The following is a 288,358-nucleotide window of genomic DNA, read 5'->3' as shown; positions in this document are numbered from 1 at the left end:
CACGTGAAGAAAGTCCCGAAAAGCATGACAATTCTTTGTGTATTACTGGATCCCACATTCTTGTCATTTTGAAACTTTACCTGCTTGCTCTCTTTTTCTCTTTTTGTTTGTCATACCTGCATATGCATCACAGCTGTAACCAGTGACAGATCTGCCTTTTCACTTCCATGGTGGGAGCTGAAATGTCTTTTATGCCCAAGTATTCACGATCCACCACCACCCGTGAGTGCCTTCTGAGTAACCCAAAGGTAGTAGCAGTCTTTTTTGTGGGTAAGTCACGAAAGCCAGACTTGGTAAACTTGGTAAATAGAGGTCAGCCGCTGCTGAAAACTTAAGTTTTCAAATATGAATGTTATCCTGGCCAATAAAAATAGAAATCACCATGGAGGAGCTAATTAAACATAATAAACAGTTCAGGCGGAACAGGAAACAGCTATTTTTCCTGTCTCCAAAGCTTCTATTATAGGAGAAGGAAGAGCTAATGAGGAATACGAGAAGAATAGGGAGTTCATACCAGCGACTGAGTGTTTGGCATCAGAGAAAAGCAAAGTCACAAATGTAATCACAAACATGGAGTTTTAGTTCATGCATGCAGAAAGGGGCAGGGGATTTTTAACTGTGCAGATCAGTTATGCACAGTTTATCACACAAAATGGTGAAGTTTATGGTTACCTGGGATTTGCAGGTGGGTGTGCCAAAATACTTTTTGGTGACAAGATAACACACACCAGAGAGCTTCGAGGACTACAAAGAAGTGAAGAAGAAGGTCATGCGGAGGGAGCGCGGGATGAGTAGACAAAGAGGAGAAGGTGGAGGGGGAGACTGAGGAAGAGAAGCCTTCTTCCTCTGGAATTAGGGTTGAAGACAACTCATCAAGAAACCAAAAGCAATTGGATGCCAGTCCAAAGACTTCAACAGTACGGAGATGTAGTAACTTAAGAAGACTTAGTATAAAGTGGAAGAAGATTTCCGTGTGATTTTACAAAGACCCAAGGCCATTCTCTCTGATACAGACTCACAAAGTTACTGATGGATGAGACAAGCGTGAAACCAGAAGGGAACCACCCTCTCCATGGCTCTCTAGGATTCCACGCATCCCAGGACGTTTGAAATGTGGCCCCTGGTTCCATGCACAGAGGCTGCGATTTGCAAATGGATGGTTTTCTGCTTTCCTGAAGCGCAGGCCTTGTGCCTCTCCCCCACAACCTGAAGATAGCTGCTCACATCTGCTCGGTTCCTCCCCCACCGAGCATACCATCTGTCCCTGGGAAAGACAAGGGAGGCCTCGTGGCTGAGGAACTGCGGCAGACGGAGCCCCACAACACGCTCAAGGCCCCGGCTTAGGCTGAGCCAACCCTGCAAAACCTCCCCACGCCCTGTCGGTCAATGTCAAAAGTAGGGATAAGTCAGGAGGAGCGGAAAAAAACAAATTTTTCCTATGATTTTGACTTGTCCCTAAGGTAATGATTTGTGCTGAGGTCCTGAGAGCTGAAAGCAGACCAGTTATAAAGAGAAAAGAAAGGGGCTGAAGGAAAATCTGCAGAGAAAAAAGTTCAGAATGAGATTTTAATTCAATCTTTGATGATGGTACTTCAATACACTCTACCATGCGATACATTTATTTATTGCTGTGCCAGAAATGTAGAAAGATGCAGGTTGGCTGGAGAGGACCTAAAGGAACCAGGGCCATTTAAGAGGAAAAATAATATCCAGTTTTCTAAGGCTGGGCCACAAGCAGCTGAATTTAGGCACAGGAATAAAGACGAAGATACATATTGAGTTATGTTAGCATAATGAAAACAACGTAGGAGAATGTTTAAGCAAGTTTTCAAGATTGCAGGAATTCAAATAACCAAGGTAATAAAACGAACACAGGAAGTGTAGGTTTAAATCTCCCATAACCAAATCAAAAGAGTAGCCAAAGCTCAACTAATTAGTACAACGGGATTTTTTTTTCCCCAAGGAAGCAATTACAACAGTTAGGATTTTCTACAACTTCAAGAATTTCTCTTTTCTAGGAGAGCTGGAGACAGAGACCCTGACAGAGGCATGACTTTTGCCAAGTTGCTTTCTCCTTCAGACTCAACTTTCTCATCTCTGAAAAAATGGGATGGTAACTCCAGCTACTTTACGGGATGGTCAAAATGCTGAAATGTGACCATGTATGAAAACAAAGCAGGGCATCTGGGTGGCTCAGTGATTATCTACCTTTGGCTCAGGTCGTGATCCCAGGGGTCCTGCCTCTCTTTCTGTGTCTCTCATGAATGAATAAATAAAATATTAAAAAAAGAAAACAAAAAACTTTTCTACCTGAAAGCTCTCAACAAATGCAGTTATTGATGGTAAACGCCTTAATGTTTTGAATTTCCTTGTTCTTCCATTGGGTTGTGATGTTTCCAGTGAATTCGGGTGCTCACTTAGATGACCCTAAACACTGGCCACTGAGGGATTAGAAACCCTGGCACCCCAAAGTTAGACATGGAGAAAACCCTGGAACTAAGTAAATCACCATGGGCTGTCTTTAGGTGGTCAGCACTGGAAGACCTCTCTATGAGGTCAAAGTAGGCACTGAAGGTCAATGTGGGCAAGCCAAAGGGGACGTCATCCATAGATGAGTGGCAGTGGTGGGCACCATCATCCCCCTAGCTGCTCACGCCAAACACCCATGAGCCACAGGGAGAGCGATGGGAGTTTTTTGTTTCAGGGATATAGAGTTTCAGTTATGCAAGAGGAAGGAAATTCTGTGGATGAGTGGTGGCAGCAGTAGGGCAACAATGTGCCTGTACTTCATGACAGTGACCTGTATACTTAAAAATATTTAAGATGGTAAATTTTATGTGATGGTAAACTTTGCCACAATTTTATATTTTTTTAATTATTTATTTATTTATGATAGTCACAGAGAGAGAGAGAGAGGCAGAGACACAGGCAGAGGGAGAAGCAGGCTCCATGCAGGGAGCCCGACGTGGGATTCGATCCCGGGTCCCCAGGATCACGCCCTGGGCCAAAGGCAGGCGCCAAACCGCTGCGCCACCCAGGGATCCCATGCCACAATTTTAAAAGTATGAATCCCACCCTCTCCCCTGGGATCACCTTGGATTCCTACATTCATTTATTAATAAGATGGGATAACACAAAGAAAGAGTTTGAGAAGATGGGAGACGAGGTCCTGAAATCAAATGATCTGCCAGTGACCGGGACGCAGACATGTTTCTGGGTTTTTCTCCCCCCACCCACCCCCAATTGATCTCTCCAACACAGCTTCTGTGACCAGATCCTCTGTAGCAAGGCCATCCACTCAGATCTCTGGTCCAGGGCTAGTAGCCTCAGGTTAGCTCTGTGTGAAGGTGGGAAATAGAAAGAAAAGGCATTTAGAAATCTAAAAAAAGAAATCTAGATAAAAGATAACCTAGCATTAGTTCCCACAGCAGAATGATGTGACTTGCAGTGGTTTCCACACATCTCTGGGTTAACAGGAAGACTTATTATGATTTTACAAAGACTCCGGGGGCTCATTTGTTGGATATCTTGCCACTGATGGTTTCACTGTTAAAAAGCAACAAAAATAAGCAAGTGAGTACTCTGGGAGCAGGATTAAGGACCCTGGCCAGAAATAATTTCCCAAATCCTGTGTCAATAGGCAATGTATAACACGAGATTGTCATCCTGGCAGGTCGAAAGCTAAAAAATGAAAACAAAATAAACCAAAGGTAACAGCAGACCAGGAAGCCAGTATGAAAACTTCCCTATACTTCTTTTGAAAGTAACTTTTTAGAGCTGAACTACATACAGGCTTCCACTGTGATACCTGTTGCAGGGACCTCTGGCACGGGCAGGGGGAGACACCTTTGCCTTCCTGTATGATCTACAAGAAAACAGAACATGAAGGCTTTGGGGTCCTTCGGATACATCCAGAGGCTGATCCCAGGAGATGTAGGGTCACAAGCCATGAGGCCAGAAATGCTGTGATTCGCAAACGGTTCATTGCCTTCAAAGGGAGGGTAAATTGGAACAGCATTTCAAAGGCATTAAAAAGTTGTGCCTGTGTGTTTTTAAATTGTTTACTCTTGGTCCAGTAATTCTACCCAGGAGTTTTGCTTGCAAAAATAATCAGTCAAGCCCAGGATGTTTTTGCAGCATTGCTTATAATGGCAAAGGATTGCTCATCCCTTAAATATTGTATTGATTTAAAAAATTATGATATCCTCTACGATGGAATACTATGAAGGCATTAATATGATGGTGGAAATCTATTTATTGAACAGATAGCTTGGCAACATGTCTCATTGCTTCAAAGAAAGTACAGAGATTTTACCTCTTCCTCTCTCAGGAATATTATCTTCAAAAGATAATAAAACTACTCCAGGATGTTCAGCACAGTAATGTTTACTGTCCAGTGTCAAGCGTTACACACACCGCTGTAATGCGAAGCTCTATTAATTGAGATTGGATAAATACATTATAAAGCGGCATACCATGCAGGTATTACAACGACGCTCTCCGTTGATCTTTGCCGCATAGGGAGCTAATTATTAAGCGGAATATTAAGCAGAAAAAATTTTACAAAATAGTAGTTATTGTGTAATTTCATCTTAGTAGAAGTAAAAATAACTATAGAAAAAAAAAGCGTGTGTGCCTGCACACACCCACCCACAGGCAACCCTAAATGTGCAACGGTAGTTATTTCCGGGTGGGATGTTTAACAAGCTTTTATCTTTTTTATGTTTATTTTTATAATGGGAATGTATTTTTTCTGTAGAATGAAAATGCAACAATGCTATTTCCATGATTTTTTTAAAAAGCACACAATGGTGTTATTTAAGAAGTCCTTCTAAGGCAGTGTTTCTCAACCTTGTTTTCATTACCACCCCCTGAAGAGCCTTTTCAGACATTTTTTCCCCTAAGCACCCCTGCCATGAAATTTTAATACCACACTATATTGTATATGTTTATGTACTTTACATACATCCACTTTATATATAAAAAGTATGTGATTTTTTTGATCCTCAAGAACCAATCCCACTCCCCCCATTGAAAATTATGTTCTTTTCTTTTTTTTAAAGATTAATTTGAGAGAGAGAGAGAGACCAAGTGGGCAGGGGGAGGGGCAGAGGGAGAAGGAGAGGGGAAGCATGCTGCCTGCTGAGCACAGAGCCCGAGGTGGGGCTCTATCTCACCACCCCGAGATCGTGACCTGAGCTAAGACCAAGAGTCAGACGCTTAGCCAACTGTGCCACCCAGATGACCCGAAAATTATGTTCTAAAGGAGAATAGGAGCTAGTGTGCAGTAACTCGCTTAATTATCCTAAACTAACTTTTCTACTTTACGTCTTCTTTTGCATGGTTTATTTTAATCTTTTGCATAAACTCAGCAGCCGGCAGCTCAAAGTATTCTACTGTCCAAATTCGCTTCACTGGCCGACTTTTCTGAGAGGTGGGGGGGTAGGACATAGGCTGGTGGGCCCATCCATTCCACTTATTGTTGCTCCCTGTCCTGCCTAGCAGGTGTGGTACCCAGGAGCACCCCCAATGTCTCATCCTCTACTCCATGGGACTCTGCCTTCCAGGGAGATCTGAAATCCACAGGGCAGGCTGTCAGAAGCCCACTGAAATCTTGGGCGACAGCTGAAGCTCTGTCCACAGGCAGACTTTCTTCTTCCTCAGAAAAGCTTTAGCTCTGATCTGAGGGCCTTTTGGCTGAGCATGTCACACACACCTATCAAACATACTCTTCCTTACTTAGAGTCAACTGATTATGGACTTGAATTATATCCACAAAATACCTTCACAGCAACATCTGGATTAGTGTTTGGGTAACTGGGATGGTAGCACAGCCAAGCTGACACCCGAAGACTGCCCATTACAGTCTATCCTTTGTCAACCTGGCACCCACGCACGTCTCCTTAAGCCATACTTAATCGCCAAATAAAGATGATGACAGGGTCACACGTGTTCACTCCTCTGCTTTGATGCCCTCTAACTTAAATACTGTGATTTATAAAGTTAACTGCTATTGATACATCTCATGTGAGATGATAAAGGGAAAAGGGGAAAGGAAAGAAAAGAAAAAGAGTATTTGGTAATATATATGCAAACACATCCATATCAAAATAAGGAAGAAATGCAATAATCACTGTCACTGTTTCTGTGACTGGTCATGTGGTCACAGCAAGCACTTGAGTGGGTCACGGTCTGGTGGAGTGACTGAATTGTTCATTCCTAAAATCTCTGGACCATTAGCAATACTCCCTAAATTGGGTGGTTGTTGTAATTTTCTTTCTTTTTTCGCATTTAAAAGCAACTCTTAAATGGTTAATCGAAGTGTAGTTGATATATAATATTAAATTTCTCCCAGGATGCCTGGGTGGCTCAGTTGGTTAAGCATCTGCTTTTGGTTCAGGTCTTGATCTTGGGGTCCTGGGATGGAACCCCCGCATCAGGCTCCCTGCTCAACAGGGAGTCTGATGCTCCCTCTCCTTCTGCCCCTCCCTGCCACTCATGTGTGCGCATGGGCTCTCTCTCTCTTTCAAATAAATGAAGTGTTTAAAAAGAATAAATTACTTTCAGGCATGTAACAGAGTGGTTCAACAATTATACATATTATTAAATGCTCACCACAGTAAGCGTATCATAATATTGACTATATTGCCTATGCTGTACTTGTCATTCCCATGACTAACTTCGTAACTGTAAATTTGTACCTCTTAGTCCTCTTCACCCATTTTGCCCATCCCTCTGCTCCCTTCCCCTTAGGCAAACTCCAGTTTGTTCCTTATATTTATGAATGTTTCTTTCTTCTTGTTTGTTCATCTGTTATGTTTTTTAGATTTCACATGTAAGTGGAACCATATGGTATTGGCCTTTCTCTGCCTGGCTTATTTCCCTTAGCATAATACCCACTAGGTCCATCCCTGTTGTTGCAAATGGCAACATTCTTTTTTATGGCTGAAAAATATTCCAGTGTGATATATATATATATATATATATATATATCACACACACACATATGCACACAAACCACATCTTCTTTATTAATTCATCTAGCAATAGGTTGCTTCCATATCTTGGCTATTGTAAATAATGCTGCAATAAACATAGGGATGCATATCTTTCTGAATTAGCATTTTTGTTTTTGCGTAAGTATCCAGAAGTGGAATTACTGGATTGTATAATATGTCTATTTCTAATTTTAAAAAATTTAATTGTATTTTTTTTAATTTATCTTTTAAAAATTTTTTTATTTTTAATTCCAGTATAGTTGACATAGTGTTATATTAGTTTCAGGTGTGCAATATAGGGATTCAACACTTCCATACATCAGCCAGGGCTCATGACAATTGCACTCCTTCATCCTCATCATCTATTTTACCCATCCCCCCACTCACCTCCCCTCTGGTAACCATCAGTTTGTTCTCTATAGTTAAGAGTCTGTTTATTGGTTTGTCTTTCTCTTTTTTTTTTCCTTTGCTTATTTGTTGTTTCTTAAATCCCACATATGAGTTAAATCGTATGGTATTTATCTTTCTCTGACTGACTTATTTCGCTTCAGGTTATACTCTCTAGCTCCACCCATGTTGTGAACAGCAAGATTTCATTCTTTTTATGGCTGAATAATATTTCATTGAATATATATATATATATATAGCACATCATCTTTATCCATTCACCTATCCATGGACACTTGGATTGCTTCCATAATTTGGCTATTGTAAATAATGCCGCTATAAACATAGGGGTGCATGTATCCCTTTTAATTAATGTTTTTTTTCATTATTTATTTATTTATTTTTTTATTTATGATAGTCACAGAGAGGGGGGCGGAGCAGAGACATAGGCAGAGGGAGAAGCAGGCTCCATGCACCGGGAGCCTGACATGGGATTCGATCCCGGGTCTCTAGGATCGCACCCTGGGCCAAAGGCAGGCGCCAAACCGCTGCGCCACCCAGGGATCCCCTAATTAATGTTTTTATATTTGGGGGGTAAATATCTAGTAAGGCAATTACTGGATTATAAGGTAGTTTTATTTTTAACTGTTTGAGGACCTTCCATACTGTTTTCAACAGAGGTTGTACTGATTTGCAAAAGTGTACAAGAGTTCCTTTTTATCCACATCCTTGCCAATACTTATTGTTTCTTGTGTGTGTGTGTGTGTTTTAATTTTACCCATTCTTACAGATGTGAGGTGATACCTTGTTGTGGTTTTACATTTCCCTGATGATGAGTAGTGTTGAGCATCTCTTCTTGTGTCTGTGGCCACTGGATGTCTTCTTTGGAGAAATATCTGTTCTTGTCTTTTGCCAGTTTTTAATTGGATTATTTATTGTTTGGGTGTTGTTTTATCAGTTCTTTATATATTTTGGGTACTAACCCTTGATCAGATATATCATTCGCAAATATCTTCTCCCATTCAATAGGTTGCCTTTTAGTTTTGTTGATTATTTCCTTCACTGTGCAAAAGGTTTTCTTTTGATGTAGTCCCAATAATTTATTTTTATTTCCCTTGCCTTGGGAGATATATTTATAAAAATGTTGCTAAGACCCATGTCAGAGAAATTACTACCTGTGCTCTCTTCTATAATTTTTATGGTTTCAGGTCTCACATTTAACTCTTTAATCCATTTAGAATTTATTTTTGTGTATTGTATACGAAAGGGGTCTAGTTTCATTCTTTTGCATGTAGCTGTCCAGTTTTCCCAGCACCATTTGTTGAAAAGACTGTTTTTTTCAGATTGTATATTCTTGCCCCCTTTGTTGAAGATTAATTGACCATATAATCATGTTTATTTCCAGGCTCCCTATTTTGTTCCATTGATCTACATGTCTGTTTTTGTGCCAGTATCATACTGTTTTGATTACAACACCTTGTGGTATAACTTAAAGTTTGGAATTGTTATACCTCCAGTTTTTTTCTTTTTCCAGATTTCTTTGGCTACTTGGGGTCTTTCGTGGCTCCACGCAATTTTTAGGATTGCTTGTTCCAACTCTGTGAAAAATGCTGTTGGTATTTTGATAGGGATTGCACTAAATATGTAGATTGCTTTGGGTAGTATAGACATTTTAACATTTGCTCTTCCAATCCATGAGCATGGAATGTTTTCTCATTTCTTTGTGTCATCTTCAATTTCTTTCATCAATGTTTTATAGTTTTCAGAGTACAGGTCTTTCACCTCCTTAATTAAATTTATTCCTAGGTATTTTATTATTTTTGGTGCAATTGTAAATGGGATTGTTATCTTAATTTCTCTTTCTGCTGCTTCATTATTAGTGTATAGAAATGCAATGGATTTCTCTATATTGATTTTGTATCTTACAACCTTACTGAATTTGTTACCAATTCTAGTAGTTTTTCCGTGAGGTCTTTAGGGTTTTCTATATATAGTATCATGTCCTGTGCAAATAGTGAAAGTTTTACTTCTTCCTTACTAGTTTGGATGCCTTTTATTTCTTTTTGTTGTCTGACTGCTGTGGCCAGTGCTATGTTGAATAAAAGTCATAAGAGTAGATATCCTTGTCTTGTTCCCAACCTGGGGAAAACTCTCAGTTTTTCCCACTGAGGATGATGTTAGCTTTTTTTCATATTTGGCCTTTATTACATTGAGGTATGTTCCCTGTAAACCTATTTTTTTTTTTTTTGGTGTAAACCTATTTTGATGAGGTTTTTATCACAAATGGTTGATGTATTTGTCATATGCTTTTTCGGCATCTATTGAAATCTTATGGTTTTTATCCCCTTATTTTTGTGATGTATCATGTTGACTGACTTGTGAATTCTGAACTACCCTTCAATCCTGGGAATAAATCCCACTTGATTGTGGTGAATGATCACCATGATCATTTTTTTCAAGTAGGCTCAGAGCCCAACACAGGTCTTGAACTCACGGCCCTGAGATCAAGACCTGAGCTGAGATCAAGAGTTGGATGTGTAACCAACTGAGCCACCTGGTGCTCTGTGGTGAATGATTTTTTTTTTAATGTATTGTTGGATTTGGTTTGCTAGTATTTTGTTGAGGATTTTGGCATCTATGTTCATCAGAGGTATTGGTTTGTTCTCTTTCTGTGGAGTGTTTTTATCTGGTGTTGGCATCAGGATAATGCTGGCTTCATAGAATGAATTTGGAAGGTTTCTTCCCTCTTCTATTTTTTGCGATGGTTTGAGAAGAACAGGTATTAACTCTTCTTTAAATGTTTGGCAGACTTTGCCTGTGAAGCCATCTGGTTGTGAACTTTTGTTTGTTGGGAGTTTTTTGATTAATAATTAAATTTCATTTTGGTTATCTGTCTGTCCAAATTTTCTATTCGTTCTTGCTTCAGTTTTGATTATTTATATGTTTCTAGGAATTTATCCATTTCCTCTAGGTTGTTTAACTTGTTGACATTCAAGTTTTCATAATATTCTCTTACAATTATTTGTATTTCTGTGGTATTGTATTGGTTGTTATTTTCCTCTCTCATTTGTGATTTTTGTTTATTTGAGATCTTTATCTTTCTTCATGAATATGGCTGGAGGATTATCAATTTTGTTGGTTTTTAAAAATAACAGGCTCCTGGTTTCATTGATCTCTTCTATTGTTTTTGTTTTATTTTGTTTGTTTTTCATTTTTATATGATTTATTTCTCCTCTGTTCTTTATTATTTCCTTTCTTCTGCTGGGTTTTGTTTGTTGTTTCTTTCTAGCCCCTTTAGTTGTAAGTTTAGGTTGTTTATTGGAGTTTTTCTTGCTTCTTGAGACAGTTCTCTATTGCTACAAACGTCCCTATTAGAATGCTTTTGCTGCATCCCAAAGCTTTTGGACCACTGTGTTTTCATTTTCACTTATTTCCATGTAATTTTTTATTTCTTCTTTGATTTCTTTGTTGACCCACTCATTGTTTAGTAGTACGTTATTTAACCTCCATGTATCTGTGATCTCTCCAGATTTTTCTTGTGGTCTTTTTCTAGTTTTATAGCATTGTGGTCAGAAAAGATTCATGGTATGACTTTGATCTTTTTGAAGTTTCTAAGACCTGATTTGTGGCCAGTATGTGATCTAGTCTAGAGAATGTTCCCATGTGTACTTGAAAAGAACATTTATTCTGTTGTTTTAGGATGGCATATTCTCAATACCATTGAATCTGTCTGGTGTAGTGCATCATTCAAAGTCACTGTTTCCTTGTTGACTTTCTGTTTGGATAACCTGTCCATTGATGTAAGTGGGGTATTAAAGTTCTCTACTATTAATGTATTATTATCAATTATTTTCTTTATGTTTCTTATTAACTGCTTTATAAATTTGGGTGCTCCCATGTTGAATGCACAAATATTTACAATTATTATTACCTTATTGTTAGATTGTCCACTTTGTTATTATGTAATGTCTTTCTTTGTCTCTTGTTACAGTCTTTGTTTTAAAGTCTCTTTTGTCTAACATAAATATTGCTACCCTGGCTCTCTTTTGACATCCATTTGCAAGATAAATATTTCTCTATCCCCTTACTTTCAATCTGCAAGTATCTTTAGGTCTAACATGAGTCTCTTGTAGGCAGCATATAGATGGAACTTGTTTTTTATCTACTCTGTAATCCTATGTGCTTTGATTGGAGTGTTAATCCATTTACATTCAAAGTAATTATTGATGGATATGTATTTATGGCCATTTTATTACTTGTTTTGTGGTTGTTTCTATAGTTTTCTCTCTGATTCTTTCTTCTCTTGCTTTCTTTTATGGCTTACTGGTTTTCTTTAGTGACATACTTGGATTCCTTTCTCTTTATTCTTTGCCTACCTATTACTGACTTTTAATTTTTGGTTGCCATTAGGTTTGTATATAACATCTGCATACAACCATCTATATTAATTTGATGGTCACTTAAGTTTAAACTGATTCTTTGCTCTTCTTGCTGCTATGTTTTAGGTATATGGTGTCATATTTTACATCCTTTTATTTTATGAATCTCTTGGCTGATTTTTACAGGTATGCTTATTTTTCATATTCTCATTTATGGTCTTTCTCTTCCACTCAGAGTCCCCTTTAATATTTCTTGTAGGGCTGGTTTAGTGGTCATTAATTCCTTTAGTTTTTTTTTTTTTTTTTTTTTTTTGTCTAAGAAACTATTTGTCTCTCCTTCAATTGTGAATGGTACCCTTGCTGGATAGAGTATTTGTGGCTGCAGATTTTTCCCTCTCAGCACTTTGAATATATCATGTCAGTCTCTTCTAGCCTGCAAAGTTTCTGCTGAAAAATCCACTGATAGCTTTATGGGGTTTTCCCTTCTATATAACTGTTTTCTTTTGGTGCTTTTAAAGTTTTTCTTAACCAATTTTTTTTTCCACTTTAATTACTATATGTCTTGGTGTGGAATCCTTTGGTTGTTTTTTCAGGGGATCTCTGTGCCTCCTAGTTCTGGATATATTTCCTTCTGCAGATTATGTAAGTTTTCAGTTATTATTTCTTCAAATTAATTTTCTGTTCCCTTTTCTCTCTCTCCTTCATCTGGGATTCCTATAATGCAAATGTTATTTTGCTTGATGGAGTCACTGAGTTCCCTAAGACTATTCGCAATTTACATAATTTTTCCCTCTCATTTGCTTAGTTTGGTTACTTTCCATTACTCTGTCTTACAGGTCATTAATTTGTTTCTCTGCTTCATCTAGCCTGCTATTTATTCCATGAAGTGCATTTTTAATTTGCTTTATTGCGTTCTTCATTTCTGTTTGTTTCCTTTTTAAAAAAAAATCTCTTTGTTATGGGTCTCACTGATGTCCTCCACTCTTCTCAAGTCCAGTGAGTATTATTTATGATCATTAAATTCTCTATCAGGCATATCTGTTTTGCTTAGGTCTCTTGCTGTGGTTTAGTCCTGTTCTTTCATTTGGGATGTGTTTCTCTGCCTCCTCCTTTGGTCTAAATCTCTGTGTCTGTTTCTCTGTGTTAGGAAATCAGCTACATCTCCTGCTCTTGGAGGCAATGGTCTTATGAAAAGGTTTTGAAATGCCTTGCAGGGCAGTGTCCCTTGTTCCCCAGCATCTGGTGTTTCAGGGAGTGACTCCTGTGTGTGTTGTGTGTGCCCTGTTGTTGTCTTGCTGCTTTACCCAGTCCATTTTTTTGCAGTGGGTCTCTGCCTGTTGTGGGCAATGTTTGATGTCTGGCGGGGGTGGGGTGCCTTTTAACAGGATACATGCTGGTCTGCTTACTAAATGAGACCTGGAGCCACTGCTGCCGGGATTGGGCCAGCCTAAGTATATCTTCAATGTGTGTGTGGCAGCAGGGTGTGTACTTTTAAAAGATGCACCTCAGACTTCTGCAATGTCTGCTGCTCTGGCCACCAGGATGGAGACCCTGCAAAAGGTACAGGTTGGGAAATGCAGTGCTGGCAAGATTTGTGCTGATCTTCATGGAGTGGCCCCATAGTGCTGAGACTAAGGCAAGTAGGACAGGGGAGGGCAGATCCCCTGAAGTGCTGGGAGGGTGGGGCTTGGTGTAAGCAAGTTAGGCAGTGCTGATTCCCATACTTGGTTGTGCGTTCCTGCTAGGAGGAAGAAAATGGCACTGGCAAGCTCCTTTATTTCTGGAGAGGTGTCTCTGAGATCCCTATCTCTCTGGGGCATGCTCTGTGATGAGCAAATCACCCTCCTTTCTGTGTGCCCCAGGCATCCTCCAAACTGCTGCTTCTGTGCTGTATCTGCTCAAGCTGTTAGGCATACTGCCTCTTGAAGGATGGAGACTCAGCTTCCTAATGCCCTTGGGACTTTCCTGGAGCAGGGCCTGCTGGTCTCTAGAATTCCGGGCCCTACATCCTGCTGGTTGTAAGACTTCGTGAAATTCAGCCCTTCTTACTTTCAAATATTATGGGGGTTTGTCTTCCCCATGTAGGGTCCCCAGTGCAATCATCTGTCTCTTGCCCTTCATTGCACTCCTGGATCCCTGCTCTCCACAGACCACCACAGTCCATTTAGGTCTCAGACCGTGTCTCTGTTTTTCCTATCTTCCTCAGTGTGGCCTTTTCTCTACCTTTGGTTCTGGAGTTCATTCTACCAGAACTGGGTCATTTTCTGGGTTATTTACACCGATACAAGTGTCATCCAGTTGTATCTGGGGAAGTGGGGAGGCAAGCTTAGGGTCCTTCTACTCCTCCATCTTTTCCCTCCTTTTGTAATTTTCTTTTTTTTTTCTTTTTTGGTTCTCATTACACTTTCCCTTCTGAGGTTTATTGAGTTATAATTGACATATATTTTGACATAACATTGTATAAGTTTTAAGGTCCACTACATGTTGACTTGTTACACTCATATACTGCAATATGATTACCACCTTAGCATTAGCTAACACACTTTTTAACCTTTTTTTTTTAACAAAAAAATCATAGAAGGACAAACACTGTTATAATTTTCAATTGAATTTTGTCACTTAATATGGTGATACTAAGAGACACCCTAAGGGACCTCTTCTTCCTAGATATACTCTTCTTTACCTGCATTGCATAGTGTTAAGTCAATTCTCCTTGGTAATCAGGATCAATGACCCCAGACAAACAATAACCCACTTCATCATTGTTGATTCAGAGGCATAAGGAATCCAGTCACCTGGTGGCAGTCTCAACTTTGGTGGAATCATTACCATCTTACCTGGTGGAGGAATGGGACTCTGACATATAGGATGGGAACATCTGTGTTGATGCTCCTGCAAATCTTGAATCCTCATCTTTCTCTGGACACTCTGAGTTTGAAGTGAACCACTCCTGTCTATTCTGGTGTTTCTCCATGGAAACTCTACCAGACAAACCAGTTGTATAGGAGATTCTGAGGGACAGTCCATTCAACAAAGTGGAAAGAAATTGACTACCCAGAGTGGCCCCAGCATCACTGTAAAGGTCTGTGATTGGTAGTCCTCTTTAGGCACATGTAGGCCAAATGGAGAAGATGGTTTAAAATAACTGGGCTCTCTGACATGATGGGGATGATGGGATGCAAACATCAGAGAGGCCAAGTGGATGCATGTAGCCATCAGGAGCCACGTAAGCATGGTGATCTCAATGAGCAGTTTAGATCAGAGTAGTATCCAGGATGGCCCTGCTCCATGCTTGTTATATAGGGGAAAACCAAGAGCCAGAGTCTGGTGTGTGTCTTCCACTGTAGTCTTAGCCTGTGACCAGTTTCAAGCTCTGAGTATTTCACCCATGATATCAGAATTTGGGGCCTGCTTGCTACCAGTTTGGTTTGTCTCCGATATTAAAAACAAAGGCATACTTAATTTTTACCTTCTTCTTCATCCTCTTCCTTTAATAATAATACTGATAGCAGTAAACTTAACACCTGCTTCACCTTGACTAAGAGATAGACTGTAATAATTCGGAGAACTAACACATATAACATGTCAGCAATGACCAGAAAAGTTGGGTTGAATTTCATCTTTTTGACTCATAATATATAAACACATTTTAAAAACGGATGTTTGTTCTCTTTCCGCATCTCCCAGGGAGAAATGATCACAACCAGAGCTTCGAGAAATTCTCTGTGCATCTGGGGGAGGAGGGAAAAAGCAGGGAAGATGGGGGAAGGAACCGAATTATCACAAAGCAGTTTCTTCTGGCCCAGCCTGGGAAAGCCACAAGAATTCACCAGAAGACAGTCTTCCTGAGGGACTCACTGTTCTCCTCTCCCTCATGCTTTGCCTCTTCCTCCACTCATAGTACAAACATTCTGTTCATATGTTTTCTGCCATTTACAGTTGCTAGCTATTTCTCTGGATAGGGTTGATGAACCCAATTCATGATGTCAGTTTCTGCTCTGGGTTCTGAAATTAAAAATATATACATGAGAAGGGCAGGGCTCAGTACATGAGCTTTATCACTGTGCTTGAACCTTTGGCCTTGTGGGCTTCTTGCTGTTACTTCCCTAAGTGGAACAAACTCATGGGATTCTGGGCAGAGGGTGGGACATGCAGCTGCCCACAGGGGTGGGTGTACTCAAAGATGCATTGCATCAGGAAAAGTCAGGACTAATAGGTGTCTAAGTACAGCTTGCAGAGGAGAGCTGCTCAAGAAAAAGGCAAAGAGACATGCCTTTTCTGAGGGTCTACACTCGTAGAGTCCATCCTCAGGAAACAAATGTGAAGCAATACCTTAGTCTCCTCCTGCCTCACTAGCCGGAGTAAAGCGCCAATGAGAAGTGAATAGCAGGCAGGAACTTTCTCCCCATTTCCCTGGGAAGTTGAGGCTTGGTGAGGATGGGGGGGTCTTGGAATAATTGCCTATTTTATGGACAAGCAGGAATCTTAGAAAAGGAAGGAAATGATTCTTCCTGTGGTATATAATTTTATCTATTCAGGGTTCTACAGGACCAAGAGATCTATATATATAGAAAAAGATTTATTTATAAGAAATTGGTTCATGTAATCATGAAGGCTAGTAAGCTCAAAATCTGGAGGGTGGACCACAGGTTGGAGACCCAGGAGAGCCAAGATTCAAGTTCAAGGCTAAAGACAGTCTGCTGGAGAATTCCCTCTTCCTGGAGGGAGGGTGAGGCTTTTGTTCTATTCAGGCCCTCAACTGATTACATGTGGGCCATCCACATTAGGGATTGCATTCTGCTTTACTCAAAATCTGCCACTATAAATGTTAATTTCACCCAAAAACACTTTCATAGAAGCACCCCAGAATAATGTTTGACTAAATATCTGGGCACTCTGTGGTCCAGCCAAATTGACACATAAAATTAACCATCACAATGTGTGTGTGTATGTATATGTTTACATATACATATATGTATAATACACATAACATGTTATCACATTATTACAAAATATTAAAAATAATAAATATAAGCAGGCTGTGTTAGACCAATGATGAGTATCTATATCAGGAACCAAGGATTAATCAATCCCATTCTGTACATCTTAGGTCACAATTATTTTCGTTTGTATTTTCTCTGAATTTTCTAAATTTTCTACAGTAAGCACCAATCTCTTTTGTAGCCAGACAAAACGCTAAGATGTTTCTTTAAAAAATATTCTGTGGGGGGACACCTGGGTGATTCAGTGGTTGAGCATCTGCCTTCAGCTCAAGGTGTGATTCTGGGGTCCTAGGATCGAGTCCCACATCAGACTCTCTGCTAGAAGCCTGCTTTTCCCTCTGCCTGTGTCTCTGCCTCTCTCTCTGTGTCTCTCATGAATAAATAAATAAAATCTTAAAAAAAGTATCCTGTGGGGGATCCTGGGTGGCTCAGTATCCAACTCTTGATCTCAGCTCAGGTCTTGATCTCAGAGTTATGAGTTTGAGCACTGCATTGGGGTCCATGCTGGATGTGGTGTCTACTTAAAAAAAAAAAAAACCCTATAATATATAGGAATGTTTATTAGCTAATATCTAAAATTTGGTGTTTGAAATTGTGCCTTTTGTTTCACAGTTCATAGAAATTTTGTCAAACCCTGAAGCCTTGGGCCCCCACCTGTAATGTGGTTATGTAACAGGCCACTAGCCCAGGTCCTTCTTGCTCTTTCATTCCACTTGACTGCACTAAAGCCATGCCCCACCCCCCACCCCCATCCGCAAGGGTGTATCCAAGCTTATCATTGTCACTGACCCATGTGCGACCTGAAAGGTCATGTCAGAGCCTTTGGAGGAACAGATGCTACTGAATCCCAAATCACAATGCTCAACCTGCTTATAATACTGTACAGAGGATACATCTACTCTTATAAATGAAGGGGAAAAGTAAAAAAAAAAAAAAAACCTCACTAGCATAAGATAACAAATCATAATCATGTAGCGAAAACTACAATTTCTTTCCCAATCCAGATTTCCAGGAAAAAGATAAAGGACATAGGAAGAAGGCATGCGTTTTCCTTGGCTCGTTTCTCTTTAGCAGAGGTTTATCAATCTCTCTCTGAGAGGGGTACACATTTAAAACAAAAGACATATTAATGATATAACTTGATTTTTAAAACATTCATTGTAAATGGATCTGCCTGTGGATGGAAGAGAATTATGGATCCCTCAGGAGATAGCAACTTGCCTCCAAAATAACAGTTGCTACTAGCAAGTCTTCTAGAAATTGAAGAATTAAGAAAATCCATTCCAGCATGGAATACAACTGCCTCTACGTTTTTCCAGGATATCTAGAGTGCTCAGCCGTGGCAAATGAGGTCAGCTATGGTTCAGGCCATATTGGAAGACCTAATCCATTCAAATGAGTTAAACTGCTTGTAAAATAGAATCTCAGATTGTGATCTCTTGGGTGTCAAAATGGGTTGAAGGTCCAACCCTCCAGCAAGTGGAATTACACTTGCTTCTGCTGGTGCCTTTTTAGAAGGAAATTCCTGGCATGTGGTTTCCCAGACTGCAAATAGAGTGATTTTATGTCCCAGACCTTTGTGCAGGGCTTCCTGTGGACACAATGATCGGGGCAGACTGGGGGGTTGGGGGGGGGTCATCTCCCTTCTTACAACCAGTCACGTTTCCTCTCTATTGCCCCGCCAACACAATGCCTTTTCTCACTGATGCTTTCTTTGAGGCTACAGCACTGCATAATCTTTGAGCAGGGACAGGGGGAGGTTGTGATCTGATTTCCTGACTTACATGAGCTCCTGACTTTGATACTCATCTGCTATGCTCTGAGTTACCTGTTATCAGTTGGTGCCTTAAGGTAACAGGTGGCTCAGCGTCCACCTCCCCTAAATAGGCCTATGTCCCTGCTTTGTTCTTGGTCTTAGAATTTACTTCACTATCTTTTAAGTTCATTTATACACGTAAAAGAGTGATTTTAAAATTCCTGACTTAGCATTTTTAGTGTGAAGGTTTCAGGCCATCCTGTCCACATCATATTTCCAGAAGCTGAAATTCTATTCCGTAGATATATTCTTTTTAAAATTCTGAGGGTTGGGATGGCTGGGTGGTTCAGTGGTTGAGCGTCTGCCTTAGGCTCAAGGCATGATCCTGGAGTCCCAGGATCAAGTCCCACATCGGGCTCCCTGCAGGGAGCCTGCTTTTCCCTCTGCCTATGTCTCTGCCTCTCTGTGTGTCTCTCGTGAATAAATAAATAAAATCTTAAAAAAATAAAATTCTGAGGGTTGCATGATTATAGACACCATGGACTTCCTAACATGCTGACCTAGAGATTGAGGATATATATATATACAAGGAGGGTACTTGGGTCAGAAAGGGTCAAGCACAGGGGAATGTCTTTTTTTTAAGATTCTAAAAATAAATGTTAATAGCATTTTGTCCCCAAAGTGCATTAACTCAAGTATGAATAGGCTACTTCACTATTATTCATTTAACAAATATTTATGGAGACTTAATTACATGCCTTGCTCCATTCTAGATGTTGGGGATACACAGTGAACATGCTTTCATGGATCTGGCTTTCTGGTGAAAGAACACAGTATTTGTGGGCTGTACTGAATTGCTTAGCAATTATTAAATGATTTCTGGCCTCCTTAGCTAGAATGAAAGATTTTTAAGATTTGGGGTCATGGGTCATACTCGTAATGCCCAAGTTGCCTGCACCATGGTGTTAAGTCAGTATCCATAAAAATCAGGGTGATGTGGGGGCATCTGACTACTGACAGTGGCTTGGGTCATGATCTCAGGGTCCTGAGATTGAGTGCCACTTTGTGCTCTGTGCTCAGTGGGGAGTCTGCTTGAGATGCTCTCTCCCTCTCCCTCTCCCCCTATCCACGTGTGTGTGTGTGTGTGTGTGTGTGAGTGCATGCTCTCTGTAAAATAAATAAATCCTACAAAAAATTAGGCTGATGGAATTTCATATATTATTTCATTTTTCTCTCACAACATTTTTTTAGGGCATTTTTAAAAATTTTTATTTATTTATGATAGTCACAGAGAGAGAGAGGCAGAGACATAGGCAGAGGGAGAAGCAGGATCCATGCACCAGTAGCCCGATGTGGGATTCAATCCCAGGTCTCCAGGATCGTGCCCTGGGCCAAAGGCAGGCACTAAACCGCTGCGCCACCCAGGGATCCCTCTCACAACATTTTGATGAAGGGTGATTGTCAGTATTCTCTTTCTTTAGATTTAGTAATGAGACAAAGATAAGCAAGCCATCAGTATCAGAAGATAGGCCAATCTTTTGACTCTTAGGGTATTAGTATTTTTTATAGGATTAAGCACACTGAGCTTGAGATATCAACAAGCAACCTAGGCTATAGGGCACTTTAGGATGGTGATCAAGAACATGGGCTTTAACTATAGAACACAGTATGGGGGTTCTTCAAAAAATTAAAAATATAATTTTTAATATGATCCAGCAATGCCATTTCTGGGTATGTATCCAAAGGAAAACAGAATATTAAAGAGATATCTACACTCCTATGTTCATTGTAGTATTTTTCACAATAGCCAAGATATACAAACAACCTACATATCTGCCAAGAGATGATGGATAAAAATATCTGGTGTATATACATATATGTAATGCATATTACTATATATATTACTACATATATTATATATTATATTAGTATATTATGTATGTTATATATATATTCACATATACACATAATGGCCTATTGCTCAGCCATGTGAAAAAAGGAAACCCTGCCATTTTCAATAACATGGATGGAACTTCATTATAGTAAATGAAATAAGTCAGAAGAAGACAAATAGTGTATGATATCACTTACATGAAGAACATTTAAAAAGCTGAACTCAAAAACAGAGTATAATGGTGGTAACCAGGGGTTTTGGGGTGGAGGAATCAGGGAGATGTTGTTTAAGGGTACTTACTTGCAACTAGTACTCCTGGAGAGCTAATGCATAGCATAGTGATTATAGTCAATAATACTGTATCATAAATTTCAAAGTTGCTAGGAGACTAGATCTTAATTGTTCCCACTCCAGAAAAGAAATTATAATTATGTGAGGTGATAGAGGGGTTAGCAAACAATACAATGGTAATCATATTGCAATATATAAATGTATAAATTCAACATGTTGTACACCTTAAACTCATACAATGTTATCTGTAATTATATCTCCATTAAAAAAAAAAAAGGAGCATGGGCTGTGGAGTCAGACAGACCTGGGTTCAAGTTATTTAATTCCTGAACATCAACTTGCTCCTCTGTAAAACTGAATGATACCATCCTTTTTTAGGGTACTGGGAAGATTCACATCCAATCCCAAATTGCTAATAACTTTTAAGAAGGATTTGTTGGGGGCACTTGGGTGGCTCAGTTGGTAAAGCATCTGCCTTCTGTTCAGGTTACAATCCTGGGGTCCTGGGATAGAGCCCCACATTTGGCTCCCTGCTCAGTGGAGAGTCTGCTTCTCACTCTCCCTCTGCCCCCTCCCTTCTCTCTCTCTTTCAAATAAAGGAATAAAATCTTAAAAGAAAATAAAAAGATTTGTTATTATCTTTCCCAAGTTGATGGACATTCAAGAGTCAATGATGAAAATGAGAGGTATTGAGGGTAGCATGGCAGCTATAGTAAGATTATCATGACTTTGATTTTAAGTCCCTTTTTATTATTGCTTATCTTTGCCATTTGCTTTGCACTGAGAATCTAGACTGCTTTTTCTGAGCTGGTTTATGCTTTCCCCTAACACTTGAACTAATGGAGTTTGGATCCTATATTGATGCAAATACTGTTGCATCAATGCAACAGTTGTTGACTAATGATACTATTATATTGGTAGGTCCTTTGCAACTTTGTTGATTATGTTTTAGATTTTAACTTTATATTGGATGGATACAAGTTGTTCATGCTTAGTAATTTTATTTGTTGTTATCACATCCTATTTTGGGTTGTATTTTTCAGTGTTCCTCTATCACAATATCTTTACCCAGATTTTCTGCATGAGTATAGATTTGTAATTTCTAATATGAGAGAATTTAAAGAATCATTCATTCACTCATTCATTCATTTAAAAAATAATTATTGAACTCTTCCTATGCTAGGCTGATAGTATGAAGACAAATAAGACAGCTTCCTTTTCCTCAAGATGCTTGGCATCAAGCAGAGACAAGGAATAAGTAAATAAAGGAATAAAGGAATAATATGCAAAAAAAGTTTCTCAATTTGATCAAATAAAAAGTACTGGAAAATTATCATTATTAATTTGTCCTTTTCTAAATCATAACTTAGCTTATAAACACCATTTTGGTTTAATGCACTTTAATTGAAATACATTGAAAGGCCTAGTAGTGTGAGTCCTTGGGGATGAATAAGACAAGGTCCTGGTCCTCAAGGAGTCTGGCAGGGTGGCAATGTGGATTTAGATTTCCCTATATAATCATTCAGACAATTGCCCCATTGTTAATTGACAGGGTTCTTATGCAAATGGAATTTAACGAATTAAGGATGGCATACACAGGATCATTCAACTCTCCAGGTTTTATATTATATTTTCCAGGTGCATAAACTTCCTCTATTATCTGAAAATTGCTCCTGTGATGGTTTAAACATTTAATTGAACTGCCAGGGACAGTGATTACTGGTCTCTTGTCCAGGTTTGTAAGTGGAACTTCCCTTGTGCTATCCTAAAACAGAATATTGAACAGTTGCTGGCTTCATGTCTTGATGAATAATCACTGAGATAAGATGTATTTTTCTGAAGTGGAAAATACTGTTTACACTTTCCGCTAGAATTGGCTGATACTTTCAGTAGCTGCTCAAATTCTTGCTGATTCCTCTTGAATGGATGCTTTTGTTTTGATGGCTCTCCTTATGTAAACCATCTTTATTTCCTTTGGAGAGTCTACTATAAGCAAAATTACTTGTTAATATTAGAATAATTTTTTATTCCAGTTGGAAGGGAATTGCTGATTCTCTTCCTTCTTGGCATCAACGTATTAAGAAAGAGAACAGGGTCTGCCACAGAATTCATCTTTGGAAAACTGTAAAACATTAAATGTTTCCATTGACTCATGGGAATTCAGTATGCTCCTCAAAACACTGTTTTTATTTCAGGGAATTTCCTGTTATTTCCTACATTAAAGCATGGGTGTTTCTCTTAAAACAATAACCTACTCAAGTTTTTTCATGGAATAATTTAACTATAAAATGTAGCATTGACTGTTTTGTTGTTGGATGATTCAATATTTACATTGAGTTCTTTGTATATGAAATCAAAATAACCTATTTTGAGTTACTCACACAACTGGTAGTTTGTGAATAAAAGAAAGCAAATTAGAAAACACAAAACAAAAAAACACAAGATGGTTGTTTTGGTAGGTTTTTTTTTTTTTTTTTTTTTTTTTTTTTGTAGTTTATGCTGCTATCCCTCAAACCTTGTTTCTTGAAATTTTCACTTTCTAAACAATATTGAATTTTCCAAACAATGTTGAATTTTCCTAAATGGTACATGAAGAAGTTTCTGTACCCAATTCTGATGTAGGGGTCCCCTTCTCAAACAATTCTCAGACACCAACTGGATGTCCTGCAATTTAACTGCATTAAGAAGATGCCCACCTAGAGATAGCATCAGACCTCACAGGTTAAGGGCTTGGTCCTCTAAGACTGCTCCCCACCCCCTTTTGATGCCTGTCACAAGTCTAGGTTGTCACCTGTGTTATTGACTATTGGCTATAAACCGGAAATTCCAATGGCCTCTTCCTTGGGTTTGATTAATTTGATAGAGTGGCTCACAGAAGTCAGAGAAACATTTTACTTACTAGATCACTGATAAGGACTCAGGAACAGTCAAATAGAAGAGATGCATGGAGTGAGGAATGTAGGAAGGGGTGCGGAGCTTCCATGCCCTCTCCAGGGGCGCCACTATGCTGGAATCTCCATCAATCTGGAGGCTCTCTAGACATACTCCTTTGGGGTTTTTATGGAGGCTTAATTACATAGGCAAGACTGATTCAATCATTGGCCATTGGTGATTGATTCAACCTTCAGCCCCTTTCCCCTCCTGGAAGTCAGAAGATGGGATAGAAAAATTTCAAGCCTCTATTCATGGTTGGTTTTTCTGGCAACCAGCAAATCATTACATTAACATAAACTCCAGTGTGTTTGAAATGGGCTTGTTATAAAAGATATAACATTTATTTATTTGTAACAAAAGAAACATTGAAGATATTAATTTATACCTGTTAGAAATTCTCCATCCTTTCTTGGCTTTTAAGGAGAAAAGATTTAAGGATTCTTGCATTCACTAATGGTTTTTTGTTATGCTCATGGAAAGAGAGGTGTAGAGGAGTGGAAGAAGTCTATAGAAGTTTAAATTTAGATACATAAGAAAATATATAGAGATTTAGTGAAGATAAAATATATTAGAAGAAGGGGCACCTGGCTGGCTCAGTCAGTGGAGTATGTGGCTCTCAATCTTGGGGTCATGAGTTTGAGCCCCACGTTGTGTCTAGTAGAAATTGCTTAAATAAATAAACTATAAAAAAAACAAACAAACTTAGAAGTATGTGTACTTACCTCTTTAGGAATTTCTGCACAATCTAAGGCATACCCTAAAAAATTCACTAAATTTTTAGATTGGGAACCAGACTAAAAAACAAAAAACAAAAAACAAAAAACTAACAACCCCCCCAAAACAAAAAAACGTTAGTCTCCCTATCTTTAAGGAAAATGTTGATCTCAGGCAGTTTGTTCCCATAGAGTGGGGAGAATTTTAACTTGCTCCCTTAGGAGAAAAAATATGGGAGGAACCTCTCCCTTCACCTGAGGGAGTGACTTATCTAATCGATGACACTGGAAGTAGGAATTTAGTTCCTTCTTTTTCTCTGGCTTATTTGCCCACAAAGTATTTTTTTTTTTTTTTTTTTTTACAAAGTAAGTTTATTGGTTTCTGGTTCAGTTTGCTATGAGGTAAGCACACATGATCTGTCTTCCAGATTATAGGATCATTTCCCTCTTTCCTTACTATTATGTTACAAAAAGTGGTAGGCAGCAATTCACAGGTTGCCTTGTCTCCAAATGAAAAGTTTCCCTTGGGAAAGTTGCCTTGAGGTTTAGACTTCAGGTGGAATATTAGAAATCTGCTTGTAATCTGATATTAGTTTTTTTTTTCAATTGCAGAATTACTAGGAATAAAGTTAATATTTAATCTCTATGTCTCTAATTACTGTATACAGTCAGGATTTTTCTATAAACTCACAGATGGAAAAAAAATTAATTATCACCCTTAAAGCCACAATAATTTAAAAGAAAACAAAACAAATTTCTATGTTCCTATTGAAAAAAGACTCAAGAGGCATTATAATCCCCAATCAGGGTAAATATAAAGGAAACCACATGTAGGCATAACATAGTAAAACTGCCGAAAAAACAAAGCCAAAGGGAAATTCCAAAAAACAGCTGGGGGATGATAAAACATAATACCCTCAAAGAAGCAACAAGACTGACAGCTGACCTCAAAGCAGAAACAATGAAGCCATAATTCAATGGAATGACATCTTTGTGATGAAAGAAAAGAACTGAAAACCTAGAACACTATATTCAGTAAAAATATCCTTCTCAAATATTAGGAAAAAAGACACTTTCATAGAAAATTACCAGCAAAACTTCACTAAAATAAAAAGACTAATAAAATGTATTCCTCCTTGGCAAGATGGATCAAGAAAAGTAAAAATGGGAGAGACAGAGAGAAGGAGAAGGCACAATCAATATCAGAAATAAAAAGAGAACATCACTCTAGGTCTTATAAATAATAAAAAGATGCTAAGAGAACATTATGAACAACTTTCTACTGATAAACTTCAACAAATAAAATAAAATACCTTGATAAACATTGCTTATTCCAACTGACAGAGAAACAACAGAAAAACTAAATAGTATTATATATGTTAAATGATTGGAACAAAACATTTAAAATCTCCCAACAGGGGCATCTGGGTGGCTCAGTCAGTTGGGCGTCTGCCTTTGGCTCAGGTCATGATCCTGGGGACCGGGGATTGAGTCCTGCATCATGCTCCCCAATCAGCGGGGCATCTGCTTCTTTCTCTTTCTTTGGCCCTCCCTCTTGCTCATGCTCTCAGCTCTCTCTTTCTCTCTCAAATAAATAGATAAATAAAATCTTGAAAAAATATCTCCCAACAAAGAAAAATCTAAGCCATATATTTTTTTCTGGTGGTTTATTCTAAACATTTAAGGAAGAGATAATACTAATGTTATACAAACTCTATTAGAGAACAGAAAAAAGAGGGAATGAGTTTTGCCTTTTTTATGAGGCTAGTATAACTTTGATACAAAATATGACAAGGATATTAGAAGAAAAGACAATTATAGACTAACCCTTTTCATGAATATAGACGGAAAAAATCCAAATTGAAACCAATTATAGAAAGAAGAAGAATAAGTCCTGACCAAGTGAGATTTATTCTTGGATGCAAAATTAGCATAAGACTAAAAAAAAATCCAACTATGTAATTCACTAACATTACAGAATTAAATAGAAAAACTACATCATTATCTGAATATGTGCAGAAAAAACATTTGATAACATTTATGATTTAAAAATTCTCAGTAAAACGAGAGTAAAAGGAGACTTCCTTAATTTGGTAAAGGGTACCTACAAAACCTTACAGCTAACATTGTACTTAACAGTGAAATAGTGAATGTCTTCCCCCTGTAGTGACCTTTCTGCTAATACCATTTCTATTGGCATTGTACTATAGAGGTCGTGGTCAATATAACAAAATACTTTATATAAAGTATAAAGAAGAAATACAGGTACAAAGATTATAAAGGAAGAAGTAAACTGCCATTATTCACATATTATGTGATAGCAGGTATAAAACATCTAAAAGTCTATAAGCAAAACATTGGTCTTATGTGACTTTAACAAGGTTGCTGTATACAAATTCAGAATATAACTATCAATTGCATTTCTATATGCTAGCAGTGAACAATTAGAAGATGAAATTTAAAAATAGAATTGATAATAACACAAAGAATGTAAAATATATAGGAATAACTCTAAAAGATGTGCAAGATGTCTGCACTGAAAACTACAAAGTATTGCTGAGAGAAATTAAAGAGGACCTTAATAATAGAGGAATATGCCATGTTCTGGTTTGAACAGTCAATATTATTGTCAATTCATCCCAACTTAATCCTTAGCTGTACTGCAACCCAATCAAAATCCGAGCAGAGTTTTTTTGGTTTTGGATAAAATTAAGAAGCTAATTCTAACATATATATGGAAATGCAAAGAACCTAGACTCAGACTCACCAAGCCAGTCTTTAAAAAGAAATACATTTATGAACACTCATACCACCAAAAACTAAACTATCACCAGGTTATATAGTACTGAGACAGAAATACATTTATGAATACTCATACCACCAAAAACTAAACTATTACCAGGTTATAGTACTGAGACAGAAAGCCGTTTGGCATAGGCAGAGTCAAGCAGGTGAGTGCATAATAGAGTCCAGAAACAGATCTAAACATAGAGTCCTCTGATTTGTGACAGAACCTTCACTGAAACTTAGTAGGAAAAGGAAACTCTTTTGTAAAAATGATAATCAAGTAGATATGAGTATGGGAAATAAGAAGGTATTACCCCTATTTCTTACTATAACCCAAAATCAATTCTAGAAGGATTGTAGACCTCAGTATGACAGGTTAAAAAACAAAAAAGCTTTAGGACAATAACATAAGGTAATATATTCATGATCTCTGAATAAAGAAAGACTACGTAGGAAATTGGCCTACATTTATTTATTTATTTATTTTTATGATAGTCACAGAGAGAGAGAGAGAGGCAGAGACACAGGCAGAGGGAGAAGCAGGCTCCATGCACCGGGAGCCTGATGTGGGATTCGATCCCAGGTCTCCAGGATCACGCCCTGGGCCAAAGGCAGGCGCCAAGCCGCTGCGCCACCCAGGGATCCCTGGCCTACATTTAAATTAAGAACATCTATTCGACAGAAGAAGAAACCATTTGGAGGCCAAAAAGGCCACCTGAGAGCAGCACAAGTATTTACAACACATGTAACTAATGAGTGATTTATTTGATATCAAATATATTAAGAACTACTACAAATCAATGAGAAAAAAACCCCACACATATACACAGAAGCCAAAAGACAAATGGGCTTAAGCAGGCACCTCAAAAAAAAAAAAATGAGATGTCTGTTAAACATCTGCCTTCAGCTCAGTCATGATCTCAGGGTCCTGGGATTGAGCCCCGCATCAGGCTCCCTGCTCAGTGGGGAGTCTGCTTCTCTCTCTCTCTCTCTCTAATCAATCAATCAACCAATCAATCAATCTTTAAAAAAATAATAAAGTAGAACATGGTCATTCTCTACGAGTAGGCGACCATGTCCTGTTTTTCTCTGAACAGTTTTGACTTATGCATATTTTCTCAAAATGCTTTTAGTCTTAAATTTAATTAAAAATGCACTTGTCCTAAACTTTTCCACTTTTAAACAAAAATTTGCCATAACAGTTGCACTAAAATAAGGCAGAAAAGGGGCACCTGGGTGGCTCATTCTGTTAAGCAGCTGCTTCTGGCTCAGGTCATGATCCCAGGGTCTTTTTTTTTTTATTTTTTTTTAATTTTTTAAATTTATTTATGATAGAGAGAGAGAGAGAGAGAGAGAGAGAGAGAGGCAGAGACACAGGCAGAGGGAGAAGCAGGCTCCATGCACCGGGAGCCCAATGTGGGATTCGATTTCAGATCTCCAGGATCGTGCCCTGGGCCAAAGGCAGGCGCCAAACCGCTGTGCCACCCAGGGATCCCAATCCCAGGGTCTTGAGGTGGGGCCCCATTTCCTGCTCCCTGATCTGTGGGGCATCTGCTTCTCCCTCTCCCTCTGCTGCTCCCCCCGCTGTGTTCTCTCGCTTGTGTGCTCTCTCAAATAAATTAATAGAATCTTAAAAAAAAATAAGGCAGGAAAGTTTTGGTGGACTTCTTTATTCTTCCAGCGTTTGCCAAGATCATGTCAAGTAATGTGGGACATATATGCAGTAAATAGAATGAGCTCATAACATAACATAGTTGTTAAATCTTAAAAGGCAACCAGAGATTACACACTCCATTTTCCCCAATGATCTCCTGATGCCACCTAACTAAAATTTCCTTTTGATAGAGAGCATACAGAGTGTTTACTGATTTAAAAATAAATATTCTGGAACAAAAAGTATAAGGATAGTTTTTTCTAGTTTTGGAAAGGTGTTGAAAAGAAATTTTTGACACTGCTGCCCCTACTGGCCATTTGGTATAATACCAGCCGATTGTGGCTTGGCCACTATGCATTGGCCTCCAAGAAGCAAGAAGCCAGTAAGCTGCCAGCTGATATGGTTAATGAGAAAGCTGAGGAACTATAGGTTAGATGTATTTGAAATATGTGCAGAAAATAAGGGTGGGTTGTCCTGTTAAAGATTGAATTAAGATTAGTCTAAATGCTCCTAATTTAGTAGTTTTGTTATGTATTACATGGTGTAAATCTACAATTGTTTATTATTTATGTCATTATTTGGCAATGCTTTTCTTTTTCACAATAAATTCTCTTAGTAGCAATGAGCTGAAATTATTGGAGGTTCATATATAGAAAAATTACTGTTTAATTTTCTTAAGGAAGGTGATGATAAATGTGTTATTTTTACAAAATATTTCTTGGCATGAACTATTATTCATCACGGGGGAAAGTGTTACCACTAAGTGCCTGAAAAGCAGAAGACACAAGTGAACTGAAGAAATGTCCACAAAGCAATAAGGTATAGCAACTTTAGGAAGGCTGTAAGCAGCCATAAAAGGTGGGCTTACATATTACTCCATGAAGCACACCTTTTTATTAAGTTCAAGTGACCATTGCAAATTAATTTTGCTCATTTTTAAATTTCAAATTTTTTTTACAAACACAAAAGGTGAAGTGATAGCTGTCAATGTGTTCACTCCATTAGCAGAACAAGAACTTTCAAACAGCTAAATTATGGTTTTATAGCAGTGTCATTGATGCCTCAAATAGAAAATCACTTTAATAATGGCTGAATTTTTACCCATAATTCTTAGAGTGAAAGTTAACCTTTTAAAAGTGATTCCTTCAAATGGAAAATGTGTGACATGATGGTATATGCTACTATGATTCACTTAAAACATTCAACAAAGATAATATTTTTTAAAACTTATTTATGATAGTCAGAGAGAGAGAGAGAGAGAGAGAGGCAGAGACATAGGCAGAGGGAGAAGCAGGCTCCATGCACCGGGAGCCCGATATAGGATTTGATCCCAGGTCTCCAGGATCGCGCCCTGGGCCAAAGGCAGGCGCCAAACCGCTGCACCACCCAGGGATCCCCAAAGATAATATTTTTATAGTGATGATAGAAACATGAATTTTGGTAGAGTATTATGTTGAGGTTAAAACAATATTCTTTTTAAAATAAGAAGCCTGAAGAGGAGAAATGTAATTGGAATTGGTGGTGATGCACACACATTTTGTTAGTATATCAAAAAATGTGCTATTCTTTTTTTTTTATGTGCTATTCTTTTGCACATCAGAGGACACTATCAGAAGAGTGAAAAGACATCCCACAGAGCAAATCATATACCTGATGAAAGATTAATATCCAGAATATGTGAAGAATTCTTACAATTTAACAACAAACAACCCAATTCAAAAGTGGGCAGAATGGGATTTATATTGACATTTCTCCAAAGAAAGTATATAAATGGCAAATAAGCAAATGTAAAGATACTCAACACCACTGGTCATTAAAAAAAGGAAATCAAAACCACAATGAGATCTACTTCACACCCATTAGAATGGCTATTATGAAAAAAGAAGAAGAAAATAACAAGTGTTGACGTGAAGAAATTGGAATCCTGAAAAATGGTGCAGCTGCTATGGAAAACAGTATGGCAGTTCCTCAAAAAATTAAGTACACAATTAACATCTGATCCAACAATTCTCCTCCTAGGTATGTACTCCAAAGAACTGAAAGCAAGGACTCAGCAGCATTACTCATAATAGTCAAAGGTGGAAACAACCCAAATGTTCATCAGTGGATGGATGGATGGATGAATAAAGTGTGATATCTATTTATCTATAGCTATATCTCTCTCTAGATAGATTAATCTATATACCCAATGGAGTGTTATTCCACTTTAAAAAGGAATGACATTTTGATACATGCTACAACATGGATGAACTTTGAAAACATTAGCTTAGCATTAAATTCATAGATAAACCAAACACAAAAGGACAAATCTTGCATGATTCCACTTATATGAGGTACCTAAAGTAGGCAAAGTCATATAGATAGAAAGTAGAATGGTAATTACCAAGTATAAGAGGGAGAAGAATTAGCGAGTTATCATTTAATGGGTACAGAATTTCTTTCTTTTTTTTTTTTTTTTGGTACAGAATTTCTATTTGAGATGATGAAAAAGGTTTTTTTTTTTTTTCTTTTTTCTTTTTTTTTTTTTTTTTTAATGAAAAAGTTTTGAGACCAGTCCTGAGGATTGCACATTATGGAAGTACTTAATGCCACTGTTTTTTTTTTTTTTTTTTTTTTTTTGAGAGAGAGAGGGAGGGAGAGAGAGAGAGACAGAGAGAGAGAGAGAGAGAGACAGAGAAAGGAGGCACAAGTGGACAAGTGGGGGGAGAGGCAGAGGGAAAAGGAGAGAGAATGTTAAGCAGGCTCCTGGCACAGTGTGGAGCCCCCCACAGGGCTCATTCTCAGGACCTTGAGATCTGAGATCCTGGCCTGATCTGAAATCAAGAGTCAGATGCTTAATGGACTGAGCCACTCAGGTGTCCTGCCACTGAGTTGTTTAGTTAAAATGGTAAATTTTATTTTATGTGTATTTTACCACAATAAAAAAGGTGTTATTCTACAAACCTAAATAGAAGCCATGCTTATCTAAATTTTGTATGCATGTGTATATATATTGTTTTTATTTGTTATCCACTATTAGTCAGGTTTTATAAGTATTTAAGTATTTGAATGTTACTTCATTAATAGGCCCAATGCCCCTCCATGATATTGAAAAATGATCCTCTATATTTTGGTTGAATTTTTCCAGAACCTATTGAAAATCTTAATCATAATGTTCAAAAATTAGGGGCACCTGGCTGGTTCAGTCGGCTAGATCGCAGGCTCTTCATTTCTGCTCAGGTCATGATCTTAGAGTCCTAGGATCCAGCTCTCCAACTTGGGGCTCAGGTCATGATCTCAGGGTTCTCGGATTAAGACCCACTTTGGGCTCCCTGCTCAGCGGGAGAGTCTGCTTCTCCTTCTCACTCTCCCTCTGTGCTCTTCCTTTCTCTCTCTCAAATAAGTAAATAAAATCTTTAAAAGAATAAAATTATACTTTGAATCATGTTGATATGTTTGGTAGAGTTCTTATTCTTAAGTAGATATATTTACATTCTAACTGGAAATGAACGGCATTAAGAAGGCCTCTAATTTTCCAACAAATAAATGTGGCAAAATGTCTGAAAATTGTTTAAATAGACAACTTACTTTATAAGTTTTGCTTGTAAAAATATTTGAAGAAAATTATTCTGAATAGAGACAAAAAGGCAGCATCTGTGGGAAATACTGGGCATAAATATTTACACAGCTCAATACGACAAGAACAAGAATTGAGATTATCCTTCATTTAGCAGACTGTGCTCTGACCTTACAAGTTACTTCAGAAGGTGCAGAGAGATCATTTGCATTACAGATACATTCCATGGAGAAGAGTCTGTTGAAGGTATCAACCATCACAGTTATTTTAGCATTAAACGCAACTTCAATTAAAATTTGGTAGGCAGTTTTACAAAGTGTATTAATAAGACCACATTAGAATAAAATGTTCTGTGGTGCTTGGCTGGTTCAGTTGGAAGAGTTTGTGACTCTTAATCTTGGGGTTATAAATTCGAGCCCCACCTGGGGTGGAAAGATTACTTAAAAATGAAATATTAAATTAAAAAAAATATTGGTACATAAAATACTAAATGTGGCTAAAGCTAATTTCTATCTGTGCATATCTACCAAGCATAGTTATTCTCTACTTTCATGTATATAGTTAGAGTTATTTTAATATTTTAGAAGGGACTTTATTTTTGAAAATCAGTTTTGAATAAAAAAATTTTTTTAAAAGATTTTATTTATTCATGAGAGACAGAGAGAGGCAGAGGGAGAAGCAGGCTCCATGCAGGGAGCCCGACTTGGGACTCGATCCTGAGACTCCAGGATCACACCCTGGGCCAAAGGCAGGAGCTAAACTGCTGAGCCACCCAGGGATCTCCCTTGAATCAAAATTTTTATAGGTTTACCAATTTATTAAACCAGTTTGTTGGTCAGGAAATACATTTTAATATTTTAAATATCATCTTTTCTTTCAAATGTATCCCAGTTTGGATGATCACAATATACGGTCACTCTATCTGTGACTCAGGATTCTACTCCTAGGCATAGTTCCATGCAAAATGTGTTCTTTTTTTTTTTTGCAAAATGTGTTCATATAAGCAACATAAGACATGTGCAAAGATGTTCATAGGAGATGGTTTATAAGACCCTGAACTAGGAACAGCCAAACAGTCAAACTTAATGGATAAGTAGATTACGGTTTTACTGATGGCTGCATATTAGGATCACCACGTTTCCAAGGAATCTTCCCTCAGTCTCTAAGACCCACTGCTGACACCTGCTATTGGGCAGTTTGAGAACCCTGAGGTCCAGGCCTTCTTCTAGACTCTTCTTCCTGCTGAAGACTGGCTACGCAGCAGTAGCCACGAGGCTGAGGGTGAACACAATTCTCAGAGTAATGACTGGTGTGGTTTCCCTTCTCCATGCAGGTCTTCTGATTCTGCTGTTGGAGAGACTCAGGCCAGGTCACCGTCTGCTTCAGTCCTCTGAGGGCTGGGGCTGTGCTTTTAGCATTTTGGTATCCCCACTGATTAGCTTAGTAAATAAAAGGCTCAGGACAGTCTTGTAAGGGACAACTTAAATGTTCCTCACCAAATGACTCCTATTCTCTTTCCCAACTGTGGCCAGGACTCCTTCCCTAATACTTGCTAGGAACAAAATCATCAGCAGCAGCAGGAGTAACAACAGCAGTAAGCAGCAACAGCAGCAGCAGCAGCAGTAACGGCAGCAGCAGCAGCAGCAGCAACAGCAGCAGGAATAACAGTAGCAGCAGCAACAGCAGCAGTAGGAGCAGCAGCAGCAGCAACAGCAGCAACAGCAGCAACAGCAGCAGCAGCAGCAACAGCAGCAACGGCAGCTGCAGAAGCAACAGCAGCAGCAGCAGTAACAGCAGCAGGAGCAGCAGCAACAGGAGCAGCAGGAGCAGCAGCAGCAGCACCACCACCACGACCACCGCCACCAGCACAGCAGTGGCAGCAGCAACAGCAGCAGCAGCAGCAGCAGCACCACCACCACCACCACCAGCACCACCACCGCAGCAGCAGCAGCAGCACCAGCACAGCAGCGGCAGCAGCACCACCACCACCAACGCCACCACCACCAGCACCAGCACAGCAGCGGCAGCAGCAGCACCACCGCCACCAGCACCAGCACCAGCACAGCAGCGGTGGCACCACCACCACCACCACCACCAGCGCAGCAGCGGCAGCAGCAGCCTCTGTTCCTGGCCTGGGCAGAGACAGGAAGGGGGTGCAGGACCACGTGCTGCTGCTGCTCCCCCAGCCTTCACATTCCGAGCCCGAGTTTTCCTTCTTACAATTCTCGCGTGCAAGCCGGAAAACGTCTTCGTGAGGCCTCACCATCCTTCGCAGAGATGGAGGATTTGCTGATTGGACAGGTGACGCGACTTGCCGTTCGGGGACCCACTCGGGCACATTGACGACTGTTACCGACCCGGGGGTCCTTTGGCTCCCTGGGCGGAAACCGACGCGAGGCCCAGGGCGGTGCGGCCGGCGTTTCTTGCCAGCTCGGGTCCGGGCCGGAGGGAGACAGCCCTAGGGAGCGACGTGGCAGGGGGCTCCCCAGCAGAGCGCGGGAAAGTGTTGGAAGGGGCGGGGCGGGAGCGCGGTGACGTCAAAGCACGCGGAGGGGGGCGGGAGCACAGGCAGGTGCGCAGGCGCAGTGGGCGGCACAGGCTGCTTCCTCCAGGCTGCAGCTTGCTTGCGCGGGAACCGTCCACCCCTGGGCGTGAGTCGGGGCGTTGCCCTGAAGGGGAGAGTCCCTGGAAGATGAGGGGTGGGGTCCGTGGTGGCTCCGACTGGTCTAGGCTGGATTTTGCAGGCGCAGACCGCTGGTGAGGTGCGTCCTGGAGCTGGGGTGGGCCCTGTGGCCCCAGGCCCTGGGGTGCCCCTGCACCTGCGAGCTGGTTCTGGAGAGATGCGGCCTTGCGGCGGCGCCACGAGGGCCCGAGGCGGCTGCAGAGCCTCGGGAAAGGGCACTGCAAACGAGTAGATACTTGGAGAGCTTTCCTTTTGAAACAGGCTGAAGGTATAAAGAGGTTAGGGCCTGGGGCAACTTTATCCCGAGGTATGCGTTTCCAGGAGGCACCTCAGCATCGCCTTCTCTTTCAGGACCAAGTGGTGTGCTGGTGCCCGAGCTTCCGCAGCAGCTTCCAGAACCGACCTGCGATGCATCCGGCGGTGCCCTGTTGACGTGGGCTGTGGTGGAGAGCTGAGCTACTGGGATGGGCCAACCCTCCAAGGGCTCCTTTCCTCCCAGCAAGGTGGGTTGTTGAGCCTTTTCCAGAACCTCCCCACCTGACACCCCACATCCCACTTTATGCTGCACAGTTGTGCAGTGAAAGGTATTTTAAGACCGTCCTTTGGTGGGTAATAGTAGAGCAGTGGTCGGTAAAAACAAGACCAACCCTCATCGTTTGAAATGCAAACTTGCACAGCTTTGCTGTGTTATATGTTCCACTTTATTTTTTATTTTTATTTTTATTTTTTTAAATAATAAATTTATTTTTTATTGGTGTTCAATATGCCAACATACAGAATAACACCCAGTGCTTCATCCCGTCAAGTGCCCCCCACCCAGTCACCCCCACCCCCCGCCCTCCTCCCCTTCCACCACCCCTAGTTCATTTCCCAGAGTTAGGAGTCTTCATGTTCTGTCTCCCTTTCTGATATTTCTTACCCATTTCTTCTCCCTTCCCTTCTATTCCCTTTCACTATTATTTATATTCCTCAAATGAATGAGAACATACAATGTTTGTCCTTCTCCGATTGACTCATTTCACTCAGCATTTCACTTCCTTTGCAAGCCAACAAATCATGTGACTGGTCAAATGGACAAGTTTCTGGGAACACAATGAGTTTGAGGGAATGTTTGGGGCAGGAGTCAAAAATGTTAGTTGCGTTAACATAAAAGATTAAAGCAGCCATTAAGAAAAACAAAAATAAGTCTGTTAAGATGTACCGTGGGCCATCAAGATTCTGTTGGCCAGTCCATTTTTCTTAAACTGCTTGCTAGGAAAAAAAAAAAAAAGATGGATCAAAGTGCCCTTACCTAAGGGATAAGCCAACCTGTCATAGCCCACCTGACAAAAAACAGCTTTGGCTGTGTCTTGTGCCTGACATGAAGTGAGCCTTGTGTCTACACGTGATTTTTGAACACTTGAGCTTTAAGTAGCAACTGAGACAGCTAGCTGCCTCTGGGTTTTCTCAAAATTAGGAAAAAAAAAGAAAAAGAAAAAAAAAAGTCCATCCAGTTCCATCCACGTTGAAGCAAATGGTGGGTATTTGTCCTTTCTGATGGCTGAGGAATATTCCATTGTATACATAGACCACATCTTCTTTATCCATTCATCTTTCGATGGACACCGAGGCTCCACTTTAATACTTCAACTGGCGTTAAACAATAAAATAAATACATTAATTTTAAAAGTTCTTCTGAGGCATTACACATATATTTCATGTTTTATTAATTATTATTTTTTTGTATATGTTTTATTGGAGTTCGATTTGCCAACATATAGCATAACACCCAGTGCTCATCCGGTCAGGTGCCCCCCTCAGTGCCCTACACCTCATGTTTTATTTATTTATTTATTTTTAAAGATTTTATTTATTTATTCATGAGAGACAGAGACAGAGAGAGAGAGAGAGAGAGGGGAAGAGAGACAGGCAGAGGGAGAAGCAGACTCCATGCAGGGAGCCCGACATGGGACTCGATCTCCACGATCACACCCTGGGCTGAAGGCGGTGCTAAACCCCTGAGCCACCTGGGCTGCCCCTCATGTTTGCTATTTTTTTTTTCTTTTGTGGTACTCCATTCTTTTATCTTAAAATTTTTTTTATTGGAGTTCATTTTGCCAACATATAGCATAACACCCAGTGCTCATCCCACCAAATGCCCCCCTCAGTGCCCATCACCCAGTCACCCCAACCCCCCTGCCCTCCTCCCTTTCCACTACCCCTTGTTCGTTTCCCAGAGTTAGGTGTCTCTCATGTTTTGTCACCCTCACTGATATTTTCACTCATTTTCTCTCCTTTCCCTTTTTTCCCTTTCACTAATTTTTATATTTCCCAAAGGAATGAGACCATATAATGTTGTCCTGTTTGATTTAAAGCCCACTTTTGCTACACTTAGAACATTTCCCAAGTTGCTGTGTGAGAGGATCTAGGGTTCAGTAGATGGCGCTGCTACACTGTCTTTTCAGTCAGATTTCAGACTTGTTGATTTCTGGGACACTAATCAGAAACTTGTGATGTGCATGGAAGAGGTTGGGAGGGAAACCCAGATCTCTTAAGCTAGTCCTAGGTAGGTACCAACTAAGATTCTGAGTGTCATTTTTTTCAAACCCTTTAAAATTCTGTGCTTTGAATAAATAGGGATATTGTGAAAAGATCCATTCATTGGGCATTTATCTTTAATACTCATCTGAGAATCTAAAGATATCCTGCTAGGATCTTCTCTCCAGGTCTTAAAATTCAGATGTGTGGATGCACTAAAGGGCAAATCTTTTACTGTTCTTTTCATATGTAAAAGAAGTCACATTACCCTGAAAATTAGACTTTCACTCCCAGAAAACTGCTTTTCAATTTTTTAAAAAAATCACCAACACCATAAGAAGTAAGATGAACTCTCTATAATGAATGAATGTGTGACAAGCTGACTGGCTACAGTATCTTTCCTGCCACCCCTATGCCCATCATTGGAGCTGGCTGATAGGCATCAATTGTTCAATTTATTCTTCTTGGAAATATTTCAGGGATACAAAATAGGATATGTAATAATGTAACAAACATACATTTACCTACACTCAGCTTTAGAACAAACATACATTTACCTACACTCAGCTTTAGAACAAACACATCAGCTTTAGAACAAACACAACACATCATCAACAAACACATACTTGAACCCTCTATGTATTATTCCCAATTGCATTTACTGCCCTCCTCCCTAGTATTTGGTCTTCAGTTGTTTTTCCATTCGTGTCTTTGTCATCTATCATCCTGACTTTGTCTGTTTGCAGCTTGCTTTTTTTTCCATTCGACACCGTATTTTAGAAAACTATCCAAGCTTATGTCTAGTTTGTTTTTACATTTACACGTTGGGTGAATTCTCCACACTTTGTTTGAACCATCCATCGATGCTTTAAGATGCTTTAAATATCTAATGATATTTATATCACTGCCAGTTTTCCACTATTACAGACAACACACATTCTTGTTTAGGTGTGAGATATTCCTTTAAACCTTTATGTTTGGGATCCCTGGGTGGCTCAGCAGTTTAGTGCCTGCCTTCGACCCAGGGTGTGATGCTGCGGTCCCGGGATCGAGTACCGCATCAGAATTCCTGCAGGGAGCCTGCGTCTCCCTCTGCCTGTGTCTCTGCCTCTCTCTTTCTCTCTCAAATAAATAAATAAATAAAATCTTAAAAAAATAGACCTATATGTCTTATGCACCTTAACAACAACGAAACATAAAGAATACCTACAGTCATTGCAGCCCACCGATCTTCACGTTCCCTCATTCAGTGTAGTTTGTGTGATTTCTTAAAGGAGTCAATGATTTAAAAATATTAGAAAGCAATGGATGAGGGATCAGAAAGCCGTTTAGAGGGTAACTCAGCTTCTCTGAATTTGTTTTCTAACTACCTAGGTGTGAAATGCTACACATTGCATTTTACTTCAGAATGCCAAATAGCTCTTCAAAGTCATAGCAACCATTCCTACTCCTACTGTGTTCAGGAACGCCAACTGCTTGTCATCCTCTCCAACACCATCAATCTCATTGCTGTTGATTTTTAAAAACTTTCTTATCAAAAATTTCAAAAATCTGCAAAAATAGAATAGTGAACTTTTACGTTCCTGTCATTCAATTTCAACAATTACTAATTCATAGTTTATCTTGGATCCTGTACCCTCATCCACCCACACACTCCTCCCTGATTATTTGAAGCAAATCTTATCATTCCAGAATATTACTCTGAAAGGTAAGGATTCTTTCTTTTGACCATAATCTTGATACCATGATTATGCTTAAAAAAATTAATAGCCATTCCTTAAGCACATCAATAACCAGTCAGGATTCAAATTTTCACAATTGTCTCATTACTTTATGTTTTGTTTGACTTGCCATCCCAAGTAAGAGGCATAAGCTTCGATTGTTGGTGTGTCTTTTAAATATCTTTTAATCTATGGATTCCTTCTCATGTCTTTATCACCCAATTGGATTGGGTTTCTTAGAGAGTTTCCCACAGTCTGGATTTTGCTGATTGTGTCACTTGCTCCTTTGTCTCCATATTTTCTGAAAACTGATGTCACATCATGATCAGGTTTATGTTCAAGTGTTTTGGCCCCATAGTTTGCAAAGTACCCCTGTACATCCTTTCAGGATCTCTTTCTAGTCAAGGAATTGGGCTTCTTTGCACAGGCTAAGGTCACAGCTCACAAAATGAGAAGCAGCATTCCTGGGGCATAGTCTACATGATTTTTCTCTTTTCCCTTTAGCTAAATTTGATGACAATCTTGGATGGGAGTCATTCAATTGAAACATACACTGCATCAAAATAATAATTTCTGGGGTACCTGGGTGGTTCAGTCAGTTAAGTGTCTGCCTTCAGTCAGGTCATGTGCCTGGAGTCCCAGGATTGAGCTCATGCTAGGCTCCCTGTTCAGTGGGGAGTCTACTTCTCTCCCTCTTTCTGCCTGCCCCCGTCATTGCTCCTGCTCTCTTGTTTGCTCACCCTCTCTCTCTTTCTCAAATAAATAAATAAAATCTTAAAAAAATATAACTTCTAACCCCAAACAACTTCCCGTTTACTTCAGATCCTACATATCCCTGCTCCTCCAATTGGTAATCTAATTTTATTTTTCATCCATCCAGTATTTTCAGTTAGAGTTCAAAAAACTTAAAAATTCTCTTTTCTTGTTCTATTTAATTACTAAAAAGTAAACTAGATATCTTTCCATGTTTTTAGGCTATTTGGCTGGGTTAGTAGAAGGCAAAACAAGTAGAGTGAAAGTAAATGAGTAGAGCAAATGAGTAGAGCATTCTTAGTCTCTAAAGTTCAGTCTTGGTGAACTATGTTATGGGGAGAAAAAGAGATTTATAATTTTGATGAAATTTAATTTCTTGTTTATTCTCCTTTCTCTTTAAATTCTGGATGGGAGGGACACCTGGGTGGCTCAGGGGTTGAGCATCTACCTTTGGCTCAGGGTATGATCCTGGCATCCAGGATCGAGTCCTACATCAGGCTTCCTGCATGGAGCCTGCTTCTCCCTCTGCCTATGTCTCTGCTTCTTTCTGTGTCTTTCATGAATAAATAAATAAAATCCTTAAAAAAAATTCTGGAAAGGAGATGTGGCACCTGGGGACTCAGTGGTTTAAGCGCAGGCCTCTTGGTCTCAGCTCAAATCTCCATCTCATGTGGTGAGTTCAAGCCCCAGGTTGGGCTCCAGGCTGGGCATGGAGCTTACTAGCTTACTTAAAAAAATGAAAATAAAAAAAAATCTGGATGGAGGAACTGAATTTGAGAAACTGAATAAAACAAAAAAGAGAAAAGAAAGGGCTTCTGGCTTAATTTGATACAGAGTCATACACCTCAAGGGAAATTTGGCATTTTTCATGCTTAGTCGAAGTGTCTAAGGGATTTCAAGTGATCATTGCAAACAGAAACAGAGAAGGGGAAAAGCTGTTTTTTTTTTTTTTTAGATTTTATTTATTTATTCATGAGAGACACAGAGACATGAACAGAGGGAGAAGCAGGGTCCCTATGGGAAGCCTGATATGGGACTCGATCCCAGGGTACCGGGATCATGCCCTGAGCCAAAGGCAGACGCTCAACCACTGAGCCACCCAGGTGTCCTGAAAAACTTTCTATTATGTATATTGGGTTGGTGTTTGGGCAGTAACACGCAGTGTAGCACAAATTGCTTTCATAAAGCCAGGTGTGGTTGATCAGGGGAGGTATGTGTTAATCTCAGCAAAGTTCTTGTTTTTTGCCCCCATAATGGCAGGTTTTCCTATATATAAATACATTTTGGAGGTCTGGCAAGTGTTATTTGAGTCATTGTTTGCCATAGTCTTTAAAAAAATAATCATTTTGATTGTCTTTATTATTCTTGTTTAAATTTGGTTGATGGAAATATCCTTTAAAAACAAAATTTGGGACTCTGGGATGGAGTCCCGCATTGGGCTCTCTGCATGGAGCCTGCTTCCCTCTGCCTGTGTCTCTGCCTCTCTCTCTGTGTGTCTCTCATGAATAAATAAATAAAATCTTAAAAAAAAAAGTTTAAAAAATTAAAAACAAAATTTAAGGGGCATCTGGGTGGCTTAATCTATTGGGCGTCTGCCTTCAGCTCAGGTGATGATCCTGGAGTCCTGGGATCAAGCCCCATGTGGGGCTTCCTGCTCAGCAAGGAGTCTGCTTCTCACTCTGCTCCTTCCCTCACCCTGCTTGTGTTCTTTCTCGCTTGCTCACACACACACACTTTCTCTCTCAAATAAATAAAAAATAAATAAATAAATAAATAAATAAATAAAATCTTAAAAAAACTCAGAAAATTTAAATTTTGATCAGTAAATAGATAGTTGATTGATTAAAATACACTGTCTTTTACTTTGAGACTGATAAAAGAGTATGTGGGGACACACAAAGCAAATATTATTAGTTTTTTTTTTTTATAATTAGATGTTGGGCTTTCTAAAGCTGTAATTGCTAAATTGTTGAAGAGCTTCACAGATAGTAGCTGTGAACCATCCTTGAACACAACGGGCTCACTAGCCTGTAAGCAATCCATATTCCACACAATTGATAGATGTGGAGAAACAAAAAGACACAGGGTACAATTACTGAGTGGGCCATTTCCATTAGGTGAAGGAAAAGGAAGACCAGGTGGATGTTCCAGCTGACATATAACTAGTTAGAACTCAGAGGGACCCTAGAATCATTTATCATTGGGAAAACCAGGGTGTAAGGGGATAACTGATCAGTTTAATATCTGGTACCTCGGTAGAGGCAGAGCTGGAAGTAGAACCAAGGAGTCTTGCTTCTGAGACCCTTTTCAATACATTCTGGTGACTTACTAAGTATTAAGGACAGCAAGTAAAACCACTTGTCACAGCCAGACAATGGTGGTTGTAAATGAATACGATAGTGTGTTTATGGCCTCAGAACACAGATTCCAGATGAAAGTTTGCATTAAGATAATGTTTTCTTGCTTTTTCAGTTGCATGCTGGAAGATTAATAGCACTTTCAGTAGAATCATCTTTTAGAATAGTGGTTAGTGATATACCAATACACACATACTTTATCATGTGAATTCTTTCATTATGGGGGTTAGCCACCAGAGGGTGACATGCACTCTCTTTTTCTTGATACAGGATGGACATTATTTGATATGCCTGAGATAATTTACTCTGTTGCAGGATTGGCCTTTTTCTGCCGGTTCCCACTGTGCTCATCAGCTGTGGTATGGCCTGTGTCACAGCATCCCCTCTGATCTCCTGGTTTCTGGTCTTCCACAGTGCTGCCAGGCAGGTATTTATGACTACATAGCTTTCCTGTTTAAAATCCTTCAAGGACATAGTCTCTTCAGGGATTTGGTGGCATTTTGTACATGCCTCTATTTTAGCAATTTATCACACAGGACAGCAGTGATTCATTGATAAGCCTACCTTTCACACAAGCATATGAACTTCACTAGGATGGCATCTTGCCTCAAAAAAAATTTCTTTTCTTCCTTCTTCCGTCTTCCTTCTTCCTTCTTTCTTCTTCTTTCTTCTTTCTTCTTCTTCCCTTGACTAGCTAGCCTGACACAGAGCATGTTGTTGGCTGATTAAATGAATAACAAAATCATAGTAAGGAACTCTATTTGTCATCCTTATTCTGTTTTGATACACGCATGTGTGGCCCCTGGCTCTCCTTGCCCTGCCTCTGATCATGAGGCTGAGGAGTGGCCTGACTTGCTGTTGGAATTAACTATTGCTTTTAAGGTATATTTACATATTTGAAACATTGAACACCTCTACGGGGATTGGTCGACAGCTGGGAGCAAGAAGGAGATCTGGGCTAGAGATGGAGGAGTGTGAGGGGGTGTGGTGCCTGAGAGGACAGGAGTGTATGGACAAAGTGTCACTAGGAAGGTTCCAGTGACACAATTAGACCTCACAACCAAGGCAGTGCTGGTCTTTGGTTGCACCAACAGCATCTTCTCATGGCCCATTTAGACACACGTGCTCTGTTTTGCTTACCTTGAACAAAACAATTCAAATTGATAAATTGTTGACTTAAAAGTTCTAGTTCTTTTTCACTGAGAACACATGCATGTGATACAAAGAAATTCAAATAGTACAAAAGAACTAAGAAAACTTATTTTATGTATGGCAAGCAAAAATCTCTCATTTTATTGTGTCTATTTCCACTTCCTTAGTTTTTCTTTTTCCTCACTTAAAATACCTCTTTCATCCCAAAGTTCAAAATTATTTTATTTTCCAAATAATTGGTCTACGATCATCATAGTTTTGAACACTCTGCTGATCAGAGTTTAAAGAGGTCATATCTAAAGCATGGTTAAGCATTTGTTCATATGTCTGTGTATCTGTCTTAACCCTGGGTATACAGAGCTCATCAGTACACTCGCCAAAAGCAGCAGTGAGCAGCTGGTGCAGGATGTGTGCCAGAAATTAGTGTGGTAGGTGAATCAGATGTCCAATATTCATGCCACGTGGTTGCAAAGTGAAGATAAATGGAAACCTTCAGGATGGTTTGTCTGAGCCAACTCCTTTTCATCTCTTGCTGGCAAATGATTTCAGTAGGAAAAGAATCTAAGATTGAACAAAATGATGATTCTCTTGTGTGTTGACATGGCAGCTTTGCTGAGGCTGCTATGAGTTTAGAAGAAAAGGTGAAGTTATTGCGATATCTAAATAAGCCCCAGTTGTATAAGATCTCCAGACACACATATTTTCATGAAATGCTGATATTTCAAAAATGTAGTGTGAGGGAACTTTCATATTTTATTTATTTTTTTTTTTACTTTCATATTTTATATTTATATATTGTGAATCGGGGTGAGGATGATTGCTTAATATTTACTCCATTTTGAAAGGATGTTGACAATTTTAGCATTTCTTAATGTGGTCTCTATTGTGTTATTTAAAAACACTTTGGAAATAGAGAAAGGATTCCAGACTGGAGACATGCTAAAGCTTTGGGGAAAATCTAGTGTTTCAAACGTGTGCAATATAAATAAATCAAAATAAGATATTTTGAGACACAAACCAAGAGAACCCAATGCATAAGGGGTTTTTATGGCAAGTTGAGGCTTCCATGGCTCCTGACCTGAATAATTGTTACCTGGGATGAAAGTATTTAGTAAGGGGCTCTGTATAGAGAGGTACTCAGTAGATACTGTTGCTGACAAAAAGCTTATTATGCAGAAAAAAGAGTTTTGTGGAAGAAGAACGATTGCAAGGCAACATGCTCAAATGTCTTAAATGACTTTTGAGCATTTTTTTTGATATATCAACAATAGAATTAAAATACTTTCCTCAAGTATACAATAAGAATCTGAAGTGATGATCAGAGCAAATAATTTGGTTCATTCTAGCCTAAAATATTTGTGATAGAAATAAAATTTTATCTTAATTCTGGCCTAAAACATTTGCGACAGAAATAAAAATTTATCTTAATTAACATTGTAGTTACGTAAAATGTTCCATGATTCACATGCACCTGGTAAAAGCACGTGTTGTGGATAATTATTCAGACTTGGTACTGACCATTTACTATGAGTTCTGAATGCTCACATGTTGAACATTCTTGAAGAAATAACTTCAGAAAAAAAAAAAAAGAAATAACTTCAGGTTCAATTCTTCCATTGGGATTCTGTTTTCTTGGGAGCAGTTCTTTTGTTCCGACATTTACAGGAACATAACACCTTGCTGTTCTTTCATTTTAAGGGAGAAGAATTTGTCGTAGGAGAGTCCAGAATGAGAAAAACAATGACAATTTGAAAAGGATACCTCCCTTACTTTAGAACAGTGCATGAAATTTCCTTTTATGGTGAGTGTCAGCCTTCGGTTTAGGTCGTGATCCCCAGGGTCTTGGGATCGAGTCCCTCATCCCTCTGCCTGTGTCTCTGCCTCTCTTTCTGTGTGTCTCATGAATAAAGAAATAATGAAATCTTAAAAAAAAAGTGCAAAGCTGGGGCACCTGGGTGGCTCAATCCATTCCATGTTCAGCATCTGACTCTTGATCTTAGCCCAGGTCTTGATCTCTGGGTTGTGAGTTCAAGCCCCATGTTGAGCTCCTCACTGGGCATGGAGCCTACTTAAAAAAAAAAAAAAAAAAGTGCAAAGCCAACTGTTCAGCCAGCGCCTCTGGCAAATGGATTTCTGGCAGATTTGCCCAAACGTAGCTAGAGCACAAGGACAAGGCAGGGAGTGTTTGGGAGCCGCAGCGGTCCAGTCATGTAGGCCTTGGTGACAAGGAGGAGTTTTAAACCAGGGACAGGCGATCCTGCCAGTTTTCCATGGCAGAACCATGAATGCACATCTGATGTGCCAAGTGTGAGCCCAGCTTCTCTCCTACAGGCTGCTTCCGGAGCCCTTCCTATTTGCCATAGCCCAGCTCTGCCCCTTACCAGCTGCATGACCTGGTGCAGGTGCATTCGGTCCTCTGGCACCAATATCCTCAAGTGAAAAATAGGGGTACTAACAGAACTCACAGAGATTTGTGAGATTAAAGGAGGTAATGTAAGGGCTGTGCTTAGCACCATGACTGGACCAGAATATGAGTAAATTATGAAGACAGTAGTCTTTATAGTAGAAGTAGCAGTGGCAGTAACAATAGCAGTGGTACAGATACTCTTACTAGGGTAGAGGAGCTGCCCAGGGAACCAGTACCCCGGGAGTTGGGACAAGTCCTCTTACTGTGCACTCCAGCTGAAGAGGTGGGGGAAGGGGAAGCTTGTGAGAAAGGGGGCACAAAAGGTGTCCTCTGATCACCCTCCTCCCCTTGTGGACTATGGAATAGGATGACATGAATTTTAAGTTGGATTTAAAAGATTATTTCATGTGATTTCCTGTACCCCCCTTGAGGGTGAGCATCTGGGCTAGTGCCACCCTTCACCCTTTCTTTCCAGCACTACGGGGCTGGAGTAGTACTAAGGTGTGTTATTAGTTCCACTGCTGTAATTTTTTCGATGTGAATGCAAGGAGCTCTCTCCATCAAAGTCTGTAGGACATCTGGGTTTCCCCAGGTGACCAAAGTGTCCAGGCAAGGGGTGGAAAAAGGAGGTCACCTTAGGGTCAGTCCTCCCTGGAATCATGTTTCTGTATTTGAAATCAACCTTATCCAAATAACAGTTAGAAAAGGCAATTGTTCTTGGATATTAGGTCACACTCCCCTACCAAAGGCTTTACCTTCTGTCAAATCTACCCCCCCCCACACCATCCCTATACATCCCTCCAATGCCTTGAATCTCTTGCCTCTGTTATTTGGATTTGAATCCTTTTTTAAAAATGAGTTAATTCATTTTTAGAGAGAGAGAGAGAGAGAGCATGCACGAGCAAGTGTGAGTGGGAGTTGCAGGAGGTGGGGGGATTCTCAAGCAGGCTCCACACTCAGCATGGAGCCTGATATGGGGCTTGAACTCACGACCCTGAGATCATGACCTGAGCCAAAATCAAGAGTTGGACACTTAACCCACTGAGCTACTCAGGTACCCCAAGGGGCAGTAAATTAAATGGAAACCAGGGCAGGGCATAAGCTGGTACACTGAGGTGGGTAAAAAGGAGAGCAAGCCTCACATGAGGCTTCACAAGTGAGACTGTGGCTTCACCAGTATTTGGGGGTCCTGGTGTCAATGTTTTAAAAAGAAATAACAGGGTTTATTAGTTTATTTTTTTTAAGATTGTATTTATTTATTCATGAGAAACACAGAGAGAAAAGCAGAGACCCAGGCAGAGGGAGAAGCCGGCTCCCTGTGGGGAGCCCCATGCAGGACTTGATCCCAGTACTCCAGGATCACGCCCTGAGCTGAAGGCTGATGCTCAGTCGCTGCCACTCAGACATCCCAATAACAGGGTTTAAACAAAAAAAGAATCAAAATAAGAATACATGTATATGTATATCTAGAATAAGTGCTAACTTCCATGTGAGTTTGGTATAGCATTCTCTTCCTATTACTCAAATTGATTTAATTTTCAATATTGATTTTAAAGGCTGAACGGTTTGTACATTTGGATGATTCAATGATGAATATCTTTATTGAAGATCCAGTGATTGCTATGAAAAAAATGCAGATGGACCCCAGAGGGCTGTCCTAGCCAAAGTTGACTTTCCTGTAATAGCCCCTGGAGGCTCCTGACTTAAAAGACAGAGGAAATTAAGCTCCAGTTAAAGTATTTGCAGAGGGAGCATTGAAAGTGTGGATGCAACCTAGATGCACAGCAACCAGACTATCCTAAAATAAGAGATGATTTCTGGTTTAGTGTCTGCTTGGTAAACTATAGAATGCACAGAAATGATGAAGCCTGGGACTTTCCTATATAGGACTTCACATAGAGTAGCATATTAATCAGTGACTCATGATATCATTAAAGAATGGTTAATTTCCAACCCATCTCAACTAAGTAAGTGCACCCCAGTGTGTCAGGGACTGCTAGTTATCTCCCAACACCGATTTTTCTCATCTTTTGTGCTGATGAATTATTAGCTGAGCTCAAAACCTTGTAGCTAGTGTGGCCATGTGACCAGTACAGGCTGGTGGTTTACAAATAGAAGTCAGGTGTGCAACATCCCCCTTTGTACCTCTTGGGTTTTCCCTTAAAGGGAAGGGCATGGACTTTTCTTGCCCTCTTTTCTGTAAGCTAAAATGTAGACATGATAGAGCAACCAACTTGAACCATGAGATGGAAACCATTTTGAGGACTCAGAGCACAAGAAATAAGTTGGACCCTTGATGATTCTGGCCCTGGATGACCTTCTCTCACTGTGTGAGAGAAATAACCTACTAGCTTTTTATTATTGTTATTATTATTATTATTTTGAGGAGAATGCATGCATGAGTGGAGGTGGAGGTGGGCAAGGAAGGGGTACAGGGAAAGGGAAAGAATCCCAAGCTGATTCCAGTGCTGAGTGCAGATCTTGACTCAGGGTTTGATCTCAAGACCTTGAGATCATGACCTGAGCCAAAATAAGAGTCGGACGCTTAGCTTACTGAGCCACCCAGGCAGTCCTAAAAAGCTTTAAAAAGCTAAAAAGTCCTTTAAAAAGCTAGCTTTTTAAAGCCACAGTCGTTTTGGACCTCTTTATTACTGTTGCCAAAGCTATGTCCTAACCCAAATATCCACACTTTAGGTGTAGAATGGATGCATACTGTGGTTATTCTTTTGGCTGGTGAGTACAATATCCTCTCTCACTTTTCTTTTGCAACACATATTCCATGTATATTCCTATGGTGATTTCAACACAAATAGATTTTAATGTCATATTATTTCAGTGTTATTTGATTTCTGTAGCATCTATGCAGCCATTCATCATAGTAAGTGATGTCTCTATTTCTTTATTATAAATTAGATGCATCTATGGATTCATCTTCAGATATTTGACCCATCCATGTTATAAATTAGACTGATTCTTAGATTAAATGGATACGACAAATGGTGCATTGCATACAAGGAAAGTACTGTTTTGTGCTGGCAACTACTTTAGTTGGTTGAAAGGGAACTTCTAGGAGGAAAACATAGACTGGGTCTTAAGCAAGATTCAAAAATCTCTTTCCAGACTTCTTAAATTTTGATTTTATAACTCAGTTTACCATAGTATAAGGTTAGTAAGGAAAAGTCATCTTATCAGAAGGATATTCCATTCAGAATCTTAGCTTTTTGTGGACCAATAGAATAATGACTAAGATTTCTTGAGGATTCATGTGCTCAGATGATTAGGGGCTCTACGTGCATTATTGCACATAATCTTCCCAGTATGACATAGGGAGAACTATTTGCTTTTTATTTCCATTTTGTAGGTGAGGAAATTAACACTTAGAGAGGCTTAGTGACTTGGCACAGTTTACACATCTAGAGGTGACAGAGTTAGGACTGAATGTCTGACTTGTAGATTCCTAAGGCTCAACCCGCCTATACTGCATATTTACACAAATGCTTAAAACCAATGGACTTTTTGTGGTTTTCCTAATAACTTCTTTCTCTGGTTCAACTTTGTTATGCTGTTTTCACCTAGCACTTACAAGTTTCTCAGTAATGTAAAGACGTCTACAAGCAGGAAGCTGGGAATAATTCTAATAGTAGAATGATTTCATCAGTATCATCAACATGTAGAAATATTTGACTTTGGTTTGTTTCTGATGGGGGGGTTGGTGATGGGTAGCAGTGAGAAAGAAATATTTTTAAAAAGTTTTTATTTTAATTCTAGTTAACATACAGTGTTATAGTAGTCTCAAAGGTATGATGTAGTGATTTTAATAGCAATTAGTATATTAATCATGTCATAATATAGCAATGAATTAATATTTTTAAGAAAATACATGTAAAAATGAACACTTTGTCTTTAATCTGCTAAAAAATTCAGCTGAGTAAATTTGAAGATCTAATTGGCTTTATTCAAAGATTTATGAACAGGACGGCTTTTCATTTAGCAAGTAGAAAGGAGCTATCAGAAGTTGTACAAAATAGAAGGCTTTTATAGGCAGAAGGGGACAGGGACAAGGAAGTCATAAACAAAAGAAAGGATTTTTTTAGGCAGTGTCACCTTCCTTTGGGGAGAGGGCTGAGGTCTATCATGTAGACTATCTCACTATTGTGTTGATCAGAAAATTCCAGACTGGTTTAAAGTCCCACCTCTGGGAGAAGCTGAAAGGGCAGTGAGGTTAAGTCTTAAGTCTTGGTTTGCTGACATGGGGCTTAGCACAAGAAACTGCATTTTGGGCCTGTTGTTTGTTTGTTTGTTTGTTTGTTTGTATCTATCTATCTATCTATCTATCTATCCATCCATCCATCCGTAAGAGACACAGAGAGAGAGGCAGAGACATAGGCAGAGGGAGAAACAGACTCCTCGAGGGGAGCCTGATGTAGGACTCAATCCCAGGACCCTGGGATCATGACCTGAGCCGAAGGCAGATGCTCAACTACTGAGTCACCCAGGTGCCCCTTGATAGCTATTTAAAGAAATCATTGGGACACAGTGGACGTCTGTGATGATTATTTTTAAAAAGTCACAAAAATGCAGAAAATGTGTCCATTGACAGTGTCACTGGAGCAGTTGACAGCTTTCCCTCTTGCTTCTTCTTCTCGCAGCTGAATGACTTACCTATCTGTACTCTAATCAGTTACTGAATAACCAGTGGATTCCTGCCCTTTTTGTGCTTCTCTATTTTAGACTGAGGGAAAAAACTCCCACATTCCTTACTGAAGGCTCTGGGAGTCTTGAAGAGTTACTGGTCTTCCTGTTTAATTCTCCTGTGTTCTGGGAAATATGTGAGATGTAAAGCTTAGTGATAAAGAGACATGACAGACTTCTAAAGAGGTGATGGAAGCTCAGCGTCCACAAGGCAGGCAGCAAGATTTTTTGCTGTTCTCAGTGCAAGTGTGTGACAACAGTGCTCTGCCCATGTTAATATTCAAGACTAACACAGGACAGCCGAAGAGTATTGTCTCCGATAAGAGTGAAGTTCTTTGCCTGGAGCCATCTGCAAGCTGGCTGAAGTATGTTGATAAGCACTCCATAAATTGTAACATTACGAACCCAGCCTCCAGTTTTAGAGAGAAGCCAGCATACACACCACCTACACAGATTAACAGTCTCAGGTTCTCAAGCCTGGAGAGAAGAGGTTATAAACAACTCTATTCTTTCTCCCTGAGCTAGCCGCTGTGCAAAGAAAACTGGCAAGATGGTGACAATGACCACCAAAATTGTTTCCAATTCCTGTAAATCATTCTCCCTAAGAGTGGAAACCAACGGTGCAAACCCTTTCCAAGTCACGGTGTCAAGTTTAGCCCATTAATCACTGTCCCCATCCCTGGAGGGTCCCTTGGTTAATGGCATTATTTCCTGAGCCAGGCTTCTCACTATCTATTGGCAGGATTTATGCCTCATTATTCTCTGAGTGAAGAGTTCCTCAAATTTCCTAAGGCTTTCCTCTCCCCACAGGATGAGGAGGAAAAGGACAACTCCCATTCTGCGTCGTGCTTTGTTTTTTCCTTTGAGTTTTGAGTGATCTATGCTCTTCTCCCTCGTAGCTATCACTGTAGCTGATGGGTCTCTAGATTTATTGGTTCAATTAGGACTCTATGTACATGACACTAACTGGCGGGTTTGCTCTAGTTCCTGACAAAAGTAGTGAACTGAGCAGTGAGAAGTATTGATTCATTTGTTGATCAGTTGAATACAACCTGTCAGAGTAACCTCTGAATGGTGAGTAAATAATCCAGGGAACATGTTCCATGGAAAGGAGACTTTTCAAAATACTGCCTTTTCACCATATAGTGCTATCACATAGCAACTCTAGTATTGTTTCTGCCAAGTCAATATAGCAAAATGTCTATTATTTTCTGTTAACCAGCTACCAGGCTAAGTAAAATGTGAGTTTTAAGAGTTCATTCTTAACAACCCTTTTTAATGGGGTTGCTCAGATCTGATGTCATAGATGATATAACCTCAGGGAACCATTCAGATTATGAGATTAGAATTAGATTAGTAATTTTTAAAACCAACACAAATGCCAAAGCAGACAATGTAGGTAGCCTGTCGGTTTATTATTTCCCTAGCCTTCCTCACTAACTGAACCCCATTATATTGAGGTTTTTGGTGGCCATTTGCTTCATGGGTCCTCTCTTGTCCCAGGAGTGAGTGTTGACATGGCGAGTCCACTGCTCTTGCCCACCACAGGTATAAATATGGTCTTGTGACATAACTGGTCAATGGGACATGAGAGGGAATCTGCTGGGAAGATTTTGAGGAAGTTCTTCCACCCTAATAGAAATTGAGACTAGAGGAATCACTGTCCTTTTCTGCTTCTGGACAAGCTCTGTGAAGAGGAGACCTTGGCAGCTGCTGTGGCCATCTGGTCACTATTGGTGGGAGAAGAAGGTTGGGTGGGACATCCCAACAAGCTGAGGAGGACAGAGCAGGAAGTTAGAAGAAACTCATTCACTGAGGTGCTGAACAGTCCTGAAACTACCTTCCCTTTAGTTTTTTTGTTATATAGGATAATAAGCCCCTTATTATTGAATGTACTAATAGTTGGGTTTTCTGTAACTTTCAACTGAAAAACATTCTAATAGATATAAGCCGAGGTCTAAGTGTAATATTACTGGTGCTCTGAAACCTTGAGCAAGATTGTTCTTGGCTCTGGTATGAATTGGAAACTTTTCAAAAATTTTAGGTTCTGGATTAAATATCAGGAATCAGGGAAAGACTAATTCATAGAGGAAGTCAAATCTAGAATTTCAATGTGAAGGCACAAATGATATTGATGCTCACTGTCAAGATTGAAATATGCACATTTTGCTTTTCTGCCAGACACAGAAGGCATAAAAATGAATGAAATTTAGATGAAATGTCCAGAATAAGCAAGTACACAGAGACAGAAAGCATATTAGTGTTTGCCAGGGCCTGAGGGGTGGGAGGAGATGGTGAGTGACTGTTTAATGAGAATGGGCTTTCCTTTTGAGGTGATGAGAATATTCTGGAACTATATAGTGGTGATAGTCGTCCAACATTGTGAATGTACCAAATGTCACTGAATTGTACACTTAAAATAATGAATAAATGGCAAATTTTATGTGTTTTATCACAACAAAATAAAATTTTAAAGAAACCTGAAGTGAGCATTTTGTGGCAGTGATGCAATAAAGAGAAGCATTCCTATTCATGAGATAAATTCGTTACATTTGAAAATTTCTTTAACTTCAATATTGTTTTTCTCCACATTTTAAGATGAGTTAAAGGGTAGCTATTTACAAAATACATTTTCAGTTAACAGATCATTTTTTAAAAGATTTTATTTATTTGAGAGAGAGTAAAAGAGAGCATGAGCGGGGGGAAGGGCAGAGGGAGAAGAAGTGGACTCCTCACTAAGCAGGATATAAGGGCTCAATCCCAGGTACTCAGGACCATGGCCTGAGCTGAAGGCAGATGCTTAACCAACTAAGCCACTCAGTTGCCCCCAGATCATTTTTACTTAAAATATTTTTTTACTGAAAATAAAAAAAAAACCAAATATACCATTTGTTTTGGACAATTCTTTAAGTATTATGCCCCAAGGGCTACCAGTCATTATGAAATTAGTTTCCTGTATACACCAAGACTAAGGTAGGCCCTAAGAATAAGAAGTCCATGAATAGGGGCATCTAGGTGGCTCAATCAGTTAGTTAAACATCTGACTCTTGAGTTCAGCTCAGGTCAAGATCCCCGGGTTGTGGGATCAAGCCCTGCATCAGGCTCTGTGCTCAGCATGGAGTCTGCTTAAGATTCTCCCCTCCCCTCTGCTCGTGTGCATTCTCTCTCTCTCTCTCTCAATAAATCACATCTTAAAAAACAAAGCCCGTGAGTGGCTTAAGAAGAACCTTGCCTGAAAATAAGAAATTTGGTTCTGTGGAATAAGCCTGTTTTCTAGACAAAAGCCATTCCTTTTTTTTTTTAAGATTTTATTTATTTATTTTAGAGAGGGAGAGAGAGAGAGAACACAAGCCAGGGGAGAGGGAGAGAGAGAAGCAGATTCCCCACTGAGCAAGGAGCCCGGCATGGGGCTTGATCCCAAGACTCTGGAATCACAACCTGAGCTGAAGGCAGATGTTTAACTGACTGAGCCACTCAGGCACCCCTGGACAAAAGCCATTCCTATGTAAAAAGGAATGGTTACCAGAGCATAGAACAGAGCAACATATTTATGCGTAATTGGAAGTGAATATAAAATTTTGACTGATATACTCAAGCTTTAAAGAATATAGGGATCAATGTTGCCAATAGTTGTTTGGTCTGTTAGCATAAAGCTGTATTTTCAATTTTCAATTCCAATTGTATATGTTTATTCAAGATAGGAATAGCTTGAGATACTTAGCTGAGAATAAGCTGTCCTTTCACATATGTGTCAGAGCAACAGCAGCATTACCAATATCCCTGATATGCTGAGTATGGCAGCTGTCTGCTAAACAATTGAAAATACTCAGATATCCTTACGTTATTTAGCTGAGACAAGTGACCTATTTGAAGCAGTACTTCCTTATTTTCCTTATTTCTTCCTTATTTTTCAATGAAGATTCCCCACAGCTTTTCTTTAAAAAAACACTTGGCAATTGACTATAAAGTCAGTCAGTAAGAGACAGGAAGGTAGTTTATAGAGATTGAACTGGAAGCTGAGTTGGTTTTGTTTCATGCCTTCAAATGTGTACTTTGTTTTAACAGGGTCTCTCTGCAGTGGGCATGTATGGCTTCTTAAATTTGGATCAATTTTGAGTAGACATGGATCATCTTTGTTCTTTTTTTTTTTTTTTGTATATTGATTTGTCTACAATCTATCTCTCTCCCTTCTTCCCTTTGTCCCTGATTTTCTCTCTCCCTCCTTCAAGATTCTTGAAACGAAGAGGGCAGGAGGGAAATAAATGCTTTGCCTTAGACGTAGGACAGGGGACACTATTCTTTCGGTAAAATGGGCATGGTCTCCCCAGCTCCTCAAATTAAGGCACATGTGATTTAGAAGAGATCTCTGGGTGAGGTCCTTTTACAGAAAGTGACTTCTACAAACAAGGAAACTTTTTCTAGTAGTTAAACACAAGTTTGGGAATCTCAGTGGCTTTGGGAAAGACTATTTTGGAGTGACTCTATTGCTTCTTGTTTTGCTACAAAGGTGTAATGAGGGGTATTTTATAGGCTTGCATTTCTAATTTTTTTTAAAACTTATCTAAAAGGAAATACAGAAATCTCTGAGGGGGAGATTCACACCCAGTGTTTTAGTAATTTTCCAGAAAGCTGTGCTAGACTCAGGTCATAAATCTCAATAGAAAATAGTTTCCTTCCCTCTGTTGGCAGCCAGCTTCATTTACTCAGACCATTAAGAGGTGGGAAATATCCCTAAATCCTCGCTGCCCCCTTCTTCTGAATCACATGGTCTGGTAAATCAGGAGAGAGTACAGCTGACAATCTATGTTTTCTCTTGCGTAGGAGCAGCCTCCCTTTGATCTCAACCCTTGACTTTATGGCAGCCAGCCATATCCCAGGAGGAAGGAGAAGGACAGAATGAGGACAAGTCATATTTATTTTAGAGGAACCCAAAGGAGTAGGGCGAGCATTGAGACCCGGGCAGGTAATGCCATGGAGCTGAGGAGAGCAGAAATCTAAACATGTGAGAAAAGAAGTCACTTCTGAAAGGCTTCAGAATCCCCAAGTGTCATCTTTCATAGGGACCAGAAACACTCTCAAGAAGGCTGCACGACCCAAGATGAATTACTTTTATGAGATTTTGCGACAGCTAGGGGAAGGGTGGACAGATATCAAAGGATTTGCCTTTCTCTTGGCGTGGTTTCCAGTCCCTGATTCTCTGCTTGTTATGATAACTGCGCTGGATTCATGTTTTATTCCTTGCAGTGCCAACACCAACACTGTGCATCAGGGATGCTCTTCGGATAGGGCTTTCTCCCAAGCAGCTGCCTTCTGTCTTGTTTTGAGAGCATAACCTAATATAAATCAGCAGAAAAACCTCTGTGCCTTTCTCCCAGAGCAAAGGGTAGCCCTGTAACCTGCTGCTCATGGGTAGGTCTGAAGTCACCTACAGGTGCATCAAGGAATCCAACTCCTGGCCTTCAGTGAGCCAACTGTTCATTAGTGAATGGGACTGCCTTCTCTTTGGGGGGATACAGAGCAGCAGACACATTGCTTTTAGACCAGGTCTGTTCGTTCATTCTCTGTGACAGAAATCAAACTACCTAATTCTAGGTAGTTCTAGATCAAATACCTACTTGATTAGGTATTCTAATCAAAATACCTAATTCTAGTTCATGATGTCTTTGTTTGGAAAATTCGTGCTATCACAGGATAGTGTTAGGACAGGCCTTTTGCATCCCATCATTCACGTCTGATTTATTTATTTATTTTTCTAAATTTAAAGATTTTATTTATTTATTCATAGAGACAGAGAGAGAGAGAGGCAGAGACACAGGCAGAGGGAGAAGCAGGCTCCATGCGGGGAGCCTGATGTGGGACTCGATCCTGGGTCCAGGATCAGGCCTTGGGCCAAAGGCAGGTGCCAAACCACTGAGCCACCCGGGCTGCCCCTCACCTCTGATTTAAAATTTAGAGACCTTGGGGATCCCTGGGTGGCTCAGCGGTTTAGTGCCTGCCTTCCACCGGGGGCGCGATCCTGGAGTCCCGGGATCTAGTCCCGGATCTAGTCCCGGATCTAGTCCCAGATCGAGTCCCGTGTCGGGCTCCTGGTATGGAGCCTGCTTCTCCCTCTGCCTGTGTCTCTGCCCCTCTCTATGTCTATCATGAATAAATAAAATCTTTAAAAAAAAATAAAATTTAGAGACCTTTCAAACACCTTTGAAAGTCTATGCTGCTCCCTTCCTGATCTAATTTGGTTGGGTGATCTTTTGCTGTGTCTTGACAGGTGGACACTGCAAATACAGCTAAATGAATTTGTCCCCCGTGGTTCTCTATCTTGAACAAAGAAGATGCATATCACTGAACACATAGTAAGCTGACCTCAGTTGGAATTGAAGGGATCCTTCAATTGTAAAGGGAATGATTCCTGTAAGTAAAATTATTTCAGGAGTTTAGGAGGATTATTGATGAAATTTTGGTCATTTTGTTAGTTTTAAATAATGATTATTATTTAAATCTTCCTAACGTTGCATTTTTATTTGAGTAATATATGGAATATACATATGAATATATGTACTCTATAAGTGCATCTTACATCTAATATTTACTTGATAAAATGTGTAACATTTAGGTGAGACATTTAGGTGACCCTCTTCCTTAATCCTTGGTAACTATAAAAAAAAGTATTACAAACCTAGCACTCATTGCATCTCCATTGTAGACCATTTATCTGCTTTAAGTAAAAGTATCTGGATATGAAGTCAACATCTAAACTTTTTTTAAAATAAATTTTTATTTATTTATGATAGTCACACACACAGAGAGAGAGAGAGAGAGGCAAAGACACAGGCAGAGGGGGAAGCAGGCTCCATGCACCGGGAGCCTGACATGGGATTCGATCCCGGGTCTCCAGGATCGTGCCCTGGGCCAAAGGCAGGCGCCAAACCGCTGCGCCACCCAGGGATCCCCAAAGTCTAAACTTACTACCCATAAGCACTAGAAAGTTTGTTATGTCATACACAAAAGATTGTTATCTTTATAAATGTGTTGATTGTGGGGTTCAATGAAGTAGGAAGAACCACAATGCTATTTTCTTTCTACAGTATTTTTTTTCTTTCTACAGTATTGATTGCACATATGTATTATAATAGCATGTATCTATGTAAGACATATAAAAATTCTGAAAATAACAAGAAAAGAATAAATACCACCACCAATCCCAATTTCCAGAAATAAGCACTACCCAGTTTTGGGTATGCTCCCATTAACCTTTTTTAAGTATACATATATAATTTAAAAATTTAGGCCAGGCCTTATATATAATTTTGTGTCATTGTTTTCATAACTTTGTAGTACTTTTAAATTTTTATTTAATTTTCAAAAAACCTTTTGGGAATTATCTGTTGTATGAAGTCATGCGGTAGAACATGTGTAATATTTGAGTAGTCAATATTTATTTCCCCCACTTTATTCCACATTGTTTAAGGTTAAACTGCTTTCTCATCAACTATTCATACATCTGTGTTAAGGTTTCTTACACTGCCTCTTTTTTTTTTTTTTTTTTTTTTTTTTTTTTACTAATTTTTGGTTTCCTGTTTCTTGACCCTTTGAGAATCAGCGGGCTTGTATAAACTGTGGTCTAATCCTTGATAATCTCTAATAAACCTAGTAAGTATTTCAAAAGTTCATCCGTTACTTTCTTTCTTCCACTCTTATGGATAACATGCTACCTAGCTTCTGGGCTCAGTCTGTTTAAGTGCAGTGGAAAATTTTGTAGCTGTATCTGTGACCAGAGCTCTAGTGTCCCCAAGCCAGCAAAAATCATCTTTGTCTGTTTTCCTCTAAAAGAACAGCAGAAAATGAAGCATTTGACCAATCTGTTCTATGCAGTAAACATTTTTAATTATATACACATCTCATAAAATTCATTTGAAAAAATTGCCTTTTTGTATTGACTTATTTTACATGAAGTTAAAATATCCAAAGGGAAAACAAAATTCACTCTACTATACAGATTTGGAAATTTAAAAAGGTTTCCAGAAATTTCAAGATATTTGTGGAATTCATCTGAATAATTTAATTAGATAAACTGGTTGAATTTTTCACTCTTCCTCCTGATGCATTGTCACTGTGCTAATAGAATTTTCTTTCTTTTCTTTCTGTTTTTTTGCCTCTTTTTTGGAAGATATTTTATTGTCATGGCATTTGTGGTTACGAGACAGGGATGCCCAGAGTGTCATTTCCCAATTTCCCAGTATCAAAAGCAGCTCCTACTCTCCACTAATTTCTGAGTTCTCTTCCTCTGGCTTAGACCACGCTAAGGCCTTTTGACTCCAGGTTGGATTGTGTATGGGATGTTGTAAGGAAATTTGATCTCAGACAGACTGAAGGAGTAGTCCTGTCATCTGTCGTGTGGTCAGCTATGCTGTGTGAGTCTAGTTGGAGGTGGGAGCCTTGCCAGAAGCACCAGCCTAGGAGTTAGAAGACTTGATTTGTAGTCATGGCTCTGCCATTTAGCCATGTGACATTTGACAAAACACTTTAATTCTCCTGAGATTGAATTTTCTAATCTGTCAAATGGGAATATTGATTCCAGTCTTGCCTACCTCACAGAATTATGGTGAGAACTTAATGAGAAGATGTGTATAAAGGCACATTATAAAGCATAAAGCTATATGATTCTGGGTTATAAATTATTATCTAAAGTGTGATAGGTTTGAAGTCACCATGACAACATACATACTATGTATGAACAAATTAGACTGATACTGTATAGTTTACAACTTATATTCTGTTAATTATATTTATTTATTTATTTTTAATAAGTATTTATTTATTTATTTATTTATTTATTTATTTATTTATTTATGATAGTCACACAGAGAGAGAGAGAGAGAGGCAGAGACACAGGCAGAGGGAGAAGCAGGCTCCATGCACCGGGAGCCTGACGTGGGATTCGATCCCGGGTCTCCAGGATCGCGCCCTGGGCCGAAGGCAGGCGCCAAACCGCTGCGCCACCCAGGGATCCCTTAATAAGTATTTTTTTTTAAATTTATTTATTCAGAGAGAGAGAGAGAGACTGAGAGGCAGAGACACAGGCAGAGGGAGAAGCGGGCTCCATGCAGGGAGCCTGATGCGGGACTCGATCCTGGATCTCCAGGATCAGACCCCAGGCTGCAGGCGGCGCTAAACCGCTGCGCCACCGGGGGTGCCTGGTTAATTATATTTATGAGAGTATATTTTTTAAATTACCTAAATGGTAGTTGGTCATATGATAGACTGAGGTATACTGATATATGGGCCTAGAAAGAGTCACTCATTTGCAAAAGATCTTTTGAGAAGAAAAACAGTTTGTATTAGAATAAAATTCCAAACATGGAGAGTTTATTAGTGATGAATATCAGTATAATCACTGTAATGTGTTTGGTTTTAATTTATACTTTTTTTTTGCTTCTGGCCTGTAGGGCCATTGGGAATTGTTTGTGTTTTGCTCCACTGTGTTTCTCTTTTCTTTTGTTCCCTCATGGCATTAAGAAAAAAAATAATTAAAAGCGCACAATTCAGCAATTTTTAGTATAGTCAAATTGTGCAATCATCATCACTATTTGTCTTTAAAATGTTCTCACCATCCCCCAAAAGAAATCCTGTTATCATTAGTGGTCACTCTCCATCCGACCCTCCTCTATTCTCTTGCAACCACAACTTTCTGTCTCTATTATTTGTCTATTCTAGATACTTCATATGAATGAAATAAAAAAAATAAGGTGTTCTGTGTCTGGCATATTTCATTTAGTATAATGTTTTTAAGATTAATCCATACTGTAGCCTAAATCAGGGCTTCATTTCTCTTATGGCTGAATAATATTCCATTATATGGATATATTATGTTTTATGTATCCATTCATTGGTTGATGGATATTTGGATTGTTTCCACTTTTTGGCTATTATAAATAATGCTGGGGTAAACATTCATGTATAAATTTTTTTGTAGACATATGTTTCCAATTATCTTCGTATATATTTAGGAGTAGAATTATTGGGTCATATGGTAACTCTGTGTTAACTGTTGGAAGAACTGTCCAACTGTTTCCATTATGGCTGCACCATTTTACACCCCCACCAGCAATGTAGGAAGGTTCCAGTATCTCCACATGCTTGTCAACACTTGTTATTGTCTCTTTTTTGTGTATAGCTATCCTAGTAGATGTAACGTGGTGATTACATCACATTACATTGTGATTTTGATTTGCATTTCTTTGATGATGTTAAGTATGTTTACATGTGCTTCTTGGCTATTTGTATATATTCTTTGGAAGAATGTCTATTTAAGCCCTTTGCTCATTGAAAAATTTGTGTTATTATTTTACTGTTGAGTTTTAATTGTTCTTTACATGTTGTGAATACTAGACCCTTATCAGACACATGATTTGCAAATATTTTATTACATTCTGTGGGCTGGCTGTCTTTCCATTCTCTTGATAGTGTCCTTTGATGCACAAAAAAATTTAAATTTGGATGAAGTCCAATTTATCTATTTTTTCCTTTGGTCGCTTGTATGTTTGGTGTTTTATTTATTTATTTATTTATATTTTTTTATTAAAAAAAATTTTTTTTAATTTATTCATGATAGTCACACACACAGAGAGAGAGAGAGGCAGAGACACAGGCAGAGGGAGAAGCAGGCTCCACGCACCGGGAGCCCGACGTGGGATTCGATCCCGGGTCTCCAGGATTGTGCCCTGGGCCAAAGGCAGGCGCCAAACTGCTGCGCCACCCAGGGATCCCCTGTTTGGTGTTATATTTAAAAAGCCATTGCCTGATGAAAATGTTCCAGAACTAGATAGTGGTGATGGTTGCGTAACATTATAAATGTACTAAATGCCACTGAATTGCACCCCTTCCTTAGAATAGCTGAAGTGATAAATCTTATGTTGTGTCTATTTTACCACAGTAAGCAGAAGGAAGTCATTGCCTTATCCAAGATGAAAAAGATTACCATCTACATTGTCTTCGAAGAGTTTTAGTTGTTTGATTCATTTTGAGTCAATTTTTGTGTATGGTGTGACATAGGAGTCCAACTTCATTCTTTTGCATGTGGATATTCAACTGTCTCAGCACTATTTGTTAAAAATGTCACAGCTTTTTGTCTATAATGTTATTACATCTATTATATCACTTATCATGGTTTGTTTTGTATCCAGGTTATTTGTGTGTCTCTGTGCTCTCAGTAGATTATGGACGTCTTGCTTATCTCTGTATAACTTTCTCTTCTTCACCATACACAGTTTCTATTTGCACTGCAGATGCTGCATACAATAAATAGTCAGTGAGTTGTTGATCTAAATTGACATTATAAACAAAGATATACTTGGTGAGCTTTTACTATGAAAACCTTTAGGACCATATCTTTGTAAGAGCTGCTTTCCTTCTCAACACCTCTCAATTAATGTTGGTATAATAAAAATGTTTCTACTATCTGTGCGTTGAGATTTTAGGGAGTCCCTAATTAGTACTTCCTTCTGCTCTGATTGGTAGATAGACTCAGTAGTCAGGTGGGTACATATAAAATAAAATAACACCCCCTTCGTTGTTGAGGGAAGTTGTTGGGAGAAGGTGGCTTGGGTCTCTAGTCAAATGGGATTGCTAAACTTTCACCTGGAATTAGCTCTTTTTTGTAGAGCACTGGCACAGCTCCACAATGAGAGCTCTCACACAGGGTAAGTTATTTTCCATTACCAGAAAGTAGAATAGAACACAAGTCTCTAGACAGGAAATGAAAGTTATGGGGTGGGATGCTTTGTTCCTTCTTCCAAATTCACTGGTCAGGTACTTTAATCAGGGAAGAAGTGAGTGAGGAAAAAGAAAGAGATGGATTCCTCTGTGGTTATAATCTTATAATAGATGAACTCTCCTTATTTGGGAAATGTGGACTGATGTCTGTCGCATGTAAATATACGCCCTTTTACTGCAAAGGAGACTGTAAATGGATGAGGCCAGAGACCAGTAGTGTTCCTCTGATGGAGGTCCTTCCACATGGAAGCATACAGAGTGGAAAGAGTTCCATTTAACAGGGATTCAGTTGGCACTTCGTACTGAAGGAATTTGGGGGGTTATAGTCCCAGGCTCAGCATTGAGTTACTGGAAAGCCAGTTACTGTTAGGGCTAGAAGGACATTTAGAGATTAAATGTGAATCTTTCCTGAGCTACTTTTCACTTCTGCTAAATTGCACTGTAAAATTTGTGACTGACCTGAGGGAAAACATTTCCCTGTATTTATTTAGCTAAGAAGAATTTGCTTTATCATTTCTTAGCACGCATCTTTTTATGTCACTTTCTATGTTAGTATTTAATGTTCCTTCATTTTGTGAGGGATCCTAACATCAACTGAGTCGTGGGAGATCAGATGATAGATTATGTCTGGAGTCTATGAGGCCACTCAGTTTATATTTGTTAAAGTTAAGGAAGTTTTCATAATTCTATGTTTTATGAAGGAAGCCTCCCTAATTGTAATTTCCTTAATCAAACAATAGTTGTATGGAGATCCAGTGCCTTTCCTGTGATTTTATTATTATTTTTCCCTAAGAGCCACTTAACGTAACCTTTAAACTCAAAGTTCTTAAGAGACGCTCACTGAAGTTATATGAACCCATTGTTTCAATTCTGAAAAATGTATTATTCAAAATAAGAGGCACCTGGGTAGCTTAGTCAGTTGAGCATCCAATTCTTGGTTTCTGTGCAGGTCATGATCTCAGGGTCATGAGGTTGCACCCCCAGCACATAGGGCTCCATTCTCAGTAGAAAGTCTGCTTCCCATCTCTCTCTTCCTCCACCTGCCCCCTCCACCCCCTCACTGGTCAGCTTGCATGTACTCCTGTGTGCGTGGGCTCCCTCTCTCTCAAAAAACATAAAAATAAAAGAGGAAAAGAAGGTCTATAGGAAATAATGAACTGACATCTGCAGGTTGCACACAATGGCCTGGTCAAAATGCTGCCATCCCAACTGCCTCCTGGTTGAGGGAACACCTCTGCAAAGATCCCAGGAACTCATTTATGCTCTCTGAGGGTGGCTTATGTCTCAGATTGGGCTCCAAATAGGAGCAAATGAAATGTGCACAGAATGACGGAATGGCTCCTTTTCCTTAGGAAAGTTAGGGATATCCTTGGCTCTGCAGGAGGGGAAGAGATGAGGAAATGAGCCGAGATCAGAGAGGAAGACGATGTAGAAGGAGAAACTAGACAGAAAGAAATTGGGGTGATTTTGAAACATATTTGCATGTTGTAATGCTCCTACCAGTGAGGAGCCAAGACACTGCCTCTCTGCTGTTCAGGCTTTTTCTATGTCTTGGTCTATCTTTTTTGCTTCGTCTCTGATGTCTGCTCTTTATTTTCCCTGTAGAATTTGCCAGACTAATCTTTCTGAAGCACAACTGTGATTATTATTACTTTCTGGCTCAGAAACATTTACTGTCCCCCAGGCTTATGGACCCAGCATGGGTGGTGCCTTGTCAGTGTGACTCTTTGGGATCCTAGCCCTCCCACCCCAACAGCCAAGGTCATTCCATGTAGCCTCTGTCCATTCTTGTCTCCAGCCTCTGCTCATGTTCTGCCTTCAGACTGGGGGTCCTCTGTGCCACTTCTCTTCCTGCCAAAGTCATAGGTATCTTTCAACTTCCAACACGATTCCCCCAAAACAGTTTCTGACTCATTCCAATATACTCTTTCCTTTTATTTTCAACCCTAAAACATTGTTAAATGCCCAGGTGGCTCAGCGGTTAATACTGCCTTCGGCCCAGGGCCTGATCCTGGAGACCTGGGATCGAGTCCCACATCAGGCTCCCTGCATGGAGCCTGCTTCTCCTTCAGCCTGTGTCTCTACCTCTCTCTCTCTCTCTCTGTCTCTCATGAATAAATAAATAAAATAAAATCTTAAAAAAAAAGATTTTATGAAAGGGGAACCTTCTTAACACTCTTGGTGCACTCTTGGGAATGCAAGCTGCTGCAGCCACTTTGGAAAACCGTATGGAGGTTCCTCAAAAAGTTGAAAATAGAGGTACGCTATGACCCAGCACTTGTGTTACTGGGTATTTATCCAAAGGATACAAACGTAGTGATCTGAAGGGGCACCTGCACCCCAGTGCTTATAGTAGCAATGTCCACAATAGCCAAACTATGGAAAAAGCACAGATGTCCAGTGACAGATGAATGGATAAAGATGTGATATATACACAATGGAATATTACTCAGCCATAAAAAATGAAATCTTGCCACTTGCAACAATGTGGATGGAACTAGAGGGTATTATGCTAAGCGAAATAAGTCAATCGGAAAGACATTTATCATATGATCCCACTCATCTGTGAAATTTAAGAAACAAGACAGAGGATCATAGGGGAAAAGAGGGAAAAATAAAACAAGATAAAATCAGAGGGGGAGACAAACATAAGAGATTCTTAATCATAAGAAACAAACAGGGTTGCTGGAGGGGAGAGGGGAAGGAGATGGGGTAACTGGGTGATGGACATTAAGGAGGGCATGTGATGTAATGAGCACTGGGTGTTGTATAAGACTGATGAATCACTGAACTCTACCTCAAACTAATAACATTATATGTTAAATAATTGAATTTAAGTAAAAAAGACATTTAAAAATGTCATCATTTTTATAATAATAATTTATATAATAATTGAATTTAAGTAAAAAAGACATTTAAAAATGTCATCATGTTAATGATTGTCATCATTAACATACTATCATATGTTAAAACTTACACTTTATTTTATGTACTTATTTTCACCTTCCTCTGAGGGGACCTACATGTAAAGTCTTTGAGGGTATGAACAGGGCCTTCTATTTCCATGCTAGGAAGATTCTGCTAGAATGCCTAACAAACTATTCTTTAAATGTAATTCTACCTTTCTCTTTTGACGCTTTATGAGAGTGCCAATAGCCTTGGAGAGCTTCCTTCCTTTCTTTCATGACTTTTAAAAATGATTTCCCACAAAGCATGTTGTTTTATTTTTAAAAATAATTTTAACCTAACATTTAGTTTATTGTTAATAAATGTGGCATATGCACAGTTTGAAAGCTAGAATAGTGTTAAAAAAGGTTATAACAAAACCTAGGTCTCTGTTTTTATTCCTCTCCAAACTACTTCACAGAAGCAAATACTTTCAAATTTCACACAAGTTTTAACAAGAGATACTATTGGACTCCAGTCCCCTTTGTTTTTTTTTTTTCCAGTCCCCTTTGATACAGCCATATGTGTACAATCCTAAAATACTGCACCCTTCAGAAATAAGAAGATAAAAAGTCTGATATTAAAAATATTTTAAAAGTCTGAAAAATTGAAAAAAATAAAAGTAGGAACAGTTATTCTATTAACCAGCAACATAATTTTTGCATATAATTGTTTTTTTTTTAAGATTTTATTTATTTGAGAGAGAGAGAGGGAGAGTGAGAGAGCACTCGATTGAGCAAGTGGCAGGGGTGGGGGAGGCATGAACAGAGAGGGAGGGAGGGGGCTGAGTCCAGAGCCCCACTTGGGGCTTGATTTCATAACCCCAAGATCGTGACCTGAGCCAAAATCTAAGAGTTGGACTCTCAACCAACTGAACCACCCAGGCACCCCATTTTTTCCTTTTAAACAAATTGTGATCATATACAATTTGGATCATACTGTCAAAAATTATTTTCAAAATCATGTTTTTAGTGATTGATAGTTTTTCCTTGTTTAATCATACACTCAATATGAAGCATTTAGGTTGTTTCCAATTTTGCCTCTCATGAAGAATGAAGTCATAAACGTCACTTAAATAACTGTAAGCCTTTATTCAGAGGTCAGCCTCCCTTGGGACAATTTGGGGCCCTGAAAAGGTAGACTCAAGTGAATGGCTTTGTGTCCTGGCCAGAAAACAAGGATAGTATGCAATAGACTTTGTCTGTGTATTTCTAGATTGCTTCCCAGATAATTTACACCATATTATGCCAAAGAAATGACTCTGATGGTGGAAATGTTTGGCTCCTCAGTAGAATGATGATGTTGAAGTATGTGTTAGGAATGATTTGTGAGTCTCAGAAATCCTGAGACTATAGCCAGTGAGCTTTATGTCATCTCTGGGTAAGATTTTAGAGTGGATTTTTAAAAAATGACTTGTGAGTTCTCAAAGAAGGAAGTGGTGCTCACTGCTGTTCCATAAGAACAAGTTACTCATATATTACAAAATCCAAAAAATACATCAAATTCACTTTGTTCAGTGGCAGGGTTTGTGGGCTTCTAGCTCAGGGAATGATACAGAGTTTTAGATTTTAATAAAACATTTGATTAGATTGTTCATGCTATTCCCATGGACAAATGGAGGAATGTGGTGAAATACAACCCTTATAAGACAGAAATGGTTTCTTCACTGAAGAACTTAATGTCCAGTGGAAGTCTTAGGGAAATCGATTTCAGCTTAACATTAAGACTTTTCAAGCAGAAGTAACAGACTCAAAAGGAAGACTGTAACTTTGGAGGTATTTGGATACAAGTTAAAATGGACTCTTGCTAGGGACTGTGTAGAGGGGACTTGAGTACTGGATACACATTGGAATTCAAAGTCCTGTAAGATTTTGTTAATCTTTTGTTTGTGATTGTTGCAATAGCTAAAGGCAAGGTTGGATAGGATATACCCTTAGTTCCCCAAAATAGCTTGTGCTATGCAATTGGTTCTCATGGGCAGGTCACTATGGATATTAAGAGAGAGTATCAGGGATCCCTGGGTGGTGCAGCGGTTTGGCGCCTGCCTTTGGCCCAGGGCGCGATCCTGGAGACCCGGGATCGAATCCCACATCAGGCTCCCGGTGCATGGAGCCTGCTTCTCCCTCTGCCTATGTCTCTGCCTCTCTCTCTCTCTCTGTGACTATCATAAAAAAAAGAGAGTATCAGTGGATAAGGGCAAAATAGTCTCAACCGTGGGGTAAGTCTAATGAAACATGTCCTACTGATAGTGACATGACATCTCTCATAGGGATAGCTTCGCTGTGTCACAGTCATTTTCCCAGGTGTGTCATGGGGCTGGTCAGCAGGGGGCGATATAGCACAGTTCTTGGTGGCTATCATGTCCTGCTAACGTCCTAGACTGAGCAAGGTGGTCTTACCTGAGGGCTGAAGAGACTATAAGATTCCTGTCTGGCTAGTGATTCCAAGACACAGTGACTCAGTGACCCAGAAAAAAGGATTTCCTGTTAATCCAGTGCTTGGAGCCAAAGCTGACCACCCACTGTCATCCATCTCCCTGGGGAGAAGAGCAACATTCTCTGCTTCACAATCCTTGAGGCAGCAGCCCTGGCCCCTTGGCCTCCGAGCTTCTGCCTGCTGCTCTCAGAATGCTCTAGGAGGAAACAGTTGCCCTGAACTTTGAATGTGGCTAATAGTATTCTCATGCCTTTCTCACTCGAGGCCTGCCCCATCACCTCTTCTGATTAGGACTGGAAGTGTGGAGTCTGGATGACTGGCTTCCTGCAGACCAGGCTGGGAGGCCGAGCTACCGCCAGTAATTCGTGGAGGTCACTAGGTCGGTGTTCTCCTCTCTGTTTTCCTGTCCCCTGAAGCAGCATTTTGAATAAACAGCTCTTTCCTCTCACAAACCAAGACATGAAAAATACTTCTGTGGTCCCACCCGTTGTTTTCTGCACTCTTTTCTTGCATTCTCTCTGATTTCTGTCCTTTTCGGGGTGGATCATCATGACTAATAGGAGTGGGGAAAATAGGCCAACAGTAATACTATTTCATTTTGAGAATGGTCTTAGTTACAGGAATCTCTTCTATGTTTGGAAAGATTCTGTGTTTTCTTAAAGGACTTTTCCTTGCAGCAATCAAGATTTTAAAAATTCCACAAAGAAATATTTCCATTCCTGGTCATGCTTGATATCATGCATCACTTAGAATTAGATGAACGTAATTAAAACAAGCAGGAGACTCAAATACACATAGAAATATCAAGACTTCCCAAATGTCGGCACAGGAATATAAAGTTGGCATTTGTCATTAGCCACCACTGTTCTGTTTCCCCAGCTTTATGGACTCCATCAATGGTTACATACATCCACACAACCAACAGGCATGCATGTATTACTCAAACATGCAACTGCTAACTACAGACAGACCCCTAGATTTTTGATGATGATGATTTCTTTAGGACAAACAAACATGAGATGCTTGGAGGAAAAAAATTCTCTTGAAACATAAATTAAATTCTGAATACCACTCTGGCTGCCACATGATAGAAATCATTGTTTTCTTGTTTACTCTAAGTTCATTACTTAGAAACCACTGAACCTGCAAATTCAGAATAAGTCATCTATTCTTAAAGCCTTCTCTTTGGGAGTCATTTATGTGATTTTAAATTTTTTCCTATATACATGTGTCCAGATATGGGAAAACTGGGTATTTTTTCTTTTGTTCATTTATGTGAACTAAATGAAAACTAGTACACTATTGTTAGGTGCATATACATCAATAATTATTATATCTTCCTGATGAATTGACGTTTTTATCACCATGAAACTCCTTCTTTGTCTATTAATATTTTGTCTGTTATTAATATAGTCATCCAATTGGTATGTCTTTTTCCACCCTATCCTTTTATTTTGAATGTCTTTTTGTGAATGAACATAAATGTGTCTCCTGCAGACAACACATAGTTCAGTCCTGCTCTTTTACCCAATTTGTTAGTCTCTATTTTTTGAATGGAGCATCTTGTCCTTTACATTTAATATAAATTATTGATATGGGTGGATTTCTGAGCACTGCTTTGGTGTTTTTTTCTCTCTCTGTGTTTCATATCTTTTTGTTCCACTTTTGCATTTATTGTCTTTTTAATGTAAGTATCTTTAGCCTACTATTTCAAATCATTTGTTGATTTTTTAAACATAATTTTTAGTTATTTTCTTAGTGGTTACCCCACGGATTAGGGATCCCTGGGTGGCGCAGCGGTTTGGCGCCTGCCTTTGGCCCAGGGCATGATCCTGGAGACCCGGGATCAAATCCCACGTCGGGCTCCCGGTGCATGGAGCCTGCTTCTCCCTCTGCCTATGTCTCTGCCTCTCTCTCTGACTATCATAAATAAATAAATAAATAAAATATTAAAAAAGTATCACAGTTTATTTCAGAATAACATTTACTCAATTTCAGTAAAATTTAGAAACATTGTTTCATTATAACTTCATTCCTTCCTCTTTTGTGCCACTGTGATCATGTATATACATTTATATTTGTCATAAGCGTAATAAAATGTTGTAATTATTGCTTTATACAATCTTATGCCTTTTAGAGAAGTAAAGAGATGTAATGAAGAACAGTATATTTACGGTCTTTTAGAAAAATTATTTTAATTTCAGTATAGTTAACATACAGTATTATATTAGTTTCAGGTGTACAATATAGTGATTCAACAATTCTATACATCATTACTCAGTGTCCATCATGATCAGTATACTCAATTCGCTTCACCTATTACCCATCCTCCCACCCACATCCCCACTGATACACTTTATTTTTAACTGAGTATGCTCAGTTAAAGTTTGGTGTTTTTTTTTCAACAGGTACATTTTTTTACCTGAAGCATACTTTGGAATGCATGGTTCTAGGGGAGCCTGTATGGCTCATTTAGTTCAGCCACTGACTCTTGGTTTTGGCTCAGGTCATGATCTCAGGGTCATGGGATCCAGCCCTGTGTCAGACTCTGCTCAGTGAGGAATTTTCTGGAGATTCTTTCCCTTTCTCCCTCTCCCTCTGCTCGCATGTTTACTCTCTCTCTCTCTCTCTCAAAAAAAAAAAAAAAAAAAAGAATACATGATTCTAAAAGATATATATATTTATATATATATATATCATATTCCATCTAAGAAAAATAGAATACATGCTTTCTTCAAGTACACACAGAAGAATCCCCTGGTTAAATCACATAAAAAGAGACATAACAAATGTTACAAGCTTAAGAAGACTGAAATCATACCAAGTACATTTTCCAACCACAATGATACAAAATAAAGATCAACAATAAAACAAAGCTGCACAATCTACCATGTAAATATTAAATATTTAATATGCGAATATTAAACAACACACTCTACTGCACAATCGGCCAATTAAGAAATCAAATGGCAAATCAAAATATGTCTCAGAACAAAAGAAAAGGAAAACACAATATTCAAAAGCTACAGGATGCAGCAAAAGCAGATGTTGGAATGAAATGTATGCTATAAACTCTTGTATTAAGAAAAAAAATTTAAACAACATTATGCCACAAGGAACTAGAAAAAGAAGAAAGCTGAAATTCAATAGAGGAAGGGAATAACAAAGAAAAAGCAGAAATAAATAAAATAGAGACCAGAATAAACCATAACATTGAAAGTAATGACTAGTCTTTCCAAAAAACAAACAAAATTAGCAGTGCTTTTAATTACATTAGCTAAGAAAAAAAGAAGACTCAAAAATCAGCATAGAGTCACCTCAACAGGCATTTGTTGAGTGAATGAGTTGACAAGGAAGTTTGACTTTGTTTTCTACTCATGTTCTTTTCTCTGCATGCCTGAAACTCATTTTTCTTTTTCTGGCTCTAAAATGTTTCCTTCAAGTTCCTGGTCTTAAGATGAAATCTCTTTCAGGTGGATCACTAATGTCTTAACAAATCATGGGAGACTTTTTCTCCAGCATGAGGCAATGGTAGCTGCACCAGGGGACAGAGAACTCACCCTACATTAACGATCGATGATAAGATGCTGTAGGAGATCACTAATCCGCTTGAGCATTTTTAGGTGTAATATCTGTTGCTGAAATGGTAGGGAAACTCCCTTCCTCTGAGCTATTTCTTCTACTTCATCTTGTCCTTCTTCACTCTTGACCTCTGACATATAAGCAAATCCAACATCTCACCAATCTAGATTGTAGTGGAGATTGCTGTAAAGGCCAATAACATGATGTAAGATGCTAATAGAATGATTACTAGAACAATCAGGGACACAAAAGAGAAGTTAAAATGGATAATGGAGAGGTAGAGAATTTAGATACAATATTCCTTTTTTTTAAAAAAAATATTTATTTATGAGAGACACAGAGAAAGGCAGAGACATAGGCAGAGGCAGGCTCCCCATGGAGAGCCTAATGTGAGAATCAGTCCCGGAACTCTGGGATCACAACCTGAGCCAAAGGCAGACACTCAACCACTGAGCCACCCAGGTGCCCCTAGATACAATATTCCTTGCAAAAGTTAGGACTTTATCTACTTCTGTACAAAGGAGACAAGAGCAGAAGAGGGGAGACCCAGGAAAATGCTGTCATGTGAGTGAACAGAAAGTTCTGATGGATAACAAGAGGCTTGATGTATTCTTGGTAGAAGGGGAGTGGGCTAGCAGCAAGAACAGTATTTCCAAGGAAGCCAAGCCTGATGTGAATTCTGGGAGACAAGCAGGGGTTTGCTGCAGTTGGTGGAGAGCAAGGGAAGGACGCTCCAGGCAGAGGGAGCAGAGAAGTAGCAAGGAACAAACGATCCACTATATAATTTCCTTTCAATATTGGTTTTCACATTTATCATTTGTTTAGTTCAATCTAATAAATGTGTTAGCTTTGAGCACATCGCTTCTGAGCATGAGGGAAAGAGGCCCCCAGACAGACTACATGGTGAGGTGAGCCAGCAGAGGGTTAAAATGTCCATGGATATTACCTGGAAACAGCAATTGTCACAGGGACAGTTGAATGATGCTTGCATTGACTATTTACTACAAAACCTCTATTAAGCACACATTTGCAGAGATGTTTTCTCTATCATTTCTTACATGAATGTCATTTATATTGTTTTTGTTTCATTTGGTTGCCCTAACAAATTGTATGTTTAGTCTATTCCTTTTAGATGAGATTTTACTGACACAGTTGACTATTAAAATAAGTAATAAAAATGAGTGTAGGGAAGTATGTTCAGAGCAGTCTGATGAATGCTGATTCAAGGAAGAATTATACTCAGAGACCTCAGAGTCATTGCCAAACCGGCCTGGCCTCGAGCAGGGACCGGGGGCTGGGGGCGGGGGGGAATCAGCACTGCCTTTGCCTTTCAGTAATTGCTTCTCTTCTGTCTCTATTAGTCATCTGACTGCAGTTAAAATAACATTTATGACTTTCTGCTTAATGTTCTAGAACAGATGATCAGGAAGCCATGAAGCAGAGACAATGGGTAATCTTAAAATCAGTGAGGTGTCCTAACCAGCCTTCCCTCTCCACTTGCAGTAATTGGTTACAGGCCGAGGAGATATGGTGTTGAACTGCTCTATCCATGCCCTGAACATGTGAGTGGGGCTGAAGTGTGAGAAAAAAAATTAGAACTCTTGAAGGAGCTCCTGTGTAGAAAGGATCAGACTGCTGTGGGGGCTGCCACTGAAAATCCCTGAGATGCCAATGAATTTGGGTGTTGGAACTGAAATGGGGAAGGGTAGGAATAGCATGGTATGAGCCACCCTTCTTCCCTTTCCTTAAGGAAGGAACCCCATGCCCATTTTTGTTTTGTTTTTAGTGTAAAGGCAAATAGTTTTTTTGTTTTTTTTTGTTTTTAATTTATTTTTTATTGGTGTTCAATTTACTAACATACAGAATAACCCCCAGTGCCCGTCACCCATTAACTCCCACCCCCCGCCCTCCTCCCCTTCTACCACCCCTAGTTCGTTTCCCAGAGTTAGCAGTCTTTACGTTCTGTCTCCCTTTCTGATATTTCCCACACTTTTCTTCCCCCTTCCCTTATATTCCCTTTCACTATTATTTATATTCCCCAAATGAATGAGAACATATAATGTTTGTCCTTCTCCGACTGACTTACTTCACTCAGCATAATACCCTCCAGTTCCATCCACGTTGAAGCAAATGGTGGGTATTTGTCATTTCTAATAGCTGAGTAATATTCCATTGTATACATAAACCACATCTTCTTTATCCACTCATCTTTCGTTGGACACCGAGGCTCCTTCCACAGTTTGGCTATCGTGGCCATTGCTGCTATAAACATCGGGGTGCAGGTGTCCCGGCGTTTCATTGCATTTGTATCTTTGGGGTAAATCCCCAACAGTGCAATTGCTGGGTCGTAGGGCAGGTCTATTTTGAACTCTTTGAGGAACCTCCACACAGTTTTCCAGAGTGGCTGCACTAGTTCACATTCCCACCAACAGTGTATGAGGGTTCCCTTTTCTCCGCATCCTCTCCAACATTTGTTGTTTCCTGCCTTGTTAATTTTCCCCATTCTCACTGGTGTGAGGTGGTATCTCATTGTGGTTTTGATTTGTATTTCCCTGATGGCAAGTGATGCAGAGCATTTTCTCATGTGCATGTTGGCCATGTCTATGTCTTCCTCTGTGAGATTTCTGTTCATGTCTTTTGCCCATTTCAAGATTGGATTGTTTGTTTCTTTGGTGTTGAGTTTGATAAGTTCTTTATAGATCTTGGAAACTAGCCCTTTATCTGATATGTCATTTGCAAATATCTTCTCCCATTCTGTAGGTTGTCTTTGAGTTTTGTTGACTGTATCCTTTGCTGTGCAAAAGCTTCTTATCTTGATGAAGTCCCAATAGTTCATTTTTGCTTTTGTTTCTTTTGCCTTCGTGGATGTATCTTGCAAGAAGTTACTATGGCCAAGTTCAAAAAGGGTGTTGCCTGTGTTCTTCTCTAGGATTTTGATGGAATCTTGTCTCACATTTAGATCTTTCATCCATTTTGAGTTTATCTTTGTGTATGGTGAAAGAGAGTGGTCTAGTTTCATTCTTCTGCATGTGGATGTCCAATTTTCCCAGCACCATTTATTGAAGAGACTGTCTTTCTTCCAATGGATAGTCTTTCCTCCTTTATCGAATATTAGTTGCCCATAAAGTTCAGGGTCCACTTCTGGGTTCTCTATTCTGTTCCACTGATCTATGTGTCTGTTTTTGTGCCAGTACCACACTGTCTTGATGACCACAGCTTTGTAGTACAACCTGAAATCTGGCATGGTGATGCCCCCAGATATGGTTTTCTTTTTTAAAATTCCCCTGGCTATTCGGGGTCTTTTCTGATTCCACACAAATCTTAAAATAATTTGTTCTAACTCTCTGAAGAAAGTCCATGGTATTTGGCAAATAGTTTTTTTAAACTAAGTTTTTTTAACATGCATCTTTTATTTTTTCCTATTTTCACTTAGAACTTTTTAAAAAAGACTTATTTATTTGAGATAGATAGCTAGAGAGAGAGAGAGTACACACAGAGGGAGAAAGAGAGAGAGAAGCAGACTCCCTGCTGAGGTGGGAGCCTGATGCAGGGCTCAATCCCTGGACCCGGGGATCATGACCTGAGCCAAAGGCAGACGCTTACCCAACTGAGCCACCCAGGTGCCCCTAAGCTAAGTTTTTTGTTAGAAGCTTTTATTTATTTATTTTAGAGAGAGAGAGACATTGTCCATGAATGCATGAGCGGGGGGGAGGGGAGGCAGAGGAAGAGGGAGAGAAAGGGAGAAGCAGATTCCCTGCTGCTCAGGGCACCCAATGCAGGCTCCATCCCAAATCTGTGAGGTTGTGACCTGAGCTGAAGGCAGCTGCTTAATCAATTAAGCCACTCAGGCACCCCTAAGCCAAGTTTTAATTTTAATTCCAATGTAGTTAACATACAGTGTTATATTAGTTTCATGTGCACAATATAGTGATTCAACGCTTCCATACACTTGGTGCTCATCACAACAAGCGCATTCCTTAATCCCCATCGCCTGTTTCACTCATGCCCTCCCACCTCCCCTCTGGTGACCATCCATTCTCTATAGTTAAGTGTCTGTTTTTTGGTTTATTTCTCTCTCTTTTTTCCTTTGCTTATTTTTTTTTAAATTCCACATATGAGTGAGATCTTAAGGTATTTATTTGTCTTTCTCTGACTGACTTATTTCGCTTCAGGTTATACTCTCTACCCACATTGTTGCAAAAGGCAAGATTTCATTCTATTTTATGGAGGAGTAATATTCCACAGAAGATATATTATATATCCATTCATCTTCCCTTGGATGCTTGGGCTGTTTCCATAGTTTGGCTACTGTAAATAATGCTGCTCTAAATATAGGGGTGCATGTATCCCTTTGAATTAGTGTATTTGTATTTTTGACATTTCACTTTGCGACAAGGGGACCTCAGTGTGGACATCTGGGGGCTTGTGGCTCTTATAACAGTTACATTGGTCCACATTCCATCTTCTTAATGTGTGTTTTCTTCTTTACAACACATGCCTTGGTCTTCCTTTCCAATATTCAGACATTGCCTTTCAGTCGACAGAGTATGGATTCTTCTCTACATCTACTCCCAGCAAAGAGTATTTGGGGGGCAATGAGTTACACACGATGTCTTGCTCAGATGGTGGCAGCTGACTCCTGGTAGCAGGCAGACGGGGACTGCCACCTGGAGATCCAGGTCAGAAGGTTAGCCACCAAGTCCTCAGGACTGTGCCTTTGAAATGTTTCATCTTTTGTTTGGAATGTTTCTCTTCTCTTCCCCTGTTTACGTTGCTATAACCACCACTTTTTACTCTAGACTCATTACCAGTGCTTGGATTTTGGCACGAGTCTTATTAGCTAGTCAGCCTGACTCCCTGCTCAGAAACTAAGTGGCTTCTTATTTTCTTGTTAGGGAGACACATATCCCTGCCTCTCTCTGATGTGCTTCCTCATCTGACCCCGCACTCGCCCACTGAGAAGGCGTCATGCAGAGCTCCTCATCACAACCGCTCCACACAGACGGGGCTGTCTTCTGTCCCCTCAAACCCTGTTTGCTGTCTTGTTTCATTTCATTTGTTTTATAGAATGCCCTTTTCCTTCCTTGCTGCCTATTCACCCAGAAAACCACATTTTCTGGGAAGCCTCCATGGATGCTTCTGCTCACACTCTTCTATGAAATTCTCTTGGGCTTCATGACTAACCCAATAACTCAGCATAATTTCGCATTGACTTCTATTAATCACTAATTGTTTTCAAGTCATAGCATTCCAAATTAGGGGAAAAAATATAATTTTATTACTTACTTCTTCCGTGTATCCCCAACAGTCCTGAGTCCATAACAATTCTCAATAAACACTTTTAGCTTGCCTAATTCTGCATTTCCAGCACTGAAGAAGGCTATGAATGTAGCTCTGGTTCCCCTCTCCACAGTTGCTCTAGGATATTCCTAACAACTTTAAAGGGCTATCTGTCTTGGCATGGAAGGGGCGGGATAAAGTAGCTTAAGGTATTCATCTGGGAATCTTTTCTCCTAATACAGTCACCCTTGGGATCAGGGTTCTTTGGTTTCCCCTAGGTGTCACTGAAATGTCCCCCTCACCTTGACTCCTGCTTCTCTCCTATATGAGCATTTCTACCTGAGTTATGGTGTTGCCCCACCTCCATTTTTCCCCACTTCCATTTCAGGCAAAACCTATGTACGGAGTTTTTAAGTATTTTCCTTAGGTCCTGGTCGTTATGCACAGATTCAAGTAACCATGTAGATGTACTAACCTCATGAACTAAAAAACATAACTACAGTATTCTGGTACTATAGAGGTTACTGTCCCAAAGGCAAGTGAGAACTTTGGTCTCAATTCCCATCTTACTAGTTACAACCCAAACTTCTGTTTCCCTTAGGTCATTGGAATTTAGTCATTCTTTTTTTATAGAATTGGAGATGAAAATTAACCAATTTGTAGGAAGTGGAAAATCATCTTTGCTTAGGAAAAGTAGCATCCTTAATCCCCACAGAATGCTGGCCTTTGATTTCTCTATCACCCAGCATGAATTCAGGCACGTGTTCCTTCACCCTCCTCCGTTTCTTTCCTCTGTTCCAGTCTCACCCATACCTTTAGAAGTCTGCATTATGAGTCATTTTCTACTGAAAGTAGAATTTTTCCTGGGTTAAGACTTCACAAATCTTAATTCCATTTTACTTATCTCTGGGTTTCCTTCAAATTCTGTTTACTTTTTCCACTCTTTTTTTTTTTTTTTTAAAGTAATTTCTATGCCTACCATGGGGCTCAAACTCACAACCTGAAGATCCAGAGTCACATGCTTAATCGACTGAGACAGCCACTGGTCAACTTCCAGGTCATTAACAAAGATGCCCTTGCTCAACTGTAACACTGTCCTTAAATGAGTTCACTGTTCATGTATCACCAACCCAATTTCTTAAGAAATTCACATGATGTATTTACTTACTCACTTTACAATTACCTTCAGTTAAGATTGAGCTATTGACACAATAGCTTCATAGGAACTTATTTCACTGTACCATCCAGTTTCACTATATTGTCCTGGTTAAAGGATCTAGCTTCTCAGGGATAGGTATGGCTTTTAGTTCACATGTACAGCATCAAATCCTTCTAAAATGTTCTATGGAGTTGTACATGAGTGAGGTAAATGTATTTATTTATTTATTTTAAAGATTTTATTTATTTGAGGGCAGCCCCGGTGGCGCAGTGGTTTAGTGCTGCCTGCAGCCCGAGGTGTGATCCTGGAGACCTGGGATCGAGTCCCATGTCGGGTTCCCTGCATGGAGCCTACTTCTCCCTCTGCCTGTGTCTCTGCCTCTCTCTCTCTCTCTCTGTCTCTATGAATAAATAAATACAAATTTTAAAAAATTAAAAAAAAGATTTTATTTATTTGAGAGAGAGAGAGAGCATGGGGGCAGCAGAGGGAGAAGCAGACTCCCCACTGAGCAGGGAGCCAGACACAGGCTTCAATCTTAGGACTTGGGGATCATGATCTGAGCCAAGGCTAATGCTTACCCGACGAGCTACTCAGGTGCCCCCAGGTAAAGGTATTTAAAGATAATTATTTTGGACAGACCATCCATAATATTGAATGTATCTCAAATCCCCAAATGTGGTTGTGAGTATCTTCTTTCTCATTCTTTTGCTAAATTCATGCCATTTTCATTGTCCCAAAAGCCTTGGTCTCTTTTATTATGCAGTTAGCTATTGACTCTAGGATGTCCCCTCCCACTGACACTCACTAGTTCATTTCTTCCATTTTAGGAGATGTGCAATAGCATTTAGATTTAGAAGGAATACTTTTGGAAGGAGGGGAATTGCATCCATACTGATGAGGATAGAATTCTTTATTTCTTAGTGAGGCTATTTGTAACCTGGGATTAGACTTGATTAACAACAAGTCTTGAAGTTTCAGTCTAAGTACACTAAGAAAATCCCAAATCTTGTCTAGGCGGTGTGTGAGGAATGTGGGTATTAGCAAGAGATTTATATTCAGAAATTGGAGTTTCTCTGTTGTAAAGTGCCCTTCCCTTAGCAAAGAAAAGAGGGGCAATAGCATGTATTGTTGAGGCACTCACGGGTGATTGGAGAAACCCAACAGAATTTAATAGGCTGAAGGGATGGGCTCCTTTGTTCCTTAGGCAGGCATCCTTCCTGCTGCCCTAAACCAATAACATGTCCCTAAACCTCTTTGTCCAAGACCCTGTTTCAGTTGTCTCATTGTTTGTTTTGGAAATGTCACAATAAATAACCTAAGAGAGGATATTAGAGAAAGGTTACAAATTCTTTGGGGACATAAAGCCTCATACATGTGGTCTCTGAGAAGAGGAAATCACTGTAGATAATGTTTGCTTTTTCTACATTCCCTGAGGACAATAAAATAGAAACAAGAGCAAAAGGTAGAAAAAAAAATCTTTTATTTGTTTGCTGAGTAAAACCTTCTATTTAGTCATTTTGGTCAAACAAGCGAGTAGGGGTGCTAATTCAGTGCCCTGGGACCCAGGAGTCAGTTGGTTCTATCTGGTAGGGTGAGACCCATCCCACGCCTCCGAGGCTGGACTAGATCTCTCTCTGGGGAAATTGGCAGTGCCATCTTGCTTCAGCAAGGTCTCCAGTTCATCTTACCTGCTGCAACCTGAGGATGTCTGGTGTAAAGTGAGTTTGGAGACAGCTCTGGAGTCTTAGCTGAGGGAGAGAAAGGGTGAAAATCAAAGCACCTTTCGTCATAACACAGAATCTGGTCTGTGCACAGGCAGGGGCTCTCTCCTCCCTAATCTCTTTGAGCATCACTCTGTAAGGGTTTTGGCACAGGCATAACAGCTGCCACAAGAATCCATGAATCCGAGCCAAATCTTACATCACCAAGAAGATGAAACGCTCCCTGCGCAAGGCTCACAGACACAGATCTCGTTGCTGGGGCACTGAAGGGGGTACTGGCTGCATCCTAGGTGGTGACCCTCCCCAGGACCTGCTGCCCCTCACCCAGAGGAAGAGATGTCTCCCATGGAGTCCCTAGATTACTCAGAGCTCATCAAAGAAACGACTCTGCCTCCCTGGAGAGTTGCTTGTTTTTTCCTCCTAATTACCAAAGCAAAGCATAGGGGTGTCTTTTCTGAAATGTTGATGTAGAATTCTGAATTTAAATCTGGGAGACTGCCTCATTTAGCTTGCAAACAAAATTCTAAATAGCATAGCAGGCAGACCTTGGGATTTCAAAATCCCCAACCTGGAAGAAGTGGGCAGAAGAGTCAGGCAATGCTCAATTGCTGACGTTTTCAAAGGATAACTCTTGTGCTATCCGGACAAAGACAGACAACTAACCATGAAAAGGGGAAGCTACTCTATTAGAAATAGAGGGCTTTAGGAAGAAGGGGTCCCTTAGTCATCCCAAGGGGGTTACACTTGGGATGAAAATGATTATACTTTAAATCTCAGAGGAAGATTCCTTTAATGTTGTAGATGACAGAAATGAAGAATGAACTTTATTATCTCATCTGAAGTAGGGAGTCAAAGTTGCTGAAGAGATACATATGGCTGATAGGGAGGAAGAAACAAGAGCAAATTTAAAATAAACCCAGGAAAGACTTAGTGAAAAAAAGTTTTTTTTTTTTTTTTTTTTTTTGTCCACAAGCAATAGAATATGACTCTTTTGGACCATAATACAGGTATAGCTTGTGGATCTTGCAATATGCTGGGTCAGTCTGGGTCTTCTGAGAAGTAGATGCCAAGATGAGATTAATGCACAAAGGTTTCTACAGGGGAAACACCTGTGTAAGAAAAAAAAAAAAAAGCAGGGTGAGCCAGAAAGGGAAGGAGGGGCATCAGACCACAACACAAGTCTGACCCTAGCAAAGGAGAGAGGGAAGAGTGTTGGGTGAAAACATCCAAGACTGCTGTGAGGTTCCGGGAAGGTTCAGCAAGGCTGCTGGAGAGTCCTTGAGTCAAAGCTGGGATCTGTGTCTGAGAGGGGTTCTACTGTCTCCCGGGTGTGCCCTACTGTGTTCAGCCATGGGCTGGGAGCAGCCTGTGGGAAACGTGACCCTGATGCAGGGGTGATGATGGATTTCAGAACATGCAGCTGGACTTCTCGGTCAATTACACTTCCTCTAGTGGGAAGCTGAATGACAAATGCTCATGGCCACCAGTTATCCAATGGAGCGTGCATAATGGCAGTACGATCTTCCATGGAATTGGAAGGGATGCTGGAGATCATTGATCCAATCCTTTCATTTTGCACATGAAGAGACTTGGGCATGTGGGGCTGGTGACTTCATTATTAGACAACCATGGATGGTTGATGGAGCTGATTTTCCCCTTAGAACATTCAGGTCTCCTGAATCTCGTGCTCTTTCCACTACAACTAACAAAGTTGTAGGCTAGGTCACAATTCTTAAAAAATACAATTTGTATTTTTGTTGATAAAATTGTACATGTTCTAAAAATTTTGGAAAAAAGAAGTAACAAGAAGGAATAATATTACTCATAACTTGTCCAACCAAACCCCCAAATTCTTAGCCTTTTGGTGTATAATCTTTTTTTTTTTGGTGTATAATCTTTAACATTTATTTTCTATGCATTTTTTAATATACTGAAGTTTATACTGTATAAAATTTTTATCCTGTTTTTTTTCCACCTGGCATCATATTATAGGCATTTCTCTGGTATAAATATTTCATAAACTTAATTTAAGTGACTATATAACTCATTCATCTCTGATTCACTTATCAGTGAGAATTCACTATATGAGAAGATGAAAATTTCAAAACATTTATGTTAAGCATAGTCTTTAAAAGAAAATTTCTGAAACTTATTGTTTCAATATGGGATATTTATCAGACGGCAAAATTTGCAGCAATCCTCTAGTTCATCCTTAGGAATATCCTTTTTCTGATGTTTAAAAAAATTCAGACTGAGTTTTTAAACTTCAGAATACTACTATTTGACAAGAAAGACATTTATCTGTTCTCTACTGTTTCAGAGTATCTACTTTGTGTATCTACCTATCTGTGTTTTTGAGCTTTTGTTTTTTTTTTTTTTTTTTTTTGTTTAGCTTTTTGGAGGTAGGAAATTGGCTTGTAGTTTTCCGACTAACTGACCTGATACAAGAGGTTCCTTCTTAGCCAGCTCTTCCTAGTAATTGACTTTCAGGGGAGGATAAGCAAGAAGTGATTAAAAGCACAAGCTTTGGAATCAGGCAGATTTGAGCATGCCTCTCAGCTTTGTCCTGGTCATACAACTGTGGAGAAGTTCTTTGATCTCTGTGAGCTGCAATTTAAAGATCTATGAAATGGGAATAATGACGTATATCTTAGTTGACTTATGTAAAGATCACAAGGATGTAACACAAGGAAAATACTTCACACTCATCTTGTATACAGTTGAATGCTAAGTAAAATCACCATTATTATTGCTTCAGGCTTTAATTTGTTGATGTTTTGTTTATTACTAATTTATTAATCTGTTAATGATTTAACCGGAATGATATATCTTGTGGAACAAACCCAGACATTTCCTTTCCCTGTCAATGACAGTGACAAAGTAGCTTTGCCAGCACATACCTCCACTTGATGTGCTCATTATCCATCAGCCAGATTTGGGTTATTACTATAAATACACAGAAATCTTAGAGACTGAGTATTCACTGTATATCAATAGTTATTAATTGTGATTAATCTCCTCTGTAACCAGGGAGCGCTTGTTTATAACTTTGTGTATAAAATAATATGTTTCAATCTTAGAGTTGGATTCCAAACTCCCAGTACAGATAATAGAAAGTTCATTTTAACCCATCTCGGACCCTAATTCACTTCTTTTCAAGTGTGTAGGAATCTGATGTGTTCGGTGGATTCTGGTGATAGATCGAATAGTCCTGCCCCATCTACTCCCATGTTGGTGTTAAGAGAGCTTGGCTGCCAGGTAGCTGATGCTCTTGCCTGTGCTGCCAAACAAAGCAAAGTAGCTACAAGTGAGGCTGTGGTAAGGTGGGTGTCTGTTCTCACTGATTATCTACCAGAAAACACTTTGATTCAAACTGGGTGGAGCTTCATGTCTATGCTCTTTTGTCACTTCATTCAAGATTTCCATGTGGCATAAGGTTGGTTAGTGCCTGCCTCTCCATTTGGTTAGCTGCACTGTGTCTTGTGGAAGGTATTTTTAAAAAGCCCCTCATGTGGGTTTGAGAACTCTTTCCAGTTGCAAAGAATATGTTTATGTTGGTTGAATACAAAATTCTTGGGTCATGACCTTTCCCCAGATGGACTGGGCTTCTTTGTCATCTGGTGGTTAATGTTGCAGAGCCATTGAAGACCACACTAGTTTTTATTCCGTAGTTGGTAAATATTTTTCCTGCTTGGATGCTTGCAGGGTTTTTATCTTTTTTTCTTTTTCTTTCTCTCTCTCTCTCTCTCTCTTTTTTTTTTTTTTTTAATTCATGAGAGACACAGAGAGGCAGAGACATAGGCAGAGGGAAAGGAGGCTCCCTATGGGGAACCTAATGCAGGACTCAATCCCAGGATCCTGGGATCACAACCTGAGCCGAGGCAGATGCTCAACCACTGAGCCACCCAGGTGCCCCTAGGATTTTTTTCTTAATCTACTGAGCTGGAGGTTTCAATAATTCCCTCCAATTCCATAACCCCTTCCTAGAGAACTTGCTATTGATGGAACAGCTCTAATCACAGTTATGGCCCTGCCTTTTTGGCTATAGCTAATTGAGCTGTGGAGGGACAACTATCCAAAGCTGGACCATCAGTAATTTTTTTCAGAAACTTGTAAATGGGGAGCAGAGACTGAGTTTTTTTTTAGCTGTAGGAATTTAAGCTCAAAGGTATGCAGACTCAAATGCTGATATTTCATTTAGAAAGTCATTTTGAGTGATTTATAAGCAAACAGGGAAGTCAGTTCTTTGAGATATGTGGATGAAGCAGTCATGGAGTGAAGTTGAATTGTGGGGTTGGGGGTAGGGAGAAAAACTCAGCACAATGGTTATTTTTTCCAGGAAGCCCAGCAATACTGCCATCCACTGACCTCTGTGAGATCCTTCTATACCCTCCCCATAGATGCACAGTTAACCTGCCTGCAGAAGGTCTAGTTCCTGTCAACACATTGACTGAGGCATTATTATAATCCCCCCCCTTTTTTTTCAAGAGGATATCTTTTTTTTTTTTAATTTTTATTTATTTACTTATGATAGTCACAGAGAGAGAGAGAGAGGCAGAGACACAGGCAGAGGGAGAAGCAGGCTCCATGCACCGGGAGCCCGATGTGGGATTCGATCCCGGGTCTCCAGGATCGTGCCCTGGGCCAAAGGCAGGCGCCAAACCGCTGCGCCACCCAGGGATACCTCAAGAGGATATCTAATAATGGATTTATATTAACTGATTTTGTTTGGAGGTTTCTTTTGATCTACACACTTGGGAAAGCTGTTTAAGTTATTACTTCTATCTCAAATATTCTGGTTTCTTTCTCAGAAACCACTGCAATTTTTAGGTTAAGACACTGTCTTATTTATCATATATCTCTCTCCTTTTTAACTTTTCTCTGCATTCTGGGAGATTATTTGAATTTTCTTCTGCTTACCATTTTAAATTATTTTCTGAGAGGTTTCCTTTCTAAAAAAAATTCTCTTTCTCCTGTCCTGCTGACTTGGGGGTGGTGTGGTTCTTTCCCTTGTTTTTTATTCTAGAACAGTAGCTATCTAGAGTGAAGAGTGCCCTTGGCTATATTTACTGTCCACTTGACAGGTAGTGTTTCCTAAGATATATAGCTGAAGGGCCACTTAATATGTCCTAGCTGATTTTCCAGTGTCCAGAATGCACTTACTTGTTTATCTATCTGTTTGTTTGTTGGAGTACAATTCACATAGCCTCACATTTAAAAGTATGCTTCAGGAATTTGCATGTCATCTTTGTGCAGGGTGATATTAATCTTCTCTGTATTGTTTTTTGAAGTGAGAATGGCACATACGTAGTGTGACTTCGATGAGCTTAGGTGAAGTGATACTCTATCCACTGCCTAGTTCTCTGAAAACCTAAATCGGAGAGGATCATGCGTGCAGGACCTTCTTTGTACTCTCTCTGGTCTGTCCAAGGGACCATTCCCTTCACACCAAGGCTGATCAGCAGACAACCAAAGAACAATGTCTACTTGTCACTGCATTTTTTCCTGGAGTGAGTTAATAAAATGGCATGACGGGAGGCAACTTTTTTTGCTTCCTAGGCAGGAGCAGAAGCTCAGCTGGAGTTCCTAACTGAGCCTGAGAAACACCAGGTGCAAGATTTTGGCCATTGTTGGTAGATATGCCACCTCCACAGAGAGATACCATCACCTCTTCATAGAGTGTCCAATGATTGCAACTAGAATAACTGCATAAGAAAGCAAATGGTGAGATTTGGAGGATGCCTCCAATTCCTGTGAAGCACTGGGAATGTTAATGGGAGCTGTCTGCATGGTTATTAAACTTCTAGAAATTACCTCACAGACTGTGGAAATTCCAAGGTCTTGATAATTATTAACTATCTATCCCAAATGGTTGGCAAAATTCTGAGAGAAGACTGAGAAGCCATTCAGCATCAGGAAATTGAATCAGAGTTAAAGATTAAGCCTACTTTCTATTGAGGAACAGTTAGAGAAGTTGCCCAAGGGTCTCAGCAACCTTGGAAATTGTCTCTAAAATGTATCTGCTATGGAGAACACTGCTTTGGGTTCAATGCCAATTAGGGTACCCGTCCAAGTGATACATGAATGACTTAAATTCACTAGACAGAGCTTCGGTTTCTTGTTAAGTCAGAAAAATCTATGATGTAGCTTTTCTTGCTTTCATAAAATGGGAAGAGGATCAATGGATTAGTGTCAAAGTTACACTGATAACTTGCATTAGTGTTGCAACAGTGTTGATTTTCTTTCCCCCAAAGAGTAAGATGAAATAGCTTCTGCTGGCCTGGTTTTCATGACTTAAGACTAAAATTAGAATAAAGCGCTTCTGAAAAGTTAAGATCAGATCTGTGGAAAACAAAATATCCTGACCCATTTAAATCGTCATCATTGCCCTGGTTACCTCTTTGGCCTTGTGAAGTGTAGGATGTCAAGCAAGTTATATACAAATTGAAAGTGTTTAGTACAAAATGGGTGGCGGTGTTGCAATATATTGCATGACCTCAGGTATGCATGTTCATTTAGTTAAAAATTCTATTGTGCATCTATTATGTGCCAGACATAGCACGTGTTCAGCACTGTTGGTAGGGGAGGAATGCCATCAGGGAACAAATGGAAGTATCTGCTCTCCTGAAACTTACATGTAATAATATGAGAACAAAGGGCTCATGTAATATTAAATCTCGTCATGGCCATAATGGGATGGTGGAGACAGCCCTGGGTGGTAAAGAAAGAAAACTATGCTTTAAGCCTGACTGTGCCACCACAATAGCTATGTATCCTCTGAAAGTCACTGGTACTTTCCTTCCTAAAGATCTATAACCTTGTGTAGGGCAGCACTAAGCATCTGATGGTCTGAGGCTCTGAAATTGATTCTTCTGTCCAATAGATGTTCCATAAATGCTTTTTGAGTGAATAGACCCCATATTCTCTTGAATTTCTACCATTCTGTTTAATGATTATGGTATTACAGATTACTTTTGTCACCAAGAGTCAAGCTTTGTGTCTTGCATTTGCCAGTTTTTAGACAAACCTTGTAAAAAAGGAATGCAGGAGAGACATCCCTCCTTCCCCTCCGCCTCTGTTCAAATGCTAAAGAAGCAAATGATTCATTCAGCCTGGCCTGGACACTCCTTGACCTGGTATTCCCCTGGCTCTTGTATTTGTGTCTCCATCCAAGATGACCTTGACTGGTCATCCAGTGTCCGTCTGCTTGGCACTCTGATCCCAGAAGTGCAGGTTACCTCCCTGAGACACAGGGCCCTCTAAACCATGGGAGGATCCATCTAACTGGCAGCAAGATGAAAGATATAGGGGATAGGTAGGTCCTGAGCCAACAAAGGGATTCCCATTGCATTCCCATTGCTTCTGACTTCTCTGCTGGCTGAACTGACCCCCAGAATACAGGGAGAGTGTCTGTCTTGTACATCTCTGCCTATTTGCTGAATAAATGAATGCATATATTCAGACTCTGTCTTTGTCAGTTCAGGCTGCTATAACAAATTATCACAGACGGGGTGGTTTAAATAGCAGACTTTTATTTCTCACGGTTCCGGAGGCTGGAGGTCCAAGATGTAGGTGCTAGCAGATCTGGTGTCTGGTGGAGGGCTCACTTCCTGATTTAGAGTCTGCTGATTTCTTGCTCTATCCTCACTTAATGGAAAGAAAGAAAGAGGAAGCAAACTCTCTCATTATTATTTTTTTAAAGGTATTAATCATTTTATGAGGGCTCCACCTTTATGATCTAGTTCTCTCTCAAAGGCTTTACTCCCTAATGCTATCACACAGTGGGGGGTGTGTGTGTGTGAGTGTGAGCATTTCAACATATGAATTTTGAGGAGACACAAACATTTAGTCAATAGCAGGCTCAGTCTCTTTTTCTGGGATCCCTGCTTCCTTTTCTAACATTTTCCCACAAATTGTTTATTATAACCTCTGGGTTTGTGATCATCATCATCTCAAATTTTGGTATAATTTCAATGTCTACATCTATGTCTGTATTTAGAACCAGATGAAACTCTGGTTCAACTCTGTCCAACTAATATGAGCATATTGCAGTTATTACCTAAATAAGTAATTAAAGGAAACCTTTGAAGCTTGAGTATGGATGAGAAATTATTAGAGATCAGAAAATTATTAATAATTTTAAGAGTGGTAATAACACTATGATTCTGTAGGAAGAAACAGATTTTTAGGAGATACATGATTGTTATTTAAGGGTAAAGGATACAATATTTATTTTCCAATGGCTTGCAGTATCTATTTATTATCTATCATCTATCTATCTATCATCTATCTATCTATCTATCTATCTATCTATCTATCTATCTATCTATCTATCTATCTATCTATCATCTATCTAAAACAAATATGACAGGGGTGTCTAGATGGCTCCATCAGTGAAGCATCTGCCTTTGGCTCAGGTCATGTCCTAGGGTCCTGGGATCGAGCCCCACATTGGCTCCCTGCCGAGCGGAGAGCCTACTTCTCCCTCTCTTGCTTGCTGCTCCCCCCACTCATGCTCTCTCTCTGTCAAATAAATAAAATCTTAAAAAAACCCAAATATGGCAAAAAGTTATCATTTTGGATTCTTTATGGCACATCTATGTGTGATCATCACTCTGTTCTTCCATATGTTTGAGGATTTTTATTAAAAGCATTGGAAAAACAGTATAGCAGATGTTTGTGATCTCAGGCATCAATGTGACCCCAAAGGATCACCTGTTTCAGGCTTGCATCCCACCAGAATTGCACATGAACCATAAGTGTTGAGGAATAATCTCTCCTTCAGGAGAGCATTCATTCCTGTGTCTTCTTTGGCAGCCTATTCTATATTTTCATAATCTTCACTGTCAAAAAGGTCTCTCTTATGTCTATTCCAAATGGTAAGTGAAATCATTGAGGCTTCGGGCTATTTTGGTATCTTCTGATTTCAAAACTTAGTTGGAAGTTTGGAGCAGGTACTAAATTGTTTTACTTTTCCTCAAGATTCAAATTCCCATAGGCATCATGGAATGGCTGGTAAGACAAGCCTCTATCCAGTGTGGTCTGGTTTATTGGAAGGTCCAAGAGGAGACAGAATGCCGCTATGATGCTGGGCTGCCTGTGCATGTGTCCTGTGCTCTGGCTTCATGCTCTGCTTGAAAGGGAGGTTTTCCTTCCCTGACCCTCCTATCTGACATAGCACCCCATTACTCTTCTCTCTGTTTCCTGATTTACTTAAAAAAAAAAAACACAACTAAAAATTGTTGCCTCATGTTATATTACACATTTGTTATTTATTAACTCTTGCCTATCTTGTCCACGAGAAGGTGCACTCTGTGAGGGCCGGGCCTTAGTCTGTGCTGGATTCCCCAACTTAAATGTGCCTCCCAATCTCCTGGGGGGCTTGCTAAAAAACCAGATTCTTAGCCACCCCCCTTGAGTTTGTGATAGGTCTGAGGTGGAACCTAAATTTTTGTATTTCTTCTTTTTTTTTTTTTTAAGATTTTATTTATTTATTTGAGAGAGAGTATAGGGAGAAGGAGCAGAGGGAAAAGCAGACTCCCCACTGAGTGAGGAGCCCAATGTGGAGCTTGATCCCAGGATCCTGAGATCATACCTGAGCCTAAGGCAGCTGCTTAACCTACTGAGCCACCCAGGTGCCCTTAGGAATTTGTATTTTTAAGAATTTCCCAGCTGATGCTGGTGCTCCTGGTCCCAGCACCAGATTTTGAGGACCACAGTTTTATTATTCACCAATGTATCCCAGGTTGTAGTATAGTAAATGCTCCATAAATACTTGCTGAATGGATGAATGAGAGAATGAATGAAGCTGACTTGCTGATATGATCACTGGACTCTGGAAATGGGAGAACTTTGAAAACCAGATAGCAAGCAGCTGAGGAAGCCAGTGTGGTCCCCATGCTGGAGGCCACTGACTTGGGGCCCGTACCCAGGCATGCTTTGCTTGAAAGAGTTTGAACACCACAAATTATTGTTTTAAATCATTGTTACCAAGCCTTGATGGAGAATTTAGGGATGTTTAGGAACATTTTAAACTTCTGAAGATGGGGATCCCTGGGTGGCGCAGCGGTTTAGCGCCTGCCTTTGGCCCAGGGCGCGATCCTGGAGACCCAGGATCGAATCCCACATCGGGCTCCCAGTGCATGGAGCCTGCTTCTCCCTCTGCCTGTGTCTCTGCCTCTCTCTCTCTGTGACTATCATAAATAAATAATTAAAAATTAAAAAAAAACAAAACAAAAAACTTCTGAAGATGATGTCTTGGAGGATGAACTCTATTTAATTTCCTCTAATGCCCTAATTGGAAAGAGAATATGGAAGTAGACGATCCAGTGGTCTGAATTTGTAGGGCATTTCTTCTTTTTTTGGCTTATTTTCCTAGGATGCTTTTCCTTTGCTAGGGATATTTCCTTCTAGTCAGTTTCTTTCAAAGGGAACTACCGTTATTAGAGATGCTTCATTTGGAGTTGCATGCTTACTTGGGTGACCACCAAGACGCTGTTCTCCAGTTGTATCTGATCTTCAGAATCTCACAGAAGCAGAATAGCTTTGGTTAAGCGCCTCGAATACTTTTCCTCAAGCTACATGTGATTATTTTCTACTGATATAAATAAAACATCCTGTTGGCCATGTAGAAAACTAGGTTAGTGAACTCAGTGCTGGAGAATAAGAAAAGAACAGTCTTAGGTATTATTATTAGCAGTGTGTTATGTCTGAGTAAAACAGTGGTTTCCAAATGACACAAATGATCTCATCTTTCTTGGAATTATTCTGTAATGGACAGTTTGGTGTTCAAGGAACTTCATTGGGCAATTTGTGTCAACAGATGTACATTTGTTGGTCAAGATTGTGTACACATGCCCTATAGTGAAGATAAGTTCTGAAAATGTACATGTGCGCGTATGTATGTATACACACACACACACACACGCATGCACACAGTCGCCAACTAGATATATGGATGTGCTGCTTGGAATCTGAGCTGAAAGAAGGCGCACTGTCCTGGGTGTGCTCAGTGGGTTGGGGGAGTGGAGGTCTGGTATGTTTTCAAAGTTCTGTTTTGGTGTCAGATTGAGTGGAGATAGAGCATCCATTAATTTAGCAGAGCATCTGGGATCTTTAAAGCCAGAAAGAGCCCTACAATTTATCAATCTTAATTTGCTCACACTGCAGTTAGAGAAGACCTCTAGGAAACTCTGACAGGACACAGATGTTCCCCATTCGGCTGCTATCACACACACCAGCAAAGCCGCATAGCTCCACCCCGACTTCCTCAGCCCCTGTAAGCCTGGTCCCTTGCATTTTATGCTTGCTGTGTTAGTGCCTACACAGTATTGAGTAACAGAAACACACAAGTCTGTTTGGTATCCTGTAGGCAGCCCTGCTTGCACGGGAAGCTACCCTATTTTAAGCTGTTGGCACTGGGGGCCAGGGTGAAACTTTCAATCTAATAAATGTTTGTGTTCTTAATAGCAGATGGAGAGGATGTTCAGGTTCTCAGAAATGCTCTCCTGCATCAGCCATGTTGCAGGCTAGTAGAAAGATTATGATTGTTCCTTCTTTATTTTAAATTCCTTGAAGGCAGGAATCCGATCTTACAAATCTTTTATTTTCCTGTAGTTTCTTCTGTAATGCCTTATATGGCAATGCTCAAATAGAATGTATGGCTGAATGGGATCATTAGACTCTCACTGGTGTAGTCTGTTTCATACATTCATCTTCTTTTGAATTTCTTCTTGGAAATGGGATTGTTAGTCCCATAGGATTAGAAGTTAACCAACCAATTAACCAACCAACACATTTCTCCATTTATTAGATTGTTGATTTCCTGTGATATACTCTGTCCTGGACCAGGCTTTGGGCATACAGAAGAGGATGAGACAGAGAGAGATGATGGTTGAGACAGAGAAGTGAACTATTATGGCATATAGAGTGATAAATGCTATGGAGACAGGGCAGAGGGATGTCCTGGGTGTTATGAACGTGGATCACCCCATTTGTTATTCTAGTCCAGGAGTCAGGGAGGAGGAAACAATACTTATTTTGATCCCTAAAGCATGACGAGGTAAAGGTGAGGGTGAATGGTAGCCCACATGATATTTTGTTGTTGCTGTGGTTGCTTTGATGGCAGGGAGAGGGAGAGTAACTTCCCTATGCCTTCCTGGTGGGGAACCTACACATGAAAAGAAGAGGTGACTTCCTGATGTGATACAGAGGCACGAAAGTCTTGGCATTTGCAGTGTTCTTTTAAATTTAGCCATTGTATTTCAGAGGCCCTCAGTAAAAATGCAGTTGCTTCCAGGGAGAGGTAATAAAAAAGTCATTATCCATAAATGAATTAAATGATCTCTTCATGTTTTCTAGTGCTCTCTCTGGGCTCTGAGGGAATGAGCAATGTGACTATTGACTTTTGAAGGGAAGAGGTGAGGTTCAGAAGAAGGAAGGGAAACCAGAGATGGTAATATCTTGAGGTTCCCCAACTGGGTTTTGGGGAATAATGTTTCAACCTCACTATGGTTTTACTTTTAGAAGGCTGCATGACCAAATAACTTGGAAAACACATGCTTAGAAGAGTGAAAGTTTATAAAAGACTTTTCAGAGCCTCCATGATGCCAAGACACATGGAGAGCCTTAAACATTTCCTAAATGTCTTTGACCATGGAACCCCCTTGATGAGAAATTTTGGGGGGTTAATGTTCTAGGCAGCACACTTTGGAAAATTCTGGTTTGGCATATGGATTGGTTGAAAGGAAAGACAATTCTAGGAGGGGCCTCATTGTGTCACTATAATGACCAAAGTATTACATGGTGAGTGGTTTTGAGTTGCCTTGTTTTTACCAAGGATCAGCCCAATTTCTTGCATGAATATCTTGTTTGTGCCTGACTTACTAGAGAGTTTGGAAAATTTTGGTTCTGTAAACAGTTTCCCCTTATTTGTTTATTTATCTTTGTTTTTGAGATTAAAGTTTTGTACTGTGCTCTCTAAAATGAGGCAGACCTAAAAAAAAAAAAAAATAAAAAAAATAAAATGAGGCAGACCTGAGCTCTTATGCACTTGCTTTCCAGCAAAATGTGCAAACTTTGTCTATAAATGTCCTACGCAATCCATCTTGTCCACTTGACCTCTTTTATCTTGCTTAGTTTATCAGTTCATCTTGGAAACACACACTTTCACCAGGCTGACCGTGACTATTTATATACATTTGGAAGACATTCCACTGGAAATTACTCTCAAAATGTCCTGTTCAGTAGAGCAGGGAAGTGGTAATAGGACCTTACAGTTTCATCACTGTTTTCCTTAAGCTAGTTTCCTGCAGTGTTATCAGCCAGTTAAGGATTAAGAAAATCTCCCGCAGGCATTCCAAAACTTCCAACTCTTTTGGTTTCTGGAGCAAGAAACATTTAAGCGATTTCTTTCCTAAAAGCTGAGGAGGCAAAATCTAAGAGAGGAAAGAGGGGAGAGCTATTTGTTTTCTTTATTTCAACTATTTAAATGTCTATCATGTACAAGAGCCTCTGCTTTGTACTGCAAAACACATGGAAAAGGGTATGATGTGGCCATGTGGTCCTTGCCTTCAGGAGACCAACAAGCAACTAAGACAGGGTATCTGCCTGACTGAAGAACTATCAGGCAGATAGAGGCCAACACAAAATGTTGACACTCTAAGTGGGGTGGAGGAAGAGTATTCTGTGACTTCATGAGACAAGAGGTAGCATTGGAGACAGGTTTTGAACTATGGGATTTCAATTTGGAGGCAACTGGGGATGATATTTCATGGGAGGGGAGGCTGAGAGCAAATATGTGAACAGAGGTGTGTCCAAGAAGCAAGAGAAATTGTTTGTATATTAACACTTGCTCATCCTGGAGTGTCAAGGTGACAGCAGGAGTCACTGCAGACTGTGCCTCCCACTCCTTTCACTCAACAAGTCCCCAAGTCTTGTGGCTTTTCTCTCTCAAATCCCCCACTGCTCCATGCCTGCTTCACTTTTCCTCATCCATCGTCTTGCAACAGATGTCTACCTGCTTGTCTTCTTTCTTCCTAGGAGGCCTCTGATCCACTCTCCACACTGCCACCAGAGCAAACCTGGGGAAGGCGAATGTACCCCTTCCACGTGCCTTCTACACACCTTCCACGGTGGCCATCAGGAGAGAGCCCATATCCCCCACCCTGGCCTGGGTTCCACAGTCAGAGGAACCTTGGCTCAAATGCCCACTCTATCTTTCCAAGTTATGTGAGCAGCTCTGTCCACCTGAGCTGTGTAACCAAACCTCAGTTGTGTCATCCATGAAGTGGGGATCACGAGTGGCCTTCATTGGCATTTTTGTTACTGACTCCCCTCCTCCGCTTTCCTTGCCCCCAGCCCCGGGGCCCTGCTTATGTCCCCGGGTGCGTGGTTTCTCTCTCTGTCTTACCTCTATCCTCCCATCCCCTTTATTCTTCCTTCCACCTGTCTTCCGAAACTCATCTCCAGCAACCCCTCCTCTAGGAAATCTGCTCCTCTCCCCTCTGCTCTCTAGCCCCTGGGACCTGCCATAGGTCCCTTGGCCGCATTCCCATCCCCACAGGACTGACCACACAGTGTGTGTGCCTCCACTTCCCATACCTGAGGGACTGTTTTTCCAGGATAGATTCCCAGAAGTGGAGTTGCCAGTCAAATGATACACGTATTTTGAAGTTGGGTACCTAGGGCCAGACTGTGTTCTTGAAAGGGTATCAGTTTCCACTCCCACAAGCAGTGGATAAAAGGGCCTTATTTCCCTTGGCTACTGCCTAGCCAACCCTGGGTAGGATCACTCTTTTCAGTGTTTGCCAATCTGATAGGTGAAATTGGATATATCATTGTTGTTTAATGCGACTTTCTTTGATCTCTACCAGCATTTTGTGGTATCTCTTTCTAACTTTTGCAAATGACCTCTTTGTTTTTTGCCCCCCCCTCCTTTTTGTGGATAATCCCTCTTTCCCTTATTGATTTGTAAGATGCCTTTGTATATTCACCTTTAAAATGTTGCATTGTAAAGATGCATTTATTTACCTATAAACGTATGCCATATGTCTGTTTTTTTTTAACCATAGAAAAGTTTAAACCTATCAATCTTTTCCCTGGATAGTTTATGAGATCTTTCTCTTTTTAAAAAAAATTTGAACCTTAACCTATTCGGAACTTATTTGGATATGGAATGGAAGATAAGGATCAATCTTCATTTTCCCTCCCAACTGGTAGTCCATTATTTTTTTAAAATATTTTATTTATTTATTCATGAGAAACACAGAGTGAGAGGCAAAGACATAGGCAGAGGGAGAAGCAGGCTCCCTGTGGGGAACCTTATGTGGGACTTGATCCCGGGATCCTGGAATCATGACCTGAGCTAAAGGTAGACGCTCAACCACTGAGCCCCCTAGGTGTCCCAGTAGTCCATTATTTCAACGGTATTTGGTAATAGTCTTTTCTCTGTGAATCACCAATTTGAAATATTTGTACCATGTAATACATATGTGAGTGTGTGTGTTTACATCTAGTCTCCAGACTCTTCATTCTTTTTTTTTTTTTTAAATTTTTATTTATTTATGATAGTCACACACACACACAGAGAGAGAGAGAGAGAGAGAGAGAGAGAGAGAGGCAGAGACATAGGCAGAGGGAGAAGCAGGCTCCATGCACTGGTTGCCCGACGTGGGATTCGATCCCGGGTCTCCAGGATCACGCCCTGGGCCAAAGGCAGGCGCCAAACCGCTGCGCCACCCAGGGATCCCTGGACTCTTCATTCTTTTCCATTGATTTGCCTTTCCTGTGTGAGCTCTGTGATATTTTTAATTAATGTGGCATGATAGCATGTTTTGATATTGGCAAATCAACCCTCAACAATCTTGTTTTCAGTAATTTTCCTGTGGCCCTGACCTTGTGACCCTGGAAGGAGGAAAAGGATCATAACCACCTGCAGTCCTAGGAGGTGCCTGGGATGCTGGTGACCCAAGCAGATCTGAGTGCCCTGGAGAGGTGGGTTCTTTTAGAAACCCTCCAGGTTGGGGGAATGGTCTCAGATTTGAGGGTGCCTGCAGAGCCTCTGGGTTTCCATGCTGGCTCAGACCTCTAGCAGCACCTGTGCACTGTGGACTATAACAGTGGGGAGTGGGTTCTAGAAATCAGGTATGTATCTTCTGGACACTGATGATCGTGGAGGGCAAGGCCAGGAAAAAAATGACACACAATTTTGGGCACCTGGGTGGCTCAGTGGTTGAGCAATTTGAGCCTTTGGGTCAGGGTCCTGGGATCTGGTCTTGCATCTCCCTCTGCCTGTGTCTCTGTTGCTCTCTCATGAGTACTTATTCTCATGAGTAAATAAATAAAATCTTAAAAAAAAGTGACACGATTTTGAACTCTGTTGTCATACTCATTCATGCTCAGTACCCATGTGATCTCTGTAAGAGGAAGGTTTCCACATTCCTAAAATTGGGATAATGAAGCTGATCTATTACTCTTAAAAGAAGAATGTGAGAAATGAAGGATTGCAAGCATGAATATTGGGGGCTAGAACACTGTGTGAAATGTTCATCCACAGAAGGAATGAGATGTGGTTTATTCATACCATGAAATACTTTTCAATATTTTTAGGGCCAAGAGGAGAGAGATTTTACCTTTGATCCTGACAGGCACCCCATGCCTGTCCTCTCTTGAAGTTAGAGCACTTGGATTTGCCATGCCTTCATTCATATATTCATGCTCCTAGCAACAGAAACTGTCTAGCTCTCTTAACTCAATCCAGTCCCACAAAATACCAAGTGCCAGAAACAGATCAGGATAGGCAGCAAGCAAGGTTTGTATTAAGCCTGTGGAGAAGTGCTGCTAGAGAACCGTTATATGAGGTGGGGACGTAGTTACACAGGTCAAATTCCACTGAAGCAAGGCTGGGGTTAAGCCTTCTGTGGTCTGTGCTTTCTTAGAGACCAGTGGCTTTCCTTTTAAGTAGGTTATCCCCTAAGGGTGTAATGACCTTTTGTTATTGTGCATTTTTGTAGTGACTAGATTTAACCTATAAATAGAAATTGCATGCATCTGTTCTTCTGGGAATTTGGAGCAAACCAGCCCTAACTCAGCTTTCGGAAGTGACTTGTCAGATTATGGATAAGGGATAGTTTCTCCTTTGTAAGAAAATGTCACATTTCTGAGTGGTGGTGTCATCAGCCAATGTGCAATATGTAGAATTCTCTAAAACACTGCTGGAGTGTCAAGATGTCTTTAGGCACCTTATTTCTGCTCTGAGTTTACAAAATGAAACCCAGACTTTCTTTCTAGAGATGTAAACGGAACTACTCCCGTGTAGAAGCATTGCCAGGATTCGTACAAATGAGTATTTCATTAGCTTCCAATTGTGTTATATTATTTTCAGTGTCTGCTTTCCTGAATACAGTCAGTTGAGGGATGGAGTCAGGGATGGGAAAAGTGCTGCTTTCAGCTCCGCTCCCCTAGCATAGGGGAGCTTGCATGATGGTCAGTGGTCCAAAAAACAAATCTTCCCAAATCCAGATTTGACTGAATGTGCAATGAGCGTGTCAATGTACGTCTGGTGTTTTTTGTTTTGTTTTCCACTGGCACCTTGTCTTTATAGCATTTCCCAGGAAATAATGAGTACCCTTTAATGGTGACCACAGACATTTGCTGAGTGTCATCCCATGCCAGACACAGAGATGGGCTTTGGTGGCCCGGAGGCAAAGGCCGAGTCCCTGACCTAAGAGTTGGCGGCTGAGTGGTTGGAGAAATGAACACACAAGGACCATCTGCAAAGTTGAGAGGAAACAAACTCACAACTAACCTAGATGAGGGATGGGGATGGGGAGTCACAAAAGGCTTTCAGGAATTGGTGATGTCTGACCTGACTCTTGATAGAGAAGTGGAAGAGACCAAGTGAAGGAGGCGATGAGAAAGGTACTCCAGGCAGGGGGAATAGCGTTGCAAAGTCATGGAAGCCTGGGAAGTAGCCCAGGGTGAGGAGTGAGCTGGGCGCTGTGGGAGAGGGTGTGTGTGGGAGGAAACGGGCAACACTGGTACTGTGAAGAGTCTCATGTCCATTTTCTGGAGGGTGAGAGGTGGACAAATGAGTCAGGGTGGCAGTCAGGCAGCACGCAATCAGACCAATACTTTGGAATGACCTCTCTGGGGAAAGGGTGGGCAAAGGATGGAAAGAGGTTGAAGGTATTGAAAGCAATCAGCAAGTTGTTAGCAATGAATGTGGTGAATGAAGCAGGCCTGGGCTAGAGCAGTGACACAAAAGATGGGTACATTGCTTCTGGCTGAACAGATGGTTTTGATGGTGGGGGTGGAGAGAGAATATTTAGAATAATTCCTTGGATGTTTGGGCAACTGAAAACAGAACTATTGGCTGAGATAGAGAATGGAGAAGGAGGAGCAGGGGAGGGGATTCCAGAGAGCAGAGGGTGGTATTCAGACAGGATGTGTGGAACCTGAGTGTAAATGTTTTTTGTTTGTTTTTTATTTGCATTAATGTCTGTAGCTCAGGAATAAACTCGGCCTAGAGACATCCCACCCCTCCCCCTCCAGTCCCTGGTGACCACTATTCCACTATCTACCTCTATGAATATCACTGCTCTAGAAATCTTGTATTAGTGGAATCATAATATTTGTACTTTTGGGACATTATTATGTCAGAATTTACTTCCTTTTTGAGGCTGAATAGTATTCCATAGTATGGATGGATAAACCACATTTTGTATATCCATTCATCTGTTAATGAGGTTAACAGATCAGATTGTTTCCATCTTCTGTCATCTGCTGTGAACAGGAGTGTGCAAGTACCTATTCAATTCCCTTTTTCAATTTCTCTGGGTATGTGGAATTCTGGATCCTAGGGAGTCCCATGTTTAATTTTTTGAAGAACCTCCATGCTGTTTTCCACAGTGGTCACATCATTTTACATTCCCACCAACAATGCATGAGGGTTCCAATTTCTCCACATCCTCACCATTCTTATTTTCTGTTTTATTATTTGTTCATTTTTTAAAAAAGATTTTTATATTTACCTAGAGAGAGAAAATGAGCAGGAGGGACAGAGGCAGAGAATCTCCAGCAGACTTCACACTCAGTGCAGAGCCTGATGTGGGGTTTGATCTCATGACCCTGAGATCATGACCTGAGCTGAAATCAAGATTTGAATGCCTAACCAACTGAGCCACCAGGGGCCCCTGTTCCTTTGTTTCTTGATAATAGTTTGGCAAGTGTTCTTTTAACTTTTCTCTCTTGGGAGCTGGTGGTAGGGACTGCTATGTGTTCACCAAACTCCATTTCCCTTTTACCTTGGGGCACATGGCTAAACCACATTTCTAGGCATGCCTTGTCTTTAAGCAGGGCCATGTGGCTGACTTCTGGCCATTTGAGTGTATGTGCTGCTCCCAGGCCTGGCCCATAAAAACTTCCTATATGCAGAACCACAGGATGGAAATAGTGGTACTGATCAAAAGATACCATAGTAGACTGTTACACGAGCAAGAAATAAAATGTTATTGCATTAAGTCACTGAAATTTGGGTATGTTTGTCATAGCAATATTACTGTACCTTAGAATAGGGCTACATTATTTTGTTTTTCTCAGCACTACTGCTTCATTTCTTTGGAAGATTAGCTTTCAGGGTGCCTGGGTGACTCAGTGGGTTAAGCATCTGCCTTTGGCTCAGGTCATGATCTCAGGGTCTTAGGATTGAGTCCCACATCCTGCTCCCTGCTTGGTGAGAAACCTGCTTCTCCCTCTCCCGCTCCCCCTGCTTATGCTCACGTTCTCGCTCATTCTCTGTCAAATAAAAAAATAAAATCTAAAAAAAAAAAAAGGATTAGCTTTCTTTGCTTCTGAATACATGAGGCAGAAGATGGCCATCCTTAACTTTGCATGTCTCTGCCTTCTTCCAGTTGGATAATGAGTGGAGATCATTAGGCTCACTGAATTCCAAGTTTGAGTGGTCAGGAGAGAGAATCCAACAGGCCCAACTTGGGGCAGATGGCCTCCCCTGTGCCATCTGCTGCCTCTAAACACCAGCTGTGAGCTGCATCGGCCCATTTGTGACCAAGGGGATTATAAGCTTCATGAGCATCTCTATAGGTGTCTGTCACAGTGTGGTTTCTTGAAATGAGGTCAAAGCTTCCCTGATTTAGTATCATCAGGGTGATACTAAATCACCTGAGCCAGTGGTGGAGTAGGGCGGGATGGCTCTGGAAACCCCTGTTTTGGGCAAGCATTCCAGATGATGCACATACCGGTCAGAGGGCTGCTCTACTACCGGACTCTCAGTGGTATTTTAATGCCTGATCTCAACGAAAGTTTATACAAAATTATCTGAGACACATAGTTAAAGATCCTACCATCAAAGTTCTCTAGGAATGGGTCTGCAAAAGCTCTCATTGATTTAAAACTGAAGCCTGTTTCTTCATGTTTCATCACAATCTCTTGATATGTTCCCACTTCCCTCTCATTGATGAACTGAGGGCTTCCTTGGGCAGTGCATGCTCCCATGCTTTTAGCGACCAGGCAAATGTCATAAATAAAAGCTGCACAAGGGTTTAAGGCCTTTAGAAATGATGGGATCCTGAAGAAAATGGAGCATGTGTGTCATGTCAAGACTCCCAAGGTCACAACCACGTGAGCCACCCTAGTCAATTGGAAACCACCTCTGGAGGCTGCCCTGGACAAGAGAGGCTGTGAGTTTGGGACCTTCTTCCTTCCAACTCAAACCATTTCTAAATCCTTCACATGACCTCTTTGCTGGGAAGCTTTTCTGCTAATCGTTATCAGACCCTCCTGTCTTTTGGAAAAAAAAAAAAAAAGTAGGGGAAAACAAATAGAAAAAAAAAGTTCAACTGACTTCATGAAAATCATCAGGACTGTGTCTCAAGCATCATCGTTTCTATTTATATGTGTTAGCAATGTGTTTCCCGAAAACCATAGTGGTTTAACTGTTGAAATTAGGGGTACCTGGGTGGCTCAGTGGTTGAGTGTCTGCCTTTGGCTCAGGTCGTGATCGCAGGATTCTGGGATCAAGTCCTACATCAGGCTCCCCTTAGGGAGCCTGCTTCTCCCTCTGCCTGTGTCTCTGCCTCTCTGTGTCTTTCATGAATAAATAAATAAAATCTTAAAAAAATATTGGAATTAAGGTAATATGTAAGCCTGAAGGCACGATTGGAAGAGAAGAAGTAAACAAAATGAATTCATTGTTTTTTCATCCAAAAGCAATCATCATGAATATTTAGATTTATTTTCTTCTAGTCTTTTTTCTATGTGAAATTTAAGAAATACTTTTTTTTTTTTTTTTAAGAGAGAGAGAGTGCATGTGCACATGTGCTTGTGAGGGGCAGGGAGGGGCAGAAGGATAAATAAAGAGAGAGAATTCTAAACAGCCTCTGCAACACCCAGCATAGGGGCTCAATCTCATGACCCTGAGACCATGAACTGAGCCAAAATCAAGAGTTGGACACTCAACCTACTGAGCCACTGAGGTGCCCCCCCCCCAATTTTAAAAAAATGTCTCCTTAAAAGGATATAACATTTATCCTTCTAAAAAGGATGAAAGACAATTATACAAATCACTTGTAAGTGATTGCTTAGTTCTTCTATATATGCATATATTATTTGTGCATATATGTGTATATATATATATATATAATTGCAGTCATCTTGTGTGGTACATGAGTGCATGTGTCTGCATTTTTTAAAAGATTTTATTTATTTATTCATGAGAGACACAGAGGCAGAGTTGTAGGCAGAGGGAGAAGCAGGCTCCTCGCAGGGAGCCCAATGTGGGACTCGATCCTGGGACTCCGGGACCACGCCCTGAGCCAAAGGCAGATGCTCAACCAGTGAGCCACCCAGGTGCCCCTCCATGGGACCTATAACAACCACTAAGAGTTATGGAGCACTTGGCATGTGTCAGATGCCATTCTGAGATCTTTACAGGTACTGCCTGACTGAATTCTCACGACAAAGCAGGTGCTGTTTTAAGTCTCACTTTCGGATGAAGCCCTTGGGGCACAGAGAGGATGAGGGCTTGTTGTTCACCCAGTGAATAAGTGGTAGAACTGGATGGGGCTACCTGGGAGTCCGGAAGCTTCCCCACCACACTGTAACTGCCTCTCCTGCTTCTGAACTATTGGGTAGTGATTCATAGACACTGCCACTGGTTTTTAAAACTATCAATGTGAATTTTGGGACGGTTAATTACGTTCTAAAATTTTACTATTGGAAATATGACAGTGATATCATGGTACACATATTTTTCTACAACAGATGCTAAGCATTAAACATGGCTAAGTCCTCATTAATGGGTATTTAACGTTTTATTACATACTGCCACAAAAGCTCTACAAATTTGTCTTCAACCATGCTCATGAGAATAACTTTCCTTGCGAATATATGGCAATGATCTCTTCATCTTTGTGAATGTAATGCGTGAAGAAAGATCATGTCTCATTTTGTTAAAATTTCATTTCCTTTATTGCCAGTGACGTTTTGTATGTTTGTTGGTCATTTTAGTGTTCTCTTCTGTGAATTGCCTGTTAAGAGCATTGGCCCATTTTTCTATTGGGTTCTTTATTTTTTCTCATTGGTTTTGGGATTCCTTCCTATATTCTGGCTATAAATTCAGTGTCTAATTCAGGTAGCATTAAAAAGAATGAGAGAGGGCCTTAGGGTATGGGTTAAGAGCACAGACCTTGAAGCCTGGCTGCCTGCATTCAAATCTTTGGTCTGCCACCTACTAGCTGTGTGACCTTGACCAAGTGACTCAACCTCTCTGCATCTCAGTTCCTTTGGGAAGTGGGAAGAATAATAATAGTACCTCCCTCACACTGTGATAAGATTCAATGAATCAGGGCACAATAGAGTATCAGTATCTGGTGGGTAATAATAAGCGTCATATGAAGCAATTGTTAGGATTGTTTTGGATATTTTCCTGTCTGCTGCTTGTCTTGTGGTCAGCTTTGTGTCTTTTATAATAAGCACTTTTTAACATTTTTGACTGAAACTCATCCATCTCTTCAGAGCTGCTGCATTTCATGTCTTTTTTTGAAGGAGGCCTTCTCTGTCCTGAAGTTATTAATAAAATTCTGTTAATTTTAATGCTGAGATAGCATTTATTTTCTCTTTAATCTATTTGGAATTTTCTGTGTAGTAGGGGATAGATGTCTTCCCACTCCATGAAAGGGGGTGCTGGTGTAAGTGATCCATCACCAGGCTTGCTGATCCTTCTTGGGAATGTCACCATCTCAGGGGATCAGCCTGGTCTCTGCTGTTGGCTGGGGAGGTAGGCACCCTGCAGTGGTTGGGGGGAACAAAAGTCAGTGTTGTCGAGTCTGTGCATGTTCTCCACACCGCAGCCCCCAGCCTGTCACACGTACTCTGTGCCCCAGGAGGCTGACTGCCAGCACCTGCATTGCTCAGGGCCGCCTGCCCTCTGGCGTCTGTCTGGGGCTGGCCTTATTGGTAGGAGATGGGACAGGGATGAAGGAGAGGTCAGAGAATGTATCCCTCTTACTCTTTCTCTGTCTGGCCATAGAGTCACCCTCTGTAAATAATTCTTTTTATGCTCTTCGGTTTAATCCTTTGTTCAGTTAAGTGTCCTGCTCGGATGTTGATTATGTAGCAATGGAAAGGAAATGAATGCAAATATGAAACTGTAAGACAAAGTGATAGATAACAAGGAGGCAGCCAAGGCTGAGGTATATATAGTGATCTGGTCCCAAATCTGCAGATTTTAAGGAAATACAGTGAACAAAGTCTCTAGTTGATGACCATTCATACTACGTTGCTCATTTTGAGAACCAGCTAACTAATTGTTTCCGCAATATGAGGGGCTCAGTTGAGATTTAAAGTTTGTGGTCATGTGCTGTAGCACAAAACTATCTTCCAGGGTGAGTATTTGTGTTATTTCTGTTGGGGGAGGAAAGTGACTGGAAGAGGAGGGTGTAGGCAGGGCTGCTGTCAACACATAATTAAAAGGATTTTTTCAAGGTCATGTTTTTAAGGGACCTATGATTCTGGGGAGATAACAAGGATAAAATGTGGCTTGAGCTACAGAAGCATTGAAAGAATTTTTAGTGATTGTATACAAAACCCTTTGACCTGTGTACTAAGACTTGCCCTAGGCCTTAAAACTCTTTTAAAAATAACCTCATTATAGCTGTGTGAAGGATTGCCACATTTTACCCACTTCCTATAAATAAGAACACTCTGGCATAGAGTTGGTCAGGATGATACAATAGAAAGATTGAATTAAAAATTTAGTGCTCAAAAAAAAAAATTTAGTGCTCCTACATGATGGAATAATAATTATAGGCAGATAATATTTAAAGAGTTGGAAGCCGTCCTACTTAACTGGTACTTTCTCCTTTTTACATTTCTGCTTAATATAACAAACATGATGTCAGATGTGAGGTGAGGTGATTAAAATGTAAATACCCTGAACCTTTGCTCTGACAGGTACGAGGTGCATAGGTTGGGGAGATGGTGTCATTGAAAGATCTTATACAGAGAATCATGGCCACCCTGTTTCTGCACTGTGGGCATCTGTTTCAACTGAGACTCTTGGCAGGAAGTGCCACTTCCTGTCCACCGTATTTAAAACAGGCTGTATCCTCTTTTCAGTGTCCTGAAGACCACCTAGAGGGAATGTAGACACAGAGTCCAGTTAGAAAAACAAGAGTGGGAAGATCTCCAAGGCAGCCATTATTTTCAAACCAATTTGGAAAAAAATAAAGCTTCCATAGAAGCAGATTGATAATAAATAGACATTTTTAAAAAAGATTTTATTTATTTATTTATGAGAGACACACAGAGAGAGGTGGAGACACGGGCAGACGGAGAAGCAGGCTCCCTGTGGGGAGCCCAATGCAGGACTTGATCCCAACACCCTGGAATCACGCCCTGAGCCAAAGGCAGACACTCAATCACTGAGCCATCCACCTGGCCCATAAATAGGTATTTAAATATTGTTTGTCGATCAGGTTATTTGCGGTCTGTTCATCCATGAAACTGTAAATGCCAAGAGGAAAAGAAATATTTTGTATACCATTGTATATTCCGTGCCTGCACAGTGCTTTGCCTATGGTAGGCAAAAAGATAAACTGGTCAAGGTGTATTAAAAATTATGAGTTTATTTGAACAAAAATTGATTCTAATTGGGTAGTGATAAACCAAAAGTGTTTAGGAGTACTGAGCTGACAGGAGCTAGGAAAAAGACTTCTATACAAAGAAAATAAGTTACCTGATTGGCTATAGCTTCTTTTTATTTCTTTTTAGATTTTATTTGTTCAGGAGTGAGAGAGAGTGAAGAAGAGAGAAAGCAAGGGGTGAGGGGCAGAGGGAGAAACAGACTCCCCCCCTGAGCAGGGAGCCCAATGCAGGGCTTGATCCCTGGACAAGACAGGCACTTAACCAAGTAAGCCACTTAGGCACCCCTATTGCTTAATTATTAGTTGACTATTTGAGATTTGTTATTCTCAGATTTGAGGGTTTTTTAAAAAAAAAGAATTATTTATTTTGAGAGAGAGAGAAAGAGAATCTTGAGCAGACTCCCTGCTGAGAATGGAGATAGATGTAGGGCTTGATCTCGTGACTCTGAGATCATGACCTGAGCTGAAACCAAGAGTTGGATGTGCAGTCAATTAAGCCACCCAGACATCCCTCAGATTTGAGTTTTGTGACCTTGAAACATTTACATGCTTACATTGTGGTCTGCTTACATAGGTCACCACAGCATCAGGGCCACCTTATTGTACTGGCCTCACTGTTGAATTAACTTAACAGTAGCTACTAATGCTTATCTATTAAATGCGTAAGCGAATGAATTCACAAGCAAGGACTTAGCAGAAGGGGCCTTGAAGAATAAAGAAATCCTGAGCGGACAGTGTAGAGTTTGATCACCTTGAGGTTACAAAAGATAATTCAGTTTGGACTTTGTGGTAGATAAGTAATAGCCCCCACACTACCCTGATCACGTCCATATTTAAATCCATGGAATCTGTGAATATGCTCTGTTCCATGTTGAAGGGATATTAAGAATGCAGATAGAACCAAGGATGCTAATCAGGTGATCTTAAATTGAGATTATTCTGGATTATCCTAATGGGCGCAGTGTAGTCACAAGAGTCCTTAATTTAAAGTGACAAGAGGTGGAAGAGGAAGTAATCAGAGAGAGGTTGACAGGTGCTGGGCTGCGGGCTTTGAAGATGAAGGAAGAGGCCACAAACCAAGGAAGACAGGCAGCCCCTGGAAGCTGGAATGGGCAAGGTAACATTTTCCTAGAGAGCTTCCAGCTACAGCATCCTTCTCCTAACACTGATTTTATCCCAGCAGAATGCATTTCAGACTTCTAACCTGTAGAACTGGAAGTTTTCCTCCTTCATATCCCAGATGAGTGTGATTTCAGACCTGGCCAACTGGAACATTGCATTTGCCTGGTCATATTTATTACTTAAGAGGTGGGCATAGCTGAGTCAGTTAAGAGCAAAAGACTTTTTCTGGGACCTTTGGAAGACAGGCTTATGGGCTTGAATGCTGGAGATGTGGGGAGCCATCTTACCACCATGGAGAGCCAAAAACTGAAGGCAATGTGAGAAGCTCAGAGCCAAGAGAGGGAGACAGATTGGATCCTGGGATCAGGCTACTTTTGAATTTCTGTTACATGAGCCAGTCCACTCCTTTCATAGGTTTTCATGTGTGTTCAGCTTGCCTAATACTTTTTCATCTTGAAAAAGATCTGTGTTAAAGCAGATTCTCAACACCATTGGTTGTAGCTCTGTATAGACATGTTGTCAGTTTGAATGGCTTTGACTGTTAGTGTCAAGATTATATCAGGAAGACAGTACCCTATGATGGAATTTTGCTGGGGCAAGTCTCACTTCTGTCTTTGTGTGCTCTGCATTATAATATTGCTTAGGATAATGAAATTCTTCTCTTCATCACTTGAAAACATGAGCTATGAAGAGTTCTAAATATTACCAGGAGGTCATTTATAAAGCACAGTAAATTTTTTTTAATGATTTGTCTTCACTTAAAAAAATGGTTTTCTTGTGGTTTATCCATATTTAATTAATCTATTTCTTTAAAAACTCACCAACTTGATTTTATACACATTGGCGGTTTTATTAGTTGAAGCATATTTGTCACTGGGTTATTCCACATCAAAGAACAAAATTTTCTCTGTGTGGATGCCTCTCTTAGGAGGCTTCATCTTGGATGCAAGCCTGCCTTCCGTTCACATGGGGGGGACACGCCAACTCAAGTGCTTGTCGGGGCCAGGTGGGTTATGGATGCAGTGGGCTGGGTGGGGACCGTGGTTAACTAGAGAGCCCACATTGGTTGGAAGGAGCCCTGCTACTCGGAGCCAGCTGCTTCCTGCTGCAGAATGGAGACCCAGTTGCTGATCTAGTTTTTCAAACATGGCCATAAATCTGGATGTTTATGTGTAGCTCCAAAGTTTTACATATAAGAAACATTTTTTTTTTCAAAAAGTACTTTACGGGCCAAATAAATCCAAACAAACAATAAAAGTCATGTCTGCAGGCTGCATTATGTTTGTCCTTCTAGAATATGCTGGTTCGTCCCCTGTGCCAACAGATGGCATGGGCCTCACTTTGATCATTAGTCGAGCTGTGTTCACTGTGCTGGGGCGTCATTTCCATGTGTTTTGGGACATTATTAACCTTGACACGGCCAATAAATGCAAAAGCGGTGACACTGTTGGATGGTGGGTGAGCCTGCATGGCATAACTGAAGGTAAAGAATCGAGTCATTGTCATAGGTACAGCTGGCATCTAAATCCATGGACTGGCAGAGGTTCTCTAGAGAGAGTATCAGTCTATCAACTCGGAGAGCCTAGCATGCTAGAAAACTCCAAGACTTAGAAGTTGAGCAATGAAGAGAGAAGAAGAGCTCAAAAAAGACAAAGGAGGAGTGGTCAGCGGGAAGGAGGGGAGGTGGATGTAGTGATTCTAAAGCCAGGAAAAGACACTATTTCCAAAAAGGTGGAGTGGTCTCCTGAGCACATACAGGTGAGAACTGCAGATGAGCAGGAGGTGACCACTGGATTTGGCCTCATGGAGAACACCAGGAACCAGGTGAGCCCAGGAGTGTGAGGGAAGTGGAGGTGTCAGCCCTGCACAACTCCTGCGAGAGGTCATGCCATGAAGGCAAGTCACAGAATGAGAGATGCTTCCTGAAAAAGAATTTCTCAGTAAGTTCATGCCCCACTTTCAAAACTGCTGGAGCCTATTCACTCTTTGCCTTGGAGGCGACGCCTCAGGAATTCCCACCTTCGAACTTGTTAAGGAATCCACTTGCAAACCACCTCTGGAAACCTACCATATTTGTACATAAAGAAGCATGGCTAAGCACTTCTCTCTTATTAAACCTGAAGAAATTTAAAACAGTTTGGCAAAATTTTTCCTCTGAGCAACTTGTGGCAGCAGTTTGTATAGTAGGTCATGCTGTAGTGTAGATAAAACACTGTTTCAGGCTCTCCATTTCAAAATGATTTTGTGTGGCGAATTATCCTTTATCATTAATCAGACAAGAAAGGAAGAGAAGGGATAATAGCTTCTTAGGTGATTCCAACAAAGGCACTGGTATTTGAGCGGTGACCGGGTGGCCCAGTCGGTTAAGCGTCTGCCTTCAGCTCAGGTCATGATTGCGTCAGGCGCCCTACTCAGTGGGAAGTCTGCTTCTCCTTCTCCCTCTGCCCCTGCCGCCCCAACCCCTGCTTGTGCTCTCTCTCTCTCTCTCTCAAGTAAATACAAAAATAATAATAATAAAAAAGCACAGACATTTAGAGGAACACCACTGCTGACAATATTCAAGGCCATCAGTCACCATCCCTTGGTGACCAGCTTGGATTATTAGGCTGCTTAGTCCTGATGTAAGTAAAGCAAGAGCGGTGTAGGCATCAGAGAGGAACAAATTAAAAACAACAACAACAACAAAAGACCTTACCTTTTAGAGCCATTTAAAAAAGGCACTCCACAACATTTTGTCAAGAGCTCTCATAGTGCCCAAGAATTAACGGTTGTACAAGATTTAGAGTTTCCCCAAGACCTCCCAATTTTAGTTAATAGCATCATCCTAGTCAATAAATTTAGGGCAAAAAGTGGTTTAAGAACATGAATAAACTGTTAAATTTCCTCTCTGAAAAACACTGTATTCCTTCTATCCAAATAAAACCCACACCATTCAAAAAACCCACGCATTTTCAAGCTAAAGCATAATGGCTGCGGGAGGGAGGCTGCCGCATTACATCGTCCCAGCTGCTGCTCCAGCCACAGAACTTAACTCTCTCCAGATGTAACCCTTCACTCCTTCTCCCTCCTCATAATTTTTGTCTTGAGTAAAACACAACTGAGATTTTTTTCTTCTTATGTGAACTCAAAAGCAGGAGACGCGAAATTGCAACTTCATTGATAAATACTTGGTAGAGTGTGGTTTTTCTCCTGCCCCTTGGATATACATATAAGGGTGATGGTATTAGGAGTTCAAAAGCATACTTAGACTGGGATCAAAGGACTAGGAAATATATATATATATATATATATATATATATATATATATATATATAGTAATGTGTATCAAAATCTTGGTTCTAAACTAAAAAGGAGAATTTGTCAGTAATGACTCTTTCACAGAAAATAGTATTAAGCATGAAGAGAGGTGTGTGTGTCACACACACACCTGGTTAACCAGTTAAGGCAATACTCTATGTAACGGCTCATTCCAATGGTGCTATTAGTCTTCAGGTTGTTTTCAGAGTTAGTTGTACGAATACAGCTGTTATCTTGGTGTATCTCTGGGACAGGGTGAGCTCAGGATCCTTCTACCCCTCCATCTTCCCTTTGTGTATCCATCTTCCCTGATTCTGCAGGTGGTGATAACAGGATGACCTCCAGAAACAGAAGCCTTGGTGGGACATAATTGACTGGATATAAGGAAGGAGAGGCGTCACAGTGGCACAAAAAAGACTCAGGCCCTGGTTAAATACAGAATAAGGGAGACCACAATGAGGTCTTGGTATTCAGTGCCTTGCTAAACAGAAGGGTTGGGAATGTGGTAAGGAGACAAGATGTCCAGGGCATGACTCCAGAGAGTGTGTGGCCACCACTGATGAGAATGTTGAATTAGATTTTACTTCTTGAAACTTAAGACTTACACGAGCACCTGCGTCGCTCAGTTGGTTAAGCATCCAACTCTTGGTTTTGGTTCAGGTCACGATCTCCAGGTCGTGGGATTGATCCCTGTGTTGGGCTCTGCACCTAGCACAAAGTTTGCTTCAGTTTCTTTTCCCCTCCCCCACTTCTCTCTCACAAATAAATAAAATCTTTGGAAAACCCCCCCAAAACTTAGGACGTACAAATTTTCAAGTGCAAAATGGACCTGAATTTTATATAGAAAACTATTTGTGGGCATAATACAAAAAACTGGATGCCCATATTCTAAGTCTACCATGAGGAGTCCAACAGCATATCTGTGCGTGATCGAGAGAATACTATTTTTATTAATTGACATGCTGATAGCTTGTAGAAGTGAAAACAAAATGCAAAATGTCATGTGTCTGTTTGTGGTATTTATAAGATAAATGTTTACTTGACTGGAAGAGGGTCTGAAGTTCAAAGCGGGAGTTTTTAACAATTCATGAGGAATTTCAGCTTTATAGTAATACTGTCATTATAAAAGCAGACTATAATGAAGTCTGGAGATGACAACACTTCCTAGAATTGCAGGGTTACTAACATACTAGTTACTTTATTATCGCCCATCTATCTACACCTATAACCTTTGCTTATACACATTTTTAAAATGCTCAGTGTACATATAATATGTATATATTATCACATATTTAATACTTTGTTATACTTAAATCATGACATACAGCTCAAGAGGTATTTTTCCCTTTTCTGTATGGGAACCCTCCTCTGGTATTGTTAGGGAGAATTATCCTATGGTTATCTCAAGACCTGGCATATGACTGGCCAGGGGATAGGGTGGTGGAGCAGAGGGTTAAGGAGGAAGATCTTTCCTGCTCCCGGGCCACCATGGGTACTGCCTACTACTGGGAACTCCTGGACTTGGCCCCTGGGATGCTACTCCCTGCATATAAGCTATATTGTAAGTAAGATTTCAGGGCATATCACACTTCCTTTTATTTGCCTTACACCTTTATCCTCCATGGGAGCTGCATAGCAAAGTGGTTATGAGTGGGCTCTGTATTCGGCTCCCTGCAAGCTTATCTTTCTCTCAGACAAGCTATTTATATGATCATATATGTAATATCTCTCTTGAGTCTATAGGTTGGCAGGGGTCAGGTAATCTACACTAGACTTGGGTGTGGGTGGTTCTGTTCCGGGTGTCTAATGGACAGCAAGCTTTATTATGCATGCATCCTTTCACGCCTCTGCAAGCTTCCCACCTGCTAATGTCCTACTGGCCAAAGCATGTCATGTGGCTGAACTCCGAATCATGGTAGAGAAGGATAGGGGGCCTTTGGATGGGAGGGACAGCAAAACCAACATGGCAAAGGACATCGATAGGGAGAAGAGTGAAGAATTGAGGCCATTCATGCAGTCTGCTATACGAGGGTGGATCCGATTCCACTGGAATGGGATCCCTGAAAGGCACTACAGCATAGGAGGGAAAGAAATTATAAACGTCATTCTAACCTTTACTTTCCCATTGTCCTTGGGCAGAACACCCAGGAAATGATGTTCCTTATAGAGAATTGCTGTTTCCTTTCTTGCCTCCTGTCCTCAGTTTGGTCACTCTACAAAGCTTCCCTGTTGTAATCCATCACAATGCGGATCTCAGTTCTGTCTTGCAGGAAACACTGTTTGTCACTCATCAGAGCTCTGCACAGTGTCCATCCTTGTCTACAGCATGGTGTGTCTGCATGTCTGATCATCCAGGCTAGCATAATGTTCCTTAGGAGGCCTTACAGTACGTTCTGCTCTTCCAGTATAGCTCCCTTCAAGGATTTCCTACTGGCATGCATTGCAGATTCTCCTCTTTACATGTACATATTCTCTTTCTCTCTCATACACACACACACACACACACTCATGCCTCATATATATCCCTTCCCACACCTATGGAAAAAAACTAATTCTTGAACATAGTGTGATCCAAACACTTAAGGAGAACATACAGTATCTTCTGTATTCCCCTGTCTTCCTACCCAGACCAAATGAAATGCTGTCCGCTGGCCGTGTGATGGCCATCACAGTATCAGGCAAAACCACATCATTACCTTTCCTTGACCCATGGTTCAAATCAAAAGGACCATGGTCTTCCTTGCCGTCTGTCCAACGGTGGAGTGAGTTAGGACAGATTCGTTCTTCTAAGTGTACACATAGCATCTTGATTTAAAAATAAAGTATAACATTTCAACATCACAGAACCTGAATTACATATGAACAGACGTTGACGCTGATGCAGTTAGTAGACCTCCAAGGTTGAGGATTAAACTGGAGTTCTATTTGCTAGGGGTTAATCCTTCATTACCTTTGGTTTCCAAAAGATGGAAACAAAACATCAGATTAGTCTTCTAAGCAATGAGATCACTAGCCAGCAATTGTTTGTGGCCTTGGCAGGACATTATATGAGATTGCAGTTTTCTAAAATGAAGCTGGAAAAGTCTAGATATTTTGATTTGACAAACTAAGTTTATTCTGCCCTGTAGGCTTCTAACCAGTCACTTTTTAGTGCGAGGAAAACTATTTAAAGCACACCGCTCTCAAACTCTGTAATCCCTGTGGCTTGGGGGGTTGGCTTCAATCTTTGCAAATGCCCTAAAGAATGAGTTTCTCTCTCCGTATATTCTGCAACTAAAATAACTTCTATCTAACTTTTTAGGTGTTGAAGGGTGTTGAGAATGTCTCATCATGTGCATGAATCTAAAGAGAGTTTGGAAGGTAGAGGAGGACAGGAGTTCTGTAGTTCTCATCTGGACTCTGTAACTAGATGGAGGACTCAGCTCTGCGCTTTTGTACACAGGAGTCCTTATTATTTTTAATAGTAATAAATTCTGGGAGAATTTAAAATTAAAATAAAATGTGGAACTTAGAGTAAATTCTGAATTTATTTTATTTTAAAGAGTATTTATTTATTTGAGAGAGAGAGAGAGCACAAGTGAGGGGGGAGAAGCAGGAGAGAGAGGGAAAAGCAGACTCCCCACTGAGCGGGGAACCCATTGTGGGGCTCAGTCCCAGGACCCTGAGATCATGACCTGAGCCAAAGGCAGACACTTAACTGAGCCATGCAGGTCCCCTGTTCTGGGAGAATTTAAAAGGGATCATCGAGGTCATGAAAAACCATTTAACTCTGTTACTTAAATATTTTCTTCTTTACTTTCTGCATGGAATATATAGTAGGTACTCTTAATTTGGTCCTGGCTTCTGGAGTTAGGCAGACCCGGGTTTGAATCTCCATTCTGCCACCAGCTATGGTGTAGACCATCAAGCTACTTACATTCTCTAGACCTCAATTCATCCAGAAAACAGGGATAATTCTAGTATCTACCTCATATGGTGGTTGTGAGAATTGAATGAAAAATGCACAGAAGGCACTTAGCAGAGGGCTTGACACAGAGTGCAAGCCTAATGTATTTCCGTTGTTATTACCTTTTTAAAAAAAAAAATTATTTGAAAGATAGGCAAAGAGAACCCAAGCAGGGGGAGAGACAGAAGGGGAGGAAGAGGGAGAAGCAGACTCCCCACAGAGCAAGGAGGCCACCCTGGGGCTTGATCCCAGAACCCTGAGATCATGATCTGAGCCAAAGGCAGACGCTTAACAGACTGAGCCACCCAGGTGCCCTTTTACTATTCCATCCCAATTCCTTCCTACTTATACTTCCTCCCCTTCATAATAGTCCTTCAGGGACTTCCAGTCAGATAATATCCCCCAGATGTTCTTTTCTCTGGATTAGCCATCCTCTTCATGTTGCATGCTTGAGGCTTGTACTCCCCTTGCAGCTTTTCTCAGTGATGAAATCCCACCAGGGCAGCTGTTGCCTGGACCTCGCAGCTTGGACAGACTCCTGAAGCTGAGTGTGGGGCAAGAGGCCAGTGGCCAAAGGAAAATATCCAGGGCTCTCCACCTGGAGCAGGAGCCAGCCTACGTGTACGCTGATGAAGATTCCCTGATAAGGCCCGGGAAGGAAGATGGTGGGAAGAGCAGACAGGTGCAGCAGAAGCAAGAGACTTGGTCCGCTCAGGAGACTGAGTCAGTTGGCCAAACTGTGAGACCAGACTTATGTCCATTGTCAGGCACTAAGGGACTCACCTTTGTTTCTTTTTTCTCTTTTGTTTGGGTAAACTCCCTCCTGCCACCAAGCAGGTGACTCAGTGTCCCACACAACACAAGCCCAGTGAATGCTGGCTATCATTGCTCTATTTTCTCTGTTCTGTTGTCCATGATGGTAGCTATTTTTCTCAGCTCTGGGTCATTGGAGATTGAAGAACTGTGTTGACCAGTATGGCTAGGGATCAAGCCCCACCTCCCCAAATAGAGACTTCCCTTGAGCTTCCCTAACTCAATACCAGCACCTTTTGTTTCTAATCAGAAGGGACTCTATTCTCTCATATTGCAAAGCTCACATCTATCCACTTAGTCCTGAGAATAAGATGATGATTTCGAGAGAGAAGGAAAGTGGGGGGATGAGAATGTGTGTGTGGTGATGGTGGTAGAAAATTGCAAAGTGGAGCAGGCAAGTAACCTATATGACAAGCGCAACTGTTTTAAACTTCTAATAGTTCATGAAGGCAGTCAGTGTGGGGAAACATAGATATTTACGCATCTTGTTAGATACTTGGCCACACTAGTGTATTACCTGTGTGGGTAGAAATCAAAAGACTGATACAAAGACACCCTCTTTAAACTCTTCAGCCTGGGGATCCCTGAGTGGCTCAGCGGTTTAGTGCCTCCCTTTGGCCCAGGGTGTGATCCTGGAGTTCAGGATTGAGTCTCACGTTGGGCTTCCTGCATGGAGCCTGCTTCTCCCTCTGCCTGTGTCTCTGCCTCTCTCTCTCTCTCTCTCTCTCTCTGTCTCCCATGAATAAATAAATAAAATCTTAAAAAAAACCTCTTCAGCCTATCTTTAATTCATGTGTGCTTTATCATTTTGTCAAACTGTCCTACAAGATAGATATTTTTGAAAGAGGACATTGTGATTTGGATTGTGTCCTCCCAAAAAGCTGTGTCAGTCCTAATCTCCCTTTATCTGAGATGTGCCTGGATTTGGAGATAGGGTCTTTAAAATGAGGTCATTGGGACACCTGGGTGGCTCAGCAGTTGAGTGCCTGTCTTCGGCTCAGGACATGATCCCGGAGTTCTGGGATCCTGCAGGGAGCCTGCTTTTCCTTTTGCCTATGTCTCTGCCTCTCTCTGTGTCTCTCATGAATAAATAAATAAAATCTTAAAAAAAAAATAAAATGAGGTCATTGAGATGGACCCTAAAAACTTCTGGCCTAAAGAAACATGTGGCAGTAAATTTCTGCTGTTTGAAGCCACCCAATTTGTGGTACTTTGTTATGACAACCCTAGGAAGCTAATAGAGAAGAGAAATATGGAGTTTTTTAAAATTGGGGATTCCTATAGAAATAAACTATGCTCCAACCCTACCGTCAATTAAGTGAATGAAAGTTAAAGCTAAAATTTTAAAACCAGGGAAGTCCACTGTTACTGCCTTAAAAATAATCCCATCTACAGGTTGGATAGCATGGCACTTTGCTGATAACTTGGTTGTTTCTACAATGTAGTACATAATCAAAATAAGCAACAGCACAGAGATATTAAGAACATTCATACTGTGTCATATCATGGTGCCGATAGAAGTTAAATTCAAGACTTTATATTGTCAAGAGGCACTAGTATCAAGCTACATTTCCATGTGGATTTTGGCCAACAATCATAAATAACAGGGAACTTGTTCATAAACAATTCCAAAAGGCAGTGTGTCAGGCAGATGGTATTTTGGGGGTGGGGTCGGGGAGAGTTTAACATGGCAAGCAGAGTTGTGCTTTACTCACACTGGCCATTCTGAACCTGCCATTGACTTCAGCACCACTGGGGGGTTATGGTTTTACTCAGCTTCCAACTGAGTCTACAGTTTCAATGCTTTAAATTTCTCAAGCTAAAGAAATCAACCTTTTAATGTCATGGGAGTTTTGAAGGAGAAAATCTGCCGTCTTTGAGAAGAACATCAGACATTAGGGATGTAGCATCACTACCTCATGGGTATCAGGCAAAAGTGTTCTTGTTTTAGATCTCCCCGAGAGTGCCAGGGTGCTGTGTCGTATAGGGGTCACCTGGGAGTACTTCAGGGAAGAGATTTGCACCTCTAAGGGAATCCCACCTTGTCACAAGATTCCGCACTGAGTTTAGAAAGTATTGATGGAGTCAAGTGTCTACATATAAAATGGCTGGACGTGACAAAGATAGCAACAGAATTTGTTGAGAAGATTGAGATTTCCCTGTGCACACCTACACACAACTACAAAGCCTTTTACTAATATAAAAGGCACAGTAAGATGTTTTCTTTTCCCCTCACTGTGAACATGTGCAGGCTTTAACCAGTGGGGCTGGCCTACAAGAGATCTTATGGGGATCCCTGGGTGGCTTAGCAGTTGAGCACCTCCCTTTGGCCCAGGGTGTGATCCTAGAGTCCTGGGATTGAGTCCTACATCAGGCTCCCTGCAGGGAGCCTGCTTCTCCCTCTGCCTGTGTCTTTGCCTCTCTCTCTCTGTGTCTCTCATGAATAAATAAATTAAAAAAAAAAAGAGAGAGAGAGATCCTTATGTGTGTTCTTTGGTGGTCTTGCCCTACTTAGTTGAGTTCACCTGCTTTGATGGTCAGCTCCGATATTACCAGATCTCAGATTTGGTTTTGCATCTTTTCATCAGCGATACACAGGCAACCTTGAATCACCATCATAAGCCTTTAGATATATCTGGGCTTTGAAATGTACAGAGTGACATACAACAGGAAGTGAAGGATTCATCCCACTACTTGCTTTAGGCTATAAAGAGAGCATGGAAATATGGGGTTCTTCTCATTGGGATTCATGAATACTGGCCAGGGAAGTGGAAGGTATATATGTATGTATGTATGTAGGTAGGTAGGTAGGTAGGTAGGTAGATAGGTATTTAAAAGATTTTATTTACTTATTTGAGAGAGAGAGCACAAGTGAGGGGGAAGAGGCAGAGGGAGAAGGAGAAGCAGGCTCCCTGCTGAGCATGGAGCCCAGTGCAGAGCTCCATCCCAGGACCCCATGATTATGACCTGAGCTGAAATCAGATGTTTTACCGACAAGGCCACCCCGGCGTCCCAGAAGTGGCAGGTCTTTAAATACCTTATAGGGTATGACCAATAAATTGGTCTATTGAATGGTTGATAAATATTAGAACTCAGAATTAAATGTGTACATCAAATAATTAAGTTCTAGTGAAATATGAATTAAAATATTGCTTGGAAACAATTACCAAAATGTTTAAAAATACTGACAGAATTACAAAAGAAATGGTATATTTAGGTTAATGCAAATTGATCTAGTGCTCTTAAGAGGCAATATGTTTTCAAGAACCACAAAAATTTTCATATACTTTGCCCAAAGACATGTAAAGTTTATTAATTAAAGTAACCAAAAGAAGCCTCCTGTATGAAACTATTTAATTTAATGCTATTCTTAATATAGGAATCTGTGAACAACTATTCCTGATGGGAGGGGGGTGGGGATGGCTAAACAAAAGATGGTCCACTTTATTGAATAGAACTTTGAGTAACTATTATAATCACATTGTATGGACGCTTTCAGTGGGAGGATGTACAAATGTGTGCATTCTGGGGCTTTGTAATGGAAGCAGATTACAAAAGTACATGTTCCCCATGATTATTATTATGCACATAGGTATAATTATTCATTTATTCTAGAAAGGTTTTTGAGCACTGACTATACAGCAGATACTGCTGCTAGGTGCTGGCAACATAAAGTGAAAATATATTTTTCCTGGGGTGCCTAGATGGCTGAGTCAGTTAAGTGTCTACTTTTGGCTCAGTTTGTGATCCTGGGTTTCTGGAATCAAGTCCCAAACCCCATGTCTGGCTTTTTGCTCAGCGGGGACTCTGCTTCTCCCTCTCCCTCTGTGCTTTCTCCTTTCCCTCTTTGCATTCTCTCTCTCAAATAAATAAAATCTTTAAAAAAAAGATGTTTCCTGTTCTCATTAAGGGTCTGTCCAGCTGAAAGATAGTCATGCAAACAAATGCAAGAGTGTAGTTATTCACAAAATGCCATTGGAGGGCAAGAGGAGCCTTCAAGTTGGCTGAAGACAGAGGGGAAAGCTTCATAAGGGAGCTAAGATTTTTATATGGATAAAATTTGAAAGGCAATGTAGAGAAAAATAGTTGTATAAGGGTGGAGGTATTAGAAGTAATTAAAATTCTTAAAAAATATTTTTATTGAAATTTAATCCATGTACTGTAAAACTCACCCATTTGATGTGTAAAATTCAATATTTTTGGTATGTTGATCGAGTTATGCAAACATCACCACAATCTAAGTTTAGAACATTCTCATCATCCCAAAGAAATGTTGTATTCTCACTCTCAAATTTCTTCCAACGTTAAATGTTTTTATAATAATAGAAAATCAAAGCATAGAGACAGAAACTTTTGATCTCTGCTATTGTGGTAAAGCTTTACATTGCATGCAAAAGAAACCACAAGTACATCATCATGTCTTTAATTTTTCATTTTATTAGTGACAAGGTAAATAGGTATGTGAAAATCTTCACAGATATCTACACACGTATTTAAATAAAAGAAGAAAAAGAAAGGAGTTGAGTTGAAACAGTGGGGTGTCAGGGGCAACTATATTGCTTATTTACTGTATAAAAATCTCCAAGTGTATGAAACTTGATTTGCCCATTTTCCACATCCTCAAAACCAGCTGCAAGAATTGCAATGGGGATGTCTAAAATATACATAGACTCTAACAGAAGCCTGGTACAATGTGAATTATGAAAGCGATTGGTGATGATGCTATGTGGGAAGCAGTTACTTTCAGTGCATTGATAGAGCATTCCTCAAGCAGAAACAATGCTCAGGAATTGATGATTGGTGGGTCCACCTGACCTCAGGTGTCCCCCTTCCTCCATTTGCTTCCACATCTGAAGTAGCAGAGGGGGCCACTGTGTGCCCAAGTGTCTGTAGGTAGCAGTGCCCATCCCGCTAGAGAGGACCACTCTTGGTTGAGATTGTGAGGAAGCCCCTAGATCTTGCTCCTTCTTGGTCCTACTCTTGTTCATGGCATCTCTACTTTCCTCCAGGTGTCTGTGTGACCCAGCTCACGGGGTCCTAACTTAAGTAGCTCCAGGAGTTCTGAGTTCCTTTGCAAATGTTAGCTGAAAAGGCAATGGGTATGTGTTCTCAGGGACTTCTTATGACCCCAAATTCTGAGGAGCTAATTCCTATTGACCCAAAGTCAGGCCTGATGACAAGAGTTAGGGCATTATATGGGGGCAGAGAAATCTGTTGGCACTCCTCCAATCATATACAGACAGCCACCTCCCCACAAAACCATTTCTACTGAGACAGCGAACATGGAAGACCCCCAGAGGTGGTGTGGGACCTAACCTCTCTGAGGCACCTGCAGTTCTCACCCACAGTCAGCCATACACATTAGGAGCCAGACTTCAGTCCTTATAGACTTGAAACTGCTGCCATGACAGGACTGAATTTGTAAGTGGGAAAAATATGAACTTCATCAGAATATTTTTCCATGTGACTTGCATTTGGTTTCCGATGAAGCTCTGCAGCTGTAGCCAAATGGCTTAGCTCCAGGTTAAGGCACCATGGAAAATTTAGTGTCTGTGAGTCTGGCTCCTCTTTCAGATAAAGTGTGATTGTTGACATTGGGAACACAAATTTTCCAACTGCTTTGTAAACTTCAGGATTTTGGTCCACTAGTTCTATTATCTGTAATACCTAGGATATTAATTAAAAAAATAACTAATGCCAGTGTAAACATGCTTTAGATACATAGGTCTATAAAATATTGCACATAAATATAAAATTTGTTCAGCATTTCTTCATAGTAAGTTTTCATTATCATAAAAAGTATATAAAATTGTGCAGATTATATGAATTTGGCTGGTCAACTTGACTTCAAACATGATGACGTTACACACGGTTATGGATTATTTACAAGAGTTTTAAACATCAACGTTTTGTGATGGTTAGACTTTAGATGATGGAAGAATAGCTAAGATAAATATTATTTTCCAAAGGTATGTACTATAAAGATTAGCAGTAAAGATGAGTAGTAAAGTTAGAATAGGCAATTGTAAATAAAAGTCTTAGGAATCCCTTTTCTGGGTTCATCTTGTATCTGCATAACTTTATATTTCTTTCCCATGTATGCATAACACATCTTCCCTGTGTATATAAATTTGAGGTATAGTAAATAGGTATTTAATCCCAAGGTAAATACTGGCGTTGCTTCTTATAGATATTAAAAGTAACATTTACCCATATTGTAAAATTGCTTTTTTATTAATGGACTGTAGAAATTTTACCATTATTTTTTAACCGGAGAGGTTCAAGAGTACCTTGAGATTTGTGTATTGCTAATTAAGTCAGTGGGAAGATTTTTATTTCCATGTAAGGAGCTATAAAATACAACTTTTTGCAAAGCTGAATTAAGCAGATGTGAGTCCCTGGAAGGTGTGAACAAAAGTGATTTCAGGTAGCGGGTGGCATGGTATTAAGTGAAGCTGTCTGATTTCCTTAGCACTGTCTAAATCCTGAAGAAGCTCTGTTAATTTATCTGCACAAGATGGTAATCTTAGAAGGAAATTTAGTGATTTTGAAAAGCAGCTAACCAAATTGTAATGTTCAAATCTTCTAGATGACCAGAATATCTGCCTAGAGACATGGAAAATAAATAAATAAACTGTTCTCCTCAGTTACAAGATTATCTTGGTCATTTCAAAAGTACTTTCACAGTACCAACAACATATGCTTGTCTCCCTGAGCCATAACTTCATTAGAAATGTGTCTTTTCCATAGGGAGGTGTCAAATATTCCATCAGATGCAGTAGTGTTGGAAGGTTTGGTCCTAGTTCACTGTCAGAAGTCGATTGTAATTCAAATAATTAATCTCCGTGGCTTGAGTTGGATTTACCTGGAAAGCAACTGAGTTCCCATGCCCATTTCAGAGCGTCTGCCAAAAAGAGAACAACTAAAGCAAAAGACATCTTCCACCATTGCTAACGGTTTCCACAGTGTTGAGGATGGACATTATCTCACCCAGAAGGGTCTCTGGGCTCTGCGGCAGCTTCTCCAAAGTGCAGCATACATGAGGTGATATTTCTGGGGCCCTTCCACTTCAGGGTCACTGGCATGTACAGGGAAATCTTTGTTTAACCTTTGTGTTCCTTTTCTTTGAACAGGACCAATGTTCGAATATTTGGAGCTTGGGTTTTGCTCCAAATTCATGCCTCAGCGGCTTTGTCATCTGTCAGTTGCTCCCTGTCATTCATATCATCTTGGGGGGGTCTTGCTCTGTCAAAGAATCCACACTATGAACAAGAGAAAAGAGGGTTATTAAATCAGGTCTGGGAATTGGGTGAAACTCCTCATTCTAAGAATTTTCACTTTCTGTGTTTTCTAAGGAAATCAGTGCTCTGTGGATATTCCCTGTCTGATTCTCCAAATTAGAAGGGGGAAGCAGAGTAGTCTTTACCTGCAGAGAGAGTTTGTTGCATCAGGCAGAGTGTTTGGGTCCTTCCTCCTGCCAGGTCCTTCCTCCTCCCATGTGGGCGAATGTCCCTGTTTTGTATAATCCACTTATGGACCTGACATATTTTTCCTGAGATTATAGCAACAAGGCCCAAAGATTTCCTCTCTGCTTTTCTGCATGCTTTCTGGAGACAGCAGGAGCACTAACTACTGGCCAGGGAAGGGAGAATCTCTCCTGAAGTATACCATAGTTACCTTGGGATGGAATTTAAGAAGAAGAGAGGAGATGCTTGCATATCACTCTGTACTTGTGGAACACATAGCATATAGAGGAAAAGTAGATTGGTCATTTCTTTCACTCCCAGAACATCTTAGTGACTTCCCAAAGATCACCCAGCGACTTGAGGAAGAAGCTATCTTAGAATCTTCATCCTCTTGAATTTCAATTAGTATTTGGTCTAGAAACCTGGAACCTCAATTCTTTTTTTTTTTTTAAAGATTTTATTTATTTATTCATGAGAAACACACACAGAGAGAGAGGCAGAGACACAGGCAGAGGGAGAAGCAGGCTCCATGCAGGGAGCCCGACATGAGACTCGATCCTGGACTCCAGGATCAGGCCCTGGGCTGAAGGTGGCGCTAAACCGCTGAGCCACCCGGGCTGCTCCTGGAACCTCAATTCTTATATATTATTTCTTACCCTGGAAGCCAAATTCACTGGGTTTTATTGATAACTACTGAGTTGTCTTTTTTTTTTTTTTCAGGACCAATACCATATTCTGTCAACTGCCCCATATCATTGTATCATTTATGGAAACAAAGATACTATAAATAACAGAATGACATAAGGGTCTATTTCTAAAGGTAAACTATGCAGCAGACTCTGTAGGCTCAGGATGGCAGAAAACAGCTTACGATAATGATCAGGAAAGCCATTATTTAACTCGCATGGCAAGGTTTTCTCAGTTTATTAGGCAAGTCACATATTGTTTTAAAACAAAAATACACTATGATTTTGGGGAATCACAACAATGGTGGTTAACGAAGATGTGACTGGATTAATTACTCTTCTAGTCATGTAATTGTGACACTGTTTGTATTTTGGAATGGAAATCTCTATGAAACTTGGCAGTCCTATTGGTTTTGGGGCCAGAAATTAATTCCTATTGTAGGTTTTTACAATAAATGTCAGTAAAACACATGAAAGAGTACATTCAATCTTCCTAATGGAGATGGACTAATGGGCAAGATAAAAAAAAAAAAAACAAACAAGTTCAAGAATATTATAACATGCAGCATCTATTTGGCATGATAGTCCAAGTATCCATTAATTACTATATTAATTGCATCTGGGTAGTGCTTATAAAGAAACATCTCAAGTATTGCTGATAGGACCACATCACTAACAAGCTTGAGATCTTGATTAATTACACAAGAAGGCTTCATAAAAAGATTTTCACTCCAAGCATATTGGAAAGAAGATCACACGTCTCAGCTAAAAATGTCTAACACTCTCTGTATTTATTTACAAGAAATCTCAAGATAAAAGCAACATTAAACACTCTTGGTCTTCTTAAATATCAGCTATACAGGCATAGTAAGTTTGCCAAAACAAACAAGACACAATTTTCCCTTTATGCCTTTTCAACTGTTAAAAATCCCCAAATCATGCCTCTGTCTTTGTCTTTTTAAATCTCTAGGTGTATCTTTGTAAATCCCCTCAGTGGCCTCTGTACTCAAAAAGAAAAATAAAAGAAATAAACTTACCTTCCATAAAGCTAAGGTTAAGATGGCCAGAACCAATAATCCAAGAAGTATTGCTAGTATTATTACCCATAATGGGATTGAAAAGGAAACATTTGGGGTTGCCCAAATAACTGATGTCTTAATCTGAAATGGAAAATAAAGCAAATGAGCTTAAATTTGAAAACTATTGGATGAAATAAAGCAGCAGTTACCAGTACAATATGGAGATGGGAGTAGTTCTAAAAAGATCCGTATAGTAGTTGAAATCATCCTGGGGGAGACTGGAAGGTCTACAACACTCAGACATAGAATCTTAAAAGCCAGCACATTCTCAGGTCCTCCAGGTGGGATGAAAGGTCTAATTACAGACACTTGGTGTGTGTTTGGTTCAGAACAGTCCAGAAACCCTGGCATGGAATCGAAGCTGGACTGAGAACCAACAGAGTGGAAAGGAATGAGCTTAAATCAGGCTGGACCTTTTATGGCAGTAATGATTAAAAATAGACCCTCCGAAAGGTCAAATCTGTCCACACACATTTCTTCATGGAGCTCAGCTAACCTCATTGAGAAGTGAGTTGAATTGGACCCATTGGACTGTTGAATGTGCAAAAGGTTAGAGATCACCTAATCTAACTCCCCATTTTACAGATGAGAAAATTGAGTACCAGGGGGACTAAGTGATTCATACAACTAATGTCACCACCTCTTTAACTCTAGGTTCTGTGTTTTATCAATGAACGATAGCCCAGAGCCTGACTAGCCATCTTGGATTTCATGGAATTAATTGCAGGGAGCGAAGTGAGCACTAATTGTCCAGAGGCATTGGAGCTGCTTTAATCCTAAATCCAGTTTTCAGTTGCCATGAGAGGTCATTTCATTCCTCACTGTTGCAAGAGAATTTGGAGGAAAAGAAGATCCTCCCAGCAGAACTGCACGCTCAGTGCCTGTGAACCATCCCTGCCTCCCCACATGGGTAGAGCAGCTCTCCTGTTGCCCATGTGCCCCTGGAGACCCAGACAGCAGAGAAGCTGCAGAGCCTCAGACAAAACCAAGAGGAGGCCCAGCCATTCTGCTAACACCTTCTGCCAAGGAGAAGACAAATAAAAATATTATTGGATCTAAAATGCTGTTCATGAAGGCAAGGCTATCTGGTTTTAGAGAGAAGTAAGCACTGCCCCAGTTAAAGCAGTCAGAGTGCTCCTGGTTTTAGCTGTCCTGGCTGGAAGGATCATGGGTCCAGTCCTGATATATGCTTAGAACCTCTAGGCCACAATTCTCTAACCCACCAATCAGGAGATAATAATAGATGCATGGCAAAGGTTAGTGGCTCTGGAATATGTCCTGGCTGGAAACATATGGGTGTTCTCATAATTTCCACCCAAGTAGGGGCCTGTGACGGTGCACATCTCTTTCTTCTGCTTTCTTAATTACATTGCAGCATCCTGCCTCTGCGCTTGTCAGCTTGTGTAGCTATTCATTGCTCCTTCATCTTGTGTCCATTTCCTCTGCGCAGTGGACATACTGATAAGGTAATTCACTCATTCTCCAGCCCCAAGTATCATTTACATCCAGACTAAATGAAGGCACCAACAGTAGTGAGACTGCTAGTCATTCCACATGCACAACAGTGCCAGGAACTTGATTCTCTGCTCTCAGTGAGAAAAAGGCTGGCCATGACCTACTCACCATTATACCTTCCTCCTTCGCCTGCTAACTCCCGTTACCAAGCAGTCTCTATTTCATCCATCACATCAGCAGGAGGTGCAACATTCCACGACCAAGATGGCATCAACCTCACGCTGCTTGCTACAGTCTAGGGACAGGACACACGGCACACGAGGAAACGCACTGCAGGGACTCAAAGTAGCCACGATGCCACCTGGATTCTGCAGGCTGTATAACTTACTCTAAAACGATCCTTTGCATGTATATGGCTGCATGAGCAAGAACGGGATTAATGACTTCTGAATCCCCTCTCTTTATACTCCTTCCTTTAGTGAATTACATCTAATAGCACCTATGAAATCAGCACTCAATCCGCATCTTAAGGTACTCAGAGAAAGGACATGAAGTGGTCTTTCAAAACAATACTAGTATTACTGGAAGCAGACTCATACAGTTTCGATAATGAGAATTTCAGAATTTTGGAACCACAAGGGAGAGGAGCAAACATGTACTCACCAGCCAGTTACAGTGACCCAGCAGAGAGAAAATCTGGAGCCATGGACAATTCTGAGGTTTCTTATAAAGGTTTCTTCCCCCTAAACATAGTTTCAGGCTATATTTGGTGCATGTGTTAGAAATCACCAAAATTTACTAATAGGTAATTTACAGTAACACAAGGAACCATGCTTCTCCATCTTCCCTGTCCTGATTTACCTAATTAATATCTTAAATTGCCTCCCATGGTTTCATGTTAAACATAGCAAATAGTTGAATTTGTGAGTGTTCATATATATATATATATATATATATATATATATATGTGTGTGTGTGTGTATATATATATATATATATAGAGAGAGAGAGAGAGAGAGAGAGAGCGCGCGCTAAAGGAATTGAAAGAAGGGCCAGAGGGTCACAGACCGTTCTGTTCAAATTGTTAGTTTAATAAAAAGCAATGGGATGGGAAAACAGCTACAGTGACTTTCCTGGATTCTTTTGCTACTAGGCTACTGTAGGTTTTGATGTTATTATCTAAAAAACATGGTCATCCTGTAGAAACAGGTAGGGGAAGTTATGTGAAGGCTTTTGTTTTTTTGCAGCAATGATGGAAAAATATGAATAAAATATTAAATTGAACAGGATATGCTTATTAGGGTCTTCTGAAGCAAAAACCAGCTTTATAGGTATAATTACAAAAATCTATTGGCTTTTTGTTTGCATTCACTTCCAAAGATTCTAACAGCAGTGTCTTAAAATCATTTGAGAGTAGGTGATCCCGACTGTCCTTTTCAGTTCCAAAATTCTGAAATTCTCATCACCAGAACTGTCATCGGTCTGCTCCCAGTAACATTATGCTCACTTAAAAAATACCATGCTGTTCCTTTCTCTGAGAATTTTAAAAGTTCAGATTACACATGTCATGTACATTTCCTGTAAATCATCATATGTAATTAACCAGGAGGAAAGGACAAAGAGTTTTAAAAGCAAGAAAACTCAGGAATCCTCCTGCGCCTGCATTCTGCTTTTCTTGCCTGCTGAAAAGACATCCTTTAGGACATCCATGTGGCACTGAGGGTGCCCAATCATCTCAATCTAAAATGCAAGAGCTGCAAAGACCTTCCTTGGCCTCTGGTGTTTTCCTAAACTTATCTAGGCATTTCTTTCTTTTTCTTTTTTTCAAAGATTTTATTTACTTTTTTAAAAAAAGATTCATTCATTCATTCATTCATTCATTCATTCATGAGAGACAGACAGAGAGAGAGAGAGGCAGAGACAAAGAAGAAGAAGCAGACTCCTTGCTGGGAGCCCAATGTGGGACTCGATCCCGGGTCTCTAGGATCACACCCTGGGTCGAAGGTAGGTGCTAAACCACTGAGACACCCAGGCATCCCTTTATTTACTTATTATATATAGAGAGAGCACAAGCAGAGGGAGCAGCAGAGAGAGAGGGAGAAGCAGCCTCCCCGCTGAGCAGGGAGCCTGATGTGGGGCTCGATCCCAGGATCCTGGGATCATGACCTGAGCTGAAGGCAGATGCTTCACCGACTGAGTCACCCAGGCACCTCTAGGCTTTTCACCACTTAGTCAAGAAGTCACTACACCAAGGCCAGTAGAAATAACAGAAAATCAAGAACAGTGCCCCAGAGTATCTCTCCAGATTTCCAATGCAGGGGAGCTGATTGGTTGTTGCTGGAAAGAGGCAGATGAAGAGTCAAGTGCAACACATCATTGGAAGAGTCCTATATGTCTTGGAAAGGGAGGTCCTTCTGAGGACACATTGATTAGGGGGGCATGTGACATATTCATGTGTATACATGGCAATGGGGCATTTCATTCATGAGTGGAAACAGGTAAAAGCCTGGCTTTTCCTGAAAGTCAGTGCTTTGTATAAATTAGAAACTTGAGCTGCACAGGCCACCTGACTGGGGAAAGACTTAATTGATTACTTTTATAGGACCAAAGCTTATTTAAATTTGTATTAGTGCTGTGGAAATTACAGAATGGTTTGAGGAAATCTTGCCAAGAAATAAAGCGTTGGAAAATACTAAAACTTTGTTAGTGTTTATGTTTGTCTTGCAGCTCATTTTGATAAGCCCTCAGGAAACTTCATTATCCATCAGATAACTACTAGTAAGAAAAAAAGGTCTTAATTCTCAGTTTCTCATGACTAAACACTGATTTATTGTAATAATTTTTCACTCATTTCAAATAAGATTTATGAAATATCCCATGTTTCAAGCTAGAACCTTCTGTAACCCTGCTCTAGATCAGGTTTATTTCTGTCTAGAAATTTCTATTTCTTATTATAAAATAAGCCACATGTGTAATTTAAGAATTTTCAGCAGCCACATTAAAAAAGAGGAAAAAGATGAGACATTAATTTTAATTATTTAACCATAAATATCAGAACTATTATCATTTCAACATGCAGTTGATACCAAAATATCCATCAGACATCTTAAACTCTGCTTTTCTTTTTAATGAAGTGTCCAAAATCCAGTGTGTATTTCATATTTGTAGCACATGACAAAACTAGATTTTCAGTGGTTAAAGTGAAACGTAGTCTCACAGAAAAAAACACAGCTGCATTAATGGAAAAACATCTTATACTGCAACAGTTTTCAGGTTTTCATCTAAATTAGTTAAAATAAAGCAAAACTACTAGTTCAGTCTCACACTGGCCACCTCTCAGGTACTCACTTTCCACATGTGGCTGATGGCCACTGTATTGGACTGTATAGCTCTAGAACATTTTGTAAAATCTCACACAATGGTGTGGTTTGCCCATTTACCTAAGTCTTCCCTTACAAGATTGATTCATCAAGAAGGTGGTCCCAAGGCAGAAGGTTCCCTTTAAGATTATGGGCAAGAAATTACATATTTAACTGCTTTAAGAAAGAAAGGTCATGTCGACTAACTAAAATACTTAAAATTTAAGGAGAAAATCTCAAGTGTGTGCCAACTCATGAACAAATTGTATCACTTTATCTTCATGTATTGAGGACCTATAGCTATTTAAAGAAATGGCATACAATGTTAACAATTCACTTATTTTAATTATCTGCAATTTTAGGAAGTGAGATCCATAAATTATAAGTGGTTTAGACCTTCGAAAGTGATACTAAGTAGGGAACGTTTAATCTTACCTTCATCACATCATAAATCTTGTCCTTTATTATGGTTGAAAGACCATAAATAAATTTTTAATATGCCTACACTTTATTATGGACATTTATGATATGTTGTTGTATATTTTTACAAAATACCAAGGTAGAAGGAAAAGGCTCCCTTATATTTGCAACTGTAATTAACGTTGACATCTGTATTTATGTATCACAAAATCTTGTGTAAACTTACTTCATAGGGGTCACAAGAATGTTTTAAATAAATGTACCAAAATACTCTACCTACAGTGCCATTTAGAACAAAATAATATCATAAAGTGGACCAGCTGGACACACATTTTAACATTTAAATAACCTATGAGAGATCAGCAGTTTGAACTCCAAACAATTGATTCATATAATAATTCCATTTTAAGGTTCCTAAGTTGTGCTAACAAATGAAATGGATTCGCAGTTTTTGTATGAGGTTTCTAAGAAGGATTTTTATGAACTATTTTATAGAAACCACTGTGGGAATTATACTAGACAATCATATTCCCTCCCAGATATCAGGTATGGAATTCAGCTTTAGTAGCATGACACACAAATGCCAACGTTCCCTGTTAAGCAAAGAAAGTGTTCAAGTAACTGAATCTTGCTTTTTTCTGCCGTTAAGCAAAGAAAGTGTTCAAGTAACTGAATCTTGCTTTTTTCTGCCGCGCTGTGATAATTGAGCACTCAATCATATCCCTTTGCACCATGCAACCTTTCCCTCACCTCTGAACATGGCAAGTGTCACGAGCTTCGTGAGTTCATTTGTTACAAACTCAGACAGGCTGCAGGTAGCAGATGGGGAGAGCTCTTTTCTTCCATGTGTGAGGCTGACGTGGAGCTCAAGAAATGGTTGAATCATGACCATGTTGACAAGGGAATACAAACTAACTAATCATCCACACAAGGGCCTAAGAAAACAAGTTTCATTACAAAAGAAGTATCTAAGAGGGTTTCCCCATTGACAGGGTATGCAGTGGAGCTCTTAGGACTCTCAACAACCTATCCTTTAAAATTTTTTTTTTCTATTTTTATTTATGATAGTCACAGAGAGAGAGAGAGAGAGAGAGGCAGAGACACAGGCAGAGGGAGAAGCAGGCCCCATGCACCGGGAGCCTGATGTGGGATTCGATCCCGGGTCTCCAGGATCGCGCCCTGGGCCAAAGGCAGGCGCCAAACCGCTGCGCCACCCAGGGATCCCTCAACAACCTATCCTAACTGATTTAGCATCTTAAAGCAATTCCCTTCTACTGCATTCTTTTCCAGAATGACCTTTGGAATGACCTTTGAGAAGAACTCGCTAGAAAAGGCATCAGCTAGCTCACAGCACAGTCCTCTCAAACCAAGCCACAGAAAAGTCATTTCCCTGGAGGGGAGAGCAAACTTCTCATGGGCCAGATCTCCCCTTGGCCGGGTGTTGGGAGACCCCAAAGTACCTTCATTCCTGAATATTTTTTCCAATAACCTTTACATAACTGATGTGGTAAATCATCCACGTCAGATAATAAGGCTTTTAAAAAATGCAATGACAAGGATGGTGGGGCTGGGGGAAGCACATGTATCAGATGATTCTGTGGATCTTTTGAGATGAGTTGAGAACAGCAGGCTGTCACCTGTGGCCAGTACAGAAAGACGTAATGCTGTTGACGGCATTGACTGTAACATATGTTTCTGCTATGGAACACATGCTTGGAGAAAACAAAGGGACCCAGATTTATCTCCCTTAGAGAGACAAGCCTTTGAACCTCCTTGGATGAACATTCTATATTAAAATCCCAAAGCCTCTGTCTTCTAGGTTGAACATAAATCCAAACTACAGTAGACATCCTGTGAGGGAAAGAAAGGCGAGCTAAATGAAGAAAGATGTGGCCGCGCTTACTTTAAAATGCCACCAAAGTTTACTAAAATATTTTGACATTTCCATTTGGGCTTCCTTGATTCAGCCAGGGAGAAGACATTTTGGGGGGAGGGTTACTATTACTGAGCCTTGAGGCATACCTTGTTCCAAGTACAATGCTAGGGCTTCATAGACATCACTTTATTAACCTCAACAATGTGTTCAGGTGAATATAGTTAACAGCCTCAGGGAGGTACAGTGATTTCCTGAAGGTTTCCTAATTAGGGGGCGCGGAGCCAGGATGAAGCCGAGGAGAATGTGTTTTGAAATACATTTGAAATGTGGGCCTGATCCCATGCTAGAGATTCTCAGTTATTTTACTATTTTATTTTATTTATATTTTATTTATTTATTTTAGTAAGCTGCATACCCAGCGTGGAGCCCAATGTGGGGCTTGAACTCATGACCTTAAGATCAAGATCTGAGCTGAGATCAAGGGTCTGAGGCTTAACCAATGGGTGGTGCCCCTCTCCGTGATTTTAAAGCAGAGTCCCAGGGCCCCACCCCAGAGCTACTCAGTCCTGATATCAGGGGTGAGGTCTTAGCATGTATTTATTTTAAAGTTTCATGAGTGATGATGCTTCACATACTTAGCTGAAGGTCACTGATCCACGCATTTTCCTAATTTAAATTACTAAAAGTAGACTAGGCTAGCAAGATTAAATTTTGTGATTACAAAAAAAAATTTTGTGATTATATTTTTTAAAAGATTTTATTTATTCATGAGAGACATAGAGAGAGAGAGAGAGAGAGAGAGAGAGGGGCAGAGACACAGGCAGAGGGAGAAGCAGGCTCCATGCAGGGAGCCCAATGTGGGACTCGATCCCAGGTCTCCAGGATTGTGCCCTGGGCTGAAGGCGGTGCTAAACCCCTGAGCCACCCGGGCTGCCCTGTGATTACATTTTAAGATGTAAGGCCAATAAGACATTATGATCATATCTACTTATATACCCTCCCAAAGCAGTGCTTCTTAAACTGTACTGTGTCCACGATGCCCTGGGATAAAATGCAGATTCAGACTCAGCAGGTCTGGAGTGAGGTTTATTTGTGAATTTTTGACGATTTCCTAGGTGATGCAGATGCTGATGTCTGCAAACTGGACTATGAATAACAAGACCTGGGGACCAGGGTTTAAGGGGGGGTGTATCTATAGAATGACCCAGAAACAAAGATTTAAATCTAAACATCTTTTCCTCAGATCTGGCTGTGATCACTTTCACTGTAAAGGGAGGGTTTTGGTGACCATGCCTGCTGTCCTCTGTCCCCCTGTTCCTGTCTGCTCTCCATGGTCTCGCCAAGCTGCTGAGGATGCTGGCAGTTGTGCTGTGAAAGATAAACTCCTGCCAGTAATGCTTAATAGCCTCAGTTTAAAAATAATGTTTTATTCAACTGAAGCTCATGCTGTACTTTTTTTTCTGGGTGAAAATGATCGTTCTTTGCATAGAAAGGAAAGATGTCAAAGGTCATCCAGCTGTCCCTAATGAAGAGAGTCCTTCCCCCCAACTTCGGCCCCCACCTCACTCACTATGCTGTCCTTAGAATTAAACAATCAGGACGATTTCATTATAATGATCATTGCTATCTGGACTTCTTTCAAACAAAATGGCTTGGTTAAAAAGTGGTATTAGTCCTACACCGTAAATTTTGGGTCTTTTTTTTTTTAGTAGAAATTTACATTGAAAGTTTAAAAATTTGATCAAAGAACACTGAGAAATTTCTGGAGGGAGACAAGAAAATAGTGATCCAGAGAAGGAAACTTTCCTCAGGTCACTGGAATAAGCGCTTAAATGTAGCATCAGCTGAACAGTGGTTTAAAAAAATTATTATTTCAATGAAATTGTTATGCTGCTATATTTTTCAGATACTCACTGCTATGCTTCCCTCTGGGAGTTTTGCTGGCTGATCTTTATAAGGCATCTTCTTAACTTTGAAGGACACCAGGGATGCAAGAGTATAGGGATCATTTTTTCTCTGAAATGAAAAATATTTATTTAAATATATTCTGTGTAAACCCTTAAAAGCCATCCAGGCAGCCATCCAACTGTTTTCAGTATTTCACATTTCCAAAGGAAAATTTCATTTCTCCTTCTGTCTTCTTTTTCTCTTTAAAAATTTTCCCCCATCCATCCATCTATCCATCCATCATACATCCATCCATTATACATCCAGACATCCTTTTAGATAGCCATCCCAGTGTCCATCCAACTGACCACCCACTCATTCATCCTCTTCTTATTTCTAAAAAGAATTTCTCTTATTAACAAAAGACTTTGTACAATGAGGTTAGAATAAAAACAGAAAATCAGAGTCCTAAATGGGAGCAAGCACAAGGATTAGCGTAGGTGCTGCTAGTAAAGAACAAAGGGGAGATATTGTAGGTTATACAATTCTTTTTTTTTTATACAATTCTTATTATCTGATAGAGGGAAGTATTTTAAGAGAGAGACTGATACAAGTTATTTTTTAATAAATATTTTATTTATTCATGAGAGACACAGAGAGAGGCAGAAACATAGGCAGAAGGAGAAGCAAGCTCCCTGCTGGGAGCCTGGTGCAGGCCTTGATCCCAGGGATCACGCCCTGAGCCAAAGGCAGACACTCAGCCACTGAGCCACCCACATGTCCTAGATACTAAATTCTAAAGAAATTTATCACATTTCATCTTATACAGAAGACCCAGAGAAGACTTTCTTAATCTCAGCACTGTTAGGATTTTGGGGTTGGATGGGGAACTGTCCTGAACATTGTAGGATATGTAGTAGTATCTCCAGCCTCTACCCACTAGATGCCAGTAGCACTTCTACCATAGTTGTGACAACCAAAAATATCTCTAATTATTGTCTGTCCCCCAGGAGGCAAAATCCTCTTGGTTAAGAACCACAGACTTAGAGCCATAGAGTTTTTGATAGAACTTTTCAGCAAATATTTTTTTTTTTTGTTTAATTGGTTCTCATATTAACTGTTGATTAAAGCCAAAGGAAAATATTTAAGACTAAGTCAAGGAAGGCCGTTTTGAGAAAGTAAATTTCTGTGGTTCCCCACCATTTAACTTGAGACAATGATTAGAGCTATCCAGTCTTGGGCTGGAGCTGGTTCATAATGGCTCTTGAGAGGAGACAGACTGTGAGAATTTCAGGAATTTTGAGTATCAGTTGTTAAAGCCATTACTAAAACATATATATGTAAATTTCAGAAAAAAATATTTTTAAAAAGATAATACACAAAAACTCAGCATTTATTAACTATTTTATTGTGTTTCACTAGTATCTATGCTCTTTTTTAAAAAAATTAAGATTTTATTTATTCATGAGAGACACAGAGAGGGAGGCAGAGACATAGGCAGAGGGAGAAGCAGGCTCCCTGTGGGAAGCTCAATGCAGGACTTGATCCCAGGACCCCGGAATCATGACCTGAACTGAAGGCAGATGCTCAACCACTGAGCCGCCAGGTGCCCCAGTAACTGTAGCTGTGCTCTTGATATTATTTAAGTGTATTGTATCTGGAAGGGGAAATACTATATGATGGTGTGCTAATGCCCCTCTTCCCAACTCCAGATTTGGTGATATTGTGTTGGCAGCTTGAAATCAGCCATAGTAGGAATATTTACACCATGGGAATCAGCAAATGCTGCAATGGTGCTTCCCCCACCCTCAACACACACACACACATAAGCAGTTTATTAAACATTCACCAGAACTTCACTATTTATAATCCAATGTTGGGTTTCTTGAGGCCAATCCATCAGGTTGGATTTTTTTTTTAAGATTTAATTAATTTATTCATGAAAGACACAGAGAGACAGGCAGAGACAGAGGCAGAGGGAGAAGCAGGCTCCCTGTGGGGAGCCTGATGTGGGACTCGATCCTGGGACTCCAGGATCATGCCCTGAGCCAAAGGCAGATGCTCAACCGCTGAGCCACTCAGGCGTCCCATCATCAGGTTGGATTATGAAAATTTTGTTTCTATTTTTTTAAAAAGTTCTTTTTTTCCCCTCCTGTGACTGAATTTTTTTCTCCCCTCAATAAATCTCATCTCCTCTAGATGAGAAGGACAGGCCAGACTATGCAAAACTTTTAAATACTTAAGGACACTGATTTTTTCTTTCTTTCTACCCCAACATTCCAGGATAAGTAACTTTATTCATTTGGAAAAATTATTTTTTGCTTGTTATTCTTCTGATGTTTTCTTATCTTCTGGCTTTTCATTTTAACTGAAAGCTGGATTTTTATGTGTTTATTTGAGAAGTGTTTTTTAAACGTGGAAAACTTTGCTCATAAAATCTTGCAGGTACTTGGTGATTTAAATCTACTCTCTTTACCACCCTGGCTGGTAGACACAGAAGGAACATGACCAAATTCTGGTCATGAGATTCTGCACATAAGAATCACAATTATATACTCATATGCCCGTGCTTCCCAAACATCAGTGAACAAATTTTCTTTAGTCTCCAAGTTCAATAAAAAAGAATTGATAGAAAATAATTCTTTTCCCCCTGAAGTCGTATCTTTGAGGAACAAATCAACAGAGACCTCCATCTCTGTTTCAACTCTTGATGGGAAGTTTTGGGTTTCTTGATTCTGCATTTATGAATATGGAAGTTTCTTAATGAATAGAAGGTGGGATTTGAACTCTAGAATGTAGAACCTGGAGAAACATGTTTCTCTGGGGGGATTTCCATTCACCTCTGTCCTTTACCCCTGCTCTGGGCCACAGTTTGATATTTTCTCGTGTTCTACTTCGTCACCAATCCTTAGTATCCTTTTCCAGTGGTTCACAAACCCCTGGACTTTGCTGAGTTTCAGAAACAATTGGGGTCAGGTCCCGGGATTCTGATTCAGAAAGACCAGTATGAAACTATATTTGTCCTACATTTTTTGCAATTTTGACATTGTTTAACTCTTTCTTTGTCTCTATTACTTGTCTCACCAAGATTATATAAAAATGGAGGGTGTAAAAAGAATGGAGGGTATAAACCACGGGATGTAATGTTTATATCTTACACAGCACTTGAACACCATCACCATGGCTGACTGAGCATGTAAATGGACAGTGAATGAACTTTCTCACCTCATGTAATACCAATATGATAACACCTTGCAAAAGGTTTGGTTCTTTCAATGGTTGAATTGGACCCTCTCTGTTATCAACTAGATTAGAAAGTTCAAGAAGTTGTAAGAGAGATACGGACATAGAATGAGGGCTGTGGTTCATGAAAATGGGCTGTTGACCTGCTCCTCCACTATTTGATTCTGTATTGCAAACTGACACAGTCTGGGTCCTGATCAAATTAAGATGGTAGGCAAATAGCCTGTAAAAATACAACTCATAGATCTACTCCTTATTTAATTTAATTTAATTTATTGATTATTATTATTTTTAAAGAATTTATTTATTTGAGAGAGAGAGAGACAGAGCATGAGCAGGCAAGAGGAAGCAGAGGGAAAGGGAGAAGCAGGGACCCTGAGATCATGACCTGAGCTGAAGGCAGATGTGTAACCGATTGAACCACACAGGTGCCCCCCTACATCTTATTTTAAATTATTCTTCAAAACCAAGGTTTCTTCCATCCCATTCAGTAGGAAAATGCTTTTTTTTTTTTTTTTCATTTTTCTAAGATGCTCTGGAGCTCCAGGGAACAGAGAATGTAAGCAATTCGGCTGTGATCACCTGGGGCAGCACCAAAGATATGCTAGTCTTATGACTGCAGGTCAATGGCATGGCACAGGTAAGTAATTCATGAACAATTATGAGCAGAGTCATATTATTGATTCCACGTTCAAAGTTGAATGCTTTCAGCCGTGGTCTTCAGATAACAATTACATTATTCTTATGTTTAAAAGAAATTTCCTCTTCCATATAGCAATCTACTCATGTAATAGCAATCATTGCCATATTGTAGGCAATTTAAGATTGAAAAAACAGCTGGAGTTAATATCTATTGACAATATCTTAGAACTTCAACCTGACCAGCTAGCTATTAATCCTCAGAAAATGCTCTGTTCTCCTGTCATTGCTGTGTCATTTCAACTGCGGTTTGCAGCTCACTAGCTGCCTCTGTTATGCACTTTTGCACAATGATTTGCTTATGGTTTTGGTATGAATAAAAGTCCTCTAGTTGGTAACAAATGGAGAGTGAGGCTTTCGAATTGGTTAAATGCATACATAGTGCGGCTGGTAAGGTCACAAGCCCTTCTACTCCTACCTTCCCATTGCCTAATAACTTCTCAAGAATTCTTTTTGACCACATAGCCCATGTTGAAGTACTCAACATTTGCCAGAAAGAAAGCCTGGTGAATTGACAAAACTGAAGCAATTACTGGTAAAATCTTACCAGAAACTGTGAAGGATTGTTTCAAACAGCAATCAACAGGACAGGGTATCATTTAGGGCTAATCTAAATAAAATCTTTTTCTGAGCCATTTGCCTGTTCACCAAGTGGACAGGAACAAACATAATGCAGCAAATCATGTCATGCAGGAATTGTAAACTTTCTAGTTTGGATTAGGAAGAATTGTAAACTTTCTAGTTTGGATTAGGAAGAAAGAACATGTTTCCGTCCTTTAGGATTTCATGACAAAACCGTTAAAGACCTCCAGTATATAATATATTCTTGAGAGAGGGAGAGAGTGAGCAGGAGAGGCAGGGAGAGAGTGAGAGAGAGAGAGAGAGAGAGAGAGAGAGAGAGAGAGACTGCAATAAGGCACTCCTTTCTGGCACTCAGATTCCAAGCTAGGAATAAGCAGAAACTGGGTGTCCAGAAATTTGGGCTACGGCTGTTGGTAAATGCTGGTGATTTGGGCCACTCTCTTTGGTTTTGGTTTTGGTCATGATCTCAGAGTCTTGGGATCACGGAGCCCCTCGTTGGATTCTGCGCTCAGCAAGGAGTCTGCTTGAGATTCTCTCTCTTCCTCTGCCCCTCCCCCTGCTCTCTCTCTCTCTTTCTCTCAAATAAGTCAATAATCTTAAAAAAAAATCATGTTTCCCTTGACTGTTTTGTCCTAATGATTTTAGTCCTGCTTCATAAAAAAGTTATTTTCCTTTATTTCAGCAGGACATGATGCCCAAAGTAATCGAAGGAATGTATGGTTATCATTGAAGACTGTATGGACTTGGGAATTCAGTAAGACTCCTCTCCTTAACTCAACTCTGAGATAAGAAGTAATGACTCAAAATCAGAGTGACCATGAGCAAATTGGTGGAAAGTAAGTAGTACCTGAAGCAGCATCTGGTGCATGGTTGGCACTCCATGGGTATTTGTTTAGTGAATGAATAAATAATGGTTTAACTAAAAAAAAAAAAAATAAATTGTGTACTGCATTTCTCCCTGGTTCAGGCATTCAAAACTTCCTGGCTTAGTGGTTGAGCATCTGCCTTTGACTCAGGTCATGATCCCAGGGTCTTAGGATGGAGTCCTGTGTCAGGCTCCCTGTAGGGAGCCTGCTTCTCCCTCTGCCTATGTTTCTGCCTCTCTCTGTCTCTCATAAATAAATAAATAAATAAATAAATAAATAAATAAATAAATAAATAAATAAAATCTAAAAAAAAAAAAAAGCTGGGGGTGATTTTGCCCCTAGGGGACATTGGCAATGTCTGGAGAGTTTTGTGGCCACAACTGGGGTGTGGGTTGCTACTGGCATCGAGTGGGTGGAAGCCAGGGATGCTGCTAGGCATCCTATAATGTACTTCCTATAAAGCATTCTATAATCCTACAATGATAGACCTCCCACAATAAAGAATTATCTGATCTGAAATATACTGAGATTAAGAAACCCTGCCTCATGTTAAAAGAAAAACTTCACAACAACCATTTCAAAAATACCTTTAACTTTCCTTCTATTTATTTTAGAAACAAAATTAAAGATTAAAGAAGCATTTTGTATTCCAGAAAACATGAAAGGAACTATGAAATTCTGTATTTATTAGTTAGAGTCCAAAGGATGTTACCATTTGATTTTCTATGGCACAATGAGCCAAATGAATTTTTTTTTTTTTTTTTTTTTTTATTGGTGTTCAATTTACTAACATACAGAATAACACCCAGTGCCCGTCACCCATTCACTCCCACCCCCCGCCCTTGAATTTTTTAATAGTTAAAATATGAGCAAGATTGCATAGATTTGGTAGGGGTTTTAATTTAGCTTATTTTTCTCCTCTCTAAATCCTTTCTAAACAAGGTCACAACATAGTATTTAAATAAATCACTGTTTCCAAATGGAAAAATTAATTTCCTTAGTATAAAAGAGATTTTAAAACTTTAAAATGCACACAATCAATGGAATTATCTGTGGCAGTGTGGGATGCCACCACATATAGATAAGCCAAAGCAGCAAAGAATCTACTAATCACACATATGTGTAACGTCACTGAGATGCATCCAGGCTGGAGCCAGTCCATGGGAACACCAAACAAGCAAAACTTTTTAGGGCCATCTCCCTTTTCCCCTCCTAATTGATTTCTATTTTGATCGTTTTGGGCATATGGCTCGTACTGTGCTCTTGTACTCACTATCATTCCACTAACTAATATTTACTGAAAAACTACTACATGCTGGGCACTGGGTATGATGTAGTGAGCTAAATAGATTTATTTGAATCGAAGTTACTGTCTAAACGTCTTAGGGACTCAAGATATTTAAATTGGCTTCACCTAAAAAATGAAAGAGTATTACCCAGCCACAAAAAAGAAAGAAATCCTGCCTTTTGTGACAACACAGATGGACTGGGAGGGCATTATGTTACGTGAAATAAGTCAGAGAAAGACAAATACTGTATGATATCACTTACATGTGGAATCTAAAGAAGAAGAACTCAGAAATAGAGTAGATCAGGTTGGTGGTTGCCAATGGTGGGGGACGTGGGGAGATGTTGGCAAAGGATACAAACTTCCAGCTACAAGATGAATAGGTTCTGGGTATCTAATGTATAATTAACAATACTGTATTGTATTCTTGAGAGCTGTTGAGAGAGTAGACCTTAAAAGTTATCACCTACCGTCCACACACACACACACACACACGTAATTACATGAGGAAATGGAGGTATGAAGTGACTTCAGTGCAGTAACCATTCCAAAACATATACATGGATCAAATCATCAGGTTGTACACCTTAAACTTACATATGTTACATGTCCACAATAAACCTGGAAAAAAAATGTCTTCACCTGATGGGAAAGATGACCAGCTGATCTTGGCTCAATGGCTCCATAGACACTTCTTTTAAAAGATTTTTAAAAATTTAAAATATTTTAAAAAATTAATAAAAATTTTAAGTTGAAAATGAAATAAAATTAAATCTAAATTTTTTAAGTGAAAAAATTCAAAGCTTTTTAAATTTAAAGATTAAGACATTCAAAAGTCCTTTTGAGACAAACTTCCAACTGAGATTTTGAGGAGAGATTCCCTGCAAGCCTGTGCAATGTTGTTACCTGGAGAAAGGTCCTGGCCCATAACCGTGATCTGACTTTTAGGACAGCGCTTTCTCCTCCTTCTAGCTGCCCCACTGCACAGGAGATCTGTAAGCACTCGATATTTGTACAATTCTGCAAAAAACCAATAGCAGTGGTGGCCCATCAGTGTCTTTAAATTGTCAACATTGAAGTCAGTTTATCTGCATTGTATTTTCTCAGAAGTCACCATCTAATTCATAAATTAGTCATTTAAATAACACATTTACCTTGACAATCAAGAGAAAACACAGCTTTGTAGTAATGATATGTCAGTTTTAGTAGTAGTGTAGAGATAAAATGGAGCATAAAATACAACAAAAATTTTAGGCTTCTTTTTTTCCTAAGGACTTAAAGCAATATTCCTGCAGCAGTGATTGGGTTGTTCTGTTTCCTCTTCTTTTTATTTTATTTTTTGAAGATTTTATTTATTTATTCATGAGAGACATACAGAGAGAGGCAGAGACATAGGCAGAGAGAGAAGCAGGCTCCCTGTAGGGAGCCTGATGCGGGACTCAATCCCAGGATCCCAGGATCCCAGATTCCCAGGGTCCCAGGACCCAAGGGATCACGACCTGAGTCAAAGGCAGATGTTCAATCACTGAGCCATGCAAGTACCCTGGATTGTTCTGTTTTAATTTCATTTCTCAGAACATGTAAAGATATTCCTGGTAGACATTTACAACACCTGACCCTGGGCTAAGCAAGCCCTGAAAAGGCTTCAGAGGAAGCTCCTTGTGTCTATATTATCTCAAAGACCCAGTGTTAACAACCCATTGACAAACATTTGCTCCAAAACATTCTTCTCTCTAAATTACTTCTTGGTTATAAAGCAGAATCTTCTTTGAGTTCCATGCTATTTTTAAACTAGTTTCTAGTCTTGCCAACTTATAATGGGTAACTCTTACCAAATGGAATGCACGTTCCAGGGAAATATTCATTATGATGACATTCTGTCTGCCAAATCCTATCTTCTGATTGGATCCAGTATGGAAATAAATGGACACCTCACCTCCACTATCTGTGTACCTATGTACAGGGTGTTACTTCTTGGATTGTTCTCCCTCACTGATTTGAATTTGATTCAGTGGGCTATGCTTTATTTATTTCTCATGTTTCAAGCACTGGGCTCTGGCCTGTTGATGCTCAGTATACATTAGTTTATTGAATATTACGCACAGGATTTAATGGAAGCATTTTACTTTATTTTTTTAAGATTTTATTTAATTTTTCATGAGAGACACACAGAGAGAGGCAGAGACACAGGCAGAGGGAGAAGCTGGCTCCCTGTGGGGAACCTGATGCAGGACTCAATCTCAGGACCCCAGGATTATGCCCTGAGCCAAAGGCAGATATTCAACTGCTGAGCCCCCAAGCATCCTGAGGCAGTTCACTTTAATGAAATTGCTAAGCCACAGAGTAACCTGAGGGACATACTGCCATGAGAACTTTTTTTGAGAACCTCAGAATTCTCTAAGAGCAAAGCAATCAGGGATACATATCTGATAAATTCCAGGGAGGTCAGATTTCTACATGCTGTTTCCAAATTCAGGTGGCTGGGCTGTTCCTATTCTACTAGGGTTGGGCGCTGAGGTGTCTGGGGTTTTGTGCCTCCAGCAGGAGTAGGAATTCTGGAAGCACTGCACTCAGGTCCCCTGTGAGGACCTTTGTGTTTATCTATACTTCATTACTGACATGCTATGTATCCCCAATCCTACCCTGTGGAGGCCAAGGAGGGGAGTGAGAAGGAGGTTATTCTTGTAAACTCCCTGGAGCTGTTGGTCCTGGTGAGCTAGCTCTGCTGGAGGATTCTGGAGAAGATGGTGCTCAGAATGAATCATGAAGGGTGAGAAAGAGTGACCTAGGTGGACAGGGACAAGCCCAGCGTGTGTTCAGAAGAAAGGAGAGAAGGGTATTTGGAGTCAGGGTGGACAGATGGAAATGAGAGAGGAAAGTCTAAGTGATAAAGAATTTTCCCATTTGGGCCAAGGACTTTAGATTCTATTCAGAAGGTTCTGTTTATGCAAGGGCTACGAACAGGTTTGGGTTTTAGGGGCAGGTGGTATGTGAGTCAAGAATGGTGGGGAGGAGAGCGAGAAGCCATGAGGGTGACAAGAGCTTGTTGCAAGAGTCCAAGTGAGAAGGAGGAGGTCCTTACCTGGGGCATGGGAGGGAGCGAGAAGACGAAGTATAGGAAAGTTCAGGAAGTAGAATGGGACAGTTGGTGACAAGCTGGAAGTTGGGATGAAGGGAGAGAGGATTGGAAGGAGCCCTTCTGGCTTGGGGAACTGAGTGGGTGGGTCCTGATACTACTGAGATTGGGAATCCCAGAGGAGAAGCACTTTCTGAGGGTCATGAAGATGGAGTCCTGGACATGTTGGGACTGGGGTGGCTATCAGACATCCAGGTGAATGTATACGCTGAGCCGCTTGAGTCTAGAGCTCAGTAGAGATGGCTAAGATGGCAGGAGGCACATAGGCATGGCTGGAGTTAATGATCTTGCAGAACCTCTTCCTGAAGGAGCGAAGTCAATAGGAGAGGGGAGGGGCCCGAAGATGGAATCTTGAGGTACAGGGATGTCTGCGAATGGGCAGAGAAGCAGGCCAGGGACAACTGTAAGAAGGCACAGGCCAACAGACTGGAAGAGAGCCTGGAGAGAATGTGTTTTGGGGAGGCCAAGGGATGGGATGGTTTTAGGAAGCAGTTCATAGCATCATATGCTGAAGAGGGTTTGAAAGATAAGGTTTCTGTAAGCGGAGTAGGAAAAAGGACAAGAAGAAAGCCTGGGGAGGAGGAGATGAGGTGGTCAGTACGAGAGCAGCAGGGGCCCTAGATGAGAAAGGCAAGGACATTCTTGGCGGAGGAAAAATTGTATTTCCATGCTATGGATACAAATTTTTCCTATGCAAATGTGGAAATTACAATCCAACACAAGATGTTGGCATTTTGCACTTTCAAATTCCTAATCAGAAACGGGATTCAGTAAGTTGTTTTTAACTAAACAAAAACCGTAGGCGGTCTTATTTAACTTTTGATTTTAGAATAAACTTCGTATAATCACTTTCTATCCAGAACTGTTTTGACTTGAGGACATGGGGAGGCGTACGGTTTGCAATTTTCAAACCAATAAGAGAATAAAGCATGAGTTAACAAAGTCAGATATGGAAATCAAGAATTGCCTTGCTCTCATCTGCTAGTAACAAGTTTCTATGATATTCAGGAGTTAAAAATCATTGTGCATTTAAAAAATCTTTTTTAAAAAGATTTCATTTATTTATTCGTGAGATATATATATATATATATATATATATATATATATATATATATATATATATAGACAGAGAGGCAGAGAGGCAGAGACACAGGCAGAGGGAGAAGCAGGCTCCACACAGGGAGCCCAATGTGGGACTCGATCCTGCAACTCCAGGATCACACCCCGAGTCAAAGGCAGACACTCAACCACTGAGCCACCCAGGTGTCCCTAAAAAAATCTTTAATGAGAAAACAGGAGGGAAAAAAAAATCTGACCCTACAACAGAAGTGCATATACTTTTCAAATGAATTTTAGTTATTAATCTCTACAGCCTCAGGGTGTTTATGAGAAATACACTAAAGCATAAATTGAAAAACATAAGTGAATCTTGATTTTCTAAATTGTTGATTCCCATAGGTGTGGACACTGGTTCTCCAGAGGGCTTTTATATTGGTACTGCGTTTTAGAATTCTATAGATGCCAATCATTGCTTTCTTTTTACAAAATTTATTAAATTTTATTGAGGTAAATTGACACACATTATATTGTTTCAATATTTGTATATATTGTGAAATGATCTCCACAATCCAGTTATTATTCATCATCACAGTTATAATTTTTATGATCTTTAAGAGCTTTTAAGATCTCCTCTCTTAACACCTATCAAATATGCAATATATTATTATTAAGTGTAGTACCATTCTGTATGCCACATGCACAGCTATTGTTTTCTATTCTATTATTTCTCCTGGAAGCTTTCTTTAAACAATAATATGTGGCATTTTATTAATTTATCCTAAGCTGAATAGCATATCACTTTCTGACTCTTAGGTTTTAAAAAACATTACCATACCATAAAAAGTTGCAGGGATTTGAATCAAAATCTGCCACCTGCCATAGCTTTTTGCCAGGTAACTTTAGGTACTTCTATTATAATAAACATTCCTCTCTTGATTTAAGTTTAACTAAATAAGTTAGACTTGCTTGATATACTTTTCTGTCCATTTCTGTGTTTGAAACTTTTTATGAATGTTACAACATGCTCAAGACATGAAAACAAATCATTTTAGCCTCTTTTAAGTGTAGTGTTTGGTGGTATTAACATTCACCTTGGGACGAGTGTGAGAATTGAACAGAAAATACTGACTCTTGAGTGCTCTCCACGGTTCTGCAAAGGGTTTACTAATAAGCTCAAAATCAATCTACCATAGCCGCCAACGCTAAGACTCTGCAGGATTTTGACCCAGGAAATCAGAAGGCCCCATTCTCATCTCTTCTGGACCAGCAGAGGAGTCTGAGATGCAGGGACATGTGTCAACAACCTCCCTCCACCCCCAGGACCTGCTGCTCCAGGCCTTTCCACACTCTCACTCTCAAGGTCTGGGGACATGCTCACATGGGAGCTTTGTGTTCTCCAAAGCACTACATGCCATGTTTTAGATTTTTATCATTATTTTTCTAACGTGGCCTGCATGGCAGGTTTAGAAGAGTGAAAACACTATAATGCAAATACTCCTTTGTCTGCATGGAAGAGTTGCTTTCACGGCTCATAACATGTACTGCCAAAACACGGCAGGCATATCTGAGCATTGAAACAATAGTCAAGTTCAAACCATCTGTGTTTGGGAGTTCTGGCCAATCCAGCCTTTCCTCTCTGATCTGCGCACGCTGAGATAACCAACTCACCAGGATTTTTGCGGGGCTCTGTCTGTGGGGCTCCAGCACCCCCACATCTCTCCTCCGGACAAGATGAGGGATGGTCGAGTTTCGCAAAAAGGCGCTCAGCTCGGGGGTGTCCTCTGGGGGGGTGGCGGGCTGCCAAGAGAAAGCAAGAGACAGCACATCAGTCTCATAAATGCTCATCACCTCTTCATTAGCCTTGAACTCCAGGCATTTCGTGGATAAGGAGTCACAAGAGAAGCCAGACCTGTCCTGATTTACCAGCAGTGTGTTCAACCCCAAAGTGAAATGCATGGACAAGGAACCAGCCTTCCCATTCTCCAACCATAGGAGCTCCTGAAGGATGGGGAATGCATCTTGGGAAAGTTTATCTGGTAAGGATCAGATTTTCAGTAGAAGTGATCTCCCCAGATGGAAGTGACTTTTCAAGCATGAGTCATTATTTTCCTGTTACTTTCCTTTTATCATTTATTCGTGCTGGGGAAGCTCAGGAACCTTCTGTGTGGTGAGACGGATCCTGAGGTGGCAGGAAAGTGAGGCGGTGGCTGTGGGGAAACAGCCTGACGTAGTCAAGGACCAAACATCAGCACGTCTAAGCCCCATGCTCCTGGAGTTGGAAGAAATGCTCCTTCAGGAGTGAATCATGTTCTAATAAAAATGACTTTTGCAAAGCATGCCACATGAACACTGTGCTGTAAGGGGGGTTGTTTTGTGAGTGTTCTAGAACTTATGATTTTATCTCAGGCTCCATGCTGGGTACCTCTGATAGCTGAATAAATATTTTGAAAGTGCCTGTAAGTCACACATAATATCCCATTAAAAGTCTTCATTTTAGACTGCCTGAATATAGAAACTTAATTTTCTGCTCCTGCCCCAAGTCCCTCCAAACGCACGTTCTTTTACATAGTTTCTCTTTGTAGTCACAGGAGCAATAGTAGTATGTTCATTTCTATGGGATGAACAAAGATATTCCTATATTGTAGATGTAAGAAGTACCACAAAAGATGAAATGATCATGCTCAGCCTGTTCTAAGACCCTAGGAAAATCTACGGGATAAACAGAAAGGTAAGAGTCCAGATTCTGTAGTATGCCACGAACAGCCCTCTATATACTGGCCTCAGCCTACCTCTCCAGCCTTGTTTCTTACCAAGAGCCCTCTCCATCCTGCCCTGCAATGTATAGAACCACTGTCCACTCCTGACATGCACCAGGATGATTCCTGGGCCCCTGTTTGGCATTCCACATGGTAGCTCCATTCCCCCTTATGCACCCATCAAGCTGTGCAGTAACTGCCTGCTGACCAGCCTGAGTTGCCCAGCAAGGAAATGTAAAATGATAAGCATTGTGTCTCATATAACATCCAAGGAAGTATCAGGAAACAGGGAGAGAAAGAAGATCCAGTGAGGAAAAGTAAAATGGGAGAAATCAGATGTAACAGACAATCCAGGAAAGTGGGAAAGTGTGAACCTAGGGAAGTCTAAGGAAAAGAAAGTTACAAAAATAAAGGAGTGACTAAGAATGTCAAATTCTGCAGAGGAATAAAGAATGAGGACTAAAAGTAGTCATTGTATTTGTCACAAAAGAAATTATGGACAGATGATCCAGCAATTCCATTCGGGGTATTCATCGGAAGAAAATAAAACACTAGCTTGGAGAGATTTTCAGCAGAAGTGATCTCCCCAGATGGAAGTGAGATCGCCTCCATGTTCACTGGAGCATTATTTATAGTAGCCAAGATATGGAAGCAGCCTAAGTGTCCATAGATGGATGAATAGATGTGGTGTCCATGCACGCATATATGCACACCAATATTATTCAAGCATAAAAAAAGAAGAAAATCCTGCCATTTATGAAACATGGATGACCTTGTGGGCATTAAGTGAACCAAGACAGAGAAAGACAAATACATGTGGAATCTAAAGAAACAAAAAAAGACCACTCCAAACCAAAACAAACCCCTAAACTCGTAGATACAGAGACTAGATTGGTGATTGTCACAGTTTAGGGGGGCTGGGGAGGGGGCAAAATGGGTGAAAGTGGTCACAAAGTATAAACTTCCAGTTATAAAATAAATGTCTTAAGGATATACTGTACAGCACAGTGACTATAATTAATAATACTGTGTTGTATATTTGAAAGTTGCTAAGAGAGTAGATCTTAAGTTTTCAACACAAGGAAAAGCATTTGTAACTCTTTGTGGTGATGGATGTGAACTAGGCTTACTTACCATGGTGATAATTTCACAATGTATATAAATACCCAATCATGTTGTACACCTGAAACTAATATGCTACATGTCAATTATATCTCAATGTAAAACGAGAAAAAAAGAATTTGTAGATGCCCTTTACCGAGCAGAGGATTGGTATGTGTGGAAAATGATCTGCAGAAGCCAAAGGGTGAATGCATTCAAACAAATGAATATTTGAAAAAATAAAATTAAATCTTTATCTTATTCTTATATTAAGGCAATTTTCCATGGCTCAGAGATGAGATGCAGCCACGTCTTCCAAATAAGAAAGCACCAAAAGAAAACAAAATAAAACATAGATGCTCTTAGTTGCTATTTATAATGGAAACAGAATAGTAATATAAAACTTTGTGGGCATACATAGATTACTTGTTAAATGACATTTATGCATAAGACTACTGAACAGTTTTTTGATGTAGAGCTACATAGAATTCTAAAAAATACAAGATCTTAGTAAAGGGAATAGGCAGGTTATAAAATAGCATATATAATAAGATTGTATTTTTAAATTAAAAAATGGATGTATATTTAACTTGTATATCTAGAAATAATCTGGAAGAATAATCATGTAAATATTGCCAGTGCTAGAGATTTGATGATATTAAGAAGTTTCACTAACTACTTTTCAGGTATGATAATGGGTATTATAGATTTTTTAAAAAGTTTTTATTTATTTATTCATGACAGACACACACACACAGAGAGGCAGAGACGCAGGCAGAGGGAGAAGCAGGTCCATGCAGGGAGCCCGACGTGGGACTTGATCCCAGGTCTCCAGGATCCAGGGTCTCCTGAACTGAAGGCAGTGCTAAACCGCTAAGCCACCTGGGGTTGCCTGGTATTATAGATTTTTAAAGAGAATACTTAATTACTGGCAATATACAATCAATTGGAAAAGTAAACCAATGCACACATAAATGGGAAATTAACAGTAAATGGGTGGTGACATAATTAGAAATTAAAAATTTTCTTTATGTTTTATACATTGCCTGATATATTCTTTTGACAGACATTTAGTACTCTTTAATATGAAAATTAAAAAAAACTCAATTGTAATAAGAGTAAAAGAGAAATAAGAAAGCAGGGATAACAAGTAGAGTATGGCTAAACATGAAAGGGAATAGGGGCTCATTCTTGGAAGGAGATTCGGATCCAAGTCATTTGCTTATTGTTTTGAAGAAGCAGGAAATTTAACTAAGTTTCTGGGGTCCAAGGAGGGAACCAGCAGAGAGGAAGAGCTTGAAAATATAGGAAACGGGATACTTGATGTAGCAAAGTTAAATTTGGAATCCGAAGAAGACCTTTCCTTCCTCTCAAAGTATTGGGTAGGATTTGAGGATGAGAAAGAGACAATTAGAAGTGTGTGTGTGTGTGTGTGTGTGTGTGTGTGTGTGTGGTGGGGGTTGGGATTTGGGATGGCGAAAAGGATCCTTTGAAGATTCTCTTGCTGTAAGGTCATCTGCTAACAGTGATGCCAGAGAGGCTGGATAGGAAGTCTGAGAACAGTAGTGAAGGTTTGGAGAAGCCAATGAAGAAACTGCTAGGGGGGTCATCAGGATGGTAGAGGGGCTCCTCCAGACGCTGGATGTCCAGTGAGCACTTCCCACCATCGATGTGTCCTGGTACTTCAGGTGAAGGGGCAGAGAAGCCAAATTATGGGACTGTACCTGATCGAGATTTATGGAACAGGGACTTGAAAGGATAGAAGGGAAGGGAGGTTAAGTAAGAGAAACTGTAAAAGAGCGTTTCAACCGACTCATCATGGAATCCAGACTTGTCAGGAAAGAAAGTCTGGCCAAAGGCAGTCTTGAGAGTCAGGTGGGTGAGCTAACTAATAGAAAGTTTTCACATCAAAGAAGAGAAGGTCTTGTGGACAGAGGAAGTGAGAAAGTTATAAAAATAGGAGATTGCATTGGAGGCTTGGATGTTGACTTAAACACTTTAGGGACAGGGTGACCAGAAGTGATGTTCACAGCACTGGGCTGTTGAACTACATAGATTGTGAGGTGCAGACCAGCCCCACGGATGCTTGAACAGTAGGAAGGAGTGGTAGGGAAGGAGTGCCAGCCAAAGAGATGCTCAAGCATACACAATGGTGGACAATCTGAGAGAAAAGCTCTTATAAGATTAAAATTTGAATTGAGATAGAAAATTGTGAAGATCTCTAAGATTCCTTTATATATTTTATGTGTGTGTATGTATAGTTTTTGCTTTGATATTTTCATGTGTAATTTCTTTTTTTATATGGGTCCTTGGGAGATATGTTACAGAGTTAACTCTATCTAACCAAACTACAGGGGAACAGATACTGGAAGGACCTATGGAATGTTCCTTTATTCCTGTAGTAGTAGCAGTAGTAGGAAAATAATAGCCCAAAGAGAAGACAACTCTTCAGCTTCCTGTGTGATGGCATCAGATGCAGCTTGTGTACAGATAAAGAACACATTTGTGGTGGCCGCTGGTCCATCATCATTTACAAATATTATGAGCAGTCTCAGAGGGCTTACTCTGAGCCAGAGAATGAACGTATTACACAGCAGGGGTTGATAAAACATGCTTCTTTCTTTTCGTAATATTATTTTACAGATAGAAGAATGTCCCTCCCAACCACCACACTGAGAAAGTCTTCGAATGGCTTACAAACCAGTTTTCTAAAGTGGCATTCCAGAAATTATTTCAGAATCTAAAACAAAACAAAAAAACCAAAAAGCAAAATGAACAAAAACTAAAAAACAAGGATGAACTTATCCAAGAAATGTAAACAACACTTACAGCCTGTTTTCTAGATGAACTCTTGGAGCTTCTTTCACAACTGATCATGAACCCACGGGTCATGTTTTTCCTTAATCTGAAACCCTGAGAGGTGAGGGCCTCTTAGCACCCGTCTTAGGCAGGCATTCAGTTCAGAAAACAATTTGCTAAGTGCTCTGAGAAGCTGGTGATAAACACTCAAGTATCTTCCTCAGAACAACTGGAAAACTGCTCCTTTCTGCATTAAGGAAATAATTGTTAGTAAATATGGTTTTTCCCCAGCTGTTACTCAGATTTTGACTCCAACAGGAGTTTCCTATTTGCATGACTCTTGACCAAACTCTTCACTCTGGGTAGGTTTAAATTTATGAGTTAAAGAGATACTGCATAGCTGGAATGTGCAATACTGGTGAAAATGCAACTTTTGAAGAAAATAGTTGGGTGCAATGAGATTAAAGGTTCTTTGAACCTGAACAAACACAACACATACTATCCTCATCTTGTTTGTGATTTGTCTTTGGATTTTAGGTATTCCTAATACACAAAAGATGGCAGACTTTTCCTCAGGTAATTCTTTGTCTATAATTAAATGGGAGTAGAGACAATCACAGGAGGTTGGGCTACCATGTCATTTTCTTCAAGACATAAATGTGAAGGATTTATCAGGAGAGGAAAACACACACACACTTTTTTTTAACATCCTGAAAAAATAATAGATTCTCTCTGTTGGTGATTTTGAAGCTTCTGTTAGTTGTTGGAGATGTGTTCTTACATTTTAAAATTTCCATGAGAACCTGAAGACCATCTTAAAGAGAAGATAAGGCAAAGAGAAATTGACCCTGGAGAGTGTAAGCCCTTTGGTGGCTGAAAATTGGACCAATACGCACTGTTAAAAATAAAAAGTGAATGAAAGTCCTTTATCAGGGGGTGCATGTAAGAGAGAGAGAGAGAAATGGAGAAAGAGACAGAGAATGCAAGTGGGTCGGGAGCTATAACAAGTGTCCCTGCATTCTGAATTAAGAAAAACAGTAATTAAATGGAGGCCATTTTGAAGGAAAAGAATTCTCTCAAGGGTAAGACAAAACTATGCAAATTTGCTAAGTCAAGCCAAGGCAAGCCAAGGCAAGCCAAGCCACAGTCTGTGTTCACCAATTTTGAAAAAAACAAACACAAACCCCCACCCCCCCAAAACTAGTTGCAGGGCTATAATCCTTGATGGATGGTCCCTGTGTTTCTGCTTCCATGTTTGTACTATCTGGTTGCAATTTGGGCTTCCTGTGAGAATGCTCTTGTTTGAGACAGTTGTAACCTCCTGCTTTCCATGGCTCCAAAGCCCATTCTTCACACAACATTGGCTTCTCTCTTGTCTACCACCCTAATCTAGCCCCTATCAGATCATTTGTACCCCGGCTCCTTTCTTGAGTGGGCGCCCAGAATGTGGTACTGGGATCCTTGTGTGTGTTGAGGCCAGCACCTCGCTGGTCCTCCCATCCTGGGTACAGCCTGACATTCCACAGCCCTCTCTCCCGCTTCTTACACTTGGCTGTCCATGATGAAATCTTGCCAACTTAAAAAAAAAAAAAATCCTTCACTCTTTATGCAGCTTTGGTTTCTAACTAGTGTTGGCTTTTTCAACTACATCTTATCTAGGGATCATCGCCTGTCTGGAGGACTCTCCAACCCCCAGGATAAAGTCTACCCAAATAGGATAATGGATAGTTTGAAATCATTATTTTACTGCCTTTAGAATGGTTGAGAAATACTTTATCCAACTCTAAAATTTTATTCCAAGGAGGATCTGGAATGAATTAGATTTAATGGATTGGTCAGAATGCTGCAGACAGTTGAATGTTTCACAGTTTTCGATGGTAGAATATGCAGGAATCGCCACATTAAAATCCTCTATCTCTGAAGCCTGGAGCCAGAACCTTCATGGCCATCTGCTTCTGCCCCTTCGTTCATAGAAGGCAGAGAAATGAACCTGGTGAAGTGAAACCATCATAGGAGGAACAGAAAACCAAGCACAGCAATCATTTCACTGGGAGGTGAAATGAAAGCAGAAGCAAATGTACCCAAGGCCCTGTCCCGCTCTCCGGCTTGCCTGCACTGGGTACTACAAGAGGCTGTGTGGCTCACTCCCTTTTCTTGAACCCCATCACCTGTGCATGCTCCTATTTCTGTTCACACTGGGGAATTGGAACAGTGTCAATAAAGCAGGCTAAGTGAATCCCCATGAAGCCTGATAGGAGGCAACTATTAAAAAAACTCATAAACTTCTAGTGGCATCCAAGTTATGTCTCCAATTTAGTCACTGATGCTCTGTATTTAGGCAGTGAGTGAGGTGGGTGTGGGTGAGAACTTTTGCCCACTATTTCCTCTGATCACGGTGGTGGCTGTCCAAGGCAATCTGCTCTTCATACCTTGGAGGGATAACTCAGCTGTACCAGTCACCACTGTGAAAAGTGAGTCCCGTTCAGAAGTTGAAGGCCTATGTGAGGAGAGTCGCATTTGGAATGCCTGTTGAATTTATAGCTGGGTTGTATTTCGGAGGATTTTAGGCTAGATGTTTGGCACTCAGGATACATCTGTCTTTAGAGGCAATCTTTTAAATTGTGGCTCAGTTTTCAGGCCAGCCCACAAAAAACCCTACTTTATCGACAATATGGCTTTGATGAGTAAAACTATGCATTCATAATAAAAAGTAAAGCCAAAAGGTTGCTGAGTAATTAAAAAAAAACACCACATTGTGTTAAATACATTAGTTCTATTAAATGCTAGCAGGTTTAATTAGGTGGATATGAGAAATTATTTTGAGATGTGGGATTTTGCAGGGAATATTCAGGAAATTTCAAAGGTTTTAGAGTTGGTGGCATTCTTTCCTTAGAGCAGATGGCTGAGAAAATGCCTCTAAGGAAATTTGGACAGTTGCTTTTTCATCAGCACATTCCCTTAGACATTGGTAGGAGCTGCAAAGGAGCAGTGAAGTAGAGAGCTCCTTCCATTGGTTGAGAAAAAAAATGAGGATATATATGGGGAAATGACAAAAAAGATTTATGTGACCCAAAAAGAAAGAATTTTGCTGTGCGGAAATCAGTTGATTGGCTATAGAAGCAAATGTGGGGAACTTGAAAATCCTCCAGAGGATACTTGGGAGAGCTGAGGTGGCAGTCTACCCTCTCAGAGTCCCACAGCTGGCCTGGGATATTTTGGTGGTTTGTCCAGTGGTCACTAGAGCATCCTCAGAAAGGACTTGTAGACCTGCTCATAGATGTAGATGTTTCAAGAGGCATTCTGTTTGTAAAGAAGTTGTAGAATCAAATCATAAGGAATTTGATCTTAGTGGATAATAAGATTGAATAGTAGGATTTACTTTTTGCCTATAGGAATGTATTTTGCCTCCTTTTTCCTTTTATTAAACCTACCCTTTCTCTGCTTCTTAAAGAATTAAGTTTTTTTTTAAAAGCTAGATGTTTAGGTATCTATATTTTTTAAAAGTATATTAATTTTTAAATATATAAAATATTTGGGTTAAATATGGGTTAAAAATGGGTGAAATGGGTTAAAAAATCCCAGCAATCAGCTTTGATGTAAGAATCTGAAATTGATACCTAAGTTAAAAAAATTTCTCAGATCTATTCTAGAAGATAGATAACCAAATAGAGTAAATAATTTGTTCTTTACTAATTTCCAATTCATATTTAAGACAGAGAATAGACTGTTTAGCTTTGTATTATCTAGGAAGAAATAAATTTCCAAGTATGTTTATAGGAACTTCACCAATAAATTAATGTCCTAAGAAGAAAATAATTTTCAAGTACTCTCAATTTGTTGGTACCTACTTATATAAAACATACTGATAATTAATTTTAAAAACTTATTTATTGATAAAAATCTCTTTTTGACTCTCTGGGTTATACACACTAAATGTAAGTAGAAGTGCTTAGAGGACCTGAAAGTAAAAACATTTCAAGTTTTTCATTATTCTGAATTTCAAGAGTTCATGAATTGTTATCATTTGTCATTTTGGGGAGCTATTCCTTCACATTGTAATCAAATCTTATATTCAATTTCCACAAATTGAGAGTTTTACAAATTTATAAATTGAGAGTTTAGGTCGCATTTTAAAGATTACTAGCCTTATATTTTTTATTGAAGTCTATACTTCAAAGAATACCCGGGTGGTAGGGACTGCAGGTGCCTAGTGGCTACCAACACCCAGTTTGCATGAATCTGTCAATGTTTAAGGCAAGTGATCTCTTGGTATCCTTCCTGTAAATGACTATTAAACTGCAGCAAAGAAAAAAGAATTCACAACCAACATGATGCATATCACACAAGTTACATAGTATCTATGAACATACATAGTGTTGGATATAAAGCAAACATTCAACTCCAGAGTTTAGAACTTCCCTAGGTGTCTGTGCTCCAAGGTTAAAGAGAAACCTTTAACCATAGGACATGTGAAAGCTTTAATTGCTTCAATGTTATACATTCCCTTTGAAGATGCTATTTTTGCTTTTTAAATTTTTAAAAAAGATTTTATTTATTTGAAAGAGAGACAGAGGGAGCACCAGCAAGGGGAGGGGCAGAAGGAGAGGGAAAAGCAGACTCCCTGCTGAGGGTGGAGCCCAATGTGGGGCTCGATCTCAGGACCCTGAGATCACAAAGTCAGACACTTAACTGATTGAGTCACCCAGGGGCCCCAGAAGATGTTATTTTATAATCCTTGAGGATATTAAAATCATCTCAATGAAGAACCAAAGGAGAGAGGAAATGGACAAAAAATTTTCCAGGGAGGAAGTATTTGAAATAATTTTGTGGAATACAAGTGACTTTATTTATTATTTCCTCATAAAGAAAGAGACTTGTCCTATAAATCCTTTAATACCGAATCCCTTTTAGTCTTCCTCTCTTGGAATAAAAGGCATGTTGGGTTGAAGAAGAAAGCGTTTCATAACTGGCAATGTCCCAGTGCCTGCAGTTAGAGTAGAGGCAGACCCGTGTTCCAAATGGTTGAGTTAGTATTTCATGAAGCCTGCCCTTTGCTCCATTTCCAATAGAGACACTGTCTCCCTGAGCTACTAGACAATGTCGATTCTTAAATAAAGTTCTCTTTTGAGGATAACATCTGGTTAAAAGGTTTTTTTTTTTCTCTCCCCATTCAAATGTGACATTTTCAAGGGTTTATGCTAATTATGTTCTTTTCTTCCCAGAAGAAACTTAAAGCCAGATTTGGATCTTAATCTGAAGGGGATCATCAGCTCCTTGGACACTTGAGCTCCTGGCGAGTCTGTGACCAGAAAAGCAGCGTGGATGGCAGGTGGGGATTGTAGAGAGGCTGAGTTTTAGGTCCCCCAGACCCTGCCTCTTAACAGACCCCAGGTGACTGGATAAGCTTAAGAATCTGAGAAGCACTTCTCTATAAGCTGCACTAAAGAATGTGATCCAGAAATTTCCAGTCTAGGGGTTCTCGGGGGCACTGAGATGGCCTTTGGCAAATTATCGCATTTCTCCACTTAGTATTGGCAACATCTGGAAAAGCCCACTTGGCAAAGATCCTTCTATCTTTTGGCAATGTACCAAAAGGACTCTAAAAATAGCATTTTGTACGAATTCTCCAAAACATGACGTGTCTATTTATGATTTTGGTTTGATTTGTGCTGCTAGTCAAACCATATGCAAAAGATACCTATTAAAGTAGGCTAAATAAGTGACAGGTTACCATGAACAATGAAACCAGGAGAAATTTAAGTTTTCTAGGAGTGACATTTTAAGTTAGGTCTGGCATTTTCAAAAATATTTTATTTATTTGAGAGAGAGAGAGAGAGAGAGAGAGAGAGAGAGGTGGGGGAGGGGCAGAGGGAGACAGAGAAGCAGACTCCCCCCTGTGCAGGGGGACCAATGCGGGGGCTCAATCCCAGTACCCTGGGACCAGAGCCAAAGGCAGATACTTAACCAATTGAGCCACCCAGGCGCCCCTAGGTCTGGCATTTTAACCATAAAATTAAAAGAAAAAGCCTGATAGATTATCTCCAAAATAACTTATTCTTATAATTACTTTGCCTTAAAAAAATACAAGCCACAGTTTTAATTTTTTTCCTTACCATAAAAAATAAGCAAAACAACCAGTTAGACCAGGCTCCTACCTTTATATCCTGTGGGTTAATATCAGGATTTGTTTGACACCGTAGAGGTCCCAGAGTTTGGACATGAAAAATGTAGAGGAGAAATTCGTCCCGGGCAGAGAATGGCCAGCCCACTTCCAGAAGGGTGTCGCTGATGGTACTTGGTCCAATATTGTGCAGCTATAAACAAGGAACATGTCAAGTAATGGCACAACACAAAACAGGAAGATGAAATCAAACTCCATGTACTTCGTACCCATTCTAAAAGACAGGTATGTTTGGTTTTAATGCATCTGGGCTGTGATGGTGGCATTGGAAAATAGAATCCATGTAAGCAAGAGGAGCTCCAAAAGCAATAAGTGCTGATGCCCAGAGAAGACTCTTCATTCTGGGAACCTCTAAGGGCAGACTTCCTTAGCAAAGACCACATTAACCATGTCTGGTAATTGTGATGTTTACCTTAAATATATATTAATTTCATCGCAGTGCTAGAAATGCAATTTTAATTATATGCTTTCAAAACTAGTTATTCGTTCTTTACATTGAAATCTGCCTTCTTCCTGACTACTGACTTGCCAATTGCAACCATATGGGATGCACTTTCTTTCACCCCCTGGAAAAATAGTTATCCATCAAATGCCAAAGATGGCCCAGGCTCAGCACAGTTCACTTCAAGTACACATTTCAAAGCTGAGCTCCTTCTGTTTTAATCAGTGGATCTCCAAGAAAGAGAGGCCAAATCTCATAAAGAGATGAGCATTTTAAACACATGAATCTTGTACTCACAGGACACCAAAACAGCTTGGGAAAAATCACCAAATGTATTTAAATTTATTGTGGTTTTGAAAATTCACTTCAAAGCTGGCAGGATACTTTTGTCTTTTTTTCCTCCACAGTTCTGATAATTATAATGATCAATAAAACAATTTATAATTTGGTTTTGCTTATTAGGTGGCTCATTTAATTCAAATTATCAAAGCAACATGGCATCCACTGGTAACAGTATATTTTGAGACATGAGGATAGCACATAGGAAACATGTGATGATTGCTTTGTCACCACTGATTATTACCCTAAAATTTTATGATCCGTTTATGCTAAGATTAGAAGCAGGGCTGCCCTGAGAATGATTGAGTTTGAATATGTTTGAAACTTTGAAGTTTCACCACTCTTAAGCAGAGTGGTGCACACAAGGTTTAATAAATTATTCAACAGCATTTTTTTTCTAGCAAGGTTCTTAATCTGAGTGGCCTTGGGGACTCTGTTATCCTTTTGCTATCAAGAGAGCTTAGGGCAAAGCTTTGATCCAGCTTTGGATGGGGCTTCTGATTCTGAACCACAGGTTGGGCAGATGACAGAGGTTTTCATGTTGATGCTGTGCAGGAGTTGACACTTCTTTCCCCATATGTAAACAGCTCATCAGTTTTGAAATGACTTCATTGTTAACCTTCGAGTATGTTAGTCATGTCCCTTGTAGCTTCAGATGAAAGTCACAGTCAGAATTATTAGGTCAGTGGAGTGTGTTACATAGGAGAAGGACAGACAGCAGTACAGAAGAACGGGCCTCAAACAGAAGATGGCTTTTCATGAGCTGCTGGTTTGCTTCTGGGAAATATTTTACTAATCAACAGACTATTTCAAATCTCAGAATAAGTTAATTCCTCTGTGTGTGTGTGTGTGTGTGTGTGTGTGTTTGTGTTATATGTGTGTGGGTTTTTTGTACAATAGTGAATACTCCATAAATTTTTCTCTGTCTGGTACCTTCTGGTTGGTGACCTTTATTTTAAGAGATGTGTAGGTTTTAAGGATATTTGAAAATGTAGGAAGAAGCAGAAGCAAAATAAAGTCTAGGGAGCTAGTCATTTTTATGCTTAAGCTGTACATTAAAGATTAAAAAAGAGGAAATAAGGAACATTTAAAAGGGAATAGTAACAAGATAAAATATTCTCACTACATAATGACTCTCATCACTAGAAAGCAAGTGACTCATACTGTACTCCCCCCCCTCCCCACTGCAATATGATAGCATAACAGCACAAATCCAAGCAGTATATACAGCTTAGATCTTAGATTGGTGTCTTTTAAAATACTATGAAGAGTTTATTGGTAAAGAGCATAAGAATAAAGTCCTAACACAACTTTAAGATAGATAAAAGCTACCTCATAAATATGTTCCACCAGTGGACCAATTCCTTCCTCTTTGCGGGGCTCCTCTTCTGGCTCCCAGTTATGAATGGGCAAAACAATCTGCGGAGGGTGGGATACTCTGAAACATGGAATGTTTTGTTAATTGCTGATGATGACACAGTAAGGAATGGTTCACTAGTGTACAGGATGCTAACAGCAATGAGAAAAAGTGGCCTGCAATTTACTTGAACAGATATTGCCTATATGGAAAAAGGTATTAAAGCTGATGATCAGTAAAATAACTAAAGGAATAGCAAAGGATCTGAAACATCCACTGGAGGCTTTTAATACCTGGCCTCTAGCTCAGAGGTGGACTATTTTATAGCATTTCACCTCTTGAGCACTAGGAGGGAGAGCAGAGAGTCTTTCTGATTTGAGATGAATAATTTAACATATATACATATAAATGTACACATCTATCTATAGGTCCTGTGTAAGTGTAAGACTGTGTGTGTGTATAGGACTTACATTCCCTACCTTAAGCATGTCAAGAAATGGGACTTTTTGTGGATAAAAGTCTAGAATTTTGTGTTGTGTTAAACATTGGGTTGTGAAGAAATGTAGTTTTGTATTAAATACTTCAGAGCAGAAAAGTGGTCACTTTATATTCCTACTTAGATTTCTTTGGTTTTCCCTTAATGCAGCCATACCTCCCCCAAGGCCAGGCCAAGAGCCAAAATAAAGCCTGATTGAGTTCTAGAGTTGTCTTCTAGATAACTCAAGGCTGAGAGACACTTAAATGATGTAATCATGTAAGTAGGATATTAACACATAGATATTTTTTGCCTGTAATTTACACCTAGTGAGCACTGGCTGAATGCAAGGCACTGCATGGCATTATTCTACATTAAAAGCTGGTTCCAAACCAAATTGTTATTTTTGTATAATCTTCAAAAGGATACTTCTCAAAAGAACAATGCTTTTTTTTTTTTCTAGCAATTTTTAGGTGAAAGTATCTTTAAAAGAATTCCTAGACCTTAGCTAAAAGTAACTTCAACAGAGAATCTCTCTCGGCAATCAGATGTCTCAAATGCCCCTTTAAGGGCATCAGTAATTAATGCAGCCTCTAGCAATGTCAAATACTATCTTTATTTTCGCCTTTGAGTAATCTCTTTCTCAAGGACGAAGCAAAATTTATTGGACTAAATACTGACCCAAGGGCAAGTAATTTAATTTCTATGTGTCCCTATTTTCTCATCTGGAAAATTATGATAAACTCTTTGGATTGTATACCACAAATTATTGGAAAACATCTCAAATGATCTTGATCAAAGTTAATTTGGCTGCATTGTCTTCTGGGGGTGTGTGGAAGAAGTATATTTTTTAAATTGACAACCCACAGAAATGCTACTAAATTACAAAAACCTTTGCTTTCATCCTTAATGGGCAACTATTAAATTATAAGTGCAGGGCACAGGCTTGCTGGGCTGATACCTCAACATTCCCTATGCTTATATTGGTTTGTTGTTATGTCATGCTCCCCTTTCTGACTTGATTTGATTAAATCATGTTCAGATCAAACATCAGGGACCTGGTAAGAAGAAGAGTACAGAACATGGAAGGTTCTTTTCATTCAAATGAGGCCCAGGAAGTTTGGGCTTCTGGGGGTCTTCATGATCTAGTCACCCAAAGCTTTACTTTGCTCCTAGCTTGGCAATGAGAGTTGACTTCATCATGCTCCACAGCCAATGTGAGGCTCTAAGGAAAACTTTTTTTTTTTGATAGAGAATAAATACAGAACAGAAGCTGAGCACATTTTCTCTGAAAAATTTGTTCTTATGGCCATCAATCCTGTAGGATTGACTGGTCATAAATGCTCCCATGCCACAGAATCATAAATATTTCGACCTTGACAGGTACTATGGAGACAGTGTATTCAATACTTCTCATTTTATCCATGAAGGGAAAATTGATGTTCAGAAAAGTAGGAGTTAATTGCAGGTGAAGACTTCAGCTCAGGTTAATTCAGTACTATTCTATTTCCAATATACAGTTGACTCTTGAAAAACATGGATTTAGACTGCACGGTCCAATATTTTCCCCATATATAAGATACAGCACTGTCATTATTTTTTCTCTTCCTTATGATCTTCTTATTAGCATTTTATTTTCTCTAGTTTACTTTATTGTAAGAATACAGCATATAATACATATATAAAATATCTATTAATCAACTGTTTCTGCTATCAGGAAGGCTTACTGTTAATAGTCCTGGGGGAGTCAAAAGTTGTATGCACAGGGGGTTGGTGCCCCTAACTCTGCCTTGTTCAGAACTCAACTGTATAATGTACCACAGGAGCCACCAAGTAGCAGCGATTTTAGTAAAGACAACTTAAAGAAACATTCTGCCCCATTTCTGTAAACAAAATCAAATAGAAACCTGTAAGAAACAATCTATTATCGGTCATGGCAAAATCATTCAAAAGGTATGGGCCACAAAATTCAGTTATCTACTAAGACTTTTTCAAATCTGGGGAAACCATGACAAAAAATGGCTCCATGGAGATTCCACATAAATAAGTGAAACATTGTTCACAGTTTTCAAAATTTTCATTTTTGTTTAGAAGGAAGGAAGAATATAATCAACTTTTAGCTGAGATAAAGAACCCTAACTGAATAGCATTCACATTCTAGGGTGGAGGATAAAACATTATTCCATGGAGCCCCCCACCCCAGTGATAAGAAGATTGAGGTATCAATGGTAATGCTAGATGTTAGGAAAGGATTAGGGAAGAAAGGAATTAGGTTTCTGGTAAGTTAAAGTGTATGCAATTGGAAGTTCAAGTCTGATGCTGTGCTAGTATGATATGAACCCTATTCTCATAATCCTGTTTTCAAACACTATTAGCCTCAAATAGACTTCTATTTAATGTATGGAACAATGTTGGCTCCACCTGCTATTACCAGTGTTTATACAGACCATGGTTGTTGATGATGGTAGTCTTTTTTTTTTTTTTAAGATTTATTTATTTATGAGAGAGAGAGAGAGGCAGAGAGACAGGCAAAGGGAGAAGTAGGCTCCCCACAGGGAGCCCAATGGGGGACTTGATCCAGGATCCCAGGATCACACCCTGAGCCCAGGCAGACGCTCAATCGCTGAGCCATCCAGGCATCCCGACTGTTTCTTAATCAAACTCACTCAATCCTGATTATATTACAGAGGACACAAATTTATTACTCTTTGTGAGCTAAGTACATGTGGTGCTACCTCTTGTGGCTAAATTTACTTCTTACCGACTTAATGCTAAATTAATCCTTTGAGCCAACAAATGACATGTAAATCTGCTGAAAGACAGTGTTGACACTATCTGGCTTTGAAATAGCAGAATAATTCTCAGTATTTTTTTCCCATTAAAGAAATAAATCCATTTGAGTTTATTTTTAAAATTACAAAACAACGCTAAACTAAAAAAGAACTGCTAGAGACAGTGTGTGATAAAATACATTGGAATAAACACAACTGGGGAAAAAAAAAGAGATTTCTGAAAACTGAGCATGGAAGATTTTCAACACAGTAGCTGTTTGTTCCCTGAAGAATTAAACATTAAAACTAATATTTTTGCTAAGTATTTGGAATAAAGAGCTTTACTTTGCAAAATGGCTAAAAAGAACTCTAACACTGTGTTAAGAATAAACTGTGGTCAGTTGTTGAACATTAATCTAGTGATTAAAAAAACTGCATTCATATGAGAAACCCAATTTTAATTACCTGATTTAATTATTGCTAAAATGAATAGGAAATTTCCTTCCTTTTTAAGTTAGAAATATTGGTATGATAAATGATGGCAGAAATTTATTTATAAATATTTATCTTATAAAATGGATATATAAGAAATAAATATATTACACCTTGCGGCATTGGATTGAGTTATGTCTTATGGAATAAAAACAGTACCCAATTTAAAATTTGCTTTGGCATTAAAAAAAAGTTTCAATTTATTTTTGGTCAGCAAAACAAAGATAAACTAAGCTTAACGAAGGAGACAAAACTTCATATACACTAGTTGTAAATGTTAAAAGATATAAAAATAAGTGTAAAAAAATTCTTATTTCTTCTCTGATTTTCTTTAGTGTTTTTCTCAATGAGAACAATGGGGGAATTGAGAAATGCACAAAAATGAAACATCTGGATTAGCTCCAAATTTCTATAAATCAAACAGCTCACTTCTCATGATTCAGCTCATGAGTTAAAGAAGAAATCACAAAGGAAATTAGAAAACATTGTGACTGAAACCCAACATATCAATATTTTGGTAGATGTTCAAGCAATTAGAGGGAAATTTATAGCACTAAATGCTTATGTAAGAAAAGAGTCGCCAGTCAATGATCTAATTTCTACATAGAGGAATTAGAAAAAGGGAAAATCTAACCTAAAGTGAACAGAAGAAAGGAAATAGTAATAACAAAAGCAGGAGCCAATGGAATAGAAAACAAAGCAACAAATAAAAGAGAAAAAGGGGCACCTGGGTGGCTCAGTCATTTGAGCTTCTGAGATCTCAGAGTCCTGAGATCAAGCCCCAAGATGGGCTCCATGCTCAGTGCAGACTCTGCTGGAGATTGTTTCTCCCTCTGCCCCTTCCCCCACTCTGTGCTCTCTTTCTCTCTCTGTCCTTCTAAATAATTAGTCTTGAGAGAGAGAGAGAGAGAAGGAGAAAAAAGAAAAGTCAATGAAATAAAAAAACTGGTTCTTTGAAAAGTTCACTAGACCCTAGGTAGAGTGATCAAGCAAAGAAAGGAGGGCAGTAGAAGATACAAATCAATACAGGGAATGGTGAGGCCCTACGTACATTAAAAGGAAAATGAGAGAATATCATGAACAAATTTATGCCATACATGTAAAAACTTGGATGAAACAGACAAAGTTCTTGAAAGACAAACTGAATGCTCCTCCCTTAAGATCAAGGTAGGATCTAAAAACAAGACAAAGATGTCTTTTTTGCACCAAGTCTACTCAATCTTGCCCTGACACTCCTTGTCTATGCAATAAGAGAAGAAAAAGAAATAAAGAAAAAAAGAAATAGAAGAAATAAAAGGTATGACTAAGTAGTAAACAATTTAACATTTCCCCAGAAGCCCTTAGCTTCTGGGAGGTAAAGCCTAAGCTCTAGAAATTTTATGCCTGAAAGAAATATCTTTGTTTTTTCTAAGGGTCATGGGTCATACTGGATATTCTATCAATATGATTTGGGGAGGGTTGCCCACATCAAAAAGATTAACAGTGTGAGTCAGGGTGGGAGCTTGATTACATCATATTGGACAACCTGGAGATTGACTGAGATCAAATCAGTGGTCAATCAATTAAATGCCGTTGTAGTGGATCCCCAATAACAACTGTGAACACTGAGCCTTTGGCAATTTCCTCAGTTGGGGATACTCCATGCATACTGTTATGTATCCATATGAGGAAAGTAACATGTCCTGGCTTCATGGAGGATGACAACAGAGGCTGTGTGTTTGGTACTGCCCCAGGCTCCAACTTATGCTCTTCTTCTCTTGGCTATTTTTAGTATTTATCCTTTTCCTGTAATGAACATAGTGACGAGTATAATAGCTTTCAGGGAGTTCTATGAGTCTTTGAATGAATTATCAAATGAATTATCAAACTGAGGGTGATTTTGGGAAGCACTCAAATCTACAATTGGTATCAGAAGTAAGGATAATCTCTTCTGGGTACTATTCCTTCTAACTCTGTAGTTAGCTAAACTCTTGCATATGCAGATTAAATTAGGAAAAAAATCAAACTTTTTACTCACAAGTGGCATGATAATGCTATAGAAAATTCTAGGAAATCAACAACCAAAAAGTTACTAGAATTTGTAAGCAAGTTTACTAAGATCTCAGGGTACACTGCTTGCATTTCAGGACTTAAACATGTGGATCAATGAAACAGAATGGAAGGTCCAGAGTGTCACAGATGAATAGAGGTGTCAAGTAATTCAATGGGGAAAGGATGGTCTTTCAGCCAATAGCAGAGCAACAACTAGATATTCTTATGCAGCAGTGAACTGTGGACCTTACCTCACCCCAGACACAAATATTAACTTAATCACAGACCAAAATGTAAAATTGCAAAACTTGTAGGAGAGAATGTAGGAGAAGGTCTTGTGACTCTGAGAAAAGTGAAGACTTTTTATTTTTTTTAATAAAGGACAAAAACAGTACAAACTATAAAATATTTGTTTATTTTTAAAAGCTTATTTATTTATTTTAGGGAGATTGAGAGAGCAGTCTATAAAATATTTAAAATTTGGATTTCATACAAACTAAAAAATTTTGCTTTTTGAACATCAGTGTTAAGAAAATAATAAGCCAAACTATAAACGGAGAGAAAATGTTTGCAGGACACATATATCTGATAAATGATTTTGTATCTGGAGTATATAAGGAACTTTTAAACTTGATAATAAGATAGATAACTCAATAATAAATGGGCAAAATTTTAAAAGACACATCAAAAAAACCCACTACGGGCAAATAAGTAGTGAAAAGATACTCAGTATCACTAGTCATTAGAAAATGCTGATTAGGGTCCCTGGGTGGCTCAGTCAGTTAAGCATTTTGTCTTTGGCTCAGGTCTTAGGATGGAGACCCACATTGGGCTCCCTGCTCAGCGGGGAGTCTGCTTCTCCCTCTCCCTCTGTGTGCTCGCTCTCTCTCTCAAATAAACAAATCTTAAAAAAAAGAAAATTATAACTAAAACTCAATGAGATATTCTCACACACCACAATGGCTAAAAATGAACAAAAACAAACCTCAAGCCCATGCGTGCAAGTGCGTGACACAACTACAACTCACTATGCTGGTGGGAATGTGAAATGGAAATGGTACAGCCACTTTGAAACACAGCTCAGCAATTTCTTTTAAAGTCAAACATACCCTTGCCATTACAGCTCAACTCCATTTGTGAATAAAAAAAAAATCCCCACAAATGCCTATAGCAGGCTTATTATTAATAGCTCTAAACTGGAAACAACCCAAGTGTTCACCAACTTGTGAATGGAGCAGCAATTTGTGGGACTTCCGTACAGCAATAAAAAGAAACAGACCACTGATACATGTAAGAACATGGGTGTTTTTTTCACATGCATTATGCTAAGTGAGAGAAGCCAGACTCAAAAGGCTACATTCTGTATGAGTATATTTATATGACTTTTCTGGAAATGTAGTGATGGAAGATAGATCAAGGTTGACAGAGCCTGGGAGTGGGGGCTGGGTTAACCATAAAGGTGCACGAGAAGCTATGTGGGGTGATGGAACTGTTTTATATTGAACGTCCTTGTGGTGTCCTAATGCTTCAAACTGAACATCTAAAGACAGGGTGAGTTTTACTTTATATAATTTATACCTCAAAAAGCCTGACTTAAAAAAACACACACCAAACCCCATAGACTATGAAAAGGTACTTGCAATGTGTGTAGCTGATAAAGGATTAGTGTCTCAAATTCTAGAATAGGAAAGAGTTGCTTCCTATGGATTAGTATGAAAAAAATTGTCCTTTAGTAGAAATATGGCCTAAAAATGAGCAGAAATTATTCAATTTGGGAAGAATGGAGTCAACATACACACACACAAAGCTACTCAGTGTCATTTAGGAAAGAGGGGATGTCAAATTGAACGTTGAGTTAGACAGTATTTCTCATCCATTAGATTGACTCAGATTGAAAAACTCGACCATTTTGTAAGTTAATAACATGTAAGAGTGAAAACTTACCTCCATGTCTTCTGGAACAGAAGTTTGGTATAATTATTTTGGAAAAAAAAAACCGGTTTGGTACTAGTTAGCAAAGTCAAATAGTGTACAATGTCTGATCCTCAAATTCTGCCTCTAAGCAGGTACACTTCTGACATTCTTCCACACGTGTCCCAGGAGATATGTACAAGGAAGTTTGTAAAAAAGGAAAAAGAAAACCCTCAAATGCTCATCAAGAGTAGAATGGATGAGTAAGTATGGTGTATCTATACAATATTAAACTCTTCTGCAATTAAAAGAATGAACTATAAGCACACGTCCTAAAGTGGGTGAATGTCAAAAACATTCATTTGAATGAAAAAAAAATCACAGAAGCATAAACAAAAGATTTTGTGTAGATAAGGTTCAAAGAACTCTCTCATAGGCTACATGGCATGATTATTTATAAAGGTGCACCTGAAGACAGGCTGCTTGGACTTCCATTCTAGGCCCCCACTTCCTAGCTTCTAGCTTGGTAGTCTTCAGCCCCCTCCTTTTTTCTTCAGCCCCTTTTGCCAAAATTTCCTCACTTGTGCAGCAAGGATGCTGGTATTTATTAAGATGTGCTAATGGGTTGGGGTAGCACATGGAAGGATCAATACATGCTAGGAATTATTATTCTTCTCTAATCCATTAGGTGGAGCCTCACTGGTCCCAAGAGGGCAGGCAGGGCTCCCCTCATTGAGAACAGCAGGGAGCAGAAGTATGAAAATGCATGGAGACCAAGGCTCAGAGTGCAGTTGTCTCGAGTGACCATCATGGAAGAGTGGGAAACACTCAGGACTATGGAAAAGGAAAGGGATCTGGGATTGCTGGAGCCCAAATGACCACTCAGTCTAGAATACCAGCTGACATTTTTAGCTAAGTCCTTAATTGCCCTGAAGAAATAGAATTATGATAAAATCAACAAAGTCCTCACTTGCATAAAAACTATGTACAGTACATTTCCCAAGATGGTGGTCATTCTAAGCCTTTCCTTTGACCACTCTCCTCCTGCCTCTCAACTGATTGTGTATTGGTACTTTCTTCAAAGAACAGGACACAAGGAAAAATGTAGATTTTTCATATCTAAGAGTTAGCCATTTGTTTAACTTTTCATTATGCCAAAATAATTACTGGAGAAGTGAGACTTTCGGCAATCATAGGTTTGTCTGTTTTATCTGGCTTCTTATCACAAGTTTCTATAGTCTGATTACCTGTCAGTGTGGGGAATAAAGGGATATCTCATTTTGATATCCTTTAAGTTGATACCAAATGTAGTTTGCTCTAGTTTTCAATGGAAGTCTAATGGTGGATAGAAAATAATGGAAATTTAGAACTAAAGTGAATTGTGATCGCTAATGTGTTAGGAAAATTTCATATAGTTTTTACTAGTTTTTTTTTTCCAGAACTAAAGCTATTATAGTATTAGTATGGTATTATAGTATAACAACTACAATGTCTTGATTATTACTTACCCTCTTATTTCTACTTGAGCTACAGCAGTGATGTTGATTTGCAGGCTCACAAAATTGCTGTCTGGGTTGTCCTTGTTGGAACTACAACACAGTGACAATATGATTTGCATGTATTTTTCAGACATGATACAATATACAATCATAACATTCTATATATTGAACAACAAACGCTACCAATACAATCATTCAGAAAACAATGGCATATCCATTCTACAAAACTGTAACCATTTGAAAATGGAAATGCTAAGATTCTCTATGAGTGAAAGTAATGTAATGACTTTCCCTAAGAAGATATCTTATTTTGAAAACACAGCAGACTAGAAAAGCTTAAACACTTCTTTGTTTCAATGGCTCAACCAAGAAGGCAGTGAGCCGAGTTCATTTGCCAACCTCTTCCTTGGACACGTTTCTGAACTTCTCTATGCATCATGTTCATTGTCCATTAAATGGGAAAGGAAGTCACTCCTTCCTGATTCTCCATGCTCATAAAGAAGAGAACTTGGATAAATAATCCAAGAGCAGCACATAATGGAAAAAGCTTTTGCATTTGGCTCTGGAATTCATTATACCATACATTGTTTTGGCAGCAAATTTACCCTCCTTGTGGTTTATTCCTGAAGTAGTATTAAAATAAGTGTACATTTATTGCATGTTCACTGGCTGATGAGGGTGGGGGGTGCTGGGAGTGAATTAGAAGCATTGCCAATGGTGGGAAGAAGCAAGACCCCAGGAATTTGGGCAGCTCACATCAAGGCAGTTAGGACATGACACAGACGTTATCAAGTGCATCAAGATCTCAAGATAGGAAGGGACACCTGGGTTGGCTCAGTGGTTGAGCGTCTGCCTTTGGCACTGGTCATGATCCTGGAGTCCCGGGATCGAGTCCTGCATCGGGATCCCTGCAGGGAGCCTGCTTCTCCCTCTGCCTATGTCTCTGCCTCTCTCTGCATCTCCATGAGTAAATAAATAAGCTCTTTAAAAAAAAAGAAAGATAGGAGGAAATGAGGTAACTGATAAATATTAAGGAGGTCATGTGATGTAATGAACACTGGGTATTATATTACATAAGAATGGTGAATCACTGACCTCTACCTCTGAAATCAATAATACATTGTATGTTAATTAATTGAATTTAAATTTTAAAAAAGATTCTCAAGATAGAAAGTGCATGTTTAATAATGTTTCTTTGAACAGTGGCAAAATTATTTTTAAATCTGCTGGTTCTTTTATCTCAAGCAAATGTAATTACATATGAAATTTAATATTTTTAAAAAGAGATTTATTTATTTGAGAGAGAGAGAGAGCATGCAGCAGGGCAGAGGGAGAGGGAAAGAGAAACTCAAGCAGACTCTGCTGAACTCCGAGCCAGAGGTGGGACTCTATCTCACAACCCTGTGATCATGACCAAGAGTTGGGTGCTTAAGAGACTCCACCACTCAGGTGCACCTACATATGAAATTTAATTTAAAAAAAATGCACCTGCGAAGCACCCAATCCTGTAAAGGAAAATGAAACATGGTCTCACAAGACGTTCAGCCAGTAGCTGAGCTTTGAATGCAAATGCCAGTTGCCTTTATAACCCTTTTGTGATTTCACTGGAGTCACCGTCATATTCCAAAGATTATGCAGCTTTCAGCAAGCAGATGTGGCCACACCACCCCTGATGGGTCATGTTTATATCCAGGTCTCATTTAGAAGAGAAAGCCTCCTCTTTTCATCATCGTCTTTCACGCAGATTCAATGGATAAGCTTTCACACTGCACTGGTGGTAATGGTATGTGTTCTGACTAGCTTTTGAAGCTTTCCAAATGTGGGGGCTAGAGAGGAGATGATAAGAGTCTGCTTTCAAAGCAGGAGACAGAAATGTTCCCACAATGCTTTTGAAAAGTCTCGGCTGATTGTATATACTGATAAGGCCACTTAAACTGCAAACACACATAAAAGATATAAACAGGCCAATGTCAGGCTCATTTCCTGTAATGGGGCATCACTGCTAGCCTTGTGATGAGCCTAGGGGGACTTGTTCATCCCTGGAAACCCCAGTTTCCAGGCCGCTTTATTATCATCACATCTGGGGAAAATCAGACAACGAAAAGGTTTTTTTTTTTTTTTTTAAATAATAAATTTATTTTTTATTGGTGTTCAATTTACCAACATACAGAATAACACCCAGTGCTCATCCCGTCAGGTGCCCCCCTCGGTGTCCGTCACCCATTCACCCCCATCCCCTGCCCTCCTCCCCTTCCACTACCCCTAGTTCGTTTCCCAGAGTTAGGAGTCTTTATGTTCTGTCTCCCTTTCTGATATTTCCCACACATTTCTTCTCCCTTCCCTTATATTCCCTTTCACTATTATTTAATACCCACCATTTGCTTCAACGTGGATGGAACTGGAGGGTATTATGCTGAGTGAAGTAAGTCAATTGGAGAAGGACAAACATTGTATGTTCTCATTCATTTGGGGAATATAACTAAAAGGTTTTTGTTGTGTGTTTTTTTTTAAATTACTGAATTACTAACCAGCAAGAGTCATTAAGTAATTCTACTTGTTGCATACTGTGTAGTTCCAAATGCATTATGGGAAACTCTGTAGTTTAGAAATTGAAATCTCATTGTTTCACACCTTACCCAGACTTGGTTCAATTTTCTAGTTCTCACTGCTCTGCAGCAGTAGATATAAAAATTACAAACAAAAACAAGTTTCAGTTTAGCTGTCCCACAATTTCATTGCATTTTGTTTCCATGTGGTTAAAATGACACAATTGACTTTACTCACAACACCCTGAAAATGTATATAGATGTTAGGCACTGAAATCGTCTTTGGACAGAAGTCTCATCAGAAGCTTGCAGAGGCTATTTGACAGTGAGAGCAATGGCAGACGTGGAGACTAGATCGGGTTCACAAACAAAATCGTCCTCTGTCACACAGCCTTGCCATGACACTTGGTACTGCAATCAACCACTGGTATCAACAACATCTCCTGGTAAGAAAGGCACCAGGCTTGATATACAACTTAGATGCTTCCTTGACCTCTTTCCTGGAAGGAAACCTCCCTTGCTAATACCACTGCTATGTTCAAACAAGTCATCCATCACTGGCTTGGACACTGAGCTATTTATATCATTGGTGCTAGTTCTACGCAGGAATGAAGGATTTCCTCTCCACGACTACACCCTATGTCATGCACAAGGATAAACATGTTTTTTACTTATCACTTCAATGCTTTTTTCTTTTTCCTTACTGTTTCCCAGTTTGAGTTTTCTAACATTCCCTCTGCGCCTTCTGTGGTCTTTGGCACATCAGCAAATACAGTGTTCATCTCACCATTGCCAAGGAAGCAATTTCAGTGACATCATGAGGACCTATTTGTATGTGGGAATTGCTATCTGAGAACCACTTCACACAGGGAAGAGAATGTTTACATGTCACACAAAGCCACGGCATGAAGAGACCATTTAATGCAAACATTTGGTAACATGAAATATTTTAAATTTATTAATATATAAGGTCTCATTTCTCTGTTGGGTTCTGTTTGTGGAAAGGGGCATTAAATGTGGATAACAGAGGTCAATGTGGTCAAAAGCTTAAGAATTTAGACTTCAGAGCACTTGGTTTAATTTATCTTTGTTTTAACACATTTAAATTGAATGCAAACTAGCCACTAAATACTTATTTATGTCTTTGGAGTTGGCCAGGCAAAGCATGTAGATTAATGCTTACCTCAGTGTTAAGTATTCTCAAACAGATAGAAAGATAAAGTATTCTCTTTATCTCTGAAATGTCTGGTTTTGGAATTTGATGCTTTATGTATGTTCCTGGATGCTCTCTAGTTCTACATTTCTGCCTTTTTATATTTTTTTCAGGTTAATGTTAAAACAGTCATGAGTTGCTATAGCATGTAAGGATGGAATATAATCATGGTCCATTCTTTTAGATGAAGGGGGATGTTGAATTGTGACCATTTCCATTTTCCATCAAATTTAATACTTCATTGCTGAGTTCACTATTTGAATGATGATCTCCAGGATGGATTTGGAGAAGGCATTTAGGACATCATTTGTTATCCTTTGCTCCTTGGAATGAACTACTAGTTACACTCATTCTATTACCTGTAACTGCAATCAAAAGTAAGAAGGATGTGTCAAGGAATTTGCTTTGCATCTTTGCACCAGATTTTCTTTCTAAATAAAGGCTTTAAATTTCATGACAAATATATCTTCATGCCATTGCAGGACCAATGTCACAGACAGTGATGGTGAGAAAAAGGAAACTTTAGGCCACTGTCTGAAGTGATGGTGGTCCTCACTGGAGTGCTTTACTTTCTTTTCTTTTCTTTTCTTTTCTTTTCTTTTCTTTTTTTTTTTTTTTGAAAACTTACAAATATTTCTCAAATGAAAATATTTAGGACTACCTGAAACTTCTGGAAAATACACATTTATAGAGATACAAAGAAGTGATTTAATAAGCTTTTGGTAAAATGATATTATAGAATTCATTCTGTCTGCATCTTACCCCTAATAGGGTAAACATTTTTTAAATCTCTAGCAGAAAATATTAAGTTAAACTTTTAAAAAAGACCTAATTACGATCAGAATAAGACCTAAGGTAAGTTAGAAAATCTTCCTTATTAGAAATCTATCATAAAATTTAGGGGGTGTGGCTTGTGATATGGGTTGTAGATTAAATTTTTTTTTTAATTTTTAACGATTTATTTATTTTAGAGAATGCATGAGTGGGAGAGGCAGAGGGAGAGGGAGAGATAATCCCAAGCAGACTCCATGCTGAGTGTGGAGCCCAACTCAGGGCTTGATCTCATGACCCTGAGATCAGGACCTGAGCCAAAACGAAGATAGTTGCCTAACTGACTATGCCATCCAGGCACTTCTAGGTTGTACATTTAAAAAATCTGCTATATTCTTATAGAGTTTATATATTTTTTAAAAACCCTAAACGTTGAGTCAAAGTAGCTGTTAAGAAGTAATCCATTGCACAAAGTCAGCACTCTCCAATCACTTCTTATAGGACAGAAGGTAAGTTTAGAGATTAAGCCACACTGCACACTAGGATTTGAGAACCAAATTGTAGAGACTGACTTCAGAGTTGTGTTATAGTTAGAATAAGGGTTCATCACACTGAGCATATGCTATTTATACCAATGTTGTTCAAACTTTTAAAATTGCAGACTATAAAAAAAATATATATACATTTCACAGGGTGTCTTACTATACACATTTATATTTATCTAATTGAATTGTTTCACGAACAGGAAGGACTCTGATACATTCCATTCTATTCAATCTCCTTTTTCTTTTAATACTGGCCTGCAGTCATTAAATTGATCCCATTACTGGCTAATGGCCTGAAGTCCACAGTTGGGCTTTCATGTACACTGTTCCCCACAAGTCTTCCCACTCACTAAGTATTATTTTCAGCCATGGAGTATTAAACAGAATAGACAGGGAAGTAGTAATTACACTTTTATCTGAAAAGGGTCTTAGAAAAAAGTGGCAGCTACTTACATGCTTTGGCTTGTAGTTACCAGAAAAGGCCCTGAATGAAGGCTCTGAACCAATATATGATCACACCAGCTTCCTGCCATAGTGCTCACAGTGAAATTGTCAGAGACTCATTATTTCTTGAATAGTTGGATTTCAAGATTGCGAATGCATAATCCATTTTGTTTTTTGCAAAAATTTTTATCCTCAGGGATTAGCTGACCACCAGCTGAGAGCAAGGTGGGAATGTAGTATAGGTGTTGGTGAGAGTGGGAGAAGGGAAGTGAATCAGAATGAGGACAAATGGAGGTAAATGGGGGTGGGAGGGTACCCAGAACAAAATTTCACTAAAATAACTTGGCTCATATAATGGGTCTCTTTTCTAAAACAAAACAAAACAAAACAAAACTGAAATAACGAGAACAAAGGAAAAATGATCTGTGAAAGTCTGAGTTCTAATTTCAGGAGACCTTTAAAGGTTAAGGAGCTTGGAGAGTGGCCATTCGTTTCACTATGGATTTCTCTAATATTGAAAGCTGACCATAATTTTAGGCACTCAAAGATCTGACCTTCTGATTTGGAGATCGAAGTTAATGCTCATGTTTGTTTTCTCAAGACGTGGAACTGCAAATCGGAGGCCCAGAGAATACTAGAAGAAAAAAAATCACAAGACACTAAGTTTATTACAGGGAGGGACTTTATACGCAGCATAAAAATCTCTTTAAGTCATCCTTGCAAATCCCCACCCTAGCTTGCTGTCTTTTTCTCGGATTCCACCCTGGGTTGCTGGGAGGAAATCATGCAACTAAGATTGCAGGGCCCAGACAGTTCAAGTCCCTCTACATTGTGGTTTCTTCCCTTCATTTAGCCCTGTATGAACTCTTCTCTGGCCACCTTCCTATGTACTAAATTAAAAACAACCTAAATATACGAGAGATGATTGATTTGGAAAACTGTAATGCTTGTGTTTGATGCACATTTAGGTAGCCATTGAAATCATGGTTGTGAATTCTATGCAAAATGTGGAAAATGCTTCATTGTAATGATGATCCATAAAGAAACAGATTACATAGTTGTATGTACAATGTGTTTCACCTATTGTTTTAAAAGTTTATCGATGGAAAAATTACAGGAGTGAGGGTATATTGTAAGAAAATATATCAGAATAACATCCTATGGTTATGTTAAGGTATGAGTGTAGGGATTGTTTTTTCCACTTTTCTTTATTTTTCAAAGTTTTATACTTGAGCTTATTTTTTTGAGTACAGATTTTTAAAACTTTGGGAAAAGTAAATGCAATGATACTATAAATAAGAAAGTAAAAACAAGAGCTAAGTAATTATATGACTTACTCTCCCATGTACTGTGCTAAGTCTTATGTGTCTTGCCTCACATAATCATGACAACCACCCCACAGGTAGGTATTATGATTGCTGACATTTTACAATTGAGGAGTAATCTGAGGATTAGGGAGATCAAGTGCCTTCCTCCAGGAGCACAGCAAATGAATTGTAGAGTTGGAGTGGAAATTCCTGCAAATTGACTCCAGAACCTGTTTTCTTGACCACTATATTATGAGAATCAAATCAAATCATGAGTGATTCAAAACTCATGTTAACACGAACAATAATAAATCATTGTTTTTATTGTAAACCCTCATCATCATTTTACTAGCCCTTACTGATTATGCTGCACACCAGGTACTGCCCTAGTGGCTTTATTTACATCATATCGTTGCACTGCTCCAAACATTTCTAAACACAGAAATTCTCCCATTTCAATGTGACTTGTCCAAAGTATCACACTGAAAATGGCAAAGCTGGGATTTAAACCCAGGAGTGTCTAATTATTAAACCTATGCATCCTTATGCCGCAGCCACAATGAATTCCTTAATAATAACAATGTACGATTTTTGGTCAGACCTCCAGGACTTTGCACATAAACTTCTCTCTTCTATGGAAACCTGTTTAAACATTTCCTGCTTTTTCTACTTGAAGAGGTTCTACTCATTCTTCAAAGCTCAGGACAAGAGATCCTCCTGCAACATACTGTCTGGTCCCACAGGCCAGGTCAGGCAGAAATTTTCTCTTTCCCTGTCTCTCCTTCGCTACTCTTCCCATCACTCAACCTCTAAGGTTGCTAATTTCAAGTTTCTTATTGAATGGGGATTGTATATTTTCATCTTGAGGTTGTGAGACTCTAGCTTAGGATGAGGCATATAGAAGGGGCACAATACAAATGGTTGAAAGAATGTGAAAGAGTGTGCTGTTATTTGCATAGTTCTAGTAATGGGGATCTTGCCATATTATGATGAAGCCTGGCTAATGTTGGTCTTCATTGTAGAACAATTTAGCTTGGGACAAAGACACAACAAAGATATGACAATTTCATATTGATAAAAGACCCATATGTTTTCAACTAGAATCAAACACCAGATCTCTGGGCACTGATTCTAAAGAACCTCTGTGGAACCACTACTTTTTTTGTTTTCCTGATTGAGAGATTGTACACATTTTTATGAATCCTACTGGCACATAGTATATGAAAGTGACATAACTCCTCACAAATCAGAAGAAATACATCTAAATATTACCTTGAATGTTTTGTTAAATTAAAATAAAAAGTCACTTGACAACTATTTTTTAAAATGTTGGGACTGAAATAAATGGTGTTGGTGATTTATGATGTTTTTTAATATTTAGGACTGCTCTTACATTTGGAATTTTACTACAATCTGAGGATTACTTTTTTAAGTACGAAATGAAGAAGTAAATAAATCAAAATGTTTTATAACAAAACAGAATGCAATAAAATTTGATGTATTTAAGGGCATTAAGGGGTGAGATAAGAAAGCTATTAGGTTTCTTCCACTATAGACCTCACAGATAAATGAATACAAACAATTTACTTCCTTGACTTCCAAAAATTATTTGTTGGTTAAGTGGATTGACATCCAGTCACATAAACACATTTGTGGTTAAGACCACATAGCCATTTTTACCCTCCACTTTGAGAATCACTGGTGGCCAATTTTTGTTCCAAGATTACTGTTGGTTATTAATGATCTTAGATGATCTCTGGTTTAGATTTAACACTTTCAATACCTGAAAAAGGAATGAGTGCCTGGTCACCTATTTATTGAGATATTTATTTATGGAGATATTTATTGAGGTATTTATTATAAGAAGTTACTATATGTATTTAAATGGCTATTGAATAAAATAAACTTATTGTCCACAAGTAATCTTGAATGAAAAGTTCCTAAATCTGGAAACAAAGAAAAAGAGAGGAAGAACATGTCCTTATTCTCTCAGAAGCACATTATAAATCATTATTAACTCTTTCTTTTTCTTGCTACAATTTTATTATTCTTCAATTAAAATGCATGGAAAAATACAGACCTGGTAAAGCTGACTCAAAAGCTGGATTATGGTAACATTTTAATATGAAATGCTGTGAATGATATTCATACGGGAAATATGTCAAAAATAAAAGCTTAATCACCTTTGCTAAAATCTTTAATGATGTCATTTCTTAAGTCATTTACTGATTACAAAAAAAATTGCAGTGAAATTCAAAGAAAAAATATCCCAAGAAAAAAACCTGTACCAAAAAGAAATTCACAAATTTGTAGCACCTAAAAGACATGTAAGAGTAAAGTCAAAGAAAAAAGCATATGAAAGTATTCGTGTTTTTGTGTTCTTAACCTCAGATTCCTCACTCTCGATATGCTATAATGCTAAATCCACCACTGTGGTAATTTCCTGCCTAATTTGTTTCACTTGCCAGGTGCTAAATTGTTGAGTGCTAATTGGGGAGCTTTGTATTAGCTCTCTTAAAAATTCAATTAGAACTTAGTAAGGTCTTCTGGTTTTCTCTTACATTTGTTCCAGCCACCATAGGGTTCCCAAGGTCACACACCACCATCCTGGTTATATTTTCCATCTCGTACTCACAACTCAGTGGTCGCAACCCCTGCAATGGGAAAGAACACCAGCATGGAGCTCAGTAGGCAAATAAGTTACATCCTGTCCCAAAAGCGATGTGTGGGCCGGGAAGCTTCTCTTGATTTCAAACACCTGTGTGGGCAACTGTGCCCAAGAGTTCATGTGTAACCGTTAAGTCAGAAGAGAAACTTGATAGAAAAAAAAAAATCAAAGTTTAATTATAGGAAGAAATTGGCTTAGTCAACATACTTAGTACATTTCACTGAGGAAGAAAATGCTTAATACATGAAATAATGAACATTTTAGGAATTATTTTTATTATTGCTACTGTTAAATTTGGGCCATGAAGATCACAGATAAGTAAATATCACTGAACAAATTTATTCTTGCAAAAACTGAAATGACAGGTATTAGTGGAAGCTATCATACGACTTAATGAGTATTTTGCAAGAGAATTGCTCTGAACACAAATTTTTACACACCATGGCCCCATTTTGAGATTACACGACCAATCTTAGTTCAACCCTCTAAACACTTAAGATGGGAAGAGAACACTTTTATGTTTACCTCGTGCTTCATGTCTCCCTTCTTCTACCTATATCTTATTCTCATTAGAAAGTATCAAACTCAAGTTTGAAGAGGTGCTTAGAACTATGCCCTGGACAAGTTCTCAAGGTTACACCAGATGAGAAGTAAAGGAGCTTTATCTTTGAACTCCTTCCCTCTGTTCCAGCTCTATCTCTTGTTTTCACACTACTCCCAGCTGCTTTAAAATCCACACCTTGCTCTCCATCCTGAGCCCCTTTCCATTTTTCAAAACATAATGTCCGTATGGCCCTGCTTCACCTTTGGTGATAGCTACAAATGTTACCCATTATTTCCCTCTAACTTACTAAGTGCCACTAAGTGCCACCTGTCACTCTCATTCCCAGAGATAAGCTTGCAACATGAAGACTTTCACAAAGGAGCAACCTTTTGGGGATTTCTGCCCAAGGAGAGGTCCGAGGAAGAGGGTTCTCTGAACACGAGGAACATTTGTCCATCTGTCGGCTCTACTGAAATTTCAAAGGAAGTAATGTGACTTTTCATGTAAAAGTTTCAGAAACCAGTCTCCATTCCATTCCTCCTACTTCATTGAGAAAAAATAAGATCCAATAAGAAAACGACAAATACATCCAGGTGAAGAATTTTGTAAGTAAATCATATGCTTTGAGGAAATTAACTTCAGAGGAACAGGGTTTTTTTTTGTGTGTGTGTGTCTGTTCTATTCTTAGTGCCTGGAGTAGTGTGGGGCAAAAAGTAGTAAATGGAAGATAAAAAGAAGTAGCCCATCCTACTTTCTAAGAGTCTGAAATGAAATAGAAACCCAAGTAACTATAAAATCCTCCCTCCTGTAATCAACCCCCACTGAAAAGTCTGTTTAGACTCATAAGAAAGGAGTGAGTGACTGGTATCTGGAGGCAATTTAATAATGCTCTCCCCAAATAACCCCAGTGACCTGTTAGTATTCTAAGCAGCTAAGAAACATAGTTTCAAATAGCTGTTAACATTCTTTCTTCTGAAAGGTAGAATTAGCATGTATTTAAAATCTTAAGGATCTATTACTAACCCTAATCGTACAAAGAACTTTTGTGTTCAAATTATTAACTCAGTCCTCAAAACAGCAAAAAAGAACCAGCAAAAGCTCTTAAAAATGTCCATGAGTCCTTTGAATATAACTCAAGGACTTAGTTTCTATAGTAAATATTTTTATCTTATCTAAAGGTTAAAAGTTATATGTACATTTTTTCCAGCTTTCTAGAAATAGCTTTTTTCACATCAATCAAAGATCTTTTCTTTCCCCCAGTTCCCTCCTCCACCCTTTTTCTTTTTTTAACCTTTATTTCCTTTCTGTGAGTGAGAGAAACAATGATTGTTTTTCTAGATATTTCTAGATTATTTTCCTTAGCTGCTCCAGGGACACTGTTGCTCTAATCCATTTATAGCTCTTAAAATATTATTCATTCACTAAAAATATTTACTGTGGACCTGCTGTTTACCAGGCATTGATAAAAAAGACTCCTTGTCCTTACCGAATTTCCGATGATCATAACAACTGTAAAAAGTCATCACAAGCAATTGTGACAAGCAATGGAAACATAACCAGTGCAGTTTGAGTTTTATGATAGGAGAGAGTCTTAGTGATAGAGGGGGTCATGCACCTAGATTTCAGCACCAGAAACGCCATCCTGAAGGAAGTGAGGTCAAAGCTTCTGGGAGGCAGTGTAGATCAGTGGTTAAGAGCATGGGATTAGACCTAATAGTGGAGGTGTGAGTCTTGGTTCTGCTACATAATAGTTGTGTACCTTTGGGCCTGTTACTCAATTTCTCCGTATCTATAGAGTGGGGATACTGATAGACTTGCTGTTTTTCTATAAGGCTGCTATGAGGATTAGTAAATTGAATCCACATAAGATCTCAGAGCAGTACCCAGCACATTTCAATTGATGGATATTGTACAACAGTGCAAATGTACCTAGGGCCACTGAACTGCACATTTAAAAAGTGGCTAATATGGTAAATTTTGTATTATAAATTGTTTACACCAGTAATAATATCAATAATAATCATAATATAAAGCACATTGGCCCTTATTCCTAGAAGAATTTAGAAAAAGCCACCAAAGGGAAATATGAAGTCTGGCTCAGTGAAGGTTTCCAGAGAAAGAGAAGGTCAGCGTCTACATTTTCGAAAAGATGAATGTTTTCAACAAAAGAATAACAAAATTTACAATCAGATAATCCTAATATGTTTCCCCCGGAGAGAATTGTCTAAAAAAAAAAAAAACCTTGAACGGAGTTTAAATAAAAAGGTACACAAACCTCAAAATGCTTCAAAACAAAGAATAAATTAGAACGTGGCTTTCGTCATGTGAAATTCAAAGACCGAGCTACATCTCTGCCCAAGAAAAACTGATGGAAGAAAATTAGTTAAGGACTTCTTTGAGATTATGGATAATGTCTGTTGTGAGGTTTAAAGCCAAAGATAGAAGTGATAAAGGTTCTCCCATATTTTCCATGCAACAAAGCGAACAGTACACTGGATGTTTTGCTACAAGAACACTTTAGAATAGATGCTTTGTTTAACAAAGTCAGGGGTGGACTGACGTGAAAGAATCAAGTGAAAATGTGAGTGGAGCCTTGGAATTTTTTCTAAAATAACACACTTGAACTTTTTTTGTTTGTTTATATTGTATTTGCATGTGAGCGTGTATAGTGATACTTTTCTATAAATTTCTGCAACAGGAAATCATGATTTTATGACTGTCAAAGATACACGATTATTACTCACCTGAATTTATTTTTTTACTAAGAAGATAATTTAGCCAGAACATAAACCACAAGACTAGAGGTTTGAGTAGAGAATTTTATATTCCTTATGTTTTTCAATGCCTATAACATAACAACATCACAACAATTTGCTAACATTTCTGTAGAGGAAATATTTTTCACTGGAGTATTGAGTCATTCAAAGAACATTATGCCTGGTTCTGTGTGAGGTGCAGTGATGGCCAGGAAAGAGTGGTAGGCTAGGTCTCCACCCTTGACTGTACATTTCTGAAGACAAGGGATTCTCTCCGTTATCCTGCCATATACTTATAATGGCTTTTTGGACCAAGTGATTAAAAACACAGCAGAACCTAAGGATACCCTGAGTGGGAAGATTCATGGTCTGATAAGGAAAGGAAAGATTATTAAAAACAAACAAACAAAACATCAGTGTCAGTTTAATAAATGGTGGCACTGCCCAACCGACAAATGACGAGGACCTGGCTTTTCTTGGTCCTGGTCCCAAAACGGTGGACCACGAAGGAAGCAAAATGAACGTGTTTCCTTTCCAGTGCCTGTCTAGGCTGTTATCAGCGCTCAGCTGGGACTGGTCAGAGTCCATAAGCTTCCTCCGTAAGCAATAATGAAAACCAGACCTTCCGGGACCTAAAGGAACTAAAAACAAAGGCTTGAAAAGGGCCTGTGAGGGTGGGAGTTAGCAGGGGAATCAAGCTGATAGATGGCATTAGTGAGTTTCTCCTCTGAGCCAGCTGTATTCTCTTCCTTGCTTCAGCTCTCAATCTTTGGCCAATTTATCTGCTCTATGGCCAAGAAAGACATGAACACTGCTTAAGACAACCCCCCCTCCTCCTTCCTGGCTCATTGCTATTATGATTACCAAAGGTGCCTTTATGTCCTCCTTTATTTGGGAAGAAAGTCTCAGCTAAGATGGCTCTACTTAACATCAATTTAACTTCAAATATACAACTAGCTCTTTTCCTACTTTGAATAATTTGCAAGGTATTACCTTGTTGCTGCGTTCAATCCCAACATAATCTGCCTCTTCTGGTATCATCACAAAGAGTTCAGCTTCGTAGGCACCTTCTCCTTCATTTCTTGCATTGATTATGAGCGTAAGATGGTTTTCATCTCCAATGATGACCTGATGCTTATCTCTAAAAATGCAGTTTAAAAGGAGTGTTAGGTGCCATACTTCTCTGGATTCACTGATACTTTATTTAAAGACTTGGGAGGAAAGAAGGAAGATGTGGGAATATAAGGCTTGGACAAGAAGATGGTTTGCCATGAGAGGGTGGTGAGAAGAGCCCAGAGAACCACATCAGTGTGGGCAGGGCAGGACAACATCCAGTGATGTGCTGGTAATATTTGACAATGTATTCTCAAAAAAAAAAAAAAAAAAAAAAGGGAGTACCAGTTTGTAGCACTTGCTGATTCCAGTGGTGTAAATCCTCCCACTGTGGAGGCTACTGACATACTTAACCATCTGCCACCAAAAATTCCAGGAAATTTGACAGTTGTCTCACAAGCCAGAAGGAGGCAGCTCCCCACATCACTGCACACACCCCGCAGGAAGAAGAGGAGTGGTGGGAGAGAAGGGAGATGGTTTAGAAATGAATGGTGTGTGTGTGTGTGCGTGCATGTGTGCACACGTGGCAAGTGAACGGTAAGAGGGAAGAAAGAGGCAAAATAAAATAAGATCTCAAATAGCTGACTGAGGATTTTGAGGAAATTTAATTCTCTCCAAACCTCAAACTGAACCAACATTTGCAAATGACTTTTGCCACTTTGACTCTTAGTCAAAGCTTATTGCTTAGGACACTGGCTAAATTGTGAAGTTTGGGGGAAAAAAATCCCCTGCAACATTGCCAAGCAATTCCAAGCACTGATGGGGGGATAGGCCTTGGGGGTGTGTGCTGGGGGGTGAGGAGCATGAATCTCCTTTTCCCCCACAGAGGATGTTTTACATCATGGTCTCATTTCTTTCCATAATAAAATGCAGTGCACTTACCAGTGCTGGACTGGTGATTCTCCATTAGAGGCAACTGGGAAGCACTTTGATTCTTTTTTTTTTTTTTTTGAAGACTTTTTATTTATTCAGAGACAGAGAAAGAGAGAGAGAAAGCATGAGCAGGGGGAGGGGCAGAGGAAGAGAAATAAGGAGACTCCTCACGGACCAGGGGCCAAACGGGGCTTGATCCCAGGACCCTGAGATCATGACCTGAGCTGAAGGCAGATGCTTCCCCAACTGAGCCACCCAGGTGCCCTGAAGCACTTTGAATTTTTAAAAAATTTTTATTTATTTATCCATGAGACAGACACACACACACACACAGAGGCAGAGACACAGGCAGAGGGAGAAGCAGGCCCCACACAGGGAGCCCGATGTGAGACTCGATCTGGGGTCTCCAGGATTATGCCCTGGGCTGAAGGCAGGCGCTAAACCACTGAGCCACCCAGGGATCCTGCACTTTGATTCTTAATGTGATTTTGGGACACTTCTGCTTTACTCCACAGAGTGCCACTAATTTTTTTTTTTTAGCAAGTTAAAATTGATTTCATTTTGACAATTTTAAGGATGCTTTTGAGTCGTAATTTGGGTAAGGCATAGATAGAACCAGCCTGAGTCCGCTGTTCATAGGACTGACGCAAGTACACACGACCTGAGTCACCCTCCAGATGGGTTCATTTTGAACAAAAAAATGTTTTTCCCCACTTGTGCTGAAAGATGAAACAGCCCAGGCAAAATCTTAGGGTGTGTCACTTGACACCGGCGACAAAGAACTGACCCAAGACCCAGGCTAACCCAAAGCATAGCCAAACTCAAGAATTTCATGCAGAGTGTTTTTTTTTTTTTTTTTTTTGTAGTAGTTGAAAGTGTATACTTTCTCCAGAGAAGCTTTAAATAAACACCTGTATTCCATTAGATAAAGCGTTGAAGTTTATTTATTTAAACTTACGGTCTAGCTGAGAGCTTCAAGTCAGGAATGCACATGTTGTCTTCTCCACAGTCCACCAGGATGTGAGCCTGTGTTGTGCAAACAGGCATCAGGAATAATCTGGGTAAACCTGAATCATATCCTCTTTCTTGAAATGTATGAACGATTCCACAAATTAAACCAAAGCTTTTCATTTCACTCAGTGTGATTGTGCCCAGCTAGAAACCCTATGTGAGGCAGTGATCTCCCAATACAACCTCATTGACATAACAGCCCGATTCCAATTCATCCTGAAATGTCTATAAACACTCTGGCAGCGTTTTGAGGATCATGGGCTATCTTGCTTCCATCACAGCCACATTTTGAACAAACTAAATCTCATTGCACAAGGAGAAGGGCTTCTGAAAACACAATAATGCAGTGTTTCAGGAAACACGTTGGGAAAGTCTCCCCAGTGTCATGAGTTTATGTGCAGGAATGAAAACAAAAGAGGCTAGATTTGGTCTGAAGGTCACAGGAGTGATGCTCGAGGCCTGAGAATCAACCATCAAAGACTGCCAGCGACCTACCTGTTGGGTAACAGTGTTTTCCCTGTAGTAATTCAATATTGGTTTCACTTCCAGGCCTTCTTTAAAGGTGGATTCGTCCAAACTGTAATTCAAACTAATGTTGATTGGAGATAATTTATCTCGGAATTCAGTTTCATCCTAGGGAAAATAATCACACACTCAAGGAAGGCTCTGGGAAATAGCTACAAGATGTTAGTCTGTGAAAGGCAGGCGACATTTGACTTTAGCCAGTGGAACTGATCAGGGACTATCATGGCAGCGGGCCCAGGTACATGCTGATTCGTGGGGGAGATGGTAGCCAGCTTAATTAGCACATGTTCGGGGATGATCTTGTTTATAGCTGGGGTTTCATCGAAATAAATGCTTCTGGAGGCAATCTTCAGGTTCTCACACAGATTGGTCAAATTGCAATGAAAAAAAATATATATATATATAACAAATGGCATGGAGAGTTTTGTGAATTGGGACTTTTGTTTTTGTGAGGTCAGCAGTGTTTATGAGTGCTCTTGGGCTCCAGGCGGGTGGGGAGGACACATCTTGGTTCTCCTCCTCTTGTCATCTCTTTAAGCTTGCATGAACTTCAGGACATCTTTAGCACACTTGAAGTTTCCTCAGAAAATAAAAGAGAACCCCTTCAGAGTTGAGCGGGTGGCATAAACAAAGGCCCTGGAGCACACAGTTATACCTTAGGCCATGCAGCAAGAGTGCCACCTTCAGATGTGTGCCAGTCACAGGCATAATGAGACTCAAGGGGTATGTGCCCAGCTTTTCATTCTAGAATGTGTCTCTGAACTCTGCCCTCAGTGGGTTCTCTCACTCCCTCACTAAGCCCATTAAGGGAGGAGACAAAGCGAGCGAGCGAGAGATAACCCCACAACTGCTAAGAAGCTGGAGTAATAGTGTTAAAAATACTTTGGCTCTTTTATTTCATGGTAGCCTTCGGAGTTACTGTAAATATACACTTCTTTAAAAGAATATAATCATAAATTGCTTTCAATAAAAGTATTGGATGCCTAAACGTTTTCCTGAGTTGGCTCTGAAACGCACATTGATAACATCTGGCCGAACATACTCACGTAGGAGAAAAATTCAAATAACTTGCGTTTAACGTTTATGGTTTTTCTGGGGAGGGAGGCAGTGAGAAATGAAAACCACCTGAGTGAGGACTATTATCAGGATAGTGTGCAAAACAGAAAGGAGCCTTGGGGATGAACAGCCACGCTCCATCAGGTCAGCTGCCTCGGAGCTCAAGAATGGAGCGTGTGGCCTTATGGTAAAGTTTCCGCCTATGAAGGGAAAATTGATGTGGGTCTTTGTGGTTCAACAGGGAAAAATGGTTGGAATTTGAATCTGAGTGGTAGAAGCCAGAAAGGCGATTCTGGAACGCTTACTCTAAGGTAAACGACAAAATCCTGGCATTGGAGGGATCTCTGCCGCTTTATGGTGAGGGGGAAAATGAGATGTGACTCATGGTTGTCAAGGAAGAGCGTGCGTTTCACGGCTCCTTTTTGTTTCAGGGAGTCCAAGTGCACCTCGGCAGTCAGGCCTAGGGACAGAAATAGAGCAAATATCATCAGGAAAGGCAAAGTATTCAGTGAATGCAGTGCTAGAATGAATTTCTAGTTCAACTTGCTTACTCAGAAAACATTGTTTTCATAGCTGGGATCAAAAACAATAGACGAGCTGAAAGGAAGTTTTATGAAATACTCTCCAAGCCGAGAAACTTGTTTTGTAAAGGTTTGACAAAGTCATTTCCACCCCCTACCCAACTATTATATTTGTTTTTGCAGACAATCTTAATGCCAACCATTCAAGTAATAGTTATGTAGAAGTTTCCATTATATACCATAGAAATCTTAATATTAAAAAAAGGGGGGCTCTTTCAAAGTTTTATGTGGTCTGTGCCGAGAAACGCTTACTGCTAACTTTTCTTGGTATATTATAGGAGCATAAAAATGAAAATGTGCTCACCTATTGTATTTGAAATGCTCTGGCCTGTTACAGATGCACATACGCTTAAAGAGAAGCTATGGAAAATAACAGTCAATAATATATTGGTTAGTAAAGTTTTGTATCTGAAGTAGCAATCTTTATCTCACCCAAAATAAATTGAATACATCATTTTTCCTCTGTACTTCTCATTATCCACACACACAACTAAATATACATATATTTATAATATTTATCTATCTCACCAGTTGACCACAACACTATACAATTAAGACAGGTAATATTAATACAGAGGAAGTTAACCACAAGTTAACTGAATTAACCAATGGGTTAAGACTTAATTAATTGATTACTCATTGCTTTTATTCCATAAATACATATGAATATTGGCCTTGTGTTAGGGAAGAAGTAGGCAGTACAGCAGGGAAACAGCTAGCGGTAGAGCCTGGAGATGATCAAGAACATGACTCCATTTGAGGAACCCACAGAAATTCAGTATGGTTGGGGGGTGAGAGCAAGGTGGGGAAGTGCAAGGAGGCAAGGCTGGTTGGGTTGATCTGTGGGAATGAGGCTTTGAAAGCTACATTAAAGAGTTTGGATTTCATCCTAAGAGGCATGGAGCACCATGGGATGATTAAAGCACATCCCTACTTGGCTTAGGAAGAGAAGGGAACCTGATGGTAACTTGCTGGTGTGGGTACAATTAGAGGCGTAGACACTTCATGAGGGCAGGGTGGTAGAAAGAACAGAAGAAGCTTAGCGTGGCTGTCTCAAGCTGGGTGGGCACCGTGATATGGTGCGTAGACACAATTAAAAGATGGTGGACATGCACAAGAAACATTTTATAGTTTTGCCTAGAACATGACCTAAACTCAATCCAGAGAGGTGTCTGCTGCAGCTGGTAGGATGACCTGTGCTTGGACCTGTTCTGTGGCCAAAGAGGAAATGAGAATGGGTCACTTGTCTCTGCCTGGCTTTGCAGAATGTGCTCACATCCCTCCTGAAAAATGTCAAGCCCTAACAGCCAGCATTCAAGATGGGGCTTTTTCACATTTCTAGGAAATTAAAATTTTAGAAAATACTTAACTATGATTTAATGACAGTCTTAATGATTTTACTGATAAAATACTATAGTATGATTTTAATATTTCTATTGCATCCAAAAGCTGTAAGTAATCCCTAATCATACGTTAATTATGTGTCAGCTTCCTGTGTGAAATATAATGAAACTGTGTCACATCTGGGACTCATCTGTCTACCGTGACCTCAGTAAATGTCTCCCTTTAGGGTAAATAATTTGCCAAATGCCATTAAGCCAATAGTTTCCTGAGATGTCTCTGCTATTACAAGTGTTTGTACCACTTTCCCAGAGAAATCACAAGTACCAGCTCAATTCTACTTCAGTTAGAATTATTTAAGGAAGATGAATAGTTAACCCTGTCTTAAAATTCTGCAGCGTGTCAGGCTTCAAAATTGAAATTTTTTCTGTGCCCAACTTTTTTTTTGCAAGTATTTGGTTATGTGTTAAAATCATAGACAAAGTTCATTAACTTTTCCAAGATAGATTCCTATTTGTGATGAAATTATCAACTTATGTAAATCAAAATAACTTTATATACAGTATTGTGCTTAACATGAATAACTCAAAAGCAATGAAGTTTTTGAAAAAGAAATAAAGCTCTGAATATGAATATTATTTTTTCTTTGTGAGAAGGTATTTTTTAAAAATTTTATTTATTCATGATAGACAGAGAGAGAGAGAGAGAGGCAGAGATACAGGCAGAGGGAGAAGCAGGACCCATGCAGGGAGCCCGACATGGGACTCAATCCCGGGACCCCAGGATCGCGCCCTGAGCAAAAGGCAGGCGCCAAACCGCTGAGCCACCCAAGGATCCCCTGTGAGAAGGTATTTGATCAACAAATGATGTCAGCAGACTTGCGAATTATATTAATCACATGTCAGTGTCGTTCTATATTCCTTTCTTAGTTCTCCCTCTCTGTTACCTCCATGTCATTAACTGGGATGACTAACTTTTTTCATACAAGTTTAAAATAACTGCTACAATTTACTGAATTATTGATAACAGTACCTCAACCTGCCAGTTTATAGGTGTCCTTTCACAGAAAAGAGTTGCCATGTAGAAGGCTCTGATCTAAAAGGAAAACCTCAACATTTTATAGTAGTGGGCCAAAATATTAACTCTTTTAAAGAAAATTGTTATTATTGGGGTGCCTGGCTAGTTCAGTCTGTAGAGCACACAACTCTTGATCTTGGGGTCCTGAGTTCAAGCTCCACATTGGGTGGGGAGCCTACTTAAAAAAAAAAAAGACATAGTCCTATCAGATATCAAAAAATGTTATCAAGTTATGATAAATAAAACATTATTAAGAAAATTTTAATTATTGAAGTATATTTGATGTATAATGTTATATTTGTTTCAGGTGAACAACACAATGATTTGACAACTCTATACATTACTCGATGCCCACCATGATAAGTGTAGTTACCATCTGTCACCATACAAAGTTATAACAAAATTATTGGCTCTATTCCCTATGATGTCCTTTTCATCACTGTGACTTATTTATTTTATAAATGGAAGTCTGTATACCTCTTAATCCCCTTCGTCTCTTTCACCTCTCTACCCCTCTTCTCTCTGCCAACCACCTGTTTGTTATCTGTATGAGTCCGTTTCTGGTTTTTTGTTTACTCGTTTGTTTTGTTTTTTAGATTCCACATATAAGTAAGATCATAATATTTTTCTTTCTCTGTCTGATTTATAATAACTTAGCATAATACCCTCTAGGCCCATCCATACTGTTGCAAAAATCTCATTCTTCTTTATGGCTGGGTGATAGTCCACTGTAAATATATATATCATATCTTTCTTACCCATTCATCTATTGATGGACACTTGGGTTACTTCCATATCTTGGCTATTGTCAATAATGTTGCAGTAAACATAGGGGTGCCTATGTCTTTTTGAATTAGTATTTTTGTTGAAATATTCACTCTGAATGTAGCAAAACATATATTTTACATAAACACAGACATATATTCATTATGTGTTTTGTATATCAGAGAATTAGGTCCACTCAGGTATATATTTAATTATGAAGTACACTTGAGTTGTCAGGGAGAGCTGTAATCTCCAAGTAGAGTTAAAATTGCAAACTTGAATTTATGATCATATTCAATATGGTACATTAGTCTGAATAGGTCTGATTGGAACAAAAACATTAAATCAACCCAGAGCCCTCATCACATAAACAGTAAAGGAGGTTATAGAATGTTTGTCTATAGTGTTTCTAATACATCAGAAGGCAGGACAGTACATGACAAATCCTCCAACACCAGCCCTGACTCAATGCGCAGTTGGGATAATGATACTGTGATATAGCAGTGTGCATAGCCATGCAGGAGAGTGAGGTAGATGTGAAACAAGATTTAAAACTACAAGGCAATTAATTTTTTTAAAAGTTTACTTATTTATTTTAAGTAATAATCTCCATATCCAACGTGGGGCTTGAACTCACGATCTCGAGATCAGGAGTTGCATGCTTCTCTGAGCCAGCCAGGCACCTCTCATTTCTCAATCTAACCAATTTAATTCAATTTCAGTGACAGCAAATATTTTGCATAGAGTTAGGCATACTACTTTATGCAAAAAGGTTTTCTTAAATTTGAAAATGGATAATGAAGGTCTTTCATATTTATCAAATGAAATATCTTACTAAATACTTTTTATTTTTCTAATTGATTAATAACAATGTTAATATTACTGTGCCGGTTTTATTTTTTATTTTTTCTAATTTGGAAATACCAGTAGCAGATACTTTATAAAACTACACAGCTCTTTGAAAGTCACAGAAATTCACACTGATAAACGTGAAGAACTATTTTCCAGTTAGGGTTCACTTAAATAGTTTTCAGATGTAGAATATAAGGTTATATCAAATACAGACAAAAACTCTAAGAAAGCAAACCGACAACTGCCCATCAATCATTTTGGAAACACTGACCTAAATTCCTAAAATAAAAACTATCAGAGAAACACATTCTAGACTGAGCCGGCTCTTAACTTTCATCTTCAAGTACCCGGAGCCTCTATTAATTCCAAATTTTTGCGCGTGGAAATGAAATGTTTCTCAGAGAATGCATGCAATAGAGTGGAATAAATAATCATAAAGACATATATTTATTCATTTGCCCACATAACAAATTCCATCTTACTGTAATAATATGATTTAATGCAATAAGGGAAAACACTTTTTTTTTTGTAACAAAGTAATACTCTTCCTATAAAAACAAACAGACCCATGTCAATTAAAAATACTTATATTTTATTTTAAAAAAATAACCCTACAAATCCTTCGAAATAATGATCTAGTTCAAAATAGCACTTGATGTCAGAGCCTGCCACACCCAGATGCTCAAAAAACTCCAGCCTGGGGTCCATTCAATTGTGAACATGGAACACTAGACTCTTTGGGGAAATACTGAAGTCTTAGCACTCTTGCCCAAGTAGCTCCCACAGTTCATTTCAATGAGTGAATCACGCCAGGGTAAGGACAGATGCTGGCTCTTTCACATATTTTCTCAGATCAGGTTTTCATTATAATACTTTATGGTTTTAAACCATTTAAAAATGTGCTCAGGGCACTTTTCCCAGCTACTTTCAAAAACCGGTAAAGAAGAGGGCACGCCTCCCAGAATGAATCAGGGAGCACCCAGCTAAGGACGTTTTTTTCTACATTTCTTCAGGGTCCTCCTCACCCCCCCCTCCCCGCCCGCTCGACCTCCACCCATGAAGGCTTTGACTCCAGCATTTGAAGCTTTTGACTCTTGTCAAAAGACCATCAACAACACATTGAGCTTGGTTGGAACTAAGCTCTCTAGGTCAAGACTGGTTGGTTCTGCATTCTGACATTCTTTGGAACTGAACATACTGTCTGAGTTAGACCACACCTTATGGAAAATGAGGGCAAATCTCAAACACTCCGAGGATTTGTTGATTTTCTAGAGGATATACCCTGTTGGCATTACCCAATACCACTGACTTCTGACTCTTGAGGACCTCCATATTGAGAAACAAAGTCGCATATTCTCAAGCTGTGTTACAATCGAGTTCCATTTGTAGTTCCTTTAGATGACTAGCAAGATTGAGAGGCAACACTTTGAGAAGTGATATAGATATAGATGGTTTCCTCCTACTGTCCACCAAAGGAACTGTAATTCTACTAATATTCCTGATAATGAGATCAGGGCCACAACAATAGAGTTGTGAGCACAAAATTGCTATTTTTAAAAAAGATTTTATTTATTTATTTGTCAGAGAGAGTGAGAGAGCAAGAGAGAGCACAAGCAGGGGGAGTGGCAGAGAGAGGGAGAAGCAGGCTTCTCATGAGCAGGGAGCCTGATGTGAGACTTGATCTCAGGATCCTGGGATCATGACCTGAGCAGAAGGTAGACGCTTAACAGACTGAGCCATCCAAGTGCCCCTAAAATTCCTATTTTAATAATGTGTACTTTTTGTCTGATTATGTACTCTAAATTGTAAAACTGACATATGTTTTCACAGTGCAGGAAACCAAGTGACTTAACTGAAGTCTGACTATTAAAAAAAATGTCTGAGAGGGGGTATCCATATATTTTCATTTTGGTTAATATTTATTTTAGCATGCCAAGAATCGAAAAGAGATCTCCCAGATTTGTTTTATTGGAAATTGCCCCAAATGTTTTTATGCTTCTTCTCTTACCTGGAGCCTATAGATTGGAGAAGTAGCCTCAAGTGATTAGTTAACAACAAAAGATCAGCATCATGTAAAAAGATCCTTCTCTTTTTTTTTGAAAGACTGTTTTTTGTCTATATCTATATTTCTTTCTGTCTCTATATATTGAAAACCATGTGTGCATTCATGCCTCCCACTCCAGATTAGAACCACAAGAAATACTCTAGTTTTCTTCCTTTCTGTATTTGTGCTTTTCTTCTATGACATTGAGAAATATTGCTGCCATTATAGCCATCATACCTGCTTACATCTTCCATCTCTCTGAATATTGTTATCTTAAAAAAAATTTCGGAGTGTAGTTGACACATTACATTAGCTTCAGGTGTACAACTTAGTGCTTTGACGAGTATACACATCATGCTATGGTCACCACAAAGTATAGCTACCATCTGTCCCATTACATTGTTACTATAATGTCACTGACTGCGTTCCTCATGTTCTGCTTTTATTCCTGGTACTTACTCATTTCATAATTGGGAGACTGTGTCTCTCTCTCGCCTTCACCCATTTTGTCCAACCCCCATCCCCATCCCCTCTGGCAACCACTAGTTTGTTCTCTGTATGTAGATTCTTTTTGTTTATTCAATTTTTTTTTAGATTCCATTTATGAGTAGAATCATATGGTATTTGTCTTTCCTAGTCTGACTTATAACTTAGCATGATACCCTCCAGGTCCATTCATGTTGCCTCAAATGGCAAGATCTCATCTTTTTGGGGGGTTATGTAATATTCTAGTGTGTGTGTGTATGTAGGACAGAGCAATATATTGTATATGTTGTAATATTGTATAGTAATATATATAGTAATATTTTATCTCTCTCTCGCTATATGTGTGTGTGCGTGTGTGTGTGAGGTCTATGTATATATATATAGATCTCACATTTTCCTTCTCCATTCAGAAAGACTAACTCTTTGTTACTTAAATTGGATGCACACTTGATTGGAGTTTCTCAGAACTACAAAGTCCCAGGCCCCACCCCAGAAGCTGGATTACCACGAGAAGCCCAGGTGATTTGAATCCACATCAGAGTTTGAGAAACACCAGACTAACTCACCAGGCCACAGATGACAAAGACTCTGGAATCTGGCATGTTTTATTTTCCAGATTGATAATCATTGGGTGCAGCAAAAGCTGGGCGTCTACAGTGACAACTGGCCTTGCCCTGCGGGGAGAAGACACAGGGTTACAATGAGCCACAGGAGAGACACCCCACTTCTAGAGGCCTCTGCCAACATTCCCAGCCTTTGTACCAAGATTTTGCCTTCCTGGGTGAACAGGTGGGCTCCAGACTTAATTACCTTCAAACACGTGTGGGCTTATGGCTTATGGCTACAAATCAAGGATGCTGTGGGTCTGTCAAGCAAAACGGCATTCACAGACCTGCTTTGTTTATGGAGTGGACTCCAGGTATTTTGGGGATATTGCTGCGAAGTGCTGTGCTGGGATCTGCTACATTCGGGTCTGAGGAAATGCATCATCCTCTATTTGCTCCTGCCTGTAAGTACTCTAGGTTTGCAAATTTTCTTTCCTGCTGGGTTGATGGTTTTTTATTTTGATTGATAATTTCCTATCCAAGCTTTGTAGGTTTAGCTAAACACATCATGGTGGGTTGGCAAGATCACTGTGTACTTCACACAGAGCCGAGGTTCTCAATCCTGACTGCACGATGTATGCACCTGTGGAGTTTTCAGACAGGTGATATGCCCCGGCCCCACTACAGACGAAGTGCATCAAAACCGCAGGGGGTCGGGGCCAGGCAGGCATCAGAAGGTTAACCAAGCCCTCCAGGTGGTTCTAATGCGCAGCAAACTCCATTTTAACCCCCCAGGTGAGGATAACGAGACAAGTGAGTAACTCACTGGGGAAGGGGATGGGGCAATTTTTAAAGCTCTGTTCCAAGATAGGAGAGTTCAGAGCCAGGACTCCAGATGACAACATGAAAAGATGGGTAACTTTTCCTCTGATGGGAGGGGAGGCAGTGCTTCGGGCCAGTGTGTGAAACAGTTTCATGATTACCACATGGGCCCCAACTAGGAGGGAGGAGGCTGGCAGCCAGCATCTGACCGTGATGTAGGTCTGACCCCTGTGAAGGAGTGAGGGAAGGAAAGAGGACTGTGTGGTGGAGTTAGACCCTAGCAGCTGGAATATGAGTTCATCAGCCCTGAGTGGAGCATCGTTCTGGCCACTGCACACATAGCCTCATCCTTAGATACTTGAGCTTTTCATTCATCTGATCCTCTATAACCCGAAGCAGTGAGGGGCCGGTCTACACCAGCCTATGTGTATGTATGCCTTGGGATGGTTGAAGGTGAAAATCTCACTTACTTGGGTAAACCTAACTTTAGAATTGCTCTGGGGGTGGGGCTAGGTTAGCAGTGCCCAGAACACCCAGGACTGCTCTCTGCCTTTTGTTTTGACATCCCGATCTAGTGTCCTGAATTCCTAGAAAAAATTTTTTTTTCAGAAGAAAAAAGAATCTAACATTTTTGGAGCACCAGCTGTCTACTATAACATACAATTCTGTGTACTTTACCTGCAGATTCTCACTTAATCCTCTTCACAAAAATAAACTCCTAAAGCAAGTACTGTTGTCCCCATTTAACAAATGAAAAATCAGAGGCTTACAAAATTGTAGGAACTTGCCCAAGATGACACATGAGTGAGTGTGTGGAACGGCTAGGGCTTTGAATCCAGATCTGTCAGGTATGAACTGTTATTCATGCTTGCTTTTGGAATATCAATTCCTGGCACATTCCATTCCCTTAGTCTCTACACCTGATTTATAGGAACCAGGGTAAATAGTAACCTCTTCCCACTGGTACCCTTTCTCTATAAGCACATTTCAATGCATTTCCAAACCAAAGAGAAGAATTCAGACCTAGTAACATCTAAGGAATGCATCCTGTTTTAAGTTCTGCTGAGATTCATATCTTAATTTCACATTATGTTAGTAGGGACTAGAAGTTTGGTCATGAGGATGAGAATAAAAAGGCAGAGAGATGAAAGAAAGGAAAAGAGTGGAGAGCAAAGATTCCTCCAGACTTAAAAAAAAGTATCTAATTGTTTTCCAAAATAAAGAGGTGGCATAGACTCTTGAAGGTAAAACTAGTGGCAGAAAGGAAATGCACTTGAAACAGTTAGAAGGACCTTTGCATACCACAAGCCACGTACCTGTAAACAGCTACTTTTCCTGTCCCGAATGCACCTACGATTAAATCTAAAAAAGACAAGAACTCAGAACACATGTACATATTTTACAGAAACAATCTAAGCTCATCATAAATAGCATATAGAGCATCCTGAGATGCTGATTGTAGAGTGAGGCACATCCAGCGGGAGCAGCAAATTGCACCTTCCTGAAGACATTCAGGAAAGGATGTTGGAACTGCGCTGTAACTCTGTGGGACACACAAACCAGTAGATCTCAGTCTCTTCTAGACTCGGGAATGTCAGCTTTCTAGAAATGTTTTAAAAATACATTATAACACCATTCCTCTTATCCTCCACACTGGAGGCCTGCACATTAAGGAAAAGGAAAGGGAAAAAAAACCATATGCTCAGTGCTTGTATGTACCGGGCATGTTACACACCTTGTTTTCCCATTCCTTTCACCAACGACCCTGTGAGGCAGATGTCATTACCCGTGAAGTGGGACATTTTGACTGCCTTTTTGACATGACCATTTGCTCTTTATGAATAGTGTGGATGGTGAGTATCCTCTTGTCAAAGTGATTGTAGTTTATGAAATAATTGGTGTCATTATAATGATCTTAAATAACAACAACAGCGATAATAATAATAATACATGTTGAATACTTACTCTGATCTGGGAATTCTTTTGAAGAGTTGACCTTGATTATTCCTTACAAGAAGCTAGGAAGTCTCTACTATTTGCACAATTTTGCAGGTAGGTAAATTGAGGCTTAAGAGGGCAAACCTATAAATTCACTGGAGTCCACACTAGGTGAGAGGTGGGGCTGGTCTACAGCAGTGCCAGGCACTAGAACAATCTTAGGCTGTCTGAGGGGTAACGCTCACACTGATCACAGCACTTGGCTAATACATGGGTAAAGCGGTCTGTTTCTGTATATCTAATCTATAATGGTTACTCTTGTTAAATGCCACCAAACAAACATACAAATGACAATGGCTGAATCTCCAGAGTAAAATTTAGATGTAGATGTGAGAAAACTGGACCTGGTAGAAATAACAGCCACAGAAGAAGACTTACAACATTTGAGACCATAAGTGGTTAATCCTAGCAGAGCAGAAATGAAAATGAAAAAAAAAAAAAAAAAGAGAGAGAGAGAGAGGAACTTATCTGGCCTGTCCATATGGAAAACCGATCAAGAAATTGGTCTAGTGGAGTTTGCACAAGATGATGATTTGTAGCCACATTCCCTCAGCAGCCACCTTTCCTGGATGTAGGAGCAGCATCGGACTGCAAGCATGATTCCCCTTGGAGGGCCGGAAGTGCCCCTGGCCTGAGCCCTCAGCTAATGATGGATGGAAGCAGGCCATAACCAGGGATGACCGCTTCCTTACCCCTCCAAGGGGATAGCCCTGAGGCATGCGTTCTTCCCCATGTCTCACATGTCCCCAGCTCCCTCTGCCCACTGTGTCAATGTGCTTCATAACCATCTTCCTTCCTCTACCCTCTACCCTCCTCCCTTGGCAATGTTTCTTTGGACCATTTCTCACATGACCTGCTTGCTTTCTAATCCTTGTCTTAATGTCTGTGCTGGAAGAACCCAACATAAGACCTTCAAAAAAAAAAATGGACTCAAATATCTTCAAGGTTAAAACCACAGTTGAGATGTCTCGTGTTTTAATAGACATAGAATCAGATTCAGATGATAGGTTTGAGACTGGACTCCAAAGCTCCATGTCTAAAAAAGTGTATATGTGAATGTTTGAAAAAGTCAAATGAAGGTCATCTTCAAGAGATGATCAAGAGATCATCTCTTTAGGGGTGAGATTAAAAGATGCATTAAAAAAATCGACAATTTGAATAATTATGGCTTTGGAATAAGAGTCTTTTCCAAAGTTCAAGTCTTTGAAGCCAGAAGCCAAAGTTTCTGAGTCTACCAATTTTTAAAATTACATCAGTTTCAGCTTTTTCAAGTATTTTCACTTTTATTTTTTCCTGTTACATTCATCTCTTCCAGCATATCAGTGCATTTTTTGCTCTGTCAGAGGAAGAAGAGCTACTGATTTGAAGAAATGTGAACTCTATTCTCCGTGTGTGCCGTGGACTCCAGTAGTTACACAAGACTGGTGGCCCCCAGATGGATCCCTGCTATTGATGAGACATCAGACAAGAGAATTCTATTACAAAAACTGATTCGAGAGGAATTATGTATGTGCTTTGTTTTTGGCTCCAAATATGATGAAATAGGAATATACCAAGATTAGATCTTTTATAAAAGAGGAGTTTTAAGAATGGACTTCTCTGGAAATGGCAAAGAAAAAAGACTGTAAACTTTTCCAGGGCAGGGATCTTTCTTCAAGCTTGCATATCACAGATACTTCATGGAAATAAATGAAGAAAGAAAGAATCTGCATCCACAGTACCAAGCACTGGGCCAGATTTGGAACAGAGGCTTTATAATTGGAGAATAAGTAATAACAAGACAATGTACTAAAGATAAGAGAGGAAGAAAATGGGCCAATTGTTAACACAGGTTAATGGAAACCATAGTTAAATTCTGCTGGATTTTTCCATATGTGAGTGTGCATGCACACACACACACACACACACACATAGAAGCTCCAGATTCTAGAACACTCCAGAAAGCAGTATAGAAGCTGCATCATAACTAGATCATTGTAGACAAGAAGCTGAGAGACATCCCCTAACAATAATGAGCAAGAGGCCTTTTTCTTTAGGAAATTTGGTTTCTGTGCCTGAGGGTGGGAAGTTTACTACTCTGGGAACATAAAGTAACTGGCAAAAAAGGCCACAATTTTCTTCATGAGAATGTGGCTACAGTTATTCCGAGGCCAAGAAAACAGTTATCTACCAGGAAAGTATGTTTGCCTTTGGAGACACCACCTTGGTAGTGTGCCTGCTGGAAAGGCCAGAAACATTTATGCTCAGAAGCTTAAAATTCTGAGATCTCTCTAGAGGGGAGACTTGATCTGCCAATTTATATTCCTAACCAATTTGCCCTTTCAAAATATGTGATTTGTTTTAAAAAGTACTATGTGGTTTCCATATACATATACATATACATATACATATACATATACATATACATATACATATACATACCTATATAGTTATATGATCTTTATCCATACACAGACTGATGTTTGTGTATATATGTATACACACATGTATGTATACACACAAATACCCATCTATACATGTATGTACATGCATATATACATATATGTATACCTAAATGTACACGTGTGTGCATGTATATATATGCATGCACACACTACTTTTTAAGATTTGCATAATTCCATCATGCTTAGGAATTTAAAAGATAATCTGAAGAGAAAGTAATTTGGTACTGATACTTGGATTCATAACTCTGCAAACTTTATTTCTTGCTCTGAGATAACAGGTCCTATGCCATTATATAATATTTATTTTCCTTTTTTCTAGAAACTTCTTAAAGGCAGATTCTGAAAACAAAAAAAATTGCCTTTCTTTATACAAGACACAGCTATCTTTTTTTCTTGAAGAAATAAGTGGTGACTAAAATTGGTTCTTTCTCCTTAGTCTAAAACTGGTCCCCAAATGCTGGAGCTCTTTGTTATCACCTCACATTGCCCGAGACACAGTTTATTTTCTTTTCGGCTTTTGATGAAACAACTGCCTACTTTAAAGGATTCAAAAAGGGGAACATTAGCATGAACGCAGGATCAGTTGGCAAGAAAAAATAACCCTAAAAATGTGAGGTCATAGGAGATGTATTACACCTCCGTTCTGTATTTTATTTCTCCAAAATTATTATTACTAAATGAGGAAGAAGAAAAGAGCCAAACTTTTCAAGTGGTGCTTAGACTACAGAGCCTGATTTTTATTAACCTAGGAAGGAAATTTTAGAATTGGAAGAAATTCTATGTGAAAACATCAACTTTGTTTGAGTATGGGCGTACGTGGGCAGGAGGGAGTGGTTGGAGGAGAGAGAGGGGGGCCGATGGGAGGGGAGGCAGAAGGAAGAGGGGTGACACAAATGCGTTAAAAGATCACCTAGAGTCCTTTAGTGGAAGTCCCTTTGGCCAGCCGAGAGCCTACGTTTCACAAGATGTAAGTCTTCTTACCTGCCACCCTCTTACTTTTCCTTGCTACTATCCCGTTTTGTTGAGAAATGTACTAATGCTTATGTCTGTAGCCAAAAATGCCATCAGAACATTCCTTTTCTATTTTGAAATTAAGACTCATTTACTAATTTAGAATAATCCTAGCCAATGAGAATTGCTGTAAGGAACTTGAGAAATACGGGAACATACAGCTAATAGTTGTATAAAAAGATTACGATTACTCAAGACAGAAGGCCACCTCAAATGTGACCAAAACAAATCACAAAGGAATTTTACAGTTAAATTCTTCTGCAAAATATCAAAGCAGGGTCCAAGGAGAAATGAAAGAAACAGAGGAAGACATTTATAATCTATATGCCTGACCAAATGTATTTTTCAATGCTTACAAGAATGTCTGCAACGTAGTAAAAAATAATTATTATTAACTCTAGTTCATACTAAACACATATAAATTAATAATAAAACTATAAACATTCTAATATAAAGGTTGTAAAGAGGAAATGCACATCAAAATAAATAGTTAAGACCAATAGATATGTAGAGAGATGTTCAGCCTCATTAGTCAGTTAAAGGATCCAAATGAGAGGAACAATGAGTTATCATTTTTGACCTCTTGACTGGAAGAGATGAAAGAATCTTGGCAGGCAGTGTTGGGTGGAGAGCCAAGGACTGGGCACTCATGCTGTCTGTGTGCGTTGAGGGTAAATGGGCACGATTTTCTTGAAAGGTAGTTTGCCAGTGAGTCTGACAATGCAAACCTTTGACCTGTGATTTGCACTTCTAGGAATCTGTCCTGAGGCCATATGGGACAATCCTGCAGAGATGTGTCAGGCAAAAGCTAACTTTCTAAACACTCTGAATATACAAATTCCTTTGTTGCAATAATCCCACGAGGTGCATACTCTAATTATTCCCATTTTAAAATGAGGTAAAGGAGGATCAGAGAAGCTAAACAGTAGGAAACAAGGCCAAGTTTAAACCCAGGCAGTCTGGCTACAGGGCTGACATGTTTTCCTATTTTACCAGGCTGCTTCCCAGAAGCACGTCTATGGGCCATTGTTTCTCTCCTTAAAAAATTTTAAAATAAGGGCACCTGAGTGGCTCAGTGATTGATCCTGGGGTCCTGGGATCAAGTCCCCCATCAGGCTCCCTGCAGGGAGCCTACTTCTCCCTCTGCCTGTGTCTCTGCCTCTCTTTCCCTCTCTCTGTGTCTATTATGAATAAATCAATAAAATCTTTTTTTTTTAAATAAAATTTTTAAAATTAAGGTATATTTTGCACACAGTAAATTGCATCCCTTTTAGTATCCTGTTCCAAGATTTTGGTTCAATGCATCCACTCATATGACTGCCACCATGCTCAAGATACAGAACAGCTCCATCATCCTAAAATGTCATCTCTGCTGCCTGTCACCAAACCCTCCCCGCCCCTTGCCCTGGAGGCCCCTAATCTGTTTTCCAGAACGTCAGAGAGAGGGAAGCATAGAGCATGTCGCTTTTTGGGTCTGGCTTCTTCCCCTCTCATCAGGGAGTTGTCTGCCATGTTGTGTGTGTCTTGAGCTCATTCTTCTTTCTTACTCAGCTGCTCCACTTTGTGAATGGCTCACAGAGTGTCCATCCCTGGCTAGTGGACACTTGTGTTGCTTCCAGTTTTGGGAAAGTCACTATAAACACATGTATATGGTTTTATGTGTTCGCAGGCCACTCATGATTGGTAAATTCACTTGTTGGATCTCTCCAACATCCTTGAAGTCCTCTTTGAAAGCAGTGCTTTGTTTCAACTGGAAAATTACTGAATGGAGTGTAAAAATCAGGAATTCTAAATTCCAGTTCACTTCGCCACTCATTTCCTGATGACTCTGGACAAGTCACTCTCCTCTGCCAAATGTCTGGTGAGATCTCCAAGGTTCCTGTGTGGTTCCAGAAAGCCATAAGTTCTGCAGAATTGGTGGGAGCTGCATGACTGTGCCTTCTCTGCCCTGGTGCAGTCCAGGATGCCTCTGTGACTGTCGGTCAGCTTTGCTCCTGCAGAGTTGGCTTCTTCTCTTGCCTCCATGATAGGATGGCCAGTTTCTGGCTTTCTCCCTGGCTTACCCAGACTCAGGCATTAGACCTGCTTACCTCCATGACTCAGCTGCCTGAACAGATCGTCCAAAGACTCCTGGCTCCCATCTTAATGTTACTGATGCTCACAGTTCACAGTATCTCCCCTCCCCACCAGGCCCTTCTCACTGTCCAGGCAGCACATATCAGTGTTTTCAAGATGAATGATGCCCAACCAGCAGGATGGTTCACCTGGACCCCACCTGGGCTCTGCTTATTTTCCTATGGGGATGCTCTTCAGAGAAGCGGTGGGATTGAAGGTGATGTATAAGACAATGGGGTTAAAGATGGTGAGTAAATATGGCAATGTTGACTTGTAAGTAGGTTATGAAATTGGCTTAAATGTTCGGCACCAGAGAAACAGCTCGTGTCTGTGGGAAGCAGGCATTTAGATAAGTCTACTTGAGTTTGGCAAATGCATTAATCTAAAAATAGAGGCCGCCTTTCTTCCTTGCTTTTTTATTGCAACATGCAAAATATTACTGAGAGGAAGGTTATGAGTTGAGGAAGAAATGCTTGAAAAAAAAATGCATGGTTTTATCCCAGAAAGTAATAATCCTAACAATCTGTCTGAAATGCTTCCAAATGAACTCTGAAGAAAAACATTTATGAGTTGGAATGCAGTATTAGGTTGCAACATTCTAATTTACTGAGAGTTTATTTTCCTTTTTAAAAAATCCCACACAAAATAAGGGTGAAATATCAAATGATGAGTCCGCCTTAGGAAAACAGTTTTCCAAATGTTATTGGCATCCCGCAGCTGCAAGAATTGCCTCTTTCCCTCTGCTGTTTGCTTAATGCTTTACTTGTTGCATTTGTTGTCACCATATCAAAGGCATTTCACTTTATCCATGGTGTGGCCACACTTCCAACATGTGTGCTGTTCAGTCAGTTGCTAAAAGTCTTGGAGAAAACTCTGTTTCTTTAGGAATGGTCCCATTTATAAGTGGCTGCCTACTGGGAATGATTTCACAGTCTTCTAGAGGAGCTTGGTATCTCAAAGACATTTGCCCCACATCCAGCCTAACAGATAAAAGACTAGGATTAAAACCTTGTGGGACTTTATGAGTTTGCTAAAGTGTCAGGGACTGAATTGTGTCCCCTCCCCCAGAGTTTATATGTTGAAGCCCTAACCTCCAGTAATTCAGAATGTGACTTTAAAGGGCCTTTAAGGAAGTAATTAAGTTGACATGAGGTCATGAGGGTGGGCCCTAATCTAGTAGGACCGGCAGAGACACTCTGAAAGGGAAGACCATGTGAGGACACAAGGAGAAACTGGCCTTCTAAAAGCCAAGGAGAGAGGCCTCAGAAGAAATGAGCCCTACCCATATCTTGATCTTGGACTTGTAGCCTCCAGAACCCTGAGGAGATAATTGCTACTGTTTGAACCACCCAGCATGTGGTACTTTGTAATGGCAGCCATGGCAGACTGATACACGAAGATACACACTGATAGAGTTGCAAGGGAAGCAGGAGAGGAAGAGAAGAACATTTATGCAGTGGTTCCCACATTCAGGCTCCTTATTGAACACCCACCATGAGCCGAGTTCTGCCCTAGCCACCAAAGGTTCAGCAGAGGGTGAGTAGATACACTCCCTTTCCTTGAGGCACTTGAGTCTATCAGCCATCTCTCCGAGGGGGCTTGTAAAAAACTCGGCCATTATGTCCCCACCCCTACCCCAGATCAGAGCTCCTAGGTGTGACCTACTTCCCCAAGTCACTAATGTCCAGATAAGAATAAGTATCTTAGGTCTTTCCTCACCACACATCTGAGAAAAGGAGTGTCTTTCTGCAGCTGGCATAGAGGAGTCATCCGGGACAGAAAGAAAAGGAAGCTGGGGATCAGAGGGGCTGAGTATTGCCCCAGTGAGCTTCACCTACCTCAAAATTTAGCCTGAGGGCTGGCCAGACCCTGAGCTAGCTAGCTTGCTTGGTTGCTTGCTTGCTTTCATTCCTTTTCTTTTCTTTTTCTTTTTTAAAATTTTATTTATTTGAGAGAGAAAGAGAGCACGCATAAGCATGGGGGGCAGTGCAGAGGGAGAAGCAGACTCCCTGCTGAGCAGGGAACATGATAGGCTGGATCCAGGACCCTGGGATCATGACCTGAGCCTAGCTGAAGGCAGACACTTAACTGACTGAGCCACCCAGGTGCCCCGACCCCGAGCTTTCTCTTGTATGCTTGTGCTCTCATAAATTTCTGTTTGGGTTGGTAGTTTTTTGGAAACCAGCTATTAATAACATCAGTAAGAAAATAAAAATCATGGCCATATAGAAAGAAGAGCATTACATGAACAATGTTTGCAAGATGAAGTACTGAGAAGGATTTTGGTTATGTTAGTTATTTTGAAAATGTCTCATCCCTTCTCTTGTAGGAAGTTTGTGGCAAGAATTACCCGAGTCATCATGTTAAGGCACAGATCTGGTTCAAAGAGCTTGGACCTCTGCCTTAGAGCTAGATTCTGAACCCTCCCACCTCCATTTGATGTGTGGTGTTAAGAAATTACAACAATTGACTATGTAGAGTTCTTTATAGTTTGCAAACTGCCTTTACAACAGTCTTGAGGGGTGAAGAAGCTGAGGTCAGGAGATGTAAGTGGTACATCTGAGGCTATAGAGATGATAATGATGCCTGAAGAAGTGAGAATATGGGTCTCCTGGCTCTAGTTTGGTGATGTTTCTATCACACTGGCTGTTGGGCCTCCTGGCTTAGCAGTTTGAACAGCAATTGACATTTAAATGTCCAGTGAATACAGAGCTAGGGTCAAGTGTTCTACTAGGGTTAAGGGCTCTGCTTGCATCACTTGAATAGAGCTTCTTATGATCCCAGGAGACGATGTCAAAGTTTATTTTAAAGGGCATCATCACCTCTGCTTACATTTCCATTCTCATTCTGCACAGGAATAAAATAGCTTACTGGATTTAAGTAGAGCTGGAAGATAGTGACCAGGTAAAAAGAGGAGAGCAACAACAGTTTATCTGCCTAGGTATGTGGCTGTGAGGAAATTCATTCATTCATTCTTTCATTCATTCATTCAATCATTCATTTACGTTCACATTCTACACATATTTACTAGGTGTCTTTAGTGCCAGCTATTACTTTGGGCACAAGCGATTCCATAGTGAGCAAAACCAAATCCAGCACTTGCCCTCACCTAATACAGTGTCCCAGTCTAGTGGGGTGAAATAGATATTTATTAAATAATCACACAAATGTGTAATTTCAATCTGAGGTAAGTGTTGTTAGAGAAAGGACAAGAGTCAGGGAAGACTTCCTAAGGAAGTGACATTTGAACTGAGTTCAAAAGTGGGAAGTGAACTCCTGGGAAAATGTCCAGGGTGTACAACGGCAGAAGGGATGCCTCAAGTGAATTGCTCTAAAATATGGCTTTTAAATTACATATTAATAAATTAAAAATGACTTTTAGCAAGCATATGCAGTGGGAGGTCAGAAATAATGCAGAGGTTCTAAGTCCAGGAGAACTTCCTCTCACTCCTCCACATCCTGCCCCTCACCCATTAAAGGAACCGTGGCAAGGCATTGTGTTTTTATTAAGTACATCTTTACAAGTAAGATCAAGTGTAAACGATATCCTGTCATATTTACTGTTGCCTTGGGTTTCGTAGAGAAGCCAGCTTCTATGATTGAGTATTTAGAAGGGGATTAGTTCAAACTTAAACTGACAGACGTGCGTTTCTGGTCCAGCACACGGAAAGCTTGGAAGTCACCACTCCATCTTCACAACAAGTAAAAAGCTGAGTAAACTGAAAAAACCAACAGCTCTTCCTAGATCCATAAGAGGAGTTAGGTAACAGGGCAAACTGCTGCCCCCAGACTGGAGCAACTGACAGGCAAATACAGTGGACCACTTGTTGGAGTGGCAATCTCCAAGGGATCCAGTGCTGGATGCCGAAACCTGAGCAGCAGTTGAACTGCTGGAGGCTCAGTGTGGATGACTCTGGGGATTAACAACTCCATAGGATCTGGTCATGGAAGGTATGCATTTGTGAGTTTTACCTTGTGGATCTCTGCCAGGTTCTAACTGACCCAGGGGAAGGGAAATACTGACTCTAGCCCACTTTTGACATCCTGCCTACCATAAAGAAGAAGACTAAGAAGCATGTGTAAGTTTACAGTCCAGAGGCACAGGCTCACTAAAAGACAGACCTACTCATAGGATTATAAAACACTTCCCCTCCCCCAATGCCTACCACTCTATTCCCAAGGCCTATTTATGGCAGTTCCTTTTATTCAGTATATCATGCCTAATTATAAGAATATTACAAGACATGACTAAAAGGCAAAAAAATATAGTAGGAAGAGAAAGAGAGAGCAAACCTTAAAACCAGACTCCTACATGGCAGGGATGTTGGAATTATAAGACTTGGAATTTAAAACAATTATGATTAATATGCTAAGGGCTCTAAAGGATAAAATACAGCCTATAAGAACAGATGCTCAAGGTAAGCAGAAAGATGGAAATTCTAAGAACCAAAAATAAATTATAGAGATCAGAAACTCTGTAACAGAAATGAAGAATGTCTCTGATGGACTTATTAGTAACTTGTACACAGTAGAGGAAAGATATCTAAGCTAGAGGGTATATCAATAGGAACCTTCCAAACTGAAAGGCAAAGAGAAAGTAGATTGGAAAAAAACAGAACAGAATATCCAAAGGCTGTGGGACTACAAAAGACGTAACATATGCATAATGGGAATACAGAAAGAGAGAGAGAAAAAAAAAAAAAGAAACAGAAGAAATGTTAAAATAATAATGATGAATATTTTCTTAAAATTAATGTCAGATACCAAACCAAAGATGCAGGAGGCTCAGAGAACACTAAAACAGATAAATGGCAAAATAACTACACCTATGCATATCATTTTCAAGCTACAGAAAGAAAAAGAAAGAAAAATAAAATAATTCTGAAAGACGCCAGAGGGGAAAAATATCTTATTTATAGAGGAGAAAAGATAGCATTATATCCAACTTTTCTCCAGAAACCATGCAAACAAGAAGAAAATGAAGTAAAATATTTGAAATGTTAAGAGATAAAAACCCTGGATTTTTTTTACCCTGAAAAATTGCCCTTCAAAAGTGAAGGAAAACAGCCTTCTCAGGCAAACAAAAACTGAGGGAATTTATTGACAATAGTTCTGCTTTCAAAATATGTTAAAAAGAAGTTCTTCTAAAGAAGGAAATGATGTAAATCAGAAACTTGGATCCATATAATGAAATGAAGAGCAACAACATATGTACAATATATATGATATGTATATCAATCCATATGCTAGACCCCTTAAACTTACATAGTAATATATGCAAATTATATTTCAATAAAACTGGAAAAATATTTTAACTTTAAAAAACAAGAAATGAAGAGCAAGAGAAGGAGTAAGTGAAAGTAAAATAAAAAAATCTTACTTCTCTTATCCTAAGTTGATCTAACATGTAACAGCAAAATGACAATAGCAACACTGTATTTGACTATGTATATATATATAACTTACCTTATTATGTATGTACATTTTATTTACACATTCTGTGTGTGTCTGTGTGTGTGTATCAAATAACTATATGGCAACATTAATACAAAGAATGGAAAGGAAGAATTAGGGTTCTTTTGTTTCTAAGGTGCTACATTACATGTGAAGTGCTACAGTGTTATTTGAAAGTGGGATTCGATTCCTTGTAAAAATATACTGCAAACCCTGGGCCAACTGCTTAATAAAAGTTAAAAAGAAGTATATCCTAAGTATGGAGAAAAATATAGAATCACATAAAATAGTCAATACCAGGCAGAAAAAAGAGTGAAAGACAAAAATAAGAATAAAGAACAAAGGCAACAATGGAAAGTACTAACGAATATAATAGAACTGAATCTAATTATATCAACAATCACTTGGAACTTCAGTGGTCTAAATACACCAATTAAATTATAGATATTGTCAGAATGGACAAAAAAATCAAGACCCAACTATATGTTGTTTGTAAGGCACACACTTTAAATATAAAGACACATATAGAATACAAGTAAGTGGATGGAGAATGATACCATGGTAACAGTGATCAAAAGACAACAGGAGTAGCCATATTAGTTTCAGACATAGCAGACTTCAGACTAAGGCAAGTTATCGGAAATAAAGAGGGGCATTACATAATGTTAAGGGAGCCAATTCTCCAATAAGACATGATGATCCTTAACGTGTCTGTGCCTAACAGCAGAGTGCTAGGCAAAAGCTAACAAAAATGCAAGGAGTAATAGATTAATCCCCTATTATGGTTGGAGACTTCAACACCTCTCTATCAGAAATGAACAGACCCAGCAGGCAAAAATCAATGGGGACATAATTGAACTCAACATCACCAATCAACTGGGTATAATTGATATCCATAGACTGCTTCATCTAAGAACAATGGAAAGCACATTCTTCTCAAGCTCATATGGAATGTTCACCAAGATAGACCATAGTCTGGGCATGAAACACACTCTAACAAATTTGAAAGACTAGAAATCATACAATGTTTGGTCTCAGACCACAATGGAATTAAACTAGAAATCAATAACAGATATCTGGAAAATCCCAAAGTATTAGGAGATTAAATGACATACTTCTAAACAACACATGGCTCAAAGCAGAAAACCCGAGACAAATTAATATTTTAAATTAAATGAAAATTAAAATGCAACTTACCAAAATTTGTGGGATGTAGTGAAAACAGTGCCTAGAGGGTAATTTATACCATCAAATACATAAATTAGAAAAGAAGAAAGATATAAGTAAACTAAGCTTCTCCCTTAGGAAAATAGAAAAAGCGGAGCAAATTAAATCCAAAGTAAGCAGAAGAAAAGAAATAATAATTAGATCAGAAATCAATGTAATTTAAAATATAAAATCAAAGGAAAATCAACAAAGTTATAAGCTAGGTCTTTGAAAAGATCAATATAACCAATAACCCTCTAGCCAGGCTAAATAAGACAAAAGTAGAGAGAACACACATTACTAATAAGATAAATGAAAGAAGGGATGTTATATAGACATTAAAGGAATAATAAAGGAATATAACTCTAAGCCCATAAATTTGATAATGTAAGTGAAATGGACCAATTTCTTGAAAGACACAATCTGCCAAAACTAACTCAAGAAGAAAGAGGTAATTGGAGTAGGCCCGTATCTACTAAATAAATTAAATTGACAATTAATAACCTTCCAAAACAGTAAGCACAAAGTCCAGATGAGTTCACTTGTGAATTCTATCAAAGATTTAAGAAAGAAATTATACAAATTATCTACGTTCTCTTCCAGAAGATATAATAGAGGGAATAAGCCTTAACTCATCCTATGATACCAGCATTATCCTATTATCAAAATGAGACAAAGACAATACAAATTTAAAAAAAAACAAAACACTATAGGTCAATACCTCTCATGCAGAAATCTTCAAAATATTTGTGTATTGAATCCAACAATATATAAAAAGAATTATACACCACAATCAAGTGTGATTTAGGTATGCAAGTCTAGTTCAACATCTGAAAATCAATTAATGTAATCCATTACATCTAAAAGCTACAGAAGAAAAAAAATCATGATCATATCAATAGATGCAGAAAAAGAATTCAACAATATCCTACACTTATTCTTGATGGAAACTCTTAGTAAACTAGGAATAGAGAACTTCCTCAACTTTATAAATAATATCTACAAAAACCCTACAGCTAATATTATACTTAATGCTAAAAACTTTGAAGCTTTTTCATTAAGATTAGGAATAAGACAATGATGTCCCCTCTCACCACTGCTTTCTAGGATCATAACAGAAGTCCTAGCTAGGGATGCCTGGGTGGCTCAGTGGGTTAAGCATCTGACTTCAGCTCAGGTCATGATCCCAGGGTCCTGGGATCGAGCCCCATGTCAGGCTCTCTGTTTAGTGGAGAGCCTGCTTCTCCCTCTCCTTCTCTCCTCCCCCTGTTCATGCTCTCTCTCTCTCTCTCTCTCTCTCTCTATCTCACTAGCTCTCTATCTCAAAGAAATAAAATCTTAAAAAAATAGTAAGTCCTAGCTAATGGAATTAGACAAGGAAATTAAAGGTATATGGATTGGGAATAGAAGAATAAAACTATCTTGTTCACAGATGATATGATCATCTAAGTATAAAATCCAAAAGAATAAGCAAATGAACTCCTGAGACTAGATATAGCAAGGTTGCAGGATACAAAGAGAATATACAAGAGTCATTGTCTCATACACCAGCAACGAATAAGTAGAATTTGACATTAAAAGCACAAATACCATTTACATTACCATCCTCCTTCCCAAAATGAAATATTTACAAATAAATCTAACAAAATATGTACAACTCTATTTGAGGAAAGCTAAAAAACAAACCTCTGATGAAAGATATCAAAGAACTAAATAAATGGAGCCATATCCCATGTTCATGGGTAGGAAAACTCAATACTGTTAAGATGTCATTGCTCTATAGATTCAGTGCAATCCCAGTACAGTTCTCAGCAAGTCATTTTGTGGCTATCAACAAACAGAATCTAAAATGCATTTTGATGAGCAAAAGATGCAAAATAGCCAATACAATATTGAAGGAGAACAAAGTTGGAGAACTGACACTGCTCTACTTGAAGACTTACTATAAATCTGTAATCAAGATGGTATGGTGTTGGTGAAAGAATAAACAAATAATGGAGAAGAATTGAGAACCCAGAAATACACGCATATGAATATGGTCAACTGATCTTTGACATAGGTGCAAAGGTAATACAATGGAGAAAAGATAATCTCTTCAACAGTAATAATCTATTTACACTTTTCACAAAAATTAAGTCAAAACAGATCAGAAATTTACATGTATAACACAAACTACAAAACTTCTAGGTAACATAGAAGAAAGCCCATAGATGACCTGGGGTATGGTGATGACTTTTTAGATACAACATGAAAGGCACGATCCATGAAAGGAAGAATTGAAAATTAAAAATTAAAAATTAAAAATTTCTGCTCCATGAAAAACAATGTCCAGAGAATGAGAAGATAAGCCACAAACTGGAAAAAATATTTGCAAAAGATACGTCTGATAAAGGATGTTATCTGAAAAAGACAAAAAACTCTTCAAACTTAATAATAAGAAAACAGCTCCATTAAAAAATGAGTCAAAGACCTTAATAGACACCTCACCAAAGAAGATATACAGATGGCAAATGAGCCTATGTAATGATATGCACCTGTTAGGAAGGCCCAAATTCAGGTCACTGATAGTATCAAATGGTGGTGAGATTGTGAAACTGTAGGAGCTTTCATTCATTGCTTGTGGGAATGCAAAAAAAAAAGTTGAAGGTGGCTGAGTCGTCTTATTCCCACTCACATCCAGGCTGCACTGGCATTATGCCGTACTCACCTGGGTCGGTGTACTGCTTTCACCCGGGATACTTTAATGGCTTTTGCCCTCAAGTTTCTTTTTCATTACAGATCATTCTGCTCATTGCTAAAGACTGAAGTAAAAGTGTCATATTGAAATATAAAACAGAATCTCTTCTTCCATTATTTTCCTAATAAAATACCAATAATTTGATATGCTATTTAAGCCTCTTCATTATCTGCCCCAAATTTACTCATCATTGAATCTCTCCATTTATGCTCCCATCTCGTGCTTTGTCACCCTCTCTTATTTTTCCCACTCATTTTCTTTCCCTTCCCCTATAATCCCTTTCACTATTTTTTATATTTCCCATATGAGTGAAACCATATAATGATTGTCCTTCTCCGATTGACTTATGGGCACTGAGGGGGGCACTTGATAGAATGAGCACTGGGTGTTATACTATATGTTGGCAAATCAAACTCCAATAAAAAATATACAAAATCAAAACAAAACACAAACATTTATGCTCCAATTGGAGTAAACTGATACTTGGTATCAATTTGAGCCAAGTCACTTCCAAAATTGAGTCTTTCTCATGCTGTATTCCTCTGCTGCAATGCTGCCTCCTTATAACCACTTAAAATTATACCTGTATTAAGACCTTTCTTAACCATAACTCCCCCCATGAAGCTTTCTTTAACACCTTAGCTAGAAGAAACTTCTCTATTTAACTCATTCATTATTATTATTACTATTTTACCTCTTAAAACTCTTCTCATATGCTGTCATATACTACAGTTAATTGTTGAATGCTTTTATCTCCTTGATTGCATTGTTTCTTAAAGGCATGGATTATGTCAAAATAGTATCAGTGTATCATTTATAACTAATATTTAATAATTGCTACTAGGTGTTCACAGTGCTAACTGCTTTATACATGTTATCCAATTTAACACCCACAACCCCCATTTAAAGGAGAAACTATTAGGCATTGTATAACCATTTTACCAATGAGGACTGAGGCTTGTGTGGTTACGTAAACTTGTCAAGCTTACACAGTAAGCCAGTGTTACAGCTAGAATTTGAACTCTGGTCCATGAAGGCAGGGTCATTATTTAATTCAGTGCTATATCCCCAAAACCTAGAACAGTACCAAGCACGTGAAAGACACTTAATAAGTATTTGTTGAATAAACTAATAAATTGTATTTCTAAAATACAATCTCTTGAGTGTCATAACTAGTAAATATTCTAATATTGTCATCCTTAAAAGTGAAGAAAAATGGTGGCTGTTCTAAACATTGGCTGAATAAATAATATTAACATTGCCCAAATACCTGTTGTTGACAACTAAAATGAAAAATGTTGACTTACAAGATATAAGCCGAATAATGAAAATATAATTTGTTGATTTCAAGGAATATTGATGGTTTGCAATGTAGCTATAATATATGGCAATATGTCAATCCACAGAAGTGCATTACAAGTCTTAATACCCTAGCTGCCATGATAACACCTATTGTCTAGATAGCAATTTCTAAATATTGTTCTTCAATAAAGAAACTATATGTCTTTGAAGCATGATTGATTCCAGGGCTGTAGCAGGGTAAATTCAGGATAATTTTGGAGCATATGATGTTATAAAGTAAGGAAATGCTCATAAAAGGATGGGAAATATTAAAAGAACACAGGAATGAACTGGAAAGAGTCCCCAACAGCTAAATATAGAACACATTGGGCAACAAATATAAACAAATATAGCAATGGATTATAGCCCTAAAGATAAAATAAATAGCCATGAGTTCATACAGATAAAATATCCATGAGTTCATACAGATACAAGAAATTGAATAAATGAATGAGAAGAAACACCCTTTTTCCTAAAATTTTTTCTTATTTTAAGCCCAGTATATTTAATATACAGTGTTAGATTAGTTTCAGGTGTACAATATGGTGATTCAACAATTCTAGTCATTACTCAGTGCTCATCATGATAAGAGTACTCTTAATCTCCTTCACCTATTTCACCCATCCCCCCATGCACCTCCCCTCTGGTAACCATCTGTTTGTTCTTCATAGTTAAAAATCTGTTTGGTTTGTTTCCGTTTCTCATTGCTCATTTGTTTTGTTTCTTAAATTCCACATGTGGGTGAAATCATATGGTATTTGTCTTTCTCCGACCGACGTAATTTCACTAGCATTGTGCTCTGTAGATCCATTAGTGTAGTTGCAAATGACAAGATTTCATTCTTTTTTATGGCTGAGTAATAATCTATTGTATATACATACCAGTTTTTTTTTAATCCATCCATCTTTTGATGGACACTGGGCTGCTTCTATAATGTGGCTATTGTAACTAATGCTGCAGTAAACAGAAGGGTACGTATATCTCTTTGAATTAGTGTTTTTACATTCTTTGGGTAAATATCCAGTAGTGACATTATGGGATCATACGGTAATTCTAATTTTAATGTTTAGAGGAAGCTTCCACAGTGGCTATACCAGTTTACATTTCCACTAACAGTGCATGAGGGTTCCTCTTTCTCCACATCCTCACCAACACTTGTTGTTTCTTGTGTTTTGATTTTAGACATTCTGATAGGTATGAGGTGTGAGGCGATATCTCCTTGTAATTTTGATTTGCATTTCCCTGATGATGAGTGATGTCAAATATCTTTTCATGTGTCAGTTGGCCATATGTATGTCCTCTTTGGAGAAATTTCTGTTCATGTCTTCTGACCATTTTTAACCAGATTATTTGGTTTCTGGTGCTGAGTTGTAGAAGTTCTTTATATATTTTGGACATTAACCCTTTATCAGATACATAATTTGCAACTATCTTCTTCCATTCAGTATTTTGTCTTTTAGTTCTGTTGATTGTTTCCTTTGCTATGCAGAAGCCTTTCATTTTGATGTAGTCCCAATAATATATTTTTACATTTGTTTTTCCTGCCTCAGGAGGCATATCTAGAAAAAACATTGCTATGGCCAATGTCAGAGAAGTGACTGCCTGTGCTCTCTTCTAGGATTTTTATGGCTTCAGGTCTTTTAGGTTTTTGACCCATTTTGATTTTTTTTGACCCATTTTGACTTTATTTTTGTGCATGGTGTAAGAAAGTGGTCCAGTTTCATTCTTTTGCATGTAACTGTTAAGTTTTCTCAACACCATTGTTGAAAAGACTTTTTCCCAGTGGATATTCTTGCCTGCTTTATTGAAGATTGACTATATAATCATGGGTTTATTTTTGGGATCTCTATTCTGTTCCACTGATCTAAGTGTCTATTTTTCCAGTACCATACTGTTTAGATTTCTACAGCTTGGTAGGATAACTTGATACCTGGGATTGTGATATTTCCAGTCTTATTCTTCTTTTCGAAGATTGCTTTGGCTATTTGGGGTCTTTTGTGGCTCTATACAAACTTTAAGATTATTTCTATGGAATCACAAAATTTTAAGATTATTTGTTCTAGTTCTGTGAAAAATGCTGTTGGTATTTTGACAGATTGCATTAACAGACTGAGCCACCCAGGTGCCCTGATAAGGATTGCATTAAATCTGTAGATTGCTTTGGGTAGTATGGACATTTTAACGATATTTGTTCTTCCAAACTATGAGCATGGGATGTCTTCCCATTTCTTTGTGTCATCTTCAATTTCTTTCATCAGTGTTTTATAGTTTTCAGAGTACAGGCTTTTCACCTTCTTGGTATTTTATTATTTTTTGGTGCAATTGTAAAAAGGGTTGTTTTCTTAATTTCTCTTTCTGCTGCTTCATTATTTGTGTATAGAAATGCAACAGATTTCTGCACATTGATTTTATATCCCGAGATCTTACTGAATTCATTTAGTAGTTCTAGTAGTTTTTTGGTGGGGTCTTCAGGGTTTTCTATGTATAGTATCATGTCATCTGCAAATAGTGACAGTGTTACTTGTTTCTTACCAGTTGGGTTACCTTTTTCTTTTTGTTGTCTGATTGCTGTGGTTAGAGCTTCCAGTCCTATGTTGAATAAAAGCTGTGAAAGTGGACATTCTTTTCTTATTCCTGAGCTTAGGGGAAAATCTCTTTCACCATTGTGTATGACATTAGCTGTGGATTTCTCATGTATGGCCTTTATTATGTTGAGGTGTATTCTCTCTAAAACTACTTGGTTTAGGGTTTTCATCATGAATATAGGTTCTACTTTGTCACATGGTTTTTCTGCATTTATTGGAATGATCACATGGTTTTTTATTCTTATTGATGTGATATATCATTTTGATTGATTTGGGAATATTGAACCACCTTGCATAAATCAATTCCACTTCATGTGTATGATTTTTTAAAATGTATTGTTGGATTCAGCTTGTTAATATTTTGTTGGGAATTTTTGCATCTACATTCATCAGAGATATTGGCCTACAGTTCTCTTTTTTTGGTAGTGTCTTTATCTGGAAGGCCGTAAGTCTAGATCTTGGATTATAGGATCAGAGGAGTGTGGAGTTCAAAAAGACCCTTGGAGAAGCCTTCCATGCATCCACATCACATTCAGGAGAGTAAAGTCAGGCCCAGAGAAGCTAAGTTACTAAAGTAACATTGTCATGGGAGAGCTGGTTCTAGAATTCACGGGTTTTATCTCTCCATTCACTTTTACTTCCACTTTATGACACTGTTAGATTCAAGTCCAGGAACTCTGTCAGTTGACTTAATTAATTCCATTTAAACTAATTCATAAAATATTTTTACAAGTTAGATTGTATACTAAAATTTCTAATGTGTTTATAATGAAATTATGAAAATCTTGCTCAATAAGGAATATAATTTACTTTACAGGATAACTTGAGTAGCAGTTTGAGAAGTAGAAATAAACTTTGACTATAAGATTTGAATTTAGTTCAACTAAATTTAGTTCAAATCAATTTCAAGGAGCTCAAGGTTTGATTATGCATTATTCCCTTGGCTAAAGCCATCCTTTTATTTCTTCTTATGTGTAGGTTCTTTCTTGCTTGGGTGTTTGCTTACACACACACACACACACACACACACACACACAGAGCACTCCTTAAAACAGATAATGGGTCATTTTTTTTTCCATTTGGTATAATTGTCTGAGATGGCTTCATGGTATAATCATCAGACATTACGGGCCTGAACAAGACAATGATCGTCTTGGCATTCAGCCCATGTCTTCCCCCAGTTTTTATTGCCTGCAAGATTTCTGTGAAACAAAACCTGCACTTCCCTTCCTCCACCCTCCAGTGTCTGGGCTATGCATTTAGCAGATGGTCTTGTTATACAATCATGTTTAACAGGATTAGGCTAGATCATTGAATTTTTAGGGATTTCTGACCATCACAGCTGTTTCTTCTCTGAAATGCTTTCACTCAATTAATGTATACAAGATACTCCTCTGGCCAACCCTCATTTTCCAATCAGCACCAACACAGAAACCTGAATACATCCATATTTTAAATAGGAAAAAGGATTTTGGTGCCAGAAATGAATATACTAACGACTCCTATTTATGTATATGTACCGATGAGAATATGAACTGTAAGAAATCTAAACACTGAGTGGAGAAAGTAGATATTAAGAAAATTATTCTAAATATTATTTCTATAGTAGAATCTTTATATTTCTATAACTAAATCTCCTTATGTCTGTCCATTTTGCCATACTTTTCTTGGGTACATTGGATCAAAATTCTAGAGTCATCCTTAACATCTCTTCCTTATTCCTTACTCTTAACTTTACTCCTTTACTTTCCATCATGGCCAGCCATTACTAAGTCTTGACAATTGTTCATTTACATTATTTCCTTCCTTTCAGTTGCCATCGTTATCACCTAGTTCAGGTCCAATTTGTATGAAAATAAATGCCCTCAAGTGCCTTAGAGCTTAAGAAGGAAGAGCATTTTCCATTCTTGGCACCTAGTAAATCACAGTAGTGAGTAATAGAAGTCCCTTATGCCTCGTCTCCCACTTAGGGGTGGGAGGTCAGATGGAGTGAGTAGTGGAACTGCACCATAGCAGGGCAGTAACCTCCTGATACTGGAAGCTTCTAGTGAGGGTCCAGCAATGGGAATTTTACAAGTGCTTCTCAAACTAACCGTCTCAGTTTCAGTGCTCATCTAGGGCGAGGGAAGCAAATATGGTATTGTAAATTAAGATTGGGGGCCATAGAAATTAAATAAGCAAAAGAAAATAATGTCAACTAGTGTGCATAAGAAAAGAATACCTCCAAACTTTAGTCTTGTTTTAAGACTTGATTGGAAAGCTGCCATTTATTAAACTATATTCTATGTAATTCCATTTTAATGTAAACCCATCATCTCATTTCATATTACATAAAAAATGCCATTTTGTCTCTTTTACCAACATACTCTAATTTTACAGATAAGGAAATTGAAGTTCAGAGAGATTAGGAAATTATCTTATGCTTATACAGCTAGGAAACAGTGGAGTCCAGTTTGAAACTCATTTTGTCCATCTCCAGAATCCAAGAATGCACCTTTTTAACATTTTATGTGGCCCAAATATGTCTGTGAAGTAAAGTAGCTTCGATTCTGTTTATGTCAATCAAGTGGATTTCCTTTTTTTTCTAAGCCATTTTACAACATTTTGCAAAAATCTTTTCCCATCTTAGAAAGTACAAACACATACAACCCAGTGAAGGAAATATTGTTAGCCCCATAATATCAGATAAGGAAATGGAAGCTCAGAGAAATTGAGTAATTTGTCCATTGCCACACAGCCCATCAGTGATGGATGAGGATCCTAACCTGGGTGGTCTGATTTCCCTTCCCTTGTTAGCACACTGCTAACTTTAATAGGTTATTCTTAACACTGGTTTGATGTTTCCCAAAAAGAAAGAAGTAGAGTGTCATCTACCTTACTCTGTAAACCGTCTTGGAGTACACATACCTACACAAAAAAATACACATACACACAAATACTCATATAAATGTGAGTATATGTATGTGTGCATGAGAAATATTAAACAATAATATTCTAGTGGATATGAACTGTATTTCTCTTCTATGCAGTAGATGGCATAGTAGTAATAATTGCTCTAATTGCAATAATGTTAGCAATATAATTGGTCCCATGCCTGCTTTTTGGTGGCATTTTTTTCCCCCTAAGACAAGGAAACTAAGTGTCTGGTCCTGCTCAAATACAGAACATCTGTAACTTGCAGAAGAGGTCGTGTGACAAAAAGTAAATGTAAATCAAACCACCTTTTACATGTCTGTGCTTTTGATTATTTCAGGTACTAGGTGACCTGATTTCTAGTCAGTCTGGGAGATGAAACAGCTGTAATTCACAATAAATATACATCAAACATCACAATCAACCTTATTCTTTCTTCCTGCAAAAGGCAGCTGGCTTGTTTCAAAAACATGTTAAGAATACTTGCTGCTATCTGACCAATGGGGCAACATGTGCACCCCGCCATTAACATAGGTAGGTTTCATAGCAGTGTGCCCAGGAGAGGATAGATGGCAGGCAGTGAAGACCAGGGGAAGCCAGCCCAGCTCTGCTTGCAGATATAGCTGGTGCCTAAAATGAGGTAAAAGTGTACACTTCAGGAATGGGAAAAGTAACCCCATCTCTTTGGGTAAGCACAGTTTTTCAAGTGTTTTCCATTCAGTAGCAACTCCAAGGGGTTTGACTGAATTCAGTGCAGAATTCCAGACTCCTGTTCACTTGTACATTTGTCTTTATATAAATTCTGCAGGTGACCAAGTAGTTAAAGTGGAGACTTGGGGGATTTTGTTTCTATTTCAAATGGAGGACCTGGAACAGGGCTAGATGCCTGTGTATGAATTTTAAAAGGTGGCCTTGCCCCATCCTGTGTGGAGGAAACCTCTTGGTGTATGAATCTGCCGTCACTTGCCCTTTGGCTGGGCACAACCGGTACATAACTTGTAGCCCTGATCAGAATATTAGCTTGCCTTGGGGAAATTTGTCAGGAGAAATGGAGGTGCTTATAGAAGAAGCTCCAGAGCTTATCTATTTTCCTCAGCTGATTCATTTAATTAAGACCAAATACTTACAAAATTCCCAAAGGCCAACAGTATTTTTCTCACGATATGCTTTTAAAATTCATAAGCATAATGTTCAGCAACAATGCTTGAATTTTTTCAGATTTTATCATACTCCAAAAAAAGTTTTGCATTTAAAGACTTCAGTATTACAGTGCTCAGACTTTGTTGTAATTATTTAGCTGTCTTTCTCACCTGGAATGTCAACTCTGGGAAGGTGGTGACTGTGTATGCCTTGCCACCATTCCTCCAGCACAATTTCTAATACAGAGTAAATTCTAATATGTATTTTTTGACTGAATCAAGGAATGTCTTATTTCTTTTTCTTTTGGACCTTGAAGTGAAAGGAACAAGCATAAAAATATCAATGAACAATTTAATTATTGTTGTTATTTTAATTTTTAGGACAAAATATTTTTCTTTTCAATTATTTTTCTTCACTTCTTGCTACAATTCTTTCCTAGGACCATTTTGTTTTATTTTGTTTTGCAGGAGCATTATAGTGGATATTTACTGGGATACCTGCATAATTCACAAGTCACCTCCTACCTTGGAAAATGTCACCCTTTGCCTCAGAGCCTATAAGATTCCTTTCCCTAGGATTTGGGACTGAGATAAATTGTAGACAGGCTCTTTGAGGAAAACTGTAATATGTGAACTCTGGAGCTGAGACACCACTGAGAGAAATGGTGTGGGGGGGGGGGGAGCAGGCATGGAAAGAAAAGCAGAGATGAGAGTAAGAGAGAGGAAGTCCTAACCTGACCAGCTAGTCCTTTCCAGAGGCCTGACAGATTCCTGTCATTAGGTTTCCTTGAGATATTCCTATACCTTTATTTATTTATTTATTTATTTATTTATTTATTTATTTATTTTATTCCCTATACCTTTAATATAAATCTCTCCCTTTATGGCTTAAGTCAGGTTAAGGTGGGTTAATTCCTAACAAATGCGATAATATATTTTAAATGCAAGTCAGCGAGGCATCATTTTCAATACACAGATAACTTCCAGGAAATGTAGAGCAGTGCATGAAAAATTAAATATTTTCAATGAGCATTCCTTAATTTCTCCAGATGAGGCCAGAGCATGGGCCAAACATCCCCATGGCAGTAACCACATAGAGGAAACCTGGAGAAGAGCCCCTTGGGCTGGTTGGACAAACTTGTAGAGAATAAATGGAATGCCAGAGCCTAGCTAACAGGTGTCTGCCAAAAGAGAACCCTGTACATCTGACTAGTGTAGGCATGGAAAGCAAGCACAAAGACTCTAGAGCTGTGTTTCTCAAAGTAGGGTCCTGGGTAGGAGCATAAATCCCAGAACTCCATCTCAGACTCCATAAGCCAAATTATCTGAAGGGGTGCCATGCATTCAACCTGTATTAAGAGACTCAATGGGTGACCAGCATGCACAGTGCTTCAGAATTTGCCACTCAGGGTCTGATGTGGAGCCCAGCAGCAGGGAAAAAACTTGGGAACTCGCTGGAAAGAAGGAATCTTCCCACTCCCTTGACCTATTGAGTCAGGATCTGGGCTCTAACAAGATGCCCAGTTGATTTGATGTTCATTAAGGGGGAACCTAGTTCTAGATCATTAGCTCCCAGCTGGCTTGTATACTGGAATGATCCAGGTTATTTAACTATGTTACTCTGGTTTGAGCTCTACCCCTCCCCCCCACCCAGAGATTCTGACTTTGGAGAGTCTGATTCTGAGTTTAGAGTATGACCTGAGCAGATGGATTAAAAGTCCACTGATGATCTCAATGTGCAGCCAACTTTGTGAACTCTGCTTACGGGGATGACTAGATACACACTAGAAGAAAGTTAACCTGTGAAATAGATTTTGAAACTCATAGAAGGCACAATAATCTAAAAGCAGAGTAACTTTGCTTTGGAAGAGCAGGACCCCAGAGAGAAAGCAAACTGTGATTCTTTTTAAGTTTCAAAAAGGTCTGGTTTGGGCAAATCACAAGACAGACCATGGGAGCCTTGGACATAGAGTTTTTAAAAATGAACTGTAGAGTTTGGAAAGCATTCCACCCAGTAAACTTTGCAGGGGGATTGTAGGCGGGGAGAAGATTGCTATTTCCCAGGCAAAACATTAGAAAACTGCAATACTATTAGGCTAAAGCAATAAGATTTCTTGGTACAAAATTAGCGATAGCTAAAGGAATAATCTAGGGGGATAAACAATTTCAGAAACCTGAAAACCCAACCCGAAAGTATCTGAGTCCCAACTGTGGCATAGAAGCCCATGCTGAGAGTCGACCAGAAGATATCAAAATAGGATGAGGCCAGGACACATGGAACTTTTGAGCAGTGGTGACTACAGGCCACAGGATTAACCATGGAAGCTCGGGTGACACATCAAAGACCAGGAGAGGCTGAGTTACCCTTCAGACAGGAGCTAGTAAAAACGGGTGATGCCTTGGAGGTGGATGCCCCTTTCTCAATCCCTGGACAACAGGCATGTCCTTTGCTACTCTGTTCCTTGAAAGAGTGGCCACAGAGGGAGGAAGGAGAAAGTCCTGAATTGAAATGAATGTTTACACAACTGAGATGAAGTCTGGATCTGGAAGCAACTGTGAGATTGTTTTTCCCCTTAATAGAAATAGAGGCTTCAGACAAGCCACATGGAACTTCTTAATAGAATAATGAGGAAAGTTACAGGTCCCATTCCTGAATTTTGCCTGTGAATTTCAAATCCACTCTACTAGTGAAAAGAATGTAGTTACCTGTCTGATAGGTGGTTTTCCTCTGCGTAGATCCTTGGGGACTTGGTGTCAATACTCATAAAGAGGTTTCTTTGAGTGGCATTTAAAAAATTTTTTTTATTTGAATTCAATTCGCCAACATATAGTAAAACACCCAGTGCTCATCCCATCAAGTCCTTTCCTTAGAGGAGTGGCATTCTTTTGCAAAAAGATGAGGATCAAGGAAGATGTTACAGGATCATGAATCAGCAGACATCTATATTTTCACTCGACAGGCAGAACTGGAACCAGAACCCAAGTCTTCTAAGATGTACAGGCGAACTCTGAGTGCCTCAAGACCATCTTGAGGGATAAGAATTCAACTAGTGGCATTAATAGACCATCTTGAGGGATAAGAATTCAACTAGTGGCATTAATGGTTTTGCCTTAGTAAAGAACATTTACTTTACAGACAGATGGATAGACTGCATTAACTTCATTAGTTAGTATAAATTGAATCAGCCTCAGTAGATAAAGTTAACAAATGGCCTCAAATGACTTTTTTAAGAAGGGATAAAAGAAGACATCTTTTAAAATAAGGGCACCTGGGTGGCTCAGTGGTCGAGTGTCTGCCTTTGGCTCAGTCTGTGATCCCAGGTTCCTGGGATTGAGTCCTACATCAGGCTCCACACCGGGAGCCTGCTTCACCCTCTGCCTATGTCTCTGCCACTTTATGTCTCTCCTGAATAAATAAATAGATCTTAAAAAAAGAAGACATCATTAAGAGGCAACTAATTACCATTTACCTATTTTAACTTCTTTCTTCCCTGTCCTACTCCTGCTCCCCCACCACCACAACCCTCTGCCCACCCCCAGGAAGGAATATTCCTTGAGAGAAAAGTTGTTTCATGTTTCTCTCCTTCTTGGATTTTGTTTCAGAGACTTCAAAAGAAGTTGATGAACTGCCTATGTGATTGATACATCCCTTATTTCCTTTACCTTGTGGAAGGTCCAGCCATTCTGTCTATCAAGTTCCCTGGTACAAAGGTGAGACTATGATAGGCATAATGAATGGCAATAACTTTCCAAAATAACTATTTCTCTAAAGTTGCAACCCATGAGTTAAATTTCATGAATCATCCTGACGTATTTTAGGAAGAAATCACAGGGAGGATTATTTAAAATAGAGTATATTATGAATGACACCCCCTCCCCCCAGTAAAATAATCCCCACTAACCTCATTGATTGGATTAGTATAATTAACCTAAGAAAATAAATTTAACTAGATGTTTTTAAAAATGTGGAAGACAGGATGTATTTGTATATAATATAATACTATATCTGCTTTGAGCACACTACAGTATCTATATTAGTGTCATGAGAGATTTCTGGCAAATTTATCAGAATAAATTGCTGTATCCTTTTTGCTTAATCCCAGAGGGGAAGAGAAGTGGAAGGATGAAATTAGTGATGTGTATTTTGGCAGTTTATTGGAATGTTGCCCCTAAACCAGAAAAAATTCTACATATGGAAAATACCCAATTAAGACAAGAGACAAGGTTTTAATAAGTAGTTAAAGCTGTCAGTTAACTATTAGTGATTTCTAAGTATTTATTGAAACCATCTTAAAATAACTAACATAAAAGTGATGATTGAACCATAGGATCAAGAAGTCCAATGTCTTCTGCTAAAAATCCTGGGATTACTGAAACAATCCTTGAAGACAAATTGTGTTTTCCGATGTCAAACAAAGAACATGAATTATCCCGCTGTGCTGTATAATTTCCATGAGACCTCAACATGAAGTAAGTAATCAAGAAGAGTTTACAACCTTTATTATAAACCAGTTCCTTTGGCTTCACTTAAAATATTCGATCTATTTTGAAAAAACCCCAAAGTATGGTGAAATACTTATGCTCCAAAAACATAAGAGCTCTATGACAGAAAATTTGAAGTTCATGAGTTAATTACTTGGAACTAAGAGATGGAGAGAGAACTACAGGGTTAAAATAAATTGCTCAAGCTGGCTCTGAGGCAAGCTGTCTTTATCAATGGAGAACAGCCCACTGAGGGGTTTTGAATAACAACTTTGGTTGCAAAGTTGACAAGTTGTAGGCCCAGTGTGGTTTTTCAAAAGCCATCTTGTCTTTCTAATACCCTCTCTTGGTGGGAAAAGCCGTGTTTATTTTGTCTTCCTTCATATTCTCGTGAAAATCACTCAGGAGCCATACATAAAAGCCCTGTGCCATCCACTTGGCCTTCATGGTTAAAAAAAGAACTGCGTATACACAGGCGCTGTCCTGAGAATGGGCTTCTATCTAGAAAGTGGGCTCCCTTGCAAGAAAGGAAAGAAACTCTTACCTGGGTAATCATTCCTGTCTATGTCTGAGTCTCCTCTTAGGGTAAAACCGAAGCCCGAAGGAATGGTCTGAGAGGCCCACATTCCCTGTAGAATTTGGGAAGGCTTCCTGTTTAAGCCATCTTTGTTCCCATTGTAAATGAGTACTTGGCCTCTTTGATCCTTGCCTGCGAAGGGTGCACCGATGGCAATGTCTGCAAACAGGGACATGTGAACATATTTTTTAAGTAAAGAAGAAGGTTTCAGAGATAGAAATAAGTGCAAACAAAGAGCAGTGTCCTAGAATCCAAAGGGCGCATTAAGTTTTCTGTGAAAATTTCATAATACTGCAGCAACAATAAATTATTGGTTGTCTTTGATCCATCCAGCAAATATTTACTGAGGGACTGCTGTTTTTAGAAAGTTTATATTCCAGTACAGGTAGTCCACAATTTGAATAAAGAAACAAATCAAGAAAAGATGGAGAGCTACACATTCTATGTAGAAGAATAAAAAATATTAACATAGTGGAGAATGGTTGTTATTTCTAGATTCGGTGTTGCTAAGGCTCATGTTGACATTGAAATCTGGGGACGAGATGAAACCAACTGTGTGAAATCAGAGGGAAGAGCACTCCAGGCTGGAGGAACTGGTGTGCCATGGTCCAAAGGTGGAAAGAGCTTGGTCCATTGGAGGAGCAGGCAAAGGGTGGTCTACACCGGGAACTCAGCAACACAGAGAGCCAGCTCACACCACCAGACTGGGTAGAACAGGGGAGGCATCTCTGCAAAGTACTTACAAGTTTCTTATTCAAAGAAATCATCTCTTGAACAAAGATTATACGATGTCATGGTGACCTGTCCCATGAGGTAGGCAGGACACACTGTACAGTGGAGGACATTGGGGAACCTAGAAAGAACCCTGTCACATGACCCTCACTTAAATATAGCACTCAAGGAAAATGAGCTTTCACACCTTGTGTTCATCAGGATTGTTCTAAACAACAGACACAAAGACTTGGTTCTACATAAAAAAGAGCACCAATGACACAGTAACATAACTGCTCACCCCAGTGGTTGATAGTTATGTGTCCTCATTTTGTCATTTATTTCTCTTTGCTCCTAAGTAAGTCTGCTAAGACTAAATAAATCATGAATTGAAATTTTTTGTATGATTTTTTATTGGAGTTTGATTTGCCAACATATAGTATAACACCCTGTGCTCATCCTGTCAAGTGCCCCCCTCAGTGTCTAACACCCAGTCACCCCATCCCCTGCCCACCTCCCTTTCCACTATCCCTTGTTCATTTCCCAGAGTTAGGAGTGTCTCATGTTCTGTCTCCCTCACTGATATTTACCACTCATTTTCTCTCCTTTCCCCTATAATCCTTTTCACTATTTTTTATATTCCCCGAATGAAGGAGACCATATAATGTTTGTCCTTCTCTGATTGACTTACTTCACTCAGCATCATACACTCCAGTTCCATCCACATTGAAGCAAATGGTGGGTATTTGTCGTTTCTAATGGCTGAGTAATATTCCATTGTATACATAGACCACATCTTCTTTATCCATTCATCTTTCGATGGACACCGAGGCTCCTTCCACAGTTTGGCTATTGTGGACATTGCTGCTATAAACATTGGCATGCAGGTGTCTCAGTTTTTCACTGCATCTGTATCTTTGGGGTAAATCCCCAGCAGTGCAATTGCTGGGTCATAGGGTAGTTCTCTTTTTAACTCTTTAAGGAACCTCCACACAGTTTTCCAGAGTGGCTGTACCAGTTCACATTCCCACCAACAGTGCAAGAGGGTTCCCCTTTCTCCACATCCTCTCCAACATTTGTTGTTTCCTGTCTTGTTAATTTTCACCATTCTCACTGGGGTGAGGTGGTATCTCATTGTGGTTTTGATTTGTATTTCCCTGATGGCAAGTGATGTGGAGCATTTTCTCATGTGCTTATTGGCCATGTGTATGTCTTCCTCTGTGAAATGTCTGTTCATGTCTTTTGCCCATTTCATGATTGGATTTTTTTTTAAAAGATTTTATTTATTTATTTGACAGAGAGAGTGAGAGAGCACAAGCAGGGGGAGGGGCAGAGGGAGAGGGAGAAGCAGACTCCCCACTGAGCAGGGCACCGATGTAGGACTCAATCCCAGGACCCTGGGATCATGACCTGAGCAGAAGGCAGATGCTTAACTGACTGAGCCACACAGGCGCCCCAATCATGAATTGATTTTGACTACATAATGAGGATCATATTCATTTCATTTGACAGATAAAAATAAATCATCTCAAATCTCAGATCATTGTGGAAATTAAAGATAGTATCAAGTGACAAAGGGGGCCCCTCCTCCACCTTCTCTGTCAGCCCACATCTGTCCTGAGCTTCATCCCAGCTTGGCATTATTTTGCCCATTTTATACTCAAGGACACCAATGCTCAGAAAGGCAGAACCTCTTTATGTCATTAAAAATGTTATCTTGGGATCCCTGGGTGGCGCAGCGGTTTAGCACCTGCCTTTGGCCCAGGGCGCGATCCTGGAGACCCGGGATCGAATCCCACATCGGGCTCCCGGTACATGGAGCCTGCTTCTTCCTCTGCCTATGTCTCTGCCTGTCTCTCTCTCTGTGTGTGTGACTAGCATAAATAAATTTAAAAAAATAAAAAAAGAATTAAAAATGTTCTCTCTTAGCTTCCAAAAATATCATGAAGGGTTTGAGAAAAAAAAGACAAATAGAGGAAAATATGGTGGAAAAGATGACTTGCTAGATAATTTAGCATTATTTCACTTGATGCTCACAGGGCAGTTTTTGAAAGCAGCATTATCAGTGAAAGATGAACTTGTCTCTTTTTTTTATTCTTTTCCTGGAACCATGAGTTTTTAATATACATTTATGTTTTACGGCACTTTAAAAATTACTAACCATACATTTCTGAGATGTCTTTTTTTCAAAGAAAACATAAAAGTACAATACCCCTTGCCAAAGGTACTAATGAATACTGATCCGATGCAAATACTCCCTAGGCTATTTTGTTGAAGCAAATTCCTTTTACTCCCTTGAACTTTAAGAAACTCACTTGCCTTGCTTCTTAACTTAAAGGTCCTGAAAGGGATGCTTGGGTGGCTCAGTGGTTGAGCATCTGTCTTTGACTCAGAATGTGATTCCAGGGTCCTGAGATTGAGTCCCACATTGGGCTTCCCCGCAGGGAGTCTGGTTCTTCCTCTGCCTGTCATGCTCTCTCTCTCTTTGCCTGTCTCTCTCTCTCTCTCAAATAAATAAATAAATAAATAAATAAATAAATAAATAAATAAATAAATAAATACAATCTATCTATATATATATATATATATAAAGGACCTAAAAATGTATGCAAAACTTGATGTGAGCTTGCATGTATGTTTTTCTGAGGAGAGCATACCTGCAAGACATTCATAAATTCCTCGCTTAAAGAATCATAATCCTAAACTAAGAATTTAATGCTACTTTACTGCAAACAGTGAAGTTGCCTTTAAGCTCAAGTTTTATAGACCAATTAAAATTCAGCATAACCAATTTCTTGCAAGACATATCTATGAAGGCAAAGGAAACAAAAGCAAAAATAAGCTACTGGGACTTCATCAATATGAAAAGCTTCTGCATAGCGAAGGGAACAATCAACAAAACTAAAAGACAACCTATAAAACGGGAGAAGATATTTGCAAATGACATACTGGATAAAGGGCTAGTATCCAAGATCTATAAAGAACTTATCAAACTCAACACCCAAGAAACAAACAATCCGGTCATGAAATGGACAGAAGACATGAGCTGACATTTCTCCAAAGAAGACCTATACATGGTGAATAAGCACACAAATAAATGCTCCACATCACTTGCCATCAGGGAAATACAAATCAAAACCACAATGAGATACCACTTTACATCGGTGACAAATGGCTAAAATTAACAAGACAGGAAACAACAGATGTTGGAGATGATCTGGAGAAAGGGTTCCTCCTTTCCTCTATTGGTGGGAACACAAGCTGGTGCAGTGACTCTGGAAAAGTGTGGAGTTTCTTCAAAAAGTTAAAAATAGAGCTACCCTATGACCCAGCATTGCACTACTGGGTGTTTACCCTAAAGATACAGATGTAGTGAAACTATGGGACCCCTGCACCCCAATGTTCACAGCAGCAATGTCCACAATAGCCAAACTGTGGAAGGAGTCATGATGTCCTTCGACAGATGAATGGATAAAGAAGAGGTGGTATATATCGGAATATTACTAGCCATCAGAAAGGCTGAATACCTACAACTCGCTTTGATGTGGATGGAACTGGAGGGGATGATGCTGAGTGAAATAAGTCAGCTGGAGAAGAACAATCATCATGTGGTTTCACTCATATGTGGAGTATAAGCAATAGTGAAAGGGACCATAAGGGAAAGGAGGGGAACCGAGTGGGGAAAAATTAGAGATGAAGACAAACCATGAGAGACTCCTAACCCTGGGAAACAAACAAGGAGGTGGGTGTGGGGATGGGGTAACTGGGTGAAGGGCACTAAGGACGGCATGTGATGAAATAAGCACTGGGTGTTTTACTATATGTTAGCAAATTGAATTTAAATAATTTTTTTTTAAAAATTCAGCATAACCTATACATAGTCCATGTGGGTTAATCATAAGGCACTATACTTGTCCATATGTTAACATGTATTTATTTGTCTTGACTCTGTACACACAGAAGGCTCTCTTGTTTTCTTTGAGCCACTAAATCAAAATATCAATTTAAAAACAAATTGCGGGATCCTTGGGTGGCGCAGCGGTTTGGCGCCTGCCTTTGGCCCAGGGCGCGATCCTGGAGACCCGGGATCGAATCCCACATCGGGCTCCCGGTGCATGGAGCCTGCTTCTCCCTCTGCCTATGTCTCTGCCTCTCTCTCTCTCTCTCTCTCTGTGACTATCATAAATAAATAAAAAAAAAAATTAAAAAAAAATAAAATAAAAACAAATTGCTGGGCAGCCCCAGTGGCTCAGCGGTTTAGTGCCACCTTCAGCCCGGGGCGTGATCCTGGAGCCCCGGGATCGAGTCCCATGTCGGGCTTCCTGCATGGAGCCTACTTCTCCCTCTGCTTGTGTCTCTGCCTCTCTCTCTCTCCCAGTGTCTTTCATGAATAAATAAATAAAATCTTAAAAAAAATAAAGAATAAAAATAAAAACAAATTGCTGCCTTTATTTAGAGCTGTTATATGACATCATATGTAAACTTTAAACTGCCTTGAGGTTTTTGCTAATTTATTAAAAGCCAGTAATGGTAGCTATACCACACACACCACTGCAAATACTTTAAGATGTCATTGTTTTGGGAATCCCTGGGTGGCTCAGCAGTTTAGCACTGCCCAGGGCATGGTTCTGGAGTCCCAGGATTGAGTCCCACATCGGGCTCCCTGTGTGGAGCCTGCTTCTTCCTCTGCTTCTCCCTCTGCCTGTGTCTCTGCACCCCCCCTTTCTCTGTCTCTCTCATGAATAGATAAATAGGGTCTTTAAAAAAAAGATGTCATTTTTCTTTCTATAGAGCAAAACATGAATTATGACAAATAAACTATTTCCATGTATTGGTATCAATTACCATTGTATCCATCTTGGTTCAGGTCTCCTAAGTGAGCCACGGCACTACCGAATCTCCCGAAGACCTCAGTGCCGGCCAGGATTTGTGGGTCCCTGAAGACAAGTGCGTTCTCTTGCAAATACAGGTAAACTTGCCCTACTTCCCTAGGGCTGCTCTCAAATTCACGTTCCATAAAGAGAGGTGCCCCAATCAATACGTCATCCATTCTGTAGGGAACAAAGAGGGAGGTCAGAGCTCTGAGAGACATGCGATTCTTTTGGGGTACACTTTTAATTAATTGGATTAGTGTATTTCCAGTGGTAATTTTTTCCTTTCTCAGGGCACATTTTACAATCATCGTACTTCTTTCATTGCTTCACTATGTCACAAAAATGTGATAGAATGTTGTAAGACTGGAAATATTCTGCATGATATGGTAGGTAGATACCTGACATTATGTATTTGGAAAAACCCACAGAGTGTATAACACAGAGTGAACCCTAATGTAAGCCGTGCACTTCAGTTAACAACGTATCAATATGGGTTGATCAATTGTAACAAACGCACCACACCGAGGCAAGACGGTACTAACAGTAGAGACTGAGAGTGCAGGGGAGAGGGAAAATTTATGAACTCTCTGTAATTCCTGTTCAAGTTTTCCATAAACTCAACCACTCTAAAAAAAATACAACCTACAAAAAAAAAATAAAGATTATTGGAAAAGCAAGTTGAGTCCAGATGATATGGGCAAAGACGAGTTGTGATGTTATACTCATCTGGTTTTAAAACCTGGCTCTTTTGGTAAGTAGCTGTGCCATATTGAACAAGTGATATTACCGTAAAAATACTAATGTAGAAATAGGCTACTTCATTGGATACATAACTGAAGATGTCCCTCAGTCTCTGGCTCTGGCTCTTTTTGTGTGTCTTTCTTTCTGAATATGTACACACACACAAACACACACACACAGGTCATACTATAGTATTTAATATATGATAAGTATTATGAGGGCACTGGCTTAGGTGTTGAAGAGACTACTCAATATTTCTACATTATGGCAATGTAAAAAGAAAGAATTCTTGTTAAAAGAGTAAAATGCATCCCCCTTCTCCCTTTCCTACCTTGTAAGAGCCATAAACATGGTGAAGTGTGACTTTGAGATAGTCTGGGGCTGCCAGCTACTTCTAGAATAGCCTCTTACTTGTCTCCCACAGCAGAAGACCCAACACATGGTTTCTAGCTAGAAACTATTGAGTGTTATTTGGCCAACTTATACAAAGGAAGTGAAGGGTGGTTATAGATAGACTCAAGGAATGGCTATTTTTTTCTCTTTTTTTTTAATTGTATTTTAATTCCACTATTGGTGACATACAGAGCTATATTAGTCTCAGGTGCACAATATAGTGAATCAATACTCTCACCCATCACCCAGTGTTCATCATGACAAGTGCATTCCAGGAGGTGGGGAGGGGGAATGGGTAAATAGGAATGGCTATTATTTTGATCTCACATTCCAGAACCTAAGTTGGATTGCTATATTTAGGTAAAACATTTTCTTAAAAATGTTACAAATATGTTGATTAAAAAAAAATTGCACATTGCTTGCCATCCTGCTGTGTTCCAGAACCAGAAGAGAAGAGGGACTGGAGTTTTATTAGCCCCTGGTCTTCCCTCAAAGGCACTGGTTGCTTCTCTTTCTGTTAGAATTATTGCAAGTATAAGGAGGCATTTGTTAAACACCTAATTGTGTGTTTTACTTCCTTGTACTTTGAAGATGTCTGAAATTGCTAGTCTCTACTGTAGAGATGGAGCGGGGCCATTTTCTCCTTCTGCAAAGAAGCAACGAGCCATATAATTGGTCCCCGAGAGTGCAAACACGATGCAGGATTGACACAGTTGGCTCTCTACATTTCTCACTGCCAACGCTGAATTCTACAAATGGGAAATTACTTGACTCACATTGTGAGGGCTTGCACATCCATGGAACCTTTGGATTCTTGGAGTATTGTGACAGCATGGATTTATTTTGTTAGAAATATATTTCCCTGGATATTTAAGTGTAAGTCTTCTAAAATGTTCTAAATGCCATAAAAACAGGGAAAGACATTTGTTTTTCATTTATAATTGTGTTTCCCATAAGGTTGAAAGACAATAACTGTCTTGGATTTAATTGGTACAATGTGCCTTATAGAATACTTTGCACTTAGTGTCAATATTATTTTATTACAGCAATACTACTTATGAGCCACAATATATATTATTGTTTAGGCTGGTGTTTTTAAATCTTGGTTTGCAACACATTAGTGTATTGCAAAATCAATTCAATGGGTCTTGACAACCAATGCTTAAAAAACAAAATAAAAAGGAACAGAAAATAGAATGAATACATTACACAAGGGTAAATATGGTTCCATGAAACTTTTGTTTCAGTTCTATGTGTGTGTGCTGGGTGCAATGTCAAATTATTTCTTATTATGGACCACAAGGCAAAAAAATCCCTGAAAAACTATTGCAGTAGGCTGGCAATGTGTGCTAGCATACTGTTTCAAATTTAGTTTGTCAAGTCCTGGTTTTGAATATGCCCAACCAAAGTTTAAAGTTCTACAATATTTATTAGTAAAGATATTTTTCATTGACTTTCTGATATGTAGTTGTGTAATAGGTTGAGTACCATTCAAAGAAAATACTATATACCGATATATATCCTATATATATATATATATTTATATACCGATATATATCCATCACCCAGCCTGTATGGTTTTTTAACAATGAGATTTCCAGTAAAATCCATCCTTACTGTTTGGGTCATGTTGGTGGTTTGGATGAGATCTAAGTTTTTATGTAAAGGCACTTCATAAAAGGATACATACACTAAATTTCGTTTTATCCAAAATGTCCAATGTTTAAGCACAATTTTCTTTAAAATCTTTGGATAGCAGACACATGGTTTTTGTGTCTCTAAGTTTAAATCTGCTCTGATAATATAATACAATGCAAGACTCAATTTCTCATCCTTCACATGTTTTTTGAGACAGGAACATTATGAATATTTTCCTGAAAAGCAAGGCATAAATAGTGATAAAGAATGAGACAGCAAGAGAGGAGAGGACTAACCAATGAGAATATTCAATATGAAGAATTTAGATTCCAGTTTTCTGAATCAAATGGTGTTAATGTGTTGGTTTAACATATAAACTTTTCTATGCTTCTTTTTTCCCGGTAGTAAGATGTTCATGTTAATGTCCATAATTAATTTTTGGAATGTGGTTACCCATTAATAGAATGCAGATTAGTAGATTTTACACTAAAGTTTATATCTTATCAGCTGAATTGTTTTACGGTAGCAAGAACTAACATAGTTCATTTACATTACAGGAATCAATTTCAATTTACAACTTCTTTCTATTTTAGTTTTCTGGATTTTCTATGTATTTCAATTATAATGATAAAACCTGTAAGAGAGAACACATATTTAGGCTAAATCTAGGGCAAAAACATAATTACCTAAAGCTGATTCCTTTCAAATAAATTTTCTCGAAAATGTTCTCAAGTTAACAAACTGCTAAAAAATCTCTTTAAATTTAACTCCTTTGGGCCCCCCAGAGGCAAAATAATAATAATAATAATAATCCAGTCAATTAAAATATGATTCTATGAGTTTCTGAAATAGTATAAATACTGTAAGTTTCAAAAGCCATAAGAAAAAAAACCCTAATTTGCTTGCTTAGGCTGAAGATGAAAAATTCCATTTCCCTTTGTTAAGTTTGTCCAGAAATTCCTAACAGTTTACATTGGCAGAGTTTATAGCCCTGGCTATCTTAAGATAACAAAACTAAAGTTAATTTCACCAGCTTGTTTATATTTTCAAAGCAGTCACAAGCTTGACAATATCAACTACCAACCAGCATGCACACCATCGTTTGGTCTAAACTTTTGGAGTCACTTACAATACCTAGAGATTTTTTTAAATAAAAAAAATATTGGGAAAAATGTCCAGTAATTTACTAATTTGGCCACATTACTTCATAACATTGTCTTTTCTCTCTCTGATGTCAAGATTTTGGAGCATTTGCAGGGACCTTGCTTTTGTTGCCTAGTGGGTGGAGAAGATGTCATATGCTGTCTAAGAATGTTCATTAGGTAGCCTCATGCACAAAAGTACTTAATTATCTGTTGGCCAGAAAAGGAAAAGTCTGGTTTAATCCCACAGAATATGCAGAATCCTAACTTCTGAACCATGACCAATCAACTAGCCAAGTGATATTATTAATCCTATTCTGAGTCACTGCATAGCATCTACTCAGATCCAAGGTTTAGAAGATACAGGTCTTAAAAAAAAAAAAAGCAATTGAAAACTTAGAAATTTGGGTTAAAAAATGGGAATTAAATCTCAGTTTTAATACTGAACTCTATCGGTAATTAACGCTCACTGATGATTGCTTGATCACTGGTAAATGCTGGGAAAGCTAGAAAGCATTTTGTGAATTAAAAAAATATATAGGAATTATAGACTCTAAAATTATAAGTCATTACTACTGACTCAGTAAAATGCAGCAGACTAGTATGGCTATTTTTAATATAATCACACAGACTGATTTTTTTTATATCCATGACACTAAAAACTATAACTGAATTTTGTCTCATGAATCAGTTGTTTTTAGCATAACTAAAGGCAATCTTAAAGTTATTTGGGTGAAAATAACTTTGAAATTATGATTTTATATTTTTATAAACTGGAAGTATGACCTTGCTTATAAAAATAATGGAAATTAGTAAAATGCACATTTAATAAATAGGAGTGTAGACTTACCAAAAAAATAGAGTAAAACACTTTAACACACACACACACACATAAACAATCAAAATCATAGAAGCAAAGAATAGAGCAGTGGTTACCAGAGGTGGGGCGGTGGGGCAAGGAGAGATGCTGATCAAAGAGTACAAAGTTGCAGTAATGAAGGAGGTCTAAGTTCTAGAAATCTAGTGTACAGTATGGTGACTACAGTTAATAACACTGCATTGTATACTGGAAATTTGCTAAGAGAGTAGATCTCTGGTGCTACCACCACACACACACACACACATACCCCACACACAGTGGACACACACAGGGTAACTATGTAATGGTGGGTTGTCCAGCTGGATAAATAGAGATGGATTCTAGAGATGGATATGTTAATTAGCTTGAAGACAGCGATCATTTCACTATGCATATCAAAACATCATGCTGTACACCTTAAACATATGATTTTCATTTTAAAAAATAAAAAAGGTCATGAATTATTTTAGTGACAAATATACTAATTCCCCAACTTCTTAAGAGTGAGAGTCATGCCAGTCATTTTATTCACTTAGTTCCTGATTCTTATAGATTAGAAGTCCTTGAACACTGAAATTACATATATTTTTCCTACTGGCTATTTCATAGAATTTTGTATAGAGTTCTCTGTAGTTAGTGAGAAAAATACTGTTGGGTTACTCTGCAGAAGGTCTGGGATCTAATCAAGACCTTTGCCTAATTAGTGTACAATCTTGGGCAAGTCGCTGAGCTTTTGTGTCTTTCTCCACCAGTAAATTTTCGATAGCTTCACTGGATTGTAGTTTGGATCGTCCTGTCATTAGACATATATTACACATGAAGGCACTTTGAGAGGGGGAAAAAAACATTTTCTGCTAATCATGCATGATAAAATTTTGTTGTTTAAAGCAGTATTAGGTTTTTCAGTAGTGTCAGTGGAGAAGAGAGATTTTTGCATTTGAAATGACTTAGAATTTGGGGAGACCAAATACATACTAACCAGGAAGACTTTATCTGAGACAGGGATTCATGTTTCCTGTAAATCCCACGCAAGCTTCAGATCTCTGCTAGAAATCTTGTCAGAAATTAGAATGGCAAAAGCCCTCTTTCCCAAAGAGAGGCCACCTGTGTTCTGACATGAGCTATTATAGGAGCTTAAGAAAAGTCACTGGCTTTTGATTTGTTGCCTTTCTTTTCAGATTCTGCTAAGATTTCTGAGGGATTGCAAGTCTACATCTCTGCCCTCATGGGTTGTTTCACACCTTCCCTGGGGATGAATACCCACCCAGGGAGGTGAGGATGCTGCTGGCACTATTAGTGGTTTTCAGGCCCCCATCGGGATCAAGTGTAAACCTAGACACACAGATGTCTAGTCGAATGCCAACAATATCAAGCAATTTTTCTAGAAAGACAGGTGCTGCAAAGATGATGGCAAATTATATTTTCATTACGGCAATCTCAGACTTCATCTGTATTTGGAATGAAAGGCTCTTGATGACCTCTAGAGCTTACTCATTTATAATAGGGCCCTGAATTTACATAGTGTTACAGTATCTAAGAACAGAAAATTACATACTGATTGAGAATCTATGGGTACTTTAAGAATGGTAATATTAGGGCAGCCTGGGTGGCTCAGTGGTTTGGTGCCTCCTTTAGTCCAGGGCATAATCCTGGAGACCTGGGATCGAGTCACACGTTGGGCTCCCTGCATGGAGCCTGCTTCTCCCTCTGCCTGTGTCTCTGCCTCTCTCTCTCTATCATGAATAAATGATAAATAATCTTTAAAAAAAAAGAATGACAATATTAAGATAACGGATGTATTTATGTTTTGATCCAGTCTAAAGATTTAAGAATATACTGCTTAATAAAAAAAAAAAAAAAGAAATAATGGGCAGAGCAATTTTTAAGAATGTCAAAAAAGAATAAATTATCCCTGGAAAATTCTTGTGTTTGTTACTACCATGTTGTTTTGATCAGCAGGAGACCAAAGGGATCCTTTCCTCACAAGTGTTCTTGTTCTTTCTTTAACATGGCTTAAAAAAAAAAAAAGGAAAAAAAGTATTATAAATGTTGTCACAGCACTTTGCTCTGGACTGTAATAAATGCGATTCTAGGAAGGAGGCAGTGCCCTGCAGGGCATAGTGTTGGACTGAGGGAGAGCTGGAAGGATCCATGACACAGTGCAGCAAAGGAAGGGCACACGCTGAGTTCATATGGGCCCTAGAAAGCACAGTGGGCGCTCAGGGGTAGGGGTGGGGGTGGGGAAGTTTTGTGTTTACGTGTCACCATCTGTTGAAAGAAATGTGTCTGTGCACATCCCAAAGGCCATCAGGGGATTTGTTTTGTTTTGTTTTTACTAAAGAGTGGGCTTTCTCAATTGGGACAACATGCCCTGTTTTGGACCCAAGCTCTTTTTCAGCCAACCCCGCCCTCCTCCTCCCCTGCCATTTTTTTCTAGACTACTAAAAGATGCTGATAACAAATTCAGTCCATCTAGGCTGGAAATTGTGAATGGTGATCCTGTTACTTTGTTTTCACAGCTCAGTTGGAAGTTAAGGCAATTTATTTTGAAATTACTTGCTTCCAGGTTAAAATTGGCATTCAAATATACTTTCAGAATATATCCAGAATGCAACCACTATGGCTTCCTGCCACTGCTGTTGCTCTGGCCCTAGGTGCTGTCCTGCGTCACCTGGCTTATGGCAGGGGGTTTCCAGAGGGCCTTACAGCAGTAAAGACCCAACAGACCAGCATGTCTGCCAAAAACAAAGTTGGCATAGGTCATTCCCTTGCTTAGAATCTTCCAGGAGCTCATGAGATGTGTCCTTCTTGGAAACAGACTCATTCTATCCATAGCAGAGCCTATGTGGCACTGGGTAAGACTGTTTATACATGGCAGTGGCTCACAAATCTTTCCCCAGATGTCATATAGTTGGAATCATACTGTATGTAACCTTCTGAGACTGGCTTCTTTCACTTCATAATATGCAATTAAGCTTCCTCCATGTCTTTTCATGCTTCACAGCTCATTTCTTTTTAGCACTGAACAATATTCTGTTGCCCAGATGTAACAGTCTACTTATACATTTACCTACCAAAGGACATCTTGATTTTGGTTCTTCTATTTTTTTAATTCCTATCTAATCCTTATCACCATCTAAATATGCTTTACTTGACTTACTCACTATCTGTCTGTAGTCCCCAACCCCCCATCTCTAGTAGAGTCTTGATGAGGGCGAAGGTTTCTATTTTCTTCTCTGCTGTATCCCAGCACCTAGAACAGTGCTCAAGTATAGTAGATATTCAAGAAATATATGTCAAATGGAAGAGTAATAAAAAATATATTCTCCAGGGCCCCTGGGTGGTTCAGTTGGTTAAGTGTCTGACTTGATCTTGACTCCATGCTCAGCACAGAGTCTGTTTGTTCCTTTCCCTCTGCTCCTCCCCTCCTCCTGCGCTCTCTCAAATAAATAAATAAAATCTTAAAGAAAAAGATATTTTCCAAAAGGTGACTAAATTTGTCTCCAGTCATATACCACCATAATATTAAAGTACATTTCTGTCTATATGAAGATCATAGCTAATGTCTATCAATGATGTATCTAAAGTGCTTGCTTAGTCCAGATCCTGGAACATAGTCAGGATTCAGCAGGTATTTAATTTTGATAAAATGTGAGCTCCCTGAGAGCTCACTTTGTCTTATTTGCCACTATATTCTGGGCACTGAAAACAATGGCTGGCACATAATAGGTGCTCCAATGATATTTATTGGATGGCTAATCAGTTTCAGTTTATCTCCATGTATTGGATTTTGTATTTATTCATTTGTTTTATTTATCAGTTAGGTAGTTTTAGTGAACCAAAGAGTTGTTTAATAGTAATTTGTTTTTAAGTAATGACTTAACCATAACCATAATTTATCATGGTATTTGGTCCAAGCTCAATTGTAATTTACTGCCATACTCTGAAAATCTCATGTTATTTCATCTTCTGCATGGGCATTACTAGTATGTTGGCTAAAGCAATGTCAGGAGAAAAAAATGTTTATTTATGTGTGCATGTTTTATGAATGTATCACTAAGGATTAAAGGGAGACAGATGAGCAAATGTTTTAATGTTTTTGGATCTCAAATAGCCAAAGACTATTCAGTTCATTAAATTAAAGATAAAACTAAGTAAAATAGTCTTTTTCTGGAAGTGGCAGATGTGGAAAATCTCCATAAAGACATAAAATAGGATGATAGAATTCTTTAGTAGATGTATCCTCTTGCCCTGAACCAAAAAAACAGTGAAAACAAGAGAGCCTCTATCTTGTTGAGGAAGTATGGAAGGATCTATTTCATGAAGAAAAAAAAATACATCTTTGTGGATGAATATAACATATGGTGAGGAAGTTCTTATAAACTTACCCATCATTGTTAACATCTGACACTGTGACCGTATATCCAAAATAAGATGCCATCTGCAAAGGAAAACCATAAGATGACATAGTTTATGTTCAAAAATAATTTCTATAATCCTCCCTCAATTTTTCCTGAAGGATGAATCTCATTGTAGCAGATTTTTGCATTACATTCATTGATTCCTGGACATGGACAGAATCTTAAGTCATTCAGTCTGGCCCATGCATAAATTCCCCTCAGCACCCCTGAAATCTACTTGGCCATCCTCTGCGTATGTTCAACAATCGGCCCATTCAATTTGTGGACACAATTAGAATTTTCTTTGCTAAAATTGGCCCTTCTGTAACTTCTGGTCCTTAATCCGCCTTAGTTTTAGAATCTTGAACCTCACAGAATAAATCTAATTCCACTTTCATATGAAATTTCATATTTGTATCTGGCTCACCATCATGGCCTCTCTTTCTTAGAGATACCACAAGTCATACCAAAGAAAAGATGACACCCCATAACACATTGCCCGGAGAAGAATTAAGTAGGATTACATTATTTGGTTTGGGCTTTTTATATTATGGAAGCATAAAAAGGGTTTTATTTTTTCTGAATATATATATTTTTTATTTATTCATGAGAGACACAGAGAGAGAGAGAGAGGCAGAGACATAGGCAGAGGGAGAAGCTGGCTCCATGCAGGGAGCCCGATGTGGGACTCGATCCTGGGTCTCCAGGATCAGGCCCTGGGCTGAAGGCGGTGCTAAACCACTGAGCCACCTGGGCTGCCCAAAAAGGGTGTTAATTTCAAGGGAAACTATGTCTCAGTATCAATTCATATTGAGTTCATTGTCAAATAAGGTTTCTAAGTCTTTTTTTTTAGTATAGCTAGGAAGCCACATTCTAGCTCTTAAATTTTTTGTTTTTTCAAGCTATGTTTCCAACATTTATCATCTTTTCAGATTCAGCCCATAGTTTGAACTTATCGAGATGTTTTGGTTCCATATTTTAGCATTCAAGGACTTAGCCTCCTATCATATTCTAATGTAATCAGTCTACAATCCACTAGAAGGTGTCCTTTACAGAAGGCACTAGTCTGTGTTGTTCACTTTTGTGTCTCCACTGCCTGACCCGGGTCCAGCTCAGAGTGGGTGCCAGGTGCCAGATACTCTTTGCAGAGAGAATTAATACTTGAGTTAACAAGTGTCATGCAATAATTAAATTCTCCTACCTCCTTTCTCTATTCCAAACATAGAGAATTGCTTTAGACTGAATGTTAGTGTCCCTCCCTTCCCCAAATTCAAAGATTGATCCTAACTCCAATATGATGGTATTAGGAGGTGGGGCCTTTGAGAAGTGATTAGGTCCTGAGGATGGAGTCTTCATGAATGGGGTTAGTGCTCTTATAAAAGAGACCCCAGAAAGCTCTCTAGCCCTCCTTTCACCATGTGAGGACCCAAGAATATGGCCATCTTTATGAATCAGGAAGCCAGCTCTCAGCAGATACTGAATCTGACTACCTCTTGATTCTGGGCTTCCCAGTTTTCCAGAACTGTGAGAAATAAACATTTGGGTTTTTTAGCCACCCAATCTATGGCATTTTATTATTCTGAAGACTAAGATATAGTTACTGGGTGCCAAATGATCTTTGCAGAGGGAATGAATACACAAGTTAATGGTGCAATAATAATTCAGTTCTCCCACCTCTCTTCTCTATTCCAAACATATACAGTGAAATTCTTACTTCTGGTGTGACATTGTGTGGCCTTCACTCAGAGGAATTTCATCATTTATGTATTAAATGCTGAGATTCAAGACTGAAGAAGTAGGAGGCATGGAGGACGAGAAGTTAAAGAAAGGCCAAATCTAATAATGTTTAAAGAGCTTCTAATGATAAAAATGTGAAACAGATTTGAGCAAAAGAAATGTCTTGCCAGATTTTCAATAAACCATTAATTACCATCACTTGAGAATAGTTCAAATTTTGTAAGTTCATCCAATTTCACTATTGTCCCAGCCTTACTTCTCCATATTAACCACAAGAGTATCATGAAGGCTTGTTAAGTGCTTTGTTGAAAATTGCAGAGTAACGGATAGACTAAAGCCCCGATTTGGTGGGGGGCAAGGGGGTTATGATGTCAAACATGTTCTGTGTTCATTAGGAAACTATTAATCAAAATTGCTTGAAAAATACATTATTCCAAATCTATGTCTCTAGTGATGAGGGGAGCATCTAAGGATCTGAAACCACCATCCAGAAGGCCATGATGTAACTTGGCCAGATTCACATGTGAGGCTTCTTAGAAGTTCAGCAGTGTGGGTTTCTGGGTAAAAGAGAATATGGGTTGCCTAGAGAAACTGATTCAGTTGATGACTGGCTTCCTTAGATGGCCACACCACATTCATTGTTTAAAGAAATGTGGCAAATCTCAACAGGTTACAGTACCCTGGAAAACTCAAGGTGGTGGGTAAAGTATGACCTTAGGCCATATTCGGTTAGGAGAATGACAGGCACTTCCCTCATTCATAATAAGATCTCTCTAAAAAAAAAAAAAAAAAAAAAAACAAAACATAATAAGATCTCTGCCAGTGACAGTGGGTGAAGAAGAACATCTAGTCCCTGGGAGGAAAGTACCAGAACCAGATAACTTGTCAACCTCCACATAATGTTGGGGAGTGGATAAGCCTGTTGACTTTGACCAATACAGTGGGGCCTCTGAGAAGCCTGCTTCTTCTCAGAGGGAAGGCAGGTCCCCAGAACTCATCACCAGGCACACTACATACAGGCCTATAGCAGAACGGGATTGTTCTCAGATCCTAGGAGTTAGTGACACTGCTGCATGAGAGCTGGAGTCTTGTCTATCTGATTTATGTTTATATTCCCAGTGCCTAGACCAGTGCCCAGTACAGAGTAGGTGCTCAGTGAACACCTATTTTATAAATGAATAAATTATATGAATATTGCAATTCACTAATAGTACTGAGTGACATTGTTTGATATTCAAAGGTCTTTACCTGTTCGCCAGTGAAATTCTGAATGAAAGTCATATCTGTAGAGTTAATGATTGAAACCTGAAATCACAGAAAGTAGATAGGTTACATCATTTGACAGAATTGGAGAAAAAAAAAACTATTTTAAGTTACAACTGAAATCATTTTTAAATTTTGGGAGAGAATAGTTAATAGTTAACTATATGTAAAACAAAAATGTGATCCCATAAGAATGATCTTAAAAAAATCCAATTGAACTTTTATCTCTTGGTAAGCCTGTAATACTATCAAATTAAAATACATGCTTACGAATCTGGAAAGGGAAAATAGAAATTGAATTCAATTGAACACTGAGAGCAATTAACCTGATGGCCACCTAATTGATCTAATCTAATTTTGTCTAAATTTGGTTCTGTGTTTGTTATTATGAGAAACTGATGATGGCTCTTTGCAAAAAAAAAAAAAATTGGAAATTTAAAATGTTATCCATATAGCAAAAATATTACTTTTAATTCTATTCGGTCAACCTAAAATCTGCAGATATTACATTCACTAGACTTTTTAAAGAATAAACATTATTTAAAATACAACTTTTTCTTTTCAGAACATCTCTTGATTTTCTTCTCCTAATTTTATGTTAACTAGCTATAATGGGTCTGAATAGTTTCCCTCCAAAATTCATGTCACCCAGAATGTCAGAAGGTGACCTTATTTGGAAATAGGGTCTCTGTAGATGAAATACATTAAGGAACTTGAAATGAAATCATCCTGGATTTAGGGTGCACCTTATATTCAATGACTGATGTCCTCATAAGAAAGGAGAGGACACACACAGACGCAGATGGGTGAAGGCCATCTGAGGACAGAGGCAGAGAGTGGAGTCATGCTGACACACACCAAAAAAAGGCCGTGGTCACCTGAAGCCAGAATAGATAAGAAGGATCCCCTGCTAGATGCACTGCAGGAGGTGTGACCTGCCTGACACTTGGATTTCAGACTCTGGTCTCTTGAACTGTGAGAAAATAATTTTATATTGTTTTAAGCCACCCACTTTGTAGTAGTTTGTTGTGGCAGTCTCAGGAAATTGATACACTAGTGCAATAACAATTGATTTTCTCATTTCTACCATATGAGGCATATTAAAATGCTGAGTGCATCGGCAACAGTATCCTCTACAATTATTCCTAGATTATGCATAAGGGTCATGCTGGCTTCATGGGTGTGACCTGCAGAGCCACACAGGTCCCTATGTTCAACTGGGCCCCACCCTTGGTTTAATGTCCAGCTGCTGCTATCCTGAAATTCTTAATAATTTTGAACAAAAAGCCCTTTATCTTCATTTTGCACTGGGTCCCACAAACTCTGTAGCTGATCCTGTACAAAGATGAGAAAAAAAATCTAGCTTCACTTGTTCTCCTTCCTTTTTAGTAAGCAAACATGCACAGATCTGTAGGGGCTCACTATTAAAAGGCATTTTAAATCATATAAAAGTTGAATGAAATGAAACATTTCTTTACATATTTAAGAAAATATTCCAACAATGCATCCTTTGTACTCACATATCCAAAATTCTGTGCTCCTCTTGGAACGCCAGCAACCAGTTCTGGGGATAAATATAGTCATGTAGAAGGGGGATTACATATATTTTAAAGCTATCCAACAAATCAGTTAAAAATAGTGCTTTTTAGGTGAGTAACTGTCATGTGGGGAGCTGGAAGTGTGAAGTCATGGTTTTGCGTTTGCTTTTGCTTCTGTTACAGACCATGGAAAACAGAACAAAAGTCATACTGTGAGATTTACCCGTCTTCATCACCAGCCTCCACGTGTTTTTGCCTGCATAGCATAAGCCTGGCCTCTCAGCTCTGCGTGTGACTTGTAAGTTAAACCTCTTATTCTGCTTTTACCAGCTTTCACTGTGGTGACATCTTTTGTATTAGGGTAAAAAGTACAGCTTCTGTCATGTTAAACATGTTAAAACAATTCATGTTACCTAAAGAAAATCCATCAGAAATGACATGAGTCTGGGCCCCTTGGAACTGTTTGCTGGTAGCAGAATTAGCAGGTGACCTGGCAGCTAAGGGTCCCCCAGAAAGAGAGCTTCACTAATAGAAACAGAAGAGGCACACCTGAGGGAAAAGGTCCGTATAACTCATTGCACTATGATCTGGCTCTAGATTCAGAAGCTACTGATTTTTTTCTTGGGCCTGCTGTATACCTGGGATATTGGAATCACTAATTATCAAAGATCTTTCAGCTCTTGTTTTTATAATTCTAAACTATCCTTTGATTCACTGAGGTTAAAAATCTAGTTTAATTTAAACAGGAAGGGCCTAGAAGAGAATCCCTTCCATTTAAATTTCCTCATCCTGCCCTGAAAGGTACAGCACAAGTTCTAGCATCAATTATATCTGGTGTGCGGTGTCCTAGCAGAGTTAGGTGCTCATGCTACTAGCTTTAATAATCAGTGAAGATTCATTTGGGGTTAGATGTTGGACTTTTCAGTAGTAAATCCATTCATTCAATTAACAAATATTTATAGGTAAATGGAGTATACAGTAGTGAGCAAGATGGACAAAATTCCCTACTTTCACAGAGCTTATACTCTGGTTGGAAGAAACAGTCAATTTAAAAAGCAGAGTCAATGAAATAGTGTATCTAAAGGGAAAATATAGTAAGAAAAAACAAGTAGCAAAATGGTACAGGGAGTGCTAGAGGCAGGATGGAGAAGGATTTATGGCTTATTAGGGCACAATTATCAGGAAAGGATGTGGCAAGAAAGTGACACTGGAGCAAAGACTGAAGAAAGTGAGGCTGTAAATATTATGGAGAAGTGGGAAAAGTATGTTCTAGTCAGAAAGAATGGCAAGTTCAAAGGTCCTGAGGTAGAAGTGTTTCTGGAGCATTCAAAGACTAGTAAAGAGATCACAGAGGCTGGGGGAGAGGGAGTGAGAAGTAAAAGGGTAGAGGATGAGATCAAAGTAACTAACAGCCTCATGAATGGAGTCTCTCAGGTCATTGTCAAGACTTGGATTTCATGCTGAATAAATTGAAAAATCACAGGATCAAAAAAGTTACGCAATCTGACTTTTGTTTCTAAGAGACCATTTTGGCTACTGGATTTAGAGCAGACTACAGAAGGCCAAGGGAAAAAGCAGAGAGACCGGGTAGAAGGCTACTGCAATAAAGTTGGGGAACTTGGATCAGAGTAGAAGCTGTGCAGGAGGTGAGAAGTGGTCAGATTCTGGTCATATTTGAGAGTTTGGTTAATAGGATTTACTCATGAATTGGATATAGATGGGATGTGAGATAAAGAGCACAATCCAAGGCTGACTTCCAACAAATTTGGCTTGAGCAACTGGGAGGATGGCATTGTCACTTACTGGGATGAAGCTGTTGGAGGGTAGACCATGTTTCAGGGGGAAGGTCATGAATTTGCTCACAAGCACATTACGTTTCAGAGAGCCATTCAAATAGAGATGCTGAGTATGGAGCTTGAGGTGCTAGATCTTAGAACATGTATCCCTGAACCTAGAATTCAGTGTAATCTGGAGAAGTACCATGAACCTGAATTCAGTAGAAGCTGGGAAAATACGGGAGACTGGTTGAAATTACCAAAACTCAAAGAGAAAGGAAACAGTCCAAATATTTAATCCTGGGATGCTTCTACAAGATGTGAGAAATTAAAGGGGAAACATTAAAAGAGGTGGAGAAGGAGCTTCCAGTGTCTGGGTAATTGAGTGAAGAAATGAGGAGGGAATGATGAACTCTGTCAAATGCTCCTGATAGTCAAGGAAGATGAGCTTCATGAAGCCTCTGGTTTGCTTGACAAAAGCTGTTTCAGCTGAGCAGTGAGTTTAAGAGGAGGGGTACAGTGGAACTGGCAGAGATGCAGGCAGAGAAGAGTGACAGCTCTTTTGAAGCAGAGAAGACAGATGCTTGCTGGAGGGGGAAGTGGAATAAGAAATTTTCTCTTCAACATATGGGAAATAACAGTGTGCTTGTCTGTAAATTTTTCCCCAAAAATTGATGATGCAGATAAAGAATAAGGAATGGCTGGAGTTCCTTCTTTGAGAGGGAATGAAGCCTAGTGCAAAGTGGAGAGGTTGACTTCATACAGGAGCATGGACTGCTCAAGTATAGCAACAGGAGGGAGGGTGAAACATGTCCTTGAAGAATACAATTAGGCTCAGAAGAACTAAGCTATTTGGACAGGTTCCCAGGAAAGGTGTCAGAACTGGAAGCAGATTCCTCGATTTTCAATAATGTTTATTTGGTATGAATTAAATTGGCATCTAGCAGCAAATCGCCATCAGATATAATGAAGTTGACTGATTCCAGGATCACACCTATCAACCAGAAAAGACTGCCTCTCCCATTTGAGATAGATGACAGCCACTACTAAGCATCCTACAAACACAGAATTTCGTTTAAAAGAAAACAACTATTACACTCAGTAACACTGGAGTCTGCAACTTCACATGGCCACAATGCTAGGAGTTATTACAAGTAAATATTGATTAAGAATGTTCACAATTATTTAAAAATCATCAAGATAATGAAATTGTTTAGAGTGTAAGGCAAATTAGAACTATCACTCAACTACAAAAGTATTCAATTAGGAAGGAAAATAAGTGACTTTTCTTAGATCCATTCCACTAACTCATGGTAAACTTTCTCTTAATATCAATAACACATGGAGGTAAAAGTTAGATACCTGGCCTCGAAATACATGACCCGGGCGTCAACCTCATCAAGAAGCAGAAGGGAAGCCAGTGTCTATCAAATGTCTTCTACCCACTAGACAGGGAGCCACATGCTCTATAATATTATACTGTTTAACCTCTAAAAAGTAAGCATTCATATCTCCTAGGATTGGCCAGATCACTTTCTTGGTTTTAGCTCGCTACATCAGGCTCTAAAACAAGAACAAAAGATCTCAACCTTTTTGAGTCATAAACACACTTGGGAAGTAGATGGAAGTTATGGATCCTCTCACTGGAAAAGTTCACATACAGCAAAACCTTGCATATAATTTCTAGGAGTTCAAATCCCATGAAGTCCATCCATGTATCACCCAGAGTCCAAGGATCCCATATTAAGGGTCTCTCACCTAGAGAACATCAAGTCACTTGCTGTTTTACGTAGAATTCCAACTCCTTCCAGTCCACTTAAGTAAGTAGTGAACACGGTTAGTTTGAGACTCAGTGTGGTCTGATAAATGGATCATAATCTCTGATAATGCCTTTACATATTCACAAATCATTTAAAACTTGGATCCATCTAATAAGTCAATCGGAGAAGGACAAACATTATATGTTCTCATTCATTTGGGGGAATATAAATAATAGTGAAAGGGAATATAAGGGAATGGAGAAGAAATGTGTGGGAAATATCAGAAAGGGAGACAGAACATAAAGACTCCTAACTCTGGGAAACGAACTAGGGGTGGTTGAAGGGGAGGAGGGCGGGGGTGGGGGGTGAATGGGTGACGGGCACTGAGGGGGGCACTTGTCAAGGGATGAGCACTGGGTGTTATTCTGTATGTTGGTAAATTGAACACCAATAAAAAATAAATTTATTATAAAAAATTAAAAAAATAAAACCTAAAAAATAAAAAATAAAAAAATAAAACTTGGATCCATCTAGATATTTCTGTGATCTGATGGAAAATCACTATGATCTCCTACCATTTTTCCCTGTAATGTGCTGTCATGTATCCCTGTTAATTTCCATGAGTCAAGACTAAAGGCTCTACTAAGGAACTTTCTAAGAGTTTAATGCCATGTTTAAAATAATTTGGCATATTTTATAGTGGTCTTTGCTAAATCACTGAGTGATTATAAGATATTACTTTTCAATTTTGTCTCTGATGGTTACTAACCCAAGGGTTATTTATTATTATAGCTAATTCTACTGTTTCATGAACATACAGGATTAGCTCATTTGATCCTCATAAGAATCTTGTGATCTAGGTACCGTATTGTTTTCATTGTTGTCATCATCATTATTATAATTATCATCATTATCGTCAGCAGCAGCACCATCATCATCATCACCATTACCATCCTTATCGTCACATTACTATCCTCCTCCTCATCATCATCGTTATCATCATCATCATCATCATTACCACCACCATCACCATCATCGTCATCACCACCACCATCATCACACCATCCCTCTTTTAGAAATTAAGAAAAGGAGATGCTGAGATGTCACGTAACTAGGTCACAGAGCTGGCAAGTGGCAAATTCAGGGTTGAAACTCAAGTGGTGTAACTACAAAGTCCATGCTTTTAACTACCACGATAGATGGTCTTTTGTTATCGTGATGAAAAAAATAAAAATGGAAAGATAGGGCCTTTAAGAATTAGGTTATATTTTAAATAAAACTGTTCTTTTAAAGAAAAAAAAAACCCCTTGCTTTCAAACTCTACCTCACAGCATAAAGAATATTTATTCTCTGTGAATTTCTGCTTTGTAGGTTAATTCATTCCAATATTTTGGACTTGAGCATGTCCAAAGGGGAAAAGGAAATAATGTGGAGATGTTGGGTTGGAGTCTGGCGGGGAGTTTGGTATGGATATATCCAATATAAGATCCCAGATATTAAAATAAAGACGGAAGATGTTGATTTTTCAAATTTGAGCTATCACTAACAGCATGTCTTTTGTGTAGGCCATTTAATCACCTGAATTTTTTTTCATGCATAGCATAACATGGGATTACTGGAATTGTTTTTATTGCTTAACTAGATTTAATAAAGAGTGATATTCAGTCTTAACGGAATTTTTGAGACTTAAAAAGCTGGGCTGAAGTGTATTTTGTTGTTTTTTCTATAATGTATTATCATATACATTCTGGGGTCCCATATTTGTACATTTTGTGTAGTGAAGAAAATTACATTTATGAAAGGGCTTTTTAGGTCACCTTACCTTTCCCCATACTTTATAAATGACTTACAATCAATAATGTCTCTCACCTTGCTCAGAGTCTCCAGTAAATTCCCCAGCAGCAACTGAATATCCTGTGTTAAAAAAAAGAAAAACCAATCACGTGTTTGAAGGCTTTACAAATGAGCTAAGTCTAGAAACATGAAAGAATTACCATACTACCACTTTGCTCAGAAATATCAACAAATACTGTAACATAAAATTTGAGGACTCTGCAAAGGGAAAAAATTAGTGGGGCCAATATGAACAGTTCTGTACTAAATCCTGGAAGCATAATAGATCTCCTGCTTCTGGGCATGGCAACACAATCAGATTCTGACGGATGCTTCATAATCCACCTTCAAGTGTAAATGGTGGCCACTGCATTTTAAGGTCACTGATTCATCAGGATCAGACATGATACTCTGAAAGGTATATTTTGTGCTCAGCTTTTGCTATTTCTGATCATCAAGAAGGTCTAATTCCTAATTTCTTTAAGGATGGTTTCCCACAAATTTCACTTAGCTCTAAAGTGAGGTAAGGTGAAAACATAACCACAGTTTGCTTAATTTTTTCTTTTTTAGAGAGAGACAGAGAGAGCAGGGGGAGGGGAAGGGTGGAGAGGGGGAGAGAAAGAAGGAGAGAGAGAATCTTAAGCAAATTCCACTCTCAGCATACTGATACTGAGCCTGACACAGGACTCCATCTCCAGACTCTGAGATTATGACCTGAGCCGGGATCAAGAGTCAGATGCTTAACCGACTGAGCCACCCAGGCGCCCCACAGTTTGCTTAATTTAACCAAGCAATCAAAATGCCAATATTATTCCAAAAGCGGGAAACAACAGTGGTGCAGCAACATTGTATGTATGGTTGGTATAAGTTGCATTTTGACAACATTCTAGGAACTGGAAGGTCTTTTACCATTGCTCTAAAAACTGGAAAGAGCTGCCAGCATGTTGCTCCTATAGCATTGGGCAGCCCTACTAATTCATACTATCTACACTTGGCAAAATATTTTATGTGCAAGACACTGTGATGGTTAGTGTTTGCATACTGCATACTATAGTCTAAACTGAAACATAAAATTAACCATCAAAATCCTCCAATAAATAAGCTATTGACTTTGGGACTGAGGCCAATGTTTTATTCTATGCAAAAAGTATCCATCTAATTTATTGAAATTTTTAAAATAAAAAAATGGTTGTTGGGTTTGAAGAAAGATTCTATTAGGAAGCCTATAAAATAGACTGAACCTAAAGAAAAGACTTATAATATGGCTCAACAAACAGAAAGTCCATTCTAAGCTAGTAAGGAAAGCAATTTTGCATAAATTGCAGTATAATATCAGATAAGTGAGGAGTACAATTTGCATCTACATTTAATGTTTGCCTTTGGAGGAACACATATGTGTTGAGCAACAATTCTCACCAAGGTAACTGTCATCATAGGAAGCTGGAGCCACGTCTGTCTGCTTTTCTCGAGCCAATTTCCTTAGAATATCCTTGAATGAGTAATTTGCAATGATATCGGCAATACTGGCAGTGATCACCTGACCTGTGTTCAAACAAATTAATACATTAGTGGAATAAATGCAAGAGGCAGGCCCTCCCTGGGCAGACACAGAACATCTGAATGACATATACTTCCTTGAAAATAATCATGGAATTGCTTGAATTTTTGATGATGAATTTTCCCAGCTGCCAAACTGCAAGGTGAGGCTGGTTACAGCTGGGGAGAGCTTTCCATTCTGACAGAAGAACCAAAGATGAACTACATAATTTTATCTGTCTTCTCGATGCCTTCACAATACATACTCCCTCTACCTCCAAGCGAGAAAAATATCTGAGTAAAGACACCTGTTGTCACAATTTATGGATTAAATTTTTAAACTGGACCATCATGGCTAGAAGAAACATCATCTAACTTTGAGATCATCTAGCCAAAATATAACTTCTTATATGTAAGGAAACTGAAGCCCAGAGAGCATGAGTGCTTTCTCTCAGGTCATGTAGTTTTGCTATTAGGATATTTGGCATTACAACCAAGGTCTCCTTTGGCATTCTAGTAAGGCTATTTGTGTTCTCACAAAATACAGATTAAATCTAAATCACTTAATTAATAGATTGTGAAATCCATCAGTTATGTTAAAAGAAGGGATTACATAACCTATGAGGCCTCTATTTTTTATGGTAAAATATATGCACAGAGCACAAAATTATGACAATGGGAGGCAGTGAGGTCCAGTGAGATCCACAATTTGAGCAAGAAAAAGGAATCCATGGCTGCCAACAACGATATGGTAAGAAATTTGACTAATATCTCTCAAAACAAGTAATTATTAAAAGTCTTGAAACATGATCACACTGGAGGCAGGGGTCAAACATCCAAAAGATGGCCAGTAATTTCCCACGACGATTTCCATGCATTCCCATATTTATGATGGGACAAGTGTGATCTCATGGTTTTTGGGAGAAAACTGGAGAAAGGATTTCAAGAAACTAACATTTAATAATATTAATTTTAAAGCCAAATTATTCTTTGGGGATTTACTGATAATTCAGCCTGTTTGAAGTCCAAATGGAATAAAACGATCAGATTCAGCCATAAATAGTTCCCAATGACTATGTCTGAAATGATTGTTCTAATATTAAGACAATGATATTTACACATGAATTTCTGAACAATGTCTACAGAATTTGCCAATTTTCTCTGGTTTAAAGCTAAATACCCCTTTCCCATCTCCTACATACACACTGCCTTTGTTTGTTTCCTTTAGCTGCTTCTATAAACATTATAATCTTAAGCCTCAATAAAACTACATTACCTATCACAGACAATGCTTCTAAATCTCCTTGGTATGGCTACTTTTTTTTTTTTTTTTTTTTGGTATGGCTACTTTTAAGCAAATCATCAGTATCAGACATTTTTTTTTAAGTTAAGGAAAGGAAAACACTATGTAATCAAGTGTATTAGAAGAAAAAAATTTTAAACACATAGGATTTTTATAACTATCTGTGGCATAAAATATAGTTTTTCAATTTGCAAAATAATTTAAAAATGTTAATTATTTGATGTTCATAGGTGTACATGTATGAATTAAGCTTAACAGTAATTTCACATACAATTTTATCATAAACTCATCTCTGGGGTCTCTTCCATTGGCTTTTAAAAAATATTTGTAGTTTTGTATTATTTTATTTCCAGTATAGTGGACATACAGTGTTCTATTAGTTTCAGGTGTACCATATAGGGATTCAACAATTCTATACATTACTCAGTGCTTGTCAAAATAAGTGTACTCTTAGTCCCCTTCACATGTTTCACTAACTCTCCCCCCCCCCCCCCACCGACACACACATCTTCCCTCTGGTAACCATTAGTTTATTCTTTATACTTAAGAGTCTGTGTTTGGGTTTGTATCTTTTTAGAATTTGTTCATTTGTTTGGTTTCTTAAATTCCAGATCTGAGTGAAATCATACAGCATTTATTTTTCTCTGACTGACTTATTTCACTAGTAATATATCCTCTAGATCCATCCACCCACAGTGGCTCCTGGTCTGGGGAGAGGGAAAGATAACTACACACACCAGTCAGACTGTGGCCGCAGCACTGGGCGGGGGCCAGACAGCTGGTCTGACTGCAGGATCTGCCCACCAATGGAAGTTTCTCAGGGAACGACATGGGGAAAATACCCTTCAGTTCAGGGCTATTGCACCTCTGACAAATGGCTGGTCTGACTCAACTCAAGCCTTTATAAGCTGCTGCTTCTATGCTGTTATCTCCACAGGGCTGTTTATTGTGCTGTCTCTCAGTTTCCTCTTGTCTTTTTGGCTTTCTCAGAGCTGAGCTCACTGATTTTTAAAGTTCCAGGTCTTAAGTCCCACTAGTTATAAGAACTCATGGAAGTCAGCCCCTCTGATTTTCAAAGCCAATGTAACAGGGATTTATCATGCCCCAGACAGATCCCTGACATGATAGTCTGTTTCTCTCCCTGCTCCATGTGTACAGCATCCCTCCTCCCAAGGACAGCCCCGTGGGTCTGGTTAGCTCCCTACCACATCTTCACCCTTGCTACCCTCTTCAGTATGGCCTCTTATCTACATTTAGTTATGGATTTTTTTCTACCAGTCTTGGGGTTGTTTCCGGGGCTATTTACACTGATCTGAGTGTTATCTAGACAACTAGATAACTTATCTGTGGGATAAGGTGACCTTAGGGTCATCCTATTCCACCATCTCTTGCAGACTCCCAGTATCTGTACACTTCCACTGGCCTTTAAATATGACCAAGTGTCTTCCATTTTAAAAGAAAAACTTCACTCAACTATTCATTTCTCTCATAGTCTACTCTATCTATATCCTAAACTTTACAGCCAAAATTCAGTGAATATTCTTTGTCATCTCTATGTAAGCATCCCATCCACATCCATCGCATAATGGTCACCAATATGCGAGTGATGGAAGTTTGTATTTTAGCCTAGATATCTTCTCTGAGCTAAAGCTCATACATCTGAACACTTAAGTAAAACCTTGGCATCTCAAACATTTTCTTATTCAACATAACCAAAAGCAAACTCATAATCTTCCCTTTCCAACTGACTCCAAACGTGTTCTCTTCCAGGGTTCCCCATCTCAGTGAGTGGGACCCACTTACAATTATGCAGTTGCAAAAGTCAGAAACATATGCTGGGCATCCTCCTTTCCCTTACCCACACGTATCCAATCCAACCCATTAGCTAAGCTGTTTATTTTCCTTCCAAAGCATCTCTCAAATTCCTCTTCCTTTTCAATCTGTACTTTTTTTTTTAAAGGACATGCCATTTATTTTATTTTTTTTTAGAAGATTTTATTTATTTATTCATGAGACACACACACACAGAGAGGCAGAGACACAGGCAGAGGGAGAAGCAGGCTCTGTGCAGGGAGCCTGACGTGGGACTTGATCCCAGGTCTCCAGGATCACGCCCTGGGCTGAAGGCAGCGCTAAACTGCTGAGCCAGCTGGGCTGCCTTCAATCTGTACCATTACCACTCTTGAGAGTATAGGAGGATGAAGAAGCAAGCATCTTCATCTGATCTTTATTACTAGTTTACCTTATAAACTTGTAACTAACTTATCACTTTATAACTGGTTTGCTGATAAGCTCACTTTGGCCAACCTCCAATCCATTTTCCATATAGCAGCCAGAGTGATCTTTTCAAAACACAGATCTGATCATAGCATTCCATGATTAACACCCTCCAGTGGTTTCCCATTATTCTCAAGACAAGCAACAAATACTGTAGCTGAGGCCATCTATTTTAAACTCTTGCAATCCACCAGGAATTTCTTATTGTTTTTAGAATAAAGACACAGCTGCCTTTGTTGGCCTACAAGCCCTTCATGACTGGGGGGCTGCTCGATACCTCCATGATCTTCTGTCTCTGGTCACCCTGGCTTCCCTCCTTCTCACCTGACTGCTCAACTTTGGGTCATAGCACCTTTCCATATGGTCCCTTCTCTCTTTGCTAGTTACCTCCTAGCAAAGTTCAGATCTCAGGTCAGGGTTGCTCATTTTCAAGTTAGTTGACCTTAGGGCAGCTGCTGGCCTATGTAACACCTTTATAAGAATTAGAAGGAATCATCCCATCTGGGCAGATGCTGTCCTGTACCTGACTCCTTAAGCAGAGCACAGGTTGTATTTCAGTCCCCTGTCCACCAGTGTTCAGAGGATGAAGTATCTGCAAGCAGCCACCCTGGAGAAGCCTCCTGTACTCTTAAGACTCATCACTGTATCCCCAGCATCTGACATAAAGCCTGGCATAGCCTCAATAAATATTTGGTGAATAAATGAATTAAGTTGCAACAGTGTTTTAAAATATCATTTATATAACAAAGTACAATGGGAAATGATACCTCATTTGAGAAACTATGAATCTGGATATAAAATTAGTAAAAGGTCAACATTTGATTGTTACTTGTGCTTCATCTCCTTGTTAGTAACAACAAAGGGGCATTTCTTTTCTGCTGATGGAACATACCTTGCCAATAGAAACTTCCCGGTCCTCCTACTATGAGGTCTCCATTCTACAAAACAGAAACAGCAACAATTAGAAAAAAAAAAAAAAAAAAACAGATTTTTTTTAAAGGTGATATAAATCAATGTTAATGGGCACTGCTCTAACAATTTGTTATACAATAAAAAGCAATTTTTAAATGAGGCCTTTCTATTGGAGTCATGCAGCTTATTTTATTTCCTTTTCTTGCTTTCTACTATTTGGTGTGTTAGCATATTAAATAATTTTCATTTGACTCAATTAGCTAAGTTGAATTCTCTCCCTTGAGGATATATAAATTCAGTTTTTTGGCACTGTCTCAGGTAAGCAAAATATGTACAAGTTTAATGCTGTGTTATTTAGCAGACATGGTCTTTTGAGCCTTGGCAACAAAAAGAAAATTCGGTTTCTATTTATCTCAAGGCCACAGTAATGCCTATTTTTTCCATACATCTGCAACCACCCCCCTTTCTCCTTCTCAGGAGAGAAAGCAAAAACTCTAGACTAGGAAATATAAAATTCTCCTTCTCCTTAAAACCCCACCTTCCAACCTCTGCATCCTTAACTTTCAATGGGAAAAAAAAGGTAAATGATAAAAAAAGCAATGAATTTTGTATGCTGAAAATTTTTTCTATACTATTTTCAAAACCATGAAACCTTTGTCCCCTCTTAGCTTACTAGGCATCTCTGCTTTTAATTTTGTGAAAGGATGTGTGAATTTAAACACTAATGTTAAACGTCATCAGTGAATTACAGAGATAAAGCAATTTACAGATTCTTGTGATTTGTTTTTTTTTTGAGGCACATTTCTCTCACTGAGTTTTTGAGATTTTTCATCTAAAATGACTATCACAAGAGATGGGAAGAAGACTGTTGCTTTTTATCCTATGTATTTCTGTGCTATTTTAATAGATTAATAAAAATAAAGAGCAAACAAAAACATTTGAAGAAGTTGCCAAAACAGGCTAGATACACACCTAAAAGTTCTTTTGGTGGTAGTGGATATTGGGGGGGGGGGGTTGGGGACAGGGGCATAGGGATGGGAGTGAGAGAGTGAGGGTGAAAAAAAAATCAAACAGATAATACAAATATTAGAAGCTATAAGACCAAAGGAATTAACCTTATAAAAATCCAGACTAAATCCCGCTTGGCAGTAACCCTGGCCTTCTGGATCAGCATTACCTAGAATGACCAAAATATAGAAGTGTTATTACATCATCATTCCCAAGATATATTTTAATAACCAATTCAGGATATTCTGTTGTTTTTTTCTCTGTAGACTTCTAAATTTAAAATGATCAATCTGTTTTATATTTTTAGAAATTCATTCCAAGTAACCTATGAGATATATTTCAATTTATTTTCTCATCCTAAATATCATTGTGATTCTGTAGTCAGGTCATCAGGAATAATGTTCCTTGGAGCTATTAAATTGGGTTTTACAACTCATGTTTGTTTGAAGACATAAACTCTCCTTCTCTCAGCTATGTTCTGCATTCTCCAAGGGGTGCTAATGTGTTTCTGAGTGGCCCACATGCTCTGTGCAAAGCCATTCGTGTCATTCCTAAGGAAATCCCTTGAGAAAGAGAGAGGCAAACATGGTCACCTGGGTAGATGCTTTCTTCTGAGGGCACCAGCAAAGATTCTGATTTTAATGGTCTCCAACAGGAAATTAATTTAAAATTATCCTAGTATCATTAGTTCGGTACGTTTGGAAATTGCATTTCTGGTCACAACGGACCACGTGGGCACATTGGAATATCAGTGTTTGCAAAAGAGAAAGCCCTCCAGTAATGGCTTATCTTGTATTTTATCCAGTGTAATTCACCAACTGAATGTCCAATAGGTTCTTATCATACCATTTAAAAAATTATGGGAAGGTCAACATGTGGATCCCCGGGCATTGTTATAAGGACGTTAGGATCAGGAATTTAATACTTGCCACTTGTATGTCTACAGCTTCTAAAGCGCTTGATACAAAATCAAAATGTACTTTAGTGGAGGGGGAATCCCAATCATTATGTAGTTTGATATGAACATGCAAATAATTACTGCTTTTTTATCAAGGATATTCCTGAATGGAGACTAAAATAAGAGAGCAAGAAAGGAAATGCACATCATCATAGGAAAAATTTGTAGACTAGGTGGGCCTGTTCCAGAAGCTTTTTGATAGATCCAGCCCTTCTAGCTTTTTCTATAGTGTCTTCTGTTTTTTCTTCCCTTTGGTGAGTACATAACTAATTTTAGCATTGTTACCATCCGTTCTTCTCCAGATGCTCCCTGTATATTTTAATACCGTGTTTTATCACATACACTGTTTTTTCTTTATGATAATACCTGTTTTTAATTCAAATGTCCATTGATGCCTAGTGAGTTATTTTTAAAGCCGAGGGGGTTTTTTCAGCTTTAATCAGGTATACTTAATATACAAAAAAATTGTATATTTTAATATATGCATTTTGATGAGTTTGGACACATGCATACACTCATGAAACCATCACAAAAAACAAAGTAATAAGGATTTCTATCACCTACAAAAAAATTCTTGTGTCCCCTTGTTTGTTCGTTTTTTGTGGTGAAAATATCTAACATGAGATTTACCCTCTACAATTTTTAACTGCACATCTTACACTGTATTTTTATGAAATTTCTTCCTTATTTGAAACTATATTTTGTGGTTTGTAGTTCCAAAAGCTATAAAGTTCCCTAAAGGTTCATCTGTATAACCTCAAATGTCTGGGTACAAGTCTTCTGGAAGTTCACATGTAAATAGAAATAGAAATATGCATCCAGAAATATATATGAATACCTGATGTGTGATTATGTAAACATACATGTGTAATGTTGTATATATCCAGAAATGTATTTTCCTAATGTACAATCTCTTCAGAAATCCTTTTTTTTAGAAATCCTTTTTAAAATCAACTTTCTTTCATTTTTAATATTGTAAATTATTCAAAAAGAAAGAAATATGACCACTCTTTGAAATTATTTTGTTTCAAAACAAGAAACTGAAAAAATTAAGAGAAATTACTAATTTTTTACAAACCTCATTGAGAAAAAACCCAATTTTGAATGTTTATTCGAAGCAGTGATTATAGGGGAATGTGAGGTAATTTTTTGTCTTGATTTATAGTTTATGAGAGCTAAAAGAATCTATCTTCCTGGAACTTCAGAGCATCTGTAAACTTTACAATTATGTCCCATAATGAACTCAGGAATCCAGAGAATCATGCTGCTCACTCACTACTGTTTGTTGGCTTTCAAAGTAGAATGGAAGGATGTATGTAAATAATCCTCACCTGAATTATGAATGATCATAAGAGCTGTAGGCATGTCATGAATATGAATGAGTAGATTAGTTCACACATTGCTTAATGTATCAGTGGGATATGTTTGTGGTATGGAATGAGCATGAGAGAGTTCTTTAAAATCTCTTTTGAAAGTAATATTGCTGAATTTCCTCCTGTGATATTGACCATATGCTCCTGAACAAGGTGGCTTTGTGGTAATGGACTGTAAATTCCTGAGGGAAGGACAGGAAGTCTGCTCCTTGGGTGAATTTAAGGAGGAAGAAGTATTTGTAGTAAGAGGTTGACCACGAGAAATACAAAAACTGTAGATGTCCACTAAAGTTGAAAGAATCCTTGGCAATTTATTTAGCTATTCTGCAATTCGATGTAAGCTCCATTTTTACCTTTGTCAAGCTATTCTTTGATTTAGGAAAAAAAAAAAAGTAAGTAAATTGGCACCGTGATGTGCTTGTGTCACTCAAGACATGCACATGAGAAAATGCTCTGCATCACTTGCCAACAGGGAAATACAAATCAAAACCACAATGAGATACCACCTCACACCAGTGAGAATGGGGAAAATTGACAAGGCAGGAAACCACAAATGTTGGAGAGGATGCGGAGAAAAGGGAACCCTCTTACACTGTTGGTGGGAATGTGAACTGGTGCAGCCACTCTGGAAAACTGTGTGGAGGTTCCTCAAACAGTTAAAAATAGACCTGCCCTACGACCCAGCAATTGCACTGTTGGGGACTTACCCCAAAGATACAGATGCAATGAAACGCAGGGACACCTGCACCCCGATGTTTATAGCAGCAATGGCCACAATAGCCAAACTGTGGAAGGAGCCTCGATGTCCATCGAAAGATGAGTGGATAAAGAGGATGTGGTTTATGTATACAATGGAATATTCCTCAGCCATTAGAAATGACAAATACCCACCATTTGCTTCAACGTGGATGGAACTGGAGGGTATGATGCTGAGTGAAGTAAGTCAATCGGAGAATAAAAGCTCAGACTCCTATGTAAGTGCCATGTGCTATATTTTAACTTGAATTCTCTCATCACAGAGGCACTCAGTCAAAAAGGCAGAACCAGAGGCAGTGACAAGTTTTATAAATGAACACCCTCCATGTTAGTTAGAAGAGTATGATGAATGACCAAGGCAAGAATGTGAAGGATGGGCCCATCGGTTCAGCTATAATAGTTTACTGTGATGGAGAAGCCTCTTTAGCAAATCATGAGCAATATGATACGAACAGGATTGATGAAATACGTTCAGTGTTAAATGTCAGCTCTATCATTAGTTTTCTGAGTACATTCAGGATTTTATTTCTCTATCTGCCTTTTATCTTTAGCATAATAGTAACGGCCTCTCACTGAATCATGGAACACAACACTCTGAGTGGAACAGGACTCAAAATATGCCTCTGTTGATTGTTGCCTGTGCCTGGGAAGCTCTCCCTGCCCTCTAACAGCCATCTGCTAAGAGCCCTTCCCATGGTCCTGTCTCAAAGCTCCTCTCCCCACCCAGGCAGGCATGTCACTCTCTACTCACTTGCCTTGTTATATTTCTTCATCGTAGCACTTTTTGCTCTCTGACTTTATATTTTGAAATTATTCTTTTAAAAAATTCTTTTCATTGATACATAATTGACAGGGGACAAACATATTATTAGTCCAAGGTATATAACATCATAATTTGCTCTATGTTACTGACTGCAAGATGATTACTACAGCAAGTCCAGTTAACACCTATCACTACATATAATTACAGTTTTTTTCCTTATGATGAGAACTTTTAAGATCTACTCTCTTAGCACTTTTCAAATATACAATACAGTATTCCTAACTATAGTCACCCTGCTGGATGCTACATCCCCTGTACTTATTTATCTTATAACTGGACGTTTGTACCCTTTGACCACCTTCACCAATTTCACCATCTCCCCACCTCCCACCTCTGTATCTATGAGTTTGGATTTTTTGTTTTTTGGTTTTTGGTTTTTGGTTTTGATTTTCTTGGGTTCTGCATATAAGTGGTCTTTTTGTTTGGTATTTGTTTTTCTCTGTCTGACTCATTTCACTTAGCTTAATGTCTTCAGGGTCTATCCATGTTGTCACAAATGTCAGGATTTCCTTCTTTTTATGGTTAAATAACCTTCCATTATACATCCATACAACATCTTCATTATCCATTCATCCTTCAATGGACAGTTAGACTGTTTTCAGGTCTTGTCTAGTGTGTGTAACGCTGCTATGCAGATGGGGGTGCAGATATCTTTTTGAAATCCTGATTTCATTTCCTTTGGATCTATACCCACATGTAGAATTGCTGGATCTGAACACTTACATGTTTGTTGTCTGTCTCCCCCACTAGAATGTAAATTTATTAAAGACTGAGTTTTATTTTCTCTTGTTCTATGGTTTATTCTCTAAACATAGAATTAGTGTTCAATGTGTTGAACAGATACATAATTGAGTCTCATTATCAACAAGAAGCCTCTGTTTTAAAGCCATCTAAAATGAAGTCTTAATTTAACAGATTATTCATTCAGCTGACATTTGTCATGATGTGAGGAAGTGGCTAATTTATTTCAATATTTTAAACAAAAGTCAAAATCTGTTTGCCAAAATCCTCCCCCAAAACCATCTGAGTTAGCTATTCCACTTTGATCTTTGGATACAATCTCCATGGCTTCCTTATTAACCCTCTGATAGCAGTGATCCATTCTTTATCTTCATTGCTTTATTTCTGATATTTTTTATTACCTTGCCAAAATTAATCTTGAATTTAAAAAAATTCACACAAAATGATGAAATTTTACTTACAGTTTTGGAAATCTAATCTGAGATTGTGTTTTTAAAAAATCAATTTCCTGAAATCAGTTACCAGAATATTCTTTCTAATGACATTTCTTTCCTCAATGTTTTGCAAACTATCAAGAATATGAATGAAAATCCATTGGTTGCTTTCTGACAAATCCCGGGGGACCAACATGATACATAGCAAGCTGGAAGAGTTCACAAAAGGACTGAGTTGATCAATCAGTTGGAAATACTGTCCCAAGTCTGTGGGTGTTCCACCAAGAAGTGATTAAACAGGAGTGCCCCAAAGATGGCACTCACAGGCTTGCCTTTGGGGATACCTTGCTGGAAGGCCCCTAGGATGGCCAGATGAGTCTTATGTTCTAAGTGTACAGAGTCATTTTTTAAAATGGGGATAACACACCTTAAGGAGGGAAGTGTACCATGCAGATAACTGGAGCACACAGCTGCCAAAGAAAGCAACAGCTGTCAAGAGCACAGGCTGTGCAGCATCTAGGTAGCTCAGTTGGTGAAGCATCGGACTCTTGATTTGTGAGCAGTTCATGATGTCAGGGTTGTGTGATCGAGCCCCCTTTCGGGCTCTTGTGCTGGATATGGAGACTGCTTAAGATTCTCTCTCTCCCTCTCACTATGTCCTTCCCTCCCACTCATGCTCTTTCTCTCTTAAAAAAAAAAAAAAAAAAAAAAACAGGGTGTACAGAAAGCTGATGTCAGAATGTCCCTAGTTCCAAGCACACTAGCTAGCTAAGACGGATCCTGCCATTAACAAGTGAAGCAGGGGGTGCACCTTCTTTAGATCTAGTGTGAGTTTTGAGTAGCAACTGAGAATTTAAGGCTAAAAATAGGGAATAGGTCAATTCTACTATAAAATATGTAAAAGAAATGTTCTAGAACATGAAGGAGGATCATCAGAATTCTGTGCCTTGGCTCCCGTGTCACAGCCAGGCATCCTGAAAGGCTGTCCATCACCTTCACCCCCATCTCTTTGTCCTTATTATTGGTCCTCTGACATTACGGGTACTGTCTACCATGGAAAGGCTCATGAGCTAAATTACAGTTTCAAGGAATAAAATCACTTACTGTTCCGACAAGGAGAATATTCTGCATATGCACTGAAGTTCTGGATCGCTACATAGCAGGTGCCAACTGGGTCCTTTTCTGGTGTTGGTTTAAGAGTCCTCCAGTGATATAAAGGAGCACAGGCCTGTGACACATCAAAGACAAGCAATATTTCCTTGATATAGTTCATACTATGAAAGGATTTAGCTTGTTGACTAAGGTACCTAGATTCGTGACAAACTATGTTAAATTAGGGGGTGAATTAACTGGCTGCCAGCATGATGGTAAGTACCTCAGCCATCAGAGTTCATGAAACTTCCAAAGCCAATTATTTAATGCACCATAGAATCAGAACCAATTAAACATATAGAAAGGAATGAGTCTCCCCAATCCCTCCTCCCCTGCCTGCCAGATTTTAAGTGAAACAAGTGTCACCTGGCAAAAATAATTATTTCCTAATAGCAAAAGAACCCATGTTTTCTTTTCTTTTTTAAAAAATATTGGACCTATCTACAATCAAATGATCACTTAAGCAGTGTGATGAGAACTGTTACTTTCTTTGTCTAATTGTTGCTTCAAGAAATTATTTTCAAATCAAAGGATGCAGACAAATTTGTAAACCTCTGTTTTGCAGATTTCCCTGGTATATCACTAACAGCGTATCTCATGACTTCTTAAACAATGACTTTCATTCGGACACCCTTACCACAATGTTCTTGACTTTATTTTTCACTTTTTTTTCACTAGTTTTTATTCATGACAAAACAAAAATTAATTTAAACAACAGTAAGGACACATGATTCTTGCATGAAATATTCTGGTCACTTCTCCAGAAGCTTGGATTCTAACAAAAGCATGATATTTGCAAAGATATCAAATATGAAAGAAAATTTACGAAAGCCTATTTAAGTAAATTAAACAATATTAATTTCATTACTAAGGAGAGAGGCAAGAAAATAAATATGTAGAAAACGTAGGCATCTTTTTCTTGTTTTGCTAGCTTGAATTCTCCATAAATGTGTTTTACCTGATTCTTCAAGCTCTCATCTCTGAGGACACAGAATTGCAGATTCCAAGAATATGGAACCACTAGCCTACCTCCTAATTTGATGGTACCACTCTTGAAACGCTGTCAGAAAAATGAAGGCAGACACTGATTTTAAAGTCCTTTCATGATTCCAAATGTGTCCTCGATAATCAGTCCAATGCGTAACTACTTTTAGTAAAAATAACTTATGGCATCAAGTAAGAAGAATATTTCCACTCCTGAGTTTTTTTGGTATTGTGAGGTCTTGGCAGATACGTAAAAAATGTGAATCTCATCATGTTCCCTTATCTTAGGGCCCTCTTGGTAAACTGACAAATTATATGATGAATATGTTTACCATATAGATCCCAAGGGGAAAAGCAGGAGTGTGGGCAGAGGCATTCACCAGCGCAGCCCCGTATCCCGCCAAATGGCCTCACCTGCAGGATCCTCAGGCACACCTAAACATCAGGAAAATTCTTCCCAGTACTTGCCTGGTGTCAGCTCTAGAAAGTTTTCCTTTTTATATCTGCTCAGTTTCACACTGATGTGAAACTCACTGATGAGATGAATTTGGATTATGACCCAAACTTAAAACATACACACATGACACCAGGATATTCAAAAGGATACTTCAGCATTTTCAAGTTCTAATAATTGTCTCATAGGGTAGCATTTACTTCTTTACCCTGCTGTTTTAGTGCTCAAAGGAAAAACATTAACTTGAAATATGCTTAATATTATCTTATTCCTTTTCACAAAATTTTGGAAATGCCAGCATGTCCCCAAATTAACCGTTTTGATTATGAACATGACATATGATTTTGTTTTCAGTGATGCTCAAGGTTTCTACCAGCACTGAATAAATGCACATGTTGACAGATAAATTTTCAAGACTTAAAAATATGAATACAGTGCCCCAAAGATTTTTTAACCCCAAATAGTTATTAGATGGAATTAGCTTTCTGAAGCATTCACCTGTCATACACCACTAAAGGATGAAGAAGTTTTGTTTTGTTTTGTTTTAATACCAATTCTGGAATGTGAAAACCATATTAATGCAAGCACAATCCTATAGAGACCATACTATAAATTCTGGACTTGTAACCAAAGAGGGCTATCTGTATTCTATATATCACCTGTTTATGTCAAAATCTCTTTGGGGAGTTAACCACAGACCAAATAAAGCAAGGCATTTCCTTTAGATACTTATTAAATCATAATTCAAGCATCGTTAAACAAATCCTAAAAGCAAAGTCATTACTCCAAGATTGTAAGGAAATTAAAGCCAATGCCTTAAAAAATTCTCCCAACAAAAAATTTCCAGGTCAGCCTAATACAGGCATTTATTTCTCAATAACTTAGACATGTATCATTACTTGAAATAATAAGAGAATAAAATTATAAAGTCATGGAATTTTAAAGCTCAATGATAGCTACCTGGGAGTGAGTTTTTTTACTTGAAAAAGTATTAATGTACTCAGAGAATCATGTAGTTAGTAGTTATATTTTTAAAGAAAATTTTCCTTTAGTTTTAAAAATGATCAGTGATGCCATAATAGATACACTTTTAAAGAATCCTAATTGCAGTCCTATTTCTCTCATCAATTTTTAATCAACCCTTTAAATCAATTTTAAGCAATAAAATATTTACCTCCTCAAAATTTAGCTTTTATTTTTCTATCTTCCTTAGTTGTTTTTGAAATATTCAAAAATATCTAACTGATCTGGAAAACAAGGTTTATCTCCTGTAACTTTAAACACTAGAAGAGATTCCTTAATTTGAAACACTAAGTTTGTTTTTAGAACACTGATAAATTTATCATTAAAAATCTGGCATGTCCTTACATGAAAGTATTTTTATAAATATGAGCTTTAAAACATTTCAGAGTACAGATTATTCCAAAGCATCCCCATGATTCATACTTACCACAACTTCTCCTTTGTGAGCTTTCACTGTTGCTCCAAACCACTGATTTGATTTAAATTCTATAGGTTCCTTGGTTCCATTAACTCTGATTTTTCTGTTGTCTGAGAAAAAGGACATGGAATTGTTAATAATTTGTAAAATGTGGCAGCCTGATACAATATGTAAAAATGAACATGTCCATTAAAAATACTTGGAAAACAATTTTCATACATGGAGGGGGAGGTTCCAGCCAAGTCTTTTCATTTAGAAAAATACCAAATGAAATTGTGTATTTGAACATAATATTTCACAACTTACCTTGCAAGAAGCATTTTTTTTTTTACAACTTATGTTTTCAGAGATAATTGTATTGTAAACTTGATGTGGACTCTGCTAGTCTTGAATCTACATGTTTGTCATTTGTCATTGATTTATAAAAGATCGAAGACCAAATATTTATAACTGCCCTAAGGAATTCCAATATTTTGTTTTCTTTTTTTAAAGATTTTATTTATTTATTTCAAGAGAAGAGAGAGTTGAGCATGAGCAGGGGGAAAGGTAGAGGGAGAAGCAGACCCCCTGCTGACCTGGGAGCCTGATAGGGAAAGGGGAGGCAGGGGGCTTGATTCCAGGACCCTGGAACCATGATCTGAAGTGAAGGCAGATGCTTAACCGACTGAGCCACTCAGGTGCCCCCAAATCTTCCCCAATGGGAAGCACATAGGAATCTCACCAATCAGAGAAACACAAGTTTCTTGGCTGAGTTAGGAATGATTGTGAAGGACTCCCAAGGTCTTGGTTTTTAACATGTGTCCATGCAGCCACAGAAAATAACACCTCAACGCAGTTTTATATAGACTTTGCAGATGTCAGAATGAGGGGGGCCATTTGGGTAGAAACTCAACCCAATTATAGCACACTTCAGGTCTTAATAAAAAGCAGATATCTTTTCTTTCACTCTTGATTTCCAGTCAATGTATTTCCCACGTGGTTCTAACCACATGGTTCTAACTGGAGCTTCGTCAGTATTAGTTAATGAATTTCAAAAGACATTTGTACTGAGGCATTTTATTTACATTTTATTTGTATGTGTTTCCTTTGGTATGCATTTCATTTTTCTTCCTTGACTCTGTAATAAATGCATTACAAAATGAACTTTTAACTCCTATTAAGTGAGGCCAAAATATACACATAATTAACATTAAATTGAGTTTACATGATTACAGACTTTCAAAAATTATGTATACTTAATCTTAATCTGAAATTTACATTTTACATGTTAGTAGAAAATCATGAATTTCCTTCTTAAAAACCTTATGCTTTTGTTGTTTCTGAGCTTTAAAAAAAAAAAAAAAGTTCTGTAAATCCTTACTCGAAATGCACACAACTAGCAGAGAACTAGAGCATCTTACAGATTACAGCATAAACTTGAAAATATAAACATTCCTATTTATATGTAGGCACTTTGGAAGATTGTAGAACTCAGACACAAAGAATCTTGTCACTATTTATAGGGTGATTAGGGACAATTCTTTTAATCCTTAGAGTTTTTATTTCTTCTGCAAAATGAGGCTGAGAATACCTTCCCCCTTTCCTCTCTCACCGGTGATCAAAGTCATAATGATCACATGAGATAAATGAAATTGAAAATGCTTTTTTTTTTATAAGCTGAGAAGCTGTATACTACAGAAATCCTGTAGCCATACAACTTGAAGTCCAAACCCTTTACAAATACCTTACTTAGAAACCTGGAAACTCAACCTAAGTCCAAGACTTGGAAAGGACCTCACACACATGCATAGAATATGTTATTATTAGTGATTTTTGGTACTCAGCAGTGAAATTAGTAACACCTCTCAAGATTGTCTATGTGGTGTTGATTAATTACAGAGAGAAAATACAGCACAGTGGCTTTAAATCTCCAATCTGCTAAAAAGCCATGAAAAGACCAGCACCTCCAAAATTTCAAACATCCTTAAAGGAGATCCTAAAAGGACTTCAAAGCAGGTTGCTGGGAGGAAGGAAATGGATTCTGGGAAAAATCAGACGCCAGTTTCAAATTGACTTGGTTTTGCTAGAAAAAACGATGTGACTTTGCCTTTGGGACTCCTGAGGCACCTTCTCTGGTGTTCTGAGGCTGAACTGTGTAACTGGATTAAAAGCATCAACTGTGGGTTATTTTCCAGCAACAAATTTCTTCTGCACCAAGAATACAAATGAATGGGCTTCATTATTACACAAATTCCACAGGCAATCCAAGGATTGCAGGAGAGGATTCCACTGTCCTTGATCTTCATTTACTGAGATGAGCTTCAATCTAGATGGGTCATCCATTCCTTGATCATTGAGGTAGACCAGCCACCTTCTCAAAATTCTGCTTTATTATTTTGATATGTCCTGTGACTTGAAATCTAATATCATAATTCTGTAAAATTTCAAATGAGTGAAATATACTTGGGGTTGACTATGGAAGTGAACTTTCCAGTGTCCCACCTTCCTTTTCTGTACAAGATTTTTTCACGCCAAATACCTCAACACAAGGCTCCGTTCTGTCTGTTGCACACCAGTGCTCAAGAAACCCATGCATGGACAATGTCTTGATTTGATTTGATCTGTTCTTTACTGAAAATAACCCCTGGGGATTACTCAGCAAGGCTTCTGCCCTCCTGAGCCCTCCTCTGTGTGGCAGAGGGCTGAAAGCCTGGAACGTACATTTCCTAGACACCCCTTACGAGTAAGACTCTGGTTGAATGAGAGGCTCATGAGCTGTCTGGAAAGAGAAGACGGAGAAGCTATTATGCTCTGGTGGCATCTGCGGGCACACATATGGGCGGCAGTAGTGACAGATGTGATGTTCTTTGTGCAGCTCTCAAGTATCCCTTGATAATCATCCCTTTAGGGTGCATCAGACAGCAGAGATCGACTCCTGAACTTCTATATTTCTTCACTGGCAGGCAGTGACCTTCCCAACCTTCATACCCCCAGGCTTTTCAAGGTCAGCCTCTCAGTCTCTGTATGCTATTATTTTCTAGTTGTAATACTCGGAGTGGTCTCTGTTCTCCTGACCAAACTCCCACTGATGACATGGGGCAAAACAATTAGGATAGACACATGGGTATCTATAGCAGAAGGAAGGCACTGGTTACCCTAAGTGCATTGTCAAGCCCAGAAAACTCTTGGAAGGGCCAGTGGTTCTGGGAGATAGTGGAGACCAAAAGTCACCTAAACAATTCTCTCCTTGGCACATCACCAACTATGGAGAAAACAAAGCCACAGGCTAGGTTAAAGTTTTATAGTGACGGCATGTGATTTAAATCTCTCTAAGCAGCAAAAGACTACTAACAAAATTAGTAAAGAAAGGAAAATCCAGCTGAAACTTTTGTCAAGGGAAGGATCAATATAATGTATATGTAAAAAAGCTCCCATATCAATAAAAGACTAGCATTGTACAGGAGAAAGCTCTAAGGACTTGGCATAGCAGAGTGAAGAAGAAATTAAAAAGCCTGTAAATTCATGGAGAGGTCCCGAGCCTCAAATTAAAATAATAATGGCTTAACACTTTTGTCACCTACCAATTTGACAAAAAAATATTAATGGTCATTCTGCAAGACAATAAATCAACATAGGATTTTGGAAGGGCCACTTGGCAATATATATATCAAAGTTTTTTTTTTATATCAAAGTTTTAAATGTACATTTTTAAAAAATATTTATTTCTTTTAGAGAGTAAGAGAGAGCATGAGTGGGAGGGGCAGAGGGAGAGGGAGAGAGAATCCCAAGCAGATTCTATGCGAAGTGCAGAGCCCCACACGTGGCTTAATCTCAGGACCCTGAGATCAGGACCTGAGCCAAAGTCAAGCATCAAATGCTTAACTGACTGAGCCACCCAGGTGACCCTAAATGTACCTTTTTTGGGGGTGGTGGTGAATAATTCAACATTCAGGATTTTGTTCAATGGAAATAATTACACAAAAGCTGAAAGATGCCATATGAACATATCTGCCATCCTGGTTGTGATAGCAAAATTGGAATTTAAATATTTATGCAGAAGGGATTCAAACAGAAATTTCTGTTATCTGTAAGGTAGACCACTATCCAACTGTTAATATATGCATGACAGACTCGTGTGCACTGATACAGAACAATATCTACAAAATGTATTTTTCTTTCTTAGCTCTTTCAAGGCTTTAAGAAAGTAGAGAAAGGTCCAAGGGCTTAATATAACACACCCTTGTAGGCGGAGTTGACCACTAAGCTTCCTCACATTTACAAATACGACAGTATCCTTTGGCAACTATCCCCGGCTCCATCCCCCCCTTTTCTTCTCCAGAGTTATCCACCATCAGGTATTTGTACGTTTTTGCCGATCAAGGTGACCGTGAACTGGTACCTCCTTTGTTCTGTCCTCACTGGCATTTCCCTGATTGGCGGCACAGTGACCGTGTTTTTCTATTGCCACACAGCCTTTTCTGCTGCGAATTTCCAGTTCACAACCCTTGTTCATTCTCTCTCTTGAAGATTTGATTTTATTGATTTGTTAAGAATTCAACATATATTCTGGGTATTGATTGTTTTCCCCACATATATGTTACAAATATACCTAGTATACTATCTTTTTTCTTGGGCGGTTGTAATCCCACCTCTGCAGTGATTAAGTCCTGACACAATTAAGGCCCCTGCCTGCTTCCAGCATCGACTCCTCCAACTGCCTAGGCTCAGGAGGTGCAGACCCATCCATTTTTCTGTCCCTTAAAATTTTTTTTTTTCCTGTCCCTTGAATAGTCTCAGCTTTTGCTGTCTTCTCATTGCATTTACTGTTCCCGCTGCCATGGTTTTCCACACAGCTGAGCACTACCTGAGATGATCTTATTTGTTGGTCTGCACGCTTCCTGTCTGTCTCCTTCAGAATATATGTGAATCCCATGAGCAGAGACGTTAATTCTGTTTCACCTCTGTATTTCCCACTTTTAGGATGGTGCCTAGCATGGGGTACGCCCTCCATAAGTGTTTGTTGAATGAATATCCAAGTCCCTATCTATTTATTCAGAAATTTGCCTAGGATATTGGTTAATAGGATCTCACTTTCGTTTAAAATAAGATCTGGGGGCCACCTGGTTGGCTCAGCGGGTAGAACGTGCAACTCTTGATCTCAGGGTTGTGAGTTCGAGCCCCATATTGGGTGTAAAGATTACTTAATAAAACCTTTAAAATTAATAAAATATGATCTGGAGGGAAAAAAAACCCTAAAGATAAAAATCTAAAGATTTGTAGGCCACACTGGAAATTTTTGATAGGTGGCAACAATTGAATTGGTTTGGCTTGCCCTACATTTCTGGGCTTTGAAGCTACCTCTCTTAAATCGGAAGCTTCAGTCTCTGGGAAATCTGGGTACAAATCCCAGTGGCTGGCAATCCTACTAATGTTTGGTTCCCTTTTCACGGGAATATTCATTTCAGAGTAGGAGTGAGGGAGCATAGAATATGGTGCACATATGGGCTTCTAGCAGATTTTTCTAATCGTTTAGCTTAGTAAAATGGGAGGAATTACAAGAAGTGAAGATGGATCACCATGGGGGAGAGAAGGGAAGAGCTGAAACTGACACAGGTGCAGCAGAACATTCTGGTAGATGGGGGGCGGATTTCTGAAAACTATTTATAGATGAGTCCTTGACCTCCTGCTGGAACACAGTAAGCTTCCTTATACCTTCAGTCATCACTTTAAGTGCACAGCCTTAGGGATTTTCTTAAAGTTGTTGCAGGAGCTGTCCAGACATTTTTAATCAGGAAAAGGGTAAAAAGAAATCTTTAAACGTTTGTTTGTAATCTTTCCCATAATCAAGTGTATGCTGTAAAAGTTTCATTTAAATTGAAACTACATATCTGAGAACAGGGATTACTCCTTTGTAAAATTCAAAATAATACAGCTGGGGCAGGAGAACTCCTTGCCGAAAAGAAACACATCCAAGAAAAGAATCTGGGTTGGTTTTTAGGCCCAGGAAAATTAAACTTCCAAATGTGTGACTCCCAACACCCTAAAAACCGCTATTAAAGAAGGGCTCTGTAGCCTTTGTACTCTTGAGCATCTTATTGTGAACTTTCAAGTATTTGAGGAAGTATCACAAATTCATTTTTGCATGCAATGTTCAAAAAATGGAATTGTAATCATAAATTATAATGTTATACTTCCCCCCTTGCAGTTTTATTGAGATATAATTGCCAAGCAGCTCTGTATAGGTTTAAGGTGTACAGCATCATGGTTTGACTTATATATATCATGAAATGATTACAATAGTAACTTTAGTAAACACCCATTATTCTCACATATAGATAAAAAAAAAGAATTTTTTTTTCCCTGATGGTGAGAAATCTTAGGATCTACTCTCTTAACACCTTTTATATATAACACACAGCAGTGTTAGCCATAGTCCTCCTGCTATACATTCCATCTGCAGGACTTGTTTATCCTATAACTGGAAGTTTGTCCCTTTTGATCACCTTCCTCTAATTCCCCTCACCTCTGGTAACCACAGATCTGATCTCTTTTTCTGAGTTTTTATTCCTGTTGTTGCTATTGTTTTCTCTTTTCACATATAAGTGAGATTTTACAGCATTTCTTTCTGTCTTATTTCACTTAGCATAATGCCCTCATGTTTTGTCCATGTTGTCACAGGTGGCAGGGCTTTCTCCTTTTTAATGGTTGAATAATATTTTGATGTATCTATATACCACATCTTTCTTTGTTGTTGTTGTTAACTGTTTTTACATTTTTTAATTTAAATTCAATTTGCCAACATATAGTATAATACCCAGTGCTCATCCTATCAAGTGCCCTCCTCAGTCCCTGTCACCCAGTCACCCCAGCCCCCCACCTACCTCCCTTTCTGCAACCCTTTGTTTCCCAGAGTTAGGAGTCTCTCATGGTTTGTCTCCCTCTCTAATTTTTCCCACTCAGTTCCCCTTCTTTTATATACCACATCTGTATCCATTCATCTGTTGATGGACAGAAATGTATTATTCTGATTAAATGAATATTCTATATATTTATTTATATATTTATTTGTATACATCATATATGTATACATTGTGCAACTATGTATGTAGAATGCATTCACACCCACACAGACACATAAAAAATAGTATCCCTGCCTTTATTTAGTAGATCAAATCTAAATGCCCTGCCCCCCAGAACATAGGTCTGGAACTCCACACTTGACCTTCCTTCCATTCAGGCAACTCCCTCTCTGTTCCCTATTTAGTCTTATTCCTAGACTTTATACATGATGTTTATTTTTTTATTTTTTTATTTTTTAAAAAAATTTTTAGAGATTGATTGATTGATTGATTGATTTATGATAGACATAGAGAGAGAGAGAGGCAGAGACACAGGAGGAGGGAGAAGTAGGCTCCACGCCGGAAGCCCGACGTGGGACTTGATCCCGGGACTCCAGGATCACGCCCTGGGCCAAAGGCAGGCGCTAAACCACTGAGCCACCCAGGGATCCCCTACATGATGTTTCTTTTGCAAAATTCCATTCTTCCTTGTTTGCCAACTACTCCAAATCGCTTCCTTAAAACCCTGCCTTGCAGAGTAGAATGGTGGTTACTAGAGGGTTGGGGGGAGGGAGGAAAAGATGAAGGTGTTTAACAGTACAGACATGTAACGAGTAGTAAATAAGCCATAGAGATCTAAGGCACAGTGTAATGAATCTAGTTAATACTACTGTATTTTAACGATGTAATATGATAAATATTGCTTCAGTGGCAATCATATTACAATATATAAACGTATAAAAGTAACATGCTTTTGTTTAATTGAAGTTCGATTTGCCAACATATAGTATAACATCCAGTGCCCATCCCGTCAAGTGCGCCCCTCAGTGCCTGTCACCCAGTCACCCCATCCCCCCTGCCCACCTCTCCTACTACCCCGTGTTTGTTTTCCAGAGTTAAGAGTCTCTCATGTTTTGTCACCCACTCTAATTTTTCCCACTCATTTTCCCTCCTTTCCCCTGTAATCCCTTTCACTATTTCTTATATTCCCCATATGAGTGAAACCAAATGATTGTCCTTCTCCGATTGAAAAGTAACATGCTTTAAGTTGATAAATATTAACATGTTAAATTGATCAAATATAAATAATTAAGCACACAAATGAACTAACTGAATGAATACAAATGGATGCTACATATTATATCTAAATAGTGAAATGACATAACCAAACTATTTAATAAAATATATCTGTCATCAAAAAAAACCTGTTTTAAAATGTACAGCCAAAAATTCTTCAAATTGAAATTCTTTCAGATTTTTGCTTTTAATAATTCAAACAATATAAAGAAACTTCTATAAATTATATAAGGCACAAAGTGGAAGATCACTGAATCCTAATCTCTGGACATAGTAGTGGTTAAATTTGGTAAGCCCATCCAAGCATTCAGAGTGTAAGAGGATTCTAGCTCATTCCTCTTGTTTAAGATATTTCTTTTCTTTTCTGGAAATCATGAAAGTTCTATTTTAAATTATTATTTTCATACCACTATTTAAATGTTTGTTCCCATACATAATACTATATAGTTTTCCCGACCTAGACGAGACTATAAATTTTCTGCTATAATTATTTCCACGTCTGTAGTGTCTTGCGAAGAATAAAGATCATATTCCCAACTTGATGTTTAACAATCAATAGTGCCTAGCCAGTGTTCTTCAGACATTTGTTCAGCAATAATACAAATGGGTTTTCTACATCATCGGATATTATTTGAAATGTTTGTCACATACCAGTTAACTCAGGTCATATGTAAGGTTCATTCTAGAAATACATATGGACTTTTGTTGGTTCGATGCAAGTGATTTTATGGGTGGATATTCTGCTAGTTTGTATGATGGAGCTGGGGGAGCAAATGTTAAATAAGTGAAAGATTCATCTCTCTGAAGGGAAATGGTAAGCCATCTCTGGCAGATCAGATTAAAAACAAAATAAAACAAAAACAAAACTCCCCTAGTACTATGTGAAAGTCTGAAAGGCAGAGCTGGGTATAGTTGAACTGTATGGAGACATCACCTTTGACCTCATCTGCTCCAACACGCTCCACTCATCTGCACTGGCTAGAACAGTTTTCTCTTTCATCTCACCCGTGCCTGGGACAGACACACAGCCCACACAGGCACATCCACATGCACACACATCACTCTTCAGCTCTGACCTTTAGTGATGCCTTCTCTGAACAGCTGTCCCTGATACACACAAGTCCCCCTCCAGGCAGGGATAGGAGCTTTCTTCAGCACACCTAAAACCTTCACGCTCTGCTATTACAGACTCCCGCTGCCAGACCCTGATGCTCTCATCCCTTGGGCTTGAACGTCACAAGGTTAGAGAGCACGTCTGTTTTGTTTGCTATATATACCTAGTAAAACAGTAGCCCCGCGAACCAAGCCAGGTGCTTGGCCTGCATCCTAGGCAATCAGCAATGCTGCACTCCCAAACTCCATTCCCTAGGCAGTTCCTGATCCTTCCAAAGGCCTCTCAAGTGCATCTGTTTCTTTCCATACCTGTTGCCACTTCCGTAGCTGTGACCACCATTTCTTTAGCCTCAGTTTCTGCAACAGCCTCCTGACTGGTTTCCCTTCCTGCAGGTTTGCCACTTACAAATTCATTCTCTGTCCTAAAGCAGAATTCTCTTGCCAGCACCATCTCTTCATTCCCAAACAGTGATTTCCTTCAAGCTCCTTGCATTCCTCAGGCTTTCTCTCAGCCCTAGATATTCTCACACCTGAAATAATTACCTGGTCTCCAAAGTCTGGGCCAGAGACACAGCTGGGGAACCGACAAGTCTCCCTACGGCTTCTATGTCACCTTCAGATTGGCAGGAGCACAGCATGCTTCTGTTTAGTGCCCAACAATTTATTTGCTTCAAGAAGTAATGAAAACCTCTCAGCATGGGAATCTCAGGAAGCAGATTAAATGACATAAATCTCTTCAATATGACCTCAAAGCAATGCTTTTAAATACAGGATATGATTGGGTTTCAGGATGAAGGCTGTATAAACTTGCCTCCCAATAGCGCTTGAAAATGTATTTACACTAACTCCTGTCATATGCTTGCATTTCCTTGGGATCTCATCTCTGTTGCCAGAAGATGTAGTAAAAAGGATCCCAACCATTCGTTTAACAAAATGGTTCATTTTGTGGTTAAAATGAAGGAATCACCATTCCCAATGTCACATAAAATAGGCATCTCAGAATGCAAACTTTCTGTATCTGCAGCGTATCCTCACAGAAGATTAATACTCCGGATGGAATTGCTCTCTGGGAAATCTCAAATCCTATTCCAAATGAGTAGCACCACACCGTAAGGTGGGCAAAGGCAAAAGTTTATTCCTTCCACAAAAAAATTCAGAATTAAACATTTGCACGGTCCCTGCACACTGTCTGCTGATCAATCCCGTGGCATCCCTACTCATTTCATTCCACCTTGGGGACTACTCTTCACACTTCTTCAATCTCCTAACCTTCTCATGCTCAGCTGATAACCTTGCTTCTTATTTCAAGGAGAAAATGCAAGACATGAGCAAGGTCATTTTCTTCCTCCTGTCTCCAGACCTGCCAACCTGTCTCAGTGGTGCCCTCACTGTGCCGTGTCCTGTCACTGAGGAAGAGCTGCCCTTGTGTCCCTCCATCTGTGTCCCACACCCCCTTTTCCAGCTTCTTGGGACTTTGTTTCAGCAGGTTCCCTTCTCTTTTGGTCACTGTTGCTTCCCTTTTAGCGGGATGACTCCCAATAGACTGTAAACATGCTGTAGTATCTTCTCCATGACTACATTTCTCTCATCCCATATACAGTAAAAGTCCTCGGTCCTTGTGGTCCCCATTGGTCCTCTCCTATTCTCTCTTGACAACTCCACCACAACCACTTTTATTTTTATCAACAATAACTTCCCGTTGCCAAAGCAAATGTTCTCCATTTCTGTCCTCACTTCACTCCACCTCACAAGGCTTGCCTCACTGGCTTCATAACTTCTTCTAACTCAATGGTCCTCCTTCTCATCTTCCTCAATTCTCCAATATTTCTCCAACTGCCAGGGTGCCCCAGGACTTAATCTCAACCTTGATCTCCCCCTTCTTACTCCCTTCCCTCTTCTCTTGGCTGTGCTTTGCTACCCGCCCCCCTCCATATTCACTCTCCCAGGTGTGATCCTAAATATCACCCAAATACTCACAACTTCTAAACCTCAGTCTCCAAGCCTCCTGCTTGAGCTCCAACTTTACTGATCCACCTTCCCATGTGACCTCACCTAGATGTCGAATAAGCAGCTCAAATTTCACCCATTTGGATTCAACTCCAGTTGAACCCCAGATCCAATCATTTTTCAACCCTAACTGCTATCACCCAACCCAAACCATACGTCTCTGTTAGTGGACGAGGCGGGAGAATCTTCCATCTGGTCTCCTTCCTTGCCTACAGTCTGCTAAACTGATCCCTGGAAAAACGTAACTCAAATTATCTTACCTGTCTACTCAAAACCACCAGTGGCTGCCCATCACTCCTTGAATAAAATCCAAAACCCTGCCCCTGGCCTCTAAGGTACTTGCCAATATACTTGGTTCTCTGGTCTCATTTTCTGTAACTCTTTCCCTGACTTATTTCAATCCAGCCCAGTGGCTTCCATCTCCCAAGGACGCCCTCATCTCCAGATTTTAACAATGACTTCGCTGCAAGCCTGGAACACTACCCAATCCTCAATACTGTTTCATTCCCTCCTTCACGTAATTTAGATTCTTGCTCAGATATACTCCCTCCTCAGTAAAACTCAAATCACCTAGAGTAAGCAAAATAAGAGCCCCCCAGAGTGTTTACATCTTCACCACCCCCAAACCTGTGAGTATTTTAGGTTGCATGGCAAAGGGGAATGAGGGTTGTTAAGCAGTTGACAAAGAGATTATCCTGGATTATTCAAGTGGGACCACAGTCATAACAAAGATACTTCAGAGTGGAAGATGGAGGCAGGAAAGGAGGGCCAGAGACATGGCAGTGGGAGGATGACGCCTGACATTGCTGGTTTTGAAAATGGAAGAGGGCCATGAACCAAGAAATGTGAGCAAATCTCTGGAAAGTGGAAAAATCAAGGAAACAACTCTGCCAACACCTATTTTCTACATTGGCCTCCAGAACCGTAAGTTAATCAGTTTGTGTTGTTTAAAGTCAGTAAATGTGTGGTAATTTGTTACAGCAGCTCCAGAAAAATAATACCCACCCAATATAAAATAAAAAAATGGGTACACACAGACACCACTCATTGTCCCTTTGGTCTTACCTTCCTTTTCCCCCAGTTTGTCATTGGCTATGCTCTGTAAATGCCCCAAGGGGAGTTGGGCTCCATTCATGGCCACACTTCTATTGTTCAGAATAATATCTTCTTGTAGAAAGTTGCGAAAACTCCTCTTGTCACTGAAATTTGATTTTATTGTTTGCTAACATGAAGCTTTACTTTCAACTCCATTGTTGTCTTAAGATAATATTTTCATAACTAAGGTAAGTTAAAATTTACTGAAAGGTGCTTTGAGTGGGAAAAGACATTATGATTTAATAGCATGTCCACCAAGGAGCCTGATTGAAAGGATGAAGGGCATTCAATCTTCTCAGACAATACTTGTGGTAGAGAATGGAGTCCAGATGGATCAGGTTAAGGACTGATTTTCTGGTACAAAGTTTTACTCATATCTTTGTATCTGCTGACAGAAACACCTGCATTTCCTTGCCATGTGTCCACTCTCTACCATAAGTGTGAGGGTTGGGATTGTAGTCCCAAAGAACCATGCCATTTCAGTGTCCCCACAAAATATGTCCTACAAGAGACATCCATTAGGGATAGAAGAAACACCAGTTTTAATCACATTTTTCAAAGACAGCAGCCTCTATTGCATTTCCTATCTGGTATTCTTTTAAAGGTTGTAGATACAGTTTTGTTAGGTGTGGATTTAAAAAAGTGTGAAATAAGTTGGCATGGCCTGCTTTCACCTACCAAATGTGAGGAGAAGCCGTAAATGTCAATTCTAGGCAGAAGCTTTAACAGACAATGTGTAATTTTCCACCTGCCCTTACAGTTGGGGTGATCTTGAAAGCACATGTCAATAAGGAACCTCCATTAGCCTGGATCCTTCAGTGGCTTGAATAAACAGAGCCAGCCTCCTTACCAACTCATATTAAACACACAACGTGAGCAAGCGATATACCTGGGTTGTTTGAAACAAGAGATCTGAACTCATTTGTTACTACAGTAATACCTGAGTATGTTTTGGCCTAAGAAATGTGAAGATAAATAGTGACAGCCAATAAGTGCTCTATCCTGTGAATCCTGTGGGTTTCCTTAGTTCATGAATTCTCAGTGCCATTCCTAGGAGTACTTACGTCATAAGTCTTATAGAGGCTTGCTCTTTGCTCTGTAAGCAAGGTTTATAAGATGGTTAACTTTATGTGTCAACTTGAATGGCTCAAAATATTTGACTAAACATTATTTCCGGGTATGTCTGTGTGAGGGTGTTTCCAGATGAAACTAGCATTTGAATTGGTAGGATCTGCACAGTGGTTTGCCCCATGAGCAGCCCCTTATTGTGAAACACTCTAGAAACTGTCATATCAGACCATCAAGTCTATGAGGATTGATTCAGGGACAATCGAAAATGAAAACAGGCAATACTTCTGCATCTTCTTATTTTTACATATATAACTGTTACTGAAAACATCCTTGCTCTTCAATATTTGGAAACAAAAGTACCCATACAAAAATAGTGCATTTTAAAACTCTACTCAATCTTCACAACACTTCAGTGAACTCGGTAACTTCATTTAGAAGTTTTTGCATGTTTATTTTTACCACTATTTTCCCTGATCATAAATAAATACCTGTCCATGGTTTTGAAAATGAGGTTAAAAAATATATTTAGGGGATGCCTGGGTGGCTCAGCAGTTTAGCGCCTACTTTCGGTCCAGGGCGTGATCCTGGAGTCCCAGGATTGAGTCCTGCATCGGGCTCCCTGCATGGAGCCTGCTTCTCTCCCTCTGCCTATGTCTCTGCCTCTCTGTGTGTGTCTCTCATTAATAAATAAATAAAATCTTTAAAATATATATGTATATATTTAGGAAAAGAAGAAAAACCCAATTTTAATTATATTTCGCAAAGATAGCTTCTCATCACCTATCCCTTCTTGCATTCTTCGACAGGTCTAGATACAATTTTGAATTTTATGTTTTTCACTTAACATTAAAATAAAACCATTTCCCATAGTGATTAGGCCATAATTTACTTGACTATTCATATTTAGGATATTTGAAAACATTACTCTTCAGTGTTTATGCCTCCTTTCTTCTAAAAAAAGGATTGGCAGCAACTTCAGAATTAACGTCTAAAACATTTTTCCCATTGGGAATGGCAGGAAGAAAGAAGCCAGAAGTACCAGAAAATCATTACTGGGAGAGAAGATGCTCCGGATGGTTAAGGAAGAGTCACCAGGACATGGGCCCAGGGAGACCAGGGATATGTGTATGTGTGTGTGTGTGTGTGTGTGTGTGTGTGTGTAGGTAATACATACTTGAGAGATACCCAGTGCTCTAACATATTGTGCTAAAGACATAAGTTAGGCAGCCTGGGTGGCTCAGCAGTTTAGCGCTGCCATCAGCCCAGGGCCTGACCCTGGAGACCCGGGATCGAGTCCCACGTCGGGCTCCGTGCATGGAGCCTGCTTCTCCCTCTTTCTGTGTCTCTGCCTCTCTCTCTCTCTCTCTCTCTCTCTCTCTGTTTCTCATGAATAAATAAATAAAACCTTAAAAAAAAAAAAAAGACATAAGTTGTGTAGGCGGTGTGGCAAGATGGAGACATCTGAACAAATCATAGGGATTAACAACCAAGACACATGTGAGATGGAGCCATAACCTGACTGGGGGAGTTGGCTTCACCCCCTACACCTGGAAACTAAGGCAGATGCATGCAGAGGCTTTTGCAATATCCTATAATCTGTGTCTGTACTCAGATAGCAGAGGTAAAGAAAAGAATTGAACTAATGTTAAGGTATGCATGCCCTGAGGGTGGTTGCGCTGATTGAGATAACTACGGTAAGCATTTGAAGCAAGGTCTCCTTAGTGTAATGACTACCAATGAGGGGTCCCATGCCTGGATTTCCTGTAGGGATAATATTACACAAGGATGATGCTTCATTGCCAAGATTTACTCTTACTCAACATGTTTTCATTCACAGTTCTCTTACCAACATTCTCTGAACATATAATCCTTTAAAGAATGATAAAGAAGGTCCTACATGATGATCTGACCAATTGCTCCCTCTTACTTAGAGGCAGTAGCCTAAGCTCTTCAAGGGTAAGATGTGTCTCCTTATGCTGCCAGTTATTATTACATCAGACCTTCCCATAGTCCGGAAGCTTAAAGACCACATGCTCATAGCAATGGCCACAAAACCAAATTGAATCCCCACACCGAATATATAACTCTCTAGCATTCTTCATAAAGATTTTCTCTCTCATTTTCTCTTTCATTTACAATCATTAAGATTCACTCTTGGTGATACAGAGTTCTATGAGTTTTAACAGATACACACAGCCATGTATCCACCACCAACATCAACATGTAGAAAGTTCCTTTGTGTGCCCACCCCCTACTTCTCAAACTCCCTTGTTCTGCCTCTTTGGCTCCACACCTACTTCCCCCCTCCATTGCCTGGCATTTTTACAAAGATTTATTTGGAACCTATGCCTTGTTTCTACTAAAAACAATTAAAAGGGTAAATGGTCATTTTAACCAATGTTTATGGATCTAGGAAATTTGGCACACCTTTGAGGCCATATACAAAATATCAGAGCTCCAGCAACTGATCTTTCTGTAGGACTGAGTTTTAGTTCCATTTCTTTCAAACTGGTGTGGGAGCTACCTGGCTAAAGTCCAATGGAATAACACCGTATTAAAGCATTATGTATTAGGTAGATTATTTTAAGTATAAATCACCTCCTGGTGAATCGTGATTTGCTTATATACCTTAAATAACCATAATAGAATTAAAATTATTCTAAATCTATTTTAGGGTTTCATTACATAGGTGCACCCTGCTTGATGCATTAAATATGTTTGTAAGGATATACTGAAAGTGAATTTTGAAAATTACTTTTTTTTCTAGGTGTTTTTAATAGGATCAATAATTAGTCTATCTGTCTTCCTCAAAAAATCTGTGTTTGTGGGTCTGGATAGTGTCAGTCAGAGCACATGTGATTTGAGCTTTTTTTGGATAATATTGGCAACACTCTTCCTCAACACAGTGTGCACAGATACAGGGCTCTTTATACACAACAGGTAAAGTTTGAATGCACACATCTCAACTGGTCACATTATAGGTCCTAGTGCTTTTTTCTGCTTTCAGGATACTTTTAAGATAATTTCCTACATTTCTCCCAGAATACTGCAGCAGCTACTGCTACGGGCTATTCCCGCCAAGAGCCTGGAAGCCAGTTCCATGGCACAGACTTCTAGTTTCTTGAAAGAATTTTGCAGATTAGGCAACAGGCGCCTAATGCTCATACTGCTCAACTAGCCGTAGAGCAGATCTGTTTCCCATTTCTAGTTAGAGTTTCAAGGACTTCCTTTTTCTAATTGCTTCCTCGGTTGCTATGTGCTGTAGGGACCACTGCCTCCTCCCTTCTCATATCAGACCTCGGTTGCATTTTGTCTCATGGAAGGCTGAGCCATTTGGGAGAAGCTTAGGGATGCTGGATGCATCTGGCTGGGTGGCGTGTCAGGTGTGGTTGCCACCATGAGTTGCTCCCAGAAACGTGAACCATCCAGCAAAACCACCCTCCGTGGATTCCGTGAGATCAGCAATGAACATATATGTATGTGCACACACACACACATTCTGATTAGCAGCACTTGTACTAATTATTGCATTATTAATTCTTAATAGAGCAATTCTAAATATTAATTCTTAATATTTGGGCTGCCTCCCCACCTTTTCCACTTCCAGCTCAACCCCCCAAAGCCCAGATTTCTGCTGTCCATGAGTTTTGTCACATTTGTGTTATTTCCTCTGTCATTTATTTGATAGCTCTGACCTACATTTTTCTTCTCTTTGTTCCTGAACAAAACCTGATTTCTTTCTGAGGAAGTTGGAAAAAGCAAGACTTATGTGACCAATATGTTTCCCAACCCTCACATGAGAAAAGGGGCACACCCAATATTATCAAAAAAGCAACCCTTGTACCAGTCACAGCGCCAGATGCTTTAAGCTGCTTCTTATTGTGGGCTCACTTAACACAAAATAAAACAGACCCCCAACACAAAGGCTTCCGGTCCCCAAGCTAAAACACGATTCTAAGCAAAATCTTACCATTTCAGAGCTTTGAAATATCCTAAAGCAAACTGTCTTCCATTTTAAGGTTCCGTGTTGTTGTTGTTGTTGTTTTAAGCACAAAGATATTAAATGAAGGCCAGGCCAATTCTAGGACTTTTTCTCAGATGACTTCCAAATCTCAATGGCACCGCCCACCTCTTCCTGTTCATTCTTTATGTGGGTCCCTAATTGCCAGTGGTTCCCAGCTGTCTTGCCTCACCATTACTTTTAGGGTTATGACGATTTTCATTCTTAATTGAGCACATGCCATTATCTTTCTCCTCAAAATGTTTCATTTGCATATTTAAAATAATCAGATATTTGCACACTATGCCTTTGCCACTATTGTTGCAATTTGCCTTTCATCAGTCCAAAGAGGAGGCTCTATTCATTCTGTTTCATCTCTCCCCCTTTTAGCAGAAGCGCTGTAATCTAGCAGTTTTATTCACCCCACACATGGGTTTGGAAAATGTAGGGGGAAAAAAAAAAAGATGAAATGAACCTTGGAGTAGATTTAGAAAGGAGAGGCATGAATTTGGCAGATGTGATGTTTTAAATTGTTGGAGACACGGGGCACAGTTTGGACGGTTCTTGAGGCAAAAGTGAAAGAAATCAATTTGGTGAAGGGGGGGAATTTTATTCTAGTGAAGTAAGAGGGAAAGACAGAAGGGAGATGAGAGAAGTGCTTTTTTGCAACCACTTGATTTTGTACAGAGCAGGAAAATTATCTACTCTTTGCACTTTGCACCTCCCCCACTGCCATATGCTTCCCTAAGGTTTCCTTCCTCCGTACTTGAAAGGACCACAGATTTTAATAGTATTCATGCATTTGAAGTGCTAGGCTACCCCTGGCTTCCTGGTTTAGCATTTACGATGAGAAGTAATTTTTAAAATCCAAGTTATATGAGAAGGTAAAAATAAAACAGAGGATTATTTAGTGAAAAGAAAACCTAACTAAATGGAAGTTTAAGAAAGAAAAAAGGCAGGTGACCTTACATAAACTGAAGTTCAAGATCACAACCAGATTCAGAGACTAAATTATAGGCCAGCCTCCCTCAGTGCCTAGGTGAGAGTTTTTTTAGGTCACCCCCATGAACACTAAGTTGTAGACACCCCAGGGGCCTGAGCAAGTTGAAACAATGTCATTAAAAGGTCCGATTTAGGGCAGCCCCGGTGGCTCAGCGGTTTAGCGCTGCCTTCGGCCTAGCACATGATCCCAGAGACCTGGGATCGAGTCTCATGTCGGGCTCCCTGCATGGAGCCTGCTTCTCCTTCTCCCTCTGCCTCTGTCTCTCATGAATAAATAAATACAATCTTTAAAAAAACAAAAAGGTCCGATTTACATATAAGGCCCCGAATTCAGATGTAATAGTAAAGCCACACGGAGAAAAGACAGAGAAAGAAGTCATTACTCTCTTCTCAATCTAATACTTACTTACGCGTAGCCAAGACATCCCGCTCTATTACGGGAGCATCAGCTCGTGGCTGTTCAGCACTCAGAGCCACTACTTTGTCAAGCAGGGAAATTTTCCTCCTCTTTGGGACAACTGTCCATTGCTGCCTGCAGGCAGAGATTAAGACAGGAGGCAGCTGACTGGGGACACTGAGGGGACCCGGCGTGCTGTGAGGGGCTGGGGCAAACCAGGGGCAGGCCCAACCCATCATTCCCATCAAGACAAAGTCTCCTTCTATAACCTCTGCTTTCTACAACCTTCCACCTGAACTGCTTTTCTCTTCTAGATCTTCTCTGGAAGATCAATGACACTGGATTTGCCAAGGTAACTGGGGGCTGAGGGGATGGAGGTGGGGAAGGCAGGGCCAGCAGCAGCTCAGCTTCACAGGATCCGCTCCTGAATTTGTGCGCTAGTGGGACCCATCGTCTCCCACGCTGGAAGGAAGGCAGGGTGAAGAGGCAGGCGGGCTCCGGGTGTGGCAGGCTGGCCTTTTCTCCCACCCCACATCTCCTGCTGACCCCCGTGTGGTCTTGCACGTAACTTTTTTTCCAGCACCTTTGAGATCAGTTTCCTTATTCATAAAATGCGGTTTATGGATTATCAGTAAGGTGCATAAGTGACTGGTACGTAGTAGGTGATCCGTGAGTGTCAAGCAGGTGGTTAACACTGACCGGACCCGAGTCAGCAACACCTGCGTGTCTGCCTTTCATCTTTGGTTCCAAGGTCACACGGTGCCCAAAGAACGGGGACTTGGCACTGCAAATAGTTGCACTGCCCCTCGCTGCCCCCCTCTCCCTCCCAGCTTCGCAGCAAATGGTAGCCACTGTCTGGGGCGCCCGCCTGGATAAAGACATTGGTGGAAATGATGTGTGTTGTGCGCTAGCACCCACTCAGTAGCCAGCATGGACCTGGGGTCCTCGGGTTCCTTTTGCCCCATGGTTCCCAGGACGTTCCCAACAGCAGCCAAGGTTCCTGGGCCCACAGTACCCCCTGATGGCTAACACGGGGAACTTTCTTTTCTCAAAGATCCTTCTCAGTAGGACTCCTCCAAGCTTTCACAGCTCACTGCTTTGCTCCTTCCATCAAGGACCATTCATTTCTCACCAACGTGTGGCTTCCTCTGCTTTGCTTCTTTTGTTACCCTCATTTTTTTTGTTTTTTGCTCAATTGTTTCAGAAACATCTACCTCCCTCCCTGTTTCTTCTCCTTATTTTGTTCCATTTCTGAATCCTCAAATCCCTACTGTTAACAGTTGCTAAGTATAGTAATAAGATGAGGGCATCTATCTATCAAAAAAAAATCCAAAAAACCTCCATTCACTTAGAAGTAAAATAAGATATAGTGTAGAGCCAGCAGCATTAATCTCTAGAGCTCTTTGAGACATCCAGATGCATTCCTCTGAACTTGTACAGAAGATGCCATTCACCCCTGACTCTTTCTCCAAGTAACACTGATCTTTTTTGACATCTTTATTATTTTCCTATCTATTTAATTGCTAAAACTGTGCTAGTTTGTCCCCTAAGGTTTCACTACAACTATAATTCAGCTACAATAAGGGTTAAGTGCATTCTTGTGGGCTCTTCTGGAAACCAACGCACAATCTTTCAGCATTAGTTCTCCATGGGAAAGTGAATTCAAATCTGCAAGCAGTTGCTCTAGGAGGAACTTTTGGAAAATTTACCTATTATAATTTTTGGTTGCGAGTGTTCAGTTTTTAAAAATTCATATTGAGGTCTGCATTCTCTGGTTTTCATCTGTTAAACCATGACATCTACTGGGATTAGTTTTTAGAAAGGTATTCAGATGTGACTTATCTGGGCAGACATCGGTTCTTCTTTTATCAAAGGAAAAATATACTAACCAGATCCTGATTTGGTATGTTATGGGAATGTTCTAGCAGGTTATAAAATTCATGTCCATGACTATAGATTGCTTCTTGGTAAAAATACATGAACATATTTTAAAGTGTAAATACTTATTTCCCTTAACTTAAACTCAAATAGTACTATTGATTTATGTCTTTATTTACCAAGGCTTAAGTTTAAAGACTTTTAAAAACACAAATGGTTTTGATATGGATTATTAAAAATGCCACTAATTTTATAAATCAGGATTATATAAAATCTATTCTCAAACTGGAGATAGGTCTGTAATCAGAAGCATTTAGAAGACCAATTGAACAACCAGTTAAAAGATTTCTTTTGCAAAATAACATCAGATGGCTTAATTTTTCTAATTTCTAACATATTTTAAAGTAAAAGCTTACAAAAACTGGTACAGACTGAGTTACTTAATAAAATGGTAAATGAGCTACTATGACTATTTATAGATACATATGAAAAACATAATTTTGAAAATGCTTTTATGAAGCATTTTCCTAATTTGGTCATAATTCAAGGTAAGCCTTGCAAAGGATTTTTTTTTCTTTGAAATAGTTTCCATATAGATAGAATCAAAATTATTTTCTCTTTTAAAACAGAAAATTGCAAATCGGTTATAGTAGCAGGTAATACCATCCATCCGACTCCATCAAAACGCTGTGAAAATGGATTTTCTACATACATTCTGAATGCACACTAATGTAACAATGATGAAGAATGATGTCATAAAAACAGTTGTGTGGCGCAAAAGGAATTTTAAATGATCATCAAAGAAGATTATTTGAGTCCGCATTTTTCTGAAAAGAGATATTTGGTTTCTGATAATGTCTACCTTTTGAATGCATAAAGTTTTAGAGGTACAAATTAAAACATTCAGCGTTAATGTTTTTGAAAGCATTACGTTCAAAATTATTTTCTCAGGACCCAAAGAGAAAACACCAGAGGAAACCTAACCAGCCTGAATTGGTTAAAATGTATTTTCCCTTTAATTAAATAAGAAACATCTGTCTAGGGATTTTGGAAATGAATGTAATCCATCTACACTCTGCCTGGACTAGTTTGCATCCAATGTCCAATATTTTGAAAGAAAATTCTTTCTTTCTGTAAAGAATTAAACAGCAACATGGAGCGATGTCTGAGTCCATAGCAGCTGAGTCTTGCCTCCGGAGTTTGGGCACAGGACATGTTAAGGATCTGTCTTTTCCCAGGTCTGTCCTTGGGGAGCAACCAAACTCTCTCCACCATCAAGGTTAGGGTGGAACATCTGTATTTCTTCAAAGCATCCCCTCACCCCGAAACTGCTCATCTTGGGACAGCAAGGAAACAGAAGTTACCAGGACGCATCCCGGGTTCCCTCTCTGGGGTTCACCCTACATTCCACCACCTCCCTCCCCTTTCACTCAGTCTTAAGCCGATTTCTCTAGGGACCCGGACGGCCCACAACACAGACTCCTCCATCGCAAGGTGGGGAGGTAACTGCACGCCTGGCTCTGCTTCTTTGAAACCGGGAGCCACCGTCGAGAATGACAAAAGTCACTTACTGGTGTTGTCAAACGGTATCTGCTTGCACCGCGCAGACCCCTGGGCGGGCCAGGGACAGTAGTAGACGGCTCCCCCTTCCACGATGTCGGGCTGGCTGGTGTTGGCTTTGGGCGCCCCCACCAACACGCTGGCCCTGCGAAGGGCGTGGAGAAAAGTCACTCCTTGGGCACCGCACAGGCGTGCGCGCGCGACGCCGTCTCCCCGAGACCAGGGTGGGGGCCCGGGGTGGGGGTCGGGGCGCAGAGACGGACTCGGGGTGGAGAGCGACTGTCAAACCTGATTTCCTATTGGAAACCTACCGGGCGTCTGAAAAAATGGTTTTGCAGAGGGGGTGCAACTAGTCCTGGTTCTTCTCTAGGTGGAGCTCTGCATACAGCGGGAGGCCAGAAGGGGCTTGGCGGGGAAGCGAAGGACAGAGCCGGCTGCCCGGGGCCCACGGCGCCCGCGCCCCGACGCTCGGTTACCGCAGGCTGTGCGCGAACAGCCGTGCTGCGGCGTCGCTGTAACCGGCTCCAGCCGCCCCTTCGCAGGATGCTCGAGTCCCGGGGGCTCCCCAGGACTGGCGTTGCCTGTGCAAGCGGCACGTCTCCGGCTCTAGGTGCACAAGGCACATGTAGCCTGGAAGGGGGCCCCCAAGAGCGCCGCGGGATGGAAGCTCAGGGACGTCCTCCGCTCGGGCTGCGGGACAGGCGCGGGGACAGGCGCGGGGACAGGCGCGGGGACAGGCGCGGGTGCCCCCCACCCCCACCCCCACCCCACCCCGGGCAGGCGCGCGGGGACCCCACCTGCGGCCGCACCCCCCGCGCCGGGCCACTTACGTGCGAGCGGCAGGTACGTGGAAGTCCACGGCGTAGCCGAAGTAGCTGCCCTCGGGGCCGCTGTACACCGTGAGCGTGTCCGCGTCCAGGTTGAACGCCCGCGAGCCCGGCGCCCGCAGCGCGCCCAGCGCCGCCGCCAAGCACCAGAGGGGCGCGAGCCGCGGCGCCCGGCAGCCCCGGGGACGGCGGCGGCGCCCGGCAGCCATGGCCCTGCGCGCCTGCGGGTGCGCGGAGGCAGCGGGAGCCCGAGACGCCGGGCCGGCGCGGCCGCGCTGACAGCCCCGCGTTCCGCCGCCCGCCCCCCGCCCCCCGCGCGCTCGGGGGCCGGCCGCCGCGGTGCCAGCCCTCCCCGGCCGCGGGACCGGCCCGGCGCGCTCCGGCGCCCCCTAGCGGCGGGCCCCGCCCCCGCGCCCCCGCCCCCGCCCCCGCCCCCGCCCCGCGCCGCGGCCCCCGCCCCCCTCGCCCCCCTCGCCCCCCTCGCCCCCCTCGCCCCCCTCGCCCCCGCCGCCCCGCCGCCCCCGCCTGCCGCGCCGCTGCTGTCGCGTCTCTCCGACGCCCCGAGGGTCGCTCGAGCCAACCGGGCCACTGCGTTGGGGAGCTGTCCGCGCCCCCCCGCGCGCGGGAGGAGAGGATGCTCCAGTCTCCCCAAAATGGAAGAATGGGAAAGCGCACGCGCCCCGGGGTGGGGTAAAGGCGCGCCCCTTGCATCGTCACCTCTGCAGCCCGATGACCCTCGGGGCCCACGCGCGAGTCCCTCGGCGGAGAGCTTACACCCCCAAGACCATCTCCCAGCCACCCCTGATCGCCCTGCGGGGGTCACTGGTTTTGTGTACTGGGGTCGCGGGGCATGTGAACGCCTTGGTACTCAATCTTCCGTGGCCCTCCCTGTGTTCCCTGTGATGAAGGGCAGCAGAGTTAGAAAGGTTCGACGCAATGACCCCCCCGCCGCGGGGATGCAAGGAGTAGGCGGGAATCCACGGGAGTCCCGCGCTCAGCTCCGCCTCAGGGGTATTGCTGATCTTCTGTTGTCCTCCGCTGGGGCAGGGACTGAAGAATGAGTAGGTGAAGAAGGAATGAGGAATGAGTAGGATGGAGAAGAATGGTGCGGAGCCCCCCACACAGAACAGCGGTTTGCATGAAGTGTCAACCTGGGCGTGGGTGGCGGTGGGCTGGAGCTAAAGCAGCAAGGGAGTGTAGAGACAGGAAAGGTAAGCAGTTTCCAAAGTTTTTTAAGGCGGGTTGGTGGCAGATGCAGCCTTGGGCTGGCATTGGAATAGGAGGCTTGGAATGAGGCACTGCGAGTGGAAACGTTGAGGGGAAGTATCAGTGACACCAGGCTGGGAGGAAAGAGCTGTATAAAGGATATAACTAAAAAAAAAAAAAAAGGATGGAATAAAAGAGTGGGTTAGGGAGTGGCAGGAAATAGGGATGGATCTCCCCAGATAGAGGATCTTAGTAACAAGAATAT

General features: G+C 39.5%; 1 protein-coding gene, 2 long non-coding RNA genes and 1 pseudogene across 7 annotated transcripts; 2 read left to right on the top strand and 2 right to left on the bottom strand.

The window, feature by feature from the left end:
• The first annotated feature begins 34,956 nt into the window (after positions 1-34,956).
• On the top strand, positions 34,957-58,151 carry LOC112659063 (uncharacterized). 5 transcript variants are annotated; one of them, XR_007405537.1, is made up of 5 exons: positions 34,957-35,114; positions 35,387-35,538; positions 42,699-42,810; positions 45,234-45,336; positions 56,900-58,151. It is a non-coding gene; the product is annotated as an uncharacterized LOC112659063 (long non-coding RNA). The 5 variants fall into 5 exon arrangements; XR_007405539.1 differs by lacking the exon at positions 34,957-35,114 and adding an exon at positions 35,136-35,303 and having other exon boundaries at positions 45,238-45,336; XR_004813816.2 differs by lacking the exon at positions 34,957-35,114 and adding an exon at positions 35,136-35,303.
• A 26,592-nt stretch (positions 58,152-84,743) lies between these two features.
• LOC112659130 (U6 spliceosomal RNA) lies at positions 84,744-84,842 on the bottom strand (annotated as a pseudogene).
• A 33,440-nt stretch (positions 84,843-118,282) lies between these two features.
• ITGA8 (integrin subunit alpha 8) lies at positions 118,283-287,096 on the bottom strand. Its single transcript, XM_025445066.2, has 30 exons — positions 286,891-287,096; positions 286,072-286,205; positions 263,833-263,933; positions 260,897-261,020; positions 254,815-254,876; positions 253,680-253,725; positions 249,088-249,213; positions 247,708-247,752; positions 242,286-242,329; positions 240,751-240,807; positions 237,754-237,806; positions 228,564-228,769; positions 222,975-223,166; positions 194,322-194,367; positions 192,205-192,312; positions 185,378-185,433; positions 184,798-184,952; positions 183,407-183,544; positions 182,859-182,926; positions 180,908-181,055; positions 176,508-176,600; positions 173,194-173,273; positions 167,130-167,210; positions 157,917-158,022; positions 155,778-155,936; positions 144,635-144,763; positions 139,678-139,791; positions 132,121-132,222; positions 123,055-123,177; positions 118,283-121,127 (listed from the first exon to the last, which is right to left on the bottom strand). The coding sequence occupies exons 1-30, from the start codon at positions 287,094-287,096 to the stop codon at positions 121,041-121,043; spliced, it is 3,189 nt and encodes a 1,062-aa protein (XP_025300851.1). The 3' UTR covers positions 118,283-121,040.
• Positions 135,860-154,951, top strand: LOC112658819 (uncharacterized). The gene is made up of 3 exons (XR_003135989.3): positions 135,860-135,976; positions 137,300-137,453; positions 154,845-154,951. It is a non-coding gene; the product is annotated as an uncharacterized LOC112658819 (long non-coding RNA).
• Positions 287,097-288,358: the final 1,262 nt, after the last annotated feature.

Source organism: Canis lupus, chromosome 2 (genome assembly GCF_003254725.2).
Source record: "Canis lupus dingo isolate Sandy chromosome 2, ASM325472v2, whole genome shotgun sequence".
Classification (NCBI taxonomy): Eukaryota; Metazoa; Chordata; class Mammalia; order Carnivora; family Canidae; genus Canis; species Canis lupus.
This window is presented reverse-complemented; position numbering and strand designations above follow the sequence as displayed.

What these genes read in the sequence shown, in the direction of transcription:
- ITGA8 (XM_025445066.2), bottom strand. Translation starts at nt 287,096, where the DNA reads ATGGCTGCCGGGCGCCGCCGCCGTCCCCGGGGCTGCCGGGCGCCGCGG. An exon ending in CTATGATGACAGTTACCTTG is followed by an intron (nt 247,753 to 249,087) that starts GTGAGAATTGTT and finishes TTTTTAACACAG; the next exon opens with GATATTCAGTTGCTGCTGGG. An exon ending in GAACCAAGATGGATACAATG is followed by an intron (nt 223,167 to 228,563) that starts GTAATTGATACC and finishes CCCTGTTTGCAG; the next exon opens with ACATTGCCATCGGTGCACCC.